We start from the raw sequence: 212,550 nt of genomic DNA on the forward strand, positions 1-212,550 counted from the left end.
TGAACTGATCAACAACACTGACCAACTTAACAATAAGCAAGAGAGTGGTAGATATGGAACAGCCTTGCAGCAGATGTGGTAGAAGTAACACACCAGAAGATGTTAAGCATGCATATGGCAGGCATGTGGCTATCCTGAGTCCAGTCCTGAGACCAAGAACTGATTAAGGTTTAAGTCTTTAAAGCAGAAATAAAACAAGCAGAATAGATGGTTGCACTTTGGAGACCCTCTACAGGCTGCCAAGCTTCAGCTAGCCGGAGCAAGGTCTCTGCAAGGAAGATGGTTACCCAACAGCCGTCTCTTGCGCAATCACGTATGGCTTCTGGCTGTACAGCTGGAGGTTCTAGGGGTTACCTGTCCTATGCATCTACCTGTGTCATCTCCTATCTACAGGTATCTGGCCCTCCAACAAGTCCTTTGCTATCTCCACCCAGTTCCTAAATTTATTGGACTCTACCTGAGCCTCCACACTATTGGGATCATCAAAGTCCCTAGACTCCTATCTAAGTACTTCAACCTTCGGTAGGTTAATCAGGGTGAATAACTCATGTAGTGTGTGCTCCTGGGTTTTGACATAATGACAGTTCTTACCTGGTGTCAAACTCTATGTTTCTGTTTTCTATAATGGGGAGAAATAATACTGATTCAGAGAACAATAAATTAAGACATCTTTCCCCATGAGAAACGCTCAACATACACGGCTTATTTTAATCTGTAAATCTAATAGGGAAAGTCCCATAGAAATTAATATTTCTTCAGTATAATATACAATGTTGTATACAGTAATGTAGGTTAACATTCAGAAAAACCTTATCTATTTTTGCTCCTTATTTTGCTTCTTTAAGGCAATGCTAATGAAGTTGATTCCTTTATAGTGTGTTTGGGTGATTTAAGCTGAGTCATTCTATTTACCAGAGGCAGGGTGGTAGGGATGATGTCAGGTTGTTTGTCCAGTGGAGAAGGCTGATACTAGTATGTCCTGTCACTTTAAGATTCGGCAAAGCTAAATCCCTGTAGATGCACGAGAGATCCATGAGTCAATCAATATCCTGGTCTCATTTGCACAGAAAAATGTGTTTTTTTACAAAAAAAATTTTTTTAAAATTTGTTTTACTTTTTTATACGTTTTCATACTAAATAATAAATTATATAGATAAATATGGTTTAAAAAGAAAGCCCTAGTTGCGCTGAAAGAAAGAAATAATTTAATTAAGTACACTAAATGAGAAAGAGGGGAATTACGGTTGAACAAGGATATAGCAGGAAGGTTTGAAATGCTGTCGTCCACAAGCGTAAAAATGCCTTCCTCCTGCAGGGGTTAATGCTTGATTTCTTCTTTACTTTTCAGTTTGTATAACTTTTGTCCAGGGCTGGACAAATTAGTATGGAAGTTAGGATCCAGGTTGATATTTGTAGGATCCAGAATGAGGTAAACAAATAGAAATGACTATAAAAGAAAAAAAAGGTTAGCCAGATCTAGAAACCAATTAGTTATGGCTTTCTGGTTCGTGAGGCTTGTCGAGCCAAGCTTTAGTCTCTGTTTTACAATTGGTGCAAAAATCCAATGGATTGGTTATATAAAATCAATAATAAACAACTATAAACAAAATGTAATTTGGTATTTATTGTTATTTAGTGTTGTATAAATAAATGTTACACTGTATAAAGCAGGCCAATCCTTCTCTCAAATGAATACTGTTAGCATAATGTTTATTTTATTAGGATCTAATGCATTAAAATCAATTATGTTGAATAAGAATATACTCACCTCCTGTGATGTATCCTTTTAAAGCACATCTGGTGTAAAGGAAAAGCTGCTTGCTTCAGCAGAATATTGTAGCTTGCTTTTCCTTGGGCTGTCCTGAGCCTTGGATAGATTATCTAGGTTGCTGACATCATCGCTTGCGCCGAACCGATTGGTCGTCCACTGGGAAGATGAAATTGTACATCAGGAAACCACTCACAGAGAATGATGGCAGGAGATATAGCAGGGCTGAGGTTTGAAAGAAATAGCCGTGTGTACAGCAAGAGATGACAATGCTGGGATTTTCTGTAATGGGATAAGAAACTGGATGCGTTGTGTCTGCTCCACTGGAACCGCACATTGCAGGAGTAATGCTTTTTATGATAGTAAAGCTTAAACCGAGTGGAAGATCAGGTCACAACCAACACCAATGGCTCAATTTAATGAAGTTGGCAGGAGGCGAGTAACATCAATAAATTTGGTTACCGGGTTTTTCCAGTACCTGCGTGGTAAGTGAGCATAAGCCATTTTCAAGAGTATTATTGTAGTTAGTATGGTTGATTCAGAATTCTGTGCCAGTTTTAAGCATGCGTGAATGGGTTACTGATTCAGATATTTACTACATCTTATGTTATCTAAATAAATAACAGAAAGACTTGGTTGAGAAAAAAACAACTAGGCGACTAATTCTTTGGAACTAAGATTTACATATAATATCAGATTGGCTGCTAATTGAAAGATGATGTTAAAGAATGAAAGAAATTGTTCATCATAGTCTGAATTTGATAATGCAGTTTTTATTGTAAAGCTTGCATTGTTGAAATATTTATTTATGTTGACTAATCTGTGAGTAGTAAATTTGAACACGTATTTGCGTGGATCTCCAACCCAAGTTTGGTTATACAAATTAGCGCTGAATATACATTTGGATTTCCCCAAGCATTTTTTTAACGTTTCATTCAAGATGCAGTCGAAGACTAAATCACACAGAAGACATTCACACAGATTGCTTTTTTACACCACAAAGATAATCAATATTGTTCCCTTTTGTATGCTGTAGTGATATAAAGCATTCTGCACAAGGTCATAGACTTCACATCCTCCTGAAACATTTGTGTAAACAAGCAGCCTGTGATTTTCCAGTTACAGCAAACTGTTCTTGGACGTTTTATCTTTGGGAAGAGACAAAGCCACAAACTGATAAATATATATATATATATATATTAAAAAGAATTCCCACTGCAAATGTACCTCTTTGTATAAACCAGTGACCTTCGAATAAATTTACGTCAATATGTCCACTCTCCATGCTATGGTAACAGTTTTAAAACAACTGTTTTTTGGACGTTTGTAACTAAATGTAGCTTTAGAAACATCATTCCTAGTAATGTTTCCTCCAAGTAAAAAAATGTTTAATTCAGAAATATCTGTCATTTGGTGTGATAGGTGATAGGTGTGATAGGCTGTGTAACGATTCAGGTTACTTCAATTTTATTTACAATAAATATAATAAAATATGTATAATACACATACAAACAAGTTATACAAAAATAATATACATGACAATTCAAGACAGATACCCTAACGCATTTCACTATTCGGCATCATCAGAGGGGTAGATTATTATTTATTGTTTTATATAGCGCCATCAAATTCCATATCGCTGTACAATGGGTAGACAGGACGTAACAAGTGGTATATAACAGTTTGACTTACAGAAACAACAGGTGAGGAGGGCCCTGCTCAAACAATCTAGAGGGAGTTAGGGTGTATTACAAAATAGGTAAAATGTGTGGAGTAACCTTATCTGTGTGGATAGATAGGGAGAGAGAGAGAGAGATAGATAGATACATAGATAGAAAGAAAGAACAACACAAAGAAGAAAATGCTATACTTCATTTGCTAAATGTAAGAGAGTGTGATTAATGTCTTGTCTAAGATGGACAGTGGCTTTAGTTTCTAATTATTTTACTGATGGGACAGTATAGTTCCCCAACAGTATTTTTGTAATACGCGTTGGAATACATTTTGTATATTCTCTGATGCTTTTTACTACATGCAAAATGAAACGCCTTTCCTGGCCTCCCCCAGAAAGCAATAGTGTACAAGCCTGTTGCACATTCTAAATAGCCCATGGACCAGAATGAGAGTTTTACTGAGCATATGCATGTAGCATACTATGGTATGCTCCTTACTCTCAGCAAAAGCACTTGGGGGAGGAGCTAACTGAGACAGAAGAATTCCACTAACCAAAAAATGCCTGCAATGATTTGCATGCAGTAAAATGCAAAATATATTATAATATAAATGTAACATAAAAATTTGGCTGGAGTCCTCGTTTACTGTACATTTCGTAGCTTACTCATATGCAATTCAAAACAGATACCTCTACGGTTAAAAAAAATAGTATAGTTATTTATTTATTAATGGGTTAAAACTATGTAGAAACAATTGGCCAGTTTAAATGATTAGGCAACATATATACTTTACTGACCCTGTTAAAAGCTTGTTAATATTTCATAGGAAAATTGGATTGCAATGAACTGTCAAGAATTACTTTGGGAAAGGGAAATTACATACTTATGTCACTAATGAAGGTGTCTGTTGCCCCTTTCCTGTTTAAAAAAGGTGGGGTCATCTCTAGTAATAAAAGTTTCAACTAATTTTATGTATGTTCCATTACTAGACAGAGAGTATGAGGAATGTATATGGCTACATTTTCCTGTTGTGTCAATGTTTACTTAACCCTACATCTGAAACAATGTATATCTTGCCATTTTTTTAACAATTAAATTTTTTTGTATTTTATGTATATGGGATATTGATGATTGGTTATCCAGTATGGTCATGTAATATTTTAATGCATGTGCCAAACACTTATCATAGATGGAATTTCTTTTTAAGTTCGAATCCTAAAACTGCTGACTTTTAAGTTGCAAAAGTGACCTTGATGCTCTAATGATGAATGGAAAAATATTACATGGCATTTTAAGAGCTGGCAGAGTCAGCACCACAGCTAATGGCAAAACTAGGGTGAAGCCAGAAGGTCAACAAATGCAACGTGTTTATAAAGAACAATCACTTAATTAAAGGGGAATTCCTATTGAATAACTAATAATCCTCTATGAGCATTACATAGAGCGTTCTGAAAAGGAATGTAATTTAGTGCTGAAAAATATTAGTTTTCTTTAATTTTGGTCATATAAATTCCATGTTATCTGCACCCCTGTAGGCTGCATAAAAGGGTTACTCTAAATTGAAAGAATTGCAGACGTAATTTCTATGCTCTCTGGTAATGGTAGTTTACTAATAAAAACCTACAAGTATGGCTGGAGGAAGTGGTGTTCATGCACAATCCTCTCTACATAGAATGTTATGGACATGAGCACAGAAACAGTCTAATATGAAATAACAAGATAGGATTGTGGGTAATTGCACATAGCTTTGGTAATGGCCTGAGTTAACCTCTGTCTGTTAGAGGTTCGATTCATGTGTGTGTAACAGTGTGATGTTTAGGTGTTAGTTAACGCCATGACAGTATTCTTTCTGTTCTGCAGTCCTGTTTGGAAAAAATAAATAAATAAATAAAATAAATAAATAAATAAATAAAAAATAATAATTAAAAAAATTATATATATATATATATATATATATATATATATACTTGCATAGATAGCTATATCATAGATAGCCATATAAACATACACTAATCTAATCCTCTTTATCTGAGGGAGTATTCATGCCTTAGACAGACAGCATGCTTTTCTCCCACCAAACCACAAGCAGTTAAATATGTTGAACGAGCACATGGCAGTGTGAATTTCTTTCCTGCAAATAGCATCACATAAATATCACATTTTAAACAGCACAAAATAACACTTTACATAAGGCTGGTGGTGTAGAATTAAATTCCCGTGCCATGTGCATAGAGTGGATTTAGTAGTATCTTGTGTAAGCAAATACACAAAAGAAATACAAAATATGCTTTTTATTAACCAAGCAAAACATTTACAAGATATACACAGGTTAACTAATGGATTATATTTCATACACTGTTTTCATACACAATTGTGATGTTTAGTTCGAGTTCGAGGGCATTTATTCCAGAGCGCATATATTTTATGATGACCAACATATGTAAAGTGTTGCCCTGCAATATGTGTAAAAGTAACTGATTCCATTTCTTGAGTTTATAAATCACACATACTGCAGGATAGCTCCATCTATGTGCTGGTCAGTACCATCTCAAATGCATCGCTCCCAAAAAAAAGTGGGCGATGTGGCAACCCTACTTTTATTATTATATTTATTATTATATTAAGAAAACATCCTGGGCTCTTACGGAAGAAGGACAAGGTGACCTTGGTCCCAAAGATTGACTATCCCTCTTAAAGAAGGACTCAGGGTTATGTAAGAAGAGCTTTGCTCGAACTACAAGTACCCTAAACATAGGGTCTAAAGTAAAGCTCATTTTCAATTATTATAGAACACCTAGTTCCCTTGTATAATTATTATATTATCTTTTTATTTGCAGATGAGCAAGAAGCAGTCCAAAAGAGAACATTTACGAAATGGATCAATTCACATTTGGCCAAGGTAATTCCATAGTTAAACATACTTGTTACTGTTTAGTGGATTCTGGAACTAAATAAAATTGGCATTATAGTTAAAACCTCCTTATGATTAGACTACTTTTGCTTTGATATGGTCAAGTAGTAGGACTACTGGAATCATCACATCCCAACATATTGTTAGCAAGGCATGGATTTCTGAGATGTATGTTCAGTTTTATCCCTCGGTGATACTTGGTCAGTGGTGCATTTTACTGTAGCTATTGGCAGGGCCTGACTGGCAACCTCAAGGCACTTTAAGGCCAGAGGGTGCCTGATGAATATGTATGGCCGCACATTACATGCCCACATAGCATGCAGATAGGCATATGCAACCACTTTTGCCAGTCTGGGCCTGGTTATTTGGGTTAAAATGGCAGCCTCTACTGAAATACAGTATACTACCTGAACATACTCTGTAGCCCTCCCACCGAAGTCTGTGGGAGCTAGGCTCCCACTTAAATTATTGGGAGTGGTAGAAGCCGATTGCAGTGTTCAGCTTTCATTAATGTTTCCATTGATGGATTTACCTCAGGTGCTGTCCTAGGGAAGCTTGCCCCTCCGCAGCTGCTGTGCCTGCTGCAGAGTGCTGGGATATGAAGTCATTTTGCAGCGTCTTTTGCTGCATACAATGAAGACTGTGCCTGCATAGTCCTTCATAGTGTAAATAGGCCTCTTGGGGAGGTCAGAGTTCTCCCTTGTAACCAGCCCATTTAGCAGTGGCCCACTCCACACTGCCGGCCCTTATGCTTGCTGCCGAGGCCTAGTCAGCCTGGACTGGAATACGTTGCTAGTTGCTTCTACTCCTTATTTCAAAAAATTTACAGAGCCCCTGAACTTCAATGGAAGTCCTACAACACATGCGCAGGAAGCATACCTAAATAGGCTACCTGTTTTTAGTTAGAGGCAGCCATGGAAAGGATGAAAACGAGACCTACATCTCATCGTCTGACTTCCATGTCTTTTAAGATTACATGCATCAATGTAGTAAACTGCACCGGTGTCTATGCTAAATTTATTCCAATATGCTTTTACATGAAGCTAGGGCTGGGCTCTTCTATTAACAAGAGAATAACAGTTCCCCCCTGTTACTATTTTTCATAGTTTTGGAGATAAACCGTTTCCTTTGTTTCTATTTCCTGCACCACGCACTTGAAGCAGTTGCTGTGAGCTTCCTTGTCGGTCAAAAACACACGATGAACAGCCAGCCTCCTCACTTCTGTGATACGGAACTTAGCCTAGTCTAGCAGTCTAGTACAGCAATACTACAGCTCTGTGTAATGCAAGAAGAAGAATAGGAGGAAAGGTTTTATCTCCTAGTATCAGCCAGTACTTTACTATCAAAAAGTAACATGCCTGTTTATAAAAGAACAAAATCATTGACACTATCCTCTAACTCAAAACGTTTTTCTGCTTGTGTAGTTAAAGAGACACTCCAGCCATCAAATGTACTTTAATGACTATAATAGCTGTGTGGTCCCCTTTCATTTTCGTGATGTTCCCTTTGCAAACGCATGGGGGATTCTGCAGAAATCCCCATATCTATTTGCCCCTTCTGACCACACCAGCTGTATGCCTTGCAGCGGAACATTTCGTCCTGTACCTATAGTCGGCAATAGTGCTGCCTCGGCTGATTTCATTAGCTGCTTCCAGGGTCATAGCTCACATAACCTTTTCAGGGGCATTAAGCTGTCCTTTAAAGTGACAGTTAACCTTAAAATAAACATTGGTTTCATCAAAAGAAGCCCACATTCATTTTTCAACGCCATCTTCATTTGCAGGCAGTGAGCCGATCAACGTCCGTCACCCACTGCAGGAGACAATGTTTACCTAGTAGTAGATCAGTAGTAGTAGTACTTAGTAGTAGATCAGTATAGAGGATCTTAGTTGGACTCGCATTATTATTTGTGAGCTAAAGCTAGGGAGGAGCAAAAGGAAACACTTGTTTTGTTAGCACCTAACCTCATCATCAACGGACATCAGTAACCCATCAGCTGTCAGTTGGCAGCTATGGAACATGAGAGGTACCTCAGTAGATATCCCTTATTTTTTGAAAATTGCACTGGGAGATGAAAATAGCTTATTTTTCAAGTTTACTGGTACCTTAAACTGTTTTTATAGAAGATTTCTATTTTGCAGAGTTTCCATAACTACCTTTCCTACAATATTGAATTACGTGTAAAATGACAGCCCTCGTGAGCAATTATCAGACTAAATAATGACATAGTCATTATGTCATTTTTAACTTTTCATGTCTCATGTTTTTCCTAAATCTTAATGAAACACGAGTGCTCTTCTTAATTTTCTTGTGTTTGAGCTGTCTAGTCTGTGTTTGAAATGATAATTATGTCTTAAGGGAAGAGTTAAATAGTCAAGGGTTTTCTCTATATCGAATGTAATTTAATTTAGTACATTAGAAATGAAAGTCAATTAAAGAAGTGAAAAATGTGAGGACAGAAATATTTTTTTGTGGCAAACTAAGATGTAAGAGGAGATTTATTTAATATGGGCTAATAATGTATTACATGTTACCGTGTGGTGTAGGATTACCAGTGAGAACAGTTATTGAAGAATTTCATTGGATTACCAAAATCCCAAATAATTCCCAATGCATTTCAGAATTATATAATACTATATAAAATCATATATAAAAGTATAAAAGTCCCCTGTGAGAGACTGAAATGCAGGTTTTCTGATAATACATTCCTATTTTTTTATTATTTTCAATGTCCTCTGAGTGTTCCTTTTTCTATATATATATATTATATCTATTTGTTATTTTTTGTGTTTCATTTGTAGGTCTTTACCTAGGAGTTACCTAGCTGGTCGTCTGAGCCCAGTTTAGCTGCTATATTTCCCATGTGTAACTGAAGCTTCTTCGCCTCTTCAATGGCACTAATTTGCTGTAGCATGTGTAGTCCGATTAACAGTAATAAATATAAAAGTTCAACATTTTGTCCAATTTGTGCACGTTTGCCTAATTGTATTAGGCTAGAATTAACCTGTCTCGTGTGTTAATGGTCAGTCCTGGGACAACAATGTAAATTTGTATTGCTATGGAGTCATAAGTCGAAACTGATACCTGATTAGGTCAACATAGAGCAAAATGTAACATTACTTAAGCATTAATGACCTCGGCACTCTCCTATTTAGATATACTGGTATAGAAATCCATATGCACCACAATATGAAGCGGTGTCCATATCTTACACTTAAGCCTCTTTTTTATTACATAAAAACGTTTGCCTATCGGGTGGCATATAGGACAGTGCTGTTTCACCTTCATGCCCATAGTTAATGGAACATGGTATATTTTTACTCGGAGTATGATTTCCTGATATCAGGATAGCACAGCTAATCAGTCAGTTTTTTTCTCAGTTTCCATGTAGCTCAGCAAAGATATGAATGGAACTATAAACATTTCTATCAGCCTTGTCATTCCCATGTACTATTCGGCTTTGGGAATGAAGTATCTGAAGGGGAAATGGGGAATTAGGTTGTCAAAATAAACATGACCTTATAGCGGATACACGTAACTTATTTTTTCTTGCATTGGTTGTCATTGGCACAATCCATTGGAAAATATTGAAACTTTTTAGATACCTGCATCACTGAACAAACTGCAACTGTATGATCTGAAAATAGTTTTGATTAACTAATATTAAAATATCTCTAAGTCACTGTTTGTGGAGCATATTAGAATGTATTTTAAATATTGGAATACCAGGCACTTAAAAGAAAACTATCGCCATCAGGGTCTTTAAGAGACCAAATAAGTTATATTTTCCCTAATGACAGTGAGAGACAGATCCGTTTAGGTAATTCAGAGTTAATCAGATTTATAAACTACCGGTACATAGTTTGCTCAGGGGTTTACATAGTTTTTTTTTGTTCTTTCAATTTAATAGGAAGGGGATACTGGGTTTATCTGCTATACACCTGGCTTTATACTACAAGTCTGCTTAGGCCTTTCTTTCTCGGTTAACCATAAGGCAGAAACAAACATCACTATAAAATATTTTATGGATTCTCAATTTTTCCTTTTTTATAGTTTAATATATCATAAAATTGAGATACTTGTTTTTGTTTTACCTTCCAGCGTAATCCTCCAATGATGGTCAATGACCTGTTTGAAGATATCAAAGATGGGACAAAATTACTTGCCTTACTAGAAGTCCTGTCTGGGCAAAAACTGGTAAATATAAAAATGTATTTATTTTTGGCATTTGTCCAAGGACGCCACCATACCTTTATCATACCTATAATATACTTCCAAATGTAGGCTTCCTGGAGTTCTCCTTCATGGGTAAGGCTGGCCAGTTGGCCAGACGTGATATTTACAGTATTGTATTGTTGTGGGGGTTAACTTTTGAAATACATTTTTCGAGTTTCTAGCGAGGACAAGCAAGTGAAAATTCACAGACACTCACATGTACTTGCAAGCCACTTGCATTTTAGTAAATATGCAAATGATTTTGTGCGCAAGGGCATGCAACCTCATCCGAATCAGTTGAATTAACCCTTGGTGAATATACACAAGATGAAATATGACAACATAGGATTGTATATCGCACTTGGAGCAGGGCTTACTAAAATTTTGAATGAAACTACATTACTTTATAATAACATTTTGACAGGGGAAGGATTTTTCACTTGCCCCTGCCTCTTTGAGAACTTAATGGGCATTGCCTTGATTTGTAGCTGCTTTATACACAATACAGGAAGCAACAAGTGCAAATGAATCATATGTGCTTTTACCATTAAGAGTCTTGTAGCCAGGAAATTTAGCATTCAAAATAAGTCTAAACATTGTTGGTGCTTTACTAAATTTCACTCGTACAGTGTAGGAACAAGTTTACCGAGTATACAGAAACCTATGTAGGTAAATTATTGAAATGAGAAGTAATTGAGGTTGTTTTTTTTTTTTCTTTTAGCCATGTGAACAAGGAAAGCAGATAAAACGGATTCACTGGGTAGCCAACATTGGCACAGCTTTGAAGTTCTTAGAAGGGAGACGGGTATGTTTGCAATTCACAAATTCTGATATCTTGCATTTGAAATTACCGTATTTTTCGCTCTATAAGACGCACCTGCTGATAAGACGCACCTAGATTTTAGAGGAGAAAAAAAAGGAAAAAATATTTTGAGCTAAAAAATGGGCTAAAATATTTATTACAATAACTGAATAAGCTATGAACACAGTAAGACACACACAGTAAGACAGACACAGTAAGACACACACAGACACAGTGAGACACACACAGACACAGTGAGACACACACAGACACAGTGAGACACACACACACAGTAAGACACACACAGTAAGACCTCCCTCCCTAACCCCCCCTTCTCAGGATCTCCCCTCTAACTCCCTAACCCCCCCTTCTCAGGATCTCCCCTCTAACTCCCTAACCCCCCCCTTCTCAGGATCCCCCCCCCGCCCCGGTCACTTACCTTAAACTCCTGTGTTGGAAGCGTGAGGCGTTTGTCTCGGGTGCCGGCGCTTCACTGCTGAGCGCCGGCGTCTGACGTCATATGCCGGCGCCCAGCGTAAAGCGCCGGCACCCGAGACAAACGCTTCCAACACAGGAGTTGAAGCGCTGAGGCAGGCGGCGGTGGCGGTGGCGGCCGCCGCCAGCAAAGGATTCCTGTATATCTGTCAGGCAGGGGGGCCCGAGAGTTGCCGAGCGGTTGTCTTCAGCAACCGCTCGGCACCCCTTGGGCCCCCCTGACTGGCAGAAATCCAGGACTCCTCTGCTGGCGGCCGCCGCCGCCTGCCTCAGTTGCGACCCCGGATTTATCGGCGTATAACACGCAGGTAGGGTTTAAGCTCCGGATTTTAGTTAAAAAAGTGCGTGTTATACGCCGATAAATACGGTATATCGTTGCCCCCCCTCCCTCCCTCCCTCCCTGCGTGCGTGCATCTATCTTCGCTCCATAAGACGCGGCTGATTTTTCATCCTACTTTGGGAGGAAAAAAACTGCGTCTTATGGAGCGAAAAATACGGTAATTATAAAGCATTTTCAGTCAAAATCCAATTTTTTGGTTTGAGACCCATTGACAATGTTTTAGTTTGTTTGTGACAATGATCTTGACGTTTGCCTAAAGTCCACGTGCTGGAACACAGAATGACATAAATCCATTAAATGCATTTGTCTTAATAATTTATGATTTTAATTTATAATTTATGTATTGTTTTGGGAGCTGGATTGCTTATGTTTTTTGTTTTTGTAAAAATGAATCATGTCATGTAAATTATATTCAGAAAAAATAAAAAAACTAATATGCTGGCAATGCTGGTACTGTAAAAATAGGTTTTCAGTAGAAGTAGAACAGGTTAATACAGTAAGGAATTTAAATATGGGTGGGATAAGTGTAAGGACTCCTTAACATAAGATAAACCCATGAACCAAATACTGTCAGGTCTTAAAATACATAGCAAGAGATGGGCAGACTAAGTGGGCCATTGATTGCCATCAAATCCTATTAGTTTGGTATGTTACTATTTATTGAAAGTATGCAGTTTTATCATTTTATAATAGTTATGTCTTGTTCTGAGCACAAATATGATATTTCCTTCTAAGCACTGAAATGAATTTTTGGAAATTGGTATTAATATTTCAAGGGACATTATGGAGAGCGCTCATGCCTATACAGAAAATGGATTGTATCGAATTCTGACACCATATTTAAAACCAGACGATGGCTTAATCTTTAGTTCGTATTACTTTAGAGCTCAAGGCTATTTCCCTAAGCTCCTATCACCGACATTAAACCAGAGACCCTAAGCAAGTCACCCATAGTGAAATTAAATTGATACTATTGGATCCTTAAAGTATTTTCTGTATTTGAAATCCTTATTGCATTGTGCAGCATTAAATCATCTTGTGTTATGAGTTTCACATATTATTGTAAAGTTGATTTTATTTGCAGTATGACAAGGCTTATCAATTATTCACTTTTTGCTTTCCATGCCAAGTCAATATACAGAGGATCCCCGGTTAGTATAATGAGCAGCAAGGGTAATACACCGGTAACTCTTAGAAAAACAATGTGTTCTGCTCCTCCTGGGGGGGGTGGGGGGGGATAGGGCATTAGGTTACTCATGGGAGGGCTGGCAATTTTTTACTCAATGACCAAATAACAATGCCATGTAATAGTCCCAAAATACATCTGGCAGATAGCCTATTCAGTGTGCATTATCAAGTCCCGTCCAACACATATTCACCATAAAGGACTGTATATAAGCCTATGGAATTAATGTCTTTGTTGATCTAGTAATGGCTACATGTGGAACTGCAAGTGAAATCCACAAAAATGTTCCTGCTTGACCCGGGTGTTAGCCCTCCCTTGAGGCTTCTCTAAGCTAGATACAACATGTACATAAAGCTTGTATGTGTGTTTGATGGTCTATATGTATTTTGCTGTTATGAGTAATGTTTAATGTCCATACTGGTTTCATATACATGTATGTACACATGGTTTGCATTTGCTTTGCGCATGGTGGATAACGTCATGTGTGCCTGTATATGGTGTGTATATGCATGCTATACATATGCTTTTGTGGCATGGATTAGTATTAGGCATTGAATGCAATACAAAAGTGCATTTAGACAGTTGAAATTCAGAAAATCTTATTCCATTGATTTTATTTAAACATTTTTTTTCAATATCAATGCTCTGGGAATGTAATCTGATTTACCCTAATATACTGAGAGAATTTCTTCTTAATTGACTGGACATAAATAGAACGATGTAGAAACAAGTGCTGGTAGGTAGAAGACACTTAATGACTAGGGTAGAAAGTCGCATTATGAGTACATATTCAAGGAAAGAGGGTAGGAAAAATGCAGTAAAAGATGGTAGTGAGAGGATATGGCAGAATTTTGGCAGAAGGGGGAAATAGAAGAAGGGTGAGAATTATGATACCTTACAAGTATTATAAGCAGATGATGTTGCCTTCTTCATTTTTTTTTAAAGGAAACTGTGTGATTGGGACTTTCCTAGTATGGCATTAAAGTTAGAAGGGCCAACATTTTTTGTCATATGTAACCAAAGTGACGTTCACAGTTAATTGATAATGGGAATTTTATAGCCCCCAGAACCTTGTTCCAGATGTCCAAGTTTCTGTAGGATGTCTACGACGACGTTCTCTCTCTTTAGGGATATCAGACAGATGACCATTTGGAATTAATGAAACATATGCTTTCAAACATTCATCTGTCTATATGTTTATTGCAAAGAATTTGCATGTCCCAAATATATCTGTGTTAGAAGTTATGTTATGTGCCCCAGGCTACTCTTTGCCACGTTTGTAAGGTCCTTAAGTTCGGACCTAACTAGATGAAAACTAAGTATAATCTTTATCCCTAGTTTTTTTAAACCTGATCTAAATACTTTCTTTGTAAGCCACAAACTACTCATTTAACCCCTCTTACTCTCTAGGTAATGCATGTTGACATATTTACTTTGCTTGCATTTTGCAATGATAAAAACAGTGCATGTCTCACTGCCCCCGAATCAAGATTTTCTTACCCAGTAGTCGTTTTCTGGGACCTAGAACAATTGCTTTTGGACCTCTATCTAAAAAGGTGAATAACCTATATGTATGAACATTTTGTTTTTCAGATTAAACTAGTGAACATAAATTCTACAGACATTGCTGATGGCAGGCCCTCTATTGTTCTTGGTTTGATATGGACCATAATCCTTTATTTTCAGGTAATCCTTGCTAGTATGCCAATACTATGAAATATTACCTGTTTACAGGAAATGTATAATTGGTAATGCATTTTTGTTTCATGAGTTTGTATACAAAAGCCTATAATGCTTTACTTGAACGTAACAGGTTTAAAGGTGCTGTTCCACGTACTCTGCTGAATTTCACATATTATAACTAAAAACAGCATAAGTCCTTGTATCGTTTAATTGAACTCCAAAATCTTTTCCAGAAATACTTCTTTAATCCAGTAAAATTTGCCTAAGTCATCATTATTATTTATCATATGACACAAAAGCAGGCATAATAGGTTGTTAACTGAAATTACCCATTTGTGTTGCTTTTATATGATTAATAAACATACGTGTAATTGATGTTTTTTGGAGCAACAACTTTGAGCATCAAGTGCCTGTTTTTTATTACAATGTGTTGTTCATCTGACAGTTCTTAATGTCTCCAAGTGGGCAAATCTGGACTAAACGTTATCATTATGTTTAAATATTATCAGAGTTTACAATTTTTATGAGATTTAAGAATGCTCCAAAATACTTTATTGTTATGCCAATCCAAGTATACCATTGCAAAAACCTGTGATTATGTCATATTATTAACATTTGTAAAAAAAAAAAAGTAAAATATCCAAAATTTTCCTTAAAATGTTACACTTTAAGACAAATTCATACTGTAATTTGTACAAGACCATAATATTAACAAGGTTATTTTTTGATCTGTTATCCAAGTCATACATGATTGATCATAGGTGTATGTGTGTTTCTTGGCTTGTTTTATATATTATTATATTGCATGCAGAAATATATGACATAAATATAGAAATGTTAATATAATAAGAAACATATTAATGTAGGGCCCAGGTAGTAAAGTTCATCGTATACACAAATCTAATGTGCTCACCTAATATAAACATTCATGGACCGCATGTTACACTTGGATCCATATGAGTGGAATATTGAATAAAGCAAGTATCAGAACAAGACATTTTTAAATGATTGTTTCCTACTCGTATCCAAACTGAGCCTTGTCTGAAGAAAGTTTACTTGAAAGGTTATCAGTAAAACAGGGGCAGATGGAACATTCGCTGCTATATGATCACCTTTCTTGCTTCACACATATACACTTAATACTTAATACTTAATTGTTTGCTCTTGTATCCACTGGGAAATTATCGGTAATTTTCCCCGGTTGACTACCCTGAATGACTAGATGTTTGCATTGCATACGGTACACCTCAACAATAATACAATTCATACTCATATGTATAGAAACAATAGTAAATGTTTTTAGAATTTATAAACTATTTAAACTAAACACAAAGATTGTTGATCTTTGTATACCATTAGTAGTTATATATAGGTCCTGATACGTAAAGCACTTTCTGCTTGAAGACACAAGCTTTTAGCTACATCTGCTGGCCAGATCTGGTTCCGCAACGTATCCAAATGTCATCTTACTCTGCTGTTATATTAAAGCAAGTCGGATATGTACAGTAGAAGAAAATAGTAAAACATTTGTAGAGCTTCTTGAACCAAGAAGAAATCTGATTGCCTTTTGGGGTCAAGAAGGAAATTTCCTCCCAAATGGCAAAATTCCAAAAATAAAGGTTTTTTTTTTTGCCTGATTTTGGATCAAAGGGGTTGAACTTAATGGGTTTATGTCTTTTTACAACCTAAATTACTGCGTATGTATTATTATCCAAAGCAAACACTATGAAGACATTTTCATATAGTGTTAATATTTAAAATCTATGAATTTTAAATTTCAAACTGAAACCAGACCACTCTACACTTTTTGAATGTATTATTTTTTGGCTTCTTTTTTTCTAGATCGAAGAGTTAACCAGCAATCTCCCTCAGTTGCAATCAATGTCCAGCAGCACATCTTCAGTAGACAGCGTTGTTAGTTCAGAGGCTGCAAGTCCACCAATCAAACGCAAAGTAGTAAACAAAATCCAGGGAAGCGCCAAGAAAGCATTGCTTCGTTGGGTCCAATATACAGCAGCCAAGTGAGTCAAATATCCCTGCCCTTCACAGCTAGAAAACAGTCTGGATTCATTTTACCCCAAACACTAGTGGCCCAATAGAAGATATCACCTTTGACTAAAGACTCCCATTTTCTTTCGACCAAGATCCATTTTTCATATTAACGTTAACATCCATTTTACGGGATTATGATTACATAGGTAAAAAAAAAATATGTTACATGATACTGATTACAGATAAACAATACAGGTAAACGATTTTTGAAGTCATTCATTGTAATCCTCTCTGTTTTCTTCTAAAGACGACTTGGAGTGGAAGTGAAAGACTTTGGATCTAGCTGGAGGAATGGCATTGCTTTCCATTCAGTGATATATGCCATTCGTCCTGACCTGGTGGACATGGACAAGCTGAAGGGCAGAACTAATCGTGAAAATCTAGAAGCAGCGTTTTCTATTGCAGAACTTGAACTGGGAATCCCAAGACTGCTAGATCCAGAAGGTATTCTTCTTATTATTGCGGACTCTATAGTCATTTGTTAATGGCTGCATCAATGCAGTACTGTAAGATCTTTATAATATTCCATTATAGATATTGGTTATGTTTGGTATCTATTATATAAATATTGTAACAATTATAAATATTCATTTTTAGAACACTTTTACATCTATCCATTTTACAAAAACATTTATTTTCTATGTAAATACATGGTAGAAACATGAAAGATAAAAAACAACTGATACCCATTGTACCGTGCTGTGGAATATGATGGCGCTATATAAATCAAGGAATAATAATAAAAATGATCCATTTTATGTGTCATGTGTCCCAAATTCTACATAGCTCAGTACATATAAGTAATAATGTTAACATACAAAAAAATTGCGCGGATGTGAATACCTAGGGAGCAGTAATCTTCCTGTCCTCAGAATCTCTTGAGTTATCCTCACCATTAATTTATCTCTACCACAATTTAAATATTCAAATGCAACAAAATAGCTTTTACCAATTATTGCACATAAACGTTTTAGCCTATAATTGGTTACATGTAATGTTAAAGTAATATGCCGTATGCTGCATTGTAACACATGATTTAAATTTTCCACAATTTTGTCCCCAATTTAGATGTAGATGTTGATAAGCCAGATGAAAAGTCAATAATGACGTATGTAGCTCAGTTTCTCAAGCACTACCCAGACCCTCACAACAGTGCTGCAGATGGACAGGATGATGATGTAAGTTTATTACTCATTAAGCATATTTCTTGTTGATTGCTTGGAAATCCAATCTAGGAAATATGTAGTATATATAGCTCTTCTGTGATTCTTTAATCACTTCTATTTTAATTCCAGTATAATTTCTTCTGGTATGAGTTTTTTCATTTCATTTGCATTCGGCTAGTGTCCTGAAATTTGTATTCTTCCAGGTTCATAACTATAGGGTTGGGAATATTTGCTCCCTATCCCACTACCATTTTTACTCTCTGAGTTAGGTTCTAGTGTGTGGAAGCGGAGAGATGTGTACCTTGTAATCACAATTCTATCTAATTATGTAGTATACACATTACGAGGGCCATAGAGTGCTTATGTGTGATGTTAGAGTCCCTACCGGTATGTAGATTAGCTTTGAGCTATAGGGGTTGGGGAGAGTTGGTGGGAGATTTTTCAGGTGAGTTGTTAACAATTACTTGACTTTCTTATATTTTTTGAATGCCGGTCCTCAATAATCTTCTGCTGCAAGGAGAGCTTGGGTGGCTCTGTATAATGTATAGTAAAATCATTGAGATTTCTCCGAAGTCCCCATACTCATATTATGCAAGTACTACCCAGCCCTTCTAGTTGCAGGAAACTACCAGTGTTGAGCCATCACAATGGATAGTGAAGTAAGGACAAAGTATCTTGTGAATTCTCCCCTCTGATAGATCTTTTCCCTTACTAGACGTTAAGCTAAATGGTTTGCTGAAGTATAGAGCAGGAAGACCCCTACCATCTCATGCTAGTATAAATGTTTTTTAATTAGGATTATATGCTTGCTTGTCTCGTGTCAGCCTGTCTGCCATTTTGTTCCACATGCAACATAAACTAACTGCTGTGTGTTGTGTTTACAATATTTTTGTGCTATGCTACCCTTGCCAGCTTGACCCCCGTGAACTAGAATATACAATAGAGGTATGTGTGATGGTTTGCTCAAATGGAAGATGGATTTTGATTCTTTGTCACTCCTTTTATCATCGCTACTTCACTCTGTCCTTCATACTCATTTTACATAATCATCTCATTTTATACATTGAAACATAAATATAAAAAGTTCTTATTGTGGTAAGGCTCCTACAGCCTGGAGCAACTGTGACTGGTATTTTTTATTTTGGTGCTTCAGGCCATAATTAAGTAAAACACTGGAAACTAATCTGCTGAATGTATTTATTGTGTTTATCAAGGATTAGTAACAAACTAATTGGAATTAAGTGATTTTTGGGGGTTTCGACATGAAGACTAAATCTAGTTTTTATTCGCAAGTCTTTGATGTACTTTATTGCTAGTTTGGAGAGAAGAAGGCCTTCTTTGTGATTTTCTTTATTCAATAAACTGGTAGGTTTACCTCCTATATTTAGTATTGCTGGTTCTGAGCGAGATGTGTCTTTCTCACCTCTGTGTAAAGGATTATCCTCTAGCATAGTGGTCATAATTATTGTAAATTTAACCGCATGATGTGGCCACAGGAAAATACAGCACAGGAAACAGGAGATCGATAGAGTCAGAGCCAAGTAGACCAATCTTAATTGAAATGCTTCATTTGCCTTTTCATCATTTGTTGCATTTATTTGAAAGATCAAAGGGAGTATTTTTCTCCCAAGAACCTGACTTAAAGCAGGAAGTTCTTTCAATATAATATTTTTTACTTTAGTAGCTATTTGTTCAAAGAGATAGGCAGCTAATAGGGCTCCATTAAGCACACCCAGACAAAGATGTCAAATTATAGTCTGTCAGCGATGTAGTGCCGGACCTTGGAGTTTATTACTTTAAATGCGAGTTGAAGGAGATTATTTCTCCAAATTAAGTTGCTGGTAGGCAGCTTTCATAATGACAGGATAACCAAAATGGATAGAACTTAGGGCAGGAAAGTAATTAGATATTGTAGTTTTGCCATATATTTACCATATATTTGCCATATATTTACACTGAAAAAAGTACAAGCTATGCATAGTTTTGATGGATCAACTTAGATATAATTTAAAAAAGGGAAACTAGTGTTTCACTGCTAAGCACAAGAACGTCTGCTGAATATTTAGGTCTGGGTAGGTATTGAAGTAGGGCCCTGCAAATGTCAAATTTAAAGCCTAGATTGAATCAAATCGGGAAAACTATATTGAATCGCATAGGACCATCAATTAGATCAATAAGTTATGAAAAGAAAAATCGAAATAAATGAAAAAGATCCTTTCCTCCAGTGCCCTCAGTACTGAGAAAAATGTCATATAATGAATACCAACCCTTTCCCAGCCTCCCCAAAACAGAAAACGCAATGCACTTAGCTAAACAATGGCAACACTGGGGCAGTAAACTATTATTGAGGGGAATTTATATTTATGGTTAAAGGGTATGTTAAAGAGATTGTAATGGATGATTCTAGTAAGTCATAGACTGTACTTTGTATTATCCCCAGGAGTATCTGAGTTTATGAGTGAAAAGTGGATAAAAATTATCAATAATGTAATCTTGATGTAAAATAAAATAGTCCCCAAAACTACCTACAAATACTGTATCTTTTAATGATTTGTATATAATTTTGACATCTTATTTAATCTTAAATAAAGCCTTCTAGACAACGAAAATACTAATTATAATATGTTTGTGCCAAGATCTGCTGAGTAGCGTCAATTATTACAGAATACTTACATTAGTAGTTTTTATTTAATTATTCTGCTGGTGTTTTATCATTTTTCGGTTGCCTCATTTTATTACTTGAATCTGTTGCTTAGCAACTTTGGCCTGTGTTTGAGTGGAAAATAAACCTAGACGAAGTTTTCGCACTATGCGGATATGACATCCCGTAGGATTAGTAAATGCGTTGGAGTTGGATTCCAAAGGGCAATTTTCATGTCTAAGTCCCTTTTTAGGGACCATCCAAAAATAAAAAAAACACCTAAAAAATCCCATTTAAGTCAGTGGGGCCCATTCCAGTCAAACGAGAGGAAGCAACAAAGTCCTCTTCAGCCTTCTCAAGTCAGTGATTAGTCTTTAAGCAAACTGAGTATTAGCATGTGACTGTATCGACAATTTTCTATACCTACTCAGGATCAGGCAGTTCCTAGCAGACCACAAATAATCCTTAACACAATGTGCTCCAGGCTTCTTCAATGTCACCCTCCATTTGAGTTCCTGGAAAAAAATCCACATGGGTTGTGTTGCGAGTGTTGGCGTGCAAGTGCATGTAACTAAACTCAAGTCTGGTCAGTTGAATTAAGTCCTAACTCACCATGAAGAGAGCCAAAAAGACACCCCGAGACAATATGGCAAACTGTGTGAGATTCAGGAAAACTCTCAAAGGTGATTTTTCACCAAATTGCCAGTTTGCATAAAGGTTTAACAATTCAATACACTGATATCATCTTTAGTGTCATCAAAACCCTGCAACGTTTCTGCAAGAAAGGCTTGGCTGGCCCTGCCCAATGCATAATTATTATGGTTATGTATTTAAGTATGCATTATACAGGGCCAGCTCAGTCTTTCTTGCAGGTAAAGGTCACTTGGGTTGGCTCTTTGTAATGCATAGTGAGGTCAATAAATGACAGCAGAAGAGTGAAACCACAACTCTACTGCAAACACCTGCTTTAGTGAATAAAGGCCGCAGCAAAGGCTTGTAGAATGACATGTGAGGCAGAGAGACAAAGGCAAACACACAAAAAGACCACACACAGAGACCACCAGAGGGGTAGGGCAAATTAAGATTAGAGAGCACATGAGTTTAGTCAGGCCCAGGGCAGCACAAAACAGAAAATACATCACTGCTTGATAGGCCTACATATGTGTCCATAAATGTTTATCTTTAATTCCCAGAATATGAAAAAAGTAATGCCTTTCTGTTTGTAGAGGGAAAAGTTTTCTAACTATTTCATATACCGATATTTTCTTCCCGGTAGAGAGAAAATCGGTTGGTGCTTCGAGAGTTGAAGGTTTGGCTTGAACAATTTGAAAGAGATGTCACTCGTGCACAAATGGTAGAAAGCAGTTTGCAAGACAAATATCAGGTATTGTAGCATTACAGTATGTGTGTATATGTATATACAGGTATATATCGACTAAAGAAATGTATAAAATGTTCTCTCTTCCCTAAAACGCTCTACAGAGACATTGATACTATAGACAGAGGTCCAGCAATGGGCTGAGGTGAGGTCAGATACTCATGTTTGACCCACTTTTATTTTCAATCGGAGAGCTGTAGTTGTGTAAGAGAAGTGGGGAAACTTACAACAAACACAACTCAATGAAAGGACCAAAGGATAAAGCACATAGGACAATGAACCAGGACACTGGAGATTAAATCAGGATATACTATATATTACCCCCACCCTAAGTATTTTTATTTATGCTATTTCCCTACTAACTACATTAGGTCATTTGGTTTTTACAGGCTTTTAAACAATACAGAGTGCAATATGAAATCAAGAGAAAACAGGTCGAAACATCTATTAAGCCTCTTGGAAAAGACGGTAAATTATCTCTGGATCAGACAATGGTAAAACAAATATGGGACAGAGTCTCGACACGGGTAGGTTTAATTTTCTGTTTATGGTACCTACAATCACTTGAAGTCAAAACAGATGTATGTTTTTAAGTAAAGCTCCATTCCGAGTACTTTTGGTTAGTAGTGTGAAAACATGGGAGGATGTTTATGCAGATTTCACCTGATGGACATCTTAAGGCATGTAATCAGATAAATAAAGGACAGAGTGTCCTCGTAAGAGCTCAAATGAGACTTAACACCAACCACCATCACAGTATGTAGACATTAATGGTGATTTCTGTTCAATATATGGAGCGGCCAAGCTCTTAAAGTGGTCATATATTTGTTGTAATTGGCAGGCCAGTACATCACAAGTCAGTACCACTCTCCACATTGGAGCAGAGTACGCATTAAATCAAAGCATCATTCACTAGTTATTTATATCAATTATGTTTACAAATTGATTTAATGTTTGTGAAAAATGTTAAGCACCTTTCTGAAAAATACATTACTCATTGGAAGTTAATAAGAGGTATTTTGTTTCTAGATCCTTGATTGGCATGTGCAGCTTGATAAATCGCTTCCTGCTCCCCTGGGAACTATAGGCTCTTGGCTCTACAGAGCAGAGGTTGCTCTCAGGGAGGAAATAAGTATTCAGCAAGCTCATGAGGAAACAGCAAATATCATACACCGGAAACTGGAGCAACACAAGGTAAGCTTATGCTCTATTTCTCCCTGTCCCACTGCACAGTGGTGTAGAATTTGATGATTGGCACCCTTGGTAAACATGAGCAAAGAATACTGTGAAAACTTTATGAGGGGAATTTATATTTATGGTTAAAGGGTATGTTAAAGAGATTGTAATGGATGATTCTAGTAGGTCATAGACTGTACTAGTGAAAAGTGGATAAAAATTATCAATAATGTAATCTTGTTGTAAAATAAAATAGTCCCCAAAACTACCTACAAATACTGTATCTTTTAATGATTTGTATATAATTTTGACATCTTATTTAATCTTAAATAAAGCCTTCTAGACAACGAAAATACTAATTATAATATGTTTGTGCCAAGATCTGCTGAGTAGCGTCAGATATTACAGAATACTTACATTAGTAGTTTTTATTTAACTTCAAAAAATACACAAAATTACTCTGCTCTTATGGATATTAACCCTTTGATGACAATTGCCGGTCTGGGCATGTCACGGCAAAACATGTCGTTTACGACAATTGACGTGCCAGGACCGGCACGCCTTTAAACGGGTGCAGAAAGCGATCTACTTTTGCTTTCTGCACCCAAACGGCGTTGCTGTAATGCCTCGACCTCAAGGCATTCAGCAGCGCCATGATCGGCACTATCCCCGGGGCGTCAACATCCGCCATACATCGTATGGCGGCGGATGCCCGTTTTAAAAGCGTTTAGGAGGCTTGTGAGCAAGTCCTAAAATTAGCATATTAGCTTAAAACAATTCTCAAAGGGAAAGAGTTAAAATACTGGCATATTAAATGCCCATGGGGTGTCTACTTTTAAAAAATGTATGATTTGATGGGGTAAATTGAATTGGCCGGGTTCAACAATGTCCCAATTAAAACAGGGGGAAGGATGGCCACACATCTAATTAGAAAAAAGCAAAAAAACATAAAAACATTGGGTATTTCTAAACTCAGGACAAATAGTAGAATCTATTTAGCAGGTTTTTGCATTACCTTTTATAGATGAGTAAAAGATTTTTCAACTAAAAGTTCACCATATTTTATATTTTTTTTAATAGTATATAATATGATACAATCAAAACAATGTCATCTAAAGAAAGCCCTTCTTGTCCTGAAAAAAACAATATATAATGTGTGTGGGTTCAGTAAACAGGAAAGAAGAAAATTACAGCTAAACACGAGCAGCGCAGAAATGTTAAAACGGCCATTGTCACGAAGGGTACAAAAAGTAAAATCAGCCTTTGTCACGAAGGGGTTAAACAATTGCAAACCCAACACAGGTTTATAAAAAAAAACTGTTAAATTTATGTGTGGCACAGTTATTGGCACCCTTTAAGTCAAGTTTACTTTGTGCTACCTCCCTTTGGAGTCTGAGTCTTCTCCTATAATGCCTGATGAGGTTGGAGAGTACATGGTGAGGGAACTGAGACCATTCCTCCATACAGAGTCTCTCCAGATGCTTCAAATTTCAAGGTCAACACTGGTGGACTCTCCTCTTCAGTTCATCCCACAGGTTTTCTATAAGGCTCAAGTCAGGGGAATGGTATGGCCATGGTAGGACCTTAATTTTGTGGTCGGTAAACCATTTTTGTGCTGATTTTGATCTATGTATTCGATCCTGCTGGCCTATTTTAAGCTTTCTGGCTGAGGCAGTGAGGTGTTTATTTGATATTTGTTTATACTGTATTTGATAGTCCGTGATGCCTTGTATAATAACAAAATCTCCAGGTCCTCTGGCAGATAAACAGCCCCAAAACATGGTTGAGTTTGCTTTTCGATGAGAGTAGAGGCTTTTTGTTCTTGAAACCCTGCCAAACAGCTTGTGGTGATATAAGTGACATTGGATTGTAGTTTTGGAGACTTTCTGACCCCAAGAGGCAACTGACTTCTGCAATTCTGCAGATGTGATCCTTGGAGATTTTTTGGCCACTTGCACCATCATCTTCACAGTGCATTGAGACAATAACATTTCCAACTGACTAGAACTTATTAATTATTGCCCTGATGATGGAAATGGGCATTTTCAACGCTTTTTCTTATAGCCACTTCTCTTTTACTGCACATCACGGCTATATTCCTTGGTCTTACTATTTGTGTTAACTGATATTTATACCCCTGTCCTGTGAAACAGGAAGTCATGGTTGAACAATGTCCTGTTCCTAGTCACCCAGGTATACCAAAAATGTAAAATATCAATGGGAATATACTGCAAATATAATTTTCTCATATGAATTCATAGGGGTACCAATAATTGTGCCACGCATATATTTAACCTGTGTTTTGTTTTCAATTGTTTGATATCCATGAGAGCAGAGTATTTTTGTGTATTTTTTGAAGAAAAGATCAAACGGTTAAACATTAAAGACAATATATCACAGATTGCTTTGCCCATGAAACTCCATGTATCGTTGTTTGATCACCACTACTATTGTGTTACCTATTTACAGTATATACTTGAATTAATTTGGAGCATTGGCATTAAATAAAGTTCCTATCAATGAAGACTCAAGCTGTTGTCAAACTATATCAAATGCTGTTGAGTTGGATATTGAGAGGCACCTGCCAATCTTCAGCCTGGTCTCTTTAAATGCAAATGTATGGAGTAGTTATGCAGAATCCCCCCACATTTGCCTCTTTTGCCCTCAGCTCCTCAGCTTGAAGGAGATTCGGCTGAACACATCTCATGCTTCTTAAAGCGCATGCATGCTTAATTCACTGCCAGCCATCTCCACTGCAGGCTCTAAACCTTTAAGGACCACACATAATATTTATTAAAGTGCATATGATAGCTGAAGTGTCCCTTTGCACTCTATGTTGTAGAGCTGCATGGGTGACTGGAGTATCCTGTCATGTTTGATAAGTATTGAGATGCATTTTATGTCAATTTAGTAGAATCTCTGTAATGTCAAGTTAATTGTACAAGTCTGTGGTCAAGACAAACACATAAAAAGAAATGCAGAATCTCCAAAAGCCTCAAACTGAGACATGATAAAGGCCAATGTGAGTCAAAATGTCTTCCCAACAGTACGATAAAAAAATCACATTTGACAGTTTTCGAAGTGTTACAATCCCCGTTTATTTGTTTAATTTTAGTATTGTGCATTGAGCTGGAGCCTCCCAGCCAAAGTTGTAGTGGTTAATGCAGTAGGGAAATTTAAACATGTATGGGATGGGCAAACGTCTGTTAACAATCTAAGACGAGACCAATGGCTCAAGGAAGGTTTGAGTCTTTACAGCAAGAAAAGCAGAATGGTTCTTGTCTGCCATCGAAAGGTTTTGAACCCTTATTAGACATTTGGGCACTGTTTGCAAGTGATTTGCCAATGCTTTGTCACTCAAGGCTGTCATGTGAGTTTGTTGCTGAAGTTAGCAGTCTTGTTGATCTTAATGGAATTTTGGGTCAACTCATCCAACAGCAGTGATTTCTGACAGCTCATCGAATATATACGTCTTAATGTGTTTTTTCTTTTCTGTAAAAAGATACGATGTCCTGGTGGCAGCACTTTAATAGTACACAATAAATTAAAACTGTAATGTTACCCCTTGTAAAACTCTGTCGCTGCAAAACGGTTGGTTTAGGTGCTCCAAATCTGGGGCTATAAATATCCGCTTTTCTTTCTTTGAGTACTAACCCCAGTAATCAAAACCCACTCAGCGGTGAAACAAGCACAATTCTCCGAATTCTCTTAGATTTGGGATCATTGCCTGCCACTGAGCTCCTAAAATGCTGTAAATTATAACATGTTCTGCATTTAGCATACTCACATTAAAGGCTTTCGTTTGATCTGAGCAAAGCATTAGTTAAAACACGCTCTCACTACAGGATAAAATTGTATGCCAGTCTCACAGATAAAATGTTCTAATGCACAAATACTGAACAGTGACTCATCGCTGCAGCCTGGCTGCTTAGCTTTTTCCCCTTTTTTCCAGCCAAAATGTTTTCTGGGCTTTATTACTATTTGCATTTTTTTTTTAATTAATTAACAGGATGTACTGAAAAATCTGGATGGTTATAAAAAAGCCTTTCAAGAGATTCACCGCTCTCGATCTGTCAACGGAGTTCCGGTTCCAATAGAGCAGCTTGAAGACATGGCAGAAAGGTAAGCGCATTCTTACCTTGTAATCTACATCGTTTATCCAGATCGAAACACTAGTCATTATGAAAATGTTGCGTAAGGAACGGTTGCCGGGCTTGAGAATTATTTGCAATGCTACATCGAAAAATTTTTTCTACATGTGTGTTTCTTAGAAACAGAGGCTAGTCGGTTGTCTTTAGCATTGATGTGAGTTTACCACTGATCATGCCTTTGCTAACAAACTGGAAGACAAGTCTTTTTCATCGAATGGATCAAAATCAAATTGCGGGCATTAACACATTGTTTCTATCAATGTGTTACACACCCCTTGGTGGCACATACTTAGATAAATTATCATGTATTGAAGAAAACACTCCCAATGTTAATAGGTAGCCTTCAAGAGCTTGAAATCTAATACAATGCTGTTGGTCAATTAAGATATCATTTTTAATATATGCTTATTTTCGTTCCACGGTTTACATGGCACAACTCTTTTTTACCATGTCACTCAAGCAGGTTTTGTAGTATTTCAGTTCATGTGCTCTGTAGGACACGTAGGAACTAGGATGAAAGGTCTCCGTCCTATTGCACATTACAGCCTCTTCCCCAGTATGGCTGTTCACTTAGTTCAAATAATTACTTCTGTCTCACAGTCTGTAGATGACAAGGTCTCACAAACAAGGGCTTCAACTTCTGTATTGCAATGTTACATAATTGTTCAATTTTTCTACTGTGCTTTTCTAATGCTGGAGCTTTACAGAAAAAGACTTACGATAGTGATGAAAATAATACAACATTTTTAGTTATTCTGGATTCTACTAAGTAGCAATGCAAAATACAACATCTTCTAATTTTAAAATTATATTAAATATATATTATATATTATATTAAATATATATATTATAAAATATAGGACTCCTTCTTCTTATAATTATTATTATTATTATTATTATACAGCCAATACAGTTTATGCTAAATTCCATGCACTCTTTTATTTTTCATCTGAAATAATAATCATATTAATAAAATACTTTAGTAAACTTTCTCTACTGTGGAATGTCCAGACTTCAAACATTTTTAACAGATTTTCCAAGTGTGTGTAATTGTTACATGAAACCAGCCTCCATAGCTGTTAACCCTGTCCACCACCCTTTGCCCTAAACCCAAAGCTTTTCCTCCCTATCTCCCCATTGAAATTTGGTATGAAGATCATGTTTGAGATTGATTGCACTAAATATACATTTGCTCAGTAATTACCCTTGAGTCTGAGAAAACAAGTTTCGAGGTGATACCATGAATTTCTTTTAATCAAACACAATGTATTTCATTTTTTTGCTTTAGATTCCTGGTCGGTTTAATATCGGACGGTGTTGATAAACTTTGTACTAATGGAATTGCACCACTTAGAGGGTGTTAGGAAACGTGTGATCTGCACAACTATATTTCCGTGATTTAGTATTAAATGGTTAGGGACCATGAATGCATTACTCTCCTGCTCCATATAATCCTTAAAACTCATTCCTGCTCCATATAATCCTTAAAACTCATTCCTGCTCCATATAGTCCTTGAAACATATGAATATTTTATAAATATGCACTTTAGCTATTATCATATCTTGGCTTCTGCCAATCAATCAACACAAATGGGTGATGGAATCAAAACTTATAATTGACACTTGGAGCAGACAGATATGGTGCGGTAGAACAGGCCCATTATTCTCCTGGCGTAATAGTCAATTTTATTCTCTGCTTGCAGGTTCGGTTTTGTTGCGTCCTCTTCACAGCTTCATATGTTAAAGCTTGAATTCATGGAATTAAAATATCGACTGTTAGCACTGCTGGTCCTGGCAGAATCTAAACTAAAATCATGGATCATTAAATATGGCAGACGTGAATCGGTGGAACTGCTTCTACAGAACTACATAGTAAGTGATTTATCTCACAATCAATTGGCATAGATATTTTTGACATACATACACCCCAAATCAATGTGTATCAAATGTGTTTACATTACATCTATTTAAAAAGCACCAACAGAGGGCTCCGCTCTTCCGAGTTAACAATTTATGAAGTAAAACATAATATCACAGTTATAGTCAGATATACTAGCTCAATACTTCGGTCATTAATATTATAGATTAACAGGCTATGCCGAGCATAGTTCATAATAAGTCTAGCCAAGGTTTGGATTTTCAGTTGCACTTGGTAGGGGGCAGAAAACCTATTATCTGAATATTCTTACAATGTTCATCTGGGCCATTTGCAAAAGCAAAACCGTTACCTGTACCACTCACAGGTAAATGGGGTCTTGCAGACAGACTTCTTTAAAAGAACAAAGTTAATTGTATAACAATACAGATGTCTTGTATGCGGATAGCATACAAGATAAGGCAATGACGGATACCTTCAATGACTGCAAAGCCTCTATCAGCAAGTGAAAAAGTAGAGATAAGTCAGATTTTTGTCTAAACTATGACGTGTCCTATTCACTAAAGGCAGTTTAGCCTGTAGGATTGTATGGGACAACTCGTAATCTTGTGGATTCTGAGGCTTCTGCTATTTCAGTACTGATTACACCAGGGACCTAGGATAGCAAATTGTAGGAAACTATTTGCATGTAAATGGTCACAGGTTTCCTTGTATATACAACTTAGAAGGGTCTGCATAGCTCTGAAAGTACTGAGATGGCCAATGATACTCACTAGTAGCCAAAAATGTCACTGCCATAGTTTGCATCAAAAGCGAGCTGTGACATCACGACATATAAATATTGAGGATTTCAATGATCTTTTAGTTCTGGTGATTCTGTTTATTTAATTTATTTTGTTTATGCAAGATAAATGGTTTTCAAAGTAATATCACAAAAGGAACATATATATTAAGCCAAAGACCCTCTGAATTTGAAATATTGTAAGCCAAAAGCAAGCCATGTAACAAGTTGCTATAGCAACATGCACTGCAGAATTTCCATGGCACATAACAACCGTCTCTAGAGTAGAGTTTTCTTCCAAACAAATGCAAATCTCAGTGCTATATAGAGTATTACAAGACAGCAAAATATTCAACTTGTTTGGTATCTGTTTCCATCAAATACATTCTGAAATTTTCATTATATTACACCTGCTGCATGTTAAAAAGGCAGAACATATCAGAAGCAATTATGTCCTTTAATCATATTTTACATTTATTAAAATATATGCATATCTCAAAGTGCTATAAAGATAAAATATGAACAGAGGTGTCACACAAACTGTTGAAACATATGTTTTAGGGGCTAAGGACCTTCTTCTCGTATCTATGCTAATGTGGATCTTAAGGGGACAGTTTACTGTTCCTGACAGTCCCACTAAAGAAGAATGCATATTAAAGTCCTCTTTGAGTACTTAAATATAATTTTTTTTAAAAAAAAGAGGCATACCTGATGTAGAAACCGCAGCCCTGCAGCTGCCCTCCTCCTCCTCGGTAGCCCTACAGCTGCCCTGCTCCTCTGTAGCCCTACAGCTGCCCTCCTCTGTAGACAATATTTCCCACTGCGTGGCTGCTTGAAGCAGGCAATTGGTGTCAGGAAAACACTCTCATTGAAATCATTGGGAGAGCTTATTACGCATGCCCATAAGGGTCTGAACAGAAAATGTAAAGGGACCTCCCAGCTGTCATCTGCATCATAGGGTGCTAGGGTGACCAGATCAGCCATGTTTTCTGGGACACATATAATTTTTACATATTGCTGACCAGCCCAGATAATGTGCTGCCCTGCAGTATGGAGGATGTATAACTGACTGATTGGTTCCCTTCCATGAGTCATACATCGCACATACTACACGGCCAATGTGGTCACCCTTTATGGTGGGTGGCTGGAGTGTCCCTTTAATGGCTGCATCTCTGAATACGTACGCGTGCCAATAGAGAACGTTTATGTACTGTTATATCGGCTAATAAACGTATGAAAATAAGTCAATCATAAGACGCACTTTACCCCCCCCCAAAAAAAATAATTACAGAATTCATAAGCAGCAGATGTCATCAAAAGGATCTACTTGTGCATCAAGAAACTAGACATATAGTGATGTAAACCACTTAAAATAATTTAACTCAAAGCTAAGGAAATGATTACTTATGAATATGGTCATAGAATATTCATGAAATATGTAACTTTATGTGTATTATGTTTCAGACTTTTATTGATGGTAATAGATTCTTTGAACAGTACGAACTCACCAGCCAGTCCCTTAAACAGGCAGCTGAGATGTATGTGAAAGCAGATGGATCAGGTAAGAGAGTATCATTAAGTGAGATAAAGTGATTTATTGCCTCTTGGTCATTCATAGAAATAAAAAAAAAAAACACCCAAGAGGAAACACCAGGATGATATTAGTATACTTTCAGGTCTGGGCTGCGATCTCTGGAGTTGTATAGAATACATTACTGTGAACTATTAATACCATTGATGAGTGACTTCTCCCTTAGGCTTTAAAGGCCACTGAGCAGTTTTCAGCCAATCACTTCTAGAATATGGAGAATATAGTAATAACTGGGAAATTGTTTCTGCCATTAGATACTGTAGAATCAGAATATAGAAATAAGAGTAGCATATTCTGTGAGTAGAACCCCTACTGTAGATAGATATAGAAGTAAGTAGACAAGAGACATATAGCACTGTTAGATGATGATGTTGCTTTGAAAATGAGATTGGATAAAAAGATAAAAGAAGACATTTCTCTAGTAAGATTGACGTGGATGAAAAAGCTTATGGAGGAGCATTAAAAAATATTAAGACACCAGGACTGAAGCTGATAGGAGAGAGAGCTGAGAAAATAAGGTAGACTGTGGGATAATTCTAGGAACATGACATTTATTACAGTCAAAATACATAGTTGTGTCAAAAACAGTATAAAAATATGCATTTACTTATGCCCTATGAGGGAGACATTTTCTACTTGTTTCTTTCTACTTGTTTCTTTCATATTTTAGCCACTTTACCGCCAAACCAATTTTAGCCATGAACAACCAGTCCTTTACCATCCAGATTCCTGAGAAATACTCAGTGAATGAAGGAATTTCAGAAAACTTATTTATTAAGTGAAAATACTAAGTAATAAATTAAGAGATTAAACCCAGATTATTTTTGTAGATAAATTATCTGCTAGGTTTAATCATAAAATCCCTCACACATATTGGAAGCTGCATATTGGAAGCTGCATTAAATATATATATATATATAAAGAAATGTTTTTTCAAGGTCTTAGCTTTAGCCTTAACATGCAGTACCTTCTCATAAGTACTTGTTCTCTGCTTGTCGTCCTTCTAATTTATTGGTCTGGAGTCTCATTTTAAAAGGTTCATTTTAAATATCCCAGAAAGAAATTTCAGCTTTCTATAATGCTGTAACACCGACGAAAGAAAACCTCATAAAAGAAGTGAAGTTATCGACCCAGCTTCTAAATGGCACAGAGTTAACGAAAGCTCTATTTTGAAAGTTTAGCTCAGGGATCTGCAACTGTTAGCTGGATAGTTACGGATATCTCTCCAGGTACCACTGAGTAGCTTTCAAACGACTGGAATCCTCCACGTCTGGAAGAAAGCATGTATGCATTGATTGTAGCACAAATGACCTTTAGAAAGAATATATATAATTTAAACAAGTGAGAACGTAAAACAATACTTGAATAAAATTCAAATAAAATTTCAAATTTATCATTTAGAAAGTAATTTATTAACCATAGTTAATGCTCATTAAATATACAGTAATGTTTAGCTATTACAACTCTCTGATCAAATATAAGTAAATAGGTTTATTAATAAATTATAAATATAGTTTTGCTTATCACTCCATGAGTTACAATGAGTCGGGAATTGTTCTTCATAAAGTGCCTCTTATGTGCTCTGTTGAGAGCTACATCATATATTTTTTAGATGTGATGTTAATCAGTCATATGGAGTTTCTGGTTAACGTTTTACCAATTTATTGATTTTTGTATACATAGTAAATTCATATTCAATTGGGGTTTTTTTTTTGTAAATGTGCAGCAGAAGAAGCTGAAAATGTTACGAAATTTCTAAACGAAACCACAGTTCAGTGGAGAAACCTATCAGTGGAGGTGAGAAGTGTGCGGAGCATGCTAGAAGAAGTAGTCTCTAACTGGGATAAATATAGCAACACAGTAGCCAGTCTGCAGGTCTGGTTGGAGGATGCCGAGAAGATGTTGGACCAACCCGAACATGCCAAAAAGGTAAGAGGAAACCGGTTGCTTTTGGATCTTCCCTGATGAAGTTGTGACTTAATTCTTGGTTTATTCAGTATGCTGTCAACTTATTGGACGGTTTCTGAACAGCTGCCAATTTCCTGTTCTAAATATCATTATTCTTATGAAATGTACTAATTGTTAGCAACCTTTAACCACGCTTAGGGTGCTTCATAATTGTTCAAAATTGTTGTTTTCTTGTTCAGGATTTTTTCCGCCACTTGCCTCACCTCATTCAGCAACACACAATGATGAATGATGCTGGTAATTTCCTAATTGAGACTTGTGATGACACAATTTCAAAAGACATTAAACAACAACTTCTGCTTCTCAATGGGAGATGGCGTGAGCTGTTCATGGAAGTCAAACATGTAAGTCAATAAAACACCAGCGTTGTTTTATTCCTTCATTGTTGTGCTCTAAAAAACATTTCCTTAGATATCTACATGATGGTCCCTCCTAACATCATGGGTTCACTACAGATCTTAGTTCCACTCAACAGTATTACGTTTAATTGATTAGTGTGCATGTCACCTCTTTTTATGCTGGTTTATAGATAAGAATATGTAATGGCAATTGGGCCCTTGGAAAATCTCAGATGGAGGGTCCCCATAACCTACAATATCTCTTTAGACATATTGGAACATTTTTTTCATGTCACACCAGTGAAAAAAGATAGTAGAGGGATCACACCAATGGTTGGTCTGTGGGTGGCTAAGAAAGAATTTCAAACTATATCTTAATTGCCGTATGCGGGATCTAGTGCTGGCTTTTCACCTGACATGAGCTCAATCCCATAACACCTCAGTTACCCCGTTGTCATGTCTCCAGAATGTTTCACTTCCAGGGGAGATGTGGAACATTAGGACTGTGAGAGGGGGAGATATAATGAGGACTCTGAGAAAGTGATGGTTGTGAGAGAGTGAGAGAGATTGGGATGATGGGGGCTGTGAAAGGAGGAGAGAGATAGGGAGAATGCTGTTGGCATGTATGGTGTTAGAGTCAATGTGTGCATGTTAGTCTGAGTGACTTTCTGCCTACCTATTTCAAGGCTAACTAGGGCTAACCCTGCCTAACATGGAGTTGCCCCTGACAATGCCACATCTCCATGAGAGGAAAATTCCAAGTTGTCATTAAAGAAGAAGAACGGAAGCTTGTGTTTTGGAGAATGTAGATATTTTAAGGCGTTTTTTTTTTTTTTTTTTTCCAGTATGCCAGGGAAGATGAATATGAAAGAGCAAAGAAGGAATATGCAGATGGTGTCATAGCCCTAGCAGCATTTGCAGAAGGAGGCAATGAACGAATTTCCACACCCTTAGAAGTGTCTTTTCTAAATGTCAAGATGTTTGTCCAGGATCTTGAGGCAAGTGTTTTGATATTATTTGATGAAGATTGATTGAAGGAGATTTGTCACAGTAAATAAAGCTTTAAGCTATATCAAATTTGTCATCTTTATTTTTCTTGCATTTTTTATGGCTTTACATTGTTAGGTTCGGTGAACCTTTACCCAATATTGTTAAAAGAACAAGGGCAAGTTGACAAATGTATTATTAGAAAGTATCTACCATTATTGTGTGACATTACTTTATTGGATGCAGGAAAAAAACCCGACAAGAGCGCAGAACAAATAAAACAAAATCACTTGCGCTGTTAAAGCGCCAGAATCCATAACCAAGCGTTGTCTTTTACAGGATATTAAACAGAAAATGCCAATCATAGAAGCACAATACAGGTCAGTAACGAGAATGGCTCAGCTTCTTACAAAGGAATCTCCTCAAGCAGAAGCCAGTGAGATGCTTGCAGCTGTCTCAAGAATTAAAGACCAACTTAACAAAGTAAGATCTGTGCAAAGTTTACTCCTTTTTTCACTACTTTTTAAGCATTTTCTTTTACTTTAAAACCATTCAATTTTTCACATAATTTAATTTTTAAGGCAATTGTATATTTATTATTTGTGTCTTACACTGCAGTGAACTTAGCCCAATCTTGTAGACACCACCATGACTCCTTATTATACTGCCTTGTAAGATACAATGCAATGGCTCCATCTTAATCACACGCTTACTCATAAAAGCTATGCAGAAAAGGACTTCATTAGACTAGCAGGACTTCGTTAGCATTGCTATAAAAGTGTTTGAGCATGAAAAGTCTTATTGCAGATATAAGAATGTAAAGTGTATTTTTGGAGAATTGCTACCTAAACCCAATATAAATATATCATACAGCTGAAGGAGTAAAGGCAGTTAATAAAAGTCCCAAATTGGGAATAAAACATCAAGCTATTCTGTAACTCTAATATGCTAACCTAAAATATAATATATTTGCTCTCCTTCTTTCTCTATTTTTATCTCTCTTATATATAAAGTTATTGTTTAGGCCTATGATTACTACTTTCCAAAAGACCTTGCAGTGAATTCCATAGTATTTATTATGAACTGTTTGTCGGCTTCCATTACTACAGATAAGGGAGCACTACCCGCCGCTGCTGTACGAATCCCAGCAGCTTCTCACACCGCTGGGGGAATTTGAGAACCAAGTGACCAATTTCTACGAAGCCCTTGAAAAGCTGAGCGAAATCATTTCAGTGGCAGACATAGATATGCAGTCAGCCTTCGTTTATAAACAAAAGCAACGGGTAAATAAGCAGTTTCAACATTTGCTTTTTTATTTTACGTACTTTTTAGATGATTTATAGTAAATCAAGACACATATTTTACATTCTATATTTCAATAAAAACATGATAACATTCATTTTTTTTGTTTTATATTATGTCTCTTGTTGTAGGAGCTGCTGGCTTACCAGGAAAACTGCAAAAAGGCACTAGGAATTATTGAGAAAAATGGCCAGGCTGTTCACAAGGCATTGGCCATCAGTAAATCCTTGCACCATTTTGACCGTTCTGCACTTCAAAAGAAAATAACTGATGCTCAAGCTGCTTTTCAGGTGATTTGCAGCTGATAACTTAATGCATTTACCATCTACCCCTATCTTTTTTTTTTATTTAGTCATTTTTGTTCCAGCTTTTAAACACTTAATTTATTAAACTCGGCACGTGTTGCCTATTTACCAGGAAAACCTGTGAGTCACGGTGCAGAGCAGAAAGCAATAAGGGAACGTCGTGTGACATACCTATAGGAACCTGCCTAGCAAAAGTGTGTCATATTAAAAAAAATAATGTTTAAAAATAATAAAAAAATGTGTATGCCTCCAATTAATTTTCTCATGTTCTCACGGATTTGTCCACTAGATCACTCTATATGAAAACAATACTAATTGTTCTTCACAATTTCATATTACATGAAGTTCACAAATGCTCTTCAGATTGATACACTCATATTGTGGTGTTGTTTTTTGTGGTGGGGTTACTTTTGTTGACTCATCCATCTTTATGCTACACAATTTTATTTTGATAGCTATTAAATTTCTTTTTTTCTGATTTTCTACAAGCCCCTGCACATGTTTTATTACTTTATCAAAATATGTAAGCATTAATCAGAAATGAATGGAATGCTATATTAATACCTTTTTTTTTAAATTATCACATACTTATCAGCATTCCTGTTTTTAGAGTTTTTTACTAGTCAAGTAGGAACAACAACACACACGCCATGGTTGCCACTGCCGATATTTTGGATCCTAAATTGAAAATAGAATAACAAAGAAGAGATCATGATTCCATTGGCTGCACTCTGTATGGCCAATTGAAAATAAGGCATGATTAAATAAAGTAGTTAACAAGTAGGAGCCTATTTTTTATGGGTGTCATATATAATTTGATCTGTGACTTGCTATTATTATTATTAGTAGTAGTAGTGGTATTTAGCACAAACAAAAATATTAGTCCTTATATTAATATTAATCAAAAAGAGGAGTGGAATTGGGGTACATAGATGATTTTTCCACGTTTCTACACGATCTCTTTCCTTCAGGCTTAGATTATTAAAAATACAAGCACGGTTCTTGGTTCCTTATCTTAATCACCTAAACCCTAGTATGTTTGAGATCACATACATAAATGCACTCGACTAGATTGATTTTACATTGTTTGCCGCTAAATTCACATATCACCAAAGCCACAAGTCTAGCATGACGATTTTGTTGTGGTGGTCAAACATGGTTTAAATGTTTGGAAATCATTTTTTTATCGCTCTATGGTTGAGTACCACAGTTTAGCTGGTTGACGCACTGATCACTAACCTTTTATTGTTCTAACTTGTCACAAGGACTAATTTACATCACTGGGACAGAATGTTTGCCTTGCAACTCCATTATAAAGTATCCCTAAAGAGAGAAATATAGAGAGCAGAGCCTTTTCGTGGCTTTATGATGGAGATAATAAAAGCAGCCTTGAAATTTCCTAGCATTAGGCTATCAAAACCAATCTTTACGCTTACACACCAGCTGCTTAGGGTGTTTAGTTGCCTGATGTATTAAGTACTTCAACAGTATGTTTGGACTTCACAGACATCCTAAAATATGTAGTAGAAATAATGCTGCAAGCTTTTCTATCCCTTTAAAACCCATCAATCCTTTCTAAGACACATATAATACATATGACACTGTTGTCACACATGTTTGCTTCCCTTACCCTTAATTGGAAAAGAGAAAATGGGGACATGGTCATCCATGTAAGACGGTCAGTTATGAAATGTGAATACCATTTGTAGTTAGAACTAGAGTAATACATGAGACAGTTCGCAAAATGCAATTCTACAAGTGGAGTTGGCTTAGCAGTACATAATAACAGAGGTTGTGACAACTGTAATGAGCCAACATATTAATCCTGCAGTATTGTGTTTTTTAAATATCAACAACCCTATAGAAAGTCTGGACTTTTGGTAACATCTTACTGTGTTCCTACACATGTGTCCATGAATGTGGTGTTAGTATGTGTTAATGGTTTCATGTATCTGTTTTCCTTCTATCCCCTATATTAATGCGTACGTTCTGCACTGTGTCTCATGTAAAATGCTTTATTGTAAGTGGTTTATTCCGGCTGGCATTATGGGTTTTCTTTTCAGTGAAACTGTTAAATGGTGCCCATGAATCATACTAGTCCTATATTTGTATGTAATGACATACCTTGTGGTTTGGCAAAGTTAATGATGTTTTATGTGCCTGTATGTATTGTACTTTTCTGCCACACTAACCATTATTTCTTAATTTTCCCGGAAAAAAAAATGGTTATAGGTCAAAATTCATTCACTACCTTTGTTAAGGGAATGCACTGGCAGGGATAGATATCATGTTTCACCTTATTGTGATGATTCAAGAGGTGTCCAACCGAAAACTAACATAAGCTCAATAAGGAAATTAAGAAAAAAAACACTATTAATTTTAAACTTTATCAAAATCCTGAAATCCAGTTGGTTGCTTGACAAAAGCAACACTCTATTTCTTGATTTGGTGGGATTAGTGGTGAGTTCCATCATGAACTCAGTATTGTTGAACAAAATTTGTTTTTTTTTTATATTAGGCCTTTCATGGATGGATTATTTTAACTTTCCAAAAGCAGATCTCTGCGCCATACTTATGATGTGTGTTTTGCTACTCTCAGAATCAAATCTTCATTAGCATTACAAATATGAACATCACATTTTTTTTGTTTTGCACTCAAGAACACAACAAAGAAATTAGCGGAATGGAAAAAAAGGGTAGAAGCTAATACCAACATGATGAAGAAATTTGAAGAATCCAAGGAGGAGCTTGAGAATGCTCTAAAAACTGCTGAAATGTACTTTAAAGAGAAGGGAAACCCAGAAGAAATGCTAAAAAAGCACACTGTAAGTAGACAACACCGTTCAGGCACCATAGCATGAACAAGCATGACAACAACAGGGTCTGTGTGTATCTGTTTTACTAAAAAAAAATAAAAAAATAATAATAATAATAAAAATAAAATAAAATATATATATATATGTTCATTTTGTGTGTATAGATATATATATATATATATATATATATATATATATATATATATAGATACAAAAATAGCAAATTGAGGTTCAGGAGAATGTATTCACTTTTAGTGGGTATCATAACAGAAATTCAAAGTTGTAGCCCCTGCACCAATATTCGTAAAGGTAGAACTTACATGATTTTGGTAGAAAAGTAGAATTTACATAATTTTGATCCAGATTTCAAGGTTTCAGGGTAGCCATATGCCTATCCCATGTATGTTTAAATTCCCTCTCTGTATTAACCACTATCTGCTGAGATTTTGTTCCACTTATCCACTTATCCACCACCCTCGCCGTGTCAAAAATGAAATGTCATGCGGTCTGCGACAAATAGTTGTATCATTGAACGTAGAAGCGGTTTCTGTATAGGATTTCTTATGAAAATTGGCTTTTAATGTTTCCACAGGAATTTTTCGGACAGTTGGATCAGAAGGTACTTAACACCTTCTTGAAAGCTTGTGATGAACTGACGGACATACTTCCTGAGCAGGACCAGCAACCTCTGCAAGAAACTGTCAGGAAGCTTCACAAACAGTGGAAGGTTTGTACCTAAGCGCAAACATTAGCACGCCAAGTTTGTCTGTTCACCGATAGAGCTGCATGTTTATTGGGTTGGGAATCTCGTATTATAATGAGTACTGTTTAGAGTAACAAAAAAAATCATTTTCAATCAAATTTTTGAATTCTCTTCTGTTTCATTCCAAAGGACTTTCAGAGTGAAGCACCCTATCATTTACTACACATAAAAATTGACCTAGAAAAGAACAGGATTCTGTCAACAGTTGAAGAGTGCAAAGCGGAGCTGGCTCGAGAGAACAAAATGCTTCCAGGGGAAGGAAGTGAAAAGATAATTAAAGAACACAGGGTGCGTGTTCTTACCATCTGTTCTCCTCACTGTCAAAGGGGCAGTGCAGAATGCAAAGCTATATCTATAGAAATAAAATTTTATTCTGTACGTCTATGTTACAGTTCCAAATTAGAGCTCTTTGTAGCCAATTTGAGATTAGCAAGGCAGAGATAACCGTCTCTTGCAGAAGATCGCATGCAGTTTGCCAAAGCTCATTTCCGACAGGTGTATTCAACGCATAAATCAAACTATGTTGTCAAACATTACAAAACCTGGATTGATCATTCTTATCATTCTCAACTCTAATAGCACTGCTGTTTAATTTATGTAGAATTGCTAGCAGGGCTTCAAAAGTCATATCAGAAACATCGCTGATATCTGATATAGCATACCTGACAACGTTCCTAGTTTCACCAAGAAGGCAAGAGTTGTGCCATCGTTGGGTTGCTCCTTCAGTGATGCACTTGAACAAAGCCAGAGATTTTGTACCTTAAGTGGGCTTTGTACATACATTGTAATTCTATACACAAAAAGTAAACCTATGTTTCAAAATTATATATATATATATGTATTACCATTCAAAGGTTTGGGGTCACTTTCCATGGAAAACAAGGACATTTCTAGCTGTGTAACATAGTTGCAAAAGGATTTTCTAATGATCATTTAGACTTTTAAACTTAAACTTGGATTATTGAAGACAACACGCCGTTGGAACACAGGAGCAATGGTTACTGATAAAGGGCTCTGTAACCCTATGAAGATACTCCATTAAAATCAGCCATTTTCTGCTACGATTGTCATTTACAACATGAACAACGTCTGCACTCTATTTTTGATCTACTTGATGTTATTTTAATGGACAAAATGTGCTTTTCTTTCAAAAACAAGGACATTTTGAAATGACCCCAAACTTGAACGGTAGTATAAATATATATAAAAACACAAAATGGCGAAAGGTATACTTATCTTCTCCATGACATCACCCATCATCCCTGCCCTACTGTCATGGTGCTGATAGCTGCTGATGTTGCTGTTATTGTTATGTTGTAGGCTTTTTTCAGCGAGAAAGGGTTCTACCAGCTGTGTGAAAAAAGATTACGATTAATTGAAGAGCTGTGTTTGAAACTACAAGACAGAGACCCTGTAAAGGGAGTGTCTGAAACTATCAAACGGGTAATGAGAGAACTGAGAGCTGAAATTGACAGCACTCATCAGATGCTGATGGCGCACCCAGACAAATGGAAGAACTTTAACGGCAGGTATGATCTACAGTGCTGAATACCGACAGAAATACTGCTTATATCAGGGGTGTCCAACCTGTCGGCCCTCCAGCTGCTGCAGGACTACATCTCCTACAATGCTCTTTCAGCTGAGTGCCTGATAGAGGAGTATGGGAGATGTAGTCCTACGACAGCTGGAGGGCCGCAGGTTGGACAGCCCTGGCTTGTATTAAAGGGACAATGCAATGCCCCATACAGACCTACCTAGCATATGTAAGCATGTTAATGTGATTCTTTACCTGTATAATAAATAAGTAAAATACTTACTTTGTTAAAAAGCAGCAGCTGCATCTACCATCCCCAAAGCTGCCTGCATTTGATACCAGTTCTAGCTTTAGTCATCAGTATATAAGTTTAAAAGACCAGTGGCACATCTGATTTAAAAAGTGGCCAGCTGAAAACAATACATTGTAAAAATAAATTTTCTTTAAAATAACTTTGTTTTTAATGTGATATAAGTAATTTAAAAAAAAAAATGGTGATTCTTCTTTAACATCATGTTTTCGGTCTGTCTTTTTTCATTTCAGAATTATTGAGTTATCGGACTGGATACTGGCCAGTGATAAAAAGCTAAAGCAAATAGAAAGCATGGCCAAGGATTCTGGAAAATATAAAGAACTGAAAGCTTTAGTACAGGTGACATGAGAACTAAACTTGTTACCAATAGATTTCTGACCCTTTCAGTTATTATATGGAAATATTATTTAAAAAAAGCTTAGATCCCACAGTTTCCGCTCATCTTAGGTAAATGGAACGATGGAGTTCCTACTAAAGGGAAACAGCATATGTCAAGTTTACAGGCTTAGTAGAGTAATACAGGTATTAGAAATGTTTGTTATTGGAATAAATATCCACTATTATTTGTCCAACCTATGATAAAACCTAATAGGGAGTGGGTTTAAACATGTAACCCCACTGTTCTGCTTTTGTTGGGCAGTGAGGCTGATGAGACACTTGGGAAGATCCTTAGATGTCCCCTGATTGGCATAGCGAGCTGTAAAATCAATGGATTTCTGTGTGCCCACATGGCCACCTCATATACCGATATGGGCTTACAGACTGGATATCATACCGAACAACAGACCTAAAGGGGCTCCTCTTTAACAGTATGTATTGTTGTTGCAGGAAATCAAACAACATGCCGTAAGACAAGAAGAGAACCTCAGCTTTTTGAAAGACAGGCTAACAGGTCTTACTGGGATTTCAGTTGACAATGAAGTGAAGAAACAGGGGAATGAACTTTCTAGGCTTTCCACAGATTTGAAGAGGCTTTTAGATCTTCTTTTCGAGGTGCGTTGTGTTTGAACAGGCTTGCAAAAAAATCATAAATACAATAGGGAGTGAATTTATATGCTGGAACAAAAACTCCAACACTGTACTTTCTGGGACATGCATTCATCCACATCTACTCACTTAAAACCAAATTAAAGGAGCTTACATGTGTTTGCGATTGTTATCCATTCAATAGGTGGAGAAGCTCTTAGATAGAGTCGGTGACTGTGTACAGTACAAGGAAGAAGTGGAAAGTGTGCTGAGTGAATTAATTTGCAGCTCTAAAGAAGCCCAGACAGAAGCCGAGAAAATACTGGATACCGAGAGCTTTGCAGAGGCTCAAGCATTGCTCCTACACTACCAGGTACAGGCATCAGGAAACTTGCTGTTGCTTGAAATCATTAAACGACATAATACATAAACAGAACGGGCCATAGAAAATGTACAGTATCATTGTACATTGAACCTTTTAAGGCATACAGCGATGTACTAACCGTCACTGTTGCTGTAGTCCTAATCTGTACCCTAACCCACCCTTCCCATAACGCTTCTCCCCTTTTAAAAAGAAAATCTAGTCCCTCATCCCACAGCATAAATCTGTGCTTCTTCCAGCAGCGATATCTGTCACTTATGTCCTCTGTTAGCTACACTCTGCATAGTGCTAAGATATGACATCATATACTTGATCTGAGCTCAGTTGCTTAGTGACACAGATCTCTGATCTCCTCTTCCCTGTTACCTTCCAATCCTCTGATGATGTCATCCTAAACTGAGGCTGATGCTATGTGGTCCAACATTACCCAACATTTTGTAATTTACAGTTGTAATGAAAATTCTCATATTTGAATGTATAGCTAATATTGAATGCTTAATTTGGGTTTTAGGTTGGTTACTGACTATTTTTTAGATGACCAGATTGTAGTCTTGAGTTGTAAGGAGTTGCATTGGTGCTATCACAAAAAAAAATACAAATTATGACATTTGAAGAGTTTAATGACTATAAAGTGCTAGGCCAATGGATGTCAATATGAAACAGGTTGATAATGAATGTTGTGTCCTGGTAATTGTAGCAAAATATGAAGACGATACGTTCAAAGAAGCAGGACGTCCAGGTCCAGATTGCGCGGGCAAAACAACTGCAAGACGATAAAGGTCTTTCTGGCTCCACTCAGGAGGATTTAACCAGAATGGAAGAGAAACTAGACAAAGTGGAAAAGGAAATGGCAAAACAGGAAGAGAACGTGCAGGTGAGTTTATATTTACAATATCTCAGTTATTGAACATGCCTGTTCCATGTGTCCCACAGGCCATCTGAAAACTCCACATACACTATTATGTCATATTATATTGTATATTCACTTGATGACCAGCAACACATCTAAAATGTAAAATGTGGCCAATATTGATATAGATAGTCTACTAATGCAGCAAAAGATTGGGGTTTATTCACTAAACCAGGATTGTTCATGAGAGTTGTACTTTAAAATGCTTTTGGGTCTATTTGCTAATAAGTCAAGTAGTTAAGGGTTAACGCAACTGACCAGACTTAACTGAGATTGCATGACACTTGCATGTCAACTCACATATTCACCAATATTACTGAAAAACATTTTTAGGGTCCATCCAGCAGTTCTTAATGAAGCTATCCAGTCTGATCCCAGAGTTGTGTGGAAGAGTGTATATATATATGTATATATCTATATCTATCTATATATATATATATATCTATATATATATATATCTATATATATATATATATATATATATATATAGATATATATATCTATATATATATATATATATATACATATATATATATATATATTCTAATGCACCTGTGGCTCCCAGTGGTTGGAGAATGTATTGCATCCTCCTTTGACTTGAGTTGAACCTTTAGACTTAATTATTTTTCTGCAGTTTTTTTCTCTTTCTGCAGAATGTTCACTTATCCCACAGTTGTGTTTTGACAATTATGTATGTTGGTATACCTTGTACACATTTTCATAAAATACTGTTTTCTGTTTTTTAGGTCACAATGAACAAGTGGGGGCAGATAGAAACTGGCAAAGATTCAATAACCCACTATCTGAAGGAGATGGGTCCCAACCTTGAACGTACCTTACATTTTGGTACTTTTGAAAGTCTATCATCAGAGCTACAAAAGACAAAGGTAATGTACCAATTATTTAGTACAAATAAACATACTAAAATGTTTTTTTGTTAGTAAAAACTGTCATTGAGTGTTAAACATATTGGCTTCTCGCAGATATATATTTTATTCTGAAAATTAAATATTTTATATTTGATACTGAGAGCTTCTTTTCATAACTGCAGTGGAAAACACATAGATTATTTGTTATTATTTTATTGGGTTTTCTGACGCGTTTGCAAAATCTTTATTATATGTTTAATTCTAATTACTTTTCTCATATGTTTTCTTCGTCATATCTTGGCTTGTGTTTCAGAACCGATTCAAAGCAGGTGAAATATCTCACACGTTTTAACTTTGCAGGGTTCTTTATTTACAATAAAATAAATAACACTAAAAAAGGTCAGTTTATCATAACCTAACAAACTCTGTGAACTTTACAAAGGGAAGTTAATAAGGTTTGTAATTACCCTACATAATAACGTAAGAGGTGTTAAGTTAAATTAGCACGACTGAAAAGTCAACAGGCTAAAGAGGCCAAAGTATGCGCGGGAACAAGTAATTGGAGATTAAATATGAATCTTATTATTAATTATTTTATAGGAGCATTGCAAGAAAGGCAAAGAAACATCAGTGCAAGCAAAAAGCCTGGTGAAGCAATCATCAGAGATAGAACTTGGCGCAAAGAGCAAGCAATGTCTTCAGCAGCAGACTAAGTCCATTGAGGAGAAGGTCAAGCAGGTTACAGAGACCCTTACTGAAAAGTAGGTGACATTCATTAAAGGTGCTCAGTGTTGATACATACAACAGTAGTAACATTTAGAATATGTATATTGCTTGTAGCAGTCATGACTCATGGCATCTCAGGGTCTCACATTACCCCGCAGTTTTATAGTGCCTGCAACTTATGTATATTGCTGGTGTGATGCAGTCGTCATTAACTTACATTTGTCAATGTTTTGATTTGGAAAGCAATACTTTTTGCTTCACTTTGATCAGGCATTAAATGGGTTACTCAGAAGTTTTTTTTTTTTTGTTAATTTCCAGTATCAACAAAATGGAAACAATGAAGCTGAAATGGGAGACATATGACCGGGATTTTGAGACTCACTCAAGTTGGATTTCAGAAAAACAAAAGGAGTTGACGGAGTTGGAATTCTCAGCAGCACTTCCAGAAAACAAAGTGATACGCATTCAGGTATTACACATGAAGTACATAAGTTATGGCCAATTTTATACAGACATATGCTCTGTAAAGGAACAGTGTGACTCAACAGTTGCGCCTTGCAACCTTCTGTCTTTCTGTAACGTAACAAATGCTCAACATATATTATATACATTTTGTATATTAAAGGAACAGTATGTCCTATAATGCCCCACCAATGAACACAGCATATTCTATGAAAGTACATTAGACCTTTAGACCTCCTGGACATATTGTGCGAGTCTTTGCTTACCAACAGTGAGTATAACGCATGTTTACAGTGGCAAGCAGAGGTGTCCTGCCGAACATATGTCCAGCAAGTCAGCTTAGGGGCAGAGAAAGAGGCAAAGGGGATGATTCTGCAGTATCAATCTATGTATATGCAAGGGGATGAAAACAATAATTTAAAGGTAACATCAAGCTATAATAAACACTAAAGTTGATGAAAAGGTGGAGAATGAAGACCCTATGTTACTCAATTGACATATACTGTGCACAACCTCACAGTATGTTTAGAACCTCAAAAAATGCTAATTCCATATAAGTCTGTATAGCAAATAAATTGGACTTAATTCAATTTTGATCCTGTAGGAAATCATTAAGGAGCTAGAAAGTGAAATGAATGAAGTAGCAGCTCTTGAAGCCAAAAGCCAGGAATTTGCTGAGTTCATCAGCTCTGCAGAATTGTCTCGAATCAAAGCTAGGCTGTCACAGATGGTCAAGCAGTCAGATGGACTTAGACATCACGCACGTCGGTTGGAAGAAAACATTTTGAGTAATGCCCTGCAGCGGCAGAAATTTGAAGAGACATTCAGACAGGTAACCTTATGCATTTGCATATGTTTTATATTAATTGAAACAAAATGCCTATCCTCTGTGTAAAAGTCAGTAATCATAGCTCTAAGTTTGACACCAAGCTTAATAGAAATCCTAATTTGGTCTTCAGGGGATACCCAAGTAGCAGAGATGAAAATGTGATTATCATTAAAAAAACCGGATGCTATCTTTCTTCTAACCTGAAAAATTACCTGAGAAATAGTAATTTTTTTACCTGATCATTAGGTTTCATTTAATTATTATGTGAGATCAGAATGAGTAATTTAATAGCAAAGTTCATTGCGATACATTGCAAAACTAAATGGTAAAAGAAGGCAAGCACTCATTTTGCTTCACGTTCCCATCAAAAATGGCAATTTTTCCAAGTAATTAGTATTTTTCTATGTTTATGGTGATTATGTCATAGCATTTATTGTAAATTCTCTTAATGGTTTGCATGACAGGTGCAGAATACTTTGTCTGATCTGGAAGCTTCTCTGTCCTGCCCTGTTAACAATTGCTCGTCTGCCGCTGATACATACCATGTCCTCCATTCACATCAGGTACAGTCTTGTAAAGATATAAATAAGCGAGAAGGTGATAAGGGGCTAAATAATATTAATTAAAAAGAAATGATGTGAAAAGATTAAAGTCTGCTCACTTGATTGAGTGGATACTCCCTTTAAAAAGAATAAACTTGTGAGAATGCAAGGAGCGCAAATAAATAGAGGTATTTATGAATATAACTTATAAATTTATATGACTTGTCTGGCGATTTTGCTTGAAGATCAAGTAAATAAATAGAAAATAGAGCAAATAACAACAATAGTGTTCTCTGTTTGTTCAAGTTAATTTTAACACCAGGTGATTATTTCACTTACACTTTTTTAGAGCAAAGCACTAGTGTTGGTATGGTTCAGTATATGTATGGATCTTGTGATGGCAATTTGCGACTTTTTCAGGGGGTAAGGCAGTATAGCGCAGCACCATGTTGCATCAAATAGCAAGCAATGTATCCAAAAACAGAAAACAGAAACAGACCATCGTGTATAAAGTTAAGACAACTCTAGTTTAATAAATCAAAAACTAAGTTTTTTTCAAACTTTTTTAAATGTATTTATTTAGCAAACAATGTATCCAAAAACAGAAAAGCAATGTATCCAAAAACAGAAACAGACCATCGTGTATAAAGTTAAGACAACTCTAGTTTAATAAATCAAAAACTAAGTTTTTTTCAAACTTTTTTAAATGTGTTTATTTAGCAAACAATGTATCCAAAAACAGAAAAGCAATGTATCCAAAAACAGAAAACAGAAACAGACCATCGTGTATAAAGTTAAGACAACTCTAGTTTAATAGATCAAAAACTACGTTTTTAAAAAACCTTTTTTTAATGTATTTATTTATAAATACCACATTATTTGCGCTCCTTGCATTCTCATATGTACAGTTCTGTAGAGGTCTGCATAGTGATTATCCAATATCGGAAATTTAGAATGAATAAAATATACAGTTTTTAACCAACATTTCTTCTAGAGCTTAACACTCTGCCCTGAAAAGAAATATGTTTTGTCAATACAGCCGAACAAATCTTGTACCCCAGAGTTTCCCAGCAGCAGTCGTAGCCCCAATAGAACATGTTTTCAGTTTTTCCTGAACTTTCATGATCATTGGCCAGGAAAGTAGCCACTGCTTTGGCCACCTTTGCTCAGCTGTGCCTTAACCCAGGTCGCACAACATCCTAGAACAATGCTATCCCACCAATCTGCTTTATGGCTTATGCCATGAACAAGCAGACAATATGGAGAATTTGTAGGCATCCCTTAATCTGTGTAAAAGCTATGAAAATAACCAATGTTTTATGTACTGGAACCAACATGCTGAATTATTGTTTGTCTTAGTCAAAATCAGCTTTGCCAGGCAATACTGATTGCCTAAAAAGGCTGATTACATTTTCCACATGAATAGTGCTAGTCTTTTTTTAGGACTGAGAGCGTATTCAGGATGAAATGTCTTGTATTCTGAAATAGAACATGATTCTGAAGTTCATGTTGATATTAAAAATTATCTGTATTGATGTGTCTCCTAATGACCAGGACCTCTGTCGTCATTTGGAATCATTGATGAACAAGATTCATTCTCTGGCTGCTAGTGCCCAAAAACTCACGAAGAAAGATAACGCAATACAGGACACGTTAAGCTTGCAGAAGCGACATGAGGTAGTCTCAGCACAAGCCAAGGAAAGGCTTGTTTTACTGGAGCAACTGCTGGCACAATGGCAGAGGTAAGTGTAGGACTTACAATGAAGACATATGTTCATGTACTGTGTGTGATTACAAAGTAGACAATTGGTTAAAAGTTGCTATTAGTGGAATGGGTGCCCATATCACGAAAAATCCACAAGCTATTAACGAATGGAATCATTAGTGCATACCAGTCATTAAATAATTCTGTTCTATACTAAAGTGAGGCTCAACTTGGTGTCTTGCGGCTCCAAGGCAATCAGCATTTTGTGGTATCAGCATTTTAATAACTAAATTAATATGTCCTTAAAGTACTATTTTGATAAACATGATTATTATCATTATTATTATTATTATGATTTATACTAAGTATGTGGCTAAATCACTCAAAATTGAGTTTCATTTAGCTAAAAAGTCTCATATTTTGACATTAATTAAACATTTTCTTGTATGTGGAACTTGCTGCTTTTTCATAATGTATAGTTAATGCAGTGAGATTACATTTTTCCTAAATCAGTCTCTTTACTTTAAAGGGGCTGATTTGCCATTTGGTGTTTCAAACCATTTGTTTAATGTTATCATACTCAGGCACGAGAAGGAGCTGTCATCCTTTATGAACTGGATAGAGAGAAATGAAGTTTTGCTCAGCAACAGAGATGACCGCTTTCCAGCAGACAGAGTAAAGCTACAAGTCGAACTGAAGATAATCCAGGTGTGTTCTAGTTTGCTGCAATTGACATAAATATTCTAACTGAATTATGTGTTGTTTTAAGCAGATCCCTTTTATAAACTTAATAGTTTTAAGACACAGAAACAAAAAAAACAAACAAAAAAAAAAAAAAGACTAGACTAGGTTTTTTTTTTAAATATTTAACATTTTGTTGTCAGGATGCACTGGCTGAGGTTCAAATACAAGCATCTCGATACACGGAACTGGTGCAGATATCCGAGCACCTGTACACCACCTGTTCTGAAAAGACCGTAGCGGAATTAAAAGAGAAGCTGGAGAAACTGGCTCACAGATGGAATGTTTTACCCCAAAATATTTCAAAAAGGTTGGTGATTGATTTTATTTTTGATCTATCAAAACATCCTGGCGATCATGCATTGTGTATAGCGTTTGGCATAAAAATAATAAGAAAAATAAGCTTTAACTTATTTTGAATGGGAACTTGTATACTGCCATGTAATCTTTGCATCCTTATTCAGAATTGGATTCGTATTTCACTGGGCCCTAGGCATGGTCCTAGGACTTCCAATGCTAGCCGTGATATTTAGACGTTAGCCAAAGTCAGTGTTCCTTTTGGTAGGGCCACACACTATGGTTCTTGGCTGTCTGATGGTATCCCATGTATAATTTAAGTAATGTCACGTTTTCTGGAAACCGAAAATCAATACTATTAGAGACACCATCTGTTGTATTATTTGTATGTTTAATCAGTAAAAGCTTTGGTTGCATGTAAATTTATTTCTGTTGCACAGAGCAAACTTTCTGGAGTCAATACTGGAGGAACACCAGAAATTGGATGCCCTGTTACTGCAATTGTCCCTATGGATTAAGGAATTTCTTAAAGAACTTGTAGTTTCTGCTGAGATCAACACTGCTGATCATCAAGCTGCTCAAAACCTCAATACGGTAAACTGTTTGACCTTCTCCAATTGAACCGCACTGAAAATATTAATGTTTTTTAGCTTCTTTTCGTAATGATACAAAATGAAACAATTTAGTCTTTTTTAATTGTTTTGTGATTTCTTTATACACAAACATGTTAACCAAATGTCACAAAGTGATAATACACCAGTGCACAGCATTTTGCAACATTAATAATAATTAATAAAGGGGTTTACAAGGTCTTTGGGCATACAGAGACAAAATGGAATGTCTTGTACAAAGAGCTATTCTAAAAAGAATGCTTATTACCCCCCCCCCATTCCCTATTTCTTTTTCCTATGTTTTTGTAGACTTTTTTCATTACTATATATCAATGCCCTGTTCTTTTGCCAATTATCTGTGATCTCATCAAAACCTCAGTTGGCTTTCCATCCAAAGTTACTGGAGCATAATACATTCTTACAGGCATATCCATAGTGATTGCCATTAAGGAACTGAGTTCAAAGTCTATAATAGTGACAGCATTCAACATTCTTCATTTACCTGCTAATAATACAAGGAAATACTTTGTATTGTCATTTTGCAAAAAGGTGCATAACATAAATAAATCACACATGTTGCTGATGTTTGTTTTTACTTTTAACAGCACAAAGTCACTGAGGTGAAGAAACAAGACCAGGAGATACACAACCTGAAAGGGCAACTTGAAAAGGTGTGCTCCTTCACCAGTTCAGAAGACCAGCCGCTATTAAAAGGACGAGTAGAAGACTGCATCCAACTGTTTGAGGAAGCAATTCAAATTACTTGTAGACGTCAAGAAGCTCTTTCCAAATTAGGAGAGTTTCTGGACATGCATACAAACTCTTTGACAGTTCTCCATCATTTAAAAGAGGCTGCAGAGACTACTAGTAGTTTGGATAAATCAACATCAGAATCACTTAAGAAAGAGCTCAATGATATTGTTCAAGAAATAGACCACTTAACATCCATGTCCATAACACTCGATGTGGCCCTTTCCAAAGCACAATGTCACTTGAGAAGTGGTGCTCATGAGCAGAGGACTTCATGCAGAGCCTTGGCCGATAACGTAAATTTGGAACTAGAGAGAGTACAAACAGTCCTTGGAAACAAACAGAGTGAAGCAGAGGCACTTGGAGCTCTGTGGAAATCATTCATTGATTGCCGTGATACACTCCTAAAAAGAATAGAGGATATTGAAGAAAAAGCAGACAATGAGGAAATGAATGATCCAATCCTTCAAGCACTTCAGCAAAGGTAATAACCAAATCAAAATCGGTATTATGTCATACAACAATCACTACTGGTCTGAGGTTAGTTATAAAGTCTATAAATGTGAATTTTGTTAAGCTCTGTGATGAATATACACATCATTTCTACACTACGGTTGTAGATGAAATGATTGTTTTATTTTGTATAACTACAGACTTACATTTTTTAATGAACTGGAGGAAGAAATTAACTCTTATGAACACGAAAAGCAGTGGCTGATGGACAAAGCAAAGCAGATAGCGCAAAAAGATTTATCTCGGGCTTCGGAAGCAGACAAAGAGCTGAACGGATTGCTAATTATCTGGGAGGATACGCAAAAACTAATCAGCGAAAGGTAAGGGTCATTCTGTGATGACTTATGACCCAGTGATTCTCAAGTGTATATTTATTTCACAATGTATTTGGTAGTTACCTTCAATACTTATCTTAGACTGTCATGGTGAATGGCTAGTAGTGGACATTATAGACACAGTAATGTTCACATCAAGCATATCCTATTCACTGAGAACCATATAATATATCATGTTTTGTTCCAGGTGGTATTATATGTTCTGCTGTGGGTAATTTCAATAATAATTAGCAAGTCATCATGGAATTATGATATTTCATTTCAGCCAAGAACAATGCACGATTCTGATAGATCTCATGAGAGACTACGAGCAACTGAAATCTACTGTAACCAAATTTATTGAAAATGCTGAAAACATGATCACAATCAAGTCAACATTAAAAGATCAGGAAGACATCCGGCGTACTATGGCAAAGGTGAAAATAGCAATCCAAAGTATTTCTGGTGGATACCTTTATTGTTCTAACTGTTTAAGTGAAAATTTCTGAATGGAAGGCCTTCCTTGTCTTATTGTAACAAACAGATCTTCAGAAAACAGCTAGTATTGCCCTTGTATGTATTTGTATAATGTTATCATATCCCCTCTAAGATGCCTTTTTTCTAATGTAAATAAATTCAGTTCCCCTAGTCTTTCTTCGTAACTTTTACTTTGATGAGTGTTTTGAGCAAGAATTATCGCTTGTTCTTCGGATGGCTAACCCTAGCATGTCTTGTTCTGTCCAGCATGAATCTGCAAAGGATGACCTTAACGAGAACCAGAAAGTTCTGGATGACTTCACCAACAAAGGCAAGCACTTGCTAGTTGAGCTCAAGAGGATCCATGGCTGTGACACTCGGCCGGTGAAAACGGATATTGACTACTTTATGGATCAGTGGCTTGATGTAAGAGACATGAAGTGTGATTTATAAAATTCAGATATTCTCATATTTACCAAACTATTCAGTTATGTGAGAAAACAATACGTTCTGTTCAATCTGTTCAAAAGAACTTTAGAAGGACATTATATCTATTGTCATCAAGCAATACGTTCAGAGTGGTTTCTTAGGAGTGTTACTTAAATATCACATGACTCCCCTTAATGGATTCCTGTAAATAAAAACATATGTTTTTCCATAGTGTATTGTCTTTAACATTCAGTACATATAAGCAGGGCATAGTTTGCCTAGCGTTAGTCATGGGCCAAACAGGCAGATTGGTTAAGCTAATATGTACCTGCCTAGCACCCTTAAAAGCAACTCTGGGCCTGAAAATAATGTTGCACAAGACTAGTATGAATTTAAAAAAAATATGAATTATTATTTCCATATAGTGCTGACTAATCATGCATGTATATCACACCCATCTGATGAAACAGGTGCTGGAGAGAATAGATGATAACTTGGAAAGGCTAAGTGTGAGTCTAGCCTTATGGGAAGATGTCCTGAACATTAATGATGAAATTGATGGGTGGTCCAGCAGCTCCATATCACAGATGAACGAAAATATTACCAGCCTGAATAACAGTCAGCAACTTAAAACGTGCCTTGAGGATTTTCAGGTTTGTGATTATGTGCTACGAATATCACCATAAATTAGATTTATGACATGATTACCGAAAGAGTTATGTCCATTCCTAATAATTATAACCAATTTAAAGCAAATAATATTTTTTTTCATAACTGGAAAAACTCCTTGTGAAGTGACCAATAATTTTTTGGACTGATTTGTTTATTATATATTTTTGGACAATTCAAGTGCGCAGAATGCATATATAAATCACCAATTCATATTCAATTCAATTTAGTATAAATGACAAAGCATTGTGAATTAGAGATATTTCTGGTTTCATTTCTGATCTAATGTGATTCTGTTTTGTTTTTCCTTTTTCCATGGTTTTTTTTAAATCCTTTTTTGGGGTATTTTTTGGGGTGGGATGGGTTGGGTTAAAAGAGGGGAACTCACTTGGTGGTGTATCTGTTGATTATGGTGAGGGTTGAGGGAATTAAGACTGCATTTATAGATGTAATTATTATTTTTTGGAGTTTGCTGACAATTGGGTCTATTTGATTACCATTGCCAGAAAAACTTGGAGAAAATGGAACATTAAATTCAATTACAGTTTCATTAGTTTGAATGGGTTAAAATGTGGAAATTGGGAATGCATATGTGACCATACATATGTTAATGGTCCAATGGAAAACTCAGTGGGGGTTCTGAAAGTTTTCTCTTGCTACTATAAATAGCTAGAAAAACAATTATTATTTCATCTAGGCTTACATCAGTTACTTAATTGTCTTTGGGATTATAATACATGTATTAGCACCATATACCCTGTCCACAGACTAAATCCTTATTATGTAAGCACTGCAAAAAAAATGGAATTGTGGTTTGGCCTGAAATCCTAAAAAACGTTCTAAGGTGCGCAACCTGTTCTCTGTTCTTACACTTCATTCTCAATTATGTCTTTGGATTTTCACGCAGATTGAAGTAACTAACAAAGGCCAGAAGCTGGAAGAATTTCATTCAAAGGTTTATGAGCTCAAAGAACTGACAAAAAGTCAGGAACCTCCTACAGAACTTCAGGTGAAAGATGTTTATGTGTGTTGTTTAAAAACCACCAAAATGCTGATTTAATGTGAAAGTGTCTATATGTTACATGCCTGTTTGTAGGATCTGGAAGTCTCTGCACTGATCAATTATGCAATTCTTAACATAAATCTATATTTGCTTGTAAATCAGAATATTTCTTAGCATTTGTTATCATAGTCACTATTTTATAAATTACTATGTTAAATACACAAGTTAATAGCAATGAATAATGTTGATGTTAAAAAATGATATTTCAGAATAAATAAGCCACACCAACTTTTATTTCTTCGAGTAATGAATAAAATTGATTATGGACTTGGATAACCGTCTTGGTTTTTTTAAGCAGTTTTTACATACAATATACAAACAAATTTTAATAACTGTGTTTTGTCGTAGTTCATGGAAGCGGATTTAAGACAAAAACTAGAACATGCTAAGGAGCTGTCGCAAGTGGTCAAAGGAACCTTGAAGGACTTTAATGCACAGAAAATTCAACTGGAAACCTTTATTTGTCAAATGACAGACTGGTTGAGTAACGTTGAAGAATCAGTCTTGAAATATTCAAGTAGTCAGGACCCTGGAGACTTGAACAGATTAAAGGTAAATAATAATTTATCTGTATTATCATTGGTAAAATTTAAGTGCATCTAATGTTCTAATTAAAATTACACCCTAGCCATTAATGCATATGATAGCGGAGTGTAATCTTTAATACTTAAATTGCATGCAAGTTCTCAGATGGATTTAGTAATGCCCATGCGCAGGAAGCTCATTGCCAGCCGGCTCAAGCACCAACTTGAATCTGTATGTGCACAAAGCGATCCCATTGATTTCAGTGGGAGAGCTCTCCGGCCAGTTATTGGCATACCTGGGAACTTCTGGGCTCCGGCTACCCGGAGCCTTCCTTTGCGGGACGTGGCCAGGACTGCACACTGACGTCACCCGGCGGTCCCGCTGATGTCGGTGGGCGGTCCCTCTGACTTTGGGGGGTCAGCAGGAAATACCCCCATTTAAAGGAAAAATGGGACGGGGAGTAGGGCGTGTCAAGACCTCGCTCCCGCGATCCGGAGGATTCGGGTCTTGACCCGGAGAACCGGAGGAGCAGGGCTCACCCGACAATCTCCGGGTCAAACCCGGAGAGTTCCCAGGTATGCTTATTGGTTGTTCAAGCATTAAAATGCATATAGTGGAGGGTGCAGTATGTGTTTCTACAATTGAATTAGAGTACTTTCACATGAATTCATTGTTGGTGTGATTATATGTTATTTGTTGTAACTCAAGACACAACTGAACACAAGGATAGATCGGCACGACTGATACAGATAACGATATAGAGTTGTGGTCACATTTCTGCAATATAAAATATACCATTTTCATTTGAACTACAGGAAATCCAGAAAGAACTTCAAGGCCAGCAACCCAGCATTAACTCTTCTCAAGAGAATCTCAACAGCCTTTGCCGCAAGTATCGTTCCACAGAGCTGGAGGCCATTGGAGGATCTGTGACTGCCCTCATAAAGAAATATGAGACTGTCAACCAGCTGTGCATTAAAACACAAGCCGCTCTTCAGGACACACTAGAAAAATGCTTTAATGGTTAGTATCTTTTATGTAACATTTGGTAATGTACGGTATGGTACGCCAGGAGACCCACATAGTGCTTCTATCTTATTGTAAATATACTGCAGGCCAGACAGTTTTCTACTAGGCTATAGTACATACGCCTCATATGATAACATAAAAGGAAATGTCTCTCATTATATAATTAAATGTGCAGGCGTAGGCGTTTCAACACTATGTGCTCCTTATAGTTAGTGAGGTCCTCCTTTATGTTATCAAAATCATGGAAGAAACTCCAGAATGTGTGTAAATTAATGTGCATGACCTCAATAGCGACCCAAACCCTAAGTATTACAAGAGATTAGCCTCAAAAGGTAAGCCCATAAGGGCGACTGCCATTCATTCTTCATTACAGACTTACTCTATGAAAGAAGTAACTTGCGGTTTGAAGCAAGACATTCTAGCTGGTATAATGCCAGAAATCCAGGGTTCATGGACTACTCATACGATAAACAAATTTTAAACCTGCAAATTCATTAACACACACAGCATCATCACAAAGAAATAATTGTTCTTGTTTTTATCTCCTTGTTTAAAATGTATAAAGATGCCATGCGTCACTTTGAGGAATGGTTTGAGAAAGTAAAACAAGATATCAAAGAGGCTTCTGACTGGTCTGGAGACAGCAAAACCTTGGAAGTGAAAATACAACATTTACAGGTATCTGATAAATATACATATTTTCATAGTGTTGATAAAATATGTTTAACCCCTTAATGACAATTGCCGGTCCTGGCACGGCACGGAAAAGCATGTGCTTTACGACAATTGACGTGCCAGGACCGGCACGTCTTTAAACGGATGCAGAAAGCGATCTACTATCGCTTTCTGCACCCAAAAAGCGTTGCTGAATGCCTCGACCTCGAGGCATTCAGCAACGCCGCGATCGGCACGAAGGGGCCATCTCTGGCCCCTCCACGGGGCGTCAACATCCGCCATACTTTGTATGGCGGCGGACGCCCGTTTTAAAAGCGTTTAGGAGGCGATCAACGATCGCCTCCTAAACTTAAATGGTGTCGCTGGAATGCCTCGATCAGGAGGCATCCAGCGACACCAAACACTAACCTTTTGATGGGCTGTGACCGCTCCGGAGAGCGGTCACAGCCGCAGCTGCCGGCAATCTTCGCCATCAAGGAAGATGGCCGCCGTCCTGTAACAGGAACCACAAATTTTAAAAGTTCGCTAGATAGTCCAGACCATCTAGAGAACTTTGGCTCCACTTGCAGGTTGAATACAGGTACTGCATCAATGGAGCCCAGCTTTCTAATCACAGTGTGATTAGTAAAAATAAATTAAAAAATAAAATAAAATTAATAATAATTAGAAAAAAATAGTAAAAAAACAGTAAAATGTAAAAATCATTTCCCACTGATGTCACTATCAGGGGAACCTCCAAGTTGAAAAAAAATGTTAAATTTTTTTTTTAAAAAAAATAAAAAAAAAATATATATATATATAAAAAATATATTTTTGTGAGCAAGTCCTAAAATTAGCATATTAGCTTAAAACAATTCTCGCATGGAAAGAGTTAAAATACTGGCATATTAAATGCCCGTGGGGTGTCTACTTTTAAAAAATGTATGATTTGATGGGGTAAATTGAATGGGCCAGGTTCAACAACGTCCCAATTAACACGGGGGGAAGGATGGCCACACATCTAATTTCCAATTAGAAAAATGCACACGTACCAAATGTGGCCTTTTAGTTCCCCCAAAAAATGACACACCCATGCATGTGGGGTATCACTGCACTCAGGAGATGTTGCTGAACACATTATGGGGTGTCGTGTGACAGCGGCATATACCAGGAGCTGTAAATTCATACATAAAGTAGGTGTGTGTGGGAAAAATACACACACAAAAATATTACTGCAAACTTTGAAAAAATGCTGGTGGTAAAATATGTGCATGCAAAGAGTTAAAATACCAGCATTTAAAATACCCTGTGGTGTCTAGTTTTGAAAAATATATGGTTTTGTTGGGCACACTGAAATGGCCTGGCTCAAAGATGTACCAAATAGGGCATGGGCAGTGGATCCCAAATGCCAAAGTTCAACATTGAAAAAAGCGCATGCCCCAAATGTGGCCCTTTTGCCCCAAAACAGCCAGGCAAAATCATTCATGTGAGGTATCGCTGTACTCAGGAGATGTTGCTGAACACATATTGGGGTGTTTTGTGATAGTGACATATACGAGAACATTTTAATTCATACCTGAATTAAAATGTGTGTGGAAAACCAAATGCAAAAAAATGACTACCACAAAGTTTGACAAAGACTGGTGGTAGATATGGTGCATGGAAAGAGTTAAAATACTAGCATTTGAAATACCCTGGGGTGTCTAGTTTTCAAAAATATATGGGTTTATTGGGCACACTGAAATGGCCCGGCTCAAAGATGTACCAAATAGGGCATGGGCAGTGGATCCCCAAATGCCAAAGTTCAACATTGAAAAATGCGCATGCCCCAAATGTGGCCCTTTTGCCCCCAAACAGCCAGGCAAAATCATTCATGTGGGGTATCGCTGCGCTCAGGAGATGTTGCTGAACACATATTGGGGTGTTTTGTGATAGTGACATAAACTAGAACATTTTAATTCATACCTGAAGTAAAATGTGTATGACAAAACAAATGCAAAAAAATGACTACCATAAAGTTTGACAAAGACTGGTGGTAGATATGGTGCATGGAAAGAGTTAAAATACTAGCATTTGGAATACCCTGGGCTGTCTAGTTTTCAAAAATATATGACTTGATGGGGTAAATTGCATTGGCCGGGTTCAAAGATACCCGAAATGGCACATGGGGGGAAGAATTACCAGATTTGGAAAAAATGGCTTTGAAATAGCAAAACGCTACCTGTACTTATTGCCCCATAATGGGTAGAAAAAAGCAAAAAAACATAAAAACATTGGGTATTTCTAAACTCAGGACAAATAGTAGAATCTATTTAGCAGGTTTTTTCATTACCTTTTATAGATGAGTAAAAGATTTTTCAACTAAAAGTTAGAAACAGTCATTTTTTTCTAAATTTTTCACCATATTTTATAATTTTTTTAATAGTAAATAATATGATACAATCAAAACAATGTCATCTAAAGAAAGCCCTTCTTGTCCTGAAAAAAACAATATCTAATGTGTGTGGGTTCAGTAAACGGGAAAGAAGAAAATTACAGCTAAACACAAGCAGCGCAGAAATGTTAAAAAGGCCATTGTCACAAAGGGTACAAAAAGTAAAATCAGCCTTTGTCTCGAAGGGGTTAAATGTCCTCTCGCTGCTTGAGCTGGGACCAGATCCAGTACTTGCTCCAAATCTGTCTAATAGGAGCAGTATTTTTAACATCTTTAAAACCTGTAAACCTAACATACACTACTATAGTTTGGAGTTGTTGTAGATTCAGCTTAGCTTTAGTGGAGTTGTCAATGGTGATAGAGATTTTGGGTATATTTATCAGAGGGGATGGCACAATAACCATAAGATCGGTCTTGGAGATATTGAGCTTCCGGCAACAGGACGCCACCATCGGGGAGGATATTATCTGTGAAATATCTATTTTATTTGTAAAGTGGGTGGCAAGGTCTTGGGCAGAGTAAAGGGTTACGGAATAATGTTAAAAGTGTGAAACAGACATTTAGGATTATGGGAGAGGGAGGCGATTTATGAAACAAAGTTGGTTTGTTTGGAGAGCTGGAGGGCGGTGGTATGGGAATGGAGCATTAGTTTGTAATGCATCTTCAGGTAAATGTGACTTCATCCACATAAGGTGTAAATAGACCACCTCTTTATCACAATCAGAACTCTTTACACTATGAAGGATAATATTACAATTATTTTGTGCTCTACCTTGGTTATTTGATGTTTATTTGAGACTCTTCCTTTGTGTATCCAATAGGGTATACTTGATTCAATCAATGAAGGTCAAAGCAAATTAGACACTGCCTCCGAGGAAGGAGAAAGGCTGTACTTCTGTTTGCCAAAACCAGCTGTGATTAATATCCAAGAGCAGATATCAAAGGCTGAGAAAGATTTTCAGGACTTCAAGAAACAGTGTCTCAAGGATAAGCAAATACTTGAAGACTATGTCTCTGAACTCGGAAGGTGGGTCATTTTGTAAATCTACAATACACATAATAGATAATTTGCAAATGATTGTTGTTGCGTTGCATGAGAAATTACAAAACAAAATAGTATGCACATGAGTGTTTCAAGATTCAAATAACTTTCAGCTTCGAAGATCAGCATAAGAAATTAAGCTTGTGGCTGCATGACCTGGAAGAACAGATACGAACAGAAACATTTGGGGAAAGCAAGCAACACATTCCTGAAAAGAAGACAGAAATGCATAAAGTAGAGATGTTTTTGGAAGAACTTTTGGCTGCAAGGTAAATATATTTTTTGACAGCTAGGACACCTAGAATACAAGACAGAGAATGGATTATCTATTTAGGATATCTTATTTCAGCTGTAATTTATTGATTTTTATATATCCCTTGGTTTGCCCCAAGCTCTGTATATCTTTTTTTTTTGTTACAGAGAATCATTTGAGAAACTGTCGCAGCGAGCCCAAGCTCTAAATGAAGATGGACGAGGAGATGGTCAGGAAGTGCGCTTGTCATCTCAGCTTCTTACAAACTATCAACATTTACTTAAAGTTACGAAAGAAAAGCTAAGGGTCTGCCAGGTGGCCCTCCAAGAACACCAGATTTTTGAAGAGGCTTTGCAGACAACATGGTCTTGGTTGAAAGATATGCAGGATAGACTAGCTACCACTGAAAGTACAGTGGGCAGCAGAAGCACCCTGGAGAAACGACTGCTGCAAGTTCAGGTAACATAAACCAAATAAAATGAATCACTTGCTATCATGTGTTTCATATTCCAGACAATAATACAATTTGCGTGAAGTTTTGATTTAAGTAGATAGAATGTTTTTGTGTTTGTAGGAGATGCTTCTTGTAAAAGGAGAAGGTGAAGTGAAGTTAAACCTAGCCATCGGCAAAGGTGAACAAGCTCTTAAGAGCAGCAACAGAGACGGCCAGTTGGTTATACAAATGCAACTTCAAACATTGAAGGACGTGTGGGGAACGGTCAACAACGCAGCAACCAGATGTTTAAGGTTAGTTTACCAATTCACTAAATTTGAAGTGTGTAAATGGAAACTACCAGAAAATAAAGTCTGATTTAAGTTACTGTGCATGCAGTTTTTATGAACCTAAGTATACATAATCGAACCCTGGTGTCTTCTTTGTTTTTTTCCCCTGCAACATCTGCCCCTAGTTATCAGTTCCTTGACACACATAAAAAATTTGATGGGTCACTAAAAAATTGAGCTCAATTATTCTGTCTCAGCTACCCTGGGACACATACTAAAGATTCAGGTGCTGTAGTTGCGGTGATTTCCATCATGCCAGGGCAAAGGCAATGTGCATGACCTTAGCATGCTTCTAGTGGTTGTGAACCATGGAAGTAAATGGATGCCTCTTTAATACTTTTTTTCCTTAAGTTCATGGTGGCTCCTTTATTACTGTTCTAGTGCATGAAAGCCATTAATGGATAAAATAGGCATCATGTGATCCTCCAGCTGTCATTTAAGTGACCAAATGTTAAATTCAAAAAGACAAAAAGTTGATCTCTTTATATATATATATATATATGTATATATATATATTATACACGGTAACTGTGCATGTTTTTTATGTGTATAACAAATGTTACCAGGTAATTAGAGACATTTGCTTGCCATGGACACAAGGAGCCCACTTTTGTAATAATAAAGGCCTTACTCATCTTCATCCTACCCAACAAAGAGCTTATAATGGTCAACTTTACATTAAGAATGGGGGTTTTTGTATCTTATCAATATACACTATACAGAAATATAGTACACTTAGTGTTATGTTATATCCACAGTGGTTTGGAGGCTGTCCTTGACCAATGGAATGAACACCTAGAGAGGAAAAATCAGATGGAACAATGGCTGGAATCTGTGGACCACAAACTGGAACAACCAATTCAGCCACAGAATGGCCTAAAAGAAAAATTTACACTACTTGATCACATACAGGCAGTCTTGTCGGATGTAGAGGATCATGCCACAACCCTACACCACCTTATAGAAAAGGAAAAAGAATTATATCAGAAAACAGAAGACCCTTCTTTCTCTGAAGATGCCCAGAATGAGCTAAGAACTCATTTTAACGACATCATGACGGTTGCAAAAGTAATGATACCTTACTTTCTGTTGTTATTTATTCTATTATTATTAAAAATAATAATTCCAGGTGTATTAAGGAGTCCTGCAGAGAAACAGACCTTATGCGTATCTCCAATTCAATATGTTATATTTAATGCCGTATATTTAAACATTTTGTTTACACCACATTATATTTTATTCCTGAAGGAGAAAATCAGAAAAGTAGAAGACATTGTGAAGGACCACCTTCTGTACCTTGATGCCGTTCACGAGTTCACAGATTGGCTGCAGTCAGCAAAAGAAGAACTTCATCGCTGGTCTGACACAGCAGGAGATGCACCCGCCATTCAAAAAAAGTTGACCAAAACTAAGGTTATTAAAGGAAGAAATACTGGCTTGGATTGTGTCGTGTTTTTCAAGGAAAATTGTACCTAAACAAATTTTCAGCCTTCTCATTACATAATCCAAAACATAATTGATACCATATAAATCCCTGTTTATTTAAAAAAATATGCAGATCGTCCCAAAAAAGGCAGTGTATTTATTATCCAAAATCCAAACAACTTTTAAACCATCCCAAAGTAAGGGATTTCTCTTTTAGGATTGTTTCCAAAATATAACTCACAAATCTAAAAGTATACACAGTAATCCAGTGTAACACCGAAAGTGTCTAAAATGCTTAAACTGTGTAATTTAAAATTTAAAAAATAGTTCAATTGAATGATACGGGCTACAATAAGGCTTTTATTGTTTCAAAAATTATCGGGCGCATCTGTTACTAGTCGTGAAATTCATCTTCCTTCAGAGAGGGAAATGCCTTACAAAAAACATATCAGAACAAAATGAAAGATCAAACACAATGGATTTATTTCCCGCTTAATTTCTCAGTCACAGTCACAGTTAAACTAAATATATACTTCTTTATATACACGTCTTTCAGTATCTTGGACACTTGTATACTGTTTTTAAGTAATTCATTAATAAGAGTAAATATCACAGTTCACTGTTCTGCTAAAACTATTATATGCCCACAGTGAACTATTATAAAAGGTAGATAGCTCCCAAGAACCTTTTCTTAATTATATTTAATTATATAATAACAAGCATTGTAATACAATGTGTGTCTACATTGCTATCATGTTGCTATTATTAGAATAATTGGAATTTTGGCCACAACCTGGAAATATTTGAAGTTTCGGGAAAAGTAAAAAAAAATGCATATTATGCTAGATAATACCACTACTAATAACAGTATAAATAATAAAGAACAATTTACACCAAAAAAATTCATGCGAAATTGTAATATCATATATAAACACAGAGAACTGTAGAAGTTTCAACAAATATTTTTCTTTAATTCATGATTTCACTTTAAATAGTACTTTGTTGATGTAAATAATAGCATATTCAGTGTAAAAATGTCTTTCCAGCTGTTTGCCTTTTGCTAAGAATAGTATATTCTTAGCAAAACTAAGTTCTAACTTTGAGATCACCCTTGCAACAGTTGTAACTGTTCACGTCTAGGCAAAGGCCCAAAACAACTTTGGTTGCCATAGAAATGAATTTTTCCATTGCAGGAGCTGATAGATTCCAGACAGACTGGAGCTGAACGTCTTAACAGAATTGAAACTCTGGCTCCGATAGTAAAGAAGAACACGGCTGCTGGTGGATGTGAGCAAATGGACACAGAGATCCACGGCCTTCGGGCCGACTGGAAGCAGTGGGAAGACAATGTGACCCAAAGCCAGAGCTCTTTGGAGACTCTTTTGAGCCAAATGGCCATTTCGGAACAAGAATTCACTGCTCAGGTCTCCAAACTGGAAGAAGCTATTGAGGATTTTGGTGTGTTTCTAGAAAAATGGGCACAGAAGCTGATACAATGTGAGTGCAAGAACACAGACAAGGAAATAGCGGAACATTGGCACCGACAGAAGGTAACATCAAAATCCCTTCTGTTGTTTTTTTCCCACATGGTGGCTAATTTGGAAAAATCCATCTCGCAACATAAATAAACAAATATAAATAGAAAGAAGGAAAGAAAGAAAGAAAAAATATTGATAGATAGATAGATCACTTTAATTCCAGAGCACTGAGAAGATGCATAATAAAACGCTCACCCCGAGGCTCCATCTCTGCCATAGAATAGCCCGATTTAAAGAAGTACTAGGCAGGTATCAGGTTTTCCAAGACTCTGCACATGTTGGATGAGAGATGGGCCTCACTGTGCTACTCGTAGCTTTGTCATTTAATTTCCTAAGGCCTCCAGACTAACAGGGCCACAGATGTCCTCTGAGGACAGGGTAAACAGATGGTCCTTTTAAATAGGGATTTATAAAAAAGACATCATCCAGTGCAGCAATGTATTGAATGTAATCCTACCTGATGACTGTCATACATGTATCGTAGACACAAGATGCGGATTTCACTCGCTCATTTAACTCCACGGGAGGGATATAACATGATAGGAGGCTATCCTTACTTTGGGAACCTCCACTCCAGCAATATACTCTCGTGGATTAAGCACACTGCCATTCTTAGCACACAAGAGCACAACGGGTTGGTATGGCGGCTTCAATATAAGCTCGTTGAGAAAGAAATCTGAATTCCTTAGATTATACTGCAAGTGCTATGTACTGAAAGGAAAGAACCCTTAATATGGTGTGGAAATGGAGGTCTTTTATAATACATTATGTAATATGTTAATTCTGTAATCCATTAATTGGGGGTTAATATAGTACTCTGCAGTAATCTTGACTGTTCTGCTTTGTCATGTGTTCTTATACGCCCTCTCTAAAAGTATCATCTTACATCATATCAATTGTATTAAGTTAACATGCTAAGTGACAGAGGTTTGATGCCTAAACCGAATGCCCAAACAGCTCAGCTTAGAACATGTAAGCAATGATTCATCCTGAAACAGAGTGTTTTTAATCATAGCAGAATGAAAAACAAGACTTTGATGCCAATATCAATTTAGACACATATTTTACCATTTTAGAGTATTCCGTGTTTACTTTGCAATATATATATATATATATATATATATATATATATATATACTTAGCTGTTAATATAGAAAATCAGGAAATGTCTAGCTGTGTAACATAACTGCAAAAAGGTTTTTCGAATGAACAATTAGATTTTCAAACATAAACTTGAATTAGCGAACGCAACGTGCCATTGGAACACAGGAGAGAAGGTTGCCGATAAAGGGCCTCTGATGACTATTCCATAAAAAGCGCCCATTTCCAGCTACAATTGTCATTTGGAACTTTAGCAACTCCAACACTATATTTCTGATCAATTTCATGTTATTTTAATGGTATATATATACATATCTCCATGCCCGTTGCCAACAGATGGCCGCTGGCTGCTAGCGAACCTGCTAGGGCTGCAGCTGTGTTTCCGGCATACGAAAAGAAAGGAAAGTCATATATTTAATATATCTTATCTATTTCCCCCTATACTGGTCTTCACATTTCATTCACTTTCTGCTAGTGAACCTATGCAAGAATTCTTAGGCACCAGTGGCCACAAATTGATGTAGGAAGTAAAGCATTCTCTATTAACTTGAATTAGCCCCAACCTCCAACCACTTAGTGCCATGGGTGTAATAGTTTTGGAGATGTTTAGTTCTTAGTGTTAATCTTACAGACTATAAGGATGGCGGCAGCCTTCGGCAAAGGAATTATTATCTAATCTGTTCCGTAAAGTTCTCTCCCTTATCGTCAGCCGCCCTTACAAAGCTTACCCAAACCAATCAGCAACTTAACAATAGAGTAGGGATCATATAAACGTGATAACGACACAGATCTTAAGGAAACCAAGTTAAGATACCATCTCTTATACACATAAAGGGCGTTATTATAAAAATTCTTAGCAGCAATTATAATTGTCCGGGTTTTTCTATTTAGATGTGGGTTTAAGATTAGTGATGATCACAACCATAAAACAACGATTTTCGGCCCGTTTGTTGTAACTGATGAAATTAAGTTGTCATTTGAACAAAGTAATATGTATTTTCTAATTGTAGGATGTCTTAAATGCTCTCACTGAGGCTGAACATATCACAGATGACATAAAGGCACAACTGAATGACCTCTGCAGGTTTTCCAAGGATTTGAGCGTATACTCAGTTAAAGTGTCAGCATTAATTAAGGAGTACAACAGGTACAGTATAATGTTGGAATAAGTCACCTTTTCTTTTATTTTCTATGTGTATCTAAGTTATGCAGCCACTGTGTTATTACCGACCGTTTGTAAATCCGTTTGTTTAATTAATAATCGTAAACTATATTTTTTTCCTAGTCTTTGTTTGCAAGCATCTAAAGGCTGTCAAAACAAAGAGCAGACCTTGCAGCAGCTGTTCCGGACAGCTTTCCGAGACTTCCAGCAGTGGCTGGTGAATGCTAAGGTTACAACCGCAAAGTGCTTTGATGTTCCTTCAAGCATTGCTGAAGTTTCAGCCAGTGTTCAGAAAATACAGGTAACAAGAGACTAAAATAATACATATTATATAATATAAACTTCATACGTTGGCATATGCGTAATGACATTTTTGTGTAGAGAAGTGTAAATGAGAATTCCTAAATGCAGCTAGAATGGAATTATTTTTGGTACAGGCTTGGCTTTGCTTTGGTGAGTGGCAGGAGCACCCGACTTTTTAGAAAGCAGAACACAAACTTGAACTTTTTTGTATTGATAACACCTTGCGGGTTGCAAATGGGTCTGGAATCTTGGTCTGCAAGCATCACATTGAGATGTCTGCACTTAAGCTGGGCTTCCCCAAAGACTGTGGCCCTCAAAGCCTGAAGTTGTGCATCACTGGAGGAAGTCTTTGTTCTTGGTTGAGCTGCATTTGAACAGGTTTTGTTTCTACTGCAATAGATCACATTCCAGATTATCCTCAGTCTTGCACATCCCTACAATGTAGTAATCGAGTCTTCTCTTTTGTTTTAATGAGCCCCATAAACATATGTATTTTATTATTTTATTCTAATTTTGTGCTATATGTGAGACCTAACATTTCATGGTTTAGTGGATACGCTCTTCTGTGGAACTGTGAAATGCTTATCAAACTATATTGAGCTTTTGGTGAAAGATATATAATATACAGTATATATATATATATATATATATATATATATATATATATATATATATATATGTTTTATATTATTATATTATACTGTTTTTTTCTCCAATGCGAATTGGATTCCTTCATTTTACTGAAAATCTGTTGTCTTCTGATTAGGAATGCCTATCAGAAAGTGACAGCGGACAGCGGAAATTACAGACAGTGACTTCTAGAGGTGAACTTCTGTGCGGTATTGTGCCAGAGGAGAAAATTAAAACCGTCCAACAAAAGGTCCAGACTGCAAAGGATGATTGGAGGGGATTCATTTCATCTCTGCATCAAAAAGAAACAGCATTAGAGGTAATTTCCTTTAAAAGCATGGGCTCATTGTCTGATAAAGACGAAGGTTTAGATTTACTGATACCCCGCTTCTCTAAACACAGCGTCTAAGAAAGCCTAGAGAATCAAGTAACAATAAGTCATGATAGACAGACACAAATATTATTGGGCACATTGGAGATTCCATTCCACCTTGGGCTCAGCTAATATATATATATATATATATATATATATATATATATATATATATATATATATATATATAGAGTTTGCAGAGCTGGGGGGAGTTAATAAAAAGTGTTTACCTGTGTAAGTGATGGGGGGGCATTGGTAAGTACTATACCTGGTTCATAACCTCTGTTTTGTGAATGTCACAGAACTTGATGGTCCAAATGAAAGACTTTGAAGCAAGTGCCAAGCCAGTTCAGGAATGGCTAAGCAATACTGAAAAGATAGTGCAAGACAGCAACAACCGTCTCCACGACTTGTCTTCTAAAAGGAAAGAGCAGCAGAAACTACAGGTAAATGTTGTTTGAGAGACTATCAATATTGTAAGTTGTCATATAATTTATTAGTAAAATTGCACTTCAATCAGTGAGGATAAAAGCCAGCATCAACTTCCCACCTGGGACCCAACAGCTTCTTATACAGCATACAGAAGATATACAGAGTTGCAGTTGGACACAGACCTCCATGTAAACTACTAAACACTCCCAAGTCCACCCTACTGATGTGAGAAGAGCAACCTGTGGCCCAGCAGCTAATGTCATACTGTAATCATGGGGTGCTCCACCAAAAAGGGGTTGCTCCATGAACAATATCACCATAGTGCAATGTTATAGATCCTTAAAGCAAATTACATGGTTTATTGAGCTGGCCATCATGCAATATGACTCGTGGTTACTTGCAGACAAAAAAACAGTATTGTGCGCTACATAATATCATTATGTTCTGTTTGCTCTTCATTGATCTTCTGGTCTATGTTGCTATTGCATTTGCCTTGGCTTATTTACTAGGTCACTTAATCTACAATTAGAGCACAGGTGATAACACAATTATGACAGCCCTGTATCCAACTAAAACGGTATTTATTTATATAGAAAATCAGCTTTTGCTTGTTCATAATAACTTGCAAGTATGCAGCTGCCAATGATTGTGAACACATGCATGTACTTGCATGTACTTAAATGGTTGCAAAACCAAAGCTTATTTGCGTAGAAATATTCACATTTAGAGATGTATTCAAATATATAATTTTGTTGTATGAAATCAAAGTGGACTTGATGTGGCAGGGCAGTAAATCTTGTCTGAGACTGATCTGAGTTTGATGACATGTAGGGGGTGTGAAGCTTTAAATGATGTGCGATTGCATTGCGCTATAAACCGTCAATCCTTTGAGCTGTCTTTGTTTGTGTGCATTGTGTGCTTTTGTCGTTATGGTACAAACATATAATACTCCAGCAGCACTCTTTTTGTATAGCTGTACATCTCTAGACATTAATATTGTTACCTTATGTCTCTTAAAAGCTAGCGTTCAGTGAGATCTCACCATGTTTCTGCTTTACGTTCGTCTGTGGAAGAAATTCAATATGGCGGCCTCCAGCTGTTACCATGATGCCATCAAAACTGATGGATCCCTCTTAAAGTTTTTATAAAACTCCAGTTCAGGTGTATTTCATAACAAAACCACATGAGAAATACGGTACCAGAGTTAAACCGAGGCGTATCACAAGCTCACGTCGAATACAAATTCAAATGGCTTTTTTAAAAATGTTAATCCATTCCGTATCAGGCATACATTTCGGAATTGTAGACTGTTGCGATGTGGTATTTAGATATAGAGCCTGACCGTGTCTCTTACCAACCAAAGGGAAACTATGTTCAAATATCTTCAAATTAAGTAGGCCCTGTGAAATCTAATTGTTTTTTAATGTTCTGAAGAAAGGTCTGAAGTTTGTGTTTGTGAAGTTCCAAAAACTAAGAAAAATAACAATAAAGTCATTGGATACATCAAAAAGGGGGTACCCAATAAGATTTGAAGAAAAATGAAAATGATCATATCAAGCAAATGATAAAAGCCTAAGTTAGAACAACTGAAATTATATTAATAATAAAAGTGCACCAAAAAGATTATGTTATGGAGAATGGAAAAATAACCCAGGCGAAGAATCCCATGAAAAAAATACACAAAATTGGTGTCTAACTTGTATGAGAGCCTATCCCACATGATAATTCCCATTTGAATATTATTGTTCCATTGTTGAAGGGTCTCATTGAAGGAGATAAAGATATATTATCAGAACTGTATAGGGCAGTACAGTCCAGCTGATGTGAAGCTGCAGAACACGGGGACACGGATGATACATGTGCATGTCAATGGCAAATGTTCAGTGCATTACGTGTGGCTGTGTGTGGCATGCTTTTTTGTCCTTATCAAAATGTGCTTGTGCTCTCTAGTCTATCCTTGAAGAAATAAACTGCCATGAGCCGCAGATCACCAGGCTAAAAGAGAAAGCTCAGCTGCTGAGGGAAGGACAGTCCGCCAGCAAAAGCTTCATGCATACAGTGTCGCAGCTATCTTCTCAGTACCTAGTGCTAAACAATCTAACAAAGGTAAAGCTGTACTTTGTGTGCTTGCTGTCGCTATCTTTTCTGTTAATTAATTCAAGTTTTCTTGCATTATTTCCGTCAATAATTGCTATTGTCAAGGAACACCTCTTGCAGTGAAAAGAAAGTCATAACCATAAGTCCAATCACAAATAGTAATAGACAAAAGTACACAGATCTTAATTTGTATACATAACAATCAATACTTGTTATTACCTTCACGAATTGGTTAATAGCTTAGATTTTGTTTTTTATGTATAAAAAAATGTTTTGTTTTAGTTGTATACTAATTAAGAAGGTTGTCTCACTCACCAACCTCAACATCTAAAGCCTCACCACGAAGCATAACAACTCCAGACAAATTAAGTGTACCGTATATACAAATTCACTTTAGGAAAAAATGTCAAGAATGGATCGGATTGTCTCAGAACATCAGCAGTTTTCACAAGGACTTACTGAGCTTCAAGACTGGATCAATGACGCTGTTCACATGCTTCAGTCGTATAGCCACCCTACTGCTGACAAGAGTGTCTTGGACAGTAGGATGACCAAGTTGGAGGTAGGCATATCCTGCTCGTCCAGGACTTATGCTCAATAAAATAGTACAACGTGCTGTTCATATACTGTAGATAGATAGATGGGTGGATGAAGTCTCACAATGCAGAAAATAAAGATAGTAATTTAGTACGGTTTGCCAGGTCTTCCGCCCAACTGATTTACAACCTTCTGAACTGCTTCATTGATGGTTACAGTGAAGAAGTGGAATGGCCTACTCTAAAGCAACCTGTTAAAACCCTCACACCCAACTGAATATTTATTTTTGTTCTCATTCAAAATAAGAGGTACCCAAAAAGACATACTCCTTACAGTAGTTTGCTTACAGTTGCTAAGAGATGGAACCTTTCCCAGACTGATCTTGTAACAGATGCAAGGAACTATGTTTATTCTCTTCGGTTCCCTAAAGACAAGATACTGATGTGATCTGTTTTGTGTATCTATTTAAGATATTTACACCAGAAAACCACGCAGCATCTGTTAAAGTGCATTGCTACTGTGGTGAAGAATGTTAGCTATCAAATAATTACACTTTTAGCACCAGAGGACTGACTGTAGCTTTTCACATCAAATCAGTACATTGCCTCTGTGGTGAACAAAGTGTTAAGCTACAAAAAAATATACAAAATCAGAACAGCAAAAAATATATATTTTTTGTTATAAATATATACATATAAACAGAAATATGTGTAAGGACCTATTAACAGAACAGCTTCTGAAAAGAATACGTTTTAATTTCGAGATATATTTTGAGACGTGTACGTATATATTTAATTTTGATATTTTTTGGTGTGTTTTTTTGTTTTCGAAGCACTTTTTGGTCTGTTTCTAATTTTCTTTTATTGGATACCTGTTAATAGACACTCCTGACACAGAAGCAGGAGAAGGAAATACACATGAAGATGACATTAACTAGAGGAGAATCTGTCCAGAGAAACACATCCCCAGAAGGAGCACCTGCCATTCAGAATCTGCTGAAGGAGCTGAAAGATTCTTGGGCCGCCCTATTATCCGCTTGCATTCAGTGCAAAAGGTAGTATAGGTTTGGGGAAAAGGTTTATACTTGTGCTTCACAATGATGGTATTATAACCCTTTAATCAACACAAAACATCTGACATTTATACTGTGAATCTATATAACGGGCAAACCAGATCAGCACAACGTTAATAATGATTTGATGGAAGGGATTCCAAAGTGTTGCCTTTTGTCTTAATTACCTTAACCACCTTCATTTTTCTATATGATCCTCCTTCTTATATTAGGCCAAATTGTTGTTCTTTTTAATGTTTTTTTATTTTATATTCGCCCTACATCGTTTGAGCTCTACAGAATCTGCTGACGCTCTGCAAAATAAAATGTAATAAAATAATAATTTTCCAACCTTTGCTAGAGAAGGTAATAAAGATATGAGACTTTCCAAGTTTATGCGTATAGTATATTTACTCATATGTACCTTCTTTGATTTACATACACACAACTGGTATGAAATGCCCGTATCCTGCCCACAGATACCACTGTAATCATGTAAAACCTTCATGTTTCTTTAGGGAATGCTTAATATTAGAGTGAAGTCATGTGACGTAGGAGAGGGCATAGACAGTTTGAAAAGCTTTGTTGCTCAAACATAGAAACATATCTATAAGATAAAAATGACAGCCTTGCTTAGTTTTCTTGGCCTGACATTGTAGAGCACCTTTGCGTTGTCTAGTTTGAACAGCCCATTTATATTTAATTTTTGTCCTTTTCGTTAGCATTATTACAACAGTTAAACGTGTTATAACTTTTGCAACTTTATTTTTTGTATTTCTGATTTTCCTTAATACCATTCGGTGGTACGGTTGCCCTATACAGTCCATGTCTAACTATAATGTCCGCTTATCTTATCTTTTGCAGTCAACTTGAAGGTGCTCTGTCCAAATGGACAAGCTATCAGGATGATGTCTGTCAGTTTTCCGGCTGGATGGAGAAGGTGGAAGATAGACTCAATGACTCTGAGAGACAGTATCCAGAACTCAGGGACAAAATGACAGCTCAGAGCAAAGCAAAGGTACAGCAAATGTTTCATCCTGTTTTAAAAGACATTTCTTTTCAACCAGAGGAGAATTAAACACAAGAATAGTATTATTTACATCTTTGCTCTTTAAACTTTGAGGCGGACAGTTTACAAGGTTACAAGGTTTACAAGGTTATATGACCTCTAGATTAGGGCTGAAACAACTAATCGATAAAATCGATAATAATCGATAATGAAAATCGTTGTCAACAATTTTCATTATCGATTAATCGAAACGATTTTTATCGATTATAAAAATTATAATCCAACCTCAAACAGAGATCGGATTATAACACTAGAATCCAGATCCCCCGCAACGCTGCAGGGGACCTGGATTCCCCTCACTGCTTCTCTACCCGGCTCCCTGGTGTCTTGTGAACCTCCGTGGCTGACAGGAGGCAGAGTGGAGTATGGGAGGGGGGAGGAGGTAGAGTGGAGTATGGGAGGGGGGAGGAGGCAAAGTGATGTATGAGAGGGGGGAGGAGCCAAAGTGATGTATGGGAGGGGGAGGAGGCAGAGTGGTGTATGGGAGGGGGAGGAGCCAGAGTGGAGTATGGGAGGGGGCAGAGTGGTGTATGGGAGGGGGAGGAGCCAGAGTGGTGTATGAGAGGGGGAGGAGCCAGAGTGATGTATGGGAGGGGGAGGAGCCAGAGTGGTGTGTAGGAGGGGGAGGAGCCAGAATGGTGTATGGGTGAGTTATAGTGGTGTATGGGGGTATTATGAATTTCAGGGCATATAGGGGGTATAAGGCATATCGATATAAGGCATATCAGGGGGGCATAAAACATATCTGGGGGTAAAAGGTATATCAGGGGGCTCAGTGGCATATAGGGGGTATAAGGCATATCGATATTAGGCATATCAGGGGGGCATAAAACATATCTGGGGGTAAAAGGTATATCAGGGGGCTCAGTTGCATATCACTGGCATATAAGAGGTATAAGGCATATATGGGGGCAGAGTGGCAAGCTGGGGGTCAGATGTGCATAACCGGGGGCAGTTTGGTAAATAAAAAAAAATTTAAACAAGGCTTTTTTCTCATAGTTTTTATTAAATATGAAAAATAGTTAACATATGAATTAATATTTACTAATAACTTTGTATTAAAACCTAGTTTGAGAAACACTGTGTTTGGGTTCTTGTAGCTTTTATTATTATATCAGTAAAATAAGAAGGTGAATAGAGAGAGGCCATTGTGATAAAGAGATGAAAGTGTAAATTGTACGTTTTTTATTACATTATTTTAAATTGAAAAAAAAATTAATTTTTTTATCCGATTAATCGATTAATCGAAAAAATAATCGGCCAACTAATCGATTATTAAAATAATCGTTAGTTGCAGCCCTACTCTAGATTGTAAGCTCCTTTGAGCAGGGCCCTCCTCACCTGTTGTTTCTGTACGTCATATTGTTTTGTTACATACTACTTGTTATGTCCCGTCTACCCATTGTTCAGCGCTACAGGATTTGATGGCGTTATATAAAACAATAAATAATAATAATAATAGTGATTAAAACTAAAAAAATACAGAAAAAAAACACATTAACTGGGGCAGCCATCCTGATTTCCTATTCTTCTGATGAGCATAGTGATGTATTTCCATTTTCAAATAATTGGACTGTTACTGTAATGTGTTAAAAAAAACAACATTATTTGTACATGGGTAAAAAACTAAAAAAAACAATATTCAATTATATGTTCCTTTAAGCATAATATATTAAAATAAATGTACTTTTTTTTTTTATTCCCAGCTATTAAGTGAGGAAATTCTAAGTCATAGCAGCTTGCTGGAGACCATAGAGATGAAAGAATCCAGTATGACCGAACACTATGTCACCCAGCTTGAGCTGCAAGAACTCCAAGAACGCTACCGTTCCATCAAAGAAAAGGCAAAGGTACTCCAAATTGTAGTAAATTAATGTTTTGTTATATTATTTAAGAAACCTTCCAACAAGCTTTCAGGATTATAGGAAACACTTTGATTCAAGTGATATTAACAACTAAAGATTGTTTGATTGCATATTCATTGGAAAATATGGTAAACCTCTGACATTGTTATATGTACATTGTGCACATGTATAGGTAGACACTAGCATTATTCTTGGATAAATAAAGAGGTTATTATTGTTTAAAGGGAGATTTGTCATGCCAGTTGTGATTTTAACTCATGTACTTATACTATGAAGGACCAACTTCGCTGAGCTTCGTCTTAAAAGAAGGTTTAGGTCTCCCCTACAGACGGTATTTTTAAATCAGTGACATTTCTTAAAAGTCACCTCCTCTATTAAAGATAGAGGTCCAAATCAGCATTCTTGCAGAATTCTTGCCAAGGCTAGCTTTTCATAATGCAGAGTGCAGTTGATCTGTTGAAGATACAAACTCATTTTAGTAAATACATTTAGTAAATAAAAAAATACTAAATAACAGTTTACGTTTTGGTCTTGGCTTTTCCTAACAGGAAAATATTGTGAAAATGGATAAGTTAGTTATAGCCCACCAAGATTATCAGAAGGGGATTAAGGTTTTTGAAGATTGGTTGGAACAGGAAACTGAAAAGTTGGACAGCTTGACCCATCTTGATGGCGATACACAAATGCACGAAGCAACACTTCAGGATTTGCAGGTAAAAGACTGAATTCTCAATACACATCAGGTATGTCCGAGACATAAAAACGGAAGATAAACCAAAACCAGAGTTTTGGGGGAAAAATAAGACTCATTGGGTGATACTGAAAAGACAGCGTTAAAAATCATACATCTAGGTACACTTGATGTTCACTTATATCAGAATCTAACTACATAAATGAATTTGTGTTTTTTAACGTTTGAAAGTTACTCCTTCATTTTTGTTGTGTTGAAGAATAATGTAGCCTTTTCATTGACTGTTTTAGGAGCTACAGGTGCGCTGTGCAGAAGGTCAGGCCTTGCTTAACGCAGTGCTTCACATAAGAGAAGATGTTATACTATGGGGTGTCCCCCACACAGAAGACAGAGAACTTGAGACATTAAGGCACGACTGGCAAGTTTATCAGCAGCGGCTCGCAGAAACTAGAAGTCAGATCAACACTACCCTGAGCAGGCTGAAACTAATGGAACAGAAGTTCAAGAGGACAGATGAGTGGTTAACATCTGTTGAAGGAAAGGTTAACGTAAGAAAGGGGCGTCAGTCCGATAGATCAACAAAGGAGGTGCAACTACTCCAAATGAAGGTAATAGAATATTTTATTACAACATCCTATTTAGTTTTTATTAAGAAATAAGATGAAATTCTTATTATTAGTGGAAGTGAATCCCATGTAGTTACAAGATGTTGGAATATTACAAATTATTATTATTATTATTATCTTTTATTTATATAGCGCCAACAGTTTACGCAGCGCTTAATACAATACATATATTCAAGGGGTTTGACAAGACGAGAATTGACAGACTAAGACAAACCGATACATTAGGTGGAGAGAGCCCTGCTCGCAACAAATATCAGCTATTGTATAGAAAAGATACAGAGGTTCCAGTCTTCTTTTTTACAGTAATATGCGTATGCACTAACTAAAACATTGTTGGTAACCTACCATAGTAGTTCTCTAATCTTCGTGTTTTCAAGATCTGTCTGATTATACCTCCTCACTAATTTTATTCTCTACTGTTGTTAAATTACTGATTGTTGTTTTTGTACAGGAAATTAGGCATGCTAGCAGTGTACTATTCTGACACATAATTTATCCGTATTTAGTCATTTGATAATTTTTGCTAGTTAGTAAAGTATGTTGCTGAATGAAATTTACCTTTATATTAGTACATCAGAACATCAGAAGAAAAAAAATTTGGATTTTAAGTAATATGCATAGTTGTGTGTGCTTGATAAAGAACCAGTTGGGGAAATGATAAAACCAAGGAGTTCTCTTATTTTCTTGAATGCTAAGCTGTTAAAATGAACATTAGGAGAACATCACGTCACAGACTTGAATGACTTGATGACTGGCGTCCTATGTTGTTTGTTTAAGAAATGGCAGGACGAGGTCTTGGTGTACAAAGAGGAGGTGGAGGAAGTTGGCGCGTTGGCTCAGCAGGTGCTGGAGGAGAGTTGGAGCAGCAGTCGGATTGGGAGTCTAATCACACTGCTCACATCTCGTTACCAAGCAGTCCGATTACATATCCAGGTAAAGGCTTTCATTCCATGACATAACTGTAGTGACTATAGCGAGGTATGCAAGGGGTTTATAAAATATTCCCTAATAATGCTGTAAAGGACTATGTTATCCAAGATTTTAGGTTCTCCAATATAGCTGTCAGGCCTCAACAAAATTGCAGCAATTCAAATTCACCTTTTTCTGAGACAGCAGTCCTTGAAGATCATGTAGCTCAGCCATTCTCTACTTTATACGATTGAGTTAATATACAATTTATGTGTCCACTCACTACAGGAACAAATCCAGCATATTGAAGAAGAGCTCAGAAGCATGGATGAATCTGACCTGGCCATCAAGGCTTATGCAGAGTGGTGGGATGAGGCTCAAAAAAATTTGAAACATGTTATCAGTGATATTGGCGTGTTGGATAAATCTGCAACGGAAAAGAAAATGAAGAAGTTAGAAGTAAGTGTTTTGGGCAATGGCGTGACAATATTAAATATGTGGCTCAAGCATGTGTTGGTAGTAAATAGTATAATATATACAAGATCTTCTGCATTTTATTATACAACTATATTTTATCTTTTTAGGCTCTTTTAAGTGACATGGATATGGGACATAACCTCCTAAAATCAGCTCGTGAGAAGGGCGAAAAGGTTTTAAAGTATTTGGAAGGGCCTGAAGCTGACCAACTGGAAAAAGAGATACACAGCCACATGATAAAATTGGAAGAACTGGCAAGTTCAATAAGGAAGGAACACACAACCTTAGAAAAGGGAATCCATCTGGCAAAGGAATTCTCAGACAAGTACAAAGCCCAGGGCCAGTGGCTAGCAGAGTATCAGTCTCTCCTTCAAGCTGCAGTGGAACCAAAAACTGAGCTGTATGAAAAGAAAGCTCAGTTAGCCAAGTACAAGGTAACAAGAATGTACAAAGGGATTGTAAGAACTAAGGAAAATGCAGAATGGGTAATTTGTAAACGACTATGATCATAGGTTTGTCGTAAAGTTTGATTTACCCTTTTTGCAGGAATATATTGTTGGGTCCATTCACTCAAGAGAGAATTTGTGGGAAAGTTTCAAAACTCTGATATCAATCGCACTTTAGTAAACAGACCCCAGTGTGTTGTTTTATAACTGCTGGATTAAAACTTTTTAACAAACTGTAAAGACGTCATGATGCTCTCATATAGCTGTGATATGCATTCTTTGAGATTCTTTTTATGATGTGGCATTAATGAAGCAATGGTTTGGACAAGTCTGGTTTGGACATACTTTGGGCAAAGCTTGTTTTAAAATGTGAAAAGTTTGAGTACATAAAATAATGAAATACAAGTCGTAATAACGCAACATTGCCCAATTGTGTTTTCATATAGTCAATACAGCAGACAGTGTTTTCACGTGAGCCTTCTATCAAGCTGGTGAGCGAAAAAGGCGAATCTCTGCTTTCCTTCGCCCAGGATTCAACTGTGAGGGACAAGATTCAGAAGCTTCTAAAAGACTACCAAGAACTTTGCAGCTTGGCAAAGGTGAAAATATAATTGTGCCGTTTAGAATAAATCAAATAATGGCTGATTCGTCTGTTAATTAAAATGAAAGTGTATTGCTTGGGTAGGCATGTTGGCCTTGAGGTTTCTATCACACGACTGCTTTGACAGTTTGGTTATTCTACCATAGATGTAAGGAAAAGGGCAAGAAGTTAATCGATCAGCAGGTCCAGACTGGTTATTGTGCGCACCATACAAATGCATGTGTCATTAAATTATGGTGTTATACATCTTACATAAATGTATCATGTATTTTTCCTATAGAAATAGTAACAAAACAACAATAAAGCAAAAAGAAATATAACCTTGGCTGTGGGTAAACGGATTATTAATGATAAGGTGTTTTTTGACAATGAAAGACTATGACCTTAAATGGACTCCTATAACAACCTTCTGCAGAGATGATAGGGGTTCATATAAAAAGGCAACCAAACAAATATTGAATTTGTTATGAAACAATTTGAAAGTTAAATCTGTTTTCTACAAGTTTATTACTATTCAGTGACCAAAAGAAAAGGCTTGGATTTATGCACACGTGTATGTTCACAGCTCCCTATTGAATGATTTAATTGCTAACATCACTGTTGTATATATGTCAGATTTATTTTTGTCTATAATTTTGATTAGGCAAACGTTGCAGACTTGGATGAAAAGGTGAGGGAACATGAGATCTACAACTCCCAGCTGCAAGATGTGGAGAAATGGCTATTACATATGTCCACCAGACTAGTAACGCCTGACTTGATGGAAAGCAACAATTTGGAAACAGTGACACAACAGATGGCTAATCACAAGGTATTATAAATAGATGAAATCTGTAAAATAATGAAACTAATGAACTAATCAAAATACATGATTTTTGGAGTGTAAGGTAGGGCTTACATTGTTCTCCAAGGCTAGTCCTCTATAGAAGTTGTGCCAGTTAGAATTGCCCTTGTCCTGTGTATTCGGTGCACGGATGTCTTCCTCACTGGTGACATTCCTGCTGGTGAGACAAAAAGAAATCTCTTCTTGACACAATCGCCCAATGTTATTCTTTTTTTTAGAACAGTTGTTGAACTGCATCTCCCATGATTCACCTTTGACTATCTTTTCGCTGTCTGAGAATCGTTGAGGATGAGGTAGACAAGCAGATTTGTCCATTTAATGAACTGTGTGTCTTGACAGGCAATGATGGAGGAGATTGCTGCATTTGAAGAACGATTGGCTGATCTTAAAACAAAAGGAGAAAATTTGGTTCTCCACTGCGCTGAACATCTACAGGCAAAGTTTAAGCAGAGTGTACAAGCCCATTTGCAGGGGACCAGAGACAGTTACACCGCCATCTGTAGCACTGCACAACGAGTATGTATTACATGTTTAATTTATGCCTGTGAAAACAATATAAACATTTATATGTTTAGGAGGCCCTCAACCTCCATCATGAGGATCCAGTTATTAACCTACCTTGTATAATGCACCATCGGTATGACCTGCTGCCTTCTAGCACCGGGATATGACATGATTTCCTCTGATGTTTAATGGCAGAAGGGATCAAGTAACAGAGGTCGGAGCTCCCTTGAAGAGGACACATGCAGGTGGCCTGCCACAGCTCTCACAGTCTAGGCCTTGTGAACATAATGTGAACACAATGACCTTTGACGTACACTGTATAACACAGTGTTTGGAGCATGATTGTGACTCAGGTTTAACAATCCGTTTCATATGGAGCCTTACTTTTGTGATGATAATATTCATAAATTAGCAAAGAGGTTTTCTATCCATTTTGTTAGCATGCCTTCGACACATGCACCAGTTCATTTGACTCTCCGCTTTGACTGCAGGTATACCTCAGCTTGGAAAATGAACTCCAAAAACACGTTAGTCATCAAGACACGTTGCTGCAGTGCCAGGCTTGGTTTTCCACTGTTCAGCCAGAGATAAAAATCAGCTCTAAAGCGCCACTCACCCTCACTGAGGCGATGAAACAGGTGAGTATCTGACGCCGGATTAACTTCAAACACTTGCACACTGTTGTCATCAGGTGCTGCGGAAAAAGAAATAGCAACTGTAGGTCCGCAGTAAACCTATGCCTACCCAAATCTATAGGAATAAGTATTATAAATGCACAGGTAGCATTGTGTTTAAGCTGTGCCTGTCTGAGAGACACACACAGCCTAAATGCCGGTAAATGAGCTCCAGACAACCCGGCACCCAAGGGGGTGGGGCCTAAAGTAGGTGGAGTCACACAACACAGCATAACTCCACCTACCTTAGGCCACCTGGCAAGTATAAAAGTAATTTTTTTCTTTTCAAATTACTTTTCTCGTCTATCCTGATAATGACTATCTCTGCTTGCATTAGGAATTGCACATATGGACATGAAATATAATTTTTTGTTTACTAATTTGGAGTTGTATGTATACATGCAAACCTTCTTTGAGAAAGTGTTTTTTTTTTTACAATACCAATGCATTTGTTGAAACGCTGCCTATTATCATTTTACAGGTGAAACATTACAGAACTCTGCTGGAGCAGGCCAACACATACTTGGACCTATTGTGTACAACATGTGATTTATCAGATGCGGCTGTGAAGAATACAGCTATTGATATTCAGCAAACCAAACAGACAGTAAGCAATTTACTTGCTTAAACTGCATGCATATAAATGTGTATCATCTCAGGTAATCTTCTGGCTTTTTCTCCCCTGGTGTGCACACAAAGAAAAATAATCTGTTCGCAAAGTTTGATCAATTAGGTTTAAAGGGAAGCCATCATGGAACATGTGTTGGGTACATTAACAAATCAGTGTCATTTCATCTGGTTTGCAATTCCTCTAAGATTCTTGGGGTTATGCTTTCAAACTGCTGATCTAGAATGAAGTGTCTGTGCACTGTCCTAGAGACATACATTTAGTATGAGTTCTTCTGTTTCCAGATCGAGCAAAAGATGCTGGCAGCCCAGGGCCTGACTAACGGGTGGGAAGAAGTCAAACAAATTAAGGCTGAGCTCCAATCATACTTCCAGGAAGCTGATCAGCAGCTGCAGGCCATGAAGAGGAGACAGACCGAGCTGGAGATAAAGTTGGCCCAGAACATGGTATCACAGGTTAAGGTATGGTGATTTAAATAATAAAGCACCCTACATGAATTAGTCACTTCAACCTTATTTTAAAATATTAGATATTGCTTTGCAATTTATAGATATAGTATTTATGTTATATGCTGCTTTATTTTAGCTTAAATTATTAGTCTGAAAATTCTGCGCTTACATTTTTTTTACATTTTCCCTTTTCCTGAACTGTTTTATGTGTAGCTGTTGATGACCAATCTCTGTGACATTTCCCTGGTGCAACACCAAGTTAGGATGGCCTAACTACTATTAAGCTATCAGAATAAGGTGAAAACTTTAATCGTGTTTTTCCTCTATAATTTCTGAATTCCCTAGGAGTTCAATCAAAATCTTCAAACCAAGCAGGACAAGATTACACTATTTACTGAAAAGGTTAACAAACTGACAAATGGGCAGGAATCCCCTGAGCATGGAGAGATTGGACACCTGAGTAACCGCTGGCTGGACTTTTGCTTTCAAGCAAATAATCTACTGCTACAGAGGGAAGAGGATCTTCAGAGAACCAGGAATTATCACGAACGTTTAAGCGTAGTTGATGTTTTCCTTGAGAAGCTAACCACAGCTTGGGACAATTTAGCCAGGTAAATAAACACGCGTCCACAATTTGAAAGTGATAGTGTTGTAGAGAAGATTTTATATTTAAAGCTGAAGACAATCCCTGCTGATTTTATTATAAATCATGCTGTACTTAAGTTCTTTGTTTATTTTATCAGATCTGACACAGAGAGCACAGCTGCACATTTGGAAGCCTTAAAGACATTAGCATCTCTTCTGCAAGAGAGGAGGTTTGCCCTTGAGGACTTTAAGGATCAGAAACAAAAACTGATAGAACACCTGAATGCGGATGACAAGGAATTAGTCAGGGAGCAGACCAACCATTTTGAGGAACGTTGGAATCAACTACAAGAACTTGTTAAAAATAAAATTGTGACCTGTGTTTCCACATTGGAACAACTAAGTGTAGTCCATTCCCGACTGCAGGAATTGACTGAATGGGCTGAGGATCAGGAACCAAGCATTTCCGAGGCTTTGAATCAAAGCCCCCCACCGGAACTCGCTCAGAGCTTGCTTATGGATCATCTCACCATATGTAGTGAAGTGGAGGCCAAACAAATTTTGCTGAAATCTTTGATCAAAGATTCTGACAGGATTATGGCTAGCCTTGGTCTCAATGAAAGACAACAGCTTCAAAAAGCTCTAGCAGATTCACAAAAACACATAGACAGCCTTACTGACTTAGTCAACCAGAGGAAGAAACACCTAAATAAAGCCTTATCAGAAAGGTCACAGTTTCTCATGGCTACTTATCAAGCTTTAAAACAAATTCACGAACTTGAAAAGAAAATTATGTTTCGGGAGTATATATGCTTACTGCCAGATGATGTGAGCAAACAGCTTCGAGGATGCAGAAATGTTCAAGCAAGTCTGGAGGCCTATCAAAATGACTTTAACCATCTGTTGAACCAGGGCAGAGAACTGATGAAGGAAGCCACAGAGCAAGAGAAAAATGAAGTGATGGGCAAACTACAAGAACTTCAAATTGTGTACGAGAGTGCGCTGCAGAAATGCAGTCAAAGGCTCATCGAACTTGAGAAGAGTATGGTTTCAAGGAAGTACTTTAAGGAGGATTTAGATAAAGCATGTCATTGGGTGAAGCAGGCAGATGTGCTAACATTCCCAGAAATTAATTTGATGAACGACGATTCAGAACTTTATTGTCAGGTGTCCAAATATCAGCAAATACTTGAGCAGGCCTCAGAATATGAAAATCTTCTACTTTCTCTGCAAAGAAATGGCCAAGAGATCCTTCTTTCCCTCAACAAATTTGAACATTCTTATCTGGAGGAAAAACTGAACACCTTACCACAGCAATGCCATTACGTTGTTTCATTAGCCAAAGAAAAACTTGCCAAGGTCCAGGAAGCCATCCATATTCGTAAAGAGTATACCTCGTTGATCGAGTTGACAAGCAAGGCTCTAAAAGAACTAGAAGACCACTTTTCACTCATGAACAAAATGCCATCTTGTCTGTTGGCTAAAGAAGTTTTGTCATTGAAGCAAGAGTACACGTCTATCCTAAATGAAGTAGGAAACCTGGGCACAGCCATTAATGAACTGAATCAGAAAAAGGAAATTTTCCGAAGCACTGGTCAGCCGTGGCTTCCAGAGGAAATGTCACAGCTTTTATGCCAATATCAAAAGTTAAAAAGGGCTGTAGAACAGAAAATCAGACAGCTCGAGGACACTGCAAATGCATATCACAAATATGATGATCTTTGTTCAAAGTTAAATATTAAAATAGAGACTTTGAGTAAGGAACTGGATCAAGTTAACGAGGAAACACTTCCAGCAGAAGACAAGTTGAAAAGTTATCGTACATTGGCAGCCAGTCTTCAGGATACAGCTACTCTTTTGAGACGGGTAACTGATAATTTAGAAGAGCTTTCCTCCAGGCTTGACTCTTCTGTTTATGAGAAAGCGGAATTACAAATTCAAAAATGGCATGAAAAATTAAAGTCTTGGAATGTGGTAATGAAGGAGAGAATGGGGGAATGCGAGAACAGATTAATACAGAGTATAGATTTTCAAATAGAAATTTGCCGTACTCTGGAGTGGCTAAGGCAAATGAAGGTAGAACTTAATGAACCTATATCATTGGATGGGAAACTCGAAAGCCTCCAAGAGGAGATTAGGAAGCTGCAATTACAACAAGAGGAAATTGTGTCATGCCTCAGAATAATGAATGCTCTGAGCATTAGGGAAAAACAGAAGTATCTGAAAGCTAAAGAACTTGTCCCTACTGACCTGGAAAACAGCCTGGCTGAACTCTCTGAACTTGACCGGGAAGTCCAGGAAGCAGTCAGTGTAAAGCAAGTATGTATTTTATTTTAATGACTTATAAACCGCTATTAAACAATTAGAGCTGATGCCTTTAATGTGGCTTAGTTTGTGAATTTAAACCAAGTGACTCAACAAAATAATTTTTGGCAATTTGTTGCATTACATTTACTTAAAACCAGCAGGTTCCATAGGGGACAATGGAAAACATGACATTTAAATTGATATTAAACAGAATTTGCATTAACATTAACACACGTATATACATTCTGGTACAAAAGTGAAAAAATTACCCTGCATTATGTATTAGGAAATGCTTTCTATAATTGTATAGGGGGCTGTACTGGGGATGAAGGGACAGCCCTGGCACTTTAAGGCCAGCAGCCGACTGATGACATAAATGCAGCCGATGTGCAGGCGCCCACTACGTTGCACACTGCAGCCAACCAAAGTGGTTATTACTATTGATCACATACTGTATGAAACATAGTAATTTAGGTAGAAAAAAGAACTCAGTCCATCAACTTCCACCCTTCTATCTATCCTTCCTGCTTTTGATCCAAAAGGATGCAAAAAAAACAAACAATTAAGCTTCTTCACTCTAAAAGGCAATCAGATTTCTCCATGGATCAAGAAGCTCTTAAATATAAATATTATGTTCTCTCATTTATAGCACTGTATGTTCTGCTTTAAAAAAAATATCCAGACCCTTTTTGAAGGCATCCATTGTATTTGATAGGACAACTACAGATGTCAAGCTCACAGGCCTGCCATCTGCACTATTTAATAAGCATGAATTTACTTTTGTAGACCACCCTAAATAAAGTGTACGTTGCCACTCATCGATACTATCAAGCTGTGCAGTCTGCCTCAGATTGGGTGGAAGATGCCTTAGAGTTACTAAAGCAATCTGAAAATGGTGTCGATATTGAAATTTCTGAAGAGAACTTGAAGGAGTACGGTGAGTTTTTTAGTACCCAGAACAAATTTAATGGCCTCATGGAGGAGCTCCATGTCCTGATGTCTGAACTGGAGCCCTACGTCCACAAATCTGGACTGGATCAGATGAAGCAAACGGTAACATCTTTAAAGGCGAAAGGGAAAGAGGCAAAGGACCAAGTGCAATCCCGGATTGAGTTGCTGAAAAGGTATGAAACTTTAACACTACTGATAGCATAAAACTTTGTAATAGGGTGTTGCCATATTTTCATCCTGGGACTTAATTATCCCCAAGAATCATTGAGAGCACCAGTGCTATTTGAAGAAGACATGTAGTTAAGGACGCCCTGGTTTATGTTTTCCATGTTTCATTCAGTTATTGACAGGGCTGATGGATACACAGCCAAGAAATCACACAACTCAATACAAAATCAATGTCTTGTGTGAGAGAGTCATGGAGTGTAAATGCACTTTTCAACCTCTCGTGAGGCTCATCAATAAAGGTGCAGCTGCTTTCTCATAGCCTCAGCGCTAACCAAAAGTAACCTGCTGTGGCAGGCCGGGTAATAGCACACTTTTATATATATAATAGCCTAACTTTTAATTGTGTTTAATTATTTATTCCAAACAATACAGTTTGGGTTAACGTTCCTTCTATAGTATTTCCAGTCTAATTATTGTTGACCATGTTTTGGTTCTATAGATGCACAGTTCACTGGAATTTATACCAAGAGGATAGACACCAGGTTATCGTGTCTCTGAATGAAGCAGAAAAGAAGCTATCTAAATTCTCAGTGGCCAGAGATGCTTCATGTCATAAAGCTGAAGAGAAACTTTTGGCCCACAAGGTAAGAGGACAGCCACAACTACTAGAAACTTAAAGTTCTCAGATGAAGAATAAACTATGCATTGTGCAGGTCCTGTTAAAAACGTGTTCACGGTAGCAAGGGTTGGTTACTTGATAATGTATAATGGCCTCCCCTAGATTAAGATTTTATTCTCCCCACAAGTAGCCTGTAGCATACTGTTTATTAGTCAAACCCCTTTGGGGCATTTATTATCCTCATACCCAGTCTGTCAGACTTCCTTTAAAAAATGTTTCAGTCCCCACAGAAACAACTAAAAATAAACAAAACCACAAAGTGAATATAAATGTGCAAATAAATACAAAATATCATATTACTCCCCTACTGCACTGCTGCTCCCAAAGTACTCCTTGGCTACCACTTTAAACCATACTCCTCCACATGGGGCGCAAATACATAAGGGGAAAACAAAACAAAGATAGTGTAATATAGTATGGAGCAATATGTGGTGTATATAGAATGAATTCCACTCACAAACGTGGATGATAATCAGGCCTTTTAGTGGACATTAATTTCCGTCTGATTGGTAAAAAAACGTCTTCTTCGGTGTAGCATACACACAGGTGACAAAGTCAATCAATCATAAGTAGAAAATCCTCTTTATTATCTAAATTATAAATAAAACCACTTTATGCGCAGTATCCACAATCGCATAAAGTGACTTAGTGTATTACACTCACATACAAAAGGCACAACATGTGCAAAAACGAGCCCGAAATCTACAAAACGTCCCTATGCTGCAATTGGTTATGTCCTGGTCCAGCCAGCTGCAGAAATACTAGCTGGTGGTAAGCATTATTTTTTTTTTAAATTAAGGTTTAAATTTTGTCTTTAATATGCAAAAGAAAAAAAAAAGATCTCGTCTAGAGCAATAAGTCTTATATCCTTTTCATTTCGCAGTCTCTTGTATCCTTGGTAAACTCTTTTCATGAGAAGATCACAGCACTAGAGGAAAAAGCTTCTGTGATGGAGAAGCTGGGGAATAATGCCAGCAAGGCCGCCATAAGTAAATCAATGACCACAGTGTGGCAGAGATGGATGCGGCTTCGCACCACAGCCCGAGAACAGGAGAAGATACTAGAGGAGGCCGTGCAGGAATGGAAAGAGCTCGGTGAAAAGGTACAGTCACTTTGATTGCAGGCTGTATGCATGGATCTAAATGAGGAGCACCCCATAAATGTGTATTTTTGTTTACATAGTTATATATAGATGTTCGGGGGAAAACAGACACAAAAAAACAGCTGTTTTTTACCCAGGCTGGGGAGGCAAACATCCGCTGTGACAACACTGAATAAAAAATAAAAAACACCATACCCACAACAAACATTTTTTTCTAATTAATATAAACCACAATCTTGCATAAGCCACCGATCATGGAGGGAAGTGGGGATCCTTGCCGCCAGTGCGCACCGGGAAGAGGGTGACGCACACCAAAACTCATCCTTTTATTCAAACGTGGCAGAAGCCACTGACCGATACTTGAAGTGGGGCATCCAATATGGCTGCCCCCACGATATTGCTGGTGGTCTTACCAATTATATATAAAAAGGCAGTATAACTTTCTCATCATGTACACTAATTGCACTTTCAATACAAGATAAAAATGAACTAGCTTTGGTAGAGATTGTGCACTGTAGGAAATTCTATTTTTGACAAGCACTCCAAGATCCTTCTCCATGGAGCATTTCACGAAAAAAACAACCATTCAGTACATAGTTTAGCGTCTTTTTTCTTCTCTAAATGCATAATGTTGGTCTTTTCCTATGGTGAAATATATCGGCTACCTAACAACCTATTTTGTCTAAATCACTCTGCAGTGTGATAACATGGTGTGTTACAATACAGCGTTACTAAGCCTACATCTATCAGGCATAACACAAGCCATCTCTTTTCTTCTACACCACTACACTCCAAGCTTAACTTTGATTCCTATCAACCCTCTGATATCATACTCACACACTCCTACATTACAATCTAAGCAGTCTCGCATCCATTCCATAGGTAGCTCCAACTTGGCATCCACCTTCCATTCTGCCAGTCCTTCCTCTTTTCTATAATCTACTACTGAATCATTTTATCCTCCTATGCGTCTGTAGTTTCGGAATATTAAAATGGCTATTTCACAATCATAATGGGTCATCTGTAAATTTGCTTTTTACTCTTAACTAACAAGTGCATTTTTGTCAGTTATTGGTTGGCCTCATAGGTGTTCATTTCTTGTGGACTGAAATTTATACTTGTACAGGTTCAGAAGTCGACTTTAGCCATTGATCAACTTCAAGAACGTCTTCCAGAAAGTTCTGCGGAAAAGGCATCAAAGATAGAGCTGGCTGAGTTATTGGAGAGCCATGAAACCTTTAATAAAGAGCTAGAGCAAGAGCTGGCTGTGGTGGCCCTACTAAGGCAGGATGCTCTGAATCGGATCCTGAGAGATGTGGACATCGAGTCCTCTGCTTCCCCAGAAGATTTGCCAGTAATGCAAGAAATGAAGGCAATGCAAGACAGATTTGCAAAGTAAGACTGTCATGTCACTCTATCAATACCTACTGTATCACCTACATACATAGTATCATCATGTAATTGTGTCCATTTACACTTTTAAAGAATTAGGTCATTTGGATAAATGGATGATATACACTAATCAAATTATTTTAAGCACAATAAAAATGAAGTCTAATTTTGGTTTACAACAATTCACTTTTTAAGCATGCGTCGGAAAGTAAAGAAAAGCAAAAAGCTTGTAGAACAGGAGCTGAAGGAGCGAGAGGATGTTGAAAAAGAATTAAATTCAATAAAGGCCTGGATAAAGGACACCAAAGATGCTTTATCAAGTCCTGCCACTGAAGAAGGCGTACATTTGGAAGAATTGCAGGTACAGCACAAACCATGAAAAAGCAAATTAGTAGGTCGACCTTCAAACGTCAATTGAATAAAATATCCAAAGCATGTCACAATTTCAGTTTAATCTTATTTAGTTGAACATGAGGTCCCAAAGCCAAGACAAATGCCTAGATCCACTATGATGACAGGTATCTACAGTGCAAAACTGAAAAGCCCCAACTCAATACAACTTAGTTCAATTGTAGTTCCTTAGAAGCTTAATATCTAGGTTTTAGGGTGATAGTTCATCTATTTGTAGTTTAACTAAACTTCTGATCTTGGATATCTTTAAGCAATGTCATCACCTTTAAACCTTTGGTTTAATATTGACTATGATATTTGTTTATGATCATTAAAAATCTCATATATATTGAATACGACATTGAATAACCGTTCTGCTATTCTCCAAGGTTCTCTATGACAAATGTAATGTGCTGCGGCAGAAGGTGGAAAGGTTGTCCGAAGCACAACAGAACAAATACCTGGAGATGTATAACATTTTGCCTTCAGAGCTCTCTCTCCTGTTTGCTGAGGTGGCCTTTGCTCTTGGAAACATTAATGAGGAGGTAAGACCTAAGACAGTCAGAAATTATTAAGACTTGCCACTATTTGATAGATTGAAGGATATAACGTAATAGTGACATTGTCCTTTAAAGTCCAGTCAGAAGTTTATATTCTAATGTTACCCACTAATACTATAAAGATAACGACTACTTTATCATCATAGCAATGAAATAGACCATTGTGTTATCACAGCTTTTGTCCCTTAAGTGAACAAATGTGGCTGATTTAAAATGATTGCATGAATGCCGAGTGTACTAATGCATTGCCACGATGGCTACTCGCTGGCTATGATGTACTGTAAATATGTTGGTTCTTATGTAAATATTATATACATTATTAAAAACCAGTATGGCCTTGGAATGAATTCTTCACAACACCTGGGCAGAAGTCTACATATAGAATGTAACAATGATTCTGATTTTCTCTGTTCCACAATCTAGATCCAGATGAAGCAGAAAGAAGCCCTGCAAAATCAAACACTCCAACAGGAATTTAATCAGCAGATCAATGGGATTGGAGACAAACTAGAGAATATTTTATCAAAACTAAAGGAAAAGACAAATAATATTCCCCAAGCCAGAAAAGACCACATGGTAAGTAATATTTGACATAGATGGCACTTTGACCATACAGCTATTTATAAACTATAGATCTCATGGAAGCTGTAGTTCCAATAACTAAATTATTTTGATATTTGTTAAATAAAATATTAGGCAAAGATTAGATTATCTTTCAAAGTACATTTTTACTCCCAGCTTTAGTTAGTAAAATGATCCAAGTGACTTGTACATTAGAATCTAAGCAGACAGACTATCATCCATCGCACAGGCAGCTCCAATTTGACAATAAACCCATGAGTTTGGTCGTCAACTAATCTTCACCTGACACTTCCAGTCTGACACCTCCAGTTTTGTTTTTTGCTTTTTAATAAAAATGCATCTAAACAACAAATTTCTCATTATTAAAATACTAACTCTATATATCTTTGTTCTCTCATAATTCAGATCTTGTGCGAACAGTTAGACAACTGTAACATAAAACTGGTAGAACTGGATGCTGCCGTGCAAGATTTTGCTGAACAGAATCGCTTACTGGCCAGGCAGCTGCTTGACAAAATTGGGAAAATAACTGAAATTCAACAGCAAGCCAGCAGAGAGGCAGAGTACAAAGCAGGCAAACTCAAACAGGTACAGTACCGCTGGCCAGGCCCGGACTGATAACTGCCAGACAGGCTACTGGCGAGGCTGCTGACCCCAAACCAGAATATTGCACTAGTTTTTTCTGTTAGATGATATTTTTCAAAAAAGCATATCCTTTACTTTTAAAATATAATGAATAGACGTTTATAACTGGCCTTGCATTCAACGACAACCCAGTTGAGTTTATTAAATCCACATCTTACATCCTGATTATACTATAATAGTAACTTTAAATGGGGAGATAACTTAACATATGTTGGTGAACAGTAATTTTTAGACAGCAAAAAACATATAGCGAACCATGGGAGATGCAGGTCAGCCGGATAATTATCTACTAGGTTCCCTTGCTCTAAACAAGGTTCACAGGGTAACTTGTGGTGGTAACCACTGTTTGTTGCATGGAGGGAGGGCATCTAAAGCTAAGTGGTCCCCACACCCCCATAACTAACACAAACACTAACACATTTACATAAAGATACGCACCATCACTCTAACACACAAAAACACAGTCACGTAACACATAGACACATTCACCCAATCACTTACCTTGCCTGGAGCTATATAATTGATTACGGTTGTTTCTATTACGTTAGATTTTTATATATAAATATTTTTGAGAAAGGAATTACCTTATGGGAGTGTGGTTGATTCATATACAGTGTAGGCACTTTAGAACACTTTATGTGGAAACAAATCAGCATTTCCTGTAAACAAATCCATCTATCATACTTTTTATATGAATCATTCTAATTCTCTTCTTCAGTTATCTCTCTCTGTTTTGTAGGATTTCTAGTGTAAACCTGTTTGTGAATCTGTGTATTATTACCACTTGGTTTTCTAGGGTGTACCTAATTGGACCTAATGTACCTTCACAAGGGTGAAGGTAAATTAGAAGATGAGGCAGGTGTTTATTTGAGTTAATGACTTATTGATTTATTTATTTTGCTTCCACGTTCCACTTTTCATTTCTTTACAGGCCATGGTACATCTGGAAGAATACAATGAGATGCTGGAGTCCATACTAAGATGGATAGACAAAGCAAAGATTTTAGCCAATGGCCATATCACCTGGAGCTCAGCAAGCCAGCTTCGGGACCAGTCCATGACATACAAGGTCAGTGAATGTTCATGGTTGATATATTTTTTATGTGCAAACCATAATAAAAGCTGGCAATTTAAATACAATTTTCTGTTCCCTGCAATTTCCATTGATTGCATCTTCTGTTGTTAGAATTTCCGGTAACTGGCAGTGCTGATGTTACCAATATTGTTTGCACATATATCTTCACAAGATATAAACACCAAAATATGACCAAGGGGATATCTACACATATGAAGTTTTTATATAAAATACCAAAAAAATGTAAATGTTGAAAATTGCATATAAATAAATTATAATAATTGGAATACTAATTGTTTTGTTACCAGGCTATGTTGGAGGAATCAAGAGATATCCACAGCGATCTGGATTCTATGAATGAGAAGACAGATCATCTGGCAATTGTGTATTATACCGAAGAGATGTCCCGGCAAGTGTCAGAACTTGGACGGCAGACTGAAGAGCTACAGCACGTACTTAAACATCGTCTGCAGAACCTCCAGGATGCAGCTAAGGTAGGAACAGCTGGAGACCTGCAGACTTTGGTCAAGTCCTAATAGGCGTAAGATATTTCTACTAAACTTTTATGACTCTCAAAAAAGGTCTTCCCATGGAAAAGTAAATATTTTTCTTTGACAATAGAGTATGGTATACAGTAATGTAGTGTGTTCCAATAAACTTGCTTAATCTAGAGGCCTGGAGGCTACCATGGTAAATCGTGTTTATGACCTTTTATCTTTAATGTGTTTACTTGTATCTGCAGGATATGAAGAACTTTGAGACTGAAGTAAGAGCTTTGCAAACTGCACTTGATCAGGCCCAAACCACTTTGACCTCTCCTGAGCTTGGACGGCTGAGTCTAAAAGAACAGCTGTCTCATAGACAGGTAACTGGACACGTAGTGTTTTGCTTCCCTCTGTGTGTGCCAAACAGTATATGAACAGTATTGTTCGTCAGGTTTACTTACTTACTACTGTAAATATTAAATTAATGACAACAGATGCCTCAGACTATTTGATCAAGCCATAACTGATCATGTCAGCATTACTAAACTTTGTATAGGTTCTGAGAGGAGCCAAATACATTTCCTGCATGGCATTTAGTTGAGGGTCATGTAAGCGTCACTATACTTTATGGAGGCAGAGCTTGTTTCAAAATTGTTGTGGATTTACCAATTATAATATATAACATCGATAACGTACTGAACTTCTCCCTCTGGAGAAGGAAACAGCTCTCCTGGATGTCTTAAATAGTGGGCGCACCATGTGAATTTTGAATTTGGAAGTTGGCCATGCCCATTGTGTCCATCAAAAAGAAGCAAGAGCTGAATGCCGAGTGTGCAAATGCATGATTTTGGAAAAGCTAAGAGAAGAAGCAAATCTCTACAATTGTTAAAACGTGTTAGGTTGGGATTTAATTATAATTGCATGTTGCTGTTTATTATTTCAGCATCTGTTGTCCAAAATGGAGTCACTTAAGCCAAAGGTCCAGGCTGTCCAGGCCTGTCAGAGTGCCTTGAGAATCCCTGAAGAAGTGGTCACGAGTTTACCTATATGCCGGACTGCTCTCAGACTACAGGAGGAGACCAGTCGTCTGCAGCACACAGCCATCCAACAGTGCAATATCATGCAGGCAAGTGTACCGAGCCGACCTATGCGCCATTTATTCATTATACATATTTTCCAGTAGCTACATACTAAAATAGAGACCGGACACATTTAAGTTAAATACGATAATGTATGTATATAGGCATTAATGGAACAGTTTAATGTCCCCAATTCTCCCACTATAGAAAAAATGTATATTAAAATAGAAGGAAATTGTTCACATTGATATCAATAGGAGCATTTTCCATGCATGCGCACCGAGTGCAACATGACAATTTAAAGGGACCACACAGCATTTCTGAATAAGAAGGACCCTTATTTTTTCACCCCCTGGTTCATGTTATACATAAAGATGTTTTGGAGTAGGGGATCCTTGCTGCTGTTGGCCCCAGTACTCTATACCATGCCATTTTTGGTCCTGTAGGAAGCCGTCGTGCAGTATGAGCAGTACGAGCAGGAGATGAAGTGCCTCCAGATCTTGATAGAAGAGGCGCATCGTGAGCTGCAGGATGCAAAAGTCACCACTAGCAATATTGAACAGCTGCAGATCCAGATCAAACGCCATGAGGTAACCAGCTTCCTTTTTTGTTTTTTATTCCAAGTTTTTATTATGAGAATTCAAGGTAGACTGTTTAGAGAATCTAAAGGCATGTAGGCTTTGACTTAAGCAAGTTAATGGTTGCTGTCTTGAAACAACAAAATGACAGCTTTGAAAAATAAAAATCCTTTAATATAAAATACAGTCTTGGAGATCGATACAGTTCCTATAATATGAAAAAATGGCTAATAATAATATTTGAATAATATAATAATGTTGTATGCCTGTATTGAATGGGTATTTTAGGGGCAGTAACATTTTTGTAAATATGTGATTTTGTGGCTACTGTAAGAAGCCAACAAGCTGTCCATATTATATGCAAATACGATAGGTGAAACATTGTTCAACCTTAATTGCTAGCAGCGATATAGAGGTTAACCATTTAGCATACCTCTATCAAAGTTATATGTGCATAATGCGATCAGGGGAGATCCTCTGATCTTCTTAAACCCCCCATGGTGGCACAGTGGGGGTAGCTCAGTGGGACAGGACTTTCCCACTTAAAACAGGACACATGGGATGTGTTCACCTGTCCTGTACATTTTTTTTTAAACATCCAGAAAAAAAATAAAAAAAAAAAATTAATGAGCCCCGAAGCTAAGGATTACAAATGAACTAATGTGTTATTTCTTTGGCACAGGTGTTGAATGTTTGATATTTAAATGGGAATGTGCATTTTTGTTTCATCTGCAAACGGTTAACAGCTATTTCCCGACATACTGCGCAGGGAGTAGAGCTGTCATCTCTGCCGGTTAATGTTGCTCTTTCATTGTTTTAGCGTGGCCGAGAGCTGAGTGGGGCATATTTGTTAGCTGCAGTCATCACATGACCTCATTATGGAGACAAACACATCTACCATCTGGGGCGCTCCGAGCTTGCAATACTCTAGTCTTATATTTCAAAACATGGTTGCTTTATAGAAATCGGGCCGAAGCTGGATCATGCCCCCCCCAGCCTGCATCGTGCCCTCCTTTCTAAAGTCACGAAGCGTTGCCCTCCCCTTCCCTTCCTCGGTGTCACGGCAGGACCTTGCTGCTCTGTGGTCTGTCTTTATTGTGCAGCTGCGTTCATGTTCACAGTGAGCAACATCCTGCCTTTCAGCCACTGCCGATAGATGATGCAGGAGCTTGAGAGCTGCGATCTGATTGGCTACATGCACCCAGCCTATGTTCCTGCCAGATACAGAATGGCAAGCAGCCCGATCCCCATTCTGCTTTCAATGTAACGCAATATTGTAATCAATCTTAAAAAAATGTATTCGCAGGAACTGGCTAAGAAAATCAAGGGTTACCAGGAGCAGATAGCGTCCCTGAATTCGAAGTGCAAAATGCTAACCATGAAAGCCAAGCATGCGACGATGCTGCTGACTGTCACCGAAGTGGAAGGGCTTACAGAGGGGATGGAAGATCTGGATTCGGAGCTGCTTCCCACACACTCAGCTCACCCGTCTGTTGTTATGGTAAGGCCCGTGTTTATCTCATCTGCTTTTCTTTTCAGTTTCAATAGAGCCTGGAAGGAAACCATTGTTCCAGCTTCTCTTTTCAGACCCTTCGAAGCTGCATGCTCGTTATTAACCCATGCAGTACTTCAGTATCCCAGCATACAGGGCAACATTCATGAGTCTTAGTTATAAAAGCGACAGTTGGATGAAAGAAGTAATAAATATACTTTGTACTGTGTAATGGATTTAAATATCATAATCATTGTTATTATCGTGATTATTATTATGATGCTTTCAAGTCCTGGTGTGGAGCTCTGTTTCCACTGGGTCCCCAATTCTTACTGATCGATAGTTCTATAGTGGACAGATATCCACACATCACAGGTCCCTAATACCGAGTGATCATCTCTACTCTGACAGCCGTGTCTTTATAACCACACAAACCATAGCTGTTTGAGTCCAGAATTTATTTATGCATTGTTTTCCTAATAAAGAAACATAGAATTGGATGGCAGATAAGATTCACTTGACCAATTTAGTCTTCCCCTTTTTTCCTGCATTAAAGACTCAAGCCTTAATCAGTCCTTGGGTCTCATCTTAATTGAATATTTAAATTACCTCACTGTATTGAACCCTGCCACATCCGCTGGGAGGCTGTTCCACTTATCTACCACCCTCTCAGTAAAGTAAAACTTCCTCTGACCCCATTGCTTTAAATTATGACCTTGTTCTAGAATTCCTTCTCCTTTGAAGTAACCTTCAGCTGTTAGTAGCTACAACTCCTATCAGCCTCAGTTAGTATATGGTTGCATGTGTCTTGTGCAAGATGTATTGCAACAAGAACTGAACCTTGTAGGTTATCTGGCCCTATCCTTAAACAAGTTATTGTAGGGTGATATGTATTGAACATAAAATTGTGGCATTAATAATGACTATAATTGTTTTTATTGATTTTTATTTTAGGGACTTTTTATATAGTTATTGTTACATTATTTGCACACATGATTTAGAAGCTCATTTTTGTAAATATCCAGTGCAGAACTTTGTGGGTATCTCTGTGAAATTGTTTTGTATTATTGCTTGAAACAAATTATATTTAGTTACTGTTCTATTTCTTGTTACTCTTGGGTTGCATAGCTAGACTGAAGTAAACCAATGTCAGTGATTTGTAATTGTTAGAGGGGAGGAGCCATTATGAATTAATTAATTAGTGTTCTCTGGCATCCCAGCCCAGCATCCAGGGTCGCTATCCGAAATCTTGGGGCCCAGTACATAGCCCTCCCGTAAGCCTGCCCCATGTGAATCCCACTATCCCACCCATCACTCTGTCTTAAGATCTTCCTATAAGCACACCTTATGAGAACAGAGGCAAGCCTAGGGTTAATGGGGCCTGAGTGCAGTATATCTTCAAGGCCCCCGTGACATGCATACTAACACCCAAACTCACTTTAACACCCACTGACTCCACCATTGTACACTTACATACACACACCATTCTCCTGTTTCTCCTCTCTCCCTCCCAGGTGGCACTAACCCTCCCCTCACCCCTGACAACACCATACACTGACACACAAACTCAGGATAACATAATATGCAACCAAAACATTTATTATAACATCAAATACTAACACCTTATGTGAGCATTGTTACAGTGTGTCTGTCTGCTGTCAGAATAGAAGCAAGGATGTCGGAATATGTACATTCTTCTCCGTGCAAACAAAAAAAAGCTGTCTGGCAACAAGACCTTTACAAAAATGTCGATTTGGTCATATTGGCCACTTGACAACCTTGTACTGCCAGTTTGGAAAGTTTTAATCCCCTTTAATGGAGTGTTTTTGGGGAAGCACACCAGAATGGCTCTTCATTATAGATAGATAGATATACAGTCATGTGAAAAAGAAAGTACGCCCTCTTTGAATCTATGGTTTTACATATCAGGACATCAATATCCATCAATATCAATAACAATCATCTGTACTTTAGCAGGTCTAAAAATTAGGTAAATGCAACCTCTGATAAACAACAACACAGGACATATTACACCATGTCATGATTTATTCAACAAAAATAAACCCAAAATGGAGAAGCCATGTGGGAAAAAAAGAATTTACAACTTATGATCCAATAGTTTTACCACCTTTAGCAGCAATGGCTTGAAATAATTGTTTTCTGTATGACTTTATCAGTCTTTCCCATTGTTGTGTGTTCTTCACAACGTTGCTTTAATTCATTGAGGTTTGTGGGCATTTGTTGTGATTACAAATTCACTAAAAAACTGAAAAAGATTGATTGATGGATCACATGGTAAATATTATAAAACAAAAACAACACACCATATTTGCATAGAAACATAGCATTTGTCAGCATATAAGAACCATTCGCCTCATCTAGTCTGCACATTTCTTTGGTCAGGTGCAAAGTGAGGAAAGCTTTATGTCTATTCCCTCACTGTATTAGAATCCACCACTGCACCTGGGAGACTGTTCCATTTATCTACTATACTCCTTAAAGTAGAACTTCCTTAAGTTACATCTAAGCCTCTGGCCTTCAAGTTTTAGACCACAACCTCTTGTTCTTTTAAACAAGCTTGCCTCCTGTACTTTGTTAAATGCCTTTGAGTATTTGAATGTTTCTATTGCACCCCACCCTCTTCTTTCCTCTAAGCTATACATATTAAGATCCTGTAACCTTTCCTGATACTTTGTGTCCTGCAAACCACTTACCATTGTGTAGCTCTTCTCTGAGCTCTCTCCAACGTGTCAATGTCCTTTTGGAGATGGGGTTTGCAGAACTGTACGCAATACTCTAGATGAGGCCTAACCAAAGATCTGTAAAGTGGCATCATCACTCTACTTTTTTACGCTACTAATGCCTCTCCCTATGCAACCCAACATCCTGCTTGCTTTGAGATGCTTTATTGCATTGTCTGCTTACCTTTAAGTCATCAGAAATAATTACTTCTGTTGTTACTGACAGTACAGTGCCACCATTGCTATATTCGTCCTTGGGATTTTTAGGTCCCAATTGCCTTATTCTACATTTATTAATATTAAACAGCAGCTGCCATACTCTTGACCATTCTTCTAACTTACTTAAATCATTCACCATTTGAGTTGTTCCACCTGGAATGTCTACCCTGTTGCAGACTATTGCAAAAAGACATACCTACCATACCATTAAGACCTTCTTAATAAAAATATTAAAAAGCACAGGTCTCGATACAGATCTGATCTGGGCTGGACAAATCTATGTTGAATTTGATCTATATAAGGTAGAATAGGAAGATATATTCCTAGTCAACAAGATGTGTTCTTTTTTCTCCCGGAACTTGTCAAGCCTGGACAATTCATATGTGTTTACTGCTTCGTGGTGCTTAAATAATGTTTGTGTTTATTGTGTGTATAGTTTATCAGTCTTCTGAACTCTTACTCATCTCCTTGCTATCCTTTGGGCTTCTTCCGACATCTCTTCTGTGACAGATGACCGCTGGTCGCTGTCACACTCTTCTGTCACCTGTCACTGAGGAATCAGGGGAGGAAGGCAGCAACAGTGAGATTTCCTCTCCGCCGGCCTGTCGTTCCCCTTCACCTGTGGCTAATACAGATGCTTCTCTTAACCAGGTATCTCTAATCTTTATGTTTTCCAGCTATCAGAACCTATAATGCACAATTCCATTCTGTGATCTATTATATGTACTTTTCACACATCCAACACATCTTCATTTTATACATTAGTCTCAGAATCCCAATTTCACTGGGAAAACCATAGAGTGCATCTACTTCATAAAAAGAAGCCAACAGCATTATAAAATCTAGTATGAATTGTAATACACATAAAAACCCATTTTCTTATGAGCTACTTTTTAAGAATGATCATTTTCTGGATACTGGCTATATTAAGTGTCTCAGAACTTACATTGATCTGTTAAGATCAATATTTAGTTGTAATCACAAATATTCTATTTGACATTACACAATCCATTACTTATATTTGTAGTGTAGTGTACTGAACATGCCTCTGTCAATAGAATAATGAAGTCATGTCGCTCAGATACTAAGAAAGTTGAATTCAAAAATCTCTGCAGACAAATGTGTGTTATACCAGGATTCTCTGGAGCACTGATTTATTTGATTAAAACAAAATCAGGTAAATTAGGGAGGGCTTTGATGGTTTTTTGATATAAAACCAGAAAACGGTAATCAATAATATAATCAAACAGTAAAATATATGAGAAAAATACAAAATTAATACAAAAAATCCTTCTTAATTTCTGATGACTTAGCAAATGGGGAGGTTGCTGTCATATGATGAGTTTCTAATGTATATATATTGCGGTTTTATTTTGGCTATACCGCCATATGGGTTTATTAGGTTACCAAATTGTAAAACGTAAGCTTTAGGAAAGTGTCTATGTTTAAATATGTGTTTCTGAATACATTTCTCTAGCATGTCTAGTAATTTAGATGGATCTTTCTTTAGTTTTCTTCCTTGCATGAGAATCTTTAAATATGTAAAAATACTTGGAAACCATTAAGTAGCTTGTTTTCTGCTGTTCTGGCAACCGAAACATTTTGACCCATTAGCACTTTGTACGGCATGACTTCAGGTTGAAATAAAATAAGTCCAACAAATTAATATTCAAGGTTTAGGTGTCCAACAGTGGTAAAGTTTTAGTGAACTATATGGGACTTATCTCAACAAGTTGAGGAAAATGTCTAAATTATATCTTCAATTATCAGTTTCAGGTGTATTTATATAGATATATATAAAGGGTTGCAGATACTTGCAGACTTGGTAAGGGCTAACATAGTACAGGGACTTGCCACGCTTCTCCTAGTCGACCTAGGACAAAATATACCACTGGAGATATGTATAGTAGCACCAGTTTAACAGTTTGGTCTAGAACTGCTTTTAGTTTGTAACCAAAGTCTAGCATGAGCTGGGAGCTGCATATTGGCTAATCATGATAGACAGTGGTAGCTTAAACAGAGATGCCCCATGATGATCCATGCAAGTTATCTACTGTACTTTATATAGAGATGGTGGATCATTCTGCTCTGATATAAATAATGGATTTTTAAGTAGCAGTTCAGTTATCCTGGCGGCCCAGCATTCTCTAACTTTGTTGGCCTTGCCCAATATTTCCTATACTCAACATTGGCTCATTGGCTCCTCTGTTTGATTTATATTATTAATGAGCATGTTGAAGCATGGCAATTACGTGATAACTGCATTAAGACTCACTGTCTTAACTGAGCTGGGGTAGCTACTCCCACAAGAAAGGCATAGCTGACCCTGCATAATATATTGAGGAAAGTTTTAAGACATTTCCCACATAGTCTATGCCTTATGCAGGGCCATGTCAACCCTTTTTGCAGAAGTTCACCGGATTCGCCTTTGATTATACATAATGATATCAAAGAGATGAAATGTTCAAGTCTCATGGACAGTCCCTGTTTAGTGAATAAACCCCTATTTTCTTTAATTTACCTACAGCTTGTGATCTAGAAACATACGGTATATATATATATATATATATATATATATATATATATATATATATATATATATATATAGACTGTCTTAAACTTTCTTTAGTAAACTCAGCATGACTGCTATCATTTTGGCTCAAATTGTTGAGTCAAAATACTGAAGAGATGATTGATATCTTTCAAGTATAACATTAAAAAAGCAGAGGTACATCATCTTTTATACTTGAATTCAATCTAATTTATTTGTGTGCACACATCTCCATAATGAAAATGTGCAGGCAAAATGCTTTGTACAGATATATTATAGCCTACGTTATGTGGGTGCTAGTTCCTACTTTTTCTATAGCGTTCATGATAAAATAAAAAGCAGAATCATGACTTACCTGCATATGCTCGGTATTTGAAACCGGAGAAGGATAGTGTAACAGTAAAAAATGTATAGAATTGTAACATAGGATACTCCCAAATGTGATAAGTCTTTGCTCTTTGTGCAGGATTAATGGCTTAACTGAATTCAGTACACCTATGTTTAAATGCCATATGCTCATATTACATGGCATTTATTTTGCTTTTTTCGTTTTAGCTATTATGCTGTTTCAAGAAAAAGATACAAAATGCATTAAGGATGTTTCCCATTCTATTATTGTTTTAAGTCTAGATGCCCATGGCCATCGCCTCGCAGTCACTTGAATTTGGAAGTGAAGTGCATGCTGGTGACATGTTTTCTGTTGAAAGTATGATGTTGTGCTTCATGCTCTTAGGACATTGCTTATTACCAGGCCTTATCTGCTGAACAGTTGCAGACGGACGCTGCCAAGATCCAACCTAATGCTTCTTCTCCACATGAGATGTACGATCCAGGACTCGAGGCAGCAGCGGACTCCAAACTGGATGATCTGCAGCGTTCATGGGAAACACTAAAAAATGTGGTGGGTTTTCCTTACCTAAACTCTGAATTTCCTTGCAAAAGAATGTAATGCTGGCTTTCAAGGGTTTCCCAAGCAAGACCCTTTTATTTCATTGACATTGTGACTATTTACCATAGGGCAAAATGTAACACATTATTGCATCTCTTAAATTATGTGGATTTAATTGTTTAAAGGAATTAACAGTATTTAAAAATGGTGCTTGCTCCGGTAACTTAAGGATTTTAACTGTAAACACCAAAAATGGCTGCTTGTGAACACTAACATTTTATTGTAATCCCCTTAAAAAGTAAATTATTTATTTTGAAACTGTATTTTGAAATAAAATAAATGTATCTATTATGTACACCATGCAAGAAATGACAAGCCATCAGCAATCACATGTTAATGGTATGTGATATAGTGTCTCCTTTTTGGCCTTTGTCTTAAGTGCGTTAATTTGTCCCTAATTAGATTAGTGAAAAACAGCGCACATTGTATGAGGCTCTTGAAAGGCAACAAAGGTACCAGGATTCTCTGCAATCAATTTCCACAAAAATGGAAACCATTGAAGTGAAGCTGAATGGGAGCTTGGAGTCCGGAAAGACCCCAGAGAGTCAGATGGCTGAACATCAGGTGAGAAGAGCTGTGCATTAAATGCTTATGGAAACATGTAATATATATATATATTCCAATAATAATGATAAGTCAAAACTAGTGTCAGGGCCGGCCCGACAATGGAGCCGAGTGGGGCAGCCGCCCCAAGCCCTTTTTTTTTTTTTTTTTTAAAGCGAAAGATAGAGAAAGGGGCGCCGAGTGGTTTCCGCTTACCAAGCTGTCAGTACCCGCTCGGTGCCCCTCTCTCTCTCCTCTGCGGCGAGTCTCCCTGTTCGTCTCAGTGCCAGCTTATAATGCTGAGTGCCGGAAGATGACCTCATTTCCCGCGCTCAGCATTACAAGCCGGCGCCGAGACCGAACAGGGAGACTCGCCGCAGGACTGCTGAAAGGTAAGTACAGGGGGGGGTAAGGGTAGATAATAGGGAGAGGGAGGGAGAGGAAGGGTAGATAATGTGGGGGCGGCAGGGACGGAGGGAGAGGAAGGGTAGCTAAGGGGGGGCGGCATTTTAAAATTCGCCCCAGGCGGCATTTTGCCTTGGGCCGGCCCTGACTAGGGTTGCTACATACCACCAAGCAGTATCTGTGACAGCTAACGGAATAGAAGATTTTTATTATAATATAATATTTTGTCTGTCCAGTTAAACCTTTTGTCAAAACACATATCTGAGCTTGGGCAAGGATCAGATCCAAATTGATGCACAAGAACTGATGAAGAGCTCTGTAAAAAGTATGAATGTAACACTAACCATGACCTTCTTAGGTTCATCTTGGAATCTGCAAATGAATTGTATTTGCGTGAGTTTGTATTTCAAGATGTTTTAATGGGTTTTATGTATGTATTGGGCCCCCGCTGTAAACATTGATACAAATAATGGGTCACACTTCTGGTTGCCTTATAAAATGAGGAGGTCACCTTGGCACCACTGGGCGTATCATTTTTATTAGCTAAAAGCTGATGTTTATGTTTGATCACTTAATACTTCACACTTTGTTTTTGCCTTAGGCTTTGATGGATGAGATTTTAATGCTGCAGGAAGAGATTAGCAGGCTGCAGGCATCCTTTGCAGATGAGCTGGTGTCTGAATCTCTGGACGCTGATGCTGGCGATCAGTTGGCTCTACAGTCTACTCTCACGGTCCTGGCTGAAAGAATGGCCACCATCAGGATGATTGCTTCGGGGAAACGTCAACTCTTGGAGGTGCAAAAGTCACCTGTGTGTGTGTGTGTGTGTGTGTGTGTGTATATACACAAAAAGTGAACATGACTCTATCATGATCAGCTTGCTTCTTTAACTATTTGAAGTAGTTGTTCACACTTTCCGTGTTATTTTTGTAGCTTCTGTAAGATGCCTCCTGTCATGTTTCTTATAAATCTGACACTTAACATAAAATATATTGCTAGGAAAAACTGAATGAACAGCTAGAGGAGCAACGCCATGAACAAGCTCTCCAGAGATATCGGAGTGAAGCTGATGAACTTGACCATTGGTTGCTGAGTGCCAGAGCTACACTGGACAATGTTTTGCGATCTTTTGAAGAACCACTGGATATGGAGGCCCAGCTTATTGATTGCCAGGTAATAACAGATCTGTCCTCCAAGATAGACAACTAAAAGAGCAGGGCCCTGTTGATGTTAATGTCTATTTTCTATATATTTAATAATGTGAATGTTATTATTAAATTATGGAGATGGTGCTATGGAATATGCTGAATATAGAATAATTTGATATAATATAAGGACCATATCATATTCGACTACTCAAATAATATAATGCAGCTTATTATAGGCTATGTCATTTCTCTGGACTGGACAGGTTATAATATGGGTATTATAAAGATCAGCAAAGAAAGAAAAGAATCAAGTATACTAAGAAATGCATCATTATTAATACAAATATAATATTAAATATTAATGCAACTATATAGTTTGTGTACATTATTCTTGAAGATATACACTTAACAAGGAATCTATTCAATTCCAAAACTGGTGTGTGTTTACACCATTTCACTAATTGACACAAGACGTAGATCTGTTAATGCAGGTCAATCTGTAAAGAGGATTGTGTAGATATATTTAGAGTCATTGAGAAATCTTGAAAGGCTAACAGCTTCATGCAGTACATGATTTATTTGTAGACATAAGTGAAGGAGACATGGTGATAGCAAAGGGTTTACCGTTTTGTTCAGTGCGTGGCGATGCCAAACTTGAAGAAAAGGAAAATGCATTTGATAAACCCGTGTAAATTTCTTTACAGAGATGCAGAAAACTTAAACAGATAATAACATCTTCATACATGTATTGGATGGAATATCAAACAAAGATGACACTGTTCTTTTTTGCTGTTGACCCCTCTGACCTAGGACTTGTCAGCCGAGTGGCAACTTTATCACCATGCTTTGTTTCGTAAAATGTTTAAATTTACCTCTTTGTTTTCGCTGCTGCAGAACATGCTGCTTGAGATCGAACAGAAGGTGGTGGCTCTTTCCGAGCTCTCCATCCACAGTGAGAGTTTGCTAATGGAAGGCAAGTCACATACTAGAGAGGAGGCTGAACAACTGGCCATGAAGCTCAGGACCCTGAAGGGAAGTCTTTTGGAACTACAAAGGGTTCTACAAGACAAGCAGATAAGCATCCAGGTAAAGACTAACATGTCTCCTGGTCATATAGACCAGTATGGTGTTGTAGGATGTTCAGCAAGAAAACATACCTTGTGTTGCCTCTTAAATGAATATCATTATTTCATTTTCCCCCCCTATGTTTTAGCATGTGAACATTTTTATTTTAATTTATGTTCATGTTTCCAAAATAGCATTTAGCTTCTGGAGGTTTTTTTTCCCCTCTAATCCTTTTATTAGCTTACAATAACCACCATTGACGCAACTGTCAAACATGCTAAATCTGTTGATGTAAAATCTATCTAAAATGATTATTATAATTATTATAATTTCCGTCTTTAATATGAAATGGGAGAACCTAAAAATTCATGCAAAACATCATACATAAGTTTCATAAATGCTAGTACTACTGTAAGTCTCCTCTCCGTCAGTATTTCTACCATCTTTATTTATTTATTTATTTATTTATGAACTTAAAATGCAATAAGTCAGTATTTTTTCTTCTTTAATGTAAGTAACTGCATAGCTCATTCTTAAATTACTGTGTTTATCTAGTCATTATGGAGCCCCTCATGGCAAAATGTGAAACTGCTTGGACCTTGTGAAGCATTCACAGGTTTCTAAGCATTTTAACTCAACATGCTTGGTGAGACGATTAACATATGTACCTATGTCTTGTTTTATAGGCTAAGCTAGCATGGGGAGAGATGAAATCTCACGGGAAAGCAGAACATGTAATTTGTCTGTTTTTTTGGTTTGGGATATGATTGTTATTTGTGTGATCTTTCTACTTTTTACCAAGGGTGTGCTGTGCAAACATTTGCTTCTATTCTATTCCCTTTTTAATGCCAGTTTCTTCAAAAGGACACTATTCTGTCATTTATAGTCACCAGGTGGTTTCTATAAACCATTACCAAATGCTTGACAACTCCATTCATTGTCGTCATTTTGAACTTATCTGTTTCACTACACACTGATTACAGTATTATTGTAGATTGTTTTATACACTTATAGATATTCATGAATTCTGACATTCTACGGAATTTAGTGAATTAGATCTTCCATTAACTTGTTTTAACTGATACATTAAGCACAGTCACAGGGTTAGCAAGGGAAAATAGGATTATAATGTGCACAAACATACACATAGTTAAAGGCTTATGCAAAACATAATAGTGTCCCATGAAGAGACCGATTTCTCTTGAATTTGAATAAATACCTCCTAAATTTGATTTCCATTTTATCTATATACGCTCAAAAGTGACCAGATTCCTAGTTTCTCTTAGGATGAATTGAACAAAGTTATTTTCAGGCTACCCTATACCAGGTGCCTCTTTGGGAGGAAGAGCATGTCCTCAAATAACAATACTTTTTTGAAGTCTATCTTATAGTGTATATCTACGTGTTCTGAAGGAGAAGGGCATGGAAACACTCCCTGCTTACTAATGGTTTAAAGTTAAAAATGACTATATTTATAAAGCATTGGTATTTCTAGTTTATGTTGCTTTACTTGAGACATAAATACACAATTCAATTCAGTTAATAATTCTAATAGAAAAAAAGCAACTTGCAAATACTAGGTAAATGGTCATAGGGGGGAATAAACCATTACAAGCCAAGGTCAATGTTTGTAAGCCTTTGCCTGCTTTGTAGAAGTAGTCAAAAGCCTACAGCTAGTTATGGGATAGTTACCATGCATGTCCCTGACACTGAGTCTTCAATCGTCGAATATATCGAACAGCCAAGAAAATAAAAATTTCCCACTTTCCCTCCTTGATGGATAACTAATCAATAAGTCACAAAGTCACATTGCAATCCTCCATAAAGATATGTCCACTAGCAACACCTCTAACAACATCCCTAAATAAATAATGTTCCTTTTTTGGCCAAGAAACTGCAGACCTATTGGCCCTTTTAACCCCTTTGAGGCCCATGACGTACCATGTATACCGTGAAAAGATGTACCCAGAGGACCAATAATGTACCTGGTATGTCATCTGTGTAAAACAATGCCACGCTACGACTTTTGTGGTCATCAGTTAACGAAGCAGTGAGCTTATAGTATATTCCCTGCACTTCTGGGCATTTACCAATCAATCACACAATTTATTTTGTCCTATACCGTAAAAAAAAAAAAAAAAAGCCCTGTCCCTTAAGTGCCTGAAAAGCTGCATCTTTGCTCTGCCCAGCCCCCACTACAGCATAGAGAATTTCACCCACATAAGCTCTGCTTTTTCTCAGCACTTGCTACGACATGTTACTGCCACTTTAAATACTGTTTATTAAATCATTTCTATCCAAACTGCTACTTGTATATTCCCTTAACAGTCATTTTGTAGAATTATGTCCGATAGACAGCAGATGCTTCTAGAACAAAAAAAGCAGCAGATTAAAAATAGCACCAGATCCCTTATGTAGTGTATAGTCTTAGTTTTGTCTTTATAACTGTCTATAATAGGCTAATAAAAAAAGTATAAAAAATTTTTAGTTTTCAATGTTTGTTTATATTTTTTGTTGATTTCAGTGAGATTTAATTCCTGAGAATTACTATCATGTTGATGGCTAATTATTTCTAGAGCCTTTCTTGGTAACTTGTATAAACATAAACTTGCTAAACATAATTGAAATTGCACGCTGGTTTTCTATAGACTGGAAAGCGCTATTTCCATTTGACTTGGAGCAAGGAGCTGCTGTAATATATTTAGCATTAGGCAAACCATACAAAGAAAAAGAACAGAAGTTAGTTACCATTTAAATAATTTGGGGTTTGCAAGTATATATTACTAAAAAGCCCATCAACCATGCCGTAAGGTTCCAAAGTACTGAAATCAGATGGAATAACCACATGAGGAACTTTCATTTGTCCTGACAAATGAACAAAGATTCTGCTGTAAAGTTATTCGATCCTTGATCTTGTTTCATATGCAGGATAGCTGCATAGCTGTATTATTAGCTCTTATTATTAAAGTTCTAGCTCTTTTTTTACTTCTAGTAATCTTGGCAATCAAGGTATTTGGTGGTGGTTTACTGTAGACCCTTTTGATCACTTGTGAAAGTCAAAACACACCAAAAAAACCCAAAAGTAACCGAAAGATGTGTAATTCGTTACCTTGTGTCAAGGTCTTAACAGATTCAGTACATATGCGGGGAAACTATTTCTTAAAACTGGAAGAGCTCGCCAAGTAAAATCTGAGAACTTTAACAAGTGATCATGTTTTCACAAGGTAGTGGTTACGAAACGGAGCCCTTCTCGCATCAGGGAAATGCCTGCTCGCATCATAATTTTTCACATTTTCTTGTTTGCTTGTTTTTTTATTTATTTAGGGAGCATTTCATGAGAAGGACGAACCAGATTCTGAGTTGGCATCATCGCAAAGCCCTAGTGTCCAAGAATGGCTGGCCCAGGCAAGGACAACACGTTCATTGCAAAAACAGAACAGTCTGCAAAGGAAAAAAGTAAAAAATATATATGTTTTGGAATTTTTTATGTTTTATTTTCCTACAAAAATAGAATTGTATCTTTCCATAAGGTTGCCAGGGTATCATTTCCAAGAGTTTTTAATAACATGTTAGTTGTCAACAAAACAAAATGCATTTCTGAACATGATGCCACTGACATTTAGTTAACAGGTGTGTAATACATCCCTTAAATTTCGGGGAAAAATAGGGTGTTCCAGGACCTCTTGAGATCCCAAAAGGTTCCTTAGTGCTCTAGACAAACTATATATTGTACCGCTCTCCTGCATGCTCTCGGTCCCTGAGAGAGAACCTGATTGTGGTGTCCTCCTACCAACCCAGTACCCTACGCAGCCTATTAGGTCACTTACATGGTAGGGCCAACCCTTCCTAAATATATATTAAGTCTCAATGTTTTTAATAAGGAAATGTACTATTGCATACAGTAGTAGTCATACGCTACCATCTCAGGAGTGGTCGGGGAACTCGGCACTGAATTCAAAAGGGGGTATTATTGATTCCACGATGAAGCTGTTATAAGTCGTGTTCATGTTGTTAGAGGTGCCAGTAATGTTAAAGGTGGCTAAGAGAGGACTGCGTGATGGAGGTGTAAGCATAAAAATATCTGATCTGTGGTATTCACGTTCACTGGAAAACGAGACCATCTTGTACCAGTGCAACAAATACACCTTTTTTCTTACACGCTAGGCGTTGGAACAAGAACTTGCTGAGCAGAAGAAGTTATTACAATCAGTTGCTAGCCGTGGAGGGGAAATTATCAACCAACAGACGACCGAAAGAGTTAACGTCAGGTATGGACAATATCCTTATACAATATCATTGCTTGTGGCAAAGTGTGGTCATTGATAAGAAGAATGAACGTAATAACACACTGACAGAGAGAGAGAAAGAGGGTTAAGTGTGCCTTACCAGATGGTATGGATTGTTGAATTTCTCTCAAGTTCCAATGTTCGTGGCAGTTTTTGGTAGATTCAGGTGAATAGATGAGCACAATGTCATCGTACTGAATCGTCACTGAATCGTGTACTTTGGTCAACCCTGAAATAGAGTAAGAATTTGCTATTGGGCTATGCAGTTTTATTAAGGAAAGTTATATTAAGTATCTTGATACAGAATGTAAATGCCTTTTTTTTTTAACCAGTGAAAGACCAGATGCCCTGTCCCATGAACTCGGTTTGGAAGGATTAAAGTCAGCGCCAGAAGATGAATTGAGGGTTAAATGGGAAAGCCTTCACCAGGAGCTCACTACCAAGGAAAAGTTAATGCAGAATGCTTTGCAGCAGGAGCAAGAACACCCGGTAGTTATGATGTTTGTCTTCATTAAAAAAACGTTGCCTGGGTTTCATGAAGTAGTACTTTAAGATTATTGAGCACTAGGTGCTAAAGTGTGTTTCATAACCAGTAGATTTTAATATGTAAGATATCTCTGTTACAACAGCATCGTTCAATAATGCTAAGCAATATGTTTGGTGTTTTCCTGAAAGCTTGGTTTGTTGGCAGGATTTTTGGAGAATGTCACAGACCTAAGGCATTTCTAAACTAGAACAGACTTAATCAATGATGGCTTTTGGGTGTCCACCGTGACCAACCTACCCTATTGGGGATCACAGAAAACTGACACAGAGAAACCTTTACCTATCCATGCTATTAAAATATAATGGCAGAATATCTCAGTGCATCAACTCTCAAAAGTGTCCTCCAGGTTTTGCTTGGTTAGGTAATTTCCAAGCCGTACTCCATACATCAGAAATCACATTTAGTGGTAAAATTTTTTAATATGACTTCTTTTGTAATAATTTTATCATCATGCTAATCCAATGTTTGTTGGTGCCTACATTGTGTCTACCATGACCACCTGACAACTACCTGGTGGAAGGTAAACATTACCCTGTGTTGGCCCTTGATTAGTTAATATTGTTTTCATTTCACAGTAATTGCTTTACTTTTTGCCTGTGTATTAAACATGGTAGAAAAATCTGAATAAAGAAATAAAAAAACAGAAATGTACAAAATAAGCTTAAAATATATAGTAATATGTGCAAGAACATAAGGAAGGGTCTCATTCTAGTCCGGAGAACACTTGATTATCCTTTGTTTGTGTGTAATTTGCTAATCATATCTCCTATGCTTTTAGATTTTTAGCCAATCAAATAGGATCGTGCCTGGAGTGCCTTTTTATAAAGGAGACAAGAAAGTCCAAGAAAGGTCATCTGTAGCAAACCTTCTGGATGGATTAAACCAAACCCTTGAAGATATATCATTACAGGTAAACCTGTGATTAATTGTAACAAGTTCATGTATATGTTCCCCTAGGCTTCGTCAAGCCAGCAAGGATGCTAGACAGCCATACTGCCCTTTGAGAGCTTGGTTTCCTGTTACGCAAAGCAGCATCTTCTTGGCTACCACATCCAGAAATATTATGGACCACAGTTAGAAGCACCAGTGAAAAGAGATCACAATTATTTATCTATAACATTGCCTCTAGAAGAACATATTTTAAATCATCTTAACAGCTGGCTTGTTACTGTCCCAAATCTAGTATTTCTCTTAGTTCAGTAAACTTCATGAATGCTGGTATTAAGTATTTGTTTGAAAATTCACAGTGGAAGCAGCTATTTTAATAGTTATCCCATGATTTTCACAGTTATTCTTTACAGAAGCTGTAGAAAGTTTAATAAATCAGGATAATTTGTAGGGGACAAATCCACTTTGCTAAAGTATGAAAACATTTGCCTCTGGTGGCAGAAGACCTTGTCTTCGTGGTGCTTGTATTTTAACTAATGAAGCCTCTAAATGTGTTTGTACAGAATGGAGGTGGAGAAAAGAAGAGTCTTCCGTTGGAGAAAAAACTGTATGACGCTGTGTCAGCAACTTCCACGTGGTTGGATGACGTGGAACAGCACATTTTTGTGGCAACTGCACTCCAGCCAGAAGAAAGTGAGACAAGTCTTTACCACCAGGAGGTAATGCTTACTTCTTCTTAGGAAAGCGGATGTATTTAAAACGTTCTATTTTTACAAGCTCATTATTGCCATCATTCTATTAAATTTCATTATTAGCACTTTTCATGTTATAACATTAACATTCTGTTTTTTACGCTAGACTTTGGCAAAAGATATAAAGGAAATGACCGAAGAGATGGATAAAAACAAGAATCTGTTTTTCCAAACGTTTTCAAGCAGAGGCGATAACCATGAGATAATAGAGGAGACCCTATATTGTCTTATGGGCAGACTGAATGCTTTAGAGTCCTTTGTAAACCATCGGTGCTGTCAAATGAAGGAGAGGTTACAGGATCTCATAACATTTCAGGTGTGATGTCTAAATGTAATACTTTCTCTAAGAAATTACTTTTTATCTTGAGGCATAGTTAAATAGTTTCATTATCCTGACTCATAATTGTTTTTCTGTGTACTTGTCATGTCCTCTGTTACAGAATGATTTGAAGATGCTTTTTACATCATTGGCTGATAACAAATACATAATACTGCACAAACTGGCTGAAGCAGCAGAAAGTCCCGCAAAGGAGCAAATACAGGTCATCATTTATTATCTCGTCATGATTTTTCCAGGCTTTGACAGTCTTCTATACAAAATATCATAACATTCTGGGAAATATGCTCTTGAACTTAGAATTACCCTTTTTAGTTTTTCAAGGTACAACTTTTGGCCATTTGGGTTATAACTTTTGCGTCAGTTGCAATGTGGGTTATATCAATTGCACCTTTCAGTATCAGCACTCTAGTGTCTTGTTTTTATCTTCTTACTGATCTACGTTTCCCTCTCTCTCTCTTGAAATCTTTATTCTTTTATATTTCATATTTCCAGGGATTCTGTCCTTTTCTTACGTCTACAGGAACCCTATACCAGATGGGTCACATTCCAAGATACCGCTAGTGCTGCTGCAAAACAGCTTTTAGGATCATGTGAACCATGCTTCTTCTGTATCTAGGCCAGCTGGGTTTAACCCTTTCCGTTTTAGACTGATCTGCAGAAGCCTTGCAAAGCATAGCCGCCTTTTGAGGCAGGAAGGGTTAATAATGTTTTTGTGTTTTTTCTAATAAACCGAAGCAGTCAAAGAAAGCATTCTGAATGGTGGAACCATTTGGCTTTGTTATTCATTTATTTTACAAAAAGGCAATACATATATATATATATATATATATGTATATATATATATAGTGTAAAAAGTACCAGTGTTCCATTAATATATTTTTCTTGTGCAATTAACAAGTAAGGGAAAAAACACAGGTTTTAGAAGTAGGCCGTTACCTCTGTATGCTACTGCAGGTTTTGTGCTTCCAAATTGACGTTGACTCTCCAATAGCACGTTTGACACATTCAAAAAGATCCACTGGCTTAATTAAAAATTGTTATATATATATCCAAGATCATTTGGCCGTTCCCACATACCTGCGCAAATTAGGTTTCACCCTGGCTAATATTAAATCATGATGAAACTACCCGTGGGTGGCAAAGTACATGATCAACGTTTTCTCAGTATAGCAGACTGTCAACAGAGGGCCTGGGATCAGTATACATCCGTAAGACATGTAAGAGAGCATTTCAAATACAGACTTTGTATGATTGAAATAGGAACAAAATAAACAGAAATACTGCAGTAAAACAAAACAAAACAAACAAGAGGACCGCCATATGAAGATCAGCAAGTTATATCAAACCATTATTTCAAGGGATATTATGTGGCATGGTGACAATCACGATATAAAACTAGGTTTCCATAATAACCATGTTTTAGTTAGTGGCCATTTTTGAGATAAAACACATGAAGCAGATTAAATAAATTATATTACATATATTTTGGGGAAAGCACAACATAGTAGCCTTATAAAAATGAGCATTGAAAGACAAAACAGTTGGGAAGATCAGCTTGCAAATTCTTCATGAAGCTCATTGATGAAACTATTGGAACTTCCATTTGTAAAACACGGGCCGCCATTTTCATATCCTCCTATGATTTTGTGACTATCTATCTACATACAAAATGAAAGGCAAAACAGTTGCTTATTTTTATTAATGAAGTGGTTAGCGAGATTCATCTACAAGATGCTGCTGTTTTCCTTCTTTAGTTTAGTCGCGTCTGTTAGTTTAGTTTGCATTTTTGTACTAGAGATGAGTGGAGGTTACAACATCATCATGTTTCTTTTTTCAATAAATTCAGTAAACATAGCCTTGTCTGGTATGCATGCAGTGAGTAGTTCATGTTTAACAAGTCAGTCGCCTCTCCGTTATCTTCATCACTGCTTTATCTGTCCATATATACGAACTGGATTCTTGTAGTCAACTATAGTAGGCATGCCATCAACATCATATTAAGTAGTATGCGACACAATTAAAGCAGCCATTTTGTACACATAGCTATGTATGGGGCTGCATGCTGTCATTAGAGTCCAAGGTTGTTCTGGTCTGGTGTGACATAAAGGGAGTAATATTTTTATACACATGTCTAGTATGGGTAAAGTTTACCTCTCATGTATCATGGGTGAGATTAGTTGAGACATCACACATTCCAATGTGATCTCATGCATCATAGTATCCCAGCAATCATGAAACACGATGTATTGACAACATGCTTAAACAAGTCTGAGAAGCTGCAGCAGGTCCCTACCACCATTCCACATGGCCTATGGTTCGTATTATGTAGTATGATATTAGGAAGAACAGTTAGCCAGCCTTGCTAAGTTGGAAAAGGCCAACCATAAAATCCCTTGAAGGAAAATAATTAATCAAAACATAATAATAATAATACAATCATGAAGATACCAAGAATTTAAAGGCCCAAACTATTTAACAAAATGTGGGTGCCCACATCCCTAATTCTCCTGGTATAGACGGTAATGTAAGCCACAGAGAAAGGGTTAGATCCATTATTCCTATGTTAACACAAAAACAAACTATTTTGGTTTCGCACACTTTATTTTGCTGTTATCCGTATAATGTTGTTTCATCACTTCATGTTCTCATATCCTTTTTTGTTCAATTCACGTTGTCATACTAGATAATCAATAAAACTTTATCTTGAAAGAATAAGCTGTGCGTGTTACAACAGAAAGGTTTTTTCATAGGCTACATATAAACTATTTGAAAGTATTCAAGACTCCCAAGAAGTCATAAAGCGCCATACTGAGTGCTCTTTGATAAATAGGAATTCAGCTCTATTAGCACCTGGTCAGGTTTTCCTAAAAACTGATGAAATGATTGCATTATTGTTCCTGGAACACCTCGATAGTTTAGTGGGTATGTAAAGAACCACATCCGAAAAGCCTATAGCTCATTCAACCTCAATGATTAACAAAGCAAAAGCTATTTGCACTCCTTCTGTGCCACATTAAAATTGATTATACGTAGGCACTGCATGCGTATTCTTACATTCACGCTGGCCGCCATTAGTGGGTTAATGCCAAAGAAAAAATGTTGCTGCCCGGGCTTATAGTCAGGTCATGCATCTACATTCCAGTCAAATGAGTTCTTTCTTGGAGAATAATTCATTACTTTTACAACTCTTTTACATTGAGATTCAGTGTATTCAGAATTACAAAGCAATCAGAAAAAATGAGTGCCTGATATAGTCCTTAGAAAACGGCATAAATAGCACCTAATCCCATATGGGTCAAGCTTTTCACGGCCCTAAATAACCTTAAGTGTCCCCATGCCTATATTTAACCACATCCAAGGATACATTGATCACATTTTGCATAGTGATCTGTCTGTGTCTTTTCTCTGTTTATATGAAAATCTGATTTTTTTAAGCAAAGATGCTGTAATGTATTGGTAGGACCCAAGCAAAGCTAATGGGCTGAATTCAATGCCAAGATAAATCTAATTCAATAACTAAAACATTTTCCGATTGTAATCTATGGGAGGATTGCTTTTTGCAATCACCTTTGATTGTTCAATTTCTATGGGTCACTCATTGGATTATGTCCATATCAGTTGTCACGTGTATTCAATTTTTTAATCATTTATGCACAATGCGTTCAAATGTAGTCGATATCCAATGGTGGTTGACTTGAAAAAAAAGTATGATGTAACTGTGAGACCCTCTCAACTGCCTAGACCCGAGTTAAGTGGCTTGAGGATAAACCTAACCCTATAATACAGGAGACCATATTCATGGTGAACATAGGCATAGCCATTTATGGCCAGAATACATTTTAATGAGTTAATCCTGCTGTTTATTCTAGTTTTGGTTAAGTGAGCCAGTGTACACTATTGGTGTCAAGTATATATATATAACACTGGCAGCCATTTTCATATCCCCCTATCAGATTGTGACACCTGCGGCTTTTTCTTTTTATGGATGGCGATATTTGCAATTTCCTCATTATTTGTGAGAAGCCTCCCACATTTAAGAGGAGAAGTACAGATCTTAAAATGGTCAAATCATGGTAGCTGTGATGAGAGCTTAAAAATCTATGACGTATTTTCTCCCAATTTGCAAACACTTCCTGTACATGCTTTTTTCCTTGTAAATGTGAAATTTGATCGCAAGCTTAAGGGCATCTTACATTTTACAGGCCATCTTACAAGCAGAAGAAAGCCTTAAAGAAATGGACACGGAAATAACAGAGCTAAAGAGACGTGGGGACAGATTGCAAGTTGACCAGTCGTCAATGCAGGAACTTTCAAAACTCCAGGTTTGTGATCTTGTTTATTTGTATTAATAGTAGAAACATGCATAGAATTTGAAGGCACATAAGAACCATTAGGGCCCCTCTAGTCTGGCCATTTTGTTGCAAAAAAATGTCAAACCTTATTTTCAGGATAGCTTTATGACTACCTCATCCATGTTTAAATTCCATAAGTTCTACCACTGCTGTTGGAAGACTCTTCCAATTATTAACTATTGTGGGTGACCTGGGCAGGAGGGTAGTTGTGCCCCTTGGGTTGGTACACATTCTTCAAACAGGGCTGGTCCAAATTGGGCCAGCACACTCTGGTAGATGGAGCTCAGTGGGGTCAGGTAACACAATGTTATGTGATTCACAGTAGTAGATATTTCCCCTATCAACCTCCCAGTAAAGTTTGCTTTTAGTAAGCTAATGCGGCATGGCATCCAGGGGCACACTTATGCCAACATGGTCATGTCACACAAGAAAAAAACTGTGAATTATTCAAAAGCCTATAACATTTGCAATGCAAGTTAGAGACACTAGGTGGAGGGATAAGCGATAATAAGAGATAATAACCTGCTCCCAAATATGTAAGTTTTGAGTATAGTATAGAATAGAATTCCACACATCAAGTACGGTATTTCTCAATAGCCAGTATATTTTGCTATAAGATACATCAAGTATCTTGCAGCCATGTATATTTATTGTAGCAATTGTAAAGGTATTGGTTGATAGTCTCAACAAAGGTATACTCCAATACCTGTAAGGCTGATGATGATTATTAGGTGTTGATTATGTGTCTTTCTCCAGGATACGTATGATGAATTAATGATGATCATTGGCTCAAGAAGAAGTGGATTAAATCAGAATCTAGCTCTTAAGAGTCAGTATGAACGAGCCCTACAAGACCTGACAGACTTGATTGAGACGGGAGAAGAGAAGATGTCAAAGAAACAAAAGTTTATAGTGTCATCTAGAAATGAGATTCACGCTCTTCTAGAAAAACACAAGGTAAACTTTCTTTTTGTGTCTTTGATTTTAGCACAACAAATTTGGCTTATGTTTATGTTGGAGTTAGTAACAGCTATACAGCTGGATCATATGCAATCTGATCACATTTGAAAGTATTTCTCATTTCTGTCATCCAGGAGTATTTCCAGGGCTTGGAATCACACATGATCCTCACCGAGACGCTCTTCAGGAAGATTAGCAGTTATGCTCTACCAAGGGAATCCATGCTACATTCTGAGTTAATGGAACAGGCTTCGGCTGTCATTAAACAGGCGCATAAGAGAGGTGTAGAACTAGAATACGTTCTGGAGGTAAAGTTATAGGGGGCTGTGGTTGGGGCAGCATTACTTTATTGTTCAACCTAAATTGCTGAGCCGGTGTTGGCCCTGAATTCAGCCCTCGCAATTGAGCTGAAATAATGATCAGAAGGCATCCAAGGCACCATGAAGACTGGAGACCTGCCATGAGCTACACCAAGAAAAAAGCTTATTCTGTGGGCCAAGACCATTTTATCTGGATGTTTTTTAACATCTCTGCCTAGAATTTTAAATGAGATGCTTGATTTCCGGTAAATGCTAAATGATCTAAGCTATTTATAGGCTTAAATATGCTTTAAAAATAAAATGACATCTTTAAACACTTGTTTAATTGTTAGGAAATAGTTGTGATCAAAATATGCACGTTAAAACATTTCAAGCTGTTACATAGTACGTAGTTAGAGTGACTTTTAAATCTGGGCTAAATCAGGATTTGTAGTGCAAACCAGCAACCTATAATTATCACCGTGTCCTCCTTTGGCACCAAAAGCCCTTTTTACATTAACATTAAGGTAATTGTGGTCAAAACTTACAATATCGTATTTGGAAGCTGTGTTGTATAAGTTGAACAGGAAATAAAAAAGGTCTGATGAATTGTCTTCTTCTCTTTAGTTTCAGGAACATGTTTGTTAATCCTCTTTTATTTTGGTCATAAAAAAATAAATATGTAATAAGACAAGCAAGGTTGCTGTTTTCTTAACGACCACCTACCAGAATTGCATAGCATGACTCACGGTGCCTTGCAGCTTAAATCCAATTTTAATTGATCAATTAATATTACCGGTAACGTACAAGTTTGCTAATTTTTTAGTATTTCAGCGCCTTTTCTTTTTTTTTTTATAGAGATGGATGCTTTTTGATGAAAAATATGTACAACTGAGAAGGCAACTGGAAATGATTGAAAATAATATACCAACAGTTGGACTGGTGGAAGAGTCTGAAGAAAGGCTTTCAGAAAGAATTCAACTGTACCAGGTGAGTGTTTTGTCATTAGGTATAATGTAGGAAAACATACAAGGATTGGCATCTTGCAATATTTAAAATACGTCCCCAACCAAAGCTTATTCAGTTCTTTTTGGGGTTAATTATTATTATTTTCAGATTTGTCACCTTTAATATAAATAGAGGTGGGAATATGCTTAGTAACTATTGAATCCTGTATATATATATATATAATATGGCTACAACGGCTACTTTACTTTACAAATAATAATAATACTATCCTTTTTTACATTGTCACAACTGTAAATAATGATCAACATAAGCAAAAATGACAATAGTTCTCTCTTTCATGATCTCCCTTCCAGCGCTTTAAGTTAAGTTTAATGGAGTATCAGCCGAGGGTTTATCAAGTCTTGGAAGACGGCAAACGACTGTTGATGTCTGTCAGCTGCTCTGAACTTGATGGACTTTTGAATCAACTGGGAGAGCAGTGGTCAAAAAATACCAACCGGGTGTCCAAGGAACTCAGTAGACTGGAGAACATACTCAGACACTGGACAAGGTATATCGACATGTTAAAATAAGTGTACTTAAAACTTCACATTAAACTTGAATTATATTTGTTCAGATGGATTGATTCCCAGTTGGTGTCTTCTTCTAGATATAAGAATGAATATGCTGAACTTGTTCACTGGTTGAGATCTGCCATGGATCGACTTGACTTTTGGACAGAACAGTCTGTGACTGTGCCTCAAGATCTGGAAACAGTTCGAGATCATCTCAATGCATTCTTGGTTTGTACATTCAGTGTAGAAATCGTGTTTCACTTCTCTGATTTTGTAAACCTTTCTGTATCTGCTGGTGCTTGTCCTAACTGGTAGTTTTTATTGTCACGTCAAACACATTTTAAAAGTATCGCACATTCAAAGTCAATTCATCACATATCCTTTCTGCAGACTCTTTGGTGAAACTAAATGGATGTTGTGCCCTTGCAGACCACCTGAAATGCACAATGATGTTTCTATTCTCCACAATAATTATCTACGTGTGTATTTTCAGTTCGTCTCAACACTATTTTTTATGTTGTTTCACCAGGAATTTTCTAAAGAAGTTGATGCCAAATCATCCCTGAAATCGTCTGTTCTGAGCACTGGGAACCAGCTACTTCGCCTAAAGAAAGTAGATACAGCCACGCTCCGTTCCGAGCTGGCACAAATAGATAACCAGTGGACAGACCTTCTCACACACATCCCTGTGGTACAAGAGAAGCTGCATCAGGTAGGACTCACAATTGGAGAAAAAAAACCCTGAAATATCTGTCAAATTTCACATTTTATTCGAGAAAATTTATAATTTCCTAATTAGCAATTTAAAAAATGTTCTTTTTTGCTTTTTAGTTCTCTTTTGTGCACCTGTCAGATTCAGAAAAATGCTTTGTAACTTACTGGTGTTAACGTCCACAATACATTCTGTGAAATAGAACTTTATGTGATTTGGACGTTGTGTGAACACCATACTACACTATATACCATATGTATTATTTCTATCATAACCTTGTGGGAGCTTGGACCTATATGTGGTCAGATATGTATTCAATGACATGAATGATCTTCTCGCTGTTGTCCTCATGAATTACTCAGGAAGATCAAATAGATCTTACATTTTACATCACACATGATGCAATGACCCATGACATCATTTTTTCTTGTTCTTCTCACAAGCAGCCAGTCAAATTGTCTCCAGCAGAGGGATCAGCATGTTTATTTTTAGAATGTATTAAAATGTTTAATCAGCATTTGAATGTATTTAATGAATACACAATAATACATTGGTTACTTAAAAATACAGTTTATACTTTGGTCTGACGAGATTCACTCCTCTCTTGTTTGGCAGCTTCAAATGGACAAGTTACCTTCGCGTCATGCTATTACTGAAGTTATGACGTGGATGAGTCTGATGGAAAATGCAATAAAGGAGGATGAAGAGAATATCCGAAATGTTGTGGGATGTGACGCAATTCAGGAGTACCTCTTAAAATACAAGGTACTGTAATGGAAGAAACACTACTACCGATAGAGTCGTGGCTGCTTCTCTATTGCCATATAATACTCCTAACAAAGCAAGAGATCAGCGCACACGCAGCAACTACTATCTAAAAATCACCTATCTGGGGCGTAAATATTGGGGATTCCGTCACACTATGTGGCCACTGTTTATCCCGCCACTACATAAGCCCCGATTGTGGCTGTTTTGCTTACCGAGGGGCAATTTAAAGCCCTCTCTGTACACCATTTATGAGGCACCTGCGTGGCAGGTGGGGTGCTTAATCCTAAGGCTTGGTCAGAATTTGCAAATAAGCACAAAATATACAGAAAGGGAAGCACACCTTAAAAAGCATACGTGTTCAGATTCCGGGGTGCTGCTGAAATGACCATCACTGGTAGGAATTAATATATGGGAAGCCACGTTTTGTCTTATAACAAATCATAGGGCAAAAAAAAAGAATTTGCTTGCACCAAATATATAAATCCTTTCACTTACTAAACCATTTCTACTTTGAGAGACATAGATGATGAAATCCTATTAGCTGCCTGTCTTGAAAGTAGTCCTTTAGTCATAAAACCCCACTCTGTATACTGCTGGTGCAACATGGACCTCTTTAAAACATTACAACAGAGGTATCCTATATTCTTTGGTGCAATTACCAGAATGTATCAGTTCCACAACCTATGTGTTTGTAGAATAGCCCTCCCCAATTCATGCCATTCCAATTTCTCTCAGTGGTTCCCCATAAAACACATCTCATACCACATGCCTGCACTTGACGGACACACAGAGGCGAGAGAAAGTGTGACCATTCTTTTTTGCTTTCCTTCATCTCAAATGTGTATATTTTGTTTTCTTTCAGGGCTTTAAGATTGACTTGAACTGCAAGCAGTTGACCGTGGACTTTGTCAATCAGTCGGTGCTACAGATCAGCAGCCAGGATGTGGAGAGCAAACGGAGCGACAAGACAGACTTTGCTGAGAAATTGGGAGCTATGAACAGACGCTGGCAAATCCTACAGGCCAAGATAAGAGAGAAGGTAGTGTAACCTCTGAGGTAGACATGCTGGAATGGTCTCATGCATGATAAATATTCCCAATTTTTTAAAATTTTCAACTTTAGCAACTTAGGTCCTTTGTTGAAAGAAATCACTTGTGCTGAGAGTCAGAAAAATATTTCTATTTACCCTGTTTTTCTTTCTTATCCTCTTTTTTGCTGAAATACTACATAGGAGCCTTGATAAAATGTAAAGATTCTGATTAAATGTCTATTTTGCGGTTCCTGCACAGATCCAGATGTTGGAAGGGTTGCTGGAATCTTGGACCGAGTATGTAAACAATGTGCAACGCTTGAAATCTTGGTTTGAGAAGCAAGAGAAAAAGCTCAGGAAACAACAAAGTATTGGTGACCCAGCTTCGGTTCAGAACAGCTTAAAAGATTGCCAGGTAATGGTCGCTTGAGCAACTAGGCTTTCCTTTCAACACCAGAAGTAACTTAAAAGGAGTGGTGGCTGCTAAAATTGATATGCAGGTGGTCATAATAACATATCCAATTTACACATCATATTAAAAGTAAAATTTTGTTTTGGATCAAAGGTGATCCATTTCTTTTTGCATCATTTAACGTATTTAGATACTGGTACTGGATTTGTCTTAAGTTTCCCGCTTCTTTACTATTCTAGTGGAACAGTTTGTTGAATGCAAGGTATACATAGCTACAAGTGGCAATGCCAACAATGTGAAGCTATTTTTTACATGTGGCTCTTAAAAAACATATTACAATCAAAACAGCTACTCAAATTGTAAAGCAGGGTAGCAATATTGTTTGGCGTAGATTGCTAAGCCTAACTTAGGTTAATGAGTGAGAAAACAACTTTACTTTAGATCCGAAGTGTCAAACACCAGGCCTTGAGGGCCATGACTAGTTCATCTTAAAATGAAATATTCAAATCCTTATTTACTTATTTTTTAGGAACTTGAAGAGTTGGTGAAGGTGAAAGAAAAGGATGTAGAGAAGGTTGAGCAGTGTGGGCTTGCCTTGATTCAGAACAAAAAAGAGAAAGTCACCGCTGTAATAATTGACACGCTAAGAGAACTTAGCCATTCTTGGGCTAATCTGGATCACATGGTGAGTTTGCCTAACTTTGAGTTGTTATAATTTTGAACCTTCAGGTGCATGTTAACATACCCAAAAAGCAGGACAGCATGGTCTATTTTTTATTTGACCCAGTAATAAAAGTAGTGATATACATTGGCTTTTTGTCTTCTCTGAAAGAAACTACATTAGGTCCTCCAAATGACATTGCCTTGCTCAACAATATTAAAAACTTCCATATTAAAAAAATTCTAAGTATATGCACATGTTTTTGAAAATGTATTAAGTTTTGGTAAACATGGTAGCTTACATTGGTAAATGAATAGACAAAAAAGGAAACATATTTCACGTGGCTATTTGGCTTATAGCTCATTATAGGACATCTACAGTGGACAAGGAAAGTTCTCTACAGCATAGTTTTAATCTATAGTTTCAGAGGCAACTTTCTTAATTTCAAATGGAAATGGTAGAAAACAGTTTTTATTAAGTATACGGTATATCTTGGGTGAAAGGGTGTTAGGGCTACCTAGATGACAGAATAAATTTACTGCTATTATTGGAAAACTAGTATTGCTAGTACTAACGCTATATTCTGGCCTAGGCTTCCCAGTGTGCCGCTGATCAACAGGCTAGTTACAATGGAGATTTCTGATCTCCCCAACTGTCCTATTTACAGTGTGCTATGGATCACCCTCCATACCACGCTGGAGCTGGAGCTGAAACACGCTGGCTACCATTAGAAATATCACTCTATTGGAAATGACGGGGGCTGTGTTTTCTTACAAGATTCTTTTTATTGTACAACATGTCATTTTAAGGTTCAAAAAAACAATAAAAGATATCGATGGTTATTTTTTTACATCATTTTATGAGTAAACCAATGAGCTGTATCGACGAGTGGTCATATTTATCTTGTTTTAAGATTTCGCCGGAAATGCAGATCTCTCAATTATGTTTTTAAGGGTTAATTTGTATTGTGTTTCCCTGCACGATTAATAAACTACACAATGCCAAAAAAATAAACTTCAAAGGTACAGTGTTCTGTTTGGTCCGGCTATTATCGTTATGTGGATTGAGATGTAGTGTAAATAAGATAGAACAGGGATTGAATTCACAAAAGCAGGCTCCTACCAAAAATGCTAAAGCTTTTGTTCTTTTATTCCCCTGAAGACAATGAAAGGATAATAGCAGAAGAAAGTCACTTTTGTTTTATGTCTGTATTGTTTCTTTTAGGTGGGTCAGCTCAAGATATTGTTACAGTCAGTACTTGATCACTGGAGCATTTACAAGGAAGTTTATGATGAGCTAAACAGTTACATTATGGAAGCCAGGTATTCCCTGTCCCGCTACAGGCTGTTGACAGGATCTATGGAAGCGGTGAAGGTTCAAGCGGACAGTCTTCAGGTGAGAAAATTGGGCTTAAAGGATCACTATTGTTGTTCCTCAAGAGTGAAACCAGCACAGCCTACGTCATTTCAGCTGACAATAGCCTGTCCGCAAAATAATTTTTTCTGTTGAATTACATCATTTTATGGTGTGGACCCCCAAACATCAGAGCACATACATTGTAGACTAGGTATCATGTCTTGAGGTAGACAAGAAATTTAGAAGCTGTGTAATGGAAAATCTTTCTGAAATACACAAATATAAGGCCTGTCTGTATACTAATGTTTTTCTCTCTTATATTAAGTTTTTGAAATCCCTGCTAATTCAGCTAATACTATCCATTAATGGGCATCTTTTCCCCAAAAAGTTTATTTATTGAAATTTGTATATTTTGGAACCCATTATATTTTCATAAATATCTCACTTAATATGGTCTAAATAATTGTGTCTTGGGTACATTGTTTCTGAGTAGTTTTTATTGTAACTAAGTGTTGTATAGTAGTCCATAGTGTGTTCCTATGACTCTGGCACATGGAGTGTTTTATTCATGAAAGCTCTTTATTTTGTGTTGCAGAACCTGCAGGGGGAGTTGGAGAAGCAAGAGAGCAGCTTAGACACGTTCAGTTCCATAACCAGCAAGCTCTTGAGCGAATGTAATTCATCTGTAACAAATACCTTTAACACTACTTTAAAAGAGGTCACAGCAAGGTAAAAAAAAGCAACTAAACATGGATGTTTTCTGGTTCTTTACTTGTTTCCTATTTTTATTGTCAAATCCTGAGACATATGAACATTACACGCGGTGGTTAAGAATCCAATTGTATGATAATGATTTTTTTTTAACAGATGGAATAATTTGCTAGAGGAGATTTCAGAACAGCTACATTCAAGCAAAGCCCTGCTCCAGCTTTGGCAGAAATACAAAGATTACTGCACCCAATGCGCCTCCAATGTCCAACAGCAAGAAGATCGTGCCAATCAGCTGCTAAAGATGGCGTCCAACAAGGACATAGGAGATGATGAAATCACCACCTGGATACAAGATTGCAATGTGAGTACATGCAAAACTGATGGAAATATACTGATTTAAGTGTAATTTGTATTAGATGAGCTTATTGGGAGTATTCTTCATCCCAGCAATTATACCTTAACTCACTTAATAACTTAATTAACTCACAATAATCTTTTGTATGTCTTTGTAACTCAAAACAGACATAAAAAAAATGGAGGTTACAGTATTAATATAAAAGAAAACATTAATGAAGCAGGAGTGGGAGAATGTCTACCCTGTCATGGATGGGTGTCTCTGGATCTTTGTCAGGCAGGCACAGACAATGAAGGCTAAGCTGGTTTCCCAGTACTGCTCCCCCATAGAAAAACATGGCGAGAACAGGCACTTCTTTTATTGGTTGCCTTTCACCATAGAACAATATGGAGCAGAATGGATTTAATAGATAAAAAAAATAATATGTTAAATCTTGTGTTGTGTCATGACAGTCTCTTCCAGACAGACAACAACATTGCCTTAAAACTTAAATAGGATTTTTCACTTTTCCCAAATCCTACATTTTGCTGTTCTGTACAGAAGCAATATATCTGCATGGTGATTCTTCCTCATCTTGTTATCTCCCACCTGTTAAGTTGCTGACTTGCATTGACTGGTTCAGGCATCCCTTGAACGTTAACAGGAAACTGATTATATGATCCTAGCCCTGCCATAGAGTGTCATAGATCTCAGCTTCCATAAGGCTAACTCTCAAACTAGATACCTCTGATGATTGCCCACCGAAAAAATCTCAAGCTGTAGGTAATGTTAACTAGTGAGTTTAGTTATCCTAAAAAGTATACTGATTCCTGTTTGGGTAGGTATTTTTATTATCCTGTCTTCAAAGGGTTTAGCCATGGAAAATGCAGATATAAAAAGCACTGTGGTTTCTAAAGGTGCTACTATCCATATCTGTTTCTATTGTGTGTTGCAACAGGTTCTGCTTAAAAGCCTGGGTGCTTCTAAAGGTTCGTTGGCTACTCTCAATGAGATGGGGGATCAGCTTAAACAACAAGTAGATTCTTCTGCAGCGGCAACAATCCTGTCCGATCACCTGGCCCTTAACCAGCGATTGATAGTCCTAGAGCAGGCTCTCCACAGACAACAGGTCATTCTCCAGGTATGCACAACCAATACATTCAGTTTCTGATATGTTCCTCCCATAAAATTGTCAGTAGTTTGTGTTTAAGAAGCTTTAAACAATTCTATTCAAAACTATTTTAATAATTTCACTCTTACAGGCTGGGGTTCTAGATTATGAAACATTTGTAAACAGCCTAGAAGACCTTGAAGCTTGGATTTTTGAAGCAGGAGAGGTATTGAATGGACAGGATCCCAATCGATCATCAGATCTCTCAACAATTCAGGAAAGAATGGAAGAGCTTAAAGTATGTGACTCTTCAGTATAGGAAATGGAAAACTTTTAATTAACCACAAAATTCTAATCTCATCTAATAATTATGTCTTCAGAGACAGATGTTGAAGTTCAGCAGTCTGGCAGGAGACTTAGATCGTCTGAATGAATTAGGCTATAGACTACCTCTAAATGACAAGGAAATTAAAAGGATGCAGACTCTAAACCGGAATTGGACCATGATCTCTTCACAGACCACAGAGCGGTTCAGGTAAGTTTTAAAAAAAGTATAATATAAACATATAATATATTTTATATGAAAAAGCACTTTTAATACTTGCAGAGTCTTGCGTCATAGAGTTTTGTCTCTCACCTCCATACAACCCATCGCAAAAACTGTGGGGTTTTTTTACTATTTTTGTCTCTCTGTACAGCAAACTGCAGTCTTTCTTGCTGCAACATCAGACTTTCCTGGAAAAATGTGAGACTTGGATGGAGTTTTTGATTGAGACCGAACAGAAGCTTGTGGTGGAAATTTCTGGAAACTACCAGAGTCTGTTAGAGCAGCAAAGAGCCCATGAGGCAAGTATTGAGACGAAGCTTAATGCGCTATTAAAGGCCGAATTTGGTTCATTATCTTTGCTGATAACATTTTCGACATGGCTGGCCATTTTGGTGTGCTTGGCTTCATCATTAGGCTGTCAATGCATTAAGCCAAAAGCAGTGCCTTTCATGAGTAATACAGTATTAATTAACATATTAATTAACATTTTAATATTTAAATTTATGTCCTAATGTATACAATTACCAATACTAATTGTATTTATTTTCTTTACCCAATTGCTTGTCCTGATTTATTTTTCTAATTTACCACTACAACGTCACATCATCTGTGATCCAGCCATTCTTAATGTTAAATATTGGCTAAAAGCCTTCCAACGTATACCCTAGGGGTAAATTCCTGCTTGAGTTCAAGATCAGCAATCTGATTTCTCACTTGGTCAACCAGTTATAGGATAATCATAATCTTTATTACCATGTATATTCTTGCATTGGTTGAATTTAATAGCACCACCTCTGTCTTTATTGCTCTGGTAAAGAATCTGTAAAGAATCCTTTTCACTGCATAGGTGACAACTTATTTCCTCTATAACAAATGACTTTTTGTTCTTTGTACAGAACATAATAATATGTAATGTTCTTGTTGTCCATTGACAGTTATTCCAAGCCGAAATGTTCAGCCGCCAGCAGATTTTACATTCAATCATTGTTGATGGACAGCGCCTACTTGAACAAGGACAAGTGGATGACAGGTAAGAGGGGTTCATCAAGTGTATTAAATTAAATAGCCAGGTCATGAGCTAACAGCCAGGAAACGAGACACGATGTGCACTAATAGAGCAAAAATACAACTGACAAATACCTCCCAAGCCTCAATGCCAATCAGGAACTCAAAGCAAATGCATAAGGTTGACTGTGTCTTGCTAGGCATCCTACCTTTGGCCTGGTATGAGTGTTAAAAGTATGTATACAAGCAGAAAAGTTTTTTTTTTTTGTTGGCCAATATTGAGAGTAGCAAAGGATTACTGCCTTTATCATTCATACTGTTAAATAGCATCTAGTATATGCAAAGTGGTTATTCTCCACAATCTAGCTTTACTGTGTGTTGCTAATTGTCTTATCATTCTCCCTTAGAGACGCATTTAACCTGAAACTAACATTACTTAGTAATCAATGGCAAGTAGTAATACGTCTGGCTCAACAGAGAAGAGGAATTATTGACAGCCAAATACATCAGTGGCAGCGTTATAGGGAGATGGCCGAGAAGCTCAGGAAGTGGTTGGTGGAGATGTCATATCAGCCAGTGACTGGTCTTGGGAGTATTCCTATCCCACTTCAACAAGCCAGGGCCCTTCTTGATGAAATTCAGGTATACTAAAGATTTGTCACATGTATTTTAGTTATTATTTTTTCCTGAAGACCATTAAATGAAATATTAGCTTCTTGAAAACAGATCTGTGTTTCAGGTTGGCAGGTTCACCATTTATCCAATCAATGTCCTGCCCTGAATGGATTCTTCTCACGCATGTTGGAGCGTAAAAAAACACGGTTGTGGTTTGGTGTTTTAACTACTTTTTTTTACTAATTTACAGCTCAAAGAAAAAGTGCTTCACAGACAGCAAGGGAGCTACATCCTGACAGTCGAAGCTGGGAAACAGCTGCTCTTGTCTGCTGACAGTGATGCGGAGGCCACCTTACAAGCAGAACTAATGGATATCCAAGAGAGGTGGAAGGCTACCACAATCAGGCTAGAAGAGCAGAAGAGACAGTTAGCATTCCTACTAAAAGTATGTTTTAGGATGCTGATGTATGTGCTGTAATAGTGTATAAGGTCTGTTAATTTATTCATTCAACACTTAATGGAGGTTTGCATTCAGATGCATAGGATAATGGACACTGCAGTGAGGCTACTGTTATCTGACCTCATAATTTAGGATGCTATTTGCATTTTGTGCATTCTGCAAGTTTTTTTGTGTGGGAGTGAACATAAAGGATGAATCGCTGGGAATTCATATGGTCTCTTAGATGTCTTGTTTTGTTCCCCGGTATTTCATATGGTTTCCAGTGCTCTTTGGTACATCAAACTGAATAATGTTTGTGCCAGCTATGCTTAATTTTCCTTTGCTATTAGATGGTTAAGGTGAATCTAAAGGTTTAAGCAGTTTCACGACTCCTGGCATAGAATCATATTGCAGCTTTACAGAGCCTTTGGATGTGATCCAAGACTTTGCAGGATTCTGGTGTAATGTGCAATTATATTAGTCTCCTTATGGAAACAGACCTGCAGTGACTGCTTGCAGGATCAGCACTGGTTTGCTACACTGGCTCTGTATGCAAAACAATATATATATATATATATATATATATATATATATATATATATATATATACATACAGTATATATATATATATATATATATATATATATATATCCTATACTTTATATATTCCTATAAAAACTTCTTTTTTTTTTTATTCCAGGACTGGGAAAAATGTGAAAAGGGAATTGCAGAATCCCTGGAAAAACTTAGGAACTTTAGAAAGAATCTCTCACTACCTCTACCAGAACACCATGATGAGTTGCATGCAGAACAACTCCGTTGCAAGGTAAATACATTATTTTAGCCCTTAATCTGAATTGAGTAGAATTGATGTTAACATAGAGTTTTCGTGCTCTGTTTTGCTTCAGCCACAGACATAATGTTCCATTTGTATGGGCTCACCTCCCTAGGCTGAATGTTGTCAGCCTCCTTTTGAGAGACTCTATCCCCCAAATTTTGCTAGCTGTGACTATGGCGGAATGATACAGTGCAGTAAAGTGTTTTGTTTTTTTCTACACATCAGCTAAAACGCAACAAAAATTGTTTTTGAAAAGAAGCAAAACAACTTTTTTAATTGTCATTAAAAATGTAGTCATGTTGTTTTACATTTGTTTCCAGGAACTTGAAAATGCTGTTGAAGGGTGGGTAGAAGATTTAGCTCATCTTACACGCCTGAAGGATTCGTTCGCTGCTTACATCAATGCAGATGATATTGCTATACTTAATGAGCGCATTGAGCTGCTGCAGCGGCAGTGGGAGGAACTCTGTCACCAGGTGATTTGACCACTCTCCTAAAAATACTTTTGGCAAAACATCAAGGGCATTTTAAAATGAGCAGTTAGCAGAAATCAAGTGGACATGAAATGTTGCTAGATTTAGGAGTACAAAAATCTTATTATTTTAAAAAATGTTGTGCCTTTTTTAATCCCCAAAGGACCCGGGCTATGCAATGGAATCTGCTTTAGACTGACTGCTCGAGTCTGAGCAATATTTACAGATGACATACCAAGTACGTCATTGGTCCTGTACAACCATCATTTTACTGCTGGGGGGGCTCCCAAAAGATTGCTATGGTCTATGGAAGTAAATTTGTGTTTATAGTCAGGCATAGAAGAAGAACTTGAATCTGTGGTTGCCTGCAGCACCAAAAATCCTAGTCCAACCCTAAATGGGATAGACGTATCATCAATTTAAGACGAGAACATGGACTAAAGTGCGAGTCTTTACATGAAGAAAATGGTTGTTATGTGCTGTTAAATTCTGTGTCTATTTGGTGCACATTCTTCCGGATTAGAACTCCGAGATTTAGATACAAACGGTTTTCAGCTTCTGTGTTGAGATTTCACAAAATGCATTTCTTTCTGCATGAAACGTCCCACCCACTACCGCAGTAAAAAATATCCAACAGAAGCAAAGGGATTTTAAATATCATCAAGTCTTAAGCTTGTCGTCATTGTTTCCTGGGCTCTGAGGTGAGAACCACAAGAGGAAATGTACCATTACTGAAGTTTAAAGTTAAACAGAGCGTAGAAATAGTTCTTTTCTACGGATAGTTATGCTGTGATGTTGTGGGTCCCTTCTTTAAACATTTCTGCCATTATTCTTGGCAAGAGGTAAGTGTCCATTGGATATTATTTGTGAGGTCAAGCTAGAGAAACAGACGTGAATAAAAGGCAAATACCTTTTTTTGGTGCCTTAATCAGAAACACTGCGGATGTTTCTATGATGCTTGCATGTTTCGCATAGATGTCTTGTGTCTAGTGCATTCATTTATTTCCCTTATACAATCAGCTTTGTGAAAAAGGTATTCCATTTGGACAGACACTCCATGGATGATAAGGATTTCCACCTATTATTATTACTGCTTGCCTATGCAACCCCTTTACTTCAGGTTGCTTGTTTTACTCATCAAGATCCCCAACATTTCGATCTTCAGGTGCAATTATGCTGCAGTTCCCATACCTTTGGCATACTTAAGAATCATGTAACCAATTGTAATTATTGTAAATTAACAGCAGCTAGAGGTCTACCTCTTGGCTAGCCCTTTGTTTTCTCAATTTGTAAAATTTGTAAAAAGAAAAGACAGCCTATGCTTTTTTTTAAATAAAAAAATAAAATAAACATTTCCACAATAATAAGTAATCAAGGAATGTACATTGAATTTATGTCTTACAAATAAGCCTTTTCTCCTAAAATATAATGGCTCCCATACTTAATCAGACAAAAAAATTACAAGCCTGTAACATAGTTCTTTGTATGAAAAAAGAAAGATTTTTTTTATGTTTTATGTCATTAATATGCAAATGATTCCATCATGTGGCTTATTATTGCAGGTCTCTTTGCGAAGACAGCAAGTGAGCGAAAGGCTGAATGAGTGGGCCATCTTCAATGAGAAAAACAAGGAGCTGTGCGAGTGGCTCACTCAGATGGAGAGCAAGGTGTCCCAGAACGGAGAGTTTAAGATCGAAGAGATGATCGAGAAACTTAAAAAGGTAAAACATACAAAAAAAGAGGTAGTGGTAAGCAAAATATGAAACAGAGGTTCTCGTTATATGATAGTTGCTAAGGTCTGGGAAGGCAATAAAGATTTTCACATAGAGACTGGGGCACTTTAGTACCTATGTAACAGGAACAGCAATCAAATTGAAAGCACTGTCTTTTTCCGTCGTAAACTCATCCTCACCTTGCAGATAATGTTCTCCGGGTATTCTTTGCTTCTTAGGATTACCAGGAGGAAATCGAATTAGCTCAGGAAAACAAGATGCAGTTGCAGCACATGGGCGAAAGGCTTGCCAAGGCCAGCCATGAAAGCAAGGCTTCTGAGATCGATTACAAACTTGGCAAAGTGAACGACAGGTGGCAGCATCTGCTGGATCTCATTGGAGCACGGTAAGACACGAGTTACACATGCAGTACACATGGCTCGCTGCTTACAAAGATAACAATTCAAGGATCTAGTGTTAGAACTCAAAAGCACAAGTAAAAAAGCGTAATTATACGTTTAAGACTGTTTGACTGCAAGGCTCAGGTTTCCCATTATATATCACCCATTTTTGCTCATCAATTGAGAAGTTTTTCTGCTTTGGCATTATCATGTTCATCAATATTGCATTTCAATAGATGGACTTACAAATTGAGTAGGAAAAGCACTTCCTTCCAAATAAAAAGGAGGACAGAGTAAGGAGGTCTGTGACACAACAAATACGTGCATAGTAGTAGTGAGAGAAATACTAATGAACGGCATAATAGTGGTGAGAACTCCAGCTAGCGTGTACATGAGGCAAATGTTCTAAGTATATGTAATATGGTAGAGAGAAATGAAAAATTAAGGACAGAAGAAATTCAAACATTTAAATAGAATTTAACTAATCTGAATTTGAGTCCATCCAAGTGGACAAACACATGATGGAGAGTCTGAATCATAGGCACATGCTTGATTCATGACTTTAGTAGTGTGGAAGGCTATGGAATACAGTTCAAATGATCTGAATTCTTTGTAGCTGGTCAGTTCACTTCTAGCAGTGCCTTCTCAAATACTCCTTTTCAGTATTAGATGCATTGGGAGTGCTGGGCGGGAAGACCATTTATATGTAGTCACTGTAAATGGCTTGTGAAGTAGACTGCTACTTGGGGTTTTTTTGGATGGACAGTAAATATGTAGAGTTATGTATAGTTATGTGATTATCAGCCTTGTCTGGACAAGTGATTAGGGCTGTCCAGGTTGCTAAAGGTTTGAACTATTCATCTTTATATCAAGTTAGCGTTACAGATTATAGAAGGGTAGAACTGGAAGCACCACTGGGGTCAGCTAAATTAGGAGCAGCTCTTTTAGTAGCACCCAAGTTCCTAGCTCGACTCAGCATAAGGGAAGTGAGGGCTGGGAGAAAACAGAATTCTGGGTTACTCTGATTAGAAGTATTTAGAAGTATGTTTAATTAGATTAGAAGTATGTTTAATGTAAGGCTACATTTATCAGAATTACATTTCCTTTATCCCATACTGTACAGTCTATTTGTTTGCTATGCGCAAAATAGATTCATAGTCTCTGGATTTGCCATGGTGTTGCACAACTTAATTGTATGAATTCGATTATGTGATGTTAAGTGTCCCGTCGAAGCTGTACTCGGCAATGGTGGGGCATATGTTTACAAACTGCATTCCAGTAGACTCATACTGCACATGCTCCCGATAGAGGTTCTTTTTTTAGAAGCGTGACCATTTGTCCAGGCACTCAGTCTCACGTTGCACAGATCCGGGCACATAGCATATCGTTCGTGTGTGCCTTCACGGCAGAAGCAAAAGATTTTATTTTCAAACAAAGGGCTTTTTTAGCTGATGGTCTTGCGTTTACTGATGAGTATGTTTTTGGTGCTTGCGGCAACAATAGCCGATCTGGGGACCCATCAAATGGCAGAGGACGTTACTGAGGATCCTGATCTCCCGGACTGCGACTGTGATGTTTCAAGGCAGGATACGTGTTGCATTTTGCGTGCATGCAAATCATTGTTTTTTGCTCATGCTTGGGAATAGAAGTAATTCTAAGATTTAAGGCATCAGGAGAATGTAGTCAGCAGGTTTATTGGTTCTGATCTTTTGGCATAATCTAAGTTTCTTCTCTGGGGCTCCTTTACTGCATGCATGGACAATTCTATTCATGAAATATCCATAGACTTTCTGTTGTGTGGTGCATATTTGTCCTCAGTTTTTGGAAACAGTAACTTTAGCTATAATTCCCTTTTAAAGTGTATTATTATTATTATATCATGGAAAGCACCAAGAATTTGCATAATCCCCAAATAATAACTTTATTCCCATTGCAATATTATTTATTGAATTGAAGTAATCCTCAGTAAAACAGTTGCAATCATGTTAGTACAAAAATGTATATAATAGGCTACAGATAATTTGGTTAACTTTCTCTGAATTACTTGGTTTCTAAAATAATTCTGTGTCATTTGATTCCTTTGGCCCCAGACCTCGAACATACATTTGATTTGAGCTTGTGAAGTACATTGCGAATTCACAGGCTTCTGTAAGATGCTTTTTCTCCCCTTAAATTATGAGACACAACAGCTGACAGGCACCAACCAGCCCCGGCTCCAGACATTCACTTTCACTGGAGCAGAAGTAGATCGCAGAGACAAAATTTCCCTCCTCCCTCCTCACAAAAAGTAAACATTACTATTTTTTTAAAAATCCCAGTTATAACATAATTACATAATTTAAGGGCTGACACTCCAAAATACTCCCAAAAATTATATATATATATATATATATATATATATATATATATATATATATATATATATAAAAGCACATTTTGACCATTAAAATAACATGAGATGGATCAGAAATACAGTTTAGACTATTGTAGCTGGAAACTGACGATTAAGTTGTTCATTAAAAAACCGTTTTGCAATTATGTTACAGCTAGAAATGTGCTTGTTTTTCATAAAAACAGCAACAAAGGCCACCTAATTAGTTACAATAAACTTTAAGCAAAAACTATTAGAAAAAGGGTCTCACCACAGTCTACTAGACATGAGTTGACATAGGTGGAGAGTCTCACTCAACCGTAATCACCAAGATAATCAAAACCACACAAGTGTCTGCGCACCCAAATAATAAGTGAATAAATGTATTGATTCTATTTAATTTGGAACATTTTGGGGAGTTTGTTCGTGTGTCTTTGCGGCACCACCTCACCAGAAGGTGTAATATTTATATTTAATTAGAATATTGCGCTTCACTTTTTTGTATTTTGAGTATCGTAATCGCCAAGAATTTACCCCAATAAAATAGGATATCACCCTGTTAGCCCAAGAGAAAGGTTGATACCTTTTTTTTTTAGGCTAGACATAAAAAACATGTAGTTACAAAAACATCTCTTCTTTCCATCTAAAAAAGAGACCTCCTAAGTCCCGGAATTTTATGTAACTTTATTTCTTTTTCTGTGTTGGCTGAATAAAAAGGTATGAACTTTGACTAAAGATAATATTTATGTGACAAATCACTTAACCAGGGTTATATATTGCAATTGTTTGTTTTTGAGCGGTGTTCTGCCAGGAGGAGTTGTCATAAGTGTGACCTACCACACTTTCTGTCCTTCTATTGTTGCAAGGAGACTACCGTCTTTATAGAACTTGGCCTACAAGTGGTTTGCATTACAATAGCGTCTGGGCTTGGAATCTGTCCTGGCTGAATCTCCCCAACTTATTTTCCTCGTGTTTTGTTTTGTGAACTGGGCAACATGATAGTGTGAAGTGATTGCTGTCTGCCACGTTCTAAATTTACACAGACGTGTCAGGGGTCAATAGTGTTTTTCTAGTTATGTATTCTACTGTACAACGTGAGTACAGCTGGAGAACGGAACACCATGCATCGCTAACATTTGTCAGATGTCTGTAGGGGACAATTTATAACAGCATATGTAATCACGTTGCCAGGTCATGTCAATACCTGTCTCGAACACATGCTGCAGAATAGCGTTATGTCCTGTGCAGGTTTTGTGTTGTGTTTATAATGTTTAAAGCTCTGCAGAAACTTGGCTACCGACTTTCTGTGGCCTTTAACTTATGAGCTGATACTTGCACACCTCGTAGTAGAGTAATGAATTCCAAAATGACACCAACGTGATCCAAAGTAAAATCCAAGCTTTAAACTAGTATAATACTATGTAAGACTGTGTTCTCCTCTTGCCACAATGCTTTTATCATACCAGATCCAGATATTTGATTTTCAAAACTTCATTAGCTCCTTGCATGCTTCTTCTTGAAGTGTCATCTAAGATCCTACCCCTTAAAATATATATATATAAATTCATTTTTCTGCAGAGTGAAGAAGTTAAAGGAGACACTTGTTGCAGTACAACAGCTGGATAAGAATATGAGTAGCCTGAGATCATGGCTGGTCCATATTGAATCTGAGTTGTCCAAGCCAATTGTGTACGAAACCAGCGACTCTGAGGAGATACAAAGGAAACTAAATGAGCAGCAGGTAAACTCAAAATATGTAAGGTACACTCCTCTCTGGAGTATAATCGTGAAATAAACGGTAAAAAGCATTGGCACCACATCGCAAGATGTTCAAGTACTGGAAACACACTTGGTTGCCAATGCTCCAACCATGGATGTCAGAGAAGAACCTCAGTGGCTTCACTGAAACAGGTATGGTACCTCAGCTAAACCAGTGAAAGTGAATTAAAGCTTCTATTTCAGCATATATTAAAGTATGCAGAAAATACCGGCTGAATGTGTCCAGAAAAGTGTACTAAGATGTTATACGACACTGTGTTTTCTACCTTCTACATGGTCAAAGTGTCTTTTATTGTAGTACATATATTTTGGTGAGGTTTCTGTCACAGGACTGGAGTGACAGTTCATTGCTAAAGTAGCCTTTCCTGGCACCGGCGGTAAGTAAATATTGGCTGTAGACCATCCATTCCAGTAGGCAAGTACGTCTGATTGATTTGAAGTTCTAGTATGTCATTCACAACCTTTCATTTTTTTAATTACAGACACAAAATACACTCTAATTTGCATTGCATTGCTGGTCATTCAGTCCTATTGGGATTAACAGTGTTCAAGAGCTTTATTAACTATTTAATGCATGCATATGCCTTAATTTTTTAATTAGATACTTTGAAGGATTATGCCATCAACATTGGACTGCTTTATGTATTTTTCTAAATAATGTGTGCAGAAACTTGACATTTTTTATGAACCTTTTGCAGTGTGCAGGTATCTGGTATACTTATAGGTGGTTTACACCTACTGTATGGTAAAGAATCTTAATTGGGAGATCAATGTAGCTTATGGCACAATGTTAACACGTTATATCTAAATAAGCCACATGCTGTTATGTAAAACCAAGCTGCGTGCAGACTTGTAGGTTAATAATGCAATTGCCAAGGTTGTTCCTGTATGGAAAAAAGGTCCCAAAGTTTACCGTAGTATTTGTACAAGAAGATTGAAATAACTGTAACTTTTGCCGCTGTATAAACAAGCTCCTTTTTTCAGGATTTGCAGAGAGACATTGAAAAGCATAGTACTGGAGTCGCTTCCGTCCTGAACCTTTGTGAAGTCCTTCTTCATGACTGCGATGCTTGTGCCACTGACACGGAGTGCGAATCCATTCAGCAAGCCACTCGAGGTCTAGACCGCAGGTGGAGAAACATCTGTGCCATGTCTATGGAGAGGAGGTTGAAGTAAGGATCTCAAATACTATGATTGTCTTTAGTGTGGGGTACATTGACATCTTTCAATCTTTCAAAAAAGTAGCAGAAATAAACCTTCCTTCCCTCAAGTCCACATAGACGGCCTATAATAGCTCCACAAGGAGAACAGAAATGACCTAGACATGACGACCACTTAAAAATATTCCACTGGAAGCAACTTAACTTTTACACCCAGAAAACTCATTAATAAAAATGACTAACCATGTTTATATACTGGGGTGCACTATTGAAAGCATCATTGTATATTTAAAAATGAAATTATTATTTAATTATTAACATTCATTCTTGCATTTACCCCTTCAAGGGGACAAGAGGTAAATCACTTGCATCATGTATTTTGAATAACTTTATAATGTTAGAACCAAAGATGCAAAACACAGAAATTTGTTGTCCGAAAACTAACGGACCAAAAACGAAACCAAAAATTTGCCCGAACGCTATTTTGGTCTATTTGCACAAGTCTGATATAAATAGTGAAGGCATGCTTTGGATATACTAGGAAGCGTGTATAATTTTAACTTCTATATACATTTTTTCATGTTTTTTTGTGAAATCTTTTTAAGTCTACAGTAACAAGTAAGAAGGAGATTAGAGGTAAATTGGAAGGGTTAAAGATAGGAAATCTGAGATAAATGAGCTCGAAAGGGGTTTAAACATAGGGAAGAGAGAAGGGCAATATTTTTTTGTGCTTGTTGCTGATCTACTAAATGCAACTCATTATGAAACAATAACATCTGGGGGCTCTGTCAGTGGCGATAATTGAATTCTTATTTCCTAATCGTTTGATGATTTATTTTGATGTTGTGGGGTTCATATTGATTATGTTGATACCGGGCAAACGGTGTGTTATACTGACATTTATCTACCATGGGCTGGCAGTGCTTTTATAATGTTCTTTTTGTTAAGTAGAGCTTCAGCAAAAAAAAAAAGCAACTGGTTTAATCCGGCAAAAGCAGTTGTACATTTATCAAGTATTAATGGCACAGCCTGGCCGGCTGCCACTTTTTTTTTCTACGCTGCAGCTGTTGCATGTAAATCATACAGTAACAGAGACGAGACGCAGGGTCCTCATCAGGTAAAGAGTTCTTACTAGGGCAAACAAAATATTATGGAAGATATAATAAAGAATGCCTATTTCACCCATAGGATTGAAGAAACCTGGAGACTGTGGCAGAAGTTCCTTGATGATACCTCCCGGTTTGAAGATTGGCTTCAGGTTTCTGAAAGGACAGCTGCCTTTCCCAGTTCTGCCGGCGTGCTCTACACAGTTGCCAAGGAAGAGATGAAAAAGTTTGAGGTGATCTTTGTAGTAATTGGGACTGGTTTTACTGTATTGAATAAATGAGGTGTTCCACTTCCCCATATGTCAAAGCAGTTCATCCTTACTCACACAACAGTATTGTTGTTTTTTTACATTGGAACATACTTGGTGACCCCCATCCACCACCGTACTTAAACCTTCAAAGGCTAACGTCCTTGAGAAAACATGAATGTCATGTATTTGCTTAGCATACTAGAAAACACAGTTAATGGGTTTTTTTCTAAGTGGACAAGCACAGTTGAACAATTAGGTCTGAGTAGGCCATATGCATTTGAAAGGAATATTTTAGTAATTGTATAATATAAGATAGATACTTTTAAATACATAAAATGGGTTTAACATAAAAGATCGGGGTGTATATGTCTTAGCTGGAGACATGTTAGAACATAATCTAGAATGATAGGGTAATAGGCTTAGATGTCATTTAAGTAAGTCTTACTGGATGGAGAAAGTGGTAATAGGCAAGCACAATGATGGAAATCCTGCAAAGGATAGGCAGTGGGCTAATCTGAATATAAATCAAGACCAAGGATCAAATAAGGTTTGAGGGGTTTTTTTTCCAGCAGAAATAATGGACAGGCTAGATTGGGCCCAATGGTTCTTATGTGTCATCAAGTTGTGTGTTTCTTTATTCAAATGAGCAGCAATGTTCATGCTTCTGTCACACAAATCTTACATGCCATTGATGCCTAGCAGTCTTCAGACAATGTATAGATACAAATTCCACACCATATGTAGATCAACCAGATGGATCAATTTGTTCAGCTACACAGAGCTTAGATGTGTTACTAGTGCTCATGATCATGAGGCATATACCCTAAAACCAACGCGTACCATTTCGATTCTTGACACTACACAGACTACAGGATCCAGACGCTAATTATTTCCGTGCTTGAAATTTCAGTAACATATTGTTCTGGCCTAAAAGTAACATCAATAAAAATAAACAAAATGTCAACTATTAAAAGAATACATCAGTAATTGCACTAATTTGAAGTGCGTCCGCCAATGAAGCTTGCTGTATAACCTAATAATCACTAACTGTGTATCGCTCTGGCCCATGCATGTAGAAGCTGCAGTTATGCTTCAGCTGTCTGAAACCGTCCCAGCTGCCCCCAGTATAACACCCATTGTGTTACAAGACACAGCAACTTGTAGTTAGAAAAAAAAAAAAAACACTCATTATATATAAATGTCTAAGTATTTTTTTAAACGGAACGGGTGCCGCATGTGTGTGTGTGTGTGTGCACAGCATCATGCAAAGTGTGTAATCCAGCACTCTGACACATGGTAGATTAAAACAAGTGTTTTAATGGTAGATTAAAATAAGTGTGAAGTAACCCCCCCTTATGTAGTATTTTGCAAAACAAACAGGAGCATTTGGCAGGATGGTGTTTTCCCATGTAATATAATATCACCTTGATGACTGTTATTCCGAGTACTCATGCAATAGCAATGGGACAAATGTTTTAGTCACTGATGATTAACTAGTTACATCTATTAATGACTGTAGCAATGACCATAAGAAATACAGATCAAGGAAACTTTTTCTGAAAATATGGTATTTGGTGAGATATGTTAAAGCTTAAAAGAGAGAGAGTTTAATGCCCCAGACAGCGTCACCAAAAGAAGTATCCGTATTGAAGTACTTTGTGGTACTTTTGGATACTATTGGATACTATGGTAAAAGATCCATGTCTTTTCAGCAAAATAGAAAATAATTTAGTAAAATAATCAAAAATAAGACGGTAATGAACATGTAGAAACGAATTTTTTTTTTTTAGCAAATTATATATCACAGATTCTTCGGGTTCTTTTGTTTTAAACCAGGAGTGTCTTGTTTCTCACCTTCATCTCTCCAAGAATGGTGGGGATTCATAAGTTTATGTCGGTTTTAATGCTGTTTACCTACTGCCCTAAATTTATTTTTATAGTTAATACCTAGTAAGTAATTCTACATTGTAGAATAATTGTGTTTGGTAATAATCAATATCAGAGTGATCATAATGATTTTCAGTATGTATGTATGGCATGGCAATGCTTTTTTCTAGTGTGATTTTTATTATAGATTTTACTTATATGTCTTCAGGCATTCCAAAGACAGGTTCATGAGAGCTTAACTCAGCTAGAGCTCATTAACAAACAGTACCGCCGCCTCGCCCGGGAGAACCGCACAGACTCGGCCTGTAAGCTAAAGCAGATGGTCCATGAAGGCAACCAGAGGTGGGACAACTTACAGAAGAGAGTTGCTTCCATCCTGCGGAGGCTGAAGGTCAGTGTCAAACAACAAGCAATGCTAGGTAGTTAGCCTACCTACCATATAACTATAGATGTTTTACTGCAAGACACCTCTCTTGATTTTTGGAAGAAGACAAAAGTAATCACCAGTTCTGATGTAATTATCTACAGATTATGTTCTGAAATAATAAGAAAAAATTGTATTGCTGTATTACCCAAAATAAAATTGAGTTTTTAGTCAAAGATGAAACATTTTATGAAACCAACACAGAAAAGGGTGTTTTCAACTAATAAAGTGTGTTACTCTTGATTTTTCAGCATTTTATTGGTCAACGTGAGGAGTTTGAGACAGCTCGGGACAGTATACTTGTCTGGCTAACAGAGATGGACCTTCAGTTAACCAATATTGAACATTTTTCAGAGTGTGATGTGCACGCAAAAATAAAACAACTTAAGGTAAGCCATCAAGCCTTAATCAGTTACTGTCAGTTGCTTTTAGAGGATGCTGGCTAGTTACAATTAATGTTAGAATAGCAGATTACAAAATGTTTTCTTTGTTTTAACTTGCTTAAAACTGCCTTTTAAAAAATGTCCACTGCAGTCTTCTGTTATAAATAAATCAGACAAGTTGGATGATGGGAGCATACGGACAGCCTAATGTTAAAAATCCCAAAGTGCATAAATATCATCATAACAATAAAACAATTTCCTTTCTCAAAGGCCTTCCAAGAAGAGATATCATTAAACAACAGCAAAATCAATCAAATTATTACCCAAGGAGAGCAACTAATAGAAAAGAGCGAACCGATGGATGCAGCTGTGATTGAAGAAGAACTGGATGAACTCAGGAGATACTGTTTGGAGGTCTTTGGTCGTGTTGAGCGTTATCACAAGAAACTGACTCGACTTCCGGTATATGACACATTTTTTTATGTATGCATTTTTATAGTAATTAAGAGTGAGGACGTACAGTCTTTGATATATATTAACTTTTTTCCAACTCAACTCCTACTGAACATTTCAGCTTTTTTGTTCCTCCTCATGTAAGTACAGGTGTCAAAATGCTCTGAAAAATCCCCTTAACGTATAATAAGACTAAGATCCAGATCCCCCGCAGCACTGAAGGGGACCTGGATCCTCCTGTCTGGTAACCTCAGCTGCTGCTGGCACTTCCACCGAGGCTTCTATCATCGAGTGCTGGTGAAAGCGCAGGCAGCAGCGGAGGTTGTCTACGCGCATCGCGCATACCTTCCCCTGCTGCTGGGAATTCTCTTCTCTGGCACCCAGCGAACGTCCACTCGATGGACGCAGACAACCCCCGCTACTGCTGGGACTTCCGCCGAGGCTTCTATGACGGAGCACCGGCCTCACATGACCTTCTGGTGTTCAGTCAAATAATGTACCACCTTTAGTAAATATTCATTTTAGTCAGTTCTGCTTTATGAAGTTCATCTTGATTTTTATTTTGTATGAAATTTGGTGTCTTTGAAGCATAAAATAAATTAAGTGGTCCATGACTCTTTATTCCCCTGCCTATTATTCTTAGCTGACTGATGATGAGCGTGACTTCTCTGACCGAGAGATGGATTTGGATGATGGAGCAGATCTGTCTGATATCCAGTGGCACACAAAGGCCACGGGTGGAATAATTTCACCACTGCCTTCCTCCAATCACTCATTGTCGCTAATAGTGCCCATGAGAAGTGAAAGATCAGGTCGAGACACCCCCGCAAGCATGGACTCCATCCCATTGGAATGGGACCATGACTACGATCTCAGTCGAGATCTTGAGACAGCGGTTGCTCAAGCACTACACTCAGATGGGGAAGAAGATCAACAAGATAAAAAATATTTCCTTCAAGGAGCATCTGGTATTACTGGTAATAAAACTTTCTCACTTTGTTTCCATTGTAACAGACACATTTATTTTCCTAATGTAGTGAAATATGATATTATTTTGCTATTCTAGTTACCTAGTCTAAAATAAGATTTTTACATGCATAATATGGTAATTGTTGCAAGGCCCATAGTCTGGTTTTGGCATGTATTCTTACATTTTATGTAATTCTTCTAGCACCCTTTACCGAAATGCCCATTTTGACAGTAGCTTTTGACAGAGATTAACAGATCTCATGAGTTGAATTTGTTATTAAAACCTAATAAAAAATAGACTGATGACTAGATAATTGCACCAAGCATCTCTGATTTCATGAGCTGATTTCTCTTTTAAAAATGAAGGAGAACTAGGCTGGTGACTTGGTGATTGCACCAGGCATCTCAGATCCCATTATCCCAAGTAATTATTTTTTTTTATTAAAAATGAATTTGAACTCAACTTACAAGCTGGTGTAACAGAACTGCTATGTCACAAGTTAAGTTCCTACTCATTTTATAGATGCTCAACTCAGCACTTGCGCTCTGTTGACCTTAATGTTAAAGTAGGCATTCTTTTACCTGCAGGAGAAGACCAAAGACCTGCAAGGTGTTGTATAACACTATGTGTTAAGAAATATTAACAGACATGCTTAATATGTGTCGAGTATGATTTTGGATGTTTGTTATTTTATGTTGTGTGTACCACTTCTACTTGATTACAATGCTTTAAATCTATTTAAGGCAACCTGTATGTTTCTTCTTGTTCTGGTTTTCTATAAACTTTAGTAAACTAAATCTGCAAAAAAGGAGAGTTTGTTGTCCTAGTAAAACTACTTTCACTGTTTCCATCTTAAATCAGTCTCATCCCACATTAAACAAAGTTAATGACTGAGGGGGATCAACTAGCTTCTAGAGTATCGTCTATCAGTTATAATATTATTCAAATTTAAATATAAATTTGAAATCTTATTGAAAATATGCAGTATTCTATTCATTCCAGTATCCCTGATTTAAGCCTTTGGACTCTGTGTGCACAGATAGTGTCCATATTTTGCAGTGCAGGACCGACCATGGCTTTGAGAGTCACAGCTCTCAGCTGGTGTCCATTCTGGGTCATATTACTCTTGTTTTGACCCTTTGGTTTTTAACTTGGAAGAGAAACACATCACTACGTACTCAGACTGTACTTTATCTTTACAGATGTAGAGATTCCTGAAAGTCCAGAAGCCTATATAAAAATTACTGAGAATATTCTGAAAACCTCTGGTAGGCTAAGGGCCAACTTGGAGCCTTATTGTCACCATTACTGGAGAAGCACCACCCTCATATCACTGCTTCAACCAGACCATTCACCTAACATAGTGCAGGAGAACATGCTTTTTGTTTAACTAACATTAGCCTTTGAAATAAATACCTAACAAATGCAGCCATCAGGAATTTAACACTTAATAGTAAAGGCCATAATTAATGTTCTTGTCTGTGATTGCAAATATATAACGCTTACTGCTAAATTACAGTTCAGTGTTTTTGTTATTACAGTTATGATTTTGTTATTTTGGCTTGTGGTACCTTATTATTCCCCTTTTCCAGGTTTAGTGTATCCACGCAAGTTATATATTCTTTTTGCAAGCATAGATATGACGTTATCTTTATAGCACTCTTTATATTACATAGTATGTAATATATATATATATATATATATATTGCAATTTTACTTTTTTTGCTGACAGAGGAAGACCCCAGGCTGTCTGATCTCACATGTAACAGCAGGGAAAACCATAGGGCTTACTATTATATCCATGTTTTATAGTGCGTAATAGTTTGTTCTTGGTCGCGAAGGGGTTACGTTTCTGCTTCCTGGTTGTTGAGTGGTTCAGGCAGTCACGGTAGGGGTAGAGTGAGTGAAAGGTAGAAAACGATTATACATTATATTACCCTTATTGCGCAGAAGATGTAAATGTGTACATATTATGTTTCATCCATAGTTATGAGCCAGTGGCTGATAAATGACATGCATGCAGCTACCTACTGGCCATGGGGCTGTATGCTAAAGTCATATGCAGATATGCAGTAGGCAGCTGCATGCTAAAGCATTGGATAGGCCTCAAAGGGGAAACGTATCACTAGGGCATGTGGTTTAAATATCAGTGTATGTTTCAGTGAACAAATATGATAAAAATCTCCCCAAAGCCAAAAATCATTTCATTTTGACACCGTGAAACTTTGGAATGGATGGGATTTTATTAAGTAATACTGCCGCTCACTTAATGGAAATTATGCAGAACAACAATAGACCAAAGACAATATCTGTTTTAAATGTCATGTGTTATATTAATGTGTGAGTGTAATCCATAAATGACAAGCATTTGTCGTCACGCAAACACTTATTGTTTCATTGTTGTGTTAATGCCCAAACCCGGCATACTAATCCTTACTAAGTATTGTCGTGAATTCTTTTCGCAGGTACTAATGTCTTCTTTTGCATGTTGGCTGCACTAATTTTCTTTATCGAACATGTTATGTTTTAATGTTTTTAAAGTAATTTAACGCAGTTTTGAGAACGCAGACATGATGTTTTATATGTCTTGGTGTTTTTGTGTTGTCTGAAGCAGAATTAAGTCCTTTAGAGACTCAGATCCAGCAGTTTGACAAAGCACTGGACACCAGCCGCTTCCACCTGCAACTGGCAGAGAATGCCATACGCTCTAAAACACCCACCGGGCCTGAGCTAGACTCGAGTTACATGGGTTATGTAAGTATCTTCAATTGTGTTATCTGTCACAGCCGAGTACTACGCATTGCTAATTATTTGCAAACTTAAAAAAAGGACACAAACTTAACCCCTTAATGACAAAGCCCGTACATGTACGGGCTCAAAATGCATTCTTTTCCATGGGGTTAAAGGGTTAAAAAAAGGATACAACAATTTACCAATATTAGAATGAAAGTTGTATAAGTTAGTGAAAATCACAATTAAGATTACCAAAAAGTTGTGTGTTAAATGCGGGTGGATTTAATGATTTAGTTATTAGATTTATAGACCAGTCATCATTGAGTGTATGTTACAATGTTCCTCTCCAAGTAGTACAGGCAGGTATAAGTGGCAAATATTCTTCAAGAGCAGAGATAGCCAACAGTGACTTCCCACCGTTGTGGATATAGAGCTCACAAGAAGTCATCTTTTATAGACTGGCTAAGCTTCGCGGATGTTGTGCTTCCACAATACCTGGTGATCTCCCTTTTCTTCTCCTTCTAATAGATACTAGACTTTTTAAGTAGGTGAGCTCTGGAAACATGCATCAGCCTCTTACTACTCTGGAAATCTGCATCTTTGTTGTTTGATTTACAGATGAAACTTCTCAGAGAGTGTCGAGGGAGCATAGACACCGTGAGGAACGTTAGTGAGAAACTGAAGGAAGAAGAAGAGTTTTCCGGGTTCACTAATTTAAAAAGCACTGAGACTAAATCAGCTGGTAAGTAGGTTTTCTAAATCATGCAAATTAGCAGACTCTGGTTACATCAAGCTCTGAATTACCTTGGATTCATCCTATCCTATCACCTTACAAACGTGTGGGTTTTCCTTAGTTCCTTAGTTGTATCATAAAGCTATTAGGGAGCTGCCATGTTTCATTTCAAGAGCCCCTCATTTGACTTTTGTACGTTTAAAGCGCTGATTAAATGTCACTATATCGTGCTTTTTATTTCGTATTTTTTAAGTAAGAGTATCACTGAAATTATGTTTATCTTATAGTTATAAAGCCCCAACAATTTACGGAGCACTTTTTTTCAGTACATACATTCAAACAGTATGGCAAAACTAGACTTGACAAACTATTACATTCGATAAAAAGGATGGATAGGTATATTGTTTCATAGTTCAAAAGGTACATGCCATATTTTATTGCCTCTTTCACTTACTTCGGAGAGGATACTCACTTCAGAGAGAATAATTCATCTAGTTTGTTGAATCCAGTCCTGTTCTTAGGATGTTAAGGTCTCTGTAATGTACTCTCCAGAGCATTGACTGGTTTCATGTACTGGATACTTGACACACAAATTGAACCTGTTAATTTTCTCAATAAGCTTTTAATTAGGTAAATAGGGGAAGACAGAAGTATTAGGGACATGAGATGATTCTTCTTTTAAGACAGTATGTTTGTCTTCAGGTGTGTCACACAGGCAGGTACATCAGGAAGGTACCCCTGTAACCGGGAACTACCCCAGATTTGCCATACAGGACTTAGGTTTGATAGATGTTTGTCAGGGATCCAGGACGGTACTTGATTCTTTAGAATAAGGGAGTTGTGTAGATTGTCACTCATTCTCCTGTCCTGTCCTTTGAGCCCTCGGCATTTTTAACCACTGCTTCTTTGTATTCATTTTATCACAGAGTTTAGTTCTGCTTCTATGGTTAAGTGGTTATTCCACTGTTTAATATAGTATAGTATAGTATAGTATAGTACAGAGGTAGGCAACCTTCGGCACTCCAGATGTTGTGAACTACATTTCCCTTGATGCTTTGCCAGCATTATGACTGTAAGAGCATTATGGGAGATGTAGTCCACAACAACTGGAGTGCCCAAGGTTGCCTACCCCTGAAAAAAGACTTTAGTCCATCAAGTTCAACCTTACACACATACCTAGTTTAGTTCATGTAAAACCGCTTTTAATATAGAAGATCAATATATACTTGACTAATAATCCTCTTTGCCTGCTGTAGCATTATATCATTGTGTTAATGTTATTGTTTATGCAGGCGTTATCGAGAGGTGGGAATTAATCCACGCACAAGCACTAAATAAGGAGCTCCGAATGAAACAAAAACTTCAGCAGTGGCAGCAATTTATGTCTGACCTCTCTAATATCTGGGACTGGCTCGGAGACACAGAGGAAGAGCTCGAACGACTACGGCGACTGGACGTTAGCACTGATATTCAAACAATTGAACTCAGAATTAAAAAACTTAAGGTAAGCACAGCATATCATACCCTTTTAAAATGTGTAATCTTATTAGAACACGGTGCCCTTATTCACCAAAATAGATTGTGTTGGAAAATTTTCATTAAACATTATTCGTCTGTAGACTGCATCTTCAATTCAAATAAGAAAAACCTCCATGTCTGTGTTCTATGGAGCCAACCAGAAATAATTAGTTGGACTCTGAGCTCTGAGGTCATAAAGTTTACCAATGAAAAGATTCACAGATGAATCAAGATTAAGTTCCTTGAACTAAGCTCAATGCTCTCAGATGCTTGTTGTTGATGCTTGTTGTAGAGATCAAAACATTGTTGACTAAATCATTGTGGTAAGTCAGAGTCTTTGGCAGATTTCTGAAATATGGACAATAGTAATGCTATGGAAAATTATTTATATGTGGGCAGGGCTGCTTTATTAAGAGAATACCTAGACTGCTCGGTTTTTATAAAAAGTCATTTTAGCATTCTAAAGAAATCTAAAAGAAAGAAATTGCTGGAAAAAGACCAGCTGAGAGATTTGGTTCTCATTCGTTAAATAATAGCACCTAGCGAATAATTCATAGGTGTTGAAATTGCTAATAAATTGATATAGTAACATACAGACAGACACAGCACGGTACAAGGATTGTGAATTGAGATTACATTTGTGTAGTGATGTTAAAACAATTTCTTATTTAGTGTGTTAGTGTGAAATGCAGCATTTGGCAAGAGTAGTCTCTTTTGGCGTTGTAGACTGCTGCAGACTATGTGTCTGTGTACAAGATTTATTGTATGTATAGTGCGACATAAATTGTTGTTCATGTTTCAGGCTTCAATTAAGGGTGTCTGACTTTAGCATTAGTTTGTATTCCCACATCTTCCTTTCCCTCTTTGTCCAGAAATTCCCCATTAACATGGTGACCCAAAGAATCCATTTTGACTAAAGCGGTTCCCTACGCTTGTGCTACATATATTTGCATTTTTCTTTTTGTTTCTCTGTATGTTACTGTATACAGTAAATTTATGAGCAATTTCTGCTTCAAATGCATAATATGCCTGAAGAGAACAAGGTATTTTTGAAAGCTTTCAATCAATTAGCAGCTTGGCTTGTTCTCTTTCTATGGCAACAATTCTATACCTTTGGTGGCACAATAGAAAATTGTACATGTTGTCTTGTAAAATAATCACAGCTTTATTCATATGATGGGCAAACCACAACACAAACGTTTCAAAGTACTCACCACCTCTTCATCAATGTGTAACTGGCGAGCATTTACACATTGATACATTTTTGAGAACCTTCATGAAAGTGAATTCCTCCTTTTGTGTTATCTCAGGAGCTTCAGAAGGCTTTGGATACCCGAAAAGCAATTGTCCTCTCCATTAACCTGTGTAGCTCAGAATTTACCCAAGTGGACACCACGGAGACTAACGAGCTTCAAGAACGTCTCAGTCAAATGAATGTAAAATGGGAACATGTGTGCAGCACACTGGACGGGTGGCGTTGTTCATTGCAAGATGCTTTAATGCAGTGCCAGGTCTGTAGTATATTGTTTTTGCTACATTACAAACACAGTCCTGAAGAGGGGGTCATTGAGAAGTACACTATATGGCCAAAAGTATGTGGACACCCCTCCTAATTATTGAGTTTAGGTGTTTCAGTGAAATTCCCATAATTAAATGCTATTATTGTGAAGTTGAGTCGTCTAGGAGTCACAACAGCTCAGCTATGAAGCAGTAGACCATGCTCACTCAGTGGCTTTAGCATGTGGCGTGTAAAATTCGCCAGTCCTCTGTAGTATCACTCACAGTTTCCATACTGCCTCTGGAAGCAACATCTGCACAATCACGGTGCATATGTTAATGTTACAGCATACAAAGACATTTTAGACAATTGTATGCTTCCAACTTTGTGACACCAGTATGGGGAAGGCCCTTTCCTGTTCTAGCATAACTGTGCCCCAATGTAAAAAACAACTCAATGAAATACCTTAGCTTGATGACCACATTTCAAGTTTTGCATCAGAATAATTGATGCAAAGGAGTGTTTTATCTCCAGAAGCAATAGTTACTTTTTTTAGAAGGGTTTCAAAATGCCGCTGGAATATACCATTCCATAAGTGATCCTCTCATTGGTATCATAAATTAAATAAAGAATAAAATATTAAAAAGCAGAAACCAGTAAATTATGAAACAAAAGCTGACAATTTGGCCAGAACATTTTAAAGAATTATTGGACCTTGCAATTAATGAATTACCTGAAAAACAGAATGATCAGATCCCAAGAAAGGAAATGTAGTTATTATTTTGTTCTTTTTTTACCGAGGCCAAAAGTTTTCCCCTTTGTAGTTTGTAGGCTACTGGAATGCAAGCTCCTAATAACTTACATTCGTTGCCAAGTGCATTGTCAGCAATGTACAGGTGAATGAACAGTAGACTTGCATTTCAGTTAAAGTCCATAATATGTATATGTATCTATAATTATGGTGTAGAAAAATCTTTCGATTATATGAAATGTAGTTATTTTATGAAATTAAGTCTGTATTTATTATTTCCTAAATATACATGACTTTAGTAAATTGACATTTATGTGCCATGGTGGAGTAATAATCCTCAGGGATGCACAGACCCCTGTGGGATGGAGTGTTATAAATGCAGTAGAATAGTATATGGGGAGAAGATAAACATGGGGTAACGGGGGAGGACAGAGACAGAGAGTTTATCATTACCCCTGCCCAATTTTTACATATTTTTTACTTGTTTGATTTATATTATTCATGTATAAACCTTTTTCATTTCTGTTTATTTTATTGGCTTTGTTGGTAGTAGGGACTCCGGAGAAGGAATAATCCATATCTGCAAGTAACACGAATAATAATATAAATAATAATATAATTAATCCTGCTCTCATCAACTCTTCTGTGATGCAGTAGAATTGATGATAGTCAAGTATAATTTGATGTAAGATTGCAGTAGTGAAAATGCAAGTTGGACTTTTAGTCCCAGCTGGTATTATGTATATAATACATATTGTAATGTTTCTTCACCATCATATAGAGGTACCAGCGATGTAAATCCAGAAGTTGCCTCTGTGTAGCTTGTAGAACTTTAATGAGACACGCCATTTTGTTTGTTAATAACAATTTTGCATATTTTGATAGGACTTTCATGAAATGAGTCACGGGCTGCTTCTTTGGTTAGAAAACATTGACAGGAGAAAAAATCAAATTCTTCCCATCAATCCAAACCATGATCCAGACACCCATCAAGAAAATCACAAGCTTTTAATGGTATAAAATGTTTTATTAATTTCATAAATTTGGAAATATTGTATTTCTGCCACTATTGTGTAAACTGGAAACATACATATGTAATACATGCAAAGTGCCCTAGTATAGAGCCACAGCATTATATATAAATAAATCTAATTGTGGGTTTACTTGGAACCCCTTCTTCTTATCAGTACCAGTTCTTTGGCTGCAAAATTTTATATTATACAGAATTCAACCTGACATATATTATACAGAAGGCAATTAAATTGTAAAAACATTATCATTAGTTTTACATTTTGATATTTTCTCAAATATTTGAAACTTATCCTGCAAACAAAAACTACGTATATATATATATATATATATATGTGTGTGTTTTCAGCTCAAATATTTTTTTTCCAATTATTATAAAGTTTGATGATTAATCAATCTCTCCTAATAATATGGTAATTTGCAAAGAAAATACTTAGTTTTAAGCTTGTAATTTTTGGTGAGGTAGGGACTTTCCTTAAGATATATAAATTGCTGACCCTATTCTTGTCTAACAGCAAATGAAGCGTGAATTGCTGGAGTCTCAGCTTAAGGTGGCATCTCTACAAGACATGTCATTTCAGCTGTTAGTGAATACTGAGGGCAAGGACTGCCTTGAAGCCAAGGAGAAAGTGCATGTCATCGGTAACAGGCTCAAGGTACTTCTGAAAGATGTCACCGGTCACATCAAAGAAATAGAGAAAATTTCAGACATCTCAAGTAACCAGCTGGTAAGTTCAAGTTTCTAAATGGCAATGGGAAGATGACATACTGTTGTGTCTAGTTTTGATTTACTTTTGGTTTGGTTTGGTTTGTTTTTTCCCTGTTGGCAACAGAGAAAGCAATCAACATTGCTCTTTTGTGTGGGTGTGTGTGTAGCAATATATATATATATATATATATATATATATATATATTGTAGGGGACAGCTCACACATGGGGCGGCAATGACAGTATTCACACAGGTTTCAAAAGTCAAGCGTGTTTATTTAGATGATGTATGCACAGAGCCCCTTGCAAATAAAACAAACTCTGAGCCTGTCCGGCTCTAACTAAACATCCGGATTCCTCTCTACAAGCCTAAGGTCTGGCACCAAGCAAAGTAACAGGTTGTCCATGGGTAAAGCTTCATACCTGGTGGGCTGCAGCGCTGGCTGTAGCTGCTCCCTGCCTCAGTCCCTCCTCCACCCTGCAAACCCAACAGCCCTCTCTTTGAAGGCTTCCTCCCCAGTAATGAGCATAGGAAGCCTCACCTGAGGGCTCCTGGGTTTGCCACCGTGCCTGGCTGAGGAAACCAGGTGAGATATATACCCCATCCAACACTTTCCCATACACTTTACCACAATATATATATATATATATATATATATATATATATATATATATATATATATATATATATACTGGTCATGATAACATGATGACCCCTGACAGGTGAAATGAATAACACTAATAATCTTGTTATCATGGCACCTGTCAGTAGGTGGGATATATTAAGCAGCAAATTAACATTTCATCCTCAAAGTTGATATGTTAGAAGCAGGAAAAATTGCCAAGCGTAAGGATCTTAGCGACTTTGACAAGGCCAATTTGTGATGACTGTCAGTGCCTATCAAAAGTGGTCCAAGGAAGATAAAGCAGTGAACCGACGACAGGGTCATGGGCGGCCAATGCTCATTGATGCACGTAGAGGCTGAGGGCTGTCCCATGTGGTCAAGTCCAACAGATGAGCTTCTGTAGCTCAAATTACTAAAAAAAGCCAATGCTGGTTCTTATAGAAAGGTGTCAGAACACACAGTGCTTCGCAGTTTGTTGCGTATGGGACTGCGTAGGCCCAGACCAGTCAGGGTGCCCATGCTGACCCCTGTCCACTGCCGAAAGCACCTACAATGGGCACGTGGGCATAAGAACTAGACCACGAAGCAATGGAAAAAGGTGGCCTGTTCTGATGAATAACATTTTCCATTGCATGGATGGCTGGGCGCATGTGTATTGCTTACCTGGAGAACACATGGCACCAGGATGCATCCGTGATGGCCTCACCTTGAAATTTACAAGACTTAAAGGATCTATTTCTAATAGATACAACAGAACATGTTCAGAGGTCTAGTGGAGTCCATGCCTCAAGAGGTCAGGGGCAAAAAAGGGGGACCTACACAATATTAGGCAGATGGTCATAATGTTATGGCTAATCAGAGTATATATTCTACTACAGAACAGTTTGGCTTCCTGTAGAATATTATCTTAATTCCATGTTCATTATCCATTCCAAATTTGTTATCCACAAATATTTATCCTGCCTCTACTTCAAAATCGGAGAAAGGTTCTTAAAATACCTTATTATTGAGCAGATTTGTTATTCATGCGTTTGTTTAGACAATATATGAGAAATGGATGGATCTTAATATTAGCATGGCTTTCTGCTGAGATTCACTCATTGTAATGTCATTCTACAGCATTGCATAATATTTTGGAACATTATACATTATAAAGGATTATAAAATAATTGGGATTCAATAGCAACCATAACCCTCAACTTAAATGGGACCACCCACCATCTTTTTTTCACTTGTATCTGATTAAAAATAGGTTTTCAAAAGTAATTGGCTAGATTTTTTGGTGTGCATAATATGTTTTCAGGCAGCTGCATATTAGATATGTGTATGTGTTCTTGCTGTGTTATACTACACAACACCCTGACTTCCTATCATACTGATTGTGGTAGAATGTCTCGGTCTCTATTATCCAGTTGGACACTCTGAATAATAAACATGTCTAAAGAGGAACATGCCTCATTTGAATTGTCATAAGCAATAAGTGTAGTATTTGAATAGCAAAACTCAGCCAGAATATCATGACTGACAATACTGCCATCCTCCGGGTCTACAGATAATGGTAGTTAATGGGGCAAAATGAGATGAAACCGAGTTTTTGCGAATAATGAGCTATATTACCATGTACAGCGCTGTCTTGTGCTCAAGACATGGCCTTTATGCATTTTAAAATGTGCCCCCTCTCTTCATACATGTAAAGTAAAACTCCAGCTGTAGTTTATCATAAAACAATAGCTTTAAAGTAATAGTCTTACTTACTTAACCCCTTAAGTACAATGGGCTGTCCCAAAACCCATTGAAAACAATGCATTTCGAGCCCGTACATGTACGGGCTTTGTCATTAAGGAGTTAATGTTCTGTTCATTTGGAAAGTTTGCTAGGAAAAACAAACTATACTTTGTTCTGTTTCAGCTTGGTTACAGATGCTAACGTTTTTCATTTTTAAATTTAGGAGTTATCGTCTTGGTCTTCAGCAGATGAATTGGACACTTCAGGGTCCCTCAGCCCTGTGTCAGGCAGGAGCACGCCCAGCAGACAGAGAACGGTAATGTCAAGAACGTTTTAAGAAATGTTGGTAATAATGTAGGAAAATAGAGCAAAGGTTTCACCACAACCCTGTTAGGGAAGTCAAGGAACACATCCCACAATGGTTGACATTGCAATTTTCAACTTGTACAACTTCCTGACATTCATGCATAAAGCCAGAGCAAAGAAGTTTCATCAATTTTCTTTTTCTTTCTTTTTTTTTTCTCTTTCTTTATGGCAGCTGACGTTTTGGTCTACATTTATTATTGCTTATTTCAATCAGTTTTCTGTGGTGTTGGAACTGTGGGATTCATTTGCAATTTAGTTGAATAACATCTGTAACCTCTGTCCTTATGAACTCTGTGATCAACTTAATTGATTTTTCTACATTCACTAGTCTCTTGTAGCTTCTAGTGACAAAATGTAAAGGAACACTGGCTTTTCGTGGATTACTATTATGTCCTCCTAGATTATGATCCGCAATGGTCACGTAACAAGAAATAGTTTTCTGTTTGGAAAACAAATTTGTTCCAGCAACATAAAGAACTTTATTCTTTAAATGCATGGCACTTATTAGTCAGGTAAATCAATATTCATATAATAATGCAAGGCTTCATAATTCTGGTCATTGAATGCTAGTAAAAAACAAGATTTTGCTTACCCAAATCCCTGCCCTATGGACGGTATGCATCGTGGAGTGAGCTTCTTCTGCAAGAAGGGATGAGCTGGGTCTGCGTAAAATAGTGACCTCGATGAGCTGAAACACTCTATTTTCCCAAACTATCAGATTAGCCAGCATACCCCATAAATGATAGGTTTATAAATTCATAATACTTTTATTTATTATTTTTATTGACATGTCTAGTGGCTATATACACTTGCCTTTCTAAAGATTATGAAAGATGCACTCGCTATCTTTCCTAGTAATATGGCTTTCTCATATTAGATACATTAAGCAGCATCGTGCATACTACTAGTCCTGAAAACTAATATAGTTAATAATCAAGAAACATTTATTAGTATAGGTGCTGGGCTCCCTGAAACTTTAAGTATTTTAAAAATGAACCTAATTTTCACCCCGTGAAGGTCAGTTCACCAGTGCTGGCACAGTGCAAAGGGTCTGTATAAACTGGCCACATCCTCTGTCACACTGTTATGTGTACATTAAAACAATTTTAGGGTTGTGAACAGCACCTTGGAATCCATAATCCTTGGAATACAATGAAATGGAATCAGGTAGAAACTTAAGTGAATGAGAGATGACAAGAGATGGCTCATGATAATTTATATAGATTGTTATGAATCAGAAGCGACGTTAATACAAGAACCTTGACAGTTTTATTAACATAAAATATTATGTTTATATACAATATTACAGTTTTGGATAATTCAACCTTTTTACAGTGTTTGTGGACCAGAGTTGTGACATTCCTTGAGTGACATGATTATGTCAATGGTTATATCAGCAGCATAGAGGGAATGTTCTAGGCCAATGATAATAAAATATAATAATAATTGTTAAAATAGGCAATGTATTCATTAAATATAATTTGCATCACATCCACCGTGCTGTTGCCTTTCATTTTGGACATCCTTGACAGGAAAAGCCAGTTTCCTTTTTTCCCGGGTATTGTACACCTCATATGATTTTTATTTTATTTCCTTTGCTACACCTTTTATTTTCTTAATTTTCTTTCATCGGTAGCTTGTTCTTTATTTGCCTGGACTGAACATTCTTCTTTCTTTACCCCCTGTTCATTGCAAACAGCCACGGGGCAAATGTAGTGTCTCACAGCCTGGACCCTCTGTCAACAATCTACCTAGCAGGTACCTTATTCTCCTGGATTCCATAGCCTTCTAGAACCAAAAGAGGATTATAGAATGAACGTGTGAGCCCTTTTTTCCTCTTGGTCACTTTGAAAATTATCAAACCAATTGGATAGTTCGATTTAGATAGTTACTTAGTTTCCCTAAACCTCCTTTACCCATTATGGTTGATGGTTAAGCCTTTAATCCTTTGAGTTCCAGTGGGACTTATGTGCTTGATATATTTGTATCGGTCAATGGGTAAAGGTTTGTAAACCACTCTTCACCACTTGTAATTTTATCATCCTCTTTATTCATAAGTCAGCAAAGTGGACCGGTGCTAATAACCTTTCCACTTTTACCGAATTGCTTCATCTGAATTCTTCAGTGTCAGATTAAAAAGAGAAAAACATAAGGTCCTCAGGTTTGGTGGTGCCACCTCTTGTTTATTAACCCTACTAACCATTACTAACACAACCTCTTCTGCTCCATGCATATAAGTTCTGCCTCTCTGACTACAAGAGTTCAGACAATAGCATTTTGCTTGTTTCATTGTTTTGAGTGGTTTTTTTTGTTTTTGTTTTTGTTTTTTACTAAAGAAAAGCTTCTGTTTTTAATTTGCTATTTTCTTATTCTCATATTAGCTTTTATTTTTTTATTGCACAGATATTTTTTTCCATACTCCTGTTAGGGTTACCTATACACATTTTACTCCACATCACTTACATTACACGCTACTGAAAATCAAACCAGTATCACCCTATCATTATGTGTAGCTTTACCATTAACAATCAAGCAATTTCCCTCATGTACAATGCAGGTTTAGGAAATCATATAACAAGAAAATAAACATATTTATTGTGATTTAAACAAAATGCTATATTCCAGGAAAACACATTATTTTAATTATTTTTTGAATACATGATCATATTCCAAGTTCCTGTGAGTAACATTGTTTATTGGCTTTTTTCTTTTGAGGATTTTATCACAAATATGGCATAAATCTTGTAAGATACATATGTGCCGCCTAAATTCAAATATATATTTATTTATATTTATGTCAGGTAAATTTACAAAAAATATCATTCTGTTGGAGTAAAATGGTCCAAAACAATTGTTCTGGGTTAAAGCATTCCATCTCCTAGAAACAAAACCCCTGAAAATTGCAATGTAATTAGAAAACAAGACACATAAACATAGCAAAATAATCAAGACATTGAGATTGATGTATAAAAGACGATTCTGTTGCAACGTTTATAAAGTGGTTTTATCACTATGGCAACCAATGGAATAGTCATTTGGTTTACAGGGATGCTCTAGTGACCCATGCAGCGCCACCATTGCAGAATGCATATCAAAAAAATGCATATCAAAGTTGTAAGTACTTAAATATGTATTCTTCAGCTGAAAGAAAAAAAGGCCACAAAGTGCTTGGGGGGGTTGTTCTGTGCATGTGCGCAGGGGCATAATTTTTTTAGTATTGGTGGGTAAATTTTCAGATGCGGATCAATTGCCGTGGAAGCCATATTCCACCCAATACCGCCTTGGTATTATATACGTAAGGTCTACGGTGCCTTTACAAATTTTTTTCTATACAGTAACATTGTGGCCGTAATTTATCAATACAGTTTACTGAGCCATCTGTCTAGTATGAGTTGTGCGCTGTAACCAATAGGTAATAGGGGTTGCCCTGCATTTATGTCATATGAGCTCTTTCTGATCTTGTGGTCACCATGTTGACTCTGGGCAGATGGAAAGCAATCTTTAGGACTGAAATACACTTAAATATATATTAACGTAAACAATGTATGCAACACTATTTTCTATGAAATCTTAAAATTATGTATGAAACTCAGAAGACCTATTTTAACTTTTTCTTACCACACACCATGCCTCTCGTTAAATCAGTAATCAGCAAGTCCACTGACAACCTCATAAGCATGTCTGATTTAAGAGAACACGGTAACAGAAGTATTCAGCTATCATTGCCTCTTGCTCACATCTTGCATTGCCAGACATCTGGCACAGTGTACGTCTTAACAGCTTTGCCGCTTCCAGCAAGGTCTTAATAACAATCCTGATTGCACCGCTCACTTTTTAAACCGGCACTGTTGATTATATCGTTATACAGTATAGCACAATATTTAATTTGTCATTCAGACAAGCATGAAATACAAGCAAGGTTCAAATGAATGGAGCACTTCATCAAAAGCGCAAGGCAAACAGATTGTGTTTGATGTCTGCTATGGTAGTAACTGATAAAACAGCGCAGGCTGTCACTGTGCTCCTGTGTTATTTTAAATACCGTACTTCTGATCATAGTATGCTGTGTTCTTGGTCTTGCACTGGATCGGTAAACATGGATAGATCATGCCTTATGAGCAGGCAGAGTACTTCATTTTTCTATGGCTGGAGCATTTAATAAATTGTTTACTGTATTCTTCAACTGCTGGGGCAATTCATAAATAGTTAATTTGTAGTATTATGTTAATTAGGTAAGTTTTGTTCTTTGCATGAGATATATATACCTCCTAACAGTCCTGGTTTTCGGGGACAGTCTACCTCTGCCCCAGGTAGCTGCTCCACTGTCCTGCTTTTGAGGGCAGTGGTGTTATGCAGGCCTAGGCACCACAGGCACTAGCCACAGTGCACGGAGAGGATGCGCGAGCGGCACCTCGGGAGAGCCGCCTACCCGAGTCGGGACAACGCGGGACCCCGGCGGAACAGGTAGGCGTAACAAGTGGGGATAATGGGTCTGTTGGCCCAGGAAGCAGTAAAATCAATGGCAGCTCCTACCTCTAAAGCTGAGCACTGCAAGATGGCTGTTCATGAAAGCCCCAATCCCACCCACTTCCAACAACGAATGTATGTATTAAGGGACCCTCCAACCATCATTTGCATACTGTATGGTAGCTGAGAGGTCCCTTTAAGTTTTGTAGGGGGGGGTGCTTCATTTGGAGTCATTTTTTGTCAGTGATTGGCTGCCCCAACTCAATTACACAGAAGTTGTAATTTAGACAATCATTAAGAAGTGCTTCATCTCAAACTATCTGATATAGGTATAAGTAAGTTATATGAGCAAAGGTATGTGGACACCACTCCTAATTAATGAGTTTTGGTGTTTCACCCAAAACGTATTGCTAACAGGCATATAAAATCAAGCATATAGGCATGTCATCTCCATAGACAAACATTAGTAGTAGAATGTGTCATACTAAACTGATTATTGATGTTAAACACGACACCTTTGCAATAAGTCACTTCATGCAATTTCTGTGCTGCTAGATCTATCCCAGTCCACTGTGTGGAGAAATTTAAATGTTCTGCAAAAAGCCACGACCTTAATCCCACTGAATGAGATGAATTGGAACGCTGATTGTGATCCAGGCCTTCTCGTCCAACATCAATAACCAACAAGTCTAATGTACCATATGGCCCACCAACAAAGTATGCATATTAAAGTACTTTGTGAGTACTTTAAATGACAGTACTGTACAAAGCTTTTAGGTAGAATGCTGCAAAGTAACAATGCTTTCAAAAATAGGCATGTTAATATTTTTTTTTCATTTAACAAAATGCAAAGTTAGTGAACAGAAGTAAAATCTAAAAGTCAGGTATTTGGTAGGCATATAGTTATGTGTATTAGTATGCACAGCCACAAGACACAAGGTATTTATACTGCATCAGCAAGGTCTCTCGCAGGCTGAATTCTCAAGGCACTCAGGGATTTTCAGATGTTTTGTTCAAGCTCTTTCGAACAAGCGCAAAGAAACAGGCAATGTTGAGGACTGAAGATGCTGTGGTCGGTGAAAGAAGTGCAGCAGATGAAAGACAGAAGCTTACTTTCCTTCACAATCGGAAGATGTTCAGGGGTGCCATCAGTTCAGCATTGGCAGAAAACAGTGGGACCCTGGTACACCTTTTGCAGTTCTGTCTGGTCAGAAGTGCCCTTCATGAAAGACTTGCGGCCAAAAAGCCATACCTCTGATGTGGAAACAAGGCCAAGCGACTCAACTATTCACAAAAACACAGGAACTTGGGTGCAGAAAAATGACAGCAGGTGCCCCATTTCAAAATTTGAAATATTTGTCTGGAGAGCGGTATAAGAAAGAGTGCTTGCAGGCAATGGTGAAACATGGTGGAGGTTCCTTGCTAGGCTGCATTTCTGCAAATGGAGTTGGGAATTTGGTCTCCTCAATGCTTAGAAGTATAGGCAGATACTTATCCATCATGCAACACTATCAGGGAGGCATCTCATTGGCCAAAAATTTAGCATGACAACAACCCCAAACATACATCCAAAGTCATCAAGAATTATCTTCAGCGTAAAGACGAACATGGAATGCCCTAGAAGTGATGATATGGCCTCCACAGAGCCCAGATCTTAACATCAAGAGAGAGAGAAGCAACTGAGGCTGCCTAAATTCACAGAACTGTGGTTAGTTCTCCAAGATGTTGAAACAACCTACCTGCCGAGTTCCTCTGTACAGGTATATGTAGAAGAATTGATTCTGTTTTAAAGGCAAAGGATGGCCCCATCAAATATTGATTTAATTTAGATTTTTCTTCTGTTCACTGGATTGTGTTAAATGATTTTTGAAAACATTTCCCAAATTTTTTCACACCTACAGTACTGTATATTCTTTACCTATGCCGCCCCCATCGGTGTTCATGTTTCCCAAAAGTATTGGGTGCTCAAAACAGCCAATCGCTGCCAGGAAAGCATTCCTATTTAAATTGTTTTCTGTCTGTGTGTGTTGGGAGGTCTCAATAGACACCCTGGAGCTCTTGTGTGTGGTAAATATTCCAGTAACGCATCTCATGGAAGCCAAGGAGCTCAGAGCAGGGGAAAGCTGAATCCCTATATGTATATGGACACACAGCTATCATATGAATTAAAGCACAGCATGGGAGTAAGAGGAGGGGGCAGTTATCATTTGCAAAATGCAAAGTTGCATAGTGAATATAAAGTAGTTTTGTGAGTATTAGCATGCCAAGGCTGCAGTTTAAGTAAAGTCTGGTCAGGTCAGTTAACCCTTAACAGTCTGAATATTCAACATATTGGTGAACAGACCCAAAACTGAATTATTGACTTTAGACATCTTAACATACTCTAATGATAGTCTCTACACGCTTTCATGATCAATTTAACTTCCATTCAGTGGGAGTTGCTGCATTGCTAGCACAAGGTTGTATAATGTGTGATGGCTCTGCTGATCTCCCTGCTTACTGGATATTGATGAGAGAGTAATCGGAGACCACATATCACACTCCGCTCAGTACCTTTGTTTAACAGAGCAAAATTATTGGGTTTTGGCAAAGACGTTCAGCTGATAAATAATCATAGACTTGCAAACAGAAATTTCTATGAATACAGATGTACTTATTAGTGAAATTGTACTCCTCATGTCAATTTTGTATCAGTAAATGCTGCAGTTTTATTGCGGCGAAGGCCACACATAACATTTATAGCGTCTGTGCTATGCAAATGTTCGTGTATGGAAACTACAATGACACCCAACTGTTTCATTAGATTAGTGACAGGACCGGCCCAACCATGGAGCCGAGTGGGGCAACTGCCCCAGGCAGCACTTTGCCGCCCCAAGCCCTTTTTTTTTTTTTTTAAAGCGGAGATGGGGGGCGGCACGAGTGGTTTTCGCTTACCAAGTTGTCAGTACCCGCTCGGCGCCCCTCTCTCCTCTGCGAGCCCTCTAACTCGGCCTCGGTGCCGGCTTGTAATGCTGAGCGCCGGAAGATGACATCATTTCCGGCGCTCAGCATTACAAGCCGGCACCTAGACCGAGCAGGGAGACTCGCTGCAGGACTGTTGAAAGGTAGGTACAAAGGAGGGGGGGATAGGGTAGATAATAGGGAGGGAGAGGAAGGGTAGATAATGGGGGAGCGCCATTTTACACTTCGCCCCAGGCGGCATTATGTCTTGGGCTGGCCCTGGTGACATAACCTGCAAGAACTGTTAGGGGACCCGCTTTAATGTATGGATCCCATTTTGCATATAAACTGCTGTCTCAGAACACATAAGTGCATACTTGTAGCACTTGCCTACTTGAGTTTATATTATGGGGCAAATAAGCACAATGTGTCAATTTAGTTTCAAATGAGATAGTTATATGATAATGAACCCATTGTACATGCGTGACAAAAATAATTGTAGGTGTCATGGATGCCAGAAGCCAAAATCTATTTGTGCTGTGAAATCTCAAAACAAATAGCTGAAAACAGTCCCATATTTATTGCAATGGTCTACAAATGTTTAATATACTGAGACTGTTAGCAGTACCAAAGAAGGCTGGAAAGAGGGGAAATTGGGGCAATCTACGGGAATAAAACTACATGACCTTGTGGGCAAAACCTACATTGTGTCTGGAATGTTCCTTTGTCTCATCTTGATACAATGTAACGTTGGTAAATGTCCAAACTGCTGACTCTCTATAAAATTTTGTTCCGCAAGATCTCATAACATGCTAGCATGATAAACAGACCTTTATGAAGCCCAGAGAAAGTGGCACTTGTTACCTGCAGTAATGTGAATAAGACAACATACAGAAGTGCCAGGAGACAAATTAGTTTACAGATCCAAGCACCTAGCATACTATATGTTCATGATCAAGAATGGCATCACAGGTGGTCTACGTGTTTGCTTCTATAGAGCCGTGCTCCTCAACCTTCTCAAGGCACTCCTAACAGTCCAGGATTTAGGTATTACTCAGGTGTGTCTAAGGTGTTTCAGGTGTGTTTGTTAATTAATTGTGCAACAGCTGATATCTAAATTCTGGATTGTTAGGCGTGCCTTGAGGAGAGGATTGAGGAGCGCTGCTGCAGAGCACTAGACCAGTGTAATTCTATACAAAATGCCACACTTAGCATTTTGCCTAAAAACATTACACACAAATGTACACAATGTTTTATTGAATTCAAGATTAAAGGGAAATTAAGCACTGCATGTTCTCTGGGATAACCTACTATTCCTCCCTATTATTTCTCCACTTCGATACTTATTGATAGGAGCTGATTGGCTTTGGACGATATAATATATATATTTATATAGTTTGTTGCTTGCAAACTACCAAGACAGTAACACAGATTGTAAAATAACAAAACACAAATAAACAAACTATAAGTAGTTTAAAAACTGAATTTAGCTTTAGTTACGATCTAAAGAGTGTGACAGTTTCCACAAATAGTGAAGCTTATTCTTTTAGCTATACAAATTCATACACAACCAGCCTTTTGTCCGTTACATTAATAAAAAAAAAACATTTAATACTGTGCTTACAGTTTGTTTGCCTCTGCGTTGAGTTGTATCATAACATGATTGTTTGTTGAGAATTTGCCATTTGCCTGCTCTGTGTGATCCACCATAATTTTAACTTCTACAATGAGTACTGATTCAGTGCAAGATCCTCATAAGTGCCAACTACTGCTATATTTTGTGCAGTGTGTGTGAAGGGGTCAAATAAATTGTATTTTGCTGATAAGTACTGCCAAATACATTTTATTTCTCCTCATCAAAATATTGACAATACACAGAACTATACCAGATAAAAGTACTATAGAACCTAAATATTTATAGAAACAGAATAGAAATTGCCAAAGACATTCTTTATATTTTACTAATTTTTTCTAATTTACGATTAGGTCCAAAGACGGTGGCTCAAGTTTCTTCCATTCTGAACCGAAGTTGGCCCAACAAAACCAATCATTCTTTCTCCGAGTTCTTCGGGCGGCATTGCCTCTGCAGCTTCTTCTCCTGCTGTTGATTTTTCTGGCTTGTCTTGTACCAATCACCGAAGAAGATTACAGTTGTACTCTGTCTAATAACTTTGCCCGATCCTTCCATCCAATGTTGCGCTACACCAATGGGCCACCTCCAATATGAATCAACAACAAATATTTTGGGTTTTTTCTCGTATCCAGAGAACTAAAGACTGTTTTTCAGTCGCACTGTGTGGATGCATTATTCACAATAACCTTTGAACAAAAGACACACATTCTGCTTTATCCGTCTTTATCAGCCTTTGAAAATGTAAATGAAGAAAAGCATCATGTCTATTTAAACCATTCACTCCAACAATAATTTTGTTTTCAACTTATCAATAACTATCAGATTGCTAATTCTCAATAACAATATTGTCAGTATTTCATAAAAAATCAGCCTGTAAGGCTATTATGATGCTATTTTAGAAGCTTTACTTGTAATATAAAATTTGAAAAAGCTTAAATGGCAAATATTTTTTTATTTTTCTCAGTGTATTTCTCTTAGTTGTTGGGCTTTCTGTGTGATGGGCAGCAAGATAAGCATGAACTAACTATAACATTGCATAAATAAGAAGCACTTTTTTTAATTACTGAAACTGGATGTAAGAAATTAATTACAGATCTTTAAAAAGATGTTCTGCTGAATGAAAATAAATGTTAACGATTGAAATAGAACATATTATTTATGGATGTACAGTTTGCTAAGGCGAGTTTTGTTTGTATTGATTTCTTGCAATTATACATATTAAAACATATTTTGGTCTGATGTTGTTTTGTTATATTTGAGCAAAATCCTGGTTTTAGTTAATAACAGAATTTTTGCTTCCTGTGTTACCATCAGTCATGTGATGTTTTTCTCTCTTTTTTGGAATTGATTAAATAAGTTTCCTAGTATAGTACAGAAATTGTAATTTATATTTAACTAGTTATTTTGTTGTGGTCGCTTTCAGACTGCTTTGTTTTTAAAATAAGTAAAATCCAATATTTAAATCAGATTTTTAAATTGCCTCTCTTAAGAAAGCTCTTGGTACAACAAAAAAATAATAAAATAAACACAATGAATAAGATGGAAGATTTCAGTTTGAAGGGTTTTTTGAAGACCCCATTTATAGCTACTGCTGAAACTAAGCATGTAGCCTGTTCAGTCTGTAAGACTTGGCTTATTAGAGGGCTAAAGAGTTTTCAGATCATAGGAGAAGTGTTACAACTGAATGAAATCTGAGCTATTTTTCTTCCCAGTCGATGTGGGGAAGCTTTGGCATTATGTACAACTTTGAACATTTCAGGACAAATTTAGGAAAGGTTGAAAAGACTGGGAACTTTTGTTACTGATATTCTAAACATTCAAAGACCTTGCCAGATCCATCAGACCCATCAAGCTGGGTCAGAACACAAATTCACCAAAATCACTGAAACATTCCAAGAATGCACCAACAAAAGTCAATATGAGACTGAAGGCTCAAAATTTAAATACAAAACTCCAGGCTGAAAATTAGATCATGCGAGGTCACAAGAGTTTATCCTGGGGGCAGTAATGTCATATGCCTACTGCAGGGTAGGCCTTGACATGGGCTTATAGCCAGCAATCCAGAGGAGATAGCGGACATGTTCCACAGCAATCCGCTACCTTGTACCATCCATGCACTGGAGGTTGGCGCAGGAGGCCTCTGATAATCCAGGATGGTCTTCCTGCTGTTGGAGAGGCAGCCAGGTGGCGTGGAGTCTGCAACCACCAAGATACGTTCTAATAGTACTCCCTCTAGATTCCAGGGAAGAGCGGAACCCCACCAGGTTGATCCTGAAAATGAGCATCATAAGTTCGGACAAGTTGTTGAGCATTGGCGGTAGCAGACGGAATCTAAACCAGGAATACAAAAAGGATTGTACCTTAAATTCTTCCTCCACATTTACTTCCACCAGGCAAAAACAAACTTTGGAGAAGCAATTACAGGTTAGAGACATCAGTAGAGAGACATTAAGAGCACAAGGAATCCAAATGTTGTAAGATTAAGTAGAGTTCTTAAGTGACAGGGTTGATCAAATCCAGCAATTACTAGAAGTGCAAAACCACCACAGCCCTACGAAACTTGTGAGTCAAATTAAGGTCGTGGATACTTTTGGGGTGGAAATATATCTGGTTTTGGTTAGAAACATTGGATATTTGGTTTATGTGTAAATAAACCCATAGAAATTTTAAATACCTGTAATTTATCATTGCATTGATTATTAGACCTGTTCTTTTGGATTCATACTCTATCCATTTTGGGGCCGTTACAACCTTTCAGCAGAGAAAGTGGGAAGGGACTGTGTGTAGGAAGGTACAGAATAAGTTCCTTTAGCAGGACATCCACATGACCTCTCACATATGGAACTCCACTAGAATGCCTTTCTTTAACTCACGCCACACTGGTGGCAGCCTAAAGTGTTGGAGGGGGTGCTACTGTAGTTGTTATAGGCACACAGGGCGACAGCAGGAGACGAATTGGACAGCGGGGCAGCAGGTTAATAATGCTTTCTATTCAATGCTGAATAGTGGATAACCAGCACACATTGGCTCACATTTTGGTAGGTCTTAGGAAGATGTTGGTGCAGTGAATTGGACCACATGCAGGCACAGCAGGAAAAATGGGACTGGTGGTGACAGACGGGAGAGCAAATGACCGGGACTTGATGGGTTTGTGGTGCACAACATACTGTATACTGCACCTGGTGTGGGGGTCAGCTATTTGAAATGAGGCCAGTGTAGGCTGTCAAAACTGATCGACATGTACCATAAGATTGCTGGGTACTTTCACCGCAGTGTGAGCGGATCCTAGAGCAGAAAAGGAATTCTGCAGTATCCCCCAAATGCATTTGCCCCTTTTCACACTCTCTAAATGATGTGAAGCAGTTGAGTTTGGGCAAACACGTGTCTGTGCACATGATATACTCAACTCCAGTCATCTCCAGTGCTGCGGGCAGGGGGTCAGATTCAGACCTGACTGGCAGATTAAAGCGATATGCAGTCACGTTACCCTACACAGATGCTTACTACCCTATACACAGTCACAGTACCCAGTACACATGCAAACTACTAAACAATACACAGGGACCCTATCCAATTCAAATACTTACTATCTTACACATAGTAACAGTCGTACTGCCCTATACAAGTGCATACTAAACAATACACATTCACACATCCCTATATCATGCCCCCCAACTGTCCAGATTTGGACAGGACAGCCCCGATTTTGGCACTCTATCCGGCTACCCCGCCTATCCCTAACTCTGTACCACTTTGCAGAGGCAGAGGAAGGGTGAAGCGAGAGAGGTACTTACCTTGGGTGCAGCTGCAAGGGGCCTCACAGCCGCCCAATCAGCAGCTTCAGCCTGCAGGACTAGTTGAGAGATCACAATCTCCCTCTAGTCAGCTCAACATTAGGGAGCGTAAGGTCTGTCACTTCAGACCTCTGAAGTGACAGACCTCGCGCTCTCACCACAGGATGGGGGATGGGGTAAGAGATGGTGAAAAAAAGGCAGTGTATGCGTATATATGTGTGTGTTTCTAATCGTGTGTGTGTATAGGCAGGTGTGTGTAAGAGCAGTGTAGGTATTTATAAGCTGGTGTGTAAGGACAGTGCATTTGTATGTGTGTGTAAGGGCAGTGTATGTGTATATGTGTGTGTAAAGGCAGGCGTGTGTAAGGGTAGTGTATGTGTATTAGTGTGTAAAGGCATGTATGTGTAAGGGCAGTGTATGTGTGTGTGTAAAGGCAGTCATGTGTAAGGGCAGTGTATAAGTGTGTGTAAAGGCAGTGTGTATGGGCAGGTCTGTGTAAGAGCAGTGTATGTGTAAATGTGTGTTTATGGGCAGGTGTGTGTAAAGGCAGTGCGTATAGGCAGTTGTGTGTAAGGGCAGTGTATGTGTATCTGTGTGTATATGGGCAGGTGTGTGTATAGGCAGTTGTGTGTAAGGGTCCTGGGAGGGAGGCTAACATTAGCCTTTTTTATATTAAACAAATATGTGCTGCTGTGGACTACTCTTCTTATGATGCTCAGCCAGCATTATGGTGGACACCTGGCTGGCTGAGAATCATGGGAATTGTAGTTCACAGCATGCATCTGCAGCTTAGCCAGCATCATGGAAGCAGTATGTCTGGCTGAGCCTCATGATAACTGTCGTTAACAGCAGATGATGTGACAGGTGTTAGTTGTGAATTACAACTCCCATGATGCCTAGTCATGGTAGACACCTGGCTGGGAATTATAGTTCACAGCTAACATCTGAAGCTTTATCTACTGTTAACTGCACTTCCCATGATGCTCAGCCAGCATCAATGAAGTATTATGTCGGGCTGAGCCTCATGGGAATTCAATTCAATGTGTTGGTTATTTTAAATATGCATGACTGTGCTGAATAAAAATTAAGTGTTTTAAGCAGCGATGCAAGTGCAACATTGTAAAGTGCAATTGCTTGTATTGGTGAGTTGCGCAAGAGTGATCTAAAAGAAAAAATGTGTCCCTCTTTCACATTTTGAAATGTTGGGAAGTATGCTACATACATGTAAACTAAACAATGCAGTCATACTACCCTAGACACAAGCATACCAAACAATACACAGTGAGCCTACGTATACATATGTTTACTACCCTACCCTATATACCTGTAAACTACACAATGCAGTCACACTACCCTAGACATGAGCATTCTAAACAATACAAAGTGATCCTACCTTATGTGCATGCTGACTACTCGCATAGACAGTCACACTATATCCCAATGGTAGCACACACAACACTATATACACATGTATACTAAACCACACAAAGTCACACTAACCTATGCACATACATATTAAAAAATACACAATCAGCCTACTTTATTCATTTATACTACCCTGCACATAGTTGCACCACCCTATACACATTACTTTTTACTTTCCTCATCACATTATTCCTCTCCTTAATTTAGTTACTTGGAAACCGGTCCATATTATTTTCTGGGATATCATCCATAAAACATAAAAAGTGGTAATTAACTGTTGGATGAAATCCTAGAAAATAATCTGGTCCACTTTTCAAGTTATTCAATTATGGAGAGTACCGGTGACCCAAAACGGACAAAGGTCCACTTTTCAAGTTATTCCGTTATGGAGAGTACCGGTGACCCAAATCATAAAACGGAAAGAACAAATGTATAACTACGTTTTGTTGTCCGTTTTCCTCTGTTTAGCCAGGACTCCCTGAAGATCGAAAATCGCACGATCTTCTGAATGCAGAAGTTAAACTAAACAATTTTTGCAAGCTCAAACTTCTGTTCGTAATTTTGTAACCAAAGTGGATATAAGATGATGAATTTAAGTTTTCTACAATTAAATTTAAGTGTTTTACAGCATTCCTAGAAGTATAAAACATGACTGAATGGCAGAATACAAACAATGTATGACAATTTCCCTGAGTACTAGATTATAAAAGTAGACTGTCAATTTTACTTTTTAAATGTGATTTCATGCAAGCGAATGCTTTCTCCTGTGAGCTAGTGGGTCATGCTAACTAGAATTTAAAGTTTAACGTGACTTTAAACTGTTAGGGAACAAATTAATATTCATTGGGAGATCATTGTCTAATGCCCTCCGACATTACATGTGGCATCAGCTGCACGGTGACAGTTTCAATATGTTGATAACACCTTCAAGACAAATACATTATTTGAAGCATTGAAGATAAAATATCTTTAAAATTATATTCTATCCATGTACTAAAATATTTCCATGTATTTTTTTAAAAACATTAAAAATTGAGTACTTAGACTTACTTCTCATTGGCGCTTACTTTGAATAATCGGAACTTAAAAAGTTAACGAAAAATGTTCTTCTTAGTTTGTAGAATAAATTGCCTTTGCATTGTTAATTAAGGGTGCTATATTTCCCATCAAGCAGCTTTTGCAAGATGATTTGCGAAAAAGCCTAATAGTAACTGAGAGTAAACTTTTAGTAATTTTGCGCAGCACACCAACATTTTTACCTACATTTTCTACGATTCCTTTCTGTAGATATCTATGTAATAGTGTAACAGGAACCGGGAGATCTAGCAGGACATTCCTGGCCATTACAGCCTTCCTGGTAGCAAAAGCTAGCTACAAGATAAGTAGCCGCTCAAGTTCCCAGAGTAAAGGTGGTGCTCTGGGGAAAAGGAGTCTGCCAAAGAACCATACCACCGATAGGACGCACCAGTCAATATGCAACAGAACACTTTATTGGGACTGGACGTGGTTTGGATAAACATTTAACAAGGGAAAGGTAACAAAATGTTACAGTCCCGATAATATTCTTAAAGCATGGGTCCAATATTATAACTATAACCAATGAAACAAATAAAAATATCAATAACATAAACAAAACAGGGAAAATATAATAGTAGGGATATAAATAAAATAATTCCATATTAACAGGACCATATCCTGTTACATCACCCTTTTCAATCATTTGGAAAGAGAGTTGCCTTGACAGGGAATTCAAGTTTAGTGGAAATCGTCTTGCGTTCCTGCTTGTGTAAGGGCCACTGGGTTGCAGTACAAGCATTACTGGGACACAAATCTCCTTCTGACGTCTGTTGCATCGCCATCATTGTAGGTACCTTATTGAGAAAACACAGTCTATGTGCAAGAGGCTTTTCCTCCCTTCACCCATGGAAGTTGTAGCTCTTGGTCAACACATACTCAGGTAAGGGGCAGCCTCTGGGTCTCAGATGCACGCTCCATGTGTTCCTCTGTCTCCATCTGCAGACTAGGCTTTACCTCTTTGCAACCCTGTACACCATCCGTCCACTCAAGATAAGGCTCAAGCAGCACACATTTCTGTATCTCCGTCTGTGGCTTGGGATGGGTCAAGGGACGAATGAAGCCCTTGGCCAAATGTTCATCGAGGTATTGTCTCAATACTTCAGATCCGATAAGGGATAAATCTGGCTGTAGAGAATTTTGGATCCAGGTAGGAGGTCTATAGGGCAATCATATGGTCGGTGAGGCGGAAGGGAGTCAATTCCTTTTTCATCGAATACGTCTTTAAACGCCAGGTAGGAGGACAGTGATCCAGGTACAGAAGTGCTCACGGTAGAATGAGAAGACTCGAGGGTCCAATGTGCTGTACCTAGGCAATGTGAAGTACAAAAGGATGATGAGACTGTGATAAGCCCTGTAGTCCATCGAATATGCGGATCATGTTTCTTCAGCCATGGTAGGCCCAGGATCAACGGAAAGAGAGGAGAGCTGATGACATCAAAATATAGTTTTTCAGTATGTCTATGTCCGACTGAGCATGACAGAGGAATTATTTCAGTCTCTACAGGTCCAGATGATAAAGGAGATCCGTCTATAGTTTGGATGAAAACCTCATGTTTCTTGAGGCAGGTAGGGATACCATGTATCGTAAGGTATCCACTGTCTATGATGTTGCTACTGGCTCCAGAGTCAATGATGGCCCGCAGGTTGAGTCAATGAGGACCCCACTGTAGACATACCCACAGGAAAGAAGATAAACATAGAAACATGACGGCAGATAAGAACCTATATCCTATATCTAACTTGGCCTTATGCCTATCCCATGCTTACTTAAATATCTTTACTGTATTAACATCTACCACTTCTGCTGGAAGGATATTCCATGCATCCACTACCCATTCCGTAAAGTAATGTTTCCTTTAAACCTTTGCCCCTCTAGTTTATAACTATGTCCTCTGTTGTGGTAATATTTCTCCTTTTAAATAACCTCTCTTCTTTTATCTTGTTGATTCCCTTTAAGTATTTAAATGTTTCTATCATATCCCCCCTGTCACGTCTTTCTTCAAGGCTATATAGGTTAAGATCCTTTAACCTTTCCTGGTAAGTTTTATCCTGTAATCCATGAACCATTTTAGTAGCCCTTCTCTGAACTTTCTCCAACATATCTATATCCTTCTGGGGATACGGTCTCCAGTAGCTGTTAGCAATCACACTCCTATCATGCCAAGCAGGCCCGGACTGGGACAAAAAATAGGCCCGGGCATTTAAGCCTGAGCAGCCCATATTTATTTATTTATTTATTGTTAAAGCCCACCCTTCATGTATCATCTTTGCATTTAATCATTCACACAAATCATTAACACATTCATTAATGCAGTCTCACAAATCATTCAAGCAATTCATCCACACATGAATTCATTAATTGTCATACGCACGCATTCACACTACCCCCTCTCATCATCTTATCTGCCCCTTCTCACTATGTTCCCCCTTTTCACTATGTAACCCCCTTCCCCACTTCTCAATATGTACCGCCTCTATCTATCCCCTCTCCCCCTTTCTCACTACCTAACCCCCCTCTGCCCCTTCTCACTGCAGCCCCTTCCCTCACCCTATTTACCTTGTTGCCAGAGCAAGCAGCAACTGCGACCGCGCCTGTGGCAGGGCAGGATTGACTTAGGGGCTGATGGAGCTGCAGCTCCAGGCTCCTACCTTAAAATAGGCCCAGTCAGGACCGGACTGACTGGGCCTATATGGCCGCATTAAGGCAGAGCCCCTTAAGCCCGCCGCAACTGCAACCGGGTCCGCCACTCTAAGGCAGAGCCGGCCTTAGGTGTTCTGGTGCCCTGTGCGGACTACTCCTCTGGTGCCCCCCCATCCCAAAAAAAGAAAGGAATAAAAACTTGTAACAAAACTCCCCTTTCTCACTATCTATCCCCCTGTATCACTATCTACCACCTCTGCCTCTTCTCACTGTTATCATTATATACTGAGGCAGACATTGACGGTGGTACAGCATAATACTTATCACTATATACTGAGGCAGAAATTGACGGTGGTACAGCATAACACCTACCACTATATACTGAGGCAGACAATGACGGTGGTACAGCATAACACCTATCACTATATACTGAGGCACACATTGACAGTGGTACAGCGTAATCCCTATCACTATACATTAAGCCAGACATTGACAATAGTGCAGCATAACCCCAATCACTATATACTACGCCAAACATTGTTGTGGTGTAGGCCTAACACTTCATTGTCTGGCTTAGTAGTAGGGATGCACCGAAACGAATTCTGGACTGAAACCGAAAATGCAGCATTTACCTGTCCGAAACCGAATATGACCTCCCCACACCATTAAAAAAAACCTTTTATTTAAAGTAAGTAACACACCAAAATAGGACAAAACAATTAAAAAACAATATTATATGTATATATATATGATTGTTAACAGCCATCACATTCCTATCATGCCCAGGCATACCCAGATTCCAGGATGTACTCGTAGACTTGGCATGATAGGAGTATGATTGCCCTATCTACCCCTTCTCACTCCCTTCTGCCCCATCTACCCCTTCTCACTCCCTTCTCCCCTATCTACGCCCTTTCCCCCTATCTACCCCCTTTCCCCCGTCTCACGCCCTTCTCCCTATCTACCCCCTCCTAACTATCTACCCTCTCCCTCTTTGAAGTTCACTTACCTTTCAGGAGTCCTGCGGTGAGGGTGCAAGGCCTCTGCCTCCCAGCTCTGCCACTGTATGGAACAGTATAGAGTGATGGGAGTTATGATGTACTTTTAGAGCATAATTAGATCATGAAAAAGACATTGGAAATGGTACAGCATAACACCCATCACTCTCACACACTTACCAATCCACACATATATACCAATCCACACATATATACCAATCCACACCTATACCAATCCACACCTATATACCAATCCACACGTATATACCAATCCACACACATATACCAATCCACACACATATACCAATCCACACACATATACCAATCCACACGTATATACCAATCCACACGTATATACCAATCCACACGTATATACCAATCCACACGTATATACCAATCCACACGTATATACCAATCCACACACATACCAATCCACACGTATATACCAATCCACACGTATATACCAATCCACACATACACCAATCCACACATATATACCAATCCACACATATATACCAATCCACACATATATACTAATCCACTCTCACTGAATATTTTCCTACCTTTCCTCTTTTCTCCTTACAGCTCCTTTTCCTCCTCTTCGCTCCTCTTCTTCAGTTCTTCTGTCTTCTCTGTCTTCTTCTGGCTCAATCACGCATACTCATTCAAACACCCTCCCCACCACCTTACCTGCACTGCAGTTCCTCGATGCCGCTCACAGACTTCAGCAGAGGGAGCGGCCTCCCTCTGCGTTCTTTGGTACTGCACAGAGGAAGCAGGACTGGAGCAGAGTCATGTGATATCACGTGAACTCTGCTAGGTTCCACTTCCTCTATGCAGTACAGAAGACCCTCCCACAGGTAAGTAGCAGGGCTCGAGGTGCGGCCCGCGTAAGATCGGTTGCCCTGGCATGTTGGATGCCCCTGCTCTATTGCATTGTCTACCTACCTTTAAATCCTCAGAAATAATTACTAGACTTGTGCATTCGTCTTCAGGCGAACATGAAAACGAACACGAAGAGTGCGGTTTCGTGTTCGTTCCGAAGACACCCTGAAGAGAAGACAGCGGCGGTAAAACGTAGGCGAAGACGAAGACACACACCACGAAGATCTTCGTGATCGTCTTCGTCTTCGCCTATTAATCTCCCCGGTCCCTTCCCCATCTAAGTTACCTTATCATCGCGGCACTTCACGGAAGCGGAAATCAGCAGGTTCGCCATCAAGGGTTACAGGGCAGTGCGAATGAGCCTATTGGTCGCCTACAGGGACCTCCTCTGGCATCAACCAATTGGTTGATGCCAGAGGAAGACCCTGCAGGTGACCAATAGGCTCACTCGCACAGCCTTTGTTACCCCTGACAGCGAACCTATGGATTACCCGGCAGATCCCACTGGTCTCCCTGTTCTTTCATTTAAATGTCTGTACTATTGACTTTATTGGTCATTCATACGGACATTTAACTGATAGAACAGGGAGACCAATGGCATCTGCTGGACAAGTTACGGCACCAGGAGCCTAAAAGTCTGTACGAGCGACCCTATTGGTCACCAGCAGGGGGCTCGTCTGCCAATGGTTAATGGCAGACGAGCCCCCTGCTGACGACCAATAGAGTTGCTCATACGGACATTTAAACTCCTGGCTCCAGAGCTGCTGCGGTACGCGTTAACTCCGTATTAACCCCTTAACCGGAAAAAAACAAAGAAAAACCGAACACGAAAAATGTCCACGAATATTCGCCCGAAGAGAAGACAGGAACAGGCGAATATTCGCGGAATACGAAGATTTTTTTTCCCCCGAAGACGAGCACGAAGATGAACACGAAGAGCCCCCTGGTGCCCAAGTCTAATAATTACCCCTAAATCCCTTTCCTGGCACCTTGAGGTTAGGACAACATCAAATATTCTATACTCTGTCCTTGTTTTTTTATGCCCTAGATGCATTACTTTGCATTTATCCACATTAAATGTCAGTTGCCACAGCTCTGACCATGTTTTCCAGTTTACCTAAATCATTTGCCATTTGGCTTCTCCCTCCAGGAACATCAACCCTGTTGCAAATTTTTGTTTACCTTTCCATCAAGACCTTCTGCAATATCACTAATAAAAATATTAAAAAGAATTGGTCCAAGTACAGATCCCTGAGGTACCCCACTGGTAACAAGACCTTGCTCTAATGCTCTAAATATATACACCATTGACTACAACCCTCTGTTTTGGCCACTACCTAATCCATTCAACAACATTGTGATCTAAACACAGAGATTGCAGTTTATTGATAAGTTTTCTATGTGGGACAGTGTCAAAGACCTTACTGAAATCCAGATACACAATGTCTACTGCACCACCTTGATCAATTACTTTAGTAACCCAATCAAAAAAATCTATGAGATTAGTTTGGCATGATCTTCCTGAGGAAAACCCATGTTGTTTTTGATCTTGAAACCAATGATTCGTTAATTAAATCGGTTTTGCTAGTACACCACCAAGCTCTTTTAAACTTGGGGTGTATCCCATCAACTTATTTGTCTTTACCTTAGTCAGTCTTTTTTCCTGAGGTCCCATTCCCTCATTTTCATCTGTAAAAACTGAACCAAAATATTCATTGAGGCAGTTAGCTAGAGAGTTATCCTCTTCTACATACATGTTCTTCATCTAACTAATCCATGTTTTACTTTCCTTTCCTCATTTATATATCTAAAAAATGTTTTATCTCCCTTTTTTACTGACAGGGCAATTCTCTATTCTGCTTGTGATTTGGCAGCTCTTAAAACTTTATTTGCTTCTTTCTACCTAATTTTATAGATCTGTCTATGTTCCTCACTTTGGGTATTTTTGTATCTACTAAAGGCTAACTTCTTGTCTTTTATGATTTTGGCCACGTCTGCAGAGTACCACAGTGGTTTCTTTATTTTTTTACTCTTACTGACCAGAGATACAATAGAGTTTGATGCAAAACTCACCCTTCAATTGTTTAGGACGAATAGGACATGAAGCCAGAAGATGCAAATCTCCACCACAATATAGACAAAAATTATTGATCTTGCATCAACTCTTTTCCTGAGCAGACAGAGATGATCTCGGCAATCCAATTTGCATAAGTTCGACTTCTGTAATAGGCGAATTTGTCTTTGGTGTCGGATGTTCACAGGGATGAGTTGCTGGTGCCCTCCAACTAGGTGTCCAAGGACGTTGACTCTACTGATTTATATATAGCGTCATCCCCACCCATTTTCCCTTTCAATAGGGCTGTTTCACGCTGCCGTCAGCAGGAACGCTCACCGACATCAGCTGGACCTCCCACCGACATCAGCAGGACCGCCCACCGACATCAGTGGGCAGTCTTGGCCGCGTCCCGCAAGGGAAGGCTCCGGGTAGACGGAGCCCAGAAGTTCCCAGGTATGATCATAATTATCAAAATGAGTAATGTATTCAATAATTCACTAAGTATAATTCTGCATCACATCCATGTTGCTGTGGCCTCACTTTGGTTATCCTTGCCAGCCCCTGTTTATTGCAAACAACCCCCTCTCTCAGCAATCCACCTAGCAAGTACCTTATGCTCATGGATTCCATAGACTTCATAGACCAAAAGCTTGGCCATACCTTAACAAAGGCTAAAGTAACCCCTACTAAAAGGCTCCCTATAGGTCTCATAGTCCAAAATTATCAGCTATTTTGTGGAAAGGCACACCCCACATATATAAATATGGAGAAAAAAGTATTATATATATTATATTATTTATAAATTATTGCACAGCTAGCACCTCCTTATAATGTCTATAAACATTTTCTTTTTTCCCCTTTTTCTCTTCCTAGACAGGGTCTTTATCTTACAACAGTCTGCTTCTACTCACTAAACTCACGGCTTGTCGTTTATGGCGGCCATTTGCTGAGGGATGTTGATGTTGACTGGTCCCAAACTATGTTCTGAAGCCTCGCCATCCAGGCCCCATTGCCAAAGCAGCTTTCGACTCTCCTCTAGAGAAGATATAGTAGAGGTCAATCCATTCTTGAACACAAAGCTTTTAATATGGGAGCTCCATTGGTACATGATACCATGCCTTCTAAAAATTGACAGAAAAATCTTGCACAAGGTCTAACAGCTTATCCTGGATATGAACAACTTCTTCTTTTAGAGCATTATGTGAGCTAATGAACTTGTTATGTATATCAGTAATTTCATCTACTTTATGTTTTCTCTCCTAGACCCTTATTCTCTTGCTGCATAGTAGCCGTAAAAGAGGCAATGTCTTCTTTAATTTGCAATCTAAGTTTACTCAGCATTCCATTCATAGCATCTCTGAAAGGAAACCCTTGTTGGGAGTCAGTCTAATCATCGCTTCTCTGCATGTACTCTGGCAGGAGTGCATAATCAACATCGCCAATCGTCCGTCGGGTCTTTTGACTTTGTTTTCGTTGGCTCGTTGACTTTACCCCTGGTTTTACAGATCTATTGGGAGGCCATCTCCAACGTCTTTGTGCAGGAACAGGTAAGTAAAACTGTTGTTTAGCCCCTTTGATATTACAGATGGAGCTTAGATTACTTGCATTTGCTTATCTCTGTCATATCAATTAATTTTAGCTTGCAAGTGAGCAAATTGTATCAGTTGTAATGACTGTGCATTCCACTTTTGGGGAATTGCTTTCACTGTAGTGTGAAATAAACCGTATTTCTTCATATACACTGAAAACTACACCAGAGGAGATACAGAAGAGAATTGTCTTAATAATCAATGATCCATTAAATTATTTATATTTTACAAATTTTCTGTAATTTTTTATCAGGTCCAAGGATGGTGGCTCAAGTTGCTTCTATTCTGAACCAATGTTGGCCTCACAAAACAAATAATTCCCCAAGTTATCCTGGTGCATTTACCTCTGCAGCTTATTATGCTACTGTTTATTTTTCTTGCTTGTTGTACTAATGACTTTGCGCAATCGATCCAATGCTAAGCTACACCATTGGGCCTCCTCCAATAGTCACACTTAGTGTGGTTGTGTTATTTGCCAGAAACAAACTTTGAACAAAAGTGACAGCCTTAAAATGTAATGAAAAAAGCATCATATCTTTTCAACTAATTTGGTGTTAGATCTTTTATAGATGACTATGCAAAGCCTACTTTAACCTTACAGTAAACTTATCAATAACTGCCACCTATCTGATTGCTAACTCTCAATGATAGCATTGCCAGTATTTCACGCAAAAATCCATCCATAAGGATATTATGATGATATGCAAGAAGCTTTACTTGGTGTTATATAACATTTTAAAAAGCTTAAATGGCAGCTATTTTTTTAAATCAGTTTATTCTTCTTGGTTGATTGGCTTTCTGCGTGATGGACAATAAGATAAGGACAAGCTTACTATAACATTGTATAAATCAGAAGCACTTTCGTAATTAATGAAATCGGATGGAAGAGACTACCGATCGATAAAAACACACACCACACAAATGTTAAAACAGACATTATCGGGTAGCGTACACAATTTGAAAAGCAGCCTGGTTACCAAGAGGTTAAATAAATCATAAAAATGATAAATAAAATCAGGAGAGTAAGAAAATATATATTGTTGTTGACAACTGTTGTGTACAGGATCTATTGTAAATATTCTCCTAAGTGGCCTTGTAGTTTATATTGATTTTAAAATTATTATATGGATTTATGAAAGCAACGTGTTTTCAGTAGGTGATAATTAAATGCAGTTAAGAGATAAACCTCAATACAACAGAGTTTTGTAATATAATTACCTCCTTGCCCTTAACTGAGCTCCCATTCACCAGAATAAGGTGGTTTCAGAATGCTTAAGTTACAAAATAAATTGGTAAAATAAATAATTAAAACTATTAACCCCTTAGGGACCAGGCTGTTTTTTACTTTTTGTACCCTTTGGGACAAACGCTGTTTTAACACTTTTGCGATGCTTGTGTTTAGATGTAATTTTCTCCTCACCCATTTACTGAACCCACACAAGTTATATAGCTTTATTCAGGACAAGAAGGACTTTCTTCAGATACCTGTTTGATCATATCATATCATCTTTTACTCATCCAAAAAAGCTAATGAAAAAACCTGCTAAATAGATTCTACTATTTTCCTGAGTTTAGAAGTACCCAGTGTTTTAATGTTTTTTAGCAATTGTACAAGTACAACTAGCGTTTTGCTATTTCAAAATCTTTTTTTTTTTTCAAATCTGGTCATTCTGCCCCATGTGCTATTTCGGGTATCTTTAAAGCCAGCCAATGCAATTTACCCCATCAAACCATATATTTTTGAAAACTAGACACCTCAAGGTGTTTCAAATGCTGGTATTTCAACCCTTTCCATGCACTAATTCTACTACCACCCTTTGTCAAACTTTATGGTAGTAATTTATTTTGTGTTTTTTTATCACAAAATTTGCACTTCGGGTATGGATTTACAGCTCTAGGTGTATCTGGAGACCCTCTAGCGAACTTTCCCAACTTTGTTATTTTTTTAAACTACCCGCCGCCATGTGGCAAAGTCTCTTCCAGTGGCGGTTGTGACCGCTCACCGGAGCGGTCACAGCGCATCCTGGGGTGAGTGTTTGGTGTCGCTGAATGCCTCACTATCGAGGCATTTCAGCGACGCCATTGAAGTTTAGGAGGCTATTGTTGATCGCCTCCTAAACTCTTTTAAAACAGGTGTCCACTGCCATACAGTGTATGGTGGACGTTGACACTCCGGGGAGGGGCCAGATGCCAATCTCGGTGTTGCTAAATGCCTTGACATAACAAACCTATCCTGGGGTGGTTTAAAACATATAAAATGGTATCTCCTAATGTGTTTTTTAAAATACATTTTAATGCCCTCACCCCAAAAGGCATTTCACTTATTTTTAACAACTCTATCCCACCATGCCTCCCATAGTATATTTTTAAAATACATTTTAAGTTGGACCTATAATTTGTAACTATACCATTTAAGTTAATTCATTTAACCCCACAACCCACCACCACCAGAACCACCGATTGATGCAACACCCCCATATCTTTTTGTTTGTCAGCTCAAAAAAATGTATCACCTTCTACCATGGGCGTAGGAACCCCTAAAAATCTGGGGGGACAGCATTTTCCCCCATCAGATCCTCACTTTCTCCCCATCTCTCACACTATCTACCCCTCTCCCCTTCTCACACTATCTACCCCCTCCCCCCTCACACTTTCTTACTATCTACCCCCTCCCTACCCTCCCTTCTCACACTATCTACCCCCTCCCTACCCTCCCTTCTCACACTATCTACCCTCTCCCTACCCCCCTTCTCACTAGCTACCCTCTCCCTATTGCCCCCTTCTCACTAGCTACCCTTTCCGTACCGCCCCTTCTCACTAGCTACCCTATCCCTACTCCCCCTTCTCACCAGCTACCCTATCCCTACCCCCCTTCTCACTAGCTACCCTCTCCCTAACCCCCTTCTCACTAGCTACCCTCTCCCTACCCCCTTCTCACTGTCTACCCCAGGGGTGTCCAAGTTTTTTCTGCAGTGGGCCACTTCATCAGAATTGTATACGTGCGCGGGCCGCACTCATTTTTCACTGTGAGAAAATCTGGCCTTTAATAAAATATGCAGATTAAAATAAAGTAAATAACACAAAACCTTTACTTTTCCTCTCACTGATTTCTGGGCCTAGAAAGTTTTGTGACTACAAATTCAGGACTAATTAAAAATGAAATAGTTCTATTTATATTTATTCTAGGGATGCACCAAAATGAAAGTTCTGGACCAAAACAGCAATCACAGTCCCATCATGCCTAGGTTCCAGCACTTACACATCCATGCTATCACACACACACTCATTCATTCATATACTCATTCATTCACAGATTCATTCCCTCAATCACACATACTCCCCACCCCCTTACCTTCAATGCAGCTCCTCGATGCCGCTCACAGACTTCAGCAGGGGGTGCGGCCTCCCTCTGCGTTCTCTGGTACTGCACAGAGGAAGCAGGATGTGATGTCACGTGAACTCTGCTGGGTTTCACTTCCTCTGTGCAGTACAGAAGACCCTCCCACAGGTAAGTAGCAGGGCTCTTGTTGTAGCAGGGCTCGAGGTGGGGACCGCGTAAGATCGGTTGCCCTGGCTGCTGATCTTACGTGGGCCGCACCTCGAGGTCTCGCGGCCCGCATTTGCGGTGTTTCTGTTGGGGGGGGTTTCCTACGGCCCTGGGGGGGATTTCTTTATTATGGGCCCCCCCCATGAGTTACTGGGGGGGTATGTCCCCCCCGTCCCCCCCGTCCCCCCCGGTTCCTACGCCCATGCCTTCTACTAAAGGCTCCATCACAACTTTTTCTTAATAACCATTGTCCCAAAACCAAAGCTTGTAAAAGGTGGGTGGCATTCCATTTTAAAAAGCTGGAAAACATTTTCAACACGCAGCACAAAGTCAAGGTATGTTGCAGAGAAAAAATAAGTCCCTTAGGGGACATGTGAGTTTTTAAAAACCAGTTTGTAGATTCAATTGGGAAGGAAATACATCCGGTTTCAATATTGCATATTGAATTGAATTGACATTAATAAACCTACAAGAGCTCGATTTAAATAAACTTAATTCATCATTCCATTTATAATAATGTCTATTAAGTGAAGTGATCACCCCCTCTCAGTTATTTTGTGTTATCTTAATTTAGTTCATAGCATCTGTAGAATCTGTAGTGAGGTATCTGCCTGAAGCACTCGCCAATATCCAGAAGAATGGAGGCACCTGATTTACCTATTGCGGCATCGGGATAAAGGGCAACCACTGAAGACGATAGAAGGACAACACTAATCATAAATATGTTTTGTTTTTATTGTCATTTCCTATTTATCAAGTTAATAACAATCAGTAGATTCTAATCCACGCTTCTCAATGTAAGAAACATTGGACTAAGGAAGGGCATATATTCAGATAAAAATTAGGTAGAATTAATATGAAGGTTTGCAGGTTTTAAAGAAGACAAGCCAGTGGGGCGAAAATGAATCACGTATGTCAACTGATCTCTGTGCGACAGGGATTTGTTTCTTTTTGACCTTAAAGAATGTTTGGCATGATATGAGTTATTGGTGTGTCTAATATGGCACATCTATACTCAGGGCCGGACTGGCCCACTGGGATCCCGGAAAATTTCCCGGTGGGCCGGTCGCTCCGTGGGCCGGTCGCGGGAGACAAACCTTCAAAACAGCTGCTGAGCGGCTGCGAGCGGTATTGAAAGCGGCACACAGGCCGCCTCCTCCCGCCTCCGGCGCCTAATGAAGTTAAGGGGGCCGGTGCACACACCGCCACCTAATGGCAGTGCCTCAGCACGGAGCTGAGGCTCCATTGGGTGGCGCGGTGCGTGAACACCGGCCCCTTTAACTTTATGAATGGCGGCCTCCACCCGCTGCCCTCACCAGAAACCAGAAGAAGTGGTAATTCGGGGAGGGTGTGTGTGTTGTATGGGGGCTTAAGGCTTTTCTGGAGGCAGAGTGCCCCATGATATGCCTTTTAACCCCCTTTATGCCACTCTGCCTCTAGAAATGCCTTTTAACCCCCTATATGCCACTCTGTCCCATGATATGCCTTTTAACCCCTATATGCCATATATAGCATATAGGGGTATAAGGCATTTCTGGAGGCAGCGGAGTTACATTCACATGCTGGGAATTACACGACAATAAAGTTGAGACTTCACTGAGGAAAGTCTTTCAGCCACGTAACCTTCGCTTGCCCTAGATATACCTACAGCCCTAAGCCACACCCAAATATAACCCCACCTTTCGGACGTTTCCCGCTTCCAGAGGGGTCCAGAGAGGTCGTGACAGAGGTGGACAAACAAGATTTTTATCTGGTAAATCCTCCAATACTATCTTCATTCCTTCCTCCCCTTCCCCTTGCATTCCTTCTTTTCCCACTGTTAGCACCTCATCACCTCGGACAATTGGGTCCTTCAGATAATACAGGGTTTTACCATAGACTTCATGTCCACCCTGCCCCCTTGGTGGTCAACCGGGAGACAAAAAGTCTCATCGACCAAGAGATAGCACTTCTCAGAGACAACGGTGCAATCCAAAGGACATCCGGTCCCCTGGGTTTTATCAGCAACGTCTTCCTCATACACAAGAAATCAGGTGAACATCGTCCAGTTATAAATTAAAAATTCCTAAACAAATATGTGGTTTACTGCCACTTCAAAATGGAGGGAATTCATATTCTTTGAGACCTTCTAAGAAAAGGGGACTGGTTCACCAGACTAGACCTAAAGGACGCGTACCTTATGGTACCAATCCACTCTAACGTCCGAAAGTTTCTTCAGTTCCGGTGGAATACCCAACTGTGGCAATTCATTTGCCTTCCATTCGGATTGAGTTCAGCTCCTTGGTGTTCCGCAAACTAATGAAGCCAGTAATGGCCTTCTTTCGAGCTTGGGTGTTTCCTCGATCATCTCCACGAAATCTTTACAATTTGGCCATGCAACGCCTGAAAGCCAGACACCTTCAAGCTCACCAATCTTATGATTAGTTGGTTCCCCTCGAGGCAGATATACGTCTGAAACTCAATTGGTGGCTGAAGCACGTGGAAGCACAGAATGGCACCGCTATTTTCGGAACCAGACCAGACTTTGTTTTAGAATCCGATGCTGCGTCTTGTGCAGATTCCGCAACTGGAGAGTGCTGGTCACGGACGAGTATCACTTACACATCAGTTACATAAAGTTACATGTTTACAGTTTAACTTTACTTTTTTAGTTTTTTTTCTGTTTCCAGGGATAGTTAATACACATTTCCCATCTTGTTTTCATTGTTTTTTGTTTGTTTTCTTGTTTTAAGTTTCAATAAAATTTAAGCAGCTGTTCACAAGTGTAGGATTCAACTTCTAAATATGAATAATACATGCTCTTGATTTATCAGGTAGACACCTAATGATTATTCATTCAATCAAATAGAAATCCAAGGGAAAAAAAAGATAAGCCATTGCCTACCTGATGGTATATCATGAAATATATTGTAATAAAAAGGGAGTCCCAGGATCTCTTTTAACCTGGGGTTATAGACCTCAATTATACACCCTGAACACCATACATATAAAAACACCCTATGGAAAGCATGGATCCTTTTCTGTGCCTCTTCACCCCCATCTCATTTCCAGTCGGTTGGTGGATCTTTATAAATATATTAAATATCCTTTGACAATCTATGTCATCGTGCACTATGGGGTGAGAGAGGTTAAAATGTCTTAAACATTTTGTGTGGGATGGAAGTGGTTTTGTCAAAAGAAAATGAATTAAAAAAACCTTATCTACCCACTCAACAACAAGAATTAGCCAAACGACAACCAATTTTACTTTTTAAATGTGTTTTCATATAAGCAAATGCTTTTTCCCATGAGCTGGGAGATCCTGCAAGTACTCAAAATTCAACATCAGTTTAAAATGTTAGGGCACAAATAAATATTCATTAGACGATCATTGTCTAATGTCTCTTGGCATTACTTTTGACATCGACTGCATGGCGGCAGTTTCAATATGTAGCTAACCACTTCAAGAAGAATAAATTATTTAATACACGTAAGATAAAATGTTAAAATTTACATCCTAGCCACGTAGACAAATATCTTCATATATTGTTTTTAGAAAACATTATCAATTTCAATATTTAGACTAACTTCTCATTGGTTCTTACTTTGGATAGTTGGAACTTAAGAAATTCAAGGAAACTGTACTTCCAAGTTTGTAGAAAAGCTAGTCATTGCCAGCTGTTAACTTAGAGCAATTATAAGCTCACATTGGCTCTGGAGTATTATTAATTAACAGTATTAAATTATAGCTTTTCTCCAAATAATGCCACAGATCTGTATAGATAAATTGTGGAATTATCACACTATCAGTGTTGTAATGGCTACACAATACAAATGTATTTATGATTAGAGATAGTTATGATACATATATTTTTTCTGGAGACAGTCTAGCAGTTTTTGTTAGAACAATCTTAACATAGGTACCACATATGTTTAAATTAATTAATGAATAAATGAATGGATCAATGTGATTCTAAAGAGAGAAATCCATTATTATGGTATTCAATATGTTGAGATTTGTTAACAAATATGTTTGAAAAAGTCTTATTGAAATGAATATGGAATTGGCCCAGATGTGAAGATGCAAAACTTTTTCAATGCTGTAAAAATGTAACCTGTGCGCATTTTGTTTGCTTGTTTCCAAAAGTGCCACTCTGACAGTGAGGGGAATCCAGGTCCCCTGCAGTGTTGCGGGGGATCTGGATTCTAGTGTTATAATCCGATCTCTGTTTGAGGTCGGATTTTAGAAAGAGAGGAGTTTTTCAGAGCATTTGCTCTGAAAAAAAACCCTCTTTTTATAATCGATAAAAATCGATTTGACTAATCGATAATGAAAATCGTTGTCAACAATTTTCATTATCGACTATTATCGATATTATCGATTAGTTGTTGCAGCCCTTATTGGCTACCTGGTACAACTCTTGGTCTCTACGTATGATACAGTTTGTTTAAAAAAGTCTAATTTGAAATGACCATTGAATTTGCTCACAGTACTGTGAAAATACAACCTACAGCCTCTAGTGAGGTAATGGTCATCAAAAAAGAATACTGAAGCATACCGCTAAGTATTAACACCTAATTTTGGTGATGTATGAAAATTGTTTGCTTGTTTCCAAAAGTGCTGGGCATTTTCAGTATAAGCTTTATAAGAATTTTGTACTTTTTGCAGACTTTTTTTATAAATTGAGTGCTCTATGGATAGCTCAGAAAAATGTCACACGAAAACCTCCAAACGCAAATCAACAGAAATCAAAGTCATTATCTGTAGAATGTAGAATGCTAACTCAGCATGTTTTGCTGAGGGATATGCTGTGCAAAATGGAGGAAATGCAAAATTTTACATTTTGACACTTCAATAAAAAAGGTTACATTTCATTTGGAAAGCTTTCAGAGTTGCACACATTTAAAATTTAAAACATTTTTCCCTGAAGCTGAATTTTGAGATGATTCAGGTACTGTATGCTTTAACATCATAAAACAAGACATCGTAGCGAGGCACTCATATAGCTAAACTGCTATAAAATTATATATATTCGGTGCAGCACCAATAATATATATTATTCCTACATAGCAAGTAATGACTGAATAATTAATTAATCATGGCAAATGTAAAATCTTACTGATAGGTAAAGCTTACCCCAACAGGAACGCCCATATATATATATATAGAAATATATACTTTATATTCAATAGAAATGTACCAATATCCCAAAAGTAATATACTCACAAAAATGAACAAAAGAAATAAAAAAACATCCAGTGGCAGGAGAGTTATACCGTGGAGATACCCCCAATGTGTCAGCTCAATGCATTTCTCAAAGGTAATCTAAAGCATGATTAATCTTCCACTTTTATATAAGCCTACATATTAAAGAATAATCACGTCACTTGAATATTGTTATTTGTGCTAACAGCAGCCGCCATGATGGCTTGAGAGGTTATGATGTTATATTGATGCAGGACATCTCTAAACGGGGTTTACAAAAGCACTATCTGTAACTTTGCTAACTCCTGTCAAATTAACACTGTACAGTCATGGCCAAAGCTTTTGAGAATGACACAAGTATTGGTCTTCACAAAGTTTGCTGCTTCAGTGTTCTTAGATAATTTTGTAAGATGTTACTATGGTACACTGAAGTATAATTAGGGATTAATCTAGCCTTGGTGCAGTATTAATCTAAATTTTATTAAAGACAGGAGGCGAGTATTTTCCCTCCCTTTCTATTGTTCTCTTCCCTCCCTTCTTTGATTAGGGCTTCGGCTCTTTTGTTTGGGGGGGGTCTGTTGTTGGATTATTTTTCTTGTTACTGTAGCTGTTGATTTTAATTCTGCCCTGCTCGGCATATGGTTGCATGGTACTGTCACGTTCTTTGTCTTTCCAGGTCGTCATCCGGTTGTTTGAGGTGATGATGTTGCGGTGGCCCATTTCCGTGTTGTTCTAGAGTTCCTGAGTTTCTTCCGGGATGTTGTTGCTGTCGTTTCAGCTTCTGCGCAAAGAAAGAGGAGGAGTACCAAGATGTGCAGACTTTTATAGACTGTTCCTGTGTTCCTGTGTTCCTATTGGTTGTTTTTATTGTTTTTCTGTTAACTGTTTTGCTGCTGGAGGTTAACAGTAAAGAAGGTTAATGCAAAATACTCGCCTCCTATCTTTAATAAAATTAAATACTGCACCAAGGCTAGATTAATCCCTAATTTTATAGCAAGACAGGAGGCTTCGTATTTTGCAGTTTTAACGCCCCTAAACCAACGCCAGAGCGGCGTGAGCTGGGGCCCGAAAATAAAAAGTCCGGAAAGTAGATTCCCTGGACCAATCCGCCGCTGATAAAAGGTCGGAAAGGGAACAGCCCGCGCATAAAGCCTCAGAGGCGGCTGCACCGCAGACCGAATGCGCCCCAAAGGAACCCTCAATGCCAGCCAACCCTCCAAAAAACAGAGCACCCGGGAGACATCCCAAAGGGATTCATAACGAGGTCTCAGGGGCCTGGAAAGACGAACACCCCTGAGAAGACGGCAGACAGCCGGGTCCTTACCGACACCTAGGCCCTGTAGCGGAACGTGAGCAGCTGAAATGGCGGAACAGAACAAATTAATAGTTCTATAGCAGTGATGGCAAACCTTTTTGAGCCCAAAACGACTTATTTTTTTCAAAGTGCCAACACTGCAATTAAACCTGAATAACGAGGTTTTATTTTTGAAAAAACTATTCGTTGTTTGGGGGGGCAAGTCAAGTGAAGTGGCTCCGCGCCCTCGCACTCACCTTTCACCCCTCACGCTGCTCCCATCACTATGCGGCCATCAGACTGCTGGAAAACTTATCTAAACGGCCGCTGGGTGCTGATGCCACCGGCCGGAGCTACTTTAATCCTTTTTTTTTAATTTATTTAATATGCCGGATCGGCTTGCCATATTAAAAATAAATAAATAAAGTATTAAAGTAGCGCCGGCCGGCAGCATCAGCACCCAACAGCCGTTTAGATTCGATTTCCAACAATCTGATGGCCGCATAGTGATGGGAGCAGCGTGAGGGGTGAAAGGTGAGTGCGAGGGGGCGGAGCTTTCACCCCTCACACTGCTCCCATCACTTGGCGGCCATCGCATACGGCCGCTGGGTGCTGATGCCGCCGGCCGGCGCTGCTTTAATACTATTTTTTTTTCATTTAATAGCCGATCAGGCTTGCCATATTAATTTTTTTCAAAAAGTATTAAAGTAGCGCCGGCCGGCGGCATCAGCACCCTGGGCGTGGCTTCAGTGTTCTCTGGGGAGGGCTCTCCCCAGAGAACTGTGGGAGATGTAGTCCGCGGGAGCCGACCCCGTGACTACAGTGTATGACTGTAGTCACGGCGTGCCCACAGAGAAGGCTCGGCGTGCCAACAGCGGCACGCGTGCCACGCGTTCGCCATCACTGTTCTATAGGAACGACCCAGGGAAAAAAGATGGTCCAAAAAATTAAGAACCGCCGTCACAGGAGCCGTAAGGGGATCAAAGTGTTGAACCAGACACCAGCGACTCCAGGTGTGCCAAGCCTGGAGGTAAGACCGTCTGGTGCCCGGAGACCAGGATCCCCAGAGCAGCTCTCGAGCCGATTCCGATAAGCCCGGCATATGCCAGGATCCCCGGAAACCGACCAGGCCACTAGAATCAAGCGATCCTGGAGGATGAGAGGGTGAAGTTTCCCCTCCTGATCCCGAAGCAGGTCCCAGGTCGAGGGAAGGATCTGGGGATCCGCGCATGACAGCTCCAGAAGCAGTGGGAACCACGGCTGAGTCCTCCATAGGGGCGCTATCAAGAGGATGGAAACGCCCTGGCGACTGACGGAATGGGGAGTCCGGAGGATCATGTTGAATGGGGGAAAAGCGTAAGCTCCCTGAAGTGGCCACGGTTGCAGGAAGGCATCCACCGCCGAGGATAGCGGATCTGGGAGCCAACTGAAGAACTCGTCTGTCTGATAATTCGCCCTGGACGCGAACAGATCCAGATGGAGAGGACCGCGACAGAGTTGGAGAGAGTGAAACACGCTCGGAAGAAGATGCCAGTCGCTCACGTCTCTCCAATGCCGGGAGAACCAGTCGGCCACGAGGTACTCCGCGCGAATGGACAAGTGGTTGTCCAGGCAGAACTGATAAAGCTCCTTGGTGAGCTCTGTGAGAAGCCTGGATCTCGAGCCCCCAGCCTGTTGATGTAGTGGACGGCAGAGACGTTGTCCATGCGCAACACTAGGGAACAGTGAGTGACACCCTTCAGGAAACTGCGAACCGCGAATGAGCCAGCGATGAGCTCCAAGCAGTTGATATGAAGGTCGCATTCCTCTGAGGTCCATGGACCCCGGTAGCCACATCGCCGCAAACGGCCCCCCAACCAGACAGGCTTGCGTCTGAGTCCAGGACAAAATCCGGGCTTGACCCGAAAATGGCACGGCCGTTCCACGCATCCATGTGGGCCAACCACCAATGGAGTCCCAACCACACCTCGTCTGACAAGGAGATCATCGCGTCATAGGAGGCCGACTCGCGAAGATGTCGCGTCTTCAGTCGCTGGAGGGCCCTGTAGTGGAGCGGGCCCGGAAAGATGGCCTGAATGGATGCTGAGAGCAAGCCAATCACTCTGGCGAGATTTCGGAGCGAAACCAGGCCTCCACGGAGGAGCTTGCGAATCTCCTTCTTTATGACCAGGACCTTGTCGCAAGGGAGCCTGAGGACCGCCGCCACAGAGTCTAGTGAGAAACTGAGAAACTGAATAGTTTGCGTCGGGATCAAAACCGACTTAGCCTCGTTGATAACGAAGCCCAAGTTCTGAAGCAGATGAACCGCAAGGTAAGTATCGCGACGAAGGGACTCGACGTCTTGAGCCATGAGGAGGATGTCGTCTAAGTAAACTATAGAGCGAATACCGCGGGCCCGAAGGAACTCCATGACCGGCTTCAGAAGTTTGGTGAAGCACCATGGAGCAGAGCTGAGTCCGAATGGGAGGCAAGTGAACTGCCAGAGGAGGCCCCGCCAGCGAAATTGAAGAAACCTCTGATCGTCGTGATGGACTGGGACAGAAAGGTAAGCATCCTTGAGGTCGAGGCGGGAGAACCAGTCGTTCTCCCTGAGCAGGTCGCGGAGGAGATGTATACCCTCCATTTTGAGGTGGCGATACACAACGTATCTGTTGAGAGACCGAAGGTTGATGACGGGGCGGAACTCCCCCGATTTCTTGCGCACCAAGAATATGTTGCTGAGAAAACACGGAGAGGAGTGCGCCCTTTCTATGGTACCCTTCTCCAGTAGGGAAGAGAGCTCGGAGTGGACCAGGGAGGCCGCGTAGCGAGACAACCTGGGGAGTGGAGGTGGAAAACCCTGACGAGGAGTGGAAAGGAACTCCAGTCGGAAACCCTCTACAGTTTGAAGGACCCAGGGATCGGACGTAAGGCGAGACCAGGCATGGAAAAAATGGGCGAGACGACCCCTGACAGGAATATGAGGAAATATAGGAATCAGTCTTACCTGAGGCTGATCTTTCTCTAGTGGACGTGTAGCCTCTGCCTCTGGAGCCGCCTCTGGAGAATGGGATCCGAAACTGGGAACGGTAGGCGGTGGAGGCGTCTGGAAAACGGGGTCTAGAGCCAAACGAGGCCGTTCTGCTGGCGGCACGACCCCTCTGGCGACCAGCTCTGGGGGAAAAACGATTTCCCGTACAAAAGACACGTCTCATGTTGGTCTGGGCCTTGGTGAGCCAGGTGAACAGATTGACGTGCTGACTGAGGTCTTTGATGAACTTCTCACCGAAGAGTAGACCCTTGGCGTCAGCGCCCAGTTCCTTGGGGGCCAATTCGGCCAATTTGGCATCCAATTTAAATAAAGCTGCCTTACGTCGTTTAGACGATATCGCATAGTTGGCGTTGCCAAGTAAACATAAGGCTCTCTGAGTCCAGTCACGGACCAGCTAGGGATCCAGGGGAGAGCCGTCAGTGATGGCTTCGTCAGCCATTTGGAACACTTGGGTCAAGGGGGCCGATACATCTAAGAGCTTATCTCGTGCCGAGCGCAAGCCCAGCTCAATGCCCTTGCGAGGGTCTTTGCCATTCTTAGTTAAGAAAGTCACGAAAGTTTGATCAAACTCGGGCGTATTGAGAACTTTGTCCCGGACCGTGGGTCGAGGACACTCCGAGCGGAGCCTCTTGCGCACCTCTTTATCCAGGGGACGACGGATCCAGAACTTCAGGAACTCAGCAATGTGGGCCAATGGTGCCCATTCTGAGGAACGAGGGTGGCGCAGAGCCCTGGGGTCAAACAGCGGAGTACCCAGGTCACCCGTGACCTCAAAAGGTTGATTGAGAGAGATCTTGGGAGGATCGGGAGCGAAGTCCTGGTTCCGCATGGGGGAGGCCGGACCGGAGGAGCCAGCGCAATATTCGTCTAGAACCTCGTAGTCCACAGGTGTTGGCATTTTAAAAATTACTTTTCAAACTTATCTGATGCTTTTAACAATTTATTGATATCCCTAAAAAGGTTTTTCATATTTCATACTCTTGTTGAAAGAGATTTCATTTTTGAGAACCTTCAAAAAATTGATTCCTCGTTTTGTATTAAGCTTCTGAAGGCTTTGGATACCCCAAACAACTATCATCCTCTATATCAACCTGTGCAGCACATAATTTATAAATGTTAGCACCACAGAGCTCATGGAGCTCCATGAACATCTCATTTGCAGGAATGTAAAATGAGGACTAGTGCGCAGCAGGCAGGTGGGGTTGTTTACTGAAAGATGCTTCAATGTAGTGCAAGGTATGTAGTGAGTTGTTTTTACTACATTACCAACACAGTGTGAGGGGATGTGATTGAAAAGTGAATTAACATTATCTCAATATTTAAAAAATCTTTTTAAAAATTACATATCCTGGCATGCTGGTTACACGGGAGATCTCCATGGAGTCAACTTTTTTGGTATTTTTGCTTTGTTTAATGCCATGATTCTATATACAGTATTGTACTTTAACAACTTGTGAGTTTTATATGCTCTTATTAATATTTTCCTATATACATAAAAATACTTTATAAATGTAAGTAACTTTTGAGTAATTTGGGGTGAATGGGCTCCTCTAACCACCCCTTGTGTGCAATGGTCCAAGTCTCTTCTGCTCCAAGGGATAAAGGGTTATGAATGAATTCTAATTGTGTATGGGGACAGGATGGACACGGGGAGGAGGGAGGACAAAGACAGAGAACTTATTAGTAGCCCACAAGCACTTGGGAAAAGGGTTCTTGGGAAGCCAAGTTTTGGGGATTTATTTACATTTTTTAGTTGTTTTACTTATATTTGTTTATTCAACTTTTTATTTTATTGGCTTTGATGGTTGGGGCTACTCCGGAGAAAGAGCAGCGAAAGTACCAATCTATATATGAAAGCAACAAATGAGTTAATGCATCCCAGATTTTCTGGGTTTTTCCATCTCTCATCAACTCTCTTGTGCTGCAGTAGAATTGATAATAGTCAAGTATAATAGTATGCAACTTGGATGTTTTGTCAAAACACGTATTACTGAATAGACCAAAATAATACAAGTAATATTTCAACACAATCAGTGTCAATGATCTTTGTAATATTTAATAAAAAAGGTACCAGTAATATAAATCCATACATTGTCTATGTGGATTTTGTAGACCTTGAATGAGACACACCACAAACATGCTTTTACTAACAACTTTGCATAGTTGTGGCTTTAGGCCCTTGACTTGTTCTTTGGCTGGAGAACATCAGTAGAAGAAAAAATCAAAAACCCTTCCCATCGATCCAGATACTCACATCCTTTTAATAATATACTTCATTTTGTTGATTTCACTTAAGGATGAAACATACACATTCAACATATGCAGAATGTCCTTGTGTATCTAAACTTGCGGGTCTATGCAGAACCTCCATTCTTATTGGTACTAGTTCTTTGGCTACACAAATTTATGTTATAAATAATTTAGCATGAGAAAGTTAAATATATAAGTGAAACTATTGTGTTTTAATTCTAGGAGATAGGTAATGAGTATAAATGCAATACTATGATTTTTCAGCATTGATATTTTCTCAAATATTTAAAATGGATCCTGCAAACAAAAACTATATATATATGTGTGTGTTTTCATGCCAAATATTCTATTTTTCTGTTACTAGAAAGTTTGATCGTTAATTTCTTCTTATATTATGGTTAGTTGTAAATATAGTTTTAAGTAAGTAGCTTTAAGCCTGGAGATGTAGAGACTTTTCTTCTACACTACAGACATATTGTAAGTTGCTGACCCTGTTCTTGTCCAACAGCAAATGAAGCTTGCATTGCAAGAGTCTCAGCTTAAGATGCCATCTCAATAAGATATGTCTTGCCAGCTAATAGTGAATGCAGAGGCCATTGACTGCCTTGAAGCAAGAAAGTGCATGTCATTGATAAGAGGCTCAAGGTGCTCCTGAAAGATGTCACTAATCACATCAAAGAAATAAAGAACATTTTTTGAAATATCTGTTAACCAGCTGTTGAGTTCCAACTTTGGTACGACAATTAGTACGTAACATAAAATTGTGTTCAATGTTGATTTTTTTATTTTGCTTTTGTTTTTCATTAACAACATATTCTGCCCATATTCTTCCTATAGAATATTATGATAGTCCTACATTCACTATTCATTCCTAAAGGTATTTAGGATTTACTTACGCTTGTTGGTTCTTTTATTCAAAGTAAACAATAGAATTAGCTATCAGCTATGGGTGGTATTTGAACAGCAACAATCATCCATAATATAACCGATAAGTGGGAGCCTCCAAGTCTGCAAATAATGGATGTTTATTGGAGCAAAACGTATTTTGTGGTTAAAAAGAAAATGTAAAAAATTCCAATGAGCTTTTACTTTAAATGTCCCAACTCTCTTTATACATGAAAAGTGCAACTCCATCCATAGATTAGTTTGAAACAAATTATACTGTCTTTTGTTTTTATTACAGATACTAACATTTTTAATTTTTATTCCTAGAAGTTATCATCTTGGTCTCCAATAAATGAATTGGACACTGTTGCTGAGAAAGCGACGGAGAAGCGGAGATGGAGACATTAAGAGAGACTGAGTGACCGTGAATGAAGCATGACAAGAAATGGCTCATGATAATTGATGTAGATGGTTATTAATCAGAACAAATGCTAATACAAAAACTGCTGTTGGTTTCATTAAAATAAAATGTTATATTTTACATGATGTTATAGTTTTTTCCATTATAATTTAACCTTTTTACAGTTTATGTGTACCAGGGTTGTTACATACCTTGGGTGACATGTTTTTGGATATCCTTGCAATAGAAGAATAAACTGTTTCCTTATTATCTGTATATTGTACACAACATATGATTTTTTAGTTCCTTTGTTACACTTTTTATTTTGCAGCTTGTTTTTGTTTGCCTGGCCTGATCATTCTCTTTTATCCCTTGTTCATTGCATGCAGCAATGTGACAAATATACCATCTCACTGCCTGGACCCTCTGTCAACCATACATCTTATTCTCCTTATTCTCGCAGTCATCTAGAACCAAAGGAGGATTATAGAATGAATGTGTTAGGCTTTTTTTCCCTCTAGGCCAACTTGAAAATGATTAGGCTACTTAGAAAGTTCTTCACCTTCCCAAAATCTTGTTTACCCATAAAGGCTGAAAGTTGTGCCTTTGATCCTTGAGTTTCAGTGGGATTGATGTGCTTGGCTTACTCCTATCATATAATGCAGCGGTTCTCAACCTGTGGGTCGCGACCCCTTTGGGGGTCGAACAATCCTTTCACAGGGGTCGCCTAAGACCATCAGAAAACACATATTTCACAATATATAATTAGATAATTTTATGGTTGGGGGTCACCACAACATGAGGAACTGTTTAAAAGGGTCGCCGCATTAGGAAGGTTGAGAACCACTGATTTAATGGGTTGAGGACAGTAAACTATTTTTCACCATACATCATTTTGTCATTCTCTTTATTTATAACTTGAAGATTAAGGTAGAGTCTATTACATCAATTTGCTGGGGCTTGCAAGTGAGCAAGTGGATTGGTTGTATTGAATGTCCTTTCCATTGCTTCCTCTGAATTCTTCAGTATCAGGTTGGAAAGAGGAAAACAAAAGATCCTCGGGTTTGTTGATGCTATTTCTTTCTTATTAACCCCGCTAACCATTACTAACACAACTCTATTGCTCTATGGAGATACATTTTTACCGCTTTGACCACAAGAGTGCAGACTTTCCACAAATGCATTTTACTTGTTTCATTGCTTTTGGTAAATTTGCATTTGCATTATATTTTGCCTAAAGAAAAGCTTCTGATTTTATTTAGTATTTTAGTACACTTTGCTTGCTTCTCTTCACATTAGCTTTTATATCACTTTTTTATTGTAGAGATATTTTTGTTTTCGTAGTCTAGTTAGGGTTGCCTATACACATTTTACTCCACATCAATCACATTGCACATTACTGAAAGACAAACCAATATCACCCAATCAATATTTATAGCTTCAACATCAACCATTAATTATTTGCTGTAACGTGCAATGCAGGTTTCACCTTAAAAAGACATTTATGTATAAAGAAAATACTATATGGCAAGGCCCAATGTCTTAATAACACTCCCGATTGCAGCACCCACTTTTTCCATGGGCACTGTTGATTAACCCACCATTTTGCAGTATAGCACAATATTCAATTAGTCATTCAGACAAGCATGAAATACAAGTGAATGGAGCACTTCATCAAAAGTACAACGCAGACAGATTGTGTTTGATGTCAGCTGCTGTAGTAACTTGTAAAACAGTACAGCCTGCTACCTTGTTCCTTGTTATTTTAAATACCTCTGATCATAGTATGTTTGTGTTTGATCTTGTACTGCATCAATAAACATTGATAGATTATGCCTTAGACTGAGTAAAAATAAGGATTTTTAGTGCATTTTTATGTAGCCAAAGCATTTCATAAATCATTTACAGTATTTTTCAATGGCAGGAACATTAAATAAATGGCTGATATCCCACATTATGTAAATTCGGTAAAGAATGTATAGCAATAATTGCGAGTTTTGTTGTTTCATATACCAAAAGTGTTCCTTCTGTAATGACTTTTGTTTTGTAAATGACTTTTGTAGCTGTACAACTCTATACCTTTGTAGACATATTTGCATAATTCCCAACCTCTCTGGTTCTGGCAGGACAATGTATTGCTGTCCTAGGCAGCTGCTTTTACAGGCAGTGGGTCAGTAAATCACCTTTGAGAAAGGCCTGTAGGCCGAAACGTTGGGGTCTCAGACAGTTCCCGCTTTTCTGCCCCTTAGATTTTTTGCTCTTTATGATCAAGTAGGTGTATTACATATTTTTATTTATATGCTGTAATAAAAACTTCACTTTTGACATCCTTTTTTGCTTGTTGTTCATTTGAGTGCAGCTCCTTTACATCATTTGGCAGTATTATTTCACCTGTTGGGCACAGGTGGGAGCATGGTGCACCATTCATATTACTCTTATATAACTTTCTATAGGTGTGTGACTATAATCCTATTTTTCAGCACATGGTATTGGCAATACTAGACTGTTATTGCTGGGTGAGTGAAGCCGGCAAAGGATTTTCAGATGTACTACATATAATTGCACAGCTTGTTCATTCCTATTTTCTTTTGTTTATTTTCCGGTTAGTCCCTGAGCATGCTGGATGTTGTAGTTTCTGGAGGTTACATCTTGTATAATTGGAATTTATGAAATTCATGGAAATTGTTCTTCTAAGTTTTTAGAAAATTCAGCATTGACAGTTTTTAGATTTCAACAATTAAAAGCTCAGCACAGTTAAACCTATGTTATGGGAAATTATTAACGGTACAGGTTCATCTGCAAACAAGTCCACAGATCTGTACTGTATAATATGTGGCATATATGATGCTGGTTTTCAATCTAAAGTGCCCCCTGAGTCTTGCTAATTTTGCCTCTACTGTATCAGTGATTAAAATTACACTTGAAGTATATAATCAATACAGTTCTATTTTATTTATATTAACACATTACATACACACTTGTTGGTTTGTTTACTTTTGATCCATATTTCATACATGTAGAGTTGAGAGGGTGATAATCAATCAGTGGAATAATCTCTACACAGTAGAGTGGAAACTTGCAAGAGCAGGGCTCTCTTCTTCTTCTGTACAAGTGTACCTTAACTTAAATATTTTCATTGTCCCCATACTGTAATGGTGCTTCTGGATCTGCTGGTGCTATATATGTAAGGTAATACACATTAATATATTTTCCTAATATATGTTATGAAGGTTTAGTTAGAATTATGATACTTATATTTTCTGGAGACTTACTCTAGCAATATGTATTTTTTTTTAAAAGGAACCATATATTAATGAATGGATGGATGAATAAAAAGAGAAACAGACTTTAAACAAATATGCTTCAAAAGGTCTAATTTGAAATGAAATTTGCTCGGAGGTCAAGATGCAAAATCCTATGGAAATGCAACCCACTAAACATAATAATAACATATCAGTTTCACAACTTCTTAAACAAAAAAACTTGGATTTCCAACAAATTGATTGACTTTACTGATAGGAGACAGATTACTTACTAAAACCAGGTATATGTCCAGAGGCAGTAGACTCCACCATGTCTTTTTTACAATCCTAACATTCACTGTGTGGCTACTGTGATGGGTCTCAACATCCTGACCTGTCTCAAGTGTCTACCCACAGAGGAAAGTTTTATCTGCCAAAGAAAAAAGTGCAATTCATATTGAAGTATACATTATAAGTTATATCAGAGAGATAAAGTGCTGAAGAAGTATTTTTCTACTCTTTGATAAGAATGTTAAAAGAGACAGAAATATTTAAAATGTTCCCACTATTGCTCTAAAGCTCACACACTTTTTTTTAAAACTACAATTAACAGACTTTTCAAAGTTACAATGATATGCAACACCACATAATATAATAAATATCTACGAGTATCTATCACCATCTACAACCTATGGTGGTGTCTGGCCTAAGCAAGAAAGCAATACTGGTTCTCTCTATTAACCAAAGGAGTGCCAATTGTGTCTCATTCTTCCCCATCCTGTGCAGTAGTGTAGGAGGTAATAACAGACGTTAGACATCTTGAGTGGAACACAGAGCCCATCTAACTTTGTTTCCCTTGCACAGGTGGATGGTATTGAGATATCGGGAATAGAGACACTACGATATCACTCACCAGCTAACATTAGCTCTGCGAGTCTTGGTCCATAAGAAAAATAAGTCGTGGTCAGTTGAGTGAAGGGTTAACTTGACTGTCCAGACTCGACTTCAGTCACATGCTCATACTTGCAAAACAACTCTCACATTTATTAATCTGCCAGTTGTTTTCAACAGCATGTGCCATCTCTCACAATTAGTACTAGAGAATGCAGGAAACTTTACACAACCGTCTCCAATATATATACCAATAGATGAAGAATTGAACACCACGCTACCTGCCTCTTACGGTGTGGAGATTACTAAACAAAAGCATAATTTCATGCTGAGATCCAACAGGTCAGAAATCAGATTGCCAAGAAGTCAAGAAGGAGTTTTTCTTCTTTTTGAGGCACATTTGGATGAGAAAGTTCTGTCTTTCTAAAAATCAAATAAAATGTACTAGGAAAGCTGATTGAAACAGAGTCAAAGCAGTTAAGACTCACTACTAACATTTCACAAGAAAATAACATCCTAGAACCAATTTACACATTCTGTATTGACCAAGCTGGATTTAAAATCAAGAACTTTAGAAGCAACTTAAAATTTGTGAGCCTCCCTTTAATTTTATTAGTGAAATGACTTGTTGGTCAGAGAAAATTATATAAAAGGGAAAGAAAAAGAAGGCAAAAAAGGTGCATGTAATTTTAATGATGGGCGTATACACTAGATATATATTTATATACACTATTGGTACACCTGACCAACAAGGACTTTGATGACATTGCATTATAAATACATAGACATTAATATGTAGTTGGTCCCCCCATTGCAGCTATAACAGCTTCCACTTTTCTGGGAAGGCTTTCCACAAGATTTTCAAGTGTGTCTGTGGGAATTTTAGTCTATTCATCCCGTATAGCATTTGTGAGGTCAGGCACTGATGTTGGGCGAGAAGGCCTGGCTCACAATCTCTGTTTCAGTTCATTCTGAAGGTGTTCGATGGATTTGAGGTCAGAGCTCTGTGTGGGCCAGTCAAGTTCTTCCACACCAAACTCACCCAACCATGTCTTTATGGAAACAAACATTCTATTCTTATTTGACAGCTAATTCATGTCTTAAAAGGTTGTGATATCATCCTGGAATAATATTCATGTCTGTCAGCACCAGCCTCACTGCTACCTAGTGGAAGTAGAGAGTTACAGTTACAGCTCTGGAAAGAAGGGGTAGAGCTACATGAGGGCAATGAAGCAGATTTAATTTAGAACACAAGGAAAAGCTAAAGGAAGGGGAAGGATAATGGAAGAAATGTGGAGGTTGTCAGGGTTGACAGTGGCAATGCTAACTTATAGTGGGGTCCCCCAAGTTCCTCCTACACACACATACACATACCTGGGAACTCTCTGGGTTTCTCCGGTTATCTGGGTCAACACCCGAATCCTCCAGGTAGTGGGGTCTTGACACGCCTCGCTCCCCGCCCATGTCCTCTTTAAATGTAGGTATTTCCTGTGATGTCAGTGGGAAGCCAACTGACATCAGCGGAAACGCCCCCTGACATCAGCGGAACCACCCACCGACATCACAGGACTGCCCACTGATGTCATTGGGCAGTCCTGGCCACGTCCCACAAGGGAAGGCTCCAGATAGCCGGAGCTAAAAAGTTCCCAGGTATGATGTCCCATACAGTAACATACTTATACATTTACTAACATACTAACACATACTCACTCAGTAACAGGTACACATACATACAACAACATACATACTTACACCCACACACTAACATACGTACACATACTGACATATTTACATCCAATAATGAACAAAAAAAAATGTTCCACGCACTCCTGTTATTGTTTGGTGCAATACCTTGTGGCACCAAACCTTTATTGTTACATATTATAAATTACATAAACATTTCAGGCATTGAGGACTTTTCAGGATTTTTCCATTCCTGTGTAGCGATATACCTGTTTTGCTGCACACTTCTGGGAAGGGGTACAAGGAGCACAAGGTTAATGCCCATCCAAGTCACGCTGCTGGTGAAAACCAGTTTAAGACTTTTGAAGTCTAATCAAAGGGCACGTGGATAGGCATATATCTATCTCTCCTCTCTGTGGATATGTCCTGATCTATAGCTGAAAGTATCAAATAATCTTGTGTAATGAAAACATGACACTAGGTGGAGCAATCGTGAAAGCAGATAATAAAAGAGGGGTTTTTTTATGGTCAATCATTTTATTTTCATTATCACCAGCTCACAAGTATCTCACCATGTGTCTTCTTCCCAGCAATCACTATCACAATCATATAGTTACATAATTAGATAGGCTGAAAAAAGACATGCGTCCATCAAGTTCAGCCTTTCCCATATCTGTTTATTACTTGCTGTTGATCCAAAAGAAGGCAAAATCCAAGTAGATTACATCCACTGCAACTCCTTCGTAGAATGACCTATGCTTCATAAAACCATGCAGATTTTTGCTAATAACACCGTTATTCCCAATGAATTCCTGAATATTATCCCTTAATAGCCCTTCAAATACTTTCCCAGCCACAGAAATTAAGCTCACAGGTCTATAATTTGCAGGCAAAGAGTTTAAACCTTTTTTTGAATATAGGAACCACATCTGCCTTCCTCCAATCCTCTGGTACGATTCCTGAAAGAAAAGAATCCCGGAAGATTAGAAACAGAGATTAAATTGTTTCTTGACTCCTTAAGTACTCGTGGGTGAATACCGTTGGGCCCTGGACCATTGTTGATATTAACTCTCTTTAGTTGCTGCAGTACCTTGTCCTGAGTCATCCAATCTCAATTTGTCTGCAAATATATTATTTGTATATATATATATATATATATATATATATATATATCAGGAGTCCCTGACCATCCGATTCATACCCACATAGAGATCACCATGTCTGAAGCGGGATAATAGTTTGGAAGAGTGGGACCTCCCCTTTTGACATCCTTAAAGGTGTTTGAAGAGAGGGGAAGCTCCCTTATGGCCAGAGGAAATTGCCACCAGGAATAGGAAGCAACATGAAAATAGCACTAGTGACCGACTGGAGCATCCTAGATAACAAACTTTTCTGCAGGCTCTTGCTAGGATAAAGCTCCAGTAAGCCAGTTCTGTCAATCCCCTCCAACCAATGTCTCTCCCTTTCTTCAACTTCTCAAAGTAACCCCTGTATCACTTTTTCCACACCTTCTTGCATCTCTTCCTCCTCCCCTGAGTAGGGCAGACCCATTAATTTTAGGGCAACTCTCCTAATACTAAAGGTTATTTCTACAGCACTTGCTATCTTCTTCCCATTTGCTCCAGATACTGCAAAACCCACTCCAGAGATATGTGTTCTCAAATCATAAATTAATAGCCTCATAATAAATTAGTATCTTCAGTAAACATCTCGCCAGCCCATGCTCCAGTCACATCCTTAGTAAGCTCTATCTAATTTCAGGTTTCCATACAGGTCTCACACGGACATCACATCTTCATATGAGTTCCCTAGTCTTCTTTCAACAGCCACTTCCTTAGTAGGCTCCCTCTTAGCTAAAGAGACAGGCTCACCTTATTGAATTGGGCCATTGGAAAAAAAATCTCTTTTAACCCCTTCAAAACCATAGATGTATATAATATGTCATAGAAATACTGGTCCTTGAGGACCAAGGATGTATACTGTAGATCAGCAATCTAACCAAACATCATTCTATTCATTGGGGATTTCCTTCTGGAGACTTCATCACCGATGTTGCCGGGGAAGCGACTGCCAAGCTCTGTAGCGACTCGGATCAAATGTACTGCAAACATATCTCTGCAGCCTCAATGACAGATCTCTTCATAATACTCCCCTGATTGCTGTAGAGGGGATGACAAAAAAAATATTTACACAACTGGTCTTAGTGGAACCGCTCAAGTAACATCATAGGAAAGAAAAGTTAGATCCTACGAAGAAACTGACCTGTAACGCAAAGCATTTGTTTGTATAGTGACATACAGCTACCACCCCTGAGCTAAAACATCTTGTTAATGGAGGAGCGTGCTAAATTCCTAACATAACGTATGTTTTGCCACTGGGCATGGCTTTGCCAGGGATTATAGGCTGATGGCAACTGGAAGAGATTTATAGGGTGCAGAGAGAAACCCTGCCCATTAACGTCATTGCTAATGAATATTCATATGTCACTGAGAAAAATCGACTGCCTGACACTAATACAAAATCATTAATGAAACAGAATAACCTGCTATTTGAAATAGTGATACAGTCACATTGTTAATTTTAAAAGGTACTTGTGAAGCAGACAATATGATGAATATAGAAACTGGATGATGGACAATCGATTGAGAGATTGAAAAATGTAGGATTACAACTGCCCAGATAACAAAAATAGCGGAAATAGAGACCAGGAATAGAACATATAGATAGTGATAATGACCAAATTCTAAACTTATTGGATTTTAATTTGACAAATGGACGTTTCTCTACTCAAGAAGTGCCTTTCATTTGTTCTGAACCTGGGTTTTCAATGCGTTTATTTGGGTTAAAGACATAAATCTTTTTGCCCACAACTTAGTCTTATTTAGCAAAAAAAAAAAAAAAAAATGTGAAGCTAATCTGGATATACAACCCAAGATTGTAAGCGTTTACAAGATCTTCATGCTCTGTTACAGTAACAGACATCATAGAAATTTACCTCACAGAATCCCCTAATGTGAATTTGTCTATCTAGTAACTGAGAAAATAAAAAATATAAATCCAGTCTTTTCAAACACTAAGTCAAATTTAACAATGCATTAGGCTCTATCTATTAGATTTAAGATCAAACAACATCATATTTATAAAATAATCAAATAAAGGAAGCAATATTGTTTTCCTCAATAATAAACAATACGAAGAAACGTGTTTACAACACTTATCTAATACCCGACAAGAGAATATCTTCCATCATTAATGAACATTTTACTGCAGGCCAAAGACAAACATCTTTTCAACAAGGAATAATTTCAGTTTATCCAACCATTTTTATCCCCAAAAAAATCTACTTTCTATTGTATTCCCAAAATCCATAAAAACAGAGACAAACTGCCTGGGAGCCTCAGGCTATGATAATCGTACACAAAATGCTAGCATGTATCTTGACAAAATCTTTAGACTTTTTGTAGAGACACTGCCATATTATGTAAAGGATATAAAACATGCGATTCAAAAGCTATCCAAAATTAAATTACCTTCCTCTTGTTCTTTTGCTAACTTTGATGTCAAAGCATTTCCCACAAGATAGGCGTTCATGCTACTTATTGTTTTCTACAAATATCTAAACAATTTACTCCCGAACATGTATTCTTCTTCTTTTTTTTACATTGCAAAGCCACCACCCATGAATTTACATTGGAATATCTTTTATTATATTTATAAAAGATAAGCAAAGTCATTAGGCAACTGGTTCATGAGGAGGGCTATCCAAATGAATGCCTAAAATCAGCATATAGAAGAGATCTCAATAGTACTGTAGATTCTTTCCTAACAGACAATAACCCCAAGAAGTTTGATTACCAAATCTGGTTTATAGCTACGTATGATAAAGGATGGGGACACAATGAAATCCATTTTACAGCGTTATTTGCCCATATTGTTCTCGGATACTTGCCCTAAACAAGTTCTACCATCAAAAGTCTCTATAGCATCTAGATGGCACAAATTAAAATAATTTATTAGTGCGCAGCGATTTTCAAACATCAAGGACAACAATAAAATGATCGTTCAAATGTGGCCACTGCAAAGCAAGTCAATTCATGAAATTTTCTGAGACATTTACTAGCGTTACCACAGGAAATACAATCCAATTGTAGTTCCCCATGTATTATTTGTTATGTTGCCCCTGTGGTATTCAATACATTTTTGTCCTTTTAGATGGCGAATACTTGAACATGTCAACTCTGTAAAAGGTTTGATGGGCACTCCTGTATCCAGACACATAAAACCATATATCATATGGGAAATAGCATACACATTTCATTCACAGCTATTGAACGATTATATAAAGGACCATGTAAAGTGGATCTTAATAAAAAAAAACTTTATACATTTAAAACTTTTACCCTGAGACTTAATTTAAGCTCATTTAAGGTCATTCCTGGGCAATTACATTTTTAAAAAAAATTCATCTCTAAAAAAATTACAAATGATTATGTTTTATGACTTTATTATTAATTATTAATTAAATAACAATTGATGTGTAATACAGTATACTTAATTGATAATTTCATGAGTTTACAACATTAATTTATTACATTTTTTAGACAAACTGAGATCCAATTATATCATAAATATACCGTAATATTAAACTATATCTATTGAAATCATGGTAATCTTGTGTCATATCGTCACTAATATTAATTTCTCCTCTTGAAATGTACTATTAAACTGTATCATCCTTCCAAAAAGAATATTATTCTGTTTCATTCATGATGTTGTAACAATGTCCATTTTTCTCAATCAGATATGAATTTTCATTAGCAATGAAGTCACCAGGCAGGGTTTCTCTCCATACCCTATAACCTCTGATAAAGCCATGACCAGTTGCTGTGGCTTATACCTGTGGTCACTTATGATAGTGAGGTTTGCTATTTCTCTATCAGGGCTCCACTTTACTTTTACATATAGCTTTTTACAGCATAGGAATTGGTGGCCTCCAAACTAGCTGCTGCAATTATAGTGCGGATTAACAATAACATGAAGAAGCTAAACTACTGACAGCTAAATCATAACAGTTTACTCCAGTTGTGACAAATGTACTAATACATGGTTACTATAATTTTATGTACAATTCAGCATCTTCTAAAAGCATTTTTGCTCACTGTTAGGCTCACAGGTCAAGCAGTCAAGTATTGTGTAGTGCCTAATCACACATGCCATAGAGCAGTAAGGTTTTCCCTTACGAAAAAATTACTGCAGTTTTTCTGAAGTAATACTGCAGTTTTTTGGACATGAAAAAACTGCAATACTGCACTTTTACTGCAGTATTACCACACATTTACTGCAGTTTTACTGCATTTGTACTTCACTGTACTGCAGTTTTACTGCGGTTATCTTTGCACGGAAGTACAAATGCAATAAAGCTACAGTACATTGAAGTACAACTGCAGGTTTGCAATAAAAAAAAAAAAGTGCGGTAAATGTGCAGTAATACTGCAGTAAAAGTGCAGTATTGCAGTTTTTTCATATCCAAAAAACTGCAGTATTACTTCAGAAAAACTGCAGTAATTTTTCGTAAGGGTTAATTTACTTCTCTTGTATTTGTCTATGAAGGGGGTGCTTATACAGTAGGTGTGTTTCTTCCGTGTTTCTTCCTGTAAATAATTTATTCTAAACAATTAGCTCCATAGATGCCTTTAATCTGTTGAAGTTGGCCTTCCTAAGGTTCAGTGTTTTGCTGTAGCCTGTGAATCCATATCCAGGGTCACCATGTTATGGTCTCGGTTCCCCAATTGTTCTCTAGACTTCGCTTTAAGACAACGAAACTTGTTTCCTGCCTTTTTCTGTGTGTTTTATCGCCAGGTATGCTTTCTAGTCTCCACTAATTGTGCATTAAGGCAGACGTTTAAAAGGTTTGAAAATGTTGCTGAACTACTTGTTCTACATTCCAGTCAATGTCTGGTAAAATATCCCTTGAGTAAATCATGACCCAGATGCAGCTTTTTTTCAATTTGTAATAAAAGCTGATCTTCAACTAATATTTGAAGGTTTGTAGCATATACCTACAATTAATGTGCTGTATCTTTTCTCATCAGTGCAAATCTCAACCCATTATGACTAGTATCAACAGCTATTTCTTTAATACTAGGCCTTAACTAAGGTCTAAAATGAAGACATGCCCCCTCTGCCTTTCCTTTTTACTGTCCTAAAAAAAAATTCAAACCACGTTTCCGTGGTATCAATTGCCAGTAACTCTAATACCACCCATTTTGTTTGACAACTTTCTTGCCTTTGCTAGCAGTCATGTCAGATTTCCACTAGTTTTTGTCACTTTGCTTTGTGTTGTGGTTTAGTTACAGTTGTGCTCAAACGTTTGCATAACCTGGCAGAAATTGGGAAATGTTGGCATTGATTTTGAAAATAACAACTGTCTTTTATTTAACCCCTTCATTTCCCTATAGACGTACCGGTACAAAGAAACCCCTATGGATGTCCCGGTACGTCCAGCCCTTCGTGCAGCGTCAGGGACACATCCCTGCCGCTGCACGGGAGACCAGGCTGTCGTTTGACAGCCTGGACTCCCCCCGGGCAGCAGAAGCCGGCATCGCCGGCTTTCTGCTGCCCGATCTCCCGTAACAGCTTCCGGCATGAAAGTCGGTAAGCTGTTACAGTTGAAAGTGCCCGATCGCGCAGTTGCAAACGCGCGATCGGGCATTCCCTTCCGGGTTACGGCGGAGATATCCTGCCCTCCGATGAGGCACAGAGACGCTGCGATCTCACAGACTTGCATAGAGATCACAATGTGATCGGTGCAGGGGGATCGCGGGGAGGGGAGTGAGAAAGATGCCTCCCGTCCTGAAAGAGAAAAGCAGGAAAAAAAAAAAGTTAATTCATTTAAAAAATAATATTAAATAAAACTTTAAAATAATAATATAAATAATACAAAGAAAAATTATAATGTGAGCTGTGATGTCATTGTGACATCACTGGCATGTTCAGGAGGTCCCTAGGAGGACCTCTAACCATTTCTGTGTAAAAATAATATATAAAAAATAAAAAAAATGTAAAAAAATTAAAATTAAAAAAATATATATAAAAAGATAATAAAAAAATTATTAAAAAACCTTACTTCCCATTGCCCTAGCATAACATCTAGCCAGTATACCCCTTCTGCCCCCGTTCACAACCCCCAAACCCGTTAAGCCATAGGGATAAAAATTATACAAAATTGTACACCTTATAGCAGACCTGGGCAAAGCACGGCCCGCGGGCCACATCCGGCCCGCTGAATAGCTCGGACCGGCCCGCAAAGAGTGTCCTGGTGACTCACCAATGAGTCCGGTGTCCCCCCCCGCCCCGGTCACTTACCTTAAACTCCTGTGTTGGAAGCGTTTGTCTCGGGTGCCGGCGCTTTACGCTGGGCGCCGGCATATGACGTCAGACGCCGGCGATCAGCAGTGAAGCGCCGGCACCCGAGACAAACGCCTCACGCTTCCAACACAGGAGTTTAAGGTAAGTGACCGGGGCGGGGGGGGGAGATCCTGAGAAGGGGGGGTTAGGGAGTTAGAGGGGAGATACTGAGAAGGGGGGGTTAGGGAGTTAGAGGGGAGATACTGAGAAGGGGGGTTAGGGAGGGAGGTCTTACTGTGTGTGTGTGTCTTACTGTGTTTGTGTGTGTGTGTCTTACTGTGTGTGTGTGTATCTTACTGTGTCTGTGTGTGTCTCACTGTGTCTGTGTGTGTCTTACTGTGTCTGTGTGTGTCTTACTGTGTCTGTGTGTGTCTCACTGTGTCTGTGTGTGTCTTACTGTGTCTGTGTGTGTCTCACTGTGTCTGTGTGTGTCTCACTGTGTCTGTGTGTGTCTTACTGTGTCTGTGTGTGTCTTACTGTGTCTGTGTGTGTCTCACTGTGTCTGTGTGTGTCTTACTGTGTCTGTGTGTGTCTCACTGTGTCTGTGTGTGTCTTACTGTGTCTGTGTGTGTCTTACTGTGTCTGTGTGTGTCTTACTGTGTCTGTGTGTGTCTCACTGTGTCTGTGTGTGTCTTACTGTGTCTGTGTGTGTCTTACTGTGTCTGTGTGTGTCTCACTGTGTCTGTGTGTATCTTACTGTGTCTGTGTGTGTCTTACTGTGTCTGTGTGTGTCTCACTGTGTCTGTGTGTGTCTGTGTGTGTCTTACTGTGTCTGTGTGTGTCTTACTGCGTGTGTCTTACTGTGTTCATAGCTTATTCAGTTATTGTAATAAATATTTTAGCCCATTTTTTAGCTCAAAATATTTTTTCCTTTTTTTTCTCCTCTAAAATCTAGGTGCGTCTTATCAGCAGGTGCGTCTTATAGAGCGAAAAATACGGTATGCACTCCGAAGCCTTGTTCATTTTGTTCACTTCTGTGCTGTGCTAATAGTTATTCAGGCCTTACTTATTCAAGCACCTCTACCAATGACGTAGGCTTGAATAACTTTATTAAACAGCACATAAGTTAACAAAATGGACAAGGCTTCGGAGTTTGTAGTTTGTAGAGGTCTGGCCCTCTAAAACCATTCCAATTTCTCATGTGGCCCCATGGGAAAATTAATTGCCCACCCCTGCCTTATAGTATGCTCCCTGGTGCTGGGAAAGTCTGGAAAATCTATATAAATTAGGTATTTCTGAAATCAGGACACCTGAATTAATAAACTTGGAGGGGATTTTCCATCACTTTACCTAATTTTGTGAGGATTCAGAGGGAAAATGTAAAAAAAAATTTGTTTATTTTTCTAATCTTCGCTAGTTTTTACTAAATTTCTCATTCTAAATTTTCAGCTAATCATCCAACTATGGTATCAAACGAAAGCTCTATCTCTCCTTGAAAAAACAATATATAGTTTATATGGGTACACTATTCACAGGAAAAGAGAATCATCGCTAAACCGACATACCCCAAAAATGGCAAAATTGCTCTGGGCTTTGAGGTACCAAAAACCCCTGGGATTGAAGGGGTTAAGGCTAGTGGTCATGAAGCCATTAAGGCTAGTGGGCTATGAAGCCATTTATAATCACATAGTTGTTTGGGTCCTTTTTAAATCATAATAATGACAGATATCACCTAAATGACCCTGATCAAAAGTTTACATACCCTTGATTGTTTGGCTTTGGATACTTGAACAAAAATGAGCTGCATGGTTGAGTTGCCAGACAGAAGCCTTTTCTGCGCCAATGCCACAAAAAAACACCTTAACACGCCTCACAGCTTCGGGCACACTGTAATATGGAGTGACAAGACTGAAATTGAGCTTTATGGTCACAACCATAATCGCTATGTTTGGAGTAGACAACATCGCGCAGACATCCACCGGCTGGCCCCATATCAAGGGAGCAGAATGGTATATCAGGGGGCATAAAACATCAGGGGGGCGAGTGGCATATCAGGGGGGCAGAGTGGCATATCAGAGGGGAATATCTATGGTGCATTATGAATTAAGGGGGGGACCTTAAAATGGCTTTTGGTTTTCCAAATTTCTTTTTATATATAACATATATTTTTTATATATATAACATATTGACTAACTGCATAATAGACACCAAAAATTGTAAAATACATGTATTACTGTTCATTAGATAAAATACTGTTTTACTATTCCACTAATGTGTTTTTTTTTAAAATACATTTTTCTTTAAAATAGCACCAAACTATAAGGGTGCGGCCTATAATCGGGTGCAGCCTATAATCGAGCCAATACGCTATAAAATGTAACCCACACTTGTAGATAATAAAATTACTAGACCTTCTCGGCCTGGTCAGTTATAAGAACCATAAAACTAACTGAAGTAAAAATTAACACATAATGTAAAACTTTAGGCAAGAATGAGTATAAAGAGTAATAATGGATCAACATACAAGGCAAGTTTCAAAACAACGCGGAGCTGCATATAAATGCTTAATTCAGAACTCCAGGCCTGTCGAAAGGATGAAATATTGGATAAAAAAAAAATCCATGCGGAATAAAGATGTTTACCTCAAAGTATTCTTTAATTTGGTTTTAGACTCTTTATTTACCACATCTGAAATAAATGTCTCCTTAAGGCACTATAGACCTTTCCCTGCAAAATGATTCATTTTTTTAGACTGGAAAAAAGTTTGAGCATGCTCATCTCCCCAATTGTACATTTCTGTGATGTTTGAACAGTGATCTTATTGATGGACTCTTTGCCAAAGCAAAGTGTGTCTCGAATAGTAGGCAACGCTTATGTTCATGATTTATATTATGCATTATATTATTCAAATTCATGATTTGAGACCTTCTATTTCTGATTGCAATAACTTAGTCCAAGACCATGCTGTGAGCAGTCACCAGGGCCGGCCCAAGACATAATGCTGCCTGGGGCGAAGTTTAAAATGATGCCCCCCCCCAGCCGACGCCGGGGGGGGGGCGGCATTTTAAACTTTGCCGACGCCATTATCTACCCTCCCCCTTTGTACTTACCATTAAACAGTCCAGCGGCGAGTCTCCCTGCTCTGCCACGGTGCCGGCTTGTAATGCTGAGCGCCGGAAATTGACGTCACTTCCGGAGCTCAGCATTACAAGCCGGCACCGAGACCGAGCTAGAGGGCTCACAGAGGAGAGAGAGGGGCGCCGAGCGGGTAAGCGAAAACCACTCGGCGCCCCTCTCTCTCCTCCACTTGAAAAAAACAAACGCACGGGGCGGCAGCGTGCCGCCCCTTCAAAAGTGCCGCCTGGGGCAATTGCCCCACTCGGCTCCATTGTAGGGCTGGCCCTGGCAGTCACAAACGTCTTCTTTTTGCATTCCATG

The 212,550-nt window shown here is 38.0% G+C and overlaps 1 protein-coding gene across 2 annotated transcripts; it reads left to right on the plus strand.

Annotated features, from left to right (window-relative positions):
- The first annotated feature begins 35,517 nt into the window (after nucleotides 1-35,517).
- On the plus strand, nucleotides 35,518-165,486 carry LOC149289873 (nesprin-1-like). 2 transcript variants are annotated; one of them, XM_089490176.1, is made up of 127 exons: nucleotides 35,518-35,661; nucleotides 36,288-36,461; nucleotides 36,612-36,770; nucleotides 39,446-39,610; nucleotides 40,194-40,328; nucleotides 40,494-40,652; nucleotides 41,685-41,893; nucleotides 42,442-42,550; nucleotides 43,040-43,204; nucleotides 43,383-43,550; nucleotides 44,257-44,433; nucleotides 45,216-45,356; nucleotides 45,939-46,099; nucleotides 46,383-46,533; nucleotides 47,131-47,358; nucleotides 47,820-47,918; nucleotides 49,452-49,639; nucleotides 50,187-50,310; nucleotides 50,487-50,653; nucleotides 51,081-51,234; nucleotides 51,857-52,485; nucleotides 52,655-52,834; nucleotides 53,115-53,265; nucleotides 53,573-53,731; nucleotides 54,205-54,387; nucleotides 55,311-55,412; nucleotides 55,815-56,018; nucleotides 56,807-57,014; nucleotides 57,586-57,698; nucleotides 60,930-61,135; nucleotides 61,264-61,419; nucleotides 61,571-61,862; nucleotides 61,978-62,150; nucleotides 62,945-63,254; nucleotides 63,435-63,599; nucleotides 64,805-65,161; nucleotides 67,261-67,397; nucleotides 67,536-67,713; nucleotides 68,482-68,664; nucleotides 69,021-69,164; nucleotides 71,101-71,256; nucleotides 71,645-71,809; nucleotides 72,666-72,838; nucleotides 73,700-73,853; nucleotides 75,611-75,754; nucleotides 76,318-76,482; nucleotides 76,751-77,068; nucleotides 77,864-78,019; nucleotides 78,284-78,454; nucleotides 78,580-78,906; nucleotides 79,365-79,517; nucleotides 80,163-80,330; nucleotides 80,703-80,879; nucleotides 81,359-81,505; nucleotides 82,023-82,148; nucleotides 82,454-82,630; nucleotides 82,964-83,229; nucleotides 83,362-85,522; nucleotides 86,297-86,634; nucleotides 87,129-87,273; nucleotides 88,192-88,410; nucleotides 89,537-89,805; nucleotides 89,998-90,163; nucleotides 90,582-90,737; nucleotides 91,176-91,328; nucleotides 91,740-91,922; nucleotides 92,911-93,048; nucleotides 93,363-93,548; nucleotides 93,797-93,919; nucleotides 94,483-94,669; nucleotides 95,069-95,208; nucleotides 96,503-96,697; nucleotides 100,159-100,299; nucleotides 102,933-103,100; nucleotides 103,551-103,712; nucleotides 104,698-104,892; nucleotides 105,096-105,269; nucleotides 106,139-106,330; nucleotides 109,634-109,765; nucleotides 110,474-110,577; nucleotides 110,928-111,084; nucleotides 111,921-112,052; nucleotides 112,594-112,749; nucleotides 112,889-113,098; nucleotides 113,223-113,324; nucleotides 117,325-117,444; nucleotides 118,231-118,431; nucleotides 118,569-118,742; nucleotides 119,592-119,723; nucleotides 120,056-120,252; nucleotides 120,352-120,484; nucleotides 120,786-120,968; nucleotides 121,584-121,733; nucleotides 122,599-122,775; nucleotides 123,026-123,181; nucleotides 123,708-123,863; nucleotides 125,064-125,234; nucleotides 125,791-125,924; nucleotides 126,063-126,267; nucleotides 127,199-127,381; nucleotides 127,503-127,649; nucleotides 127,732-127,886; nucleotides 128,050-128,197; nucleotides 128,834-128,928; nucleotides 129,311-129,545; nucleotides 129,769-129,963; nucleotides 130,658-130,783; nucleotides 131,116-131,271; nucleotides 132,831-132,989; nucleotides 133,220-133,386; nucleotides 137,331-137,493; nucleotides 138,516-138,703; nucleotides 139,880-140,030; nucleotides 142,144-142,326; nucleotides 142,611-142,748; nucleotides 143,013-143,204; nucleotides 143,839-144,172; nucleotides 145,368-145,433; nucleotides 146,777-146,919; nucleotides 147,517-147,640; nucleotides 148,924-149,135; nucleotides 150,460-150,660; nucleotides 152,284-152,412; nucleotides 152,943-153,155; nucleotides 155,710-155,802; nucleotides 157,552-157,610; nucleotides 165,246-165,486. In XM_089490176.1, the coding sequence occupies exons 1-127, from the start codon at nucleotides 35,533-35,535 to the stop codon at nucleotides 165,484-165,486; spliced, it is 24,204 nt and encodes an 8,067-aa protein (XP_089346302.1). In that variant the 5' UTR covers nucleotides 35,518-35,532. The 2 variants fall into 2 exon arrangements, with proteins under 2 accessions (XP_089346302.1, XP_089346303.1); XM_089490177.1 differs by lacking the exons at nucleotides 35,518-35,661; nucleotides 36,288-36,461; nucleotides 36,612-36,770; ... (105 more) ...; nucleotides 145,368-145,433; nucleotides 157,552-157,610 and having other exon boundaries at nucleotides 132,924-132,989; nucleotides 165,246-165,281.
- The last annotated feature ends 47,064 nt before the right edge of the window (nucleotides 165,487-212,550 follow it).

This window comes from Sceloporus occidentalis, unplaced genomic scaffold (genome assembly GCF_023333645.1).
Source record: "Sceloporus occidentalis isolate IW3139 unplaced genomic scaffold, rSceOcc1.0.p SCAF_42, whole genome shotgun sequence".
Taxonomy (NCBI): domain Eukaryota; kingdom Metazoa; phylum Chordata; class Lepidosauria; order Squamata; family Phrynosomatidae; genus Sceloporus; species Sceloporus occidentalis.

What these genes read in the sequence shown, in the direction of transcription:
- LOC149289873 (XM_089490176.1), top strand. Translation starts at nt 35,533, where the DNA reads ATGCCAATCATAGAAGCACAATACAGGTCAGTAACGAGAATGGCTCAG. An exon ending in GTAGGATGACCAAGTTGGAG is followed by an intron (nt 71,810 to 72,665) that starts GTAGGCATATCC and finishes ACCTGTTAATAG; the next exon opens with ACACTCCTGACACAGAAGCA. An exon ending in ACCGAAAGAGTTAACGTCAG is followed by an intron (nt 110,578 to 110,927) that starts GTATGGACAATA and finishes TTTTTTAACCAG; the next exon opens with TGAAAGACCAGATGCCCTGT.